The following is a 288,358-nucleotide window of genomic DNA, read 5'->3' on the forward strand; positions in this document are numbered from 1 at the left end:
TTCAATAAAGTTAAATAATTAAGCTTGATAAATCTTGTTAAAAAACTAGAAATAGAAGAGCTTTTAATGTTTGCTTATGAATCAGAAACTATTCTTAGTCTTTCAAGCAGAGGTGATTTAATGCAGATAATGGATGACAGAAACCAAACCAGGCATGATGAGTCAGCAAGTCAAGAGCAGAAAACCAGTACTGCCCTAGGACTAGAAGGAAAATGGTTGAGAAGGTGTTGTCATCAGAGCTAAGAGGCCAGGACCTCAGGCAGGTGCTGGCACTAAGATCAGCATTGCCTAGTAGGAGCTGAGTTCATGGAGGGAGGGGCCATCTGGCGGGAGTTGGACCCACAGAGAAAAGGCAGCCTTTTCTGGAAATACTGTGGAGACAGGGAGAAGATGTTACCCCAGCATCTCCCATTGTCTCCCACTGGCTAGCCCACTGAGAAATTGGAGGGCAAAGGACACTGGGAAATGTATTTCTCTGAAACACGGGACAGAGTAGTAGAGTATTTGGGAAGGGATCTGAGGACAAATTAGTTGGGATGCAATAAATGATTAAAGCAAAGCAGGGAAAAGAGATGCTGCTCAAAGCAGGTGGGCTTCCCAGGTATTTCAATGTCCTAGTCTTAAGACTTGGAGGTGGATACAGTATTGTTTTATTACTAATCAAATATCCTATATATATTTCATAAATATTATTCCATATATTAAATATTTAATTTACTTCAAAACAGCAGGACACACATTTATATATATAACATAATTCCATTTTTTGGACACATCTTATTTTATTCAGGTAGCAGTCTGATCACACATGGTCTAAGAACACTCAAATAATAAGTCAAATATAATCAGATTTCAAAGATTGGTCTTCAATATTATAGCCATTGATGCTATGCTTGCCTATGATCTCTCTGATACAAAACCACATCCATATCTCAGTGGCCACCAACCCATTCAGCACAACTTCCTTAACTGTGAGCTGTTTGAAGTTACCAGTTTGAGCTCTATTGACTATTTTTTTCAGACTCTGAAAAGCTCTAGGGATCTGGCAAGCAGGGGTTGGAGGAACCAGCACAACTTTGATATAGTACCAAAATGTGGTTAATCGAGGCTTTGATTAAGTCACAGCAGTGTTCACTACAGCCAGGGTCTTCTGTCAGAGGTTAAGGACAAATTGAGCCATGGATCTAGGTGGAAAGTCAGTTGGCTGAAAGTCACCCCTGTATAATCTCATTATTTTCTATACTGTCATATATAGTATACAAATACACAAATATAGAAATACACATGAACTTTGAGAGAGAATTTGAATGAGCAAAAAGATACCCCAAATTATATTAATACTTATGTTACAAAAATTGAATTTAAAAAGGAAAAAGCAAACTGGAAGAGGTAAGATCAACCTTCTTTAGTAGTAATCATTCAAAACCCAACTACTACAAATTTAGGGAAACATAAAATGAATTGTAGTGTAATTAAGAAAGCTTATATGTCAATAACCATATTTATTCTATGTGAAGAAATGATGTCTTAATAGAAGAGGGCTAATCTGCATGGAGTCTGTAAAAGGGAGCTTGGATAGACAGAATCGAGCTATATGTTTGTCCAATAATGTCTAGAAGTAAAGGATATCTGGTTCATAGGCATTAATTTCTGATTTTTTTCTTTTGTCATTAATAGGCATCAATATAAATATAAATTGAAAGGGAGGATATTACATTTTAATAGTGACTATGTCCACCAATGGTTTCTGTTTTATTCTTTACTATTTTATGTATTTCCAATGTTTCTTAAGCATAAATTATTTTAAAAATGAAAGAACAACAGTAACACACTAAAACAATTTTTTTTAAAAACTGTGACTGCCATGGTTATGAGCCAATTGTGAAAGGGAGAGACATAGATAGAAATAGGATGACCAATCTTCCAAGGAAGAATCCAGGAATGTGAGATTTTCTGTATATGGAATTTTTGTTGCTAAAATCAGGACGATACTATACATACCGGGACTGTGGGAAAGTCCTATAGCAATTTGTTTTCCAACTGTGAATTTCTGTCTTGGTTCAGAGACAGACTTCTGATGAATAGGGTGAGTACATGTGGTATTTCTGGAAAGAGATTTAAAATCTTAGCTTGCCCTATTAAATGTAGATACTCTACATACTTGTCAGAGAATAATAAACTTTCGAAAGCTGATGTTTCAACTAACTAGCTGAGAGCAAAGCCCTCAAAGATTACGACATAGAGATTCCTGGGTATCAGTGAAGATATTGAGAAGAGAAAAAAGGGAAGTTGAAATAAGAAGTGGAGAAAGAACCATGGAAAATGTTTTCCAATCTCATTTCTCCTAGGGCTGGTCCTACATTGAGGAGTGAAAGTATGTTTTCTAGAAATAGAGTTCTAGAAATTAACTCTCACATAGATATTTTCAAACCAAAGTTCAAAAACAGAAGAATATGTGTACATGTAGTAGTTGTGCTTCATTTTCTTTTGTCTGTCATTATCCTGTGGTTAGGTGTCCCTTGGAATATTTCTGGGAAAGTGGGGTGCTATATTTGACAAGGCAGGATTTAAATTTTCTTAAGTGTTTTGGCCCCATGGAATGGTTCTCAATCTTGGCTGCACATTACTACACCTGGGAAAAATTTTAAATATCTCTATGCTCAGGTCACACCCTAGACCTTAGGAGACAAGCATTAGTATTTTTGAAGCTCTTAGAATTAAGAGCTGTTAATCTTATAGCACTGCAATTTCTAGGAAGAGTATAGATGTTGTGAATAGACTTGTTGCAGCATTGTGATCACTTGAAGCAGAACAGTATGTAGAAATTTATCAGTTGTAAGAACTTGGACCAAGATTAAGAGAAATATAATAAAGATAGAAGAAATGTTTGGTCTTGCTTGAGGGCCACAATATATGGGACACAAATAAGTCATGTGGGGAACTTTGAAAATGGCCTGGCCCCACTCTGTGCCAATTAAATCAGAATCTCTGCTTGAGTGCGTCTTAAGTATTGCTATAAAGAAATGATGGTTTTGATGCACAGCCAGTTAAGAACTGGTATCCTCAAGAATCCTGATGTGAAACAGCTGTTTTAGAAGAAAAAAATGTCCATACTTTGCATTCAGAAGAAGAGACAAGGCAAAGTGACAAAGCAATCAAGCAAAAGGGCTGGAAGAGCTGGTAGATAAAAGGGCATCAACTTAAATTAATTCAGCAATTTAGTAAAGATTAGCTGGAGTATAATTTTACTTAAATAAATTCCAGTTAGCCAAATACAATGAAAATAGAGTTCCTTTTATAGAAACTATATCATGCTTTTTGAATGATTTCAGAAAGACTAGAAGCATTAGATATGAAGTGTATCCATTTGCTCAATGGACAAAGGTTTTGTTTTATTGTATTTACGTAATGTGAAAGGTTTAGCTACCTGGAGTAGTGCCTGTAAGTGGATGTAAAATGGAAAATGTAGTCAGTGAGACTGATTAATAACCATGGGCAGAAAAATAGGCCAAGTGGAAAAACTTATTCATGTAATTGCTTCGTTTTGCTGACTGCAAAAGGATTTGTTTTGGAAATGATTTCAGCTATTTAACTCGGTGGATTGATAGATCAGAGAAAGGTCTTAGAAATGATATTACACAATTTTGTTTATAACATGAACTTAGTTTGAGCCAAAAAAATGTGTGTCACTTTTTGTATCTCCTTCTAAGACATTTGTCTTGAGAAAATAATGAGCGTACAACATAAACAGTCTTTGTGAAAAAAGTAGAAAGATATTAATAGCAGAGAGCTTTCCTAAAAACCATAGACTCAGAATCATCAAATTTGAAAAAGACAAAGCTCTTTTTTCTCTATTTATGCACAAAAATAAATAGGAAAAAACAAAAATTACCCATAATTTCATTTACATGATAATTCATGCTGCCGTAAAAATGTAATTCATGTACTTGGTAAGAAAATCCAAGAATGAAATAATGGTAAACATGAAATATAAAATTCTCCTCCCTCTAGTCTCCCACCCAAGACATCTAGAACTTACCTTGATAATCACTGTGGACAGATTCTTGATTATCTTTCTAAAAATGACTTTAATACACATTCCCCTGTATAGAATTTATATCTTAAACTCTTTATAGAAAATATAATTTTATCTTTTAATATTACACAAAAGGATGTTCAGAACCTAGGCTTTGTGTTTTTGTTTAACAATTTATCTTCAAGATATTCTGACTTTTAACATGCATTGTATGAATATATCATATTTTATTTAAACAATCTGCTACCAATAACATTAATAGCATAGCTTAGTTTATACATTTTTGCAAGATTTTCTATGTGATAAATTCCTACCAGTGAAATTGCTGTAGAGTGTATAAATTAAAAGATTTTTTTATTGCTGTGACCTAATATGCTGCCAAAACATGGCCCCAGTTTATATTCCTACCAATGTCATATGAGAATATCTAGTACTCACACACTTGCTAACATGGACTATTATTGCATTTTTTAAAGATTCATTAGTTTGATTAGATTGATGTTGAACATCTTTTATTACGCCTGGTCATTTGTATTTCTTCTTCTATCTATTCATCTCCCTTGTATATTTTTGTATTGACTTATTTGTCTTTCTTGCCTCACTAATTGACAAAGATTTAAATTATTGGCAGTAGAAAAATGGAGAAAAAGAAACTCAATGCTGTACAGGACAATATTTTAGAGGACAATTTGAACCTACATGTTGAAATGTAAATTGTTTTAATCTTTGACTTAGTAGGTCTATTTCTAGTAATTTTTCTACACAAACAATAAACAGGAAAAATCTTTACAATGATTAATATAAGTTATTAAAAATAATATCTCTAATATATTCTTTTTGTAAAATATTTTTAAAAATTTTAATTGATACATACTTGTACATATTTATGGGGTACAATGCAATGTTTTGATACCTGTATACATTGTATAATGATCAAATTAAAGAAATAATTTTATCCATAGAAAAAATGTTTGGATATTTGTACATCTGAATGTTAATAGCAGTTATTTCTGGGATATGGGGCTGCTAGTAATTTTTTCTTTTAGACATTTTTATAATTTAAAATGATAAGTATAAATTACTTTTATAGTCAAAATAACAACGAAATTATTTCCATTCTGAAAAATTAATTCTAATTGAAAATGTCATACCAGAGCCACATGCCAGGACTTTCTTACTCTTGGTGCTGGTATAAGGTACAAGTGATGGCACATGTTGTCAGATATGTTTGGCTTCTGCCTTATGGTTGAAGAAGAGCTTAGGAGGTATTGCTGTCTAATTTATGAGCTTTTAAGTTGAAGCTTGATGCACAAGAAGCATCATATTAGCTTTAAGAACATTCTGCCTCCTTGGACTATATTCTCTATTTTTTGTCATATTTATTAGCACTAGAACTCTGTGACTATTTCCCAAACAATTAGAGAAGAAGATCAAGGAAAATGAGAAGCAATGAAAGTAGATTCGGTTAATACTCTAGCTTGTCAGCAGCTTTCATGAAAGATTTGTTTGTTGAAGAAGTTGAACCTATTGGCTTAAACAGGGATTAACTCTGCTAGCTCTTACAGAGCATGGACAATTAAGAGTTTATTAGGAATTAATTGAAAATAATGCAGATGGGAGGAAGATGATTTAAAGGAAATTATACCAAATGCTTTGAATCAGCTTATGAGTTTTGAACTAGTAAACAAATGCAAACTATCATTTGATGAAGGTTATAAACTGATAAAATGATTCAAAGTATAAGAATGGAAAATTGGGAAGAATGAGTGAATTTATAGAAACAAATAGCAAAAATGTAAAACTAAAGGAAAGAGGAACCGTGTGTGAATGGGGTTAGCTAAGAATATGGTTTAACAGGCATATCCTATACATTTCTGAAGAAATTTCAATCCTCGAAACACTACTTGTCTTAGTCTGTTAGGGCTGCTACAGCAAAATACCATAAGCTGGGTAGCTTATAAACAACAGAAATTTATTTCTCACAGTTGTGAAGGCTGGGAAGTCCATGATCAAGGCAGATTCAATGTCTGACGAGGGCCCCCTTTCTGGCTCATAGATGGTGCCTTCTTGCTATGTCCTCACATTGGCAATGAGCTTTCTGGGGTCTCCTCTGTAAGGTCACTAATCCATCCATGAGAGTTCTGACTTCGTGACCTAATCACCTCCCAAAGGCTCCACCTCTTAATGCCATCACCTTGGGGGTTACGATTTCAAAACTTTCGGGGGACAGAAATATCAAGTCCATTGCATTACTATTTCATCAGTAAGAACTTCATGAACTCACTAAGATTTATGTTTATGTATTTTTGTTTTTATCTTTTTTTAGTATTGATATTCTTAATTTATAATATTATTTGCCTATATAGTTTAAAGAAAGGGTCAATGCCTAATTAGGACAGTAGGTGTCTTTTGTTTGCCATCAAAATGTTTTAAGACATTTTAAGTGTGAATACATACAGGTCATTAAGGTTACAGACATCGGTCTGCTCTTGTTCCACACCCACATGTTTTACTCAAGATCCTAGAGGGAAAATATGTGAAAACATACTGGTAGGTGATAAGCATCCTTGTAATACTGGCCAATGTTCATTATTCCTTTCTATATACCAGAAATTGGAGTAAGCACTTTAATAGATGTTACCCCTTTTTATTATCACAACATCCTAAGGAGTAGATGGGACGGTTGTGTCCAATTTAGAATAGGAACTGAAACTTAGAAAAGTTAAGCAACTTGCCCACATTTACAAAACTCATCAGTGGAATAGCTAGGATTAGAAAATTCCCAGATCCACAGCTGATGCTCTCACCTGTATCTTTAGTGTTTCCTGAGTGATTTTAATATTACCTCTAATACTATTTAATAAACAGTTAAAGCCCACCCTATTCTGGGCTTTACTGTTGAGAATGGAGCACTGAGCCCTGATAAACAGTATCCAATTTGGTGTGCACATTTCTTCCAGCTACTTAATACTACTTAAGTCCATTGAACATTATAGTCAGATTTCTTGACATGTTTTATCCCCAAATAAACAATCTTAGCATATTCAATTGTGGACTTTTAACCTTTAGATCAGATGTTATATGAGAGCTACACTAGTGGGAAAAGGCAGTTGAATTTACAAAATTTGACTCATCAAATTCCGTTATAATTGAATATACTCAGGAAAGTTTAGATGCATAGCAAAATTATTATTTCACACTTTACACAGATTCAGGTAGGTAGAACAGTTTCCAACAGTGGTCGGGTAGCAACCATACACAGGCAATCAGATGTCTCTATGCTGAAAGGATTAAGGGTGCAGAAGGGTTTGTTCTAATGTATGTTTCAATTCCCTAATGTTCTACTATGATATTTAAAATATTCTGGCTGAAGATTACCTTTCTTTCTTGGCTTCTCTTAATTTACCAGAACTTTTGCATATACTTTTTTTTTTTTTTTTACATATAGAGTCTTGCTATGTTGCCCAGGCCGGAGTACAGTGGCTATTGATAGACACAATCATAGCACACTACAGACTTGAACTCCTGGGTTCAAGCAATCCTCCTGCTTCAGCCTCCAGGGTAGCTGGGAGTAAAGGTGTATATCCACTATGCTCAGCCGGGTCTTGACAGTCTTGACATCTATTATAGGTATGTTTAATATTTGCATTTTAAAGGAATAGTATTAATGCTTAACCTCATTGGTGATCAGGGAATTTGAAATTCAAGAAGAAAGAAATATTTTTTATCCATCATATTATGTTAAAAAAATTCAGTGCTACTGAGGATTCAGGGTCGCCAACATTATACGTTGTTTTAAGAATGTGAATTGGAATCTTTTTGTAAAGTAATCTGGCAATGATAATGTTTTTTAAAAAACACCTTTTGGCCTTTTAGTTCTACTTTTGGGACTTGAGTTTATGAAAATTAAAGCACCAATGAGAAAGAACACTGTTGACCTTTGAACAATGCAGGAGTCAAGGGAGCCAAGCTTGTGCAGTCAAAAATCCACGTATGACTTTGACTCCCCCAAAACTTAAATACAAATAGCTTACTGTTGACCAGAAGCCTTACCGATAACATGAACTGTAAATTAACACATATTTTGCATGTTATATGCATTATATACTGTATTCTTTATTTTCCTTTTTTCTTTTATTTATTTATTTTTTTGATTTCCTGACCAGGAACATATACTGTATTCTTTCAATAATATAAGCTAGAGAAAAGAAAATGCCATTAAGAAAATCACAAGGAAGAGAAAATGTATTTACTATTCATAAAATGGAAGTGGATCATCATACAGGTCTCCATGCTTGTCTTCATATTGAGTAGGCTGAGGAGGAGGAAGAAAGGGAGGGGTTGGTCTTGCTGTCTCAGGGGTGGCAGAGGCAGGAGAGGTGGAGGAGGTAGAAGTGGAGGCAGGAGAGGCAGGCACACTTGGTGTAACTTTGCAGAAATACGTTGTAACTTCTGTGTGACTTTTTTGCTTTTTCTTTTCTCTAAAAATGTTTCCACATGGTACCAATCCTTCTTCCACCATTTGCTTTAGTTTCAGTTCCTGTATCATAGAAAGGTCCATGTGGTAAAAGAAGTCAAAAGCAGGCTTGAATAACTGGACTCCTTCCACCAGATTGTCTAATGTCAATTTGTTTTCAGGCACTGTTTCTTCTATGTCTTCTTCCTCATCATCTGGCATTGGTTTGGAAGCCCTCTTCTCCATCAGGTCATCTTCTGGTAACTCCTCTGGTGTTATTTCTATTAACTCTTAATTTTCTCCAAAATCCATACCTTGAAACCCTTCACCCCTCACCTTTTTTGGCGTAGTCACAATCTCTTTCATGATTTTGTTGATTGGCTCTGTCATAATTCCTGTGAAGTCATGCATGGTGTCTGGATACAGTTTTCTGCAGCAGAAATTTTTGTTTTGGGCTGAATGGCTTTCATAGCTTTTTCTATAGCAATAGCAGCATAATTGTGTTCTCTCTACTTGGGTTCTCTTTCATAGCATTGATAACCCATTCAATGAATTATAATACCATGTATAATGAGCCTTAAAGTTCCTTATGACCCTTTGATCAAGAGGCTGAATTAGAGATGTTGTGTCTAGGGGCAAGTAGATCTCTTTGACACCTTTGATGTTGAACTCTTGAGGTTCTGAGTGGCCAGGAGCATTGTCCAATATCAAAAGAACTTTAAAAGGCAGTCCCTTACTGGCAAGCTACTTCCTGACTTCAGAAACAAAGTACTGATGGAACCAACCCAGAAACAGGGTTCTCATTGTCCAGCCTTTTTTGTTGTACTCTGTCAGGAGGAAACTTGAGTCTTTTGTGTTTAATTTTAGGGGGGAAAGGTTTATACTGATAAAAGCAAAGCCTGAATATTTATTATTATTTGACATTTCTTCCTTTGTTTGACGAATTCCCCCAGCCTATCAGTTTTGATGGACGGAAGAAACCACCTCCTGCTTTAGAAGCTAAAATGCCAAATGCTTGCTTTCTCAGCCTCCTTTGCAGCTAGGGTACAAGCATATGATTTAGGTTCTGCCAATCTGTTTGCCTGTGCTGAATTTTGACTTAGGAATTAATAAAAAAAGATTCAGTTATGCTTTCTGTTTCTAGTGGAGGCCATGTAGCAGCTGCTAAAGTATCTGTTGTAGAGTGAACAAGTGGGAGTGGTGATGGTGGTTTAACAGTTGGCCTAGGATTGAGCAACTGGTGTAGTTGCTGCTATCAGCAAGCTGCAGCGTCACTTCCTAGAGGTGGTGGCAGTGGTTTCCTCCCCAGACAAGTTCTACAGCGTGGTTTGGGGCACATTTCCTGGCTGCTTAGCTTTGACTGTGGTTTTCTAGCCTTTATAGCAGTTCTACAAGGTCCCTAAGATTTCTGTGATAAACTTATTTACTGTGAAAGTCAGTCATGATAGACTTCTGTGGTTTATATTTTTAAAAATCCAAGGTATTTAAATGTAACAGCAAAGGTCTGTTCTTTTAAATTAAGACATAATCTATGTCTCATCAGATAGAATGGACAAAATTCAACAAGTTGAATTGAACTAAAGACCAAAGATATATTAAGCCTGAATGGTCTTAAAAATTTAACTGGATAGACTTCAGGTTTTTGACCAAGTAGAAAATAATTTAGGTAAAAACCAAATAATAAACTAATATTCTAGATGGTTTAGGGTGTTTGGGCCCAAATATCCTGGCTAAAAATGTTCATTCTAACTTCATAAGAAAAATAGAATATGAAAATATACTGAAAATCTTGAACAGTATTTTTCAATTTTAGGAAAAAACACTTTGCAGGTTTTCAATAGGCATTATGTGAAAAAAAAAGAAATCGATGGTTAATAAATATGAAAACTGTGGATATAATCATAATTAGACAGATCTCCATTGATTTCTTAAAGTATTTAACATGTGCTATCCACTATGAATCTCTAAACCTGTCAAAAATTCAGTATTTTCCAAATGTATTTGAACATGGAGTGTTATATAATATTTACCAAGAAGTTAAGAAGCGAATATTCCCCTAAACAATCTGGCAAATACTAGGGTAGATCGATTATGATCTAACATTTTAGTATATTTTAATGTATTACAGTAAATTGGTCACAAGTAACAAAAAGCATAACTCAAGCTGGCTCACGCAATAAAGAGATTTTGAACAATAGTGAAGACTCAAGGATAGCTTAATGCAGAGGTTTAGTAATGACACAAAATAAATGCTTCTTGTCTTTCTCTGTTCCTCCACTCTACCTTACTTATTATGTGCTATAGATTGAATGTTTGTGTCCCCCCCAAAATTCCTATGTTGAAAGCTAATCCCCAATGTGACAATATTTGGAAATGGCAGCTGGGGGAGGTGATTAGGTCATGAGGGCAGAGCCCCCATGAGTGGGATTAGTCCCTTTGTAAAAGAAACCCCAGAGATCCTCTTCGCCTCTTCCTCCATGTGAGGACACAGTGAAAAGACAGCTGTCTATGAACCAGAAGCCTTTTCATCAGACATGTTGATTTTGAATTCACCAGTTTCCAAAACTGTGCGAAATAAATTTCTCCTCTTTGTAAATCACGCAGGCTATGGCATTGTGATATAGCAGCCTGAACAAACTAAGGTTTTAGTTTTATTCTATGGCTTGAAATTTCATGCAATTACAATACAACCGTGAATTTCTACTGCCTTGTGATTCCTCTGCTGCATTCAGAAAGAGGGCATTTTCTTCTTCAATCATTGAATGGAAAAGCCGTATGTCCTTTTTCTTTGATTAGCTGAAGGCATCTGTTCCTTCCTGCACCAATTTCCATGACCAAGAATTAGGCATTGGACCATCCCACTCCAGCTTTTTGAGGCTGAGAAATTCACTGTTAGAACCGTGTTTGAGTGAGGACCATTGACCATGTGGGAGGCCACCACAATGTCCACTACATGCTTTTCCATTTCAGTAAATGTTTCCATTAAGATAATGCTAGAACAGGCCGGGCGCAGTGGCTCACGCCTGTAATCCTAGCACTCTGGGAGGCGGAGGCGGGTGGATCACTCAAGGTCAGGAGTTCAAGACCAGCCTGAGCAAGAGCGAGACCCCGTCTCTACTAAAAATAGAAAAAAATTATATGGGCAACTAAAAATATATATATAGAAAAATTAGCCGGGCATAGTGGCGCATGCCTGTAGTCCCAGCTACTCGGGAGGCTGAGGCAGGAGGATCGCTTGAGCCCAGGAGTTTGAGGTTGCTGTGAGCTAGGCTGACGCCACGGCACTCACTCTAGCCTGGGCAACAAAGTGAGACTCTGTCTAAAAAAAAAAAAAAAAAAAAGATAATGCTAGAACAAAATCAGAGGAGCAGAGCATGGAGCCCCCAACTTTTGTTGACCTGACAAAATGAGGTTGTTTCAACTGGATAGTTTTGAGCTTCACTTTTGCTTTTATGACCCAATCCAAATCTATTTTAAGCAATTTTCAGATCCATATGTTTAGGATATTTCATTTTTTGGTTTATGCATCTGTTTATTATAAATAAGATATATATCTAATATGTATAAATATTTTTAACATGCACACATACATCCACCTGTATGTATAGTTTGGAGGGCAACATCCAAAACTGTTTCCTCTAAAAAGTGAAGAGAAAAGATGGGTCCAGGAGTCAGAAAGAAAGACTTTATTTACATTTGTGTATTTGTACCTAAACATTTTACATTACAGATGTATTAATATTTTATAATTTTAAACACTATTTTAAAACAAGGAGATAATTTATCTTAAACTTGGCTCTCAACTAAAATGTATCAAAGTACATCCTAGATGCAATTTCCTTATCAGTTTCCTACATGAGAATTTAAAAGGCCCCTGCATTTTGGAATGGGCCTAACATGTAATTGCACTCATATGCTGTGGTCTACAATTGACAACCAAATACGTACAGAGACAGCTGCAGAGTACTACAGAGAGCTGGCAACTCCTGTGTTCGCATTAGCTTCTACTAGTTTCTTTATCTTTCCTCTATGTCTGACACATTTCATATAACTGGTTTTAAATGTTCCCTTAGCTACAGAGCTACTGTGCTTATGTCTGTAAGGGGTCTCATGTGAACCTGTAAATAATTAAAGATGCATTAGCTCCCTGGAGAGCCATCATGATTTCCTGAACAAGCCACAATACCTAGAGACCTAATCATACAATTTCTCTAAGAAATAGCCTAGCTTTGGGGAAGAAGTCATATCACTCAGCAATGAGTATTATAATTACTCACAGCAGTTTGCCTGGTGCTATATAACATCCAATTTACAGAATTAAAGGTAATGTAATTCAACAGAAGAATGACTGGTTTTAAGGAATGAATGGCCACATCAACTATTGGAAGTGTCTTTGAGTTGGATCCTCTATATTAGAGTTTCAAAGGGTTTATGTTTTAATTAATATCCTATTCAGCTTGCTGTAACTTTCACTGAACTTTTCTAGAACCAAACAAGTCAGAAATCCATCTTTGATTAAAAGCCAAAAGCAAACTGCCAAAGAACTGAGACAAATTTTGGAGAAAGTGATCTATCAGGACTAACCATTCTAAGAGGAGAAACACTAATCAGACAAAAAAAAAGAACCAGATATGATATAAAAATCCTATGAAATACACCAAGAAAAAAATTATTTTTTTTAAGAGGAAGGGTTTAACCTGCCAGAAGATACACTTAGCAGTTTGGAGGTCTAACATTGCTGATCCCAGAGGAGGAAAATAACGAGCTAAGATACCAAAGAATCATTTCAACTGTAGAAAATGAAGCTTTAAATATTCTCACAAAAAATTGGGATGCTAAATTACTAGGGTTTAGAAATGTCTTATATTAATGTTTAATTTATATCTTGAGAACTTAAAAATTATGTTTCATTGCTATACTTATTTTATTGTAAAAATAATAAATGCAGTAGTATTAGATTTAAATAACCATTGGGTTTAAAATGAGAAATAAATATTTCCCTCTCTGCTACCTGCAATCTTATTACCCTGAAGTAGCTACTGTTAATAATTTCTTGTTTACCCTTTTATGTGTTACATTTCTTTTTTTTAAAGTATACTATACTAGTATACATACTAATTATTTATGAGCCTTGCACTTTATCATTTAATAATATGTCTTAATGGTCTTTTCACAACAGCATGTATCTCTGTCCCATGCTATCAGTGACTGCATGGTGCACGGTATAGATGCACCATTACTTATTTACCCTGTATTTTATTGATTATTTAGATTGTTACCAATTTGCCCTTGCAAACAACATAGCAATGAACATTCTTTTGCATATATAAAACATATATAACATCCTTTTGCATAATATATTTGCACATATTATTGCAAATATATCATAGTGGTTGCTGTCAAAGAGAATAAACCCTGCTGATTGTAATAGATAATGCTAAATTGTACACCAAAAATATTTCACCAATGTGCACACTCCCCAAGTATGTGTGAGCATAGCTCTTTTTCTCAGGATGTCAGCAACACTGAATTTTATCAAAATATGTGTTATGCCAATTTATTAGTTGAAAAATAGTAGCTCAATGTTATTTGGATTTGAACTACCAATGGTGTTGAGCATTTTTTTACATTCACTGGCAATTTGTTTCTCTTTATCTGTTGTTTCTCTTTTTCTGTGTATTACTTGTCCATATTATCTACTCTTTTGAACACTGAGTTTTTCACTATTTTCTTAATAATTTTTAAGTTTAAAAGATGACCTTTTTATCTGCTGCATATGATTCTATAATAATGTTTTCTTAATTTACCTTTTAACAATGATTTGTGAAATTTCTGGCTATTGAAAAATATTTTTAAAAAATATTTTATGTAAACAAATGTTTATTCTTTGCCACTGATAATTGTAAGTTTAGAATCTTCCAGACCTCAGGGAAGACCATCAGTGGGAAATTATCTTCAGAGACATTTCAGTTTTTCCCACTTAATTGTGAAGCAAAAAATAACATTGGAATGCATTGGAGGCAAATGGAGCTCTCACCTGGTCATTAACATCTTTACTCTCAGACTCCAACACAAGTTCCCATCTTTAAGTTTTACCTTAGGGCAACTACTCTTGCCTTCCCTTTTACAGACCCATTCTTCTGTGCTCTCTGGGGCTGATATTTCATTATAAATAAAATCCTGCAAATCCTTGGAGTCTCAGAGAACCCTCCCTCGGTCCACTAGCCTTCACTAAAACTTGATTCTTATTTCTGAAGTCCAACTCCTGTTCTATTGCATCAAATGAAAAATGTTTATTCAAGTACTGAAGAGAGAAAATTGGAAATTTAAGTTTCATGTTCTAGGTTTTCCCTGCCAATGTATGCAGTGTCTTTAAAACTAGTTGGGTTCAAAAAATTTGACTAAACCCACTACTTAAACATGCTCTTAAGTAGATATGTCGGAAGTTCCTGCAAAGATTCTAGTTCCGAATGGAAAATATTTTTATTTATTTGTTTGTTTGCTTGCCTGTTTGTTTATTTATTTATTTATGTATGTCTGTATGTATTTGAGACAGAGTCTCACTCTGTCACCCTGGGTAGAGTACAATGGCATCACCACAGCTCACAGCAACCTCAAACTCCTGGGCTCAAGCGTTCCTCCCACCTCAGTCTCCCAAGTAGCTGGGAGTACAGGCACACACCACCATGCCCAACTAAGTTTTCTATATTTTGTAGAGACTGGGTCTTGCTCTTGCTCAGGCTGCTCTTGAACTCCTAGCCTCAAGCAACCCTCCCGCCTTAACTTCCCAAAGTGCTAAGATTACAAGTGTGAGCCACCACACTCCACCCCAAATGGAAAATATTTTTTAAAGAAAGACTGTCCTGTGCTTCCCCACTCTCATTTCGCACTTATTTTCACTCTACCACTGCAGTGTGGCTTCTACACTCATGACTTTACTGAAACTGTTCTAGCTGAGGTTACCAGTTACTTAATTAACAAAAGCAATGGATTTTGTTTTTCACATTATCATTTTACTTGACTATTCTGTGACATTTAAACTATTGGCAACATATTTCTTGAAAATGTGCCCTTTGTCTTCCTTTCAAGACATGACTTTCTAGTTGATTTCTTCATACTTCTCTCGTGATTCCACCTTTGCCTTCTCTGCTGACTCCTCTTACCTTGCCAAACCTTAAATGTGTGTGCTTCCTGGTGTTCTGTCCTTGGCTCTCTTTCTTTCTCTCTTATTGAACATTACTTTATCCTGTGATCTCACCAATTCTTTTGGTTTTAACTATAATCAGATGACTCTGGAAAACTATCCTAAATTTCAAACCCATGAGGAATCCGCACCCAGATATACACAGGCAACTCAACCTCAACTATCTCTAACATTTAACTCATTGACTCCCCTCTAATTTTGCAGAACCACGCCTGGATTTCCCTCTGCCAGATACCGCACCACCACTCAGTCACCCAAGTCAAATGAGTAACTCATTTAGAGCTTCTCCCTTTCCCTCACATTTTATCTTCACTTGGTTAAGATTTATTAGAGAGGTTTTAGTGTGATAGTATCATTTTTTCTTTAACAGTTATGGTGTTGTGACTCAGAGAGGATCAGATTCATCATTGGACCACTGGGCCTCTCACTTCGAAGCCTTTGTTGTCATTCCTGACTGATTGATTGGAGATCCACTGGAGAGTCAGATTCCTGAACTATTGCACTAGACAACTGTCCATTGAGTTGGTAAGGAAACATTTTTATTCTAAAGGTTTGAGTGTACTCTCTGCATCTGAGTTAGAGTCTCAGGCTTCTTTTGAAAGGTACTCCTGGAATGGGAGGTCTTCTTCCAGGTTTCTTGCTCTAAGTGGGGGTTATTCCCTGACTCCCTGGAGTGTAAGTCTCTTCTTCCTGGCTTTCTGTAAAACCTCTCTATTCTCTCTGTTCTTCTACTGGAGCCTGCTTCTCCCATGGGAACGTCTCTGTTGCCTGAAACTCCTATTCTTGGGTCCGTGATGACTGTTGCACTGTCAACTCTGTCCACCCCGTCAGACCCTTTCCTTTCCCGCTGCAGCCTTCACTCACTTGAACTTTAGGCCCCTTTCCCTCCATTGGGGGCTCTCAAGGGACTCAAGGACCCCTCAAAAGCAAGCATCTGGGGCTGAAAATAGAAAAACAAAGAAATTATTTGTAACTGGGCAAATAAAAAAATCTTAAAAGCCTTCTCTACAAACATTGGTAAAAAGCTTTAGCCTTTATTTAGTACATAAAATCAATGTGTCCCTTTTTCATCAGAAACAGTATTTGGATAAAAATATAAAGGGGAGATAAACCAGTGCGTTTATATCACTCGGTTTTAAGTGCATCAAGATTAAAATTAAAAAAATCAAACATCATAAGATCTGGATGCTTCTTTCTATATGTTTGTGTATGTGTATATGCATGTATCTATGTTTATATGTTACATGTATATGATATTTTTCTGACTCCAATAGTATTACCAAACTAAAATACTCAAATTGGCTTAGAGTTAAATGACTACTCAAATAAATTAAGTATTTATAACATTCTCAAAAAATAGGAACTGACCCAAATTGTTTTTTACATTCAGGTGATCTGGTATAATCTTTGGTAAATAAAAACTAGTTTAAAAATTGCTGGTAAAATGAAAATAGAAGTTTCTTCAGAATTGCCCACATACACTTATTTCACCTGGCCCTGATGGTCAGACAAGTTTGTGTTGTCCTGTTAGATGTGTAAGGCCATAAAACCATAAATTAAACCTAAAAGCAGAGTGCATAGTAAAAATGAATTGCTTAATTGCCTGATTGTTGGTAGTGAACATGGAAGGAATAAAAGATGTTGTAAAAGGTTGTGAAAATCTTATCTTTCGTGGTCAAAGCTGACAGAGATTGGATGGATTTATTTATAAGGTTTTATTAAAAATTAGTTTTATACCAGTCTTGGTGGCTCACACCTATACTCCTAGCACTTTGGGAGGCTGAGGCAGGAGGATCACAGAGCAAGACTCTATCTCAATGTTTTCTTGAAGTAATGGTCTGGGAATGTGAAGGGCATTTTTTTCTTTTAGGTAATTGGCCTACAAACAGAGATTCTGTGTGTTATCAAGATAATTTCTTGAACTTCATGTTGCCTTTTATTAGGTTTTCAATTATTTAAGAAAAGTGAGTCTTCTCAATATTAAAAAAAAACTAAGTTGTTATTCACAACTATGTAACCTTCTGTATTTCCTTTTAAAATTGTTTGTTGTCACTTTAATAATAACTGAGATCATATTTAATTGTGTTAAACTTTTTTTTTTTTTTTGAGACAGAGTCTCGCTTTGTTGCCCGGGCTAGAGTGAGTGCCGTGGCATCAGTCTAGCTCACAGCAACCTCAAACTCCTGGGCTTAAGCGATCCTACTGCCTCAGCCTCCCGGGTAGCTGGGACTACAGGCATGCGCCACCATGCCCGGCTAATTTTTTCTATATATATTTTAGTTGGCCAGATAATTTCTTTCTATTTTTTTAGTAGAGACGGGGTCTCGCTCTTGCTCAGGCTGGTCTCGAACTCCTGACCTTGAGCGATCCACCCACCTCGGCCTCCCAGAGTGCTAGGATTACAGGCGTGAGCCACTGCGCCCGGCCTGTTTTAAACTTTTTAACATTTTTGACAAACTTCCCAAAATCAAATTCTAAATGAAGTCTTTTTGATCTTGGATTAAGTTTGGGATTTTCCAGATTGGGCCCCTGGAAAGCCACAAAAGATGTGTCTCTCACCTTATAAAAGAGAGAGATTAAAATAATTATGCCTATTTAATATGTTAAATTATATGGGAAGCATTGTTAAATAATAGATTATACTAAGCCTTCTTTAAATATATTTATGGATATGCTATTAATAAGGGGTGTTACAAAAATTGTATGAGATTCCCAGAAATCTGTTATCAGTCACAATTTTGGTTATTACACTCGATCTTAGCCAAAAGGCCGAGAAGCGATTACAATTTTGGTTATTATGTTAAAATCTTATATGCCATACTAACCAAATTTTCTTGACAATGGTATCATTATTATAATGACTTCTCATTATATTTTTAACTGTGGCCATTTTAAGTCATTGTCATCCATAGACAGTTATTGTTTTACTTTAACTCTTCTGTAAAAGCATTTGACATCACCTGTAATCCAAAATTGCTTCTTCAAGATTCATGTACTCTGGAATACAGGTTTCTAACAACTTTACAATCATACCGTCAGATCGGGTAAGAATTCTCAGAGATCTAATGAAACGTATGGGTTCAAGAAACTGCTAGCCCAAGATCAAGTAGGACAAGAATTAATTACATGGGACTGAATGAACTGAAGAGGATAATTTTTTAATGACTTTTTGTTTAAAACATTGCTGGTCCTTTAAAGGTTTTGTTTTCTATATTTAAGAAAACTTTTCTTTTAAGCTATCTATACCTTACAGTGATTCAGTAAGGTATACTTTTGAGAATAAAAATGGAAACATTTACTTTTCATCCCTACCTCATCCCTGCCTGATCCCTCCAGAATTCATAAACTATTTGTGAGTGTTTTTACTCTTGTGGCAATATAGTTATTAAGTTCAATAAGAATCCGTTCTCCTTGTAACATGGTACAATTTGTTATATTACTAAGGCTTTGACTGGAACATAGTATTTTCAGATATGACCAGATGGCTTTAAGAAACTAACACAGACTTTATGGAACCAATAAAAGACTCACTTTACAAAAATTGGCCTCAGGGTTCCCAGCCATACAAGTGAGTAAGGAATGTTACTTCCTGGCAGGCCCAGAAATCTCAGGATACTTTTGGGATCTCAAGAAGAGAGGAATTCACCTAAATCTATGTGTTACAGGTACAGCCTGATGTCAAGTCCTTGGCTAGGCTTCCTAGCCTCAAGAGGCTTTTAAAAGTTTAATTGGGGATTTCTTGTCCAGAAAAAGCAAACTTAAAAAGCCCATATGGTCAATCACTATTCTTGCTGCACTTATGTAATAATCAGGCCAAGTTTAATGAAACTTATTTAGTAAACAAATCAGTCTTGTTTTGATTATCTTTGGTAGAAATTGGGAGGGGTGACTGTCAAGAGGAAAAAATATATTTCAGGAGAAAATTAGAGAGGATTCTAGCCCTGTTTGTTTTCTCTGAGGTTTTATTATCTACCTGCAATCTGGACTGATCCTGAATTTTTCTAGTTTCCTCCAATATTTGGTTACAACTCTCCAAACTAATATTTCAATTTTTTTTCCTGTCCTTCTGGCTTAGAATCACTGAAATTAAAAATGTTCTTTTCCTGAAGTCCTTTAAACTGGAGCTGGACAACTTCATATAAACTTCAAAAAAATCACCATAGCAGGTTTATGTGTGACCAACCTTCCTGACATTCAAACTGCAAAAAGGAAATTCTATCAGATTTCCACTGCCTGTAATCAGTCCATTTGAAAATGCTTAAGCCCAGAATCTAGAAATCTTATTAACTGGCTACCCTCTGAACTCAGAAACTGAGTTTATAGTTTGTTCCAACTATTACTGTTTTGTTTTTCTTTTATTTGCATAGAGTAGAAACTTCCTTCATTAAAGAAAGGCCTGATGGTTCACATCATCTCGGAGATATCCTCTACTACTAAGTCCCAACAGATGATTCAGCCCGTCCTTAAAGAACAAAAGGTGACCAAACAAGAAAAAAAGACTTACACTGTTCAGAGGAAAGAAGAATGTTTCTTTTCTTAAACAAGAGGGGACACTGACAAAGAATCTTTGCTTGGCCAAACTTTAGTAAGGTTTCTGAATCTTTGGCTAGTCCCATCTGTGCAATTCCTTGCAAAAACCAGTTGTAGCAAAGAACCCTGCTAAGTTAGCTTAGCAAGAACCACTCCCCATCCTTGATATCTAATCATCCTCCATATCTGATCAAGTTCCTTCCCCTTCACCATTTCCCAAGTGATATCTGATCGCTGTGGCCCGGCCTGTGTAAGAATCCTGGTAGGTCCACTCAGTCAGAATCCCCCTAACCTCCAATGTTTCCTCTTAGTAATTTCCCACCCATTGAGCCCCACACTGTTTTTTGGTATAAATTCCCACATGCCCATCCTGTGGGTAATTGGAAAACTCAGACTTGAGCCCAACTCTCTCCCCTATTGCAGTGGTTCCTATACCTATTGCAATGATCCTGAAAAAAGTCTTCCTTAGTCCCTTTTGTGTTTCTCTAATGGAATAACTGAGGCTGGGTAATTTATAAAGAAAAAATATTTATTTGGCTCATTGTTCTACAGCCTGTACAAGAAGCCTGGTGCCAACATCTGCTATTTCTGGCAGGATGGGGTACGGGGTCAGGGGTGGGGGTTGCGCTCAGACTGCTTCCATTCATGATAGAAGGTGAAGGGAGCCAGTGTGTGCAGAGATCACACTGTGAGAGACAGGGGAGGGGGAGGGAGCAGGCTCTTTTTAACAACCAACTCTCATGGGAACTAATAGAGTGAGAACTCATTCTCCTGCCCTTGAGGGAGGCCATTAATCTATTCATGAGGGGTCCACCCCCATGACACAAACACCTCCCATTAGGCCCCACCTTCTACATTGGGGAACAAATATCAGCATGGCGTTTGGAGAGACAAACATCTAAACTGTAGTATCCCATTTCTCGCCCCCCCAAAGCTCATGTCCTTCTCATATAACAAAATACAATCATCCCTTCTCAACAGTTCCCAAGAGTCTTAACTTGTTCCAGTATCAACTCAAAAGCCTAAAGTCAAAAGACTCATCTGAGACTCAAGGCAAGTTCCTCCCAGCTATGAGCCTATAAAATAAAAAACCAAGTTATTTACTTCCAAGGTACAATGGTTGTGCAGGCACAGGGTAAGTGGTCCCATTCCAAAAGGGAGAAATCCACCAAAGAAAGGGGTAAGAGGCCCCAGATAAGTTCAAAACCCAGCAGGGCAGATATATGTTAAAGTTCAAAAATAATTTTTGACTCCATAACCTGCATCCTGAGCACACTGGTGTGAGGGATGGGTTCCTAGCCCCATTCCTATGGCTTTGCTGGGCACAGCCCACGTGGCTGCTCTCACAGATTGAAGTTGGAAGCCTGCGCCTTTTCCAGGCTGAAGGTGCACGCTGCCAGTGACTCTATAATTCTGGGGTTTTAGGGGCTTCCCGCAGCTCCGCAAGGCACTTCCCTGGTAGAAGCCTTTGTGGTGGCTCTGCCTCTGTTGCAGGCGTCTGCCCAGGCACCCAGGCTTTTTGTCACAACCTCTGAAATTTAGGTGGAAGCCACCAAGCGTCCACTACTCTTGCATTCTGGGTGCCTGTAAACTTAACACTGTGTGGAAATCACCAAGGCTTACTGCTTACACTCCCCAGAGCAACAGCCTCGGCAGTATCTGGGGACCTTTGAGCTGTGGCTAGAGCTAGAGTGGCTGGGATCCAGGGAGCAGTTCCCAAGGTGGCACAGGGCAGCAGAACCCCAGCCTATCCCATGACATCCTTCTGCCTTCCTAGGCCTCTGGGCCTGTGATGGGAAAGGCAGCCTTAAAGATTTCTGAAATGCCTAGAGGGCCTTTTTCCTATTGTCTTGACTGTTAGCATCTGGCTCCCTTTTATCCAAGTTAATTTCTCTAGCAAGTGGTTGCTCCACCGCACCCTGGGATTCCTCTCCTGAAAATGCTCTTTCCTTCTCTACCACATGGCCAGGCTATGAAATTTCCAATTTTTATGCTCTGTTTCCCTTTTAATTATAAATCTTACCTTTAGGTCATTTTTTGCTGCTATATCTGATCTTACTCTGTTAAAAGCAGCCATACCACTTTTTGAATGCTTTGCTGCTTGGTACATTTTTTCCACCAGATACCCTAGGTCATCACTCTTACGTTCAGCCTTCCACAAAGCCCCAGGGCATGGACAATGCAGTCAAGTCGACATAACAAAAGTGACCTTTGTTCTTATTCCGAATAAGTTCCTCATTTCCATCTGAGACCTCATCAGCATGGTTTTACTCTCTATATTTCTATCAGCATTTTGGTCACAATTATTCACCCAATCTCTAAGAAGTTCCAAACTTTCCCTCATTGTTTTGTCTTCTTCTGAGGCCTTCAAATTCTTCCAACTTCTGTCTATTACCCAGTCCCAAAGCCGCTTCTACATTTTCAGATATCTTTATAGCAATACCTCACTCCTTGGCATCAATTTTCTGTCTTAGTCTGTTTTGGGTTGCTATAAAGAAATATCTGAGGTTGGGTAACTTATTAAAAAAAATTATCATTTGGCTCATGGCTCTGCAGACTGTACAAGAAGTGTGGCACCAGCATCTGCTTCTGGTGAGGGCCTCAGACAGCTTTCACTCATGGCAAAAGGTAACGGGGGAGCAGCGTGTGCAGAGATCACGTGCCAAGAGAGAAAGCAAGAGTGAGAGAGAGTTAGTTGCTCTTTTAAACAACCAACTTTCATGGGAACTAACAGAGTGAGAACTCACTCAGCCCCTAGAAAGGAAGGCATTAATCTATTTGTGATAGATCCACCCCCCGTGACCCAAACACCTCTCAGTAGACCTCACCTCCAACATTGGGGATCAAATTTCAACCTGAGGTTTAGGGGCAAACATCCAAACTATAACACTTATCATGTTTTAACAAGTCTCGCTGAATAATTTTTTCTTTAGCATTGCACATTTTAAAATAGTTAATACCAAAAAAGGGTGTGGGGGAATTTTATGTGGAAGAGAAAATCCCTGCCTTTGAACCCCTATAAAATCTTTTGGCCCTTTCCAGCTAAAGAAATGGCAGGCCAGCAGATAGAAGGTTAGACCTTTCTAGGAGAGAAAGGCTAAATACTGTCTTCTAAAAACTAATATGGAAAAGTAATTATGAAGTAATTTAATATGCTCATTGATTTATTAAACATATTTACCTCTCCATATAGCTATTAATTTATTTTACTTTTTTTCTTTTTTCACCCAACCCTATCATGCACTTTCCAGACCACTCTGTGCTCGTTGCCTCTGGAAAAGGAGGCAAAGATAAAGCAGAGAAAAAGTGTTTTTCTGGCTTGGATTTCCAAAGTTCTGAGCCCTTAGGAAAATAGACAGGATTCTAGACTTAAGGTATTTAGAAGCAGAGCAGATTTTCTCCCCATCTCCTCATTCTAAAACAAAAGAAAATGAAACAAAAAACCCAAATCCAAAATCCTTTGGGTTCAAAATGGAAAAGAGTGGGGAAGATAATGAAAGTGAAAAGAAGTTTAAGACCTAGGCAGAGAGAGAGCCACTTTTAAACAATCACTGTGATAGGAATGTGAATGCTACAGAAAAGATCCACAGCGAGAAGGGGGCCCAAGAGAGCTGAGCCAGAGTCAGCACTCACATCCTTTTCTTGCATAAGCAGAATATGCTGCCTAACCACAGGGGGCATGCCCACCGCACTTCCCCTCTGTGACCTGTGGCATTTCCCCTCGCTGTAGGCAGCATTGTTCCTGATGATCACGAGTGACCCCTACCAGTGCCCACAGGGGTGGAAAATGACATCCCTAAAATGCCAGAGATACAAAAGGGCGTGGGGGGTGTTTATGTGGAAGAGAAAATCCCCACTTTTGAACCCCAATAAAACATACCTCTATGTTTCACAGTCTCCCACCAACATCAGATAAACATTAGAAATATTAATAGACTTTATGGAAGTAGTTCTTCCATAGTAGAACTACTAGTAGATAAGTAGAAAAAACATATCTTCTTTTCTTTTCTTTTATAAACAAATGTAGAATAAAATACTTTACTAGTGTAGCAATATTATATAGTGTAGCAAATATTTATTAGTGCAGCATATTAACTTTGTCTTTTTTTTTGTCATTTTTGTGAGTTCTAGAATTTCCAGCATGGGGAAATAAGTGATCTTTTTAAAGTCTACAGTTTGGAAATCAGGCTAAATTTGTCCCTTTTAAAATAAATTAAAATGTTTTAAAATTATTCCAGTAATCCATGTTATTATTGAAAAATTATAAATAAGAAAAAAGAAATAAAAATATCCATAATACCACCATCCAGAAATTTTTGGTATGATTTTTAGACACACTATGAAATGTAACCATTCAGATTTCATGAATTTAACTTTACAGAAGTTTATTTGCAGTTTCTCCCTTTATCTTACAAGGCATCAGCTGAGCATGACAAATTGGGAGCCACCACGAAGGCACGAGGGCAATGCAAGTATAAATTTTCTAGTTTAAACTGGCGAGGTTTTGGTGGACTCTTTGCATTTTTTTATTGAGTTCTTTTGCCTTTACTGTTTGTATCAGTCAGCAATTAACACAATAGTGCTTAGTAACAAATCCATTCCAAACTCAGTGGCTTAAAACCAACTGTCATTTATTCTCATTCATGTGTCAGAGCCCGATCTAGGCTGGAATAGACTGGACTTGGCTTCAAGTTGCAAGCCGAATCCAGGTCTGCTCTACATGTCTTTCATTCTGCTGGGAACCAACAGATTACCCAAATTACGTTTTTGTCATGGTGATGGCAGTAGTGCAAGACAGGAAGTCCTGCCATATAAGCATATTTCAAGCTTCAGCTTGTTTCATACCTGCAAACAGCCTATGGGTCAAAACAAGTCAATCAGTAAGCCCAAAATCAAGGGGCAGCAATACACATGTCACTTCATTAAAGATAGTCCCACATCCAACAAAAGTAAGAATTATACTTCTCCCATGCAGTTTGGTGGGAAAGAGGATTTTTGAGTAATGTACTCTATTCAATTAATTTTCATTACAAACATTGAATATAAGTTTTATTTGTAAATTCTTAAAGTAATTGTATACTATTAATATGATTACATTTTGATTTACAAAAATTTACCCTACAATATTTTTATGGATGACTCATTTTCATAAGATGGGAGAAGAAAAATATGTTTTTAATGGATTTATACTCACCAGGTTGTTATGGAACTGCTTTTCCATGGTAGCAAGTAGCAATAGCCATATTAATTCTAATTCCTGGTTCTATTACAATTTTTTTAGAATCAATAAGAACTTTAAAGACCTAGAACAATCATATTTAACACAAAGAATTCCCCACATAGGGCAATAGAAAGGCCAAAGACCACATGAGTCAGATCCAGGGCAAATAAGATTAGCAACTGGGGAAAGGAGAAGGTACTCTGAATGCTGTGATGTCAAGTTAGAACTTTGCAAGAGCCTGTCTACTGATAAGACCTCAGGCTTTCATAAAAGCAAAATCCTAAATGAAAAGCAACAAAGTGACTTTGAAGAGAGTGCTGTAATGCATTTCCTCAATTCATTCTGCTTGCATGAGCTGCTGCTGTTTTCACCGTTTTATCAGTCGCCATCTCAACAACCCTGGAAAGAACACTGTTCCCTTTTCAAACAGGTGAAATACTTGCAATACTTCCTGTTCAAAAGCATTATAATAATCTCTCTCTCTTTCCTCTGAATAAACTTTTCTCTCTCTATATATATGCATAGATTTGGAAGCAACGTGAAACCCATTTAGTTCGTACTTCTGGTATTAGGCAGGACCACACCTAAAATAACCTAGACAGAAAAGAAAAAAATATGGCTAGGGTTGGCAACCTTTTTGTTGGAAGCTTGCAAATGTTGCTAATGTCAACATTTTAGGAGGCTGGTGTGCCAAGTAGTATGAGGAAATAAACTTGTACTATATAGAATATATGAGCTGCTGGCATTGCTTTAAAGTGGTGCTGCTGTGTGGCCACACCTGGTCTTGATGGAATCAAAGTTAGATTGGGCCTGGCATAGTTCTACAGGCTAAGCTGTAGGCTAAGACTGATTTGTGAGAACAGGCAATAACTTCCCTAGAACTGCTAGCAATTAATATAGGATAACTATTTACGCCATCTTCTGCCAAGTTTTCCATGCAAGACTATTGTTGAAGAATGTTAGCCAATCGCTATTGATCAAGTCATGTCATGTCTTTCCCTTTTGAAATCTTTTAGTGGCTAAGAAATTCAGATGTCTGTGCTTTACACATAAGTTCCTTCATGATTTGATTTCTGAGTACCTTTATAGCCTCATCTCTAGCAATATTCCTGTCTCCTTCATGCTTTCATGCAGTGGCAGGGTAAATATTTAACAGTTGGCTTTCTGGTAACAAAACAGAAGCCCTGATTTTTAGTGATTCCAATTTCTGTGGTGTAAATACTCCCACTATGGCTGGTATAGGCTACCTAGGTGAAAATCACTGAATGTGGAGTTGGGAAGAGAAATGCACAATTGTGCTTGCAAGTTAATGCAAGCCAGCTCCAGCTCACCACTGCCTCCATGCCCCCTCATTGCCTAGAATGTCCATCCTTACGTGCCTCACTCCTACTCGTCCTTCTATCCTCAGCATCACTGACACCCCTGAACCTCCATCCCAGCTCTGAGTTCTATGCCTCTTGTCTGTGTTTCTATTTTGCACCATGGAATAGGTCTTTCTTTCTTTCAACAAGTATGTATCGAGTACTGTCTGTGTTTGACACATGAGCTTAAGTCTAGGAGAAACACTGTTGAGCAGAAGAAATTATTCAGGTTCGGAGCACATTTGCTTAGCCTCTACACAAAGGCAGACAAACATTAAGTGTGGTAAGTGCTGACTGAGGTCAGAACAGAGGAGGGCACCAGTATGAAACCTAGCCTGCAACGGAGAGAATAAAATTAGAAGTCCAAACTGTGAGGAATAAAATCACCCTTTTCTTGATACGATTTACCCCCTTAAAAGATGAGTAGCTATGCCAGATCCAGAGAAATGCAGGGAACTCGTGTAGCATGTGACTTTTTATCAGACTAGCGACACACCAGTAGGAGACATTGCCTTCATCCTGCCCCACAAGCTGCCCCTGAACATAGGAGTGGGTGCTTGACCCAGGCTTAACAAATCATAGTACTTCATCCACTTGGCAGCAGTGGTTGTCCCAAAGGTAGATCCTTGATCCAAAGTGGGCAGCTACTTATACTATTTTTATGCTGGGATTGCTATAGAGAGCCCGGGGAAAAGAAGTTATCCTTCCCACTGGGTTTACTAAACTGGAATGTTATTGCTTTGGAATTTCCAGAGGACAATTTTTCCTTGTTATTTGAAAGATAAACCGGCGAACAGAAATGTTAATGGGAAAAGAGAACGTTCTGGTTGAGTTGAATCCTCAGTTCAATTCCCTGAACCCCTTGTTCCTCCGGCTCTGGCTTGGTCTTCTAGGCCATCCAAGCATGCCTCCCAGTTGTACCAGTCAACAAATCATATCTTGTCTTTGCTGGTTTGAGTTACAGTTCTGTCATGCAACCAAATGTTTTCTGACAAGTATAGTGACCCTGGATGAGGCCGCAAGGAGGCAAGACTGGATTGTCACTGTCAATAAGAAAATGTACCTCCAGGGAGGCACTTGTTCCATAATATCTTCAGCTTCCGTCTCTGCCTTAAATCTGTCTGGATTCCCAGATGGCACCAAGCCCATGGGGCTTACAAATATGAACAAGAGGTAGTCCCTATACAAGGACTTAGAATTTACTTGTAACAGGTGCATCCAGACAATATGGTAGAAAACTACTGGATAAATTGGGGAAACAAAGGAGGAATTAGTTAATTGTAGAAAAGGGTGAGGAAGAGAATGAAAGAAAAATGGTTTCTTAATAATAATGATTTCTTAAGCAATTCAGGTATTTCTTTTTGCATATGTTTATCTCATTTAATCCTATTCTACAACCATTAAGGAATAGGAATCTTCATTCTCCTAATTTTTCAGCTGAGAAAACTGAGATTTGAATAAGAAATTGTGGAGCTTGCCCAAGTTCACATACCTGATAAGTTGCAGAGTCAGCAGTTGAGACTGTTTGACTCCAAAGCCCAATCATCACAAGCCTTTCTTGGGATGTTACAATAGTTTCACAATTGCTATCACAAAGAAGGAAAATAATGTATAGTGGAAGTTTATACCTGAATTTAAAATATATATTATTGAAATTACATGGAATACAATTCTAAGTAGAGCTCTGCCAAAAAACAAACACGCAAACCCAAATGTTCAGTCATTTAAAACTTTTTGGAAATGCCACATTAGGTATATTACAGGCTCAAAATTATTCAAAGAGGAATCTATTTAACTTTATTTTATCCACTTTTCCCTAAAATTACTTGAAACTGGAACTATTTCAGGGGGTGGAAACTTCATTATATCACATGAAATTAATATCCCATAGAACACTCTTGGGGAAATGCTTCTCTTTTGTAAGGAAAGCCTGAAATGTCAAAGGTCAGTGCAAAATGAAATCAATCAGGTAATCAATGAGTATATATTGTGTACCTCCAATGTATTTAATACTAAGCATTGTTCCAAGGGCTAATCAGGGGCAGTGGAAACAAAGGAAAAGCAACAGGTAGAAGGGAAGAGCTAAATCTCAAGGAATTTAAAACAACAGCAATTTTGACAATAAATAAGACCTCACATTAACCCAATAAATATCCAATTAAATATTGTGCATTACAAGTGCTCCTACACTTATGATGGGGTTATGTTAATTTATTGAATACTGTACTGAAAGTGAAAAACAGAATGGTGGTTGTATGGTACTTGAAGTATGGTTTCTACTGAATGCATGATGCTTTCGCACCATTGTAAAGGTGAAAAATCATGAGTCAAGCCATGGTAGGTCAAGAGTCACCTGTATGTTAAAATAGTCTCTATGGTAAACTCTTCAGTGGTTACTAAGATGAATGAAAAACAGTCCCTGCATCCAAGAAACTTATAGACTAGAAATGGGGAGTTTAGGGAAGAGGGAAGATTAGTGAGTTGGAGAAATTAGGAAAGATTTTTTGAAGAAGGTAATATTTGGTCTGGAGTGGCTTTATTTTTTTTTTTATTTCAGCATATTATGTTTAGGTTACATATATTGCCTTTCTCTCACCCAAGTCGGAGCTTCAAGCATGTCCATTCCTGAGATGGTGCACACCACAGCCATTAGGTGTGAATATACCCATCCCTTCCTCCTTGATCCCACCTGTCTGACACCCAATGAGCGTTACTACTATATGTGCACTTAAGTGTTGATCAGTTAATACTAATTTGATGGTGAGTACATGTGGTGATTGTTTTTCCATTTTTGTGATATTCTACTTAGTAGAATGGGCTCCAGCTCTATCCCGGGTAATGCAAGAGATGTTAGATCACCATTGTTTTTTGTGGCTGAGTAGAACTCCATGGTATACATATACCACATTTTATTAACCCACTCAACTTTATAAGAGTAGAGCGTATTTATAACATAAAAGGGATTGCTATCCAGAATATATAAAGAACTCCTACAGATAAATAATACAAAACCAGAAAATGCAATTAAAAATAGTGAAAGGATATGACAGGCAATAATACAAAAAGACTATACAAAAAAAGTGTTTGTTGCCAATAAACACTTGGAAAAAATGCTCAACCTAACTAATAATCAGAGAAATACAAATAAAAACAAGACGCATACTTTTCATCCAGCTGATTAGAAAAAAAAAAAATTAAAAATGGTAGTATCTCCTGTTGGGAATGTTGAGAACTAGGCCTTCTCAAAAACAGTTGGTAGAGTATAAAACGATAAAGGAATTTTGAGAGTAATTTGCTTGTACCTATCAAATTTTAAAATTGCCAGTTTCCTGTGACCCTGTTAATCCACTTCTAGCAATGTAGCCTAAAGAAACTGCTGAAACTGTACATAAAGGTGTGCATTTATTGCAAATTGTTTTAATCACAAAACATTTTGAAAATGCCATCATGACCATAGAGGCACAGTTAAAATTTATTATGGTGCATCCATTTAATACAATTCTCCACAATGGCTAATGGAACAAGCTAGATTTCTTTGTACTGGCATAGATAGTTCTTCAAGACAAGTAGAAAAATCACGTTGCAGAACAACATGTATTATGTAGTTCCATTTAAATTAAATTTTATGTGTGTAAATTTATTAACATATATACATTTGTGTGTAGATACACAAGAATGAAGAATGAAAGGATTCTTGCATAACTAATACTAATTACTTCTGGGGTGAGGAGTGGAATTAGGGGTTAGGATGTGTGGGAATTTTCACATTTTACTCTATGTACTAACATATGTCTTAAATCATTTGCACGGAGAATATATTCCTGAAGTATTTATGTACTTTTAAAAATACAGAAAAGGAGAGGTATTCAAAACTAAGAATTAATGAGTGAATGCAAGCTGAGGAGTTTTTTGCATGGGAGGGTGAGGCATCTAATCTAATTAGGGTCTAGATAGATGCTTCCAGGATAGAAAGGGGAAGTGAAGTTTACTGATAGAAAAATGGGACTAAAAGTGAAGTTTGGATCTAGAAAGAAAAGTTTGGGTTTCATGTTGTAGCTTTGGTATTAGGTTCATTAAAGTGCTAGAAATGGCCATAAAATGTCAACACCACTGCTGTGCTATGCCATTTGACCTTGGGTTAGGGGGTTTGGTAAGAACCAAAGTGAGAAAAATTTCACATCAAACCACCTAAAATTCTCCTCCATTTCATCAGGTTTTTCAAGATCGACTTTGATTTGCTCATACTTTGATTGCTAGATTTATCAGATGAGGTCAGAAAAGCAGGATTAGTTTCTTCCTAAGCAAACTCTAGCAGCTTTATAAGGAAAGAATTGCTCAAGTCCACTGTACTTAGAAGAGGCCAGTTGGGCCTTAGAGGGTGTCTGAATTTTATGGATTTCTTTTTATTACAGAACCACTGCAAGTAGAAGCTATATCAATCTAAAAATTCAAAAGAACTTTTGAGATCATCCTCTTTCCAGTAGCTTCCCATTTATCTCAGATAAAATCCTACTTCCCCACCCTGGTTCAAAGGCCCTTTGTGGTCTCCTCCCACAAGGTAGGACCCATTGGCTCTATGCTGTCCCTCCTTCACTGATTCTGTCACAAAGGCAAACTGTCCCAGCGCTGAGCAAGGCTGCTGGGCACTCCCATGGGCGTTTGCTCCTGGTGACACTGTCATGCATTCGACAAAGGGGGCTGTTCTCCTCTTTGCTGATCCTGCCTCCTGTCTTTTTTTTCTTAATCCCCATGGAATAGCAGAGGCCAGGCTTTCACTTTTCTTAAAACTGTACTAAGGGCGGGGCCGTTTGGGAAAGGAAGTCTATGCAGGTCAGGGAAATCTAACTGCCACTAGCAGAGGCTATTTTGAGAGTCCATAGACCCCAGGCCTCCTTGGGAATCCGTTACAGTGCTCTTGGCTTCATCCCTGGCCTGTAGCCATTGGTGGGGTCAGTTTACTTGCTAGTGAGATGTCTGTGTATTTATCTAACCTCAAGTTCAATTCAACTGCTGAAAGGTTTGGAGAGAGGATAAAGTTTATTATAGTCCATGTCCCACCTTAGAGGAGTTAATTAAACCCTTTGTGCCTCAGTTTCCTTTTCTATAAAACGAATAATAACAGCTACTGTAGGGTTCTTGTGAATATTAAATGAGTTAATATATGTAAAGCTTTTAGAGCAGTATCCAGCACTTAATAATTTCTGGATAAATGTGAGTTATTAATACCCACCTCACATTATTGAATGTAATGCCAGAAATCCATTACCTTACACTTTTTCACTTGGGTCTTTAGGCAAGGAATTTATATTTTTTTCTCTAACAAATTCTATCTATTGGCTCGGGATCATTTTTCTAAACTGGTGGGACTTTTTGGGATTAGGTTCTATCATCCAACCTGTAGGTTATTATCTTTGATTTACTCTGGGATAACACCAGAGTTCTCCCTCATTGTGAATGTTGATTTTTATTTATTTAACAAACTGGTGAAGGGCCTAATAGGTGCTATGCTCCTGAATGCATGTGAGTGTGTGTTTGTGTGCACATTAGTGTTTAAGACAGGGATATAACCCTCTCATTTCAAAGGTGCATATAGTTTTTTATAAAGGACTTATATTGAGTACAAGTAATCTACACATTTCAACAAGAGTTGGAGATGGGGTAAGGTAAACAGAGGATACTGGCTGTGGGCAGAGTTTGAAAGAATCATTCCGTAAGCATCTAGCAGGAAGGTCCCTGGAAGGACCCTAGAAGGATCTAGCTTGGTACAGTTTTTATTATAAAAACTTATCTTGCAGAAATGCATACTTGATAGAAAGGTTAGTTTTTATCTTACTGCTTAAAATTTTAAAATATTTAAATGTATCATACCTTAAGGGCATGAACAGAGTGAGGCCAACTTTGTTTAACAAAAACAGGGCAGCCTGTGAAGCTTGAAAAAAATCAAACATAGGACAAATAACAAGAAGGCCTATTTTTTGGAGTGAGTGGGAAACTAAGAGTTGATGTAGACAAAATGCATTTGGTAGCTTTAAAATGATTTCAAATTTATTTGTAGCAAGGGTCTACTTTAAGATTGCCAGACTTGTGGCTAAATAACTACAAAAGAAAACCTTGTGAGTCAATAGATTTTAAAGCTTTTAGGGAAGTTAGAGTACATAATGGAAGAAGGAAGCACCCACGATACTCAGTGGTGACGTGAAAGAGAACAAAGTGTTTTTGGTAGCCAAGATCCTACATAAATCAACATATACAGGAAGGACCAAGGCGTTGGACCTTTCCTACCCTAGACAGGAAGCATTTCAGGAGAGGACTGAGCAGGAGATGTAGCCTATTGTGACTGTGGCTCTACTACACCCAGGACTGCAGTGGATCTAGACAAAGCAGAGGAATGTTTCCTTTTATAACTCACAATGGATATGGCTATACAACAAATCATTTCATAATGTTCTCTTTCCTGCAAGATGGAGTTGGCACCTATGATCTCTCATTGACTCTCGAGAGTCTTAAGAATCCATCAGCGATGACAGTCATTCCTGCTCTTCCTAAACATCATGTGGCCCCTATTAGAATCGGAAATGCACTGATTAAGGGTCTGAGAGTTTGTCAACTGTTAGGAACTTATGTTGATAGGGAAGCTGGAGTAAGTATAAAGAAAAGAGGCTGCAAGGAACCACCATTCATGCATTCAGCCAACACTTGGGCCTCCCTCCTGTATTCCAGGCACTGGACATGGCGCTGGGAATGCAAAACAAAATAAGAACTGGTCGGCTGGGGGAGCCTTCTAGGTGGAGAAAAGATGAACAAGAAAAGTGCCTGCGGGAGGCCTATCTTAGGGCTTAAGGCAATACAGAGGTGGGGCAGCTACGTCAGCCTGAGGTGTCCTTAGGCAGAACAGAAAGTGAGAATCAGAGCAATGTCTCATTTCTAAACAAGACAACAGGATTGTAGGAGCTTTCTCTTTACTGACTGGCAAAGGGGTGGCTTTTGAAAACAAACCAAACAGATACCCATCTTTTAGGAAGACCCTGGAACGTGCCTGTTAATTCTGCCAATTTTCTATGAACAGAAATACCTAAGAGAGAAGAACTGGTGAGTCTTTGGAAGTGGAGGAAGTCGCTCAAAAGGGGCTGTGTTTTGCAAACGGCGCCCCAGAGGGGCTGAACTACTTCGGTCTGGAGGAAAAAGACTCAGGAACTAAGGAAAGTGGAGGGTGCATGTCTAGCATAATTTCAAGGCTTTTTCCATCCCGTCTGATGTGGCAACAAGGCAAGATTTGTTCGTTTTATTTATTTATTTTTTTTAATTTTTAAAGATTTTGCTTTTCCCCCCTTTTCCCCTCCCAGCCACTCCGGTTTGGGTTTTCCATATGACTCATAAATCCTCTCAAAAGTGGAGTCGAATTCATAAAAGTGGTGGAAGGGGGTGGGGGCGGGAAGGCTGGGAGCCCCAGGGAGTCTTCACTACCTACATTGCCACTCAGCTCGCGGCGCGAGTGGAGGTCGGCGGTGGGGAGATCCAGCTTGCACCCGGGATGGCGGATACTACTGAAGCCCCGGCGGCCCACGGCCGGGCCGGGTGACCAGGCGGCGGGCGCGGGAGGGTCTGCGGCGGGCGGGCGGCGCTGCAGCAGCCTCGGCGCGGCGGCCGCCGCCCGCGGGCGCGAGTGTGCGCGGGTGTGGAAGGCCGGCGTGCGGGCCGCGAGGGGTGTGCGCGCGTGAGTCGGAGCGGGGCTCGCCCCTCGCCGGCGCCCGCCGCCCCGCCGCCGATCGCTCTCCGGCGGTCCCCAGCACCCTCGGCCCCCCACAACCGTTGGTCCGGGCGGGGGAGGGAGAAAGTGAGACTCGGTGTCATCACCATCCATTGTCAGAAGGGGAGGAAATTGGAATCCAGCAGCGGCGAGCAGCAGCTGGGCGGTCACATCTGGGAATGCAAAGCCGACCTCCCCCTCCTCCTGCTCCTCCACCACCTCCTCCTCCTCCTCCTCCACCTCCTCCTCTTCTACCCGGGATCACTTCCGAAACCACTTCGCCTTCAGCCCCTGCCTCGGCCAGAGGTTTCATTTTTAACTGAATATTTACGAAAGCTGGAAGCGTGCGAGGGGGGTGGGGTGGGGTGGAAATAGCGGCTGCTTCTTTTCCAGGGATTTATTTAATGGGGATGTGTTCAAGGCAAGAGCGAATTCAGAAGGATATCGACGTCGTGATCCAGAAGTCCAGAGCCGAGAAGGACTGCCTGTTTGCAGGTGAGTTCTCGCCTTTCCAGAACCTCGGACCCAGCGCCAGCTTCCTCTGCCCTCCCGCCGCCCCCTTTCCCAGTTTTCTGACCGCGCGACGTGTGTGGCTGGGGGTGGGTTGCACGTCCCCATTCCAGGGTTAATTTGGCAACTGCTGCTGCAACGAGAGCAGGAGCCAAAAGGGGGAGGGGGCGCCAGCCTCTCCCCTTACCCCTCCCCCCAAGTCTGGGGCAGCCACTGGCTTTGGGGGCAGCACCCCGGTGGCCCGAGGACGGGTCTAGTTGGAGGGGCAGTGAGTTGCATTTCCAGCCCCCAGTAGATGCCCGAAGCGTCCAAGCCCGCCTCCCGGGTTCCAGCAGCAGCGGCCGAGTGGGGCAGGTTGGACCCGCCGGGTTTGCGCAATGGGCTGAGCGGCGGCGGCCAGGAATGGAGCCGGCTGCGCTGCGCTGCGCTACTCTGCAGCGCCCTGCGCCCGGCGCTGAGGGCCCCCGGGGGGCAGCGCTGGGCCGATCTCTGGCCCTGCGGCTCCCTCTAGTCCCCTCCGACCGGCGAAGAGAAGGGATTCCCGGGATTCCCGAGGCACCCAGCGCCTCTGCCTGGGGGTCGCCTTTCGTCCATTTTGCTCCCCCGGGAGAGGGATTGGCTTTTGCTTTCGCAGTCGCTAGCCCGGCGGGGACCACTTCCGGCCGCCCCGAACGGGAAATTCCCGTCGTTGCCATGGCACCCGGCACTTGTTGCGGGGGGCGGCCTCCCGCGGCACCCGGCCCGGGGGTGCTCAGCATCCCAACCGGCGCGGCGCGGCGGCGAGAGGGGACCTTGCGCCTCCCCAGCCGTAGCCTCCCGCCCGGCCAGGCCTCCCCCTCGGCTCCACTAAATAGGGGGCCCAAGTCATGAACAGGGTTAACACATTCACTCAAGGGGTAGCTTTTAACAGCACTTTCTGTTTCAGATTTCAGATACTCAGACTCCACCTTTACTTTTACCTACGTTGGCGGCCCCAAAAGGTATTTATGTGTATAGAGTTGCTTCATTTCCTGTTCACACGCCTGTGTTTCCTTTGTTCTTAGCGTGTTCCGCGTTCGGGTATTTTGTTTGCTTGTCTGTTTCATTCTTGTTGCGATTCTTCAGCCACATCCCAAGCCTGATGTCCCTCGGTTTTAAATTAGCCCCGGGGAAATAAATGTTTGATTCAACTGTTCCGAAGACCACGCCACAGGCAATGAGCAGAACTCATGTTAAAAGTGTTCTGCTACAGTAGTAGATTGCTCTTGCGATCTTGATAGTCAAGCGGGTGCAAAACTGGATTACTTAGCATGACGCGAAATGCATAAAAGACATAAGATGTCACAAAATAGTTTGATCAATCACAAGTGATGATTTTCCGGGTGAGTTGGGGCTACATGTTTCCATGTTTTCTGAAGGTTGACATAAATGTGTGGCCTGCCAATTCTGCATACATTTTTTTTTCAGGGGGTTTTGTTTTTTCACATTTATTTGTAGGAAAGAATTTGGAAAGTTATATGCAGCTGTAGTGGAGGACTTATTTCTTTTGGAGGAAGAATGAGAGATGCACATTTTAATACTGAATGTGAACAATTTGAAACAAGTCCAAATTCAATTTTGTATTTAGGAAGTAGAGTTAAAATGAGAATATGCCTTGCTGCCCTCTCTTGTTAAGTTAGGATTTTCTTCCTTTTAGCCCTTTAGGGACACACTAATTTAAAAGAGCTGTGGCCACAGAAGAGAACTGTGAGAGATTTAGCCTAGAGGGATTCCTCAGACCATCCCTGCTGTTAAGACTTGACATTCAATATTATTTGACCACATTCCAAAATATCTCTTAACTAATGGAAACCTTTATGAGCGTATAAATTGCAAAAGAAGCTTTCTTTTGTAAATACATTTTTAAAAAGTTTGGAATTAATGTGAACTTTTAAAACACTTAGGATCTGTGTTGCATTCTACATCTCGAAACAACTTTAATTAAAATGAGTATCAGGTTTCCGTACCTACGGTAAACCTAAACCCCGGGATTGACATATTGATTTGCTAGTTGAAAATAAAACAATCACCAAACTTCACTATGTACTTTTTGGGAGAGATTAAAATTACCATGTTTCTTAATTTATTGTAATATTATCATCCATGTAATTATGAATAAAAACATTAGAGGAAATTTGATTAAATTAACATTACTCCTTACACTTAATATCCAGAGGATGTTGATATATGACTAATATCCTCTTGAATTTTTTTAGGAGTTAAAATATACTATGTAGCCCTTTGAAAACTAGGAGTTGTCAGTTTTCAGGATTGTTGCTGTTCTTCTAGTTAGACTGTGGACAGGAAGGTCCTGGGTGGGCTTTTCAACTAACCGCTTTTTTATTTTCAGTAAGATACTTCAGTTCTTTTGGCCTCAGTTTACTTATCTGTACAGTAAGGGGGTAAACCTTGCATTTAATCTCCAAGATCTGTTAGATACTGTAGTTAAGATTATTTATCAGCAAATTCTTGAACTGGTGTTAACATAGCTAGAGGTGGAGAAGGGAGCAAGGCCAGGGTGTTGGGATGAATAATTAATCAAGATAACATTAGCTATCACTGTAGGAATAAGTACTATGGTTGTTCTTAAAGTAAGAGATGTTTCCTTTTCTATGTAATCCTATTAAGGGATAGTTTTGTGTGTGTGTGTGTGTGTGTGTGTGTGTGTGTTTTAAATCACTGATTTAAATGTACCTGAATGCTTCTCAGCACTTTGACAAAGATCAAGTGCAAATGTACCTGGGCCTTGTGTATCAAACATGGATCAACTTGTTAAAAGAGAAGGATAGTTGGTTAAATTGCTGACCTGAGCAATTGCGTTGTCTGTTCTACAATATAATATATAAAAAGCTGTTACAGTATGGTAACAGTAGTTAATCCCTTTATGGTTTATACCTGATGGCAGAAAAGACATTGTTTTGCTGAAAATAAAGTATAGTTTGTTGCATTACCTTTATTAGAAACCATTATTTATCATCTGTTTCTGATCCTGACATTTCAGACATTTAAAATTAAAATAATCCTGCTCTATTTTGATCTAATGTGCTTATCAATTTACAATACGAAGTTAATAGTGTCATTTTATATAAACTAGACTTAATTCACCGTTGAAGGAAGTGGGAGAGTGGGAGTCTTATGGAGAGATGGTACATGATTATCTTGAACTGTATTTGACTATCATTTCGTCTAAACCATTGAGAAAATATTTCGAGAATAATTTTTAATTCAGGTAGTAGATAAAACTTACTATACCATTTTCTCTGTGACATTTTCCAAGAGTGAGTTACATAGTATTCTGAAGACTGGTTGATCTTACATGTTACTATTCAAAAAAATAGTACTGAGATTTTGTTTTACATGTACACTTTTTTTTAATGTTTCTGTGAGTAAGAAGAAATGCTAAGAGGTGATTGCAGTCTGTACTGGCCAGTGGCCTAATAAATTGGCCTTTTATTTGGTGGTCCTCACAGGGGCAGTTAATATATCTGCTCCTCTGCCTTGTGGACTGAGGTGAGGAGTGAGGGGTAAGATGGTCAGCTCTAAGATTGACTTAAGCTAATTTTTCCTAATGGGAAGGTTCATAGAATTATATCCTCGCTATTGGGTGTGCAAACTGAGGCTCAGAGAGTTTAAGACACATGGTCAAATTCACTCAATTAAATGATCCATCTGCCATGTGAACTCTGTTCTCTCACACTCCTGCAACCTGGGTTCTTTCTACATTAGCGTTCCTAACTCTTTGAGTATGCAGACCACCAAAAAATTATGTAGATACTTACTTGAGACTTACAGTTTTAATGTCTGTTGATTGAATAGTACTTAAAAATGAGGTATTAAATGTTATGAATTTGGTTATTAATAGCATCCATATATGCGTGCAAACTTGTGGTATTTATATTGTAATATTAAATTCATTCTAGCAATGTTCCTTATAATACTCCTGATTCCAGACTCCTTGGAATAACTCCACTGCCATCAGTGATTCAGAGCCTGCCCAGTGTTGCCTCCCAATCTTAGAAGTATGCCAAGAATTATAAACCAGAGGCTTCAATTGTATACCATTTAGAAATTTATGCAAAAGTCATTTTTTCCCTATACCGTGTCATACTTACAATTGCCCGTGTCTTCCTCCCTTACTGGTTAGCAGTAAACTCCTTAGGCCCCAGAGGTTTGGGGATCTGGTCCTTCATCTCACCTGCAGTCAGACATGGAGTTAGTGGTAGAAGAAACAGAAGGGGTAAAGTGGGTGGTGACAGCACTGAGTGGATAGATAGGAAAGCAGGTTACGCGCAGCCAGAGGTTACCAAAGATGAGGCAAGATCAAAGCCGAGTCTTGACCAGGACCACAGACTGCTCTGGGATTCCCTGGATGTGAGCTTTCAGCCAGGAAAGGATTGTAAAGACGTAACTCAGGTTTTAAAAATACACAAATAAGAATTTTTTATTGTAAAAAAAGAAATTAGAAAAAGAGATATGCCCAAAAGAAAATAAAAAACAAGATTCCTGTCTCCTATTAACATATTAGAATTCATTCTTTTAGAATTTTTATGTGTCTGTATGCATATAAAACATATAGACATCCAAAGATTGTGTTATACTCTTTTGAGACCTCACTTTTTTTTACCTAAGAGTAGAGCATCAATGTTTTTCCTTTAGAAAGGATATGAGAATAAAGAATGTGTACAAAATTGAGAGTTTTCCAATCATGGAGTGTGACTCTGAATGATGAGAAATCTAATACTTATATTACAAATTATTGTAAAATTGGAAATATAATATTTGGCAGAATGTTTGGAGTTGCCTACGTATATACTCTCTTTATTGTATGAATAGATACTCTTTCCTGTGGTCATGGTAGTTTGGCATCTTTTGAAGTGTGTCCTCCTTGTTTAGGGGTTTCTGTCCAGGTAAATAAGTATCGAGTGTGACACTGATAATACTACTCTGAAGTTCCTCAAAAGTACATGCTACCTCTTCTTTCTCTGGGCCTTTGCACATGCTGCCTGGAACACCCACTCACATCGTACCCTGCATCCTCTCCCCTGGCTCATCCCTACTTGGTTCTCATTGCTGAGATCGCTGCTAAGCCAAATTCTCCTCTGGGAAGACTTTCCTGACATCTTCCCCTGAATGATTCTGCTAGGTGTTTCTAAAAAGAAGAAAGATTTATATGACCTGAAGAGAAGCTCGGGTATTCTGCTAGGTGTTTCTAAAACCATGTTGTCACATTAGATTATAATTGCCTGTTTACATCTGTTTGACTGTGAGCCTTTTGGAGATGGGAACTCCGTCGTATTCATTGTTTTTTCCCAGTCCCTCGCACACCGTCTAGTCCAGTATTCTTTCTCAGTAGGTAAATATTGAATGAATTCCAAAATGAATGCTAAAACATCTGGCAGGTGAGAAGGAATTCCTTAACCAAAATGGCCAGGTATGAAGACATTCAGCACTTTTAAGAGTCCCCAATCTGGTGATGTCACTTGCAGTGGACTTTCATATGAATCCAGAGGGGCAGAAGTTGCCTAGCCAAGTTATAAGTCCTGTTCTCTGGGTCACATGTTTAAATACTTTCAGGGGTCTGACAGATAATACAATTATTTAGGATTATAGTTAGTGACGAGGACTGTGGCACACTGGAGAGTTTGGACTCAAAAGAGTTGATGCACATGAAAACCTCCACGCACTCTGGTGATCAAGGAAACTTTCTAGGCTCCCTAATCCTCCAGGGCTCCCAGTATGTAATTCCTTAACTCAAGGGGTACCATGGAGAGAGAGAATCTACTTGATGGCTAAGGGCCTTTGTTTTCTTTGGACTTCCTCAGAAAGAGGTATATGTGTGTGCATTTTCATTCTCTTAAAAAGATATGTCAGTTTTCATTATGAAGAAGTGCAGATGTGCTTATTCCAGAAATCTTGGAATATGCAATTATTTTGAAACCATCAAGTGCTCTTCGAGGCGTTGGAATGAAAAGAGTGATCGCTTTTTAAATAAAAAGTTAATATGTTCCTCTTGGCAATGGAAATTTGCTCACCATAATTTTATGTTACATCACTTAATATCCAAAATATTGATTTCTATAAAAGTGTGTTCCTTTGAGCCCTGGGACGCTACCTCGGAAGCTGGGATGGATGGCTGGCGGGGAGGGAGTTTGATGGGAGCTGTGTGAGTGAGTGAGGATCTGGGTCTTTGTATCCCTTTTGAAATCGCAGCTGCTCTTTTCTGTTCTGTATAAATTTTTTTTTGAAAATGATTTCATTGTTAAATGAGTTTTAAAACCACTGACCCCACATAACCACCAATTTTACATAAGTATAACTTAATGGAAGCTTATATATTAAAAAAATTAGACTCATTTCATGGATTAAGGTGATACTATTAATGATATTTATTGAGCATAGTCTCTGCTGATCTCCTTGCCTGCCTTACCTCATCCTGTGTTTGCAACCAAGACAAATAGGCATCTTGTCAGCTATTTTACATTTCATGGCTACAGAAACTGAGACTTGGGTAATTTATGTAACTTACAGTTAGTAAGAGGCAGACTCGGGGATATATTTCGGTATAAGTCAATGTTTATGTAAGGTTTAAGGGCATTGGTTGAACTGGCATGACTAGAATAGTTGGGAATGTTTGGAGATGGGGAGGGTTTGCTAATGGGATGTCTGCCAGGGGCAATACCAAAAATCTGGTTGGCAAGGGAAGTGCCTGAGCCCAGAGCTAAGCATAATAGTTGGAGAATTATGTACATTGGCTGTGGAATCCTTAGGCAAATATTTGGCCAATCCATTAAAATTCCCCATCATTTCTCTCTGCAGCATTTTTACAAAAAAACATGTAAGTGAAATTTCATCAGTCCTAAAAATATTTTGTAATTCTCTGCCTGGATTTTCATTTGAGTAGATTGTGCCATGGTAGATAGATCTTGCCTTAAGATAGCTACCATGATTTAGTTTAGTTTAGTTAATTTTTGTCAAGTTATTGACATGCAGTCTTTCTCGTTTTCATTCTCTAAATTTCTGAAATCTCATCTTCCTTGTACCCCAGGAAAGACTATTAAGACAGGTGTTTTTATTAATAAGACTTGTTATCCTGATTTTATTGTGACATAATTTAGGTTTTCTCTTCAAGTATTCTCACTTGAATGCTGGACACTTACAGCTGAATATTTATCATCTTTGCTTCAACCCAGAACATCAACCCTTGGTTCTTCTTTAAAAGAAGCTTCTTTCTCCAGTTGTTTCCTGGTCAGGTATCACGTTATTTGAGGCAGGTGTGGATATTATGGTCTTAGGTTTCATATCACACCTTCCTCTGCTCCTGAAGCCCTACCAACCTCTACTTTGATCCTTATTGGCATCTTCATCCCTTCCCAGGTCAATATTTAGTCCATACCCTGTTGGCCTTGACTTAGATCAATCATTTTAGCCCAGCGTCTTCTAAAATTCTTGATTATGAACTTCTTACCCATCCAGTGCATTTATACCTGAACTCTTTATCCGTTCAGAAGCCTTCAAATGTGACCACACGTTTTTTCCGTATAAACCTTAAACTTCCGTTCTTGGCTTTTGAGAGTTGCCTTCCCTATCAGGTTTTCAAACACCAACTCTCTTCTGTTTGCTCATTGACTTTAATAAATAGGGTTTGTGTGGATATCAAGATCATGATTTTTATTATCACAAAGACCACTTAATTTGACCTTTTCCCTGTTCCCAGAGAACAAATGGTATCTCTGTTCATTAGAATATGTAACGTATTTATGCATAAGAGGATAGAGTGAGAACAGGAGTAGAACGAGGTGAAAATGAGAGGACGGAATGAAATTTTAAGTGGATAGGATGAGAATGTTGATAGATTATCCCATCACCACAACTATAAAAGCTCTGAATGTTGTTTATTTGCTTATCAGTGATATCCTAGTTTTAAATGGTATTAAATGGAAGAGGATAAATCATTCAATGTTTAATTTGAAAGGAAGACATCTACTAAAACATTTGTGCAGTTTGGTCAGTTTTCCCTGTACAGAAATTAGCAGAAAGCCACTACTAGTTGACTTCCTCTAGGGTGGTGTTTTTCTAAACATTTGGAAATATAGATTGAAAAGGTGGATGTGTCAGCCAATTCTGAAGTGCTGTAGTTATTTGTATTTTCATCATTGTTTTATTGTTTTAAAAAAAAGTACAGGTTGTTACTATCTAAGAATCATTTTTAGAATATTTACTACGTTTGCAGTATGGAATTGAGGCAGAGACTAATATAACTATATTTGTTAGCTTTTCACATCTGTGAAGAAAAAAATAGACAAAAATGGAAAACAAACCAAAAAAAAAAAAAAAAACCGTTAAGCACAGAGCTGCTTTAAAAGAGTCATTGTGAGTCAAATTAAAAAAAAATAGTCACACAGGAATAAATCAATATTTTGTTTAGAGACTAGAACTCTAGTTCCTAGCAGTTTCTAATATTTTTAAATGACGGAGTAATATTATTCCTACATTATGTGATAGCATTTCCCAAACTGTTTAATTAGATGTCAGGTTTGTGGCCAAATGTGTCTGGGAAATGCTTAAACAATGTTAAACAGTTTTAATGGTTGGCTTTTTAGTACCTTTTATATATTAGTGTGCTGTATGCATATCCAAGAGGTGAATGAAGTATTCGGGGTTTTTCAGACTTACTTGATTACAGATCTGGAACATCTTAAGAGAGTTGTTTTGTGGAAAACACTTTGGCAAACTCTGAATCTTATTCATTAAAAATAGTTTTTGGGTAAACAACAGTGTAATAGAAATGGAAATTACGGATTCACATTGAGCCGTGAAGAATTTATTTTCAGCAATTTTTATAGAAGCTGCTTTATGACAAGGAAAGCTTTGGTTAAAAGGCATCTGTTATTTTATGCCACTAACTTTTCTACATGAGGATTTATTTCTCTGGTCCTCTCACTCTCTCCTCAGTTGTGCTGAATCCGTTTATGATAAGGGCTCTCAACTATTCTTATTCATCAAAGCCCTGAAGTTAGCCGAGCCCTCTTTGGAACATGATTACAAGTCAGTCTCATAGGGAAGTGTTAGAGGGAGATAATGATTCTGTGTAGCAGAAGTACTCATTATGTCCTCTTAAATTCTGTCACTTGGACTGCAGTAGAGCTTCTTAGTGAGCAGTCTATGATGGAGTACACTCTTGGAGAAGTTCATCATAGGGGAAATCTGGAATTTATCTAAATATTTCATATCTTTGATAAATTACGTTTAAAAAATCAATGCAGGTATCTATTTGGTAAAATCATTTTCCCCCAAGTGACCAAATGAGAAATTTAGTGAAGGATTTAAAATCATTTCCCAGAATTTTTCATTAGTAAGGAAGCAAACTCCCTTTTCTTTAGCCAATGTCAGTTATTAAACTTTAGGAAGCCACATGTCACTTTTGGTAACACCTGGCTGGAGAGTGAAGCCTCTGCGTTAAAGTGTATCCTGTGGACATGGGGCCACATACATATTTAAAATGGTTCGTGTTAAGGGTAGATGTGTTTCTGTATGAATACTCTGTATCTTTTGTGATTCAGGGAAACCAGTGAAACCTTACTGGTACCAAGAATCTAGTAAAGTCTAAGTTTCTTATTTGGAAGTCAGTGTGCATAATCTTAACTGAGTGAATTCTTGATTGTGATAACATGTTTGTTAGTCTGTATGTGTCTGTGTCATTGATCTTCTCAAGTACAGAGTCTTAGATAGATACTGACTGGGAGACCTAAGCTGAATGCCAAAATCTGCTCCACGGAAAAGCTGATGTAGTCATCATTTCTCATTAAGATGCACTACAGCTAGATATGCAGCAAATAAAATAAAATAAAATGAAAAAATAAAAAATTAGGCCATCCAGCTGAAAAGCAGTCATTACTTTATTACCACCACAGAATCTGAAATGATTTCTGTAGTGAACAGTCAGATTTATTTTTAGTTAACTATGAAAAAAGTTTGAATAATTCACTGTGAGCCAAATTCTTTCCTGATTCTTCTTGGAGCAGGCTGTCTTTGTGGGAAAACTAGTCTAGAACAGTGATTTCAGTGTTTCGCTTAGGTACTTTCAATGAGAACTGCATATTCTTGGCTGCATTTGGCTCAAAAATGATGAGACTAGGGCCAAGAAAAATTTTAAACTTAATTTTTTGAAATCATACTAGTTTGATTTAATATGAGCTTCCTGTGTTGACTTCCTATGCCATTAACTTAATATTTCCAGTATGCTCAATTTTTGATGTCTAATAAATACAGAATCTTTTCCAGCTGTAGGTAATTGCAAGGAAAAATCTAGTATGCCAGTAGTTTCACAGAAAGTTTTTTAAAACAGAAATGTTGACATTTCTAGCCTGTGGGGTACATTCTGGGATATGTTAGATTTCAAAGAGTACCTTTTAAATTTAACAGCAAAGTCTTTTTCAACTTTTAGATAAGGATTCTCATATTTAGGAAATTAAAAAATTACTTTTACATAAGAGGTATATACATTTAATCAGAAAAATGTAAAATTAGCTAATTATTTTTATTCTGTAAAAATGCCTTGGCAAAAAACTAAAATGGATAGCCTATATTATTGTTTTAGCATGTAGCTTAATTACATGAGAGAAGGTCACAATTTTATATTGATAGAAATATACTATCAATTTTATTCATATATATTATAAAACTATACTAGGCAAAAAGTATTTAGTATTACAAGAAATATTAATAAACATTAACAAAAATTCTCTGTCTACTAATTTTCTAATCACCAGAGAAATAGAATACTTAATGCTGGTATACTACTTACATAATACAAATTAAGAAATGGTGCTCTAAGATATTTCTGTGTAATACTGAGCTTAAATATAAAACATGTTTGATATGTGTTTGTGTGTGTCTTTCTCTCGTAACACATACATGCACACATTGAAACACATACTGCAAATGCAACACATTTTAAGCTTTCCCCCTAAACATACAAAGATAACATTCTAAACTACATTGAAAGGCATGAAGAATATAATAATATCTATTTCTCTATCTTCCATTATTTCTGTCTATCTCTTAGTCTCTTCTCTCTATATCTATAATATCTGTAGACATATCTGATATAGATAGATATATAGATATGAATAGAAAAATATAGATACAGTGATATAGATATATGAAATAGAAGGGGAAATTAGGATTCTCAAAGATGGGAAGCACTAATTAATAATTGGATTACCCTGGAGTATATGTTTATTGGGGAGGGGTTTGATAGGTAGGCAAGGGACACCGTGTAATTTAAAAAATTGCCTCAGCAATTCTGATACCATGACTCCTTTTTTTTTTGAGACAGGGTCTTGCTCTTTTGCGCAGGCTGGGAGTGCAGTAGTGCAATCATATCTCACTGCAGCCTTGAACTCCTGGGCTAAAGTGGTTCTCCTGCTTCAGCCTCCTGAGTAGCTGGGACTACAGGCGCATACCACCATGCCTGCCTAATTTTTCTTATTTTTTATAAAGATGGGGTCTTGCCAGGTTGACCAGACTGGTCTTGAATTCCTGGCTTCAAGCAATCGTCTAGCCTCAGCCTCCCAAAGTGCTGGGATTACCTTCATGAGCCAGGATGCCTGGCCCACATTACTGCCAAGAACCACCACAGACAGACATGAAATTCTTAATGAACAGAAGTAGGATTATGTTTAAGATTAATTATAGTCAAAACATTTTCAGGGTTTATGAAATTGTATCATACATTTTCCAAAAGAAATGTGAGCTACGTTTTAAAATTACTTAAAAAATATGTTATAGCTCATAATATTACACTATGGTATAGCAGAATGAACATATTGATGTGGATGACTTCTAACCAATCAGTTAATTACTTAAGCTCTCTGAGTTTTGATTTTATCATCTATGAAATGACAGTGATGTTGCAGGGTAATATGCTGGGTAAAGGGGACCTCAAGACCACTCAGCCTCCATGGGTCACTAGGACTCCCTGGACTCAGAAAAAGGTGTCATACTTACGGTTATGGTTTCTTATAGCAAAGGATACAGATTAAAATCATCAAAAGACAAAATTTATGGGGCAAAATCCGGGAGAAACTGGGCACAAGCTTCCAGGTGTTCTCTCAGAGGAGTCACACGGATATGCTTAATTCTCCCAGCACCAATGTGTGACAACACGTGCAAAGTGTTGTCACCCAGAGAAGTTCATCTGAGCCTTGGCGTTCAGGTTTATTATTGGGGATCAGTAAGGTATGCAGCACCCCTGTGACTGACCTCAGCTACTCAGACTCCTGCCTTCCAGAGCAAAAACAAGTGTTTACCATAAATCACATCTGTTGGCATAAACTGTCCGATCAAAGTCGTATTGTGTGTCCCGAAACCTTAGGTGTACAAAACTACTCTTATCAGCTGGCACATTTATTCCAAGAGCTCAGGGCTCATTTTCTAGGAGCTGGCCAAGACCCAGGCCTAAAGTCAGAGCCTTCTTGGGAATGTACAGGGTTTGAGCAGGCAAGGCCTGCTGAGTTAACCCCTTCCTGTACAAATGCTGACAATGTCCAGCACAGGGCCTCACAGGGAAGGCAATATTTGTTATCACTAGAAATAGCTGCAACCCAATTCTAATTGTAGACAACAGGAACAAGGAGAATAAGCATTACCTCTTTCGTAGGGTAATCACCCTAACTGATTTGGAAGTATAAATAAATTTTTTTCTGTTTAGAATGGTATTTATTTGTAAAATGTACTATTATTGAATAACAACTTCTAACAAAAAAACTACATTGAGTGTACACAAAAGTATAAAAATAGCAATAGTATACATATATTCATATATTCAATAATTGCATGCTGTTCTTTTTTTTCAGTGTGACAAAGTCCACGTCTAACCTTTGTTATTTTTAGAGACTAAGGATTCTCCAGACTGTAGACTTTAGGCTGTTATCAGATCCACCCCGGGTTGCCTTTTCCTCGCCCACGTTCTGGGTTCCTGATCTTCACCTGGAATTTTAGAACAGAGAGGGTTTTCTTGTTTTGTTTTGTTTTGTATTTAAGAATTGAAGAAGTCTAGGTTTTTGTCTTAAATTTTCTTGTTTGTTTAACCTTGTACTTTTTCCCTTTCTTTAGTTGAATTATATGTCATTGAAAATTAAATAGTTTCTCTGGAAAGGCAACTAAAACTTACTTCAAGGCTACCACAAGAGCCCTTCTTTTGGCAGGGTTCTCATTTGTACCACCTCCCCTCTGCTTAGAAAGTCTGTGTATATTCTCATACTTTCGGCAGTTTCTGTAGGCCTTTCTTGTATTGTCTGACATGTAACAATCCTCTCCTTGGGGGGAAAAAGCTATTTCAGGGCTGCATCATAGTTTTAGCAAACAAGCCAGTGGTGGTTTCAAAGCAAGTGACACAGGAGTGAGAATCAAATGAAGTGAAATATCCTGTTGAGGGCTAAGTTCTTATTTTTGCTGACAATGGCTGATAAACATCATACCTCCTGCACAGTGGTTAGGAACTTTCTTTTGACAAATATTTTAGAGCAGCAGTCCTCAACTTTTTTGGCACCAGGGACCATTTTCATGGAAGAGAATTTTTCCACGGACAGGGGTGGGGAGGGGGCACGGGGGCATGGTGGAGAATGGTTTTGGGATGATTCAAATGCATTACATTTATTGTGTACTTTATATCTAATATTATTACATTGTAATATATAATGAAATAATTACACAACTCACCATAGGTTGAGGACCCGTTTTAGAGAGTTAAGTAGAAAATATGAAATTTGTAACCAAGAAAATGCAACCACTCCATAAATGCTTACTTAAGCAACTAATAAAGGAAATATAAATACGTCCTGATTCCTGCTTCAAAATTACCCTCAGATGGGGCCCAGCAAATTTCTCATTGACTCCATGTGAAGGATATAGAGGAGCTGTTCAAAAACGGTGCCTGGAACAACTTTATATTAACTGACAGCCTGGATGGGCAGCCTCAGCATTTACGTTTTTAAGTAAAGTGTCTGTTCGGTAATTTAAGTTGATTTTACACAGTGTCATAAAGGGAAAACTCTTCCGATTCTGTGAGAGCAGGTATTTGGGGAGTGGATATATTCATCGCTAGGCTGGCCACTCTGCCCTCTTCATTACCCTGGACCAGTGTCCTTTATTCTTCATTTTCACAACTCCCTCCCTTGTACCCGTAAGTCTACACTTTCTTTCTAAGCCTCTGGGTTTTTCTTTTTTCACAATGACTCTCAAAGCCTGTTGTTACAATAGGCAAGCTGGGAAACCGGAAGGGTGAGTGAGCATAGAGGTCATTTGTAAACTGTTTAGCGCTCCTCCATTCACTCTGTCTCTTTCTCAGTATCTCTGTGTGTGTGTGTCTATTTACAATATAAAATATATGCAAACAAATCAATTTTTATGGAGCGACTTATCAAAGTTAAAATCTGGACGAAATCTATTACTAAGGAAATACCAATTAGCAAATCAGTGAGTTGATTCCCATCCCCCATCCCCCCAAAAGTTTGCTTAAGTGTATTGATCCCATACACTCAGTAAAGAAAAACATTTCTGGCTCATAAAGTACATTTCACTTTCATAAGCCTTCTGAATGTTAGTAACTTAGGCTTCCTCTTTTTAAGGGTTAGTCATTTAGTGATACTGGAAGCCACATGGTTAGAAAGAGGACAGAATTCTAAAAGCAGATTTCAGTAAGAAAGTAAAAGCTGATATGTTTGGCTTAGATCCAGTCAGCCATGTATACTTTATTAGGACCTGAGGGCATGCTTGATTTTCATAAAATCAATGCGTTGCCATTAAATAAGCAAGTAAAAATTACTTTTGGTACCCTACTTGTGGAAGCACATGAATACCTTAAGTGTACTAGAAATTTTGTAAATGGTTGAAATTTTTTAACATGCTTATGAAGTGAAAAGAGACTTTAGTTATCTTAAAACTAATTTGTATAGATCATTTCCCTAATAATAGGACACAAGTAGGTTTTAGTTCCAACTAAGGAGAATGTGTATTGCCATGGATATAATTATAGAAGAATCATATAAATGTTTCTGATCCCATTACAAAATACTGCTTTTTCTTATAATTTTAAGAGGTGAGACCTTAATGACTCTTAAATATCTTTTGTTTTCATTTTAAAAAATTGTTCTGTAAAATACAGTTGAGCAATTGAGATTTGTTTTCCTCAGTATCTGCAGGCTTTTTTTTTTTTTTTGGTTTAAAATTAAGTAAATTTGCCTTTGGGTCCATTCCATCCATTCGTGAAGGTTCCTTGGGTCTCTGATCTATGAGGCAGATGTCATTTAATTATCCTTGATGTGGTCAGGACCTCTAAGCGTTTTCTTTAGATCCTGTCTACTTAAAATGAAAGGGATTAGCATTGGGAGGGCAAAAAGGGGGAATGGTAAACATTCCTTTTTGGTATCCACAGCAGCACGTTTACATGGGCTGCATCATTTTTACAGCTTTAAATTATCTAAGAGTGTCATATAAATTTTAATTTCAGTTTCAACTAGTTGTAAAGCATTTGATCCAAAATAAAATTAAAGTCCTCCCTTTGAAGTTGTAGAGGAGACTCAAGAATCTGAACAGGGTTTCTTTCAACCTGAAGTTCTTTAAGCTGTGAGTGGAAGGACTAGGTTAAAAAGCAAATCACTTAGTGTGATCATTAATCCACATGGATCACTATTCCATGTGGTTACTGTCAGCTGGTTAAGGGACACTTCAAACCTTAATCCCCTACCCTGTCTTTCTGTCTTCCCACACACACCCTATTCTTCTTTTTCACTTTGTTGCTTGTAATATGATGTGAATGGAAACCAAATAATCAAGCTTGTTAGAATTGTGTTCAAAATGACACAGACTTTGTTAAAGGACCCGAGAGAATGCCAGCACATGCCTTGTGACATATTTTTTGATGGCTTAAAACCTTTTTGTTTGTTTTGTTTACTTCTGTGCTTAATTTTATAGTTATTTTTATTTCATAGCCTCTGACTTAGAGGTTTGGCTACAAAGCAGTGTAAATGTTGCACATGGTTCCATTTGTCATGTTGGCTGATGACAATGCATAGATGGGTAGAATTTTGCTGTTTGATCAAGGCTAGGCCATTGGAAACTTGTTTTCCCCAGTCTGAGTACATTGTCCACTTTCCTGAGTGGAGAAAACTAGATCTAAGCAGAGAGCATAAATGAAAACACACCAGGATGAGACGAGGGAGGATGTCAAATATTTTTATGCCACTTCTGTGCTTGTAAATTGTTCATTTCATTTGAATATGAATCAAAAGGTTTTCTACCAAGAATATGAAACTAACATTTGCTAAGCTAAATTTTAATGAAACCATTTGGACTTTTTTATAGTCACTTAACATTTTCAGTTCATGTGCTAATATTAATTCTACTTACTGGAGAGAAAGAAATGGTATTCAATATGATAACTACCTTGTTACAGCAAAAATGTGGAAGTTTGGCATTTTAAGTATCAGATGTTTTAAGTTAAAAAGAAATTACCACTATTCTACAGTATAGAGACAGAGTGTATGCTTGCTTGTGTCCCTTTAATCTTTCCTTTATAAAATTAAGCCTAGAGGCCTTATACTATTTTAAATTTTCAAAATCAGGTCATGGAAATATTGTGCTGGACTTCCAATTCATAAGTAGTACCCTCATGAATAGTGAATAGTGAAGACAGGATATATTTATATCCTACTAATTGTTTATCTGTGGACAAGAGGTAAACAGGGAGTGATAATGGTGTTTTCAAACGGTAATAAACTGTTTTTCTGTGATCTCTTATATACAAGTGTGATGACCTTTTTTTTTTTTTTTCCTTCCTGAACTAATATTGGAACATATGGTCTAATAAGTGTAAGTACATTTGGGGAGGGCAGGATATAGAATGCTTCAAATTAGGACTGACCTGGAAAAGCCTTGGTCCCAGTATTTGTGGATTAGGAGGAGGAAGGGCTGAAAAGGAACTTTAAAAGCAATAGAATGGTAAAAAGTACAGATTAGCAGCAAAACTCAGGGCTCCATCATGGAGAGATTGAGGAGAGTTCCTATGGTTAATGCAGCAGGGGCTCAAATCGAAAGCCATCCACCTAGGAAATGATTCAAATCCCCTTATCCTAGATTGTGAACGTTTTATTTATTTTGAGGAAGCTGTTTAACCCTTCTCATAGATTCCATCAATTTCAGAGTAATGTAAATACATTTTCCCTTTGGCTATTTTACAAGGACATTGAGGATTAATTAAATTTAAAAGAAAGTAGTGCAGTGAACTCCCAGGAGACAGAAGGAGCTGTTTATCGTTTTCTCAGCATTCATTTCTTACTTGTTCATTTTACAAATATTTCTTGAATGCTAATTATAATGAAGACACTATAGCAGGTGCCCTAATTGGGAATACAAAGATGAATGATTAGGGTGACTTCTCCCCTCTTTATGTTATGTGCTCTTATTTTCTTTTTAAAATTCCCATTATAGTATGAGTTATTGTGCAGGGATATAATATTGCCAGTCTCAGCAATAGTCGATCTTTGATTAGCATCACTGACACATTTTTTACTTTGTATATTTATTTTTCTTTTTCTAAATTTAGAACTATTCTTTATCTTCTACTGTAAGAGATGTACAACATAACTTCATGTTTTTTTACTATGTTACAGTCAGTGCTACATGAACTATTTTTTTCTTGCCAAAAACAAATACAAGTTCTAATAGCAAACAGAAATAATGTTAACCTTATGTTATTTCTGAAAATTTCACTAAGTAGACATTTTTAGAAAGAAAATCTCTAATATTCTCATCTTAGCACTAAAGAAGCATATATTATTCCACAGATTGAATTAAAATATGTTAATTATCAAAGGCACAAATTTAGACTTTTAATAAGCATTTATAGGCTATTCTAGTGGAAGAATGCACACTATTTCCCAGGGAGGCTGGTGAAGGTTTCCTAGCTTAGTTGACTTTTTGGCTGGTTCTTAAAGTTTATTAAATAATGAGTATTTGAATGCACTATATTGACTACCAGCCTGAAAATGTTAATCTTTCATTTCAGTCTGAGCAAGTGAAAGTGATAAATTCATATTGTGTGTCTGATTCTATCCTCTAGGCTTGAAAAGAAATAAAGACTCTGCTCCGAAATTAGTAGAGAAAGGAAATAAATTGATTTGTTTCTCAATTTGGGTTTGTGCTTTTGGAAAAGGAAAATAATGGTTCTGGAATTAGTAGCCTTCGTCTATGCCAAATAACAGGCATGTTGATATTTTTGGGCTAGTTGTATAAAACAATGGTTAGGCATGTGGTCTTAGACGAAAATCTGTAAAGATGTAAGAATGCTGAACTAACATGAAAGTTATGGGCTGGAAAAATGCTGGATTGAGAATAATGTAAGTGATAACTAAGGTTTTATGTATATTCATATGTTCTATTTTTCTTCAACTTATACAATGTTATAAAAAGGATAAAAAGCCTAAGTCTAGTTTTAATGGGGTGATTGATTACAGAGTGATTATGGTCTCTTTGCAGGTAGTGAGCTTGCATAGTTATCAGGGGACTTCTGGTTCTAGTTCTGGGCAAGTCATTTAATGTTTCTGTTGCTTCAGTTGTCCCACTTATAAAACAATGGCTCTAGACTATTTAGTTGTAAGCACCTTTTTCAGAAATGCAGATTTTATTATATTCCTAATCATTCTCCTTGCATTAAGTTTAAAAATGTTATTTGTGTTTGGTTAGAAAATGGGAATAAATAAACCAGGATTTCTGGAATGCCAGGTCACTGTCCCCAAATCTGGAGAAGCACACAAGAGCTAGTATGTCTTGACATTGTGCATGTCAGGATGCCTTCAATTTGCTAATGACAGAATACCCAACTCGGACCGGCTTAAATAAAAGGGGATTTTCTTGTTTATCTAACTCTAGACTCAGTGGCAAATGGGTTTCTGGGTTGATTGGTTCAGGGTTTAACAGTGTCTTCAAGGACTTGGTTTCTTTTCAAAAGTCGGCTCTTACGTTCCACGTCAGCTAGCATTGTTTCCCCATGGGATTGCAAGACAGCCACATCCAACCCCAGTGGTTCTTCCTTTTCCATATTCAGAGAGGTGAAGTGCTTTCAGAAGCTGATTATCTTAGGCTTAAGTTCCATGTCCCATCCCTAGAGTCAGGGGTAAAATTAGCCATCCCTAAATTAGCTGTCCTAGGGAAGATATGATACAGTAATGAATAGCAGGAACATTTCTAAGCAAGCATTTCTAAGGAATAGATGTTGGTGCTGCAACCCCAAAGTTCACTAGAGAGAAGGTTTTTCCATTTGCATTTCATAATTTATTTTTCTGCTTGGCCTTGGAAAACCTAGGAAAAAGTCAGATTTACCTTAAGTAAATTAATGTATTTTGCTGTTTAAGAATAGTTTACTCTGACACATAACATCTGCAACACACACAACAAAAATCTGGGCAGACTTCTGTAACCACTATCAGTATTTCTGACATGCACCTCAAAGATCCCTGGTGAGCAGGCATTGCATAAGAAGCAGCTTCATATAGATTTATCAGGAAATACATCAGAATATGTCATACTGAATCACCTCACACCAGTGCATTGGGTGGGGATAATGGTATGTAGCTATTTTATTTTTTGGAGAATATTCTACAATTCATTTAGAACTTACATGATGCTATTGATATAGGTTTCAAACACACATATATGACATAAAGGTTTTATTAATATGATAGGAATTAAAAGAATTATCATCTTTATATAAAATGTAATTTTGAAAGTTCTCAGTGTTCTAGCTTGACTCTTGAAATAGTATTTAAATTCTTTATTGAAAGAAAGCCAACCATTTATTTATGATGAGTGGTTACATACATTTTATTACTTTTATTATATAGGTTTGTCGAGTAAGAAGATTAAGAATGTCATCATGATCTATTATTGGTGAGCTGTAGCCCAAGACACTCAGACCAAAAAAATGATGGGTTAGGTATAATTGATCTTCAACTGATATCATCCTTCAGAACTGTTTCCTTGTTTGTGCCAGAGGATGAGGTGGGGTTTGGAAGATGTTCAAATATGAATAATTTTTCTTGATGAGTTCTTTGGGAGTTGCCACATTGTCCCTGGGGGCTCTTTAGCTGCTATTTTGACCCTCTAGCTTTCTGGGGATGATATTCTTTAATCTACTAGTTATTCTGGGCAAGATTTCCAGGAATTGGCTCTTTGAAACTGTAAGATGGTTACTGTCCTTTTTTCCACCCCATCTACTCTTGTCAGCTATCACAACTCTAATTTTCTTGGCCAACACAGAAGTTTCCTACATTTACTGAGTACAGTCTAGGCTATGCTGCAAAAAGCATATAACTCTGAAATTAGTGCCACTTAATTCTGCTGAGGTTTATTTCTTTCTTATTCTTTGTATACATCTTAAGCTAGTGGAGGCCTTGGCCCCATATAATGATCAGTTGGGGAGTCAGATTGAAGAGCTTCCATCTTGTCTGTGCATTATCTGGAATGGTCTCCATTTCAAGGATTGAGAGAAACTAGAAAATTCTATTTGAGTTTTTTTACTAACTCAGCCCAGAAGTGAACACATATCACTTCCTCTGACATTTCATGGGCTCACGTTTATCACACAGACCTGACTAAGGGTTGCAGTGAAGGAGAGCAGAAGGGATATTTCGTGAACATTACTACCCCTGCTATGTTTTTCTGTTACCCAGAAAATGTTGTAATTAATGAACACCTGGGGAGGGAGGGGACTAATTCATTTCCTTGCTCAGCACTTCACTTAGTGGTAGAAGGGTCTCTTTGAATCCACAGATCTAGATAACTCCTCAGTGAGCCATAGATCCCTCCATACACCTGGACTGCAGATGTTTTCTGTTGGAGGATTCTTTTGGAAACACTATCATTCCAGTTGAGGCTGCTGATACTGGTATTTTGGGGAACACTCTACTATACCTCACATTCGTTCTTGGTTCCCACTGATCATCCCACTGAAGCTCTCCTATCATTCATCTAGTTCTGCTCTCTCATTCCTTTGCTCTTCTTCTATGTCTCTGTGAACCCAAGGGGACAAGGGAGACTTTTCTGTCCTCTGCAACGTTGAAAACAAACCCTTAGACAAACTCAGCTTATTGGTTTCAGCCTTAAGTGGAGACTGGGCTGTGCCTGAGACCATCCTTCCTCCTGCAGCCTCTCAGGAGGGCTGCTCGTAGGTTCATCCTTTTGCTTTACAATTAGAAGTTAGGGTCAGTGAATTACGTATGGCAGTAAGAAGATAAAAGATTCCTATTTAATGGCTCCCATTTCTTTTTGGGAGAAGGTAGAGGAATAGAGAGATTAAAAAGGATAGAAAAAGTTGGAATAGCCACAGTGAAGAAGTGGGGAGATGGCAAGAGAGATCCCTAGTGCTACTTTCTTTTCCATCCTGTGCAGAATCCTCTGCTTGCTTAAAGCTCCGACTGTTTTGCTGTGCCACCCCCTCTTCCCTTTTGCCGGTCTTTACCACCCTCCTGGTTATTCTCCCTCGTTTAGCTGAGTCCTTTGGCACCCGTTTGCAGTCTTCCAATTAAGCTCTAATCCAGCACACAAGTGACTTCAGGATCCACAATGATGACCCACTTGATATCAAAACGCCCCTTTGTTCCTTGACCATCTCAACGCTGGTATTTTCATATTCTCCCCATGTTAGCCACCCGCCCCATAGCCACAATCTGGAAATTGCTGTCCTATGGAACTGCTTCACCGCTGGAGTATTTTAGCCACATACCTCACTCTCTGACAACAGTGTCCTCTCTTTCCCTCTTTACGTTTATTGGTACCGCTTCATTGAGACCTTTGTTCTCAGGGTCCATTTACTTTCTTCCTATTAGCGTTCTCCCAAATTTGCCCATTCCTTTTTTAGCCATGTTCCATCTTTTCAGAGATTCATTTGCCAATATCCTCTCAACTTCCCTGTCCTTTTATCCTTCTATGAGACCCATCTAGCAAAACTGTGTGTAAAGATCTATTCACCTGCTCCACTCCTATGTTAACATTTCTGGAGATAGAAACTCAGCAGTGGCAATTGATACTCCTAAATGTGTGATCTCCAGCCCCATCTGAACCTGCACACATCAGACACTACCTAAGTGGTTGAAATAATGTTGAATAGTGGGAAATAAGCATTCTCTGTTTCTCTGTTCAGCTCTCTGCTGTTACCTATGCTTCTACCTCCCTTCTCAAGTTTCTCATTTCTCTGCTTTCTTCCAGATGACATTACATCAAAACTCACATAAAAGTCAGTAAGCAATAAGTGGTAACTCTTCCTACTTCTTGCCAGATACCTACAATTGTAACATGTCCTCGATCATCCTTTCTTCCTTTATTGAGATATCACTGAAAAGAAGCTGCTGGCTAATAGCTTTCACCACCCTTGTGCTCTGGAACACATCCATTTCATGATTTATCCCTCTTTTGCTCAGCTTTTTCTCACTAGCTCCTTTCTGTCTTAAAAAAAAAAAAAAGCAAACAAGCATACAAATAAAAACCCTCGTTTCCTCACTCTCCTTTTTGCTTCCCTGCAAAGCCAGATTCTCAAGCAAGTGTTTGTGTTCTTTCCTTTACATCCTCAGATTTTCTCTTCAGCCTAACGGCAATCTGGCATTGCCTCCCAGAATCCCCTGAAACTCTTATTTTACTTCACTTGGTTGAATGTAACCTTTGACGGTTAACCATGCCCTCCTTTTGGAAATGCTTCCCTTCCTTGGCTGCTGAGATGGACTTCTGGCTTTTGCCTGACATCACTGACTGCTGTGTGTGTTTTATAGGACTCCACCTCCTATTCCAGTCTTTTAAATATTAGTGTAATTTAATGTTCCCTCCTGTTTCCTCATCTTTACCCACTCCATACACTCAGAAATCTCCATCACATTCCTTGTGTGTGTTTACTTTGTAGATCTTGTCTTGGAGATCCTCCAAATTCCTGGAGATCCTCCAAACACCTTTTCACCTAGTTGTTCCTCTGTAACCTGTGTTTCAGTCCAGATCTATATTCTGTGTATCCACCTGCCTCCTGGACATTGCAACTTGACAGTTTTAAGAATCTTCAAACTCAATGTATCAGAAATGAAACTCATCACCTACCCTCTTTCCAAGTTCCTTGTGGCAGTGAATGACTCTACTACTCACCCATGTTTACCCTTGTCAAAAACCTGGTGGCATCCAAGATGCCTTCATCTCCCATACTTCCTTTATACAATTAGTGGCCACATTCTTGTTGATTTTAACTGCTTAATATCAGTCAAATGGCTGATAGTGAATGGTGGCTACTTCCCTTTACAGCTGCCTCTACTTTAATTCTAACCACCACCCGCATTTCTTACTTTGATTATTATAAAAGCCCCTTCCAAAGTAGTCTTTCTTCATCCAGTTTTGCTTCATTCCATTCCATTCAACCCATAGTAAAATAATCTTTCTGAGGTATAAATCTGATCATATTACTTCCTCCTCCTAAAGCCCTTCCTAGTTACTCTACTAACCGCAGGGTGAAATCTAAACTCTTCATCTTATCATTCAAAAGCGTCTTTGTGATCCGACATCTCTTGATCTTACCAGCCTTAAGTCACTAATCCCCACCACTTTATTTTTTTTTTTTTTGGAGACAGAGTGTCACTTTGTTGCCCTGACTAGAGTGAGTGCCGTGGCGTCAGCCTAGCTCACAGCAACCTCAAACTCCTGGGCTTAAGCGATCCTACTGCCTCAGCCTCCCAAGTAGCTGGGACTACAGGCATGCGCCACTATGCCCGGCTAATTTTTTCTATATATATTTTAGTTGGCCAGATAATTTCTTTCTATTTTTAGTAGAGACGGGGTCTCGCTCTTGCTCAGGCTGGTCTCGAACTCCTGACCTCGAGCAATCCACCCGCCTCGGCCTCCCAGAGTGCTAGGATTACAGGCGTGAGCCACCGCGCCCGGCCTTCCCACCACTTTATTTTTAATTTTTAATATTTATATTTATTTTGCATGGTTTACCCCTGTTTATTTCACCCTAGATGTTATTTCCTCTAAGTCTTCCCTGAGACCCTCATAATTAGATTAAACCTCTCCTCTTGGTGCTACCGTGGCCCCTAATACTTAGTCACTTGGGAATAGTAATCACATGATTAAAATTCTCTATTTATGATTCTGTCTTTTATACTCTTTAAGGGCAGGAAGAGTTTCTTTCTCACTTAGAACAGTGCCTGACTTAAAGAAGGTACTCAATCAAAACTTTTGAATGAAGAAGGAATGAATACTCTTGGGACCTTGTTAGACAATCCTGCCTATGAGAAATCTCTTTGTCCCCGTGATTGCTTGTTCTTTTTTCCATAGACTGGTAAAAATTAACACCCTTTCTCTCTCTAATCCATTGGACTAAGCCTTACTGTCTTTTAAAATTCAGCTGAAGGACTCACCTGGCCAAGTCATTCCCCACTCTCAGAGGCACTAACTCTGTACCCGGAGCACCCTGTGTTTATTTGTCACGGCACTTAAAATAATTATATGTAATTATTGGTTTTCCTGTTTGTATTCATCTCTTGACTTTAAATTCTTTGAATTCTTTGAAGCAGGTTCTTATCTGTTTCTAAATGACTAGCTCAGGAAAAGAGGAACTCTTTAATTTTTTATCACAAGGGTGGTAGGGCACATCTCTTAGGAATTCTTCATGTTAAGTTAAATATCAGAGTTCTCAAGGTGATTACCAAACTATTAGTAAAATGCCAGAGGTAGATTTTAAGACAAGTTATCTATTGAAAATGAAAGGAGTATTTTAAATGTTTTCTTTTCTTGTCTTAATTATTTATTCCAACTGATTGTAGATTTCCCTACTAATTTTTAAATGGCCCATCTCAATAAAATTTGAATAAGCGTGGGGAGCAGCTATTATGGCTCAGTCTTTTTTTTTACGCTTTATTCATTCCTTTAGAAATACAGGTCAAAATATTCTCAGGCATAGATGAATTACATTTAGCAAGCATTTTGAATCTAAGCTTTGATCTGAAGCAGTTAGGAAATGAAATCTGTCCAGGTGTATGTTGCTGTTTGTACTGATTGTTTTAGGTGGTCATCTCAGGATAGACCATAACTATCTCTATAGAAGAACATTATCAGCATCTAGGTGTTGGTGTCACAGAATAAATTCTAAGCTTTTTTTGTTCATTATATTCATGTTTACATTGCCTATGATTTTAGAGTTATGCATACTTTTTATGACAGTGCAGAAGAATATGAAGAAGAAAGTAAAATTGCTTATAATTTCAGCACTCAAAGATAATGTGTTAACAGTTTGATATATAGCCTTTTAAACATTTTTTTCTGTATACACACATACACGCACACACACACATGCTTTCTCTTTCACTTTCATACTTTTATTTATTATGTATAAAGAAGGATTATCCTAAACACCTAAAAAGTGTTTTGTAAGTAGCCTTTTCACTTAACAATAACAGTCAATAACTGCCTACAACCTCTTTATGTACCATACTTCATGTCTGAAACACCTATTTGTGAACATTTTTTCTTGCTTCCAGTATCCTGCAATGAACAAGGATCCTGGTATTTATTTCTTTTTTGTACTTGTCTATTTATTCATAATGTATTCCTAGAAGCGAAAATTCTGAGTCTTGTGACAAATGTTGTGAAATTGCCTTTGTGGAAATGACATCAATTTACACTCCTGTCTACACTCTTATGACTTAGTTCACATAGGATATTACAATTCTTTTTAATTGTCAAATCCACGGACACAAAGTTGCATTTTTTTTTAAATTTCCATTTATTTAATTGCTAGTGAATTTGAATATGTTTTCATATTTACTTTATTCTAGATTTGATGAAAATTCCCCTAGAGGGTCTCATAGCCACATTTCTTGTGCGGGGTTTCAGCCCTGCTTAGATAAATTTGGTGTTCTTGAAACATTTCCTTAGGGTAGCCTCAAGAACCTCAGTTTTAACTGTGAACCCGACAGTGCAGATTAAGATATTCTCCTTCTAGAAACTAATCAGCTCCTAAGTATAGAAATGGAGTGAGAATATTGCATCATGGCAAGTGCCTTGAACATAATACTGAACTGTCAGTGCTTGGGTAGGTCTGAACTGTGCAGATGACCATGACCTGATGCAGCACTCTTAATGCTTAGAAAAGGACGAAAGTAACAACCTAGTCCAGGTTCACGCTTACTCACTCAGGCCTCCTAAAATTAATGGACTAGGTTGTAAATGATTGTTGGAACCTGACCAGTTTAGCTAATTGAATATTTATCAGACACACTTAGTAAAAGCAAATGAGTAGGCTCTGCAGTTTGCACTAATAATGTGCAATAATTAATTAATGTTTATTGTCAATAAAAGAGTAAAACATTTTTATAAGCTAATCTTTCATGGCTCTTTTTAAAAATAAATGTGGTCATTTATTTCTTATGGTTATTGTTCAGTTTCATTTTTTTAAATTTTTGTGTCCTTGCTTCATTCTGTAGTTCAGTGATAGTTTATTTTTGAACTTTTTTCTTAATAATAAATTATTTTGATTTAAAAATAACTCGGCAGATGTGAAATTACTATTCCCTGAAGCACTACAGTTTGATTTACTTTTGAATATGCAAAATTCAACTGTTAGTGTACTTGAGCAATGTTTTTGTGATTTAGAACTACTATGGGAATTATAAATTTCAAAAATTTTTACTTGGGTGAATTCAAAATCATTCTCCACCATGGATTATCTTGATATATTTTGCTTTAATTTACTGTTTTATTTTTTAACAAAGACATGACTTGGATAAAAGAAATATATGCTCTTTATTGTTAGGAATTATATAAATCTTATATATTAAATCTGTACACCAATACTGTGAGGACATAATTTAATGCTTATCAAGGAGCGTAAAGATTTTGCTTTTAATGAGAAGAAGAGAAACAGTTCCATCTAATTAATTTTAAATATATAATGTAGCCAAGGATTATAGAGAGTCAGACTATACCATAGCTGCTTCTGTGGCTTAATCCATCTTTTATTAATTTATAGTGACTTTTTAGACTGTTTGGGCTGCTTTATAGAAATAGCAAAATAAAATAAAATAAAATTACATCAGAATTCATTTAAGCTTTACCTGGGTGTAAGCTAAAAGTTTTATTTTAAGTTTAGTTTTTAAACTTGGGTAATTGAAAAATTGTCCTACATTTTAGAGTATTCACATTACCATATTTTAATATATATGGAAACATCTATTAGATTTCTTGAAAGGGCCTCGTTCAAGAAACCCATAATCCTCAGTTTGTAAGTATGCAAACCATGAGGCAACCATGATTCTATTTTCCAGAAACAAGGTAGGATCCTGTCATCCAGTGACTTCCCTTTCACTTTCTGTCTACAACAATGTTTTCTACTCTTCATTTGCCCTTTACTGTGATAGCTGTCCTTTGTTCTCACTGTTCTAACTGATCACCTTCTACTTTGTGTCTTCATTTTGACTTTACTGACATCACTCTTTCCTAGTTCTGTTTTTTTCCCTCCTCTAATCACTTGTCAGGTTTCTTAATTATTCCATTGGTACTTCTTTATCTCCTTGCCCATTAATCTACTGCCCCTTTCTTAATAGATGTAGCTTTTGGGATTTCTTATTCTTTTGCAAACTTAGCTGGCTGTCAGCCCCTCAACACTTGACCTTCTTTCTTATTTCCGTGCCCTTGGACTTACTGCTCTTACTTTGAGTGTTCTCATTCTGCTTTATGATAGTAGGACCTGGCCTTGCCACCACAACTGTCACTTGGCTAGGATAATAAGACGAATGAGTCTGAAGACATATTCATATCCTTCTTTTTGTTTCCTCGCTCTCCCTCTTTTTTTTTTTTTTAAGTAGAGATAGGGTCTCGCTATGCTGCCCAGGCTGGATTTGAACTGTTGGGCTCAAGGGATCCTCCCCACTCAGCCTCCTGAGTAGTTGGGACTACAGGCGCGTATCACCACACCCGGCTACATCCATATCCTTCTGAGTCAAAAATTCTAGGGTTTTTGGAAAGTTATTGAATGGAATGCCAGAATCTTATCTGGAAATCCTATCTCTCTTTTATATTTCACATCTTGGCCAACAGTATTTTAAAGAAGAAAATCAGTACTGCCAGTTGTGGTGGCTCATGCCATTAATCCCAGCAACTGAGGAGGCTGAAGTGGGGATCACTTAAGGCCAGGAGTTCGTGACCAGCCTGGATGATACAGCAAGATCCCTCTCTTATAAAAAATAAATAAATAAAGAAAATCAGTACTTAAATCAAGATGTTAATAAATTAAAAGGCTTATTAATTTCAGAAAAAAAACCCAAAATTATTTTTATTATTTTCTTTTCTTTCTTTCTTTTTTTATTTTTTATTTTTTGAGACAGAATCTTGCTCTGTTGCCCAGGCTGCAGTGTGGCATAATCATAGCTCACGGTAGCCTGGAACTCTTGGGCTCAGGTAATCCTCCTGCCTCCCAAATAGCTGGGACTACAGACAGGCATGTGCTACCATGCCTGGCTAATTTAAAAATTTTTTTTTGTAGAGACAGGATCTCCCTGTGTTGTCCAGGCCGGTCTTGAAACTCTTGGCCTCAAGTGATTTTCCTTACTCAGCCTCTGAAAGTGCTGGGATTACAGGCATGAGCCACTGTACCCGGCTACCTTTATTATTTTCTTGATAACGATGTTGGTGGTAATAGCCAGGGAATATTCAAAGCTATATTTTTAAAGTAAGTAATATTCTTATTTGTTGTCAATAACATATTTTAGTGTATGGCTTATAAACTGTTGTTTACTATAATCAATTTTACTAATAATGTAAATCACCACTTTGTTGCACTGATGGCAGTACTTCCTTTTTCATCTCTTTTGTATTCTTCAGATCATTTAAGTGTCAGGCAGAAAAGCCTTCTACCTTTCTATCTCTTTCTCTCGCCTGTGATTAGGTGAAATCCTCTATTGGAATAGTTTTCCCATACTATTGCAACTGCAATTTTACACATTTAGATATGACTGTTGGATGAAAGTTTAAATTCCTTCTTGGACTGTGAAATCCATGAGGACTTTTGGTGTCGTGCGTGTGGATAGGTGCTCAAGGAATATTTCTCAGTTAAATGTATGATGAGTAAATAAATGTATGAGTTGGTGCTTCATGATTAAATTGGAGGCTTGGATAAGAAAACCAGAGAACAAAATGTGTAAAATATTTCCTAATTGATTTACTCATCTATTCCAGCAGACAGACGAATCCAACACGACCTTTGCACTTGAAGTGTTCTTCATCTAAAGCTTCCCTTATTGTTTCCAGGGCTTCCTGAGAATCCTAGAACATCTGTGAATATTATAATTGAAATACCCTGGAATGAATTCTCTCCCAGCAGGTTTTTCATATCCCATTCTCATTCTTTATCATCTTTTCATTTCTTATTACTGTGATACCAGGGACCCCGTGCCTTATATGAAGCCAGAAATTATACCTGAGAGTTTTATATGCAGCAGAATCCTCAGTGGAAATGGGATGATAGATCCCCTCCCCACTCCCGCCCCCAGCATAATGGAGAGCAAGAGAAAGGCCAGAGACCATTACCCAGTCAAAGAATAATCAGTCTTTTATCCTGATGAGATGTTCGCTTTATCCCTTCTCAGGATGGAATGAAAACCCACCGGAGGAATTAAAAGGGAAACAAAAAATCTCAATAGGAAGCCATGGGGCTAGGGGTTCCCTGAATGGGTTCAGGTAAAGAAAAGGATTAGAAGACTAGATGTTTCGTAAGATATGCCAGCCAAGATGATCTTTAGCTTTTAATTAGTAAGTTGAAAATGTACCAAGTAAATGTATTCAAGATCTCCCCTTCCCCCAGGGAAAAGTTAGAGCAGGATTTTACTTAGTTTCACAGGAAAAAAAAAATTCTTGTGAAATATATTCCAACCTTGCCTCCTCTGAGTCATAGTGAAAAGATATTTTTCCACCTCCCTTTTGTTCAGGAAATGAGGATGTATTCATGTCATCAAATCTCAGGTGTCCTGTTGGAAGAGGGTGAGACCTGTTGTTCTAGAGCCATAATAAGGTCGGTTCCATTTGGGCAGGATCCTGTCTTACTATCCACTGACTGTACCTTTACCCGTAACATGGCATGGCAGTGTTGAATAAGTGTGTCTTAACTGGCTGAACAATTGAATGGAAGATTGAGAAGGGCCTCCAACACTGGAGCATGGAAAGGATCCCTGAATTTTTGATTCTTTGGATTTCTCCCTTGTTAAGTCCATTATAAAAGACATGGATCTTGACAGTATTGAAATCTTCAGGAATAATCACAGTATGAGAGATTATTTAAGACTTTATCATTTTCAACTTGTTTACATATAAATTTTCCATATAATTTCATTTTCATAGCTGCCTCAATTTCCCACCTGGCTTGACCAGATCAGTGTAAGAGGTAGATCAGAGGAAGCATGATCAGAGGTCATGAGATCAGACAAAACATGTTTACTTAGCCCTCTTCACTGAGATATTGTCAGCTGCTTAGGACTTTTCCCACATGTGGTTCTAAAGAGGCCTTTGTGGGTCACCCAAATTACTTACAGCTATATCTACATCTACATCTATCTATCTATATTTATTTTAATTTTGAGACAGGATGTTACTCCATTGCCTGGACTAGAAGGCAGTGGTGTCATCAGAACTCACTGCAACCTCAAACTCTGGGGCTCAAGTGATCCTCCTGCCTCAGCCTCCCAGGTAGCTGGAACTACAGGTGTGCACCACCATGCCCTAATTTTTTTTTTTTATTTTTATTTTTTGTAGAGATGAGGTCTCACTATGTTGCTCAGGTAGGTTTCAAAACTCTTGGCCTCTTGCATTCCTTCCCATAGTGTTAGGATTATAAGCATGAACCACTGTGTCTGACCCTTCTGTATTATTAATGTGATGAAAATATATGTGCTATGCATTTAATGTCAGACTTGAATGTCATATGAATCACTTGGGCCTGTGTTGAAATGCATATTCAGATTTAGTACATCTGTGATGGGCCAAGATGGGATGGGCTTATTTTTAATAAACTCCTATGTGAGCTGATGCTGCTGGACTGTGGACCATATTTTGGGTAGTATCAAGTTGCTAGGACATAAGAAGTCTTTGGATGCAGCTAAGGTGACATTGGTCTTTCTCTGGCTGATACATTCTTGATAGGATAACATTATCACCCATTGGATAAGTAAAAGTTCCATTAACATGCAAATGGACAGACATGATTCATGGAACCTGTCTTCATTGAAAATTAGTGAAATCAACCAGAGTACGTGTACAGCCTATAAGTCCAACTGTAGGCATTCTGGTGAGAAAAAGGAGACTTGCAGATGTGTTTATTGGTTCAAGGACAATAAAAAAAATGAGACTTAAGCCTTAAATTGTCACTTGTCTTCCTACTATACCAAGGGCCAGATGTGCCACAATCAGCTTCTGAAAAAAGGAATTGCACTGGTTTAGGGGTGAAAAAAGCTTGTTTTTTTTTTTTTTAAATTTTTTTATTTTTTATTTTTTTATCTGTCCCTACTATACTGAAAAGAGAACTTATCTTTAAATGGTTTTTCTTCTTTAAAGTTCTGTGAGTGAGAGGAATAAAGCTTCTCTGTAGAGAAAACGAGGTTCCATCTACCTATTGATTATTCTGTAGATAGCTTCATTCACAGTTGGGAGACAAGATAATAAGTTTGCAGATAAAAACTTTTTTCCTTGAGTAGCCTGTGGTTTCCAAATATAAATTTTTGTTTGGCTTTTCTGTAATGCAGTGAAATTGGAGACTTAATTTGGTTAACTACAAGTAAATAAAACATGCTGTGATCTAAATTTACTGAATAATGCCTTAAGGCAAGTATTTAAATTAGTAAGAATTGGAATATGTTTGGTTTTCTCTTACTTTAACTTTGTTTGCAGTCTCTTGACTATAGCTTATACTTAGTAACTGAATATTTGTGTTGGGGCATCATTTCTCAAAATTATGTGTTTTTTTCCTATTAATACAATATTAAATTAACATAGTAATGCCAATTCAGCTACTTTCATAAATTTCCATGTCTTTTTTTTTTTTTTTAATCTGGCAAAAGCTTTCTCTCAGCATAGTCATGACACTTGATAATCCTTACTCTCATCCTTGAAGCAGTTGCTCGATAATCCTCCAAGCAGCACTCCAGATCCATCTGAGTACTCATTAAAACACTTTTTGATACTTTTGGAGTTTCTGAACTTCCGTATCTGTGAGACAAGGGAAATTCCCCAGATAATTCCAAGGAGAATTCTTATATTAGAATTTATATTCAAGTCTCACGTTGTTTGAATACCCTCTTCCAACTTTAAATATGATTTCCAGACATGAATTCATCTTACAGATTTTTAATCTTGGAGTTCAATTAATGAACAGAGATTAAAGATTTGACAGTTTGTGTTGTTGACCCCCTTTCCACCCATTTTTTTTCTTAGAAGAATGATAAGATGGAAAAGTGTTTTATGTAGTTATATTTAGTAATAGGAGGCTATAGTAGTAATGGCTATAAGGATGCAGATAAGTGGATAAATAGAGGATACATTTAGTGCAGAATGAATAGGATTTGGTGTTGATTGGATGTGTGGAATATGGATCAAGGTGTCACTAAAACAAAGCTCAAAGTGTAGTGAATTTGGTTACCTGGGAGTAGTAAATCCTTTAATTCCTCTAACAAAAAGAATATGCTTTTTACCTGAATCCTCTTTATAAATATTAATTTGCTTCCCTTTGCATAGTCTTCATAAGTGGCATGCAATATATATGGCATTCTAATTATGTAACTACATATACAATTTGAGTAGCCATTTTAGAAGCAACTATGGCTAATGAGATTGGCTCCTTTAAAATATGGAAAACTCATGAGGTTGTTAAAGAAATAAAGTTAGCGTGGAAAGACCACTTAAAGAAAATGTTGATTAATAACTCCAAAATAAACAGCTCTGCTTAGCTACAGCCACATTCTACAGAAATCTTGCTTTACTCAAGAAGGTTCGGATGAGGTACATGTTGAGGTTTTTTTGTTGTTCAGTAACATAGTTAGACACCAGCATTTAGAACTTCTTCCTTTCTTATTTAGAACCTAGGAACCTTTTATGAAATAATTTTATTAAAAAAACTTCAAGAACTTGACCTTATTCTTGTAGCTCTGCCTCATGAAAATAATGGGCATAATTGCAGAATTGTGATTGTTTTAGATTGGAAACATAAACTCTAATACATTTTTACTGTTTTGACAATTGACCTTTTTAACAAACCGACATGCAGTTTTTCTGCATTTTAGGACCAGTTTGCAGAATATATAATTTGGAACCTGATTAAAATGTATTCCTCTTTATTTGTACAATTTATGTAAATGTAAGTTTGGTTCTTTTAGAAATAGAAGGAGCATCTTCTCTTAACTTCTAAAAGATAACATTTAATGTTAATTAAATCTTATTTAATTTCTCTAAGAAAGGATAGTAAATTAAGTTTTTTAGAATAAGTTTATACCACAGTTGATCATATAATTGTAATAATCAGCCTTATCTATCATATGACAATAAATAACATGATCTATGTTTAGTGATAAAGCGTGAAAGTAAAGTAATCTTTGGATTGAATAAGTATATTTCTGTTTTACTGATGGCCTCTAGAGCAATACCACCTTTACACTATACCTCCTGGGAGAAATGAAAGTAATCTGAAATGACAATTTTCAAGGCTTCACATTTCATTGTATGATTTTCTAACGCAGTTTTTTTTTTTCTAAAAAGCTTTTTAAATTCGTTCTAAGTCGAAAACCCATTCAAAACTGAGAACTTAGTAGATGAAGTTCTTGCTTTTGACATCTCAGTCTTAGCACAGAATTCCATCACTGCAACGCTGCTCTTTTCTCCATCTAGTTTCTCTTTCTGCTCTCTTCAACAGAAGTAGTAGGAATTGTTTCTTTAATTTGTATAATGTGAGCCTTCTTTAATCCTATAGATGTAATTGAGGTCCCAAATAGTACTAAGTGCAAAAACAAGGATTAGGTGAACACATCAGTTACACACGGGAGGAAACAGTAAGGAACATCTCTCTTTCATTCACATACACATTCCTTGAGTGCTTCCTCTGTGCCAGGTGCATGGTCGCAGTGGTGACCCGGCTGACTGAGACCCTGCCCTCATGGAGCTTAGGTGGGATCAGCAGACAGACAAATATACATGTAAGTAAACTAGATAATTACAGAGGATAGAAAGTGTTATAAAAGCAAATTAACAGTATGATATGATCATCACTGGGAAATGCTGTTTCTGATTAAGAAGTAATTTGTCTTCACCATTTATTTTGTACAGAAATGAGAGATCATATTTGAGCTGTTCAGCTCAGCTCATTTCTTGGAGGGCTACTTGGAGTTTTGATTTGCCCCTTGAAGGATTCATGATAATATCAGTGCCACAGCTTATTCATCATTTCACAGACATTTGTTGAGAGCCTGTTGTGTTTCAGGCTCTTTTCTCTCAAGGGAGAACAAAACTGTCGGATCCCCTGATCTCAGTGAACTTGCCATTTGTTCTCTACTCCTTTGATAGTACCCACCTTTTAGGCTCCTCAGTTGTATAACAATCCAAATATTCATTCTTTGAACATTGATTTTTCATATTTAAATTCCACATGAATTATAGGAGATAGCACCTACCATATAAAGCAAGATTTAAGATTTAATTGATCACTTATTGAAATGATTGTTTTTTTGTTGTTACTGTGAGCTGTGTTCGGCATTTGTTTAACTTGCTTTCTGGGATCACATTAAATGTTTTCCTGCAGTGAGAAGTTGCCTAGCCTGTGCACGAGGCAGAGAGGTTGCCAAATCTGCTGTAGGCTGGAGAGTTTGGCCTACTTTTAGCCTCCGAGATTTGAGGCATATCAAAGTCCTTGTCACTCTGGCTGGGAGATCTGATATTTAATGACTTCTTGTGGCTGGCTCCTGTGTATAGATATCCTGACAGTTCTCGTTCGTATATGTAGATCCTAATCACCAACCTGACTGTCAAAAAGGCCATTTAACTGTCTTCTGTCAGGACATAATCAGTAAATGTTGCTTATTTTTCTGGCATCTTTGAAAAACTACTCTGACCAAGGTATAATAACCTGAGTGAGCACGTGGTCATTTACTTTATTTGAATCTTCACTACCTATTACTCACCTCTAAATACTTGCAGCAGTAATTTCAATATTTCCTTTCTGAAGCTTATTTCTTTAATCTGCCCTCCCCCAAAAGTGGCTGTTGAGCATGTGAAATGTGATTGAATTAAGATGTGCTATAAGTGTAAAGTATACAACGGATTTCAAAGCCTTAGTATAATAAAAAGAGTGTAACTTATCTCATTAATAATTTTCATATTGGTCACATATTAGAATTATATTACCTTGCATAAATAGGGATAAATAAAATATATTAAAATTGATTTTCATCTATTTCTCTTTACCTTTTTAATGTGACAGTTTAAAATTACCAATGTGAGTTGCAATATATTTCTTTTGGACAGTGCTGCTTTAAAATAGGATTGCATATGGAATGTTCAAAATGGTTTTGGAAGCCCGGATTCGTTGATCTATTTGCAGAGTTGCAAGATCACTCTAGAGCAGTGTAATGTGTAAATTTAGAACTACTTCATGATCAATAATTTACTTCCTTGTACAGCAAGTGAAAGCTTTAATATTGCATGTGGGAGAGATATGACATTTACAAATGGACAAACTTCAAACTGGGCAAAGCAGTGTCTTTATTGCCATCCTGATTATCTGCTCAATATAGATTGAGACTAATGTAAACAATGATGGAAAATGTTTTGGTAGAAATTTAAGTCTTAAAAAAATTTTTAAGATATTTCTTTAAAATTGTAGTTATTTACATGAATAGGATTTTATTGGGATTTACTTTGGGTGCGTGATAGGCTTTGATGAATTTCCAGACATCAGAATATATCAGGGGGTTTTCTACTTGTGAGTTTTACGTGCCTCACTTAGTTGTTTATGAGAGAGCAACCATGGTGGCTAATTAGTTTGCTTCTTTTTTAATTGCTGTTTCTTAATGTGTCACATGAATGAGAAAAGAAAAATACTAATTTGATAAAGATGTCTGACTAATTTTTAGTTAACTGAGTTCATTATTCTTTTTAAAGTCAGAAGGCTGCAATGAAGGATATAAAAATTGGAAACAATTGTATGAGAGAAATTATTGAAAATGAAGTTTTTAAAGGAAATACTTTTATTACTTGAAAAAATAGTTTACTGATTAAGATGGTTCTGTCTCAGGCAGCATAACTCAGGGCAGTATGTACAGAAGAAGTAAAAGATGAAAAGAACATAGTTTTGGTCAAATATCTAGAGACTATGTTCTATAACATCTGGGTCAACTATGAAGAGTAGAGGGGAGTCAGGTTACTGACAAAAATTGGTGGAATAAGCAATGGGATTGAGGTATGTTATTTCAAGATACCAATTTGTAAACCAATTGGAAAAACTAAAAATAATAGTGTCTGTGTTACATATAAACAATGTAAAGGTGGCAAAATAAGAATATGTAAATGATATGGAGATAACCAGAGAGGAACTATAAATACATAAATAAATTTAAAAGGGATTCGTGGGACTGAACTAGGACTTGACTTTCACCATAAACTGCATGTGCTGTTTGATTCGTTGCCATTTGTCTACATTTCCTAGATATATATTTTTAATTTGGTCTAGGGCATTGTTTCGTAAAATGTGGTTCAGGGTTGGTCTGCATCAGAATTATCAAAATGCATGGAAAATGCAAATTTCTAAGTCCTACCATGGAACAACTAAGTCACATTTTCTGGGTGATATGCTGGAAATCTGTATTTTAACTTGCTTCCCAGCGGAATCTTGAGAACATTAAAGTGTGAGAACCTCTATAAAGTGTGTTTGGTATATCTGGTTAATTTTTTTTGACATATATAATTACATGCAAAGTACTTCAGCAATAAGTAAAATAAACGAGCACTACGAGTTCATTGGAAATGGTATAATACATAACTCTAGCCAGCCCCCCACAGCATAATATTGGGATTTACAAAGTACGTTTTGATTGCTGATTGGGGACCAACTCTTTCTGTGTTGGTAATAAGATGTTGGCGATCTACTTGCCAATTCTTGAGGCTGAGCAAGTCTTTTCTTGGTATTTTGTAATTGCAGCATCCTGGGTCACACATAGGAATATTAACCCTACACAAAGTATATTTTTTTCTTGGGGTGGTGGAGTATGCTGTGATCATATCAGGCCTCAGCCAGGTTACCTATGTCACAGACACCGTACACGCTGCTTTAGTTAGGATACTTTGATGGCACATAATAGAAAACCTGGACTCAAACTGGTTTCAATATGAAGGACGTTTATTGTCTTGAATGACTGTAAGCCAGAGCAATGGTAAGCTGCAGTCAGGGCATAAATCAGGGGTTTAAGTAATTGTCATCAAGGAATCCGGTTATGCAGGCCTTGTCCTGAAGCTGACTTACTCCTGTTTTCAAGATGACTACCATTTACAGTCAGCACTTCGAGTGTTTCCTTGTTCAGCTTCAACAGAAAGTGAGGTGAAATCTATCATCCAAGCCAGGAATTCAGCTCCTTTCCTTTGTTCTCACTGGCCCAATGTGGCGCCACCTTACTACAAGTCTTGAAAGAGGGAGAAGTGTATACCTGAAACAAATGAGGATCTTTTTTTGTTTTTTATTTTCAGGAAGGAAGGAGGCACACTATAGGCAAGTAACACTGTCCACCTTAAAGACGTTGTAATATATTTCACTGACAGTTATTACTGGGAATTTGTAAAATAAGTAATGCAAACTGTGTAGGCAAAATACAAATGTGATAATGTTATATACTGCTTGGTGAGCACTTAATATATGTCGGTGTCATTCCAGGTTGTTTTTTATGGAAAAAGAATTTACATTGTTTAGTATGGTAGTTTGCTAAATTAAGTATTATTGTTATCTCCACTTTATGGGTTAGGAAACTGGCACGTAGCTTAAGTGACTTGTCTGAGGCAACACAGGTAGGAAGTGGTAGACAGGGATTTGAACTGTCAGTCTGGCCAGGTGACCCCTGACATAGTAGGTGCTCATCAACTGGAGTGAGTGTGGTCTTTGAGAGATGAGAGTCATAGGGTTCATGAATCAAGACTGTTAATATGATGTTTTAGCTTGCTGTTGGTCAGAACAGCTTTCATAGATGCTGTATTAATTTTAAATTGAAATGGAGTGATTACTCAAACCGTAGTATAGTGGTAATAATAATAGTAGTATATAGGCAATAATAATAATAAAACCAACCTGCATTCCAGTTGTATACTTGTTTGGGTGAATTTATATTTATGGTTCCAACCTCATTAAGGTGATTATTTTAAATTTCCTGATGTCATGCATTCGTTTTTTCCCTGTTACATTCATTGAATACATTTATCCAGCCAACACTTGTGTATCTGCTAAGTCTAACTCTCTAAGTAAGGGTGATACAAGGGTAAATAAAAGCAGCATTTGTGCTTTTAGTAATATCATGGTCTGGTTAAAGAAAACAGACATACAAACACATAGCTGCAATAGAAACAATATAGTACTGAGATAGAGAAAGCTGCTAACCTGAAGAGAGGAGTTCTGCTGCTTGTGGGGATTGGGGCCATGGGGGAAGGTGTGTTTGAGCAAGGAACAAGGAGCAGAGGAACAAGGTTTTGAAAGATGAAATGGGTAGGCCTGATCAGGAGGATTAGATAAAATATTTCAGAAACGGTGAAGAGCATACGCAAAGGCACTGAGAACTAAAGAACTTGTATCTTTTGGGTAATGTAAGTACTTTATTGTGTCCTGAAAAAATAACCAGAGAAAGGTGGAAGGGGGTTAGGTTAGGCAAATAATTTTGGAATGTTGAAATTTTTAAGATTTGCTGAATTTTAGATCTTTGGGATTCCCTTGTTTGTGTCTGGGCCAGAGAAGTATTTTTAACCTTCAACATCCTGATTTTCAGTTTAGATTTAGACTGGTTTTTATTTATTAATTCAAAGCCCTTGATATTTAATAAAACAGATCCATTCAAGATCATTAGTCACATTGCAGTGTCTTCACTGCATATACATAAAAGAACTCTTTAATAATACTGGGTGTGTTTTAAAGTACTGGAGTGTGCTATTTGAAGAAAACCATAAGTGAATCATTTTATATTTAAAACGAAGACCCAGTTTAAACACATATTTTGAGTACAGCATACCAGAAACACATCTATTCCATAAAGCATGGTATAAATCTACTTTTAAATCATTGGATGACCTTATGTCGGTTTCATTGTACTGGAATTCCACTATTTTATGATTATTTCAAGTTAGGATAGGCACTTATTTTATTGTTTTATAACTACATCTCTTTGATATAGTTTCTTTTTATTTTGTTTGTAAAATTTTTAAATTCTGAAACATTTCAAGCATACAGAAAAATATAGGAAATAATTTATTGAAATAGTATTGCCACTTTTAAGATTAGGCAGATGTTGATATTTTTCCATATTTGTTTTAGATGTCTTTTTTTGTTTTTAAAAAAATAAAATGTTACAGATATAGCTAAACCCATCTTTCTATCACTCTCGCTCCCTTTGTCTCTAGAGGAAATCACTGTCCTGAAGCTGTTAAGCATGTCTAAGTATATTTTTGTATTCTCTCTACACCTGTGTTCATAAACAGCGCATAATATTGCTTTGAGTGCACCTTTTAATTTTTGTATCAGTTGTAACAATTTTGCACTGTATATATCTTCTTGCAAATTGCATTTTTACTTTTTTGAGATTTTCATGGAGACCTGCTTCATTCAATTTACTTACTACTGTAATTGTGTGAATAAACCAGACTTTATGTATCCATCCTCCATAGGGAGGGGTAGTTAGGTTTACCTTTTCTATTATTTAATATTATGCACAGTCCTTCAGTGAGGATCTTTGTGTCTGCCTTGTCTATTCCTGCTAGATTCTCTCTAGGGCAAATTTAAAAAATGGAATTGTTGGATTGAGATAGGCTTATCAACCTCAACAATTGCTTTCTAAATTGCTTCTGTCAATGTATATTCCAACAGGAATGTACTATTTCCCCCATTCTTGCCAATAATTTTGTTTTATTTTAAAATTGTTATCAATATGTGTTAAACCATAGCCCATCATTATTTTAATTTGTATCTACTGATTATTAGTGAGTTTGAGCATTTTTTTAGTTTATTGAATAAAGTTTGTAATTTTATTTCTATGAAGTTTCATATACTTTTGCATATATTTCATTGGGTTTTAAATATTTTTCTTAGTAATTTTTAAGAAATCCTTTTATTTTCCGGATAGTTGGTTTATGGAATGCAAAACTTCTCATGTCTGGTATCATGTTTGTTTTAACTGAAAAATCATTTGATTCTCTTCCCATCCCATCTGACTATGTGCGGAGCCTTTTGATTGTAAACTTCTTGTGATGGTTAATGTTAGAAACAAGCCAACTTAGTAATTTTAGTCGTTAAGATCAAGATTTTGAGTTCAGAGGTTTTGGTTTGAATTTAGGTTCTTCATCATTTTGGGTAGTTACTTGGTCTTTCTAATTTCTAAACAGGAATAATAATAATATGCTATAATACACTTACAGACATTCACAGATACGCACTCACACGTACAAATACCACAGAGCTCAGAACTATATCCATAATAAATTGAAATAATAATGATAAAAAGAATAGAACCAACAATGTTCATTTTTGTCAAGGATCCTATTTTCATAGTGCTTTTACTTAAGTAAAAGTTGGGTAATCTGATCATTACCTAATTCAGGTTTTAATAGTGCATTATGATGCTAGCATATAGAGATTGATTCCTGCAGTTTTCATATACTGGCACACATATATCTTCCTTATGAAATCACTATTCAAGGGTTTCATAATTTACACAAAAATCTATATAGCTACTGTTTTATTGAGTAATCTTGTCTAAGTGTTAGATTTGCATATATTTGTGTAGTTCACTAAATCAATATGTTCTTTGCAAACTGATATAAAATCTTTTTGTACGCATTTGTAAGAGCATTTATTGATTTAATAAATCAGATGATGGTTAGACTTGCATCAGTGTAAATTATTGTTTATATATAATATAAGCATTGTTCTTTGGATAAAGTACATAATTCATCATTCAATTAACATAAATATATAATCAATCAGTAGTTTATCTCCCAAGGCCCAGCTCCCGCAGGAGAGAAACTTTCTTTGATGCATAGAAATTACACATATTGCTCATTTGATGATTCCCCTAGAGTGTTTGTGTATTCTGTAGAGTTTTAAATTTAGATTTATATATACTCATTTCACAGTAACAATTAAGTAGACTTGCCAGCTACTTAGAATGCATAGTCTTTATCTCAAAAGCAGTATGGCAAATTGTGAAGGTTCTATTAAAATTCTTAAGTCATTAAAGGTAAGCCTTTAAAATCTGAATATAGTTATTTGGATGATTTGAAGGTTTACCCTTTGGAATGTATTCCAAAGAGAGATGGGAGAGAGAGATATAAGTGGACACGCTCTGCCACTCTTCAGTGAACGTAGAGACCATACTACTTGCCAGGGTTATCTTTTGAGAGCTGACTATATTGACTGCTTCTTTTGGATTTGAACGAATGCCGGTATTATCCTGTTTCTATCTGCTCTGATCTCCTCTTGCTTTCTATGGGGAGTTTTTAAAAAAATTCTATATTCATTCAAGTAAACACGTAAATAGTTAAAAAAGCAAGCATTTGGTTAGCTAAGAGGCTCTTAGCTTATAAGCTAAGAGGCTTATATCAACCATATTTACCATATTTTAAAATGATATGCTTAAGTTATGCTTTATTGATATAAATTTTAGACAGTTTCCATTTAATGTCTGTTATATTAGTGAGTATATATCTCTCTTTCATTTCCTTATCCCGCAATCTCTTACCATAGCCATTTCACAATTTTTGGTTGCATCAGTAATCAGCATGATATTGCAATGACTATATTGTTATACCATAAATATATATATTTTCCTTCTTCACCTTTTTATTTTTCCTATAGTTAGAAATTACTTATGAATTTTTTGTATTACCTTTTATTTTACTATATATATCAATCACTGTTTTTTTTTACAGTAATTTCAGAACATTTGTCATGGCTCTAAATAATTTTCCTAAATGGTTAGATACATCAAATAAATTATCAGGACGCATTTGTTTCTCTTTCCCCATCCTAGAGACTTTCCCAGAACTATCTTTTGTACTTGAATCTAAACCCTTCTCTGTAGGTCTGATGCACATCTCTTATCCTTTTTTAGCCTTGAGTTGTATCTTTGTTTTCTGGATGCCATGTTGTTTTGTTGAAACATATACTCTTCTAGCTACTCAAGAAAAGTTTTGTTGGAGGTCATGTTTTTGAGTCTGGGCGTGTCTAAAATACCTTTACATGTTCCTTATTTTAATCAGTAGATTGAGACGGTGTGGAATTCTGCATTAGAACACATTGTACTTCATAATTTTGAAGACATTGATCAATAGTCTTCTACTATCCAGTGCTGTTGGGTAATCTGGTATCTTTCTGATTCTCATTTCTTTATATATAACTTGTCTTTGTATTGGAAGTTTTTCATATCTTTTCTTTATCCCTGAAGTTCTGAAATTTCATAATGATGTAGCTTGGTGTAGACTTTATGTCTGTCAGATTTGCTGTTTACAGGAAGACCTTCATCCTGGGGTTCCTGTTCTTCCAGGAAAACTCCTTTTTTAGGTCTACCATTGAACTTCCTGCAATGATTCTCTGTGTTATATGCACATTTCTGCTGCTGTTACCATAGGGAGACCTGTGTATGTGTCTGGTTTAATCTGAAATATAAATTAATTTTTTTTGTACTTTCATGGATCTTTTCTTAGATTCCATCTTCCACTGATTTTTATATATATTTTGAGGTGATTTATGAAGCATTATGGTTGCTTTTGTCTTATAATTTCATCAGCAATAGTAATAGAGAAGTACTCACATGCTGCTTATTTGTATTCTTTTTATTTGGAAGAAAATTTTAAAAATACTTTCTTTTTTCTTCTTTTTTTCTTTTCTTTCTTTTTTTTAAAGAAGCCTTCTGGTTTGGAGGAATCAGAGATTAGAAAGGGTTTGCCACCTGATGGTACTTGAATCTCATTGGGTCCTGCTAATTCTCATTTCTGGTCTAGTAGGGACCTTTTTAGAGAAAAATAAGGAACAGCTTGTTTTTGTGTGTATGCTCCTTCATGGTGTGAAATTTTCTTGGATTTCATTCTCCTTTTTCGAAGTATCAATATTTAAGTATAAACAGATTTAGCAATGTAACTCTGATATTGACTTTTGAAAAAGAACACAATTTTGTTTCCATGTCTGCAAACTACATATTTTCTTAAAATTTTTTATATCCAACATGTTCTGGCTTGAATGACTTATTACCTAGCCTCTGTCTATCTATTTCTATCTCTATATTTATATCTATCTATCACCCTGTTATTTATTTATATCTATGTCTATGCCTCATTCTATAAACACATATACATATGTGTGTATACATACAGTCCAAATATATATTTTTGAATGCTTTCCTAGCCTCAGAATATATTAATGTGTTTAATTACCTTTTGGAAAATGATTTGTTTATTGTTATTGGTCATCGGTAAAATGGCATCTAGATTCCCCTTCTGGTAAACACAACTGTGTGATTATGAACCTTTCTTCCTCATCCTACCTCCTAAGGCTTGGTAATTAGGGCAACTGTAGAGCTAATCTTCTGAGAATCCCTGTTTCAAGCATAGCATTGCTGTCAACTATTCGTTCCTACCTTTTTATTTTCCATGCAAAGCAAACACCAGTTGTTGAGAAATTACCCCTCGGTGAAAATGCCAGACCCTCTCTCCAGCTCAGGGATAAAAGCCTATTATTTTAATCCAGTCATGTAACTGGTCCCTCTCACCCACTCCGCCTTCCCTCCCCATCCTTCAGGGCCAGCTAAGGATCTCTCTCTGGCTTCTGAGAGGTGAGGAGTTTGCTGTGTGGCTTCGGAACTGACTCCCATTCTCATGTCTGGATGTGATGTTGGGACTGCAGCATCCATCTTGTGGGCCACACAGAAAGTTAGCCCAGAGGTGAACCAATACACTGTGAGGGACAGAGAAGAAAGATGGGAAGAACTTGAGTCCTTGATGACATAGTTGAGCTGCTGAATTAAACAATCATGGAACACCCTGTTGTCTCCCCCCCATATACTCCAACTTGCATTTCTGCACTTATATAAGAAAATCAAAGTTCCTATTTATCTTAATTTACTTTTTTAGAAACGGGGTCTCTTTCTGTTGCCCAGGCTGGAGTGCAGTGGCACCATCATAGCTCATTGTAATCGTGAACTCCTGGACTGAAGTGATCCTCCTATGTCAGCCTCTCAAATAGCTAGGGTTATAGGCGTGCGCCACCACATGCATCTAAATTTTAAAGTTTTTTTAGAGACGATGTCTTGCTATGCTGTCCAGGCTTGTCGTGAACTCCCGTGCTCAAGTGATCCTCCTGCCTCAGCCTCCCAAAGTGTTGGAATTATAGGCGTGAGCCACTGCACCTGGCAAGATCCTTATTTTTAAAAGTCAATTCTATGTTGGTTTTGACAGTTGCAGCCAAAGGCATTATTGCTGAAACACATCACTGCTTTACCTTTTATTTCATTTTCCATAGTGATTATTAACACCTGTTAACCCTCTTTTTGCTTTTAAACCAGTGGAGTAAATGATAGGCCAGGTTATTTTTCTAGCACTGTGATAATGATAAACCTTCTGAGAAACAAAAATCTCAATGACTTTTCTGCAAAAATGATGTATCTATATCCCGAAAGACCTCATTACTTCTTCCATCTCTGAAATATATTTATAGTGCAATATGATTTTCTTCTTTATCAGTTTGAAGAGGAATAAGTTTTCTTAATCTTCACTTTATTCAGAGTGATTTGAAATAGATTACAAAGTGGAATGGCAGCAGCTAAATTATGTTATGTCCAAAATAATAAGAACAATGTATGCTGACCTTTGGCTATTGATTACCATTTTGCAGACGTCTCCTGAAGTTATATGTTTAGAAATAGATATTTGGCACTTTATTATTTTTTTTAAACCCAACTTTTGGAAAGAGTCTTCTGTTTCTTCACAGTGAATATGTACTGTTTTGTGAAGCACTTACCAAACAACAGAATGAATTGCGCATGTTTTTCCTGCTTTGATTACTGTACTGTTGATTGCATAAACAAAATAAACAGGAACATTTTGGAATCTATTCAAATACATATTAATTTTATGTTACTATCGGGCAATATTTTATTGCAAGAAATGTACAAAATATAACAGTGACATCTGTAAAGATTTTGAGCAAAACAACCTGCCACATTTTTAAATTATTGTAGTTCATTACTTCCTTCACTCATTAAATAAGCACTGAGGACCAGGCCCCCCAGGCCATGCTGAGTACAGAAAAGTCGCTGTGTGAAGTGACTCATAGACCCGTGGGTAAGATAAAGAGGCCAACATTATAGTGTCTTACAATGTCATAAGTGACAGCACAGATATGTGCAGGGAGTGATGGGCACATATAGAATCTAAACCAAATACAGATCTGGTGGGGAGGAAAAGAAGAAAGGTATTTTGGGATAAGGAATACTTAAAATAGGAAAGTGAGAGGAACATAAGGTATTTTTTTTTAAAGTTCTGTTCCTAATTTGGGCTTGATTTTTATTGTGTTTAGGAGATTTTATAAAATTATTTTTGTTAGTGGTAGGAGATTAATGTAATAAATTCAATGCAGAGATGTGATAATCACAACAAAAATGTATCCAGTGTTTTCCATGGTGGTTAAGACAGTGAGAGTGGGAGCCAGACGGCTTGACTTTTAAACACACTTCTGTCAAATACTTGCCGTGTGATTTGATTTAGGCATATTAATTGTGCTGTATTTTACTCTTCTGTGAAATGGGGGTGGTAGTTATCTATCAGAGGTTTGTCATGAGATTTCAGCGAGTTAATTCTCTAAAGCAGCAATCCCCAACCTTTTTGGCACCAGGAACAGGTTCCATGGAAGACAATTTTCCCACAGACCGGAGTTGGGGTGGGGTGGGGCAGGGATGGAGGTAGGTGAGGAGCGGCTGTAAATACAGACGAACCTTCTCTGGCTTGCTTGCCACTCACCTCCTGCTGTGTGGCCCTGTTCCTAACGGGCCACGGTCCAGTACCGGGCCATGGCCCAGGGGTTGGGGATTGCAGCTCTAAAGGGCTTGGAAGAGTGCTTGTACATACTGAGTGCTCAATAAACATTAGCTGTTGCTATTATTTGGACAATCTCATTTAATCTTTTCAATAATCTGATAAGGTAGTGTGGCAGACAGAATAATGGCCACCAAGATGTCCACATCTGAATCCTGGAACCTGTGACTACACTACCTGAGATGGCAAAAAGGAATTTGCCAGTGTGATTAAAAGAAGATGTTGAGGTGGGGAGATTATCCTGGATAGTCATGGTGAGCGCAGTGTAATTGCAAGGAACCTTATAAGAGGCAGGAGAGTCAGAGGAGGAGAAGTGAGGAAGGAAGCAGAGGGCTAGCGTCAGAGGTTTGAAGATGCTACACTGCTGCCTATGAAGATGGAAGAAGGAGCCCCGAGGCAAGGAATGTGGGCTGGTTCTAGAAGCTGGAAATACAAGCAAATGGGTTTTCCCTTAGAGCTTCTGTGGGGAATGTAGCCCTGCTGACACCTTGATTTCAGCCTGGTCAAACCGAAATTTAATTGGAATTCTGACCTCTAGAACTGTAAGATAATACATTTGTGGCATTTGAAGCCACTGGTGATTTTTCATGGCAGCAGTAGAACACAAATATTAATACAAATAGGTAATACTTCCATTTTATAAAGGAGAAAATGTGCCCTGGGTGGTTAAGTTACTGCTAAGTTATTGGAAACTCTGGGATGTGAGGCGGGCTGTGCACTAATAGACCTTATGATGGAAGTTGTCACCCAGGAGGAGAACCAGGGCCTCACAGGATTCTGTGTGCAGCCTTGTGGCCAGCCCCTGATTTTAACCTCCCTCTTGCAGCTGTGTCTACAAGACCCGAGCCTTTCTGGGGTCTTACGGCGGCCAACTATTTCTCTTCTCCTTAGCTGTCTGTCATTCTTCCAGGCAGCCCGTTACTAACTTTTCTATTCTGTTAAATCACTTAACACTCTACTGACTCCCTCTCTTTTTCTAAAAGTGTTAGAATTCTCTTTTCCACTGATGCCACTTCTATTCTTCCTGTCTTTGTGAATTTATGCTCCCCTCCTTCCATTATTCTCCTTGTCCTAAGAGTTCATCAAGAAACAGTCACCTGCGGTCAGCCAGCCACTCTCAACTCAAGCAGCATATTAATTTTTGACCTGTGGTAGTGCCTCCTCCAAAGACTGCAAACAGTAACAGAAATTGAGCCAAGATTACCACAGTGAAAAAAAAGAGCCTCACATGGTCTTTATGAAAGCACCCACAGTTACTGCACTCCTTAGTAATCTTCCCATACGGTAGGATGGTAGGTAGGAGGCAAAATGCTTCTACATACCCTGCCAAAATACACATGATGGGTAAATTTCATATTTTGTATAAATTCCTATGCATTCATGTGTACTTTTATTACCTAGGAATTTATTCATGCTTTCATGAGCTTGTTCTCCATATTTGAGGAGAAAAAGGAAAATGCAGTGCATACATTTTGGGGATGTGTGCATAGGTCAGAGTGTCATGATATTCATAAAGACCTTTTATAAAAACTTGTGATTACTGCACATAAAGATTACTGAAATTGGTCATTTAATGGAGTGACTATCATTAGTCAAAATTTTAAAACTTGCATTTTTAAACAGTTATTTTTCAGACCTCTGCATCACAGGCAATAGGAACAAGGGGAACAAGTAAATAGAGAATATAAAAAACTTTAATGTTCAAATTATAATGTACAAATGCTTAATTTGTTAGAAAATTCCCATGCCTGTGTGTAATTGGAAATTTTAACTATTAGGTCTTTTCAGGCATATGTCCAGAGCTACTTTCTCCTTCTCTTTCATTGTACAAGAGCAATACAAGCTTTTTTCCTCTGTTCTTGGATGCTGCCTGGTTCCTATACGATGGTTAAAGATAACCACTATATTGGATCCTTGTTTTAAATGTTCAGTTCCCAGTTTTCTAACTACAATTCTATTCCTTTTTAACTCCCACTTGAAAAAGGACATCTGAATGAATGAAACTGACATTGTAGGAACAATCCAAAATTTATTATGCTTTATCAGAATGAGTTACTTTTTCCAAAGATTTGCTGTGACTCAAAATGATCATATTAGGCCCCTGAGTTGCCGCGAAGAAGCTGAGAATTGTTAACCTGGAGCCTTCTGCGGAGAAGGGAAGCGGTGGTTATTCTTTACGTTACATTAGAACACAGGGGAAGTTAATTACAAAGGAAGATGACTTGATGATGTGGTGCAGAGCTTTACAAGTGAGACAATAATTATATGATATAGGATAGTTCTGATTTTCAAAGAACAAAATTTCAACAAATTGAGTCTAATGATCTAATTGCCTTCTATTAGTGATTCTTGGATCAGGCAGCTTCTCATCTATGAAATAGGAAGGCATTCTCCTGAGTGAATTAAGAACAATTCTTAAGAAATGTTGGGCAGAATTAAGAACAAAAGGCAGATTGATCAGTTGGTTCAAAGTTATCTTGCTAACAGGGTTAAAGCAGAGGAGGCTTCTTTATCATGCCTGCTCAGGTGGACAAGGCCCCTTTCTATTGGAATCTCCTGTTATTTGGAACACTGGCCCGTGTTACAGTTCAATTTGATTACGTGGCACCTAGCATGAGTGTGACTCCATTCTACTTTGGTTTGCGGGGCTCGTGCTAGAGCTGAGTCCAAAACAATGGCTTCCTGTAAATTTTATTTAACATGATTTAATAACTGTGTCAGCACAGTGCATATTATTTTTTAACCTGTTCTCAAAAGGGTTTAATGATTAAATGAACTAATACCTATATAACACCGAGTCTCAAATGAAAAGAATTTGGTCAAATATTTAGTTTCTTGCAACTAGTGAATGTAAGCTGAATTTGAATAAACATAAGTTTAGTATGTGTTTTATATTTATTACATTCATTAATTCATTCAACAGATATTGATTGTACATCTATTTTATATCAGCCACTGTTTTCAATGCTGTGTTTCCAACAATGAACAAGGCAATGGAGGCAGAGGGAAGAATATGTGGGCATATTAAATAATTTGGACTTGATTCTAACTATGAAGGAAGCCACTGGAGGATTTTAAGCAGGAAATTTTCATAGTTTGTGAATATGTAATAAATTATATAATTTGTAAATAAATGACTCTAGCTTCTCTGTGCACAATGGATTATATGGAGAAACAAAGAGGAAGTTGGCAGATGAGGATCAGGCTATTAAAGAAGCCCAGGGGAAAGATGATGATGGCTTGAGTTGGGGTTAAAAAAGAGGAAGTGCAGAGCTGCAGATAGCTTCGGAAAGTAGTGTCAGCAAGACGCTGATGGAGAGAGATGTAGGGGGTGAGGGAAGGAAAGGAATCAATTATGATTCCACTGTTTTTGCCCTGAGCAAGTACAAAGATGGTAAAGATAGAGAAGTATGGGAAGAGCAGATCTGGGGAGTGGGCATCAACAGGTCAAACAGGAGTTAAATTTCTAGTCTGGAGTTAAATGTGAGGTCAGGGTAGGGAGGATAGATTTGGGCTTCACTGGAATAGAGACGGCATTTGAAGCCCAGGAGTAAACGATACAACATCTGTGCAGGTAGAGAAGAGAAATGGACTGAGCCCTGGAATTGTCCCATAATTTAGAGGTTAAGCAAGAACATGGATCCAGCAGTTGAAACTAAGGAAGGACCATAGGCATAGAAACCAAAAGAGGTGATAGTGTCATAGAAGCCATGAAAAGAAAGTGTTTTTAGAAAGAGAACTTATTAACTGAACCACTGCTACTGAGTGTTCAGCTGTGATAGAGAAGTGACTATTGGATTTAGGATCATGGAGGTTGTTGATTATACGAACGAGACAGAAGCCCGGTTTGATTGGTTTAAAGGGAAAATGGAAATTAACAAAATTGAAATAGTGAGTATGGGCAATTCTTTGAAGAAATATTTATAGGAAGTAGAACAGAGAAATAGGATGGTAGCTTGGCAAGATTATGCTAGATGATATGAGAGAATAGGTCATACTGGAGTATAGATTATACTAGAGTATGTTTGGATGCTGATGGAAATGATTCCAGTGGTAGGGAGAACTCTTAAAAATTTCACAAGTGAAGTTGAGAAGGTGAGAGTATAATCATCAATGAATTATACAGTTGTGAGCAGTTAAACTCATATTAAATTCTGGGGGTTGAAATTAGGTAAGAGTTTTGGTAAAACCTAATGAATCTTTGCACATCAGATTTTGGAAGTTATGCAGATAAATTGACTTTATAACTCCCTTTTTACAAGGAAGCAATCTTGAATAATGACTTCTTGGTAAAAATTATGAATATCTTATTGAATAAATAGAAAATGCTTTTAAAACTGTGTATATTGATATAGTACCTGTAGGAATTTGAACGTAGAATATTGTCAGTATTTTTGGCTCCTGTGTTACAGGCCTTAAGAAGAATCGTATTAAAATGTCTGCCTTCCTTTCATTTTAGAAGTTTAGTAGCTTAAAAGAATAAAGAGGGAAATCAGAAATATGTCCACAACTTCTTTGGAGAAAGAATACCCCTTGGAAACAAAACATGCTATACATCTTCAGAAATGATACTCATTATGAAAAGACAAAGTCTACTTTATATCAGTTTCATGCTCCTAATTGAGCTTCTAAGAGACTTAACAGAATCTGTAGTGTCTTGTCAGTTATAACTGTTACAAAGCATAAAATCCTGAGGCCAAATTTTTTGAAAATATGTGACATTTTTCTATCCTTCTTATGAGTCCCACCAGCCCGAATATACTAATTATCATTAGTGGAGAACCTTTCAAAAGTAATACATTTAGAAAATCTTCCACATATTGCATTGCTTACATGAAAGGGGACATTTCATTTATCACTGTCGAGGTCTAATTCAGGCAGCAGTTTGCATTCCATAGGGATCTAGGCCATATGTCGAGGGAAGTAGTGTGTTTGGGCCCCTCTTACCTCCTTTTGTGTGTTCTCAGCTCTTCAAGTTCCAGCATCTTCACATTACAATTTGGCTGCAGTTAACAAAAAAGCTGGTAAGGACTGTGGCTTTTCATGTATGTCTTACATGGCTGGTCTGATCACTCTGCTCAGGGACCTGGGCCCTTCAGCTCACCTCTTCCTTATGGTCTAGAATGGTATCCTTATTTCTGACAAGAAGAAAAAGTGAAGGAAGAAAGTGACAAAGGGACATCTGCCAGCTGCCTCTTAAAGATGGATCCCAGAAGCTGTTGCAGGATATTTTTGCTTGTACCATATTGACCAGAACTTGATTATATCATAATTCTTTGGAGCAGGGGAGGCTGGGAAATACAGTCTTGATTCAGTGCAGCCATAATCTAAGCTAAACATCAGGTTCCTATAGAAAAATATGTGAATAAATATTCGGGTCAAGGAACAGTATCCACCACACTATCCAACCTCTGATGCCATGGGGGGGGTCTCCATTTCCTTAAAATACATCATGTTCTTGAAATCATCTTTTTTCTTTCCTCTCCCCTCACCGTAGCTATTTTGATATGGAATCTTTAAAAATGGGAAAATGGCATCTCTTCTTCCAGGTCAGCCTGCACTAGGGTGCAAGTCTTGCTAAGCGGAACGTAGGCTAGATAACTTCTCTCTTGGGAACCTTGAGCCTGGAGCCCTTGTGTAGTGCACAATTTACGCAGCCGTACATAACAGTCCTGTTTCCTTGCTCTAATATGTCTTCTCCTGTGTCCTCTGCTACTTGTGGGGAGAAGAGCAATCTAAGGATCTAATTAAAGTAATTCACCAGAGCTAAAAATAATTGTTATTTTATCTTCCCTAGGGAGTGTGTATGAAATATTTTTGAGTTGGGATAAAAACCTTTCCAGTCCTTTTAATATTTCTCTGTGTGAAACTTTCCAATGGCAGCATCCCTGCTGTTAAAGGAAATCTGTCTCACTTGGTACAGCTTTTGTTAGGAAGTTGCAGCATGGGTGCCTCTGTTAGAGAAACGTGCCATTGGAACACCAATGGCTGCAGGAGACTCTGAGGTACCCCTTTCCCCGCAAGAGATAGATGCTACAGTACCTTATCAATGATTTATTGGAATATAAAAATCGGCCAGCCATTTGAAAAGCATCAAGCTAATTGTGGCTTCTGTTGTAGTCCATGTATTCTGTAATTTGTCTCAGAGTACAGAACTGACATAGTTGAGAGGGAGAACATTCAATTCAGTGAATTTTCCCCTTCCCTTTTTTTCTTAACTCCAAAAGTCAAGGGCCTGTGACTTCTTAAATAATTGATTGTATTGTTCTGTGCCTTCCCTTGTCCATGGCTGATTAGTTCAGATGGGTGGAGTACAGCTGCAGTACTAATATCGGAATGAGATTGATTAATATGCTGTGGCTGATTCTGTCTCCCTTTCTAGTAACTCCTCAGATGATTCTTGAACACAGTTGTGTCTTATTTAGCAAGAAAAGGTGAATAAATTCATAGAAATGCTTTCTCATTAGTGGAAAAATAGTTCTTACTGGTTGGTAAGAAATCATGCCTTTGTATGCAAAATGTAATGATTTAAAAAACTAAAGCAATTCTGCTTTTTCTGTCTTCCTTTTACAGGAAGATACTCTATTCTTCTTTATATATTTTATGTTCTCTGGATATCTATATCATGCTCTAAAAATTTTGTAGCTTTGTAATAATATTAAGAAACATGACTAAGTAGATGAATCAAGTTTTATTTTTCATTCCCAAGCTGTTTTCTTTTTTGTGTCAATTAAAATATGTTACAGTTTTCTTAGTGAATGTTTCATTATAATATTTGAAGGATGAGGGACAGCTGGATTGAACAGTTCTTAAGAAAGATTTTGGGATTATCAAAATCTGCTTTAAAATTATATTTGTTTTATTCTGCCTTTAATTTCTAATTAATGTCACTGCCACTGAAAACTGGAGCTCTATAGTTTAGGAAAGAGTTTTCAAATTTTACAATAAGCCAGATGTATTACTCGTATTAAAAGACGTGGTACAGACTTTGTGTGTTTTCCAAATCCCTCTCGCCCTGGGCACACAGCTGTAATACATTTGTCTGGCAGTTAGGTCAGATGAGGCACCTGAGTTTTCCAGGCAATGGAACGTGGATGGAAATGGGGTATGCCGTTACTTGCCTTGCCCTGTGAAATCCTTCTCCATGAAGCCCATGTTCTGTGTCCTGTGCGTTGTGATTGCATGCAGAGGAAGATGAAGCCTTAGCAGATGGCTGGACACAGCATTCAGTAAGCCTGGGGCCCTCAATGACTGTGTGGAGCAGCATCTCCTCCCGTTTCTCCATGTACTGTGATACGAATGAGAAGTCATCCTCTATTGTGTTAAGATCCTGAGATCTGGGTTTATTGTAGTATTTTCCTATCCTCGTATAAGAATTGATATTATAATAAAAAGTATATGCTTCTCTGATCCGTTAGGACCATGGAATCCCGCTGTGTGCTCTAGAGGACATGGAAATGGGATTTGGTGAATACAGAGTGTTGTTTCTGGCAGCGATGTTTTGTCAAATTTCCATATGTGGATGATGTGTGCTTAAAATAAAGAGTCTATGCATCTGATATTATCCTAGCTCTTTCCCATCCCTGCAGTGTTGTATACTCACCAGGAATGTTTGAGATAGTCCAGAATCAAGAAGGCATTTTGGTTCATTCCAAATTATGAATATTGCTGCGGCAGATAATTAACTTCAGTAATTATATTGTTTTATAGCCAGCTTACTGGAATGATCGGTAATGCAGCTTGGCAGCAGTGAAGTTATCAGATGCCATTTGAAATAATTTACTAATTAAAGATAAGAGTTATTAATTCTTGTCCAGCGTTTTCATTTAATGAATGTTAAAGTGTATTCTTGCCCCTTAAATATGGTAATAGCTTTTCCTTCACATGCAAATATTAGCAGTAAGCCTTTCCTTTGAGAATCAACTCTTTTCCTTTGAGAATCAACTCTTAGATACCTAAGAGTTGATTCTCAAAGGAAAAGAATTTTTAGCTTACTGCTAATGAATGATAAATTTTTTTTTTTTTAAATCATTTGGTTCTTTAGAAGTCTGATGTTTTAAGAAACTCACTCCAGAGTCCTGGAGTGAATTCTTGCCTTTCCTTTCTTAGGAAACAATGGAAATGTATTAAATGTCTCCCAAGTGTTTAATTCTGTGTATTCTCTGCTAGGAATAGATTATTCTCTCTGTTTCTGGATCAAACAGTTGCCTTCTCAAGACTTTGGTAGGCCGGGCACGGTGGCTCACGCCTGTAATCCTAGCACTCTGGGAGGCCGAGGCGGGTGGATCGCTCGAGGTCAGGAGTTCGAGACCAGCCTGAGCAAGAGTGAGACCCCGTCTCTACTAAAAATAGAAAGAAATTATATGGACAACTAAAATATATATATACAAAAAAATTAGCCGGGCATGGTGGCGCATGCCTGTAGTCCCAGCTACTCGGGAGGCTGAGGCAGTAGGATCGCTTAAGCCCAGGAGTTTGAGGTTGCTGTGAGCTAGGCTGACGCCACGGCACTCACTCTAGCCCGGGCAACAGAGTGAGACTCTGTCTCAAAAAAAAAAAAAAAAAAAAAAGACTTTGGTGAGGATGGTGATGTTAATCACAATATTAATACGACTGATTGTTTGGATATCAAAGATCAGAAGAGGCCTTTCTTTTCTAAAAGAAATGGCTGTTTTTTTCTTGACTGATTCATATTTCATTTAGGTAGGTTTCCTTCTGGATCAATACTAGATTCGTGTGCTAATTTGTCACTTTCTAACTGTGTGATATCAGATAAACCTCTTAACCTCTCTTTGCTTTCTTATTCATTCATACCCATAAAATGAAAAGTTAGGAAGCCAATTAAGCTTTATAATAGTGTAATTCATTGAATTTATGATTTACCCTTGCTTGGTGGGTAGTTAGTTCCTTTGCCATTGGTGTCAGTAACCCCACAGTTAGAGGAAATAAGTTCTTGAAAGGATTTAGAAAGAAAACTAAAAGAGAAAGCTATATGAGAAAATAAAGGAAGCAAAAAAAAAAAAAAAATCAGACATCTGTGAGGAATATTTTCAGATTTTCCCAAAACAGGTTTATTTCTATTCCTTATTACCTTTAAAAAAAAAAATCTTTTGGGAGGAATGGGGGAAATTTTTACAAAGTTTTTTACTTAAAGTTTTAAATCTTTGAGGCACTGAAATATATCCTAAAATTTATTTATGAGAAAGTTAGTTTTCCTTTTAAATTTTAACTAGAGAATTTGAAGTCCTCCAGAAGAAATTATTCTCTTTGGGCAAACATCCATCTGTACAATGACATGCCTATAAATATTCTTCAGGACCAACTGTAGAAATTCTTGAAAATATGATTGTCTATTCACGTTACATGCTTTTCCCTTCTGCTTTTGGAACAAACAAATATAGCTCAGTGAAATTATATTGTATGTGTGAAAATTGATTCTTTACTTTTACCTACCTCATTAAGCATGCAAATTGCTAACTTTTCAGTAGATGCATTTAAAATAAATTATAGCTAATCAAATGTGTTGCTTTATTTCCTTTTAAATGACACAGCAAAGGAAAAAAAGTCAGTTTGGTTATTCTTTACTGCAAACAGAAGTTGATTGGTTCAGAAAAAAATTGCAGCTACGTGAATTGATGTGTAGATGAATAAGAATCACAATTTATCTGTCAGAAATGGCTACTTATTACAACATGAAACAAGGTGTTTATTTTCTCTTCTGCCATCTGTGTACAGTTTATCCTTGTATTAATGGAAAATATTGTAATTGTATTTCTTTTTGTTAAAAGCAATACTATTACAATTTTGACTATATTATGATGCTCTTTAATATAATTTATTTAATATTTTCATTTTTATAATTGTACTTAAATGTCTTTTAACTTTTTGATGTAGTAGTTTAATAAATAAATTGAATAATTTACTTTAATTAGTAATAATTTATTAAAATAAATTTAATTATTTTTCATAAACCATTTTACATAATGTTTGTATATGTGAGTATTAGCTAGTGTCCAATGCTGGCTAATGTCTAAAATAAGAAAAACAATTAGTGAATTATTCATCTATTTATACTTTTAGCAAGGTACTTACACATAGCTTCACAGGTACAAATAAAAATCTTATATTTGAATCCTTACTGCTAATTTGGGAAAGTATTGACTAAATATTGCTCCCTAACATGAGTGCATGTTCAGTCAGGGCATGTCTGTGAAATTCAAACATAATTTCATATACTTACTGCTAATATGCCTGTTAATTAAAGCAAAATTAGTGGATTAAGTAATGTAAGTTAAAAGGGAATTTATTAATTTACTAATTGTTTTTTTCCCATGGTTGACATTTTATATTGTTTATACAGTACACAATGCTTGTGCTAAGAAAAGTGTCTTTACTTGAATTGCAATAACAGATCTGCTAGATCTTAAGATAGTCTTTCTAAAATATAATCAGTATGTTCTCTGTTGGTTTTTGTGTTTCAAAATGGCACTGCTAATGTTGGCATTATCAGTTTGTAAGCAATACTGCTTAGCTGGTATACAAAGTTAGTTTTTCTTATTTTGTGCATATGCAAGATTCCCTTCAAATCATGACTACAGAAGCATTCTTCAGAGCCTGAGCTGTTTATGGTTATGCCACCTACTCCTATGGTATTGTGATGCCTCATTTTTGAAAGCTGACAATTTGATTGCTTTATGTGTGGTTATTCCACAGCTATGCCATATTGGCTACAAGTTGTCCCCCTCCCACCCTTTTAAAAAAATTCTTTTACTTAGCTGTGTGTCAGACAGACCTGGGTTTGAAGCTTCACTTTAATTCCTTTAGTAGCACAGGGACTTTGGGAATATTTCTAAACTTGCGAGTCTCTGTTTGCTTGACTATACATCAATAGTAGTGAATTTATGGTGCTTTATTAAATGACAAAATTAAGTGCTGGGTACATAAAAGGTGTTGCGTAAAAATCTATCAAACAAAGAACGTATGTGTAATCTGTTTCATTAGCTGCTTTTCAAGGTTAGTTTTTTCCCTACTTTATAAATATGTTTTTAGTGTTAGCACTACCTCAGATGTGATCTCAAACTCTGAGAGTGGAAGCTGCATTTTCTTAATGTTTAGCCACATTGATTAGTGACACTAACTGCTGTAAAGCATATTGTATATTGCCAATGATGTCTCAATTAAAAAATCCCCTGGGAACAAAGCTCCATTTAATAAAGTTGGCGTGAACACAGGGGTGATTGAGAAAATTCCCTCGCTCCAGTGTGGGAAAACCCACAAGGGAGCTGTTTTGCACACTGGTCTCATGTGGACTTGCTGGCTCTTGAATATTCCCCGAGAAGGGTGGAACCGCCAGCAATTGTGCAGGGTGGTTATATGCAAGTACAAAAGGCACTGCCCAGGACTTGTCCACTGTGGATCATCTCTGTCCCCATGTTGTAGACCATCTGCTTGCCCAAAAGGCAAGACTCCTTTATTTGAAAGGGTGGGTGGACATACTGTGGAGAGATTTTGCATCTTAGAATATCCTTCTGTTTCCTATATTAATTCTTTTTATGGAAATAACCAAAAGAGTGTGTTGTTAGAAACTACTCTCTCATTTAAGGGCAAGCTAATTCCATGCTATATGGTAAGGATGACACATACAGTCATAAATCAAAACCATCTGAGATTTCTCCGGGCCTTTTTGAAGCTTCTGAGAAAAACATAGGCAATTCCTTTGTATTGGTGTTTTGTGAGTGATACTGGCATAGCTCTGATAATAGTCTTCAGTCATCATTTTATCCTTAGCTTTCTGTCTATCAGCAGGACTATAGTATTTTTATGACTCCTTCCACCCCTCTTTTTTAGATGAATGTTTGAGATACTTCCTTGTACCAAGAACTGCAGGCACATTTAGACACGTTGTGAGTCAGACCTGGTTCTGGCGTGCCAGATACTCCCTTCTGCTGCTGGAGTGTGCCCAGTCCCCACGTCCTGCTCCTGCCTCCCACCCGGGCTTGGCTTCCTTTGGAAGAGATGGACACTGATCCACTCAAACTTGGTTCCTCTTTTCAGTTCTTATTCTTTATTTAGGTACTGTGTCACTGCTTTGATCTGACTTTTGGCCACGGTAGATATGGACTGTATTTTTAAAACATTAAAATACTTCGGGTAATGTACACTACTTGTAGGCTTGTTTTCAACTAATTTCAACAAAATACGTGAAGGCCAGTTGTATGTATAGTCTATACCTTCCACTGTGCCAGGGGCTACAGAGGCGTAGAGGAATAAAATATATCTCTGTCCACAGGGAGGTTTAGATTCTACATTTAATTTGGAACTTATATAAGGATAAAATGAAAATTTTGAAGAATGAGGTTGGTGCATTTAAATTCTTCCAATCCAGCCAGGTGCTGTGACTCATGCCTGTAATCCCAGCACTTTGGGAGGCCTAGGTGGGAGAATCGCTTGAGGCCAGGAGTTCGAGACCAGCGGTCTCTATGAAAAATTAAAAAATTAGCCAGGTGTGGTGGCACACATCTGTAGTTCCAACTACTCAGCAGGCTGAGCAAGAGGATTGCTTGAGGTTGTAGTGAGCTATGATGACGCCACTACACTCTAGCCTGGGCAGTGGAGCGAGACTCTGTTTAAAAAAAAAAAAAAATTCCCCCAATCCTTTTCTTTTTCACTTCTACTCATTTTTTGCCTTATCATCTCTTCCTCCAGGAAACTTTGCCTGCACCCTTTGACAAGTTATATGGCCCTATTTTATTCTCTGATTTATAGTAGTCTTCCTTCAAAGTATTTATCACAACCATAATTTTCATTTATTTGGGTGATATTTTAATTGTATTTTCCCTTCCCAGATAAGAAACTTCCTGAATTCAGGGTCTCTCTCTATTTTTATTTACCAGCTGTGTTGGCACAGACTGGGTCTTCCATAATCATGTACTCCATAATGGTTGGATGAATGTATGAATTCCAACTATTAATGACTTGGTGATAATTAATTATTGAATTCAGATTTTTATTACTTCTTTTCATTCTAAATGTGAATATCATTTCTCTCAAGGGCTTCATAGTTGACATATTTATAAAACCTCTCGTGTGCTTGCTTTTAAAAGTTCTCTTTTGTTGTATGGTATTTTAGTCATAATGAGATAATCACTTTGGCTTCCCTAGAGTCATATGTTTGTGATGGCTAGAAGTATTAGGATGGTGCATATTTGAGAAGGAAGGTCTTGGCATTGGAGCTGGGCAGACATGGACACTGCCAGCATAGATTCGTTCTGTGTCATTTTTCTAGGTAAAAGTAAATTATAGCTTAAGCATTTCCTTTCAATTCTTATGAACATTTCTGAGCAATTACTCTGTTTTCTCTGTGAAATGACAACATCAAGTTAAGAAGCTTCATTGATATTTGTAGATTGATTGATTGATTGATTGAGACAGGGTCTCCTTCAGTCACCCAGGCTGCAGTGCACTGGTGCAGTCATAGCTCACTGCAACCTTGAACTCCTGGGCTCATGCAATCAATCCTCTTGCCTCAGCCTCCTCAGTAGCAGGGATTCCACACCTGGCTTTCTTTATTTATAATTTTAGATCAAGTAGGGATAGGTGATGAATTGATGCTATTGCAGTTAGATTGACTTGAATTTATCTGTGACTCAATTCATAAAAATGATTCTGTTGATCTTAACATTTTGAGTTTTGAGAAATTTTGATATTTTCATATGGTCTATTAAAATTGACGTTGTTTTCATATTCTTTTTCCTCTGTGACATTCTGAGTGCAATTAATTGATGTTTATAAACTTCACCTTTGCAGCGTATCTATCAATCTATCATGTTTGGTTGTTGTTTCCATAGGAATCACACTTTCAAAATTAAGGTCCCACAGTTTCCTGAGTTCCCAAACAACTATACTTTTTTTTTTTTTTTCATTTTGGCACCCAAATGAGTAAGTTACTCCTCTCATGGACTTAGTTGCCTTTCTTTTCCTGAGACTACTTGATATAAAAATACTTCTGAAAGAGAAAGCAAAACTAATATTTTAATATTGAAAATAATTTAATGTCATGGAAGTTAAATATTTTTGAGTTGATGGCTTCTCCATCGAAGTTTAAAATGTTGCATAACTTATAAAATATGATTTTGACATCACTCTTAAAATTTAATTTTATATTAAATATTTTAGAGTTTTTTCTTATTTCATATTGGAGATACATACATGTTAACTTTGAAAAATATTTAGTAATCTGATGAGACAAATCAAAGATATTCACTTGATGTAGAAAAAGGCAACTTAGCTTGTTTTTATTGGAAATGGCTGAGAGTTAAACACTTTTTCTCATAAATTTATTTAAATATGTGACAACTTTATGACCCAGTCTTATGGAATACATATTAATGTACAGTTGTTGAAAATTGCTCCACTTCTAAAGTGAAAATTTCATTTACTTAACAAAATAAAATTAGACAAATTTTTGCTTTCATACTGCTTTAGCAACTGTTAACTAAATAAAAATCATTTCAGCAGGCTCATCTCCTTGTTAATAGGGATGCTGTCTGGGTAACTAATCTATTTGCAAAGTTAATGTTAAATAGTGTTAGACATGTCTCCTTTCACAAAAGTTGTTTTGCTAAGGAAGCAATATACAGGGGAAAAAACAACTTTTTCCTTCATGTTTTGCTGTTAATACATTTCATAATTGGTATAAATTGATTGATTTCTGACTTAGAGCATGAATTACTAAATATACATAGTTAGTTAAACAATCGTGGAAATGATAAAATGTAATGCAAGATGTCAGGAGACTTAAGTTGTGGACCAAGTGCTGCGTAACTCGGGCAAATTGATAGACCTATCTGGGCTTTAATTTTCTTGCTTGTAAAATGAGAGGAACAGATAGATGGTCCATTTTATAACAATAATTCTCTGAGTGTTATGGGAGTAAATTTTATTTTTCCTTGCAGTTGGGAAAGCTTACTCTTTTTGAATTATTTCTTTTCAGTTAGGTATGAATATCTCCTGCAGGCATCTTCCATCCATCTCTTCCAGATTAGCTGTCTCAAATGCTTTTCCTTCTCTTTCTTACTGATAAATCTGGACTCCTTCCTGACACTGATGACAACTTCAGTATCCTTCTTGTCACCTTGCAGACATTAAACATAAATACACTCATTGGTTTTAAAAGGGACAAAAGTATACAACAGGCCTATGAAGCTTGTCTTGAAACACATCCTATCTTATACTAAATGTCCATTACCTGAGCAGAATTTATTTTAGAATGCAGAATGAGACAAAAAAGGAGCTAGATGCATTTGAGAATGAAAGTATAGTGAAGTAAACATTTTAAATACTTTCATAAAGAAAACACATACAGAAATATGTTAGCTAAGGTATCGAGTATTTTTGCTGTGTACTACTAATTAGTGTGAGCACCTGGTATATTTCTTCTTCTAAAATTGAAATAGGTTTTTTTTTTTAAAAAAAAAAACCATTGAAAGTTAGAGTCCTCGGTACAGATTATAGGAAGATTTTAACTGTTTTGTTTTGTCTAAGTTTTATGAATATTTTTCTTCATTAGTCTGTGCAATTTTATAAATGTCAAACTGATTTTTATTTCTTGAAAAAGTTGATGTGACACAACTTAGTCTATGTGCTGGTTATTTTCCAGTACTTTAGTTGATGAAATATTTATTCAAAGCCAAAAATCATTGAGATATTTTTGGTATATTTTTAGTGATTTCCTTTGAAAATTATTTTGTACTTTTAGAATATGAGTAAGTTCTTTTGTTAATAATGATCAAAAGTAAAGTTTAATGGGTGAAGAAATTACTGCATAAACTTAGGCATATTAATTAAAAGACATGGAAGTAACCAGTAAGGGAAGGTTACCAAATGGGGTTTGGATCACATGGGGCAAAACTTTACTCTGTCGACTATATGTTCAAAAATATTTTGAGCGAGAAATACTAGATCTTGTCAAAAAGTAATCAGAAGTTTCTTGCCACAGAAAAGCTCAGTGTGAAAAATCGCAAGAGGCAGAGTGACTTAGAGGAAAATGTCAGGAAACCTGGCTCTAATACTGGCTCCACATGGAATTGAATGAGTCTCTTTAAATTTATGTTTGTTCATCTGTAAAATGAAGGGTGTGCACTGGGTGATTTCTAACTTCTGTTCCAACCTAACACTCTGTGAAATTGAGATCATATATACATTTTTTTTTCCATTTCCACAACCTTTTATCCTTTGGTTGGCCTTTAGAGAGTGAAATGAAAACAAAAGTCTCTCCGTTTTGAATTTCTGTTTTGAACTGAGCTCTCTTGTGCTCTTCTGTCCAAAAGATGAATATGTTGGTCTGTTGGACTTGAGTCAAATGAAAATGTAAAATAGGTAATTCATAACAGTGTGCATTTGCTTGTATAGGTCTAGCTCATCTAAATCTGGGAAGTCTGGTAGATTTCTTAAATTTATTTATACGCTAAAGAAGAAAGATGTGCTTGTTCTACTCTGAATAAAGGGTCACTAGACAGCTTGTTGTTATTTCTATTGTAAAAATATATTCATCTTAATCTTAGTATGATGGGAAATGTTCATTAATATCTCCTGATATTTTTCATTTCTTTGGACACAGTCATTGGGAATGCATAAGGTATAGGACTCAACGCTTAAGTATATATTTATAGATTTCTTACTATACCCAGTTATGCATTTGCTTAATTACAGAATTTGGCCTCGTGAGTTATCCTTTTAGATATTATGATATAGTTTGGATACAATTTCTTATCCAGAATTTCTGAATCCATAAAACTCTGAAAATTGAAACAAAATTATTTTGTAAGTTTGGCCCAAATACATTTAGTGGCAAACTGATCTGAACTGACATAAGATTATATATAGTTTGCTCTGAGCCAGGTAGTGAGAACATTCACGCATCTCCCTACGGATATATTATTGTATTTAATGACAAAGTTTCTCACTGGGAGTTTTGTGCACTCTATTATCTTCCTTAAAATATGAAAAATTCTGAATTTTGAAAAACATCTGGCCACGAGGGTTTCAGATCAGAGACTAATGATAATCAGATAAGGGATCAGATAATGATGATCTTTATTGTCATTAATTTTCCCAAAGGATTAGTGTGTGAGAATGAGAGCATTGTTTTTTTTTTTACTCATTATTGCTGGCAGTAGCAATATAATGCAATAAATAAAGAATAATTTATCTATTGCTTCTAAAAAAAGTTGGAGTTGTAATTAGAATCTGGAAAAATGAATATATACAATATGGGGGAGAACCTTAACAAACATAAAATGTGATAGTATTATCTGTAGAAAGTAGTGCACATTATTTGTAATTTTTAAATCCAGTTTTCTGTTTAGGTTATAAATGCAAAAATATTTTGTAGAGATTTGCTAGAAATGGTTAAAAGAAACTGAATAGAAATAGTAGATATGCAGACTGGTATTTGCATAAAAAACTAATTAAAGCACTGCTTTGGAAACATTCGGTATTTCATTGAGTAATTTGGCTTTGAGAACAAAGTAGCACAAGTTGATATTTTAATGATAAATGCAAATGACATAGAATAGCATTGACTCAGCGGATTGTATCTTTTTTTAACTATAGAAAGTGAAACTGAACAGTTTTCACATAACAGTACTTTTTAATTTCTGGTCTCTGGTCATAGATGAATGATTCAAAATGAGTGAAAAACTTGCTCCTGACATAACAGATGGAGTCTATTGGAGTCTTTAATGGGCAACTTGACTTTTAAAAAAGAACTGAACATTCGAATTGTTAGTACTAATAGTTTTTGAAAAATAATTTTTTTCACTTAAAAATATATTTTTCATGTTTTAAAATTCTTGATGAAGTCTTTTTGAAGCTCTTAAAAGATTTTTTGATTGATCGACTTCTAATATGTTTGTTTTATAAGAAGTCAGTTTTTGAAAGATTATATTAAACTATAGATAGCAGTATTTATATCTATACTATACTTTCAACTAAACTATACTCAGGGACAGAAATAATGGTTGTTGAATAATTTAGAAAATGGCTTATCAATTGACTCACAAGTTCACAATTTGTTTTATCCCAAAGGACAATTTGTTAACTCCCATGGCAGAATCTCATATTTTTCTTATCATTTTCTATCTCTTATCACTTGAAGCTTCATTTTAATATACAGTATGATTACTTATTTTCCTACCATGTCAGATTCCCTATATACAGTTTCCTACATATCTGGTTCCCCCATTCATCTTTTCCTTAAATCTGTGGTACTTACCAATTTCTGGTGTGTTCTCAAATACTATACACTTCCCTCCAAAGCCTTCCTTAAGTGGCCTTTTCTTATGTAGAACATTTCCTTACTTTCCTCCTACTCTGAACAGGAACTAACTACTTTACTAAAAAGGAAGGTAAGTTTAGGTAGCACACTTTGTTATGAAAAATACTTTCAGGAGCATTCAGAAGATCTTAATGGAGCCTGTGATTTAATGGTATGAAATATAAACATGTTGAAAAGAATCATAAAAAAGCTTTTAACATTGAGCTCCATCTTCCTTTTTTATGGAGGTTTTATCTCAGATCCCATCTGGATGTTTATCTTCTTGTCAATTGGTATATGTGAAATCTGTAATATTTTATCAAAGGATCTCTTTTGAAGATAGGGGATGGGGATTAGAAAATCTCATGAAGGAAATTTTTTTCCCTTCCCTTCGTGGTTCACTTGAGCTTTTAAGAAAAAGAAAGGGGAAAAAGAGAAGGAAAGATTTGTGTGATGGTGCAGAAATTATATCCAGTTCTTCATTTGCTTTGAGCTGTCATTGGCCAATTAAAGTCCTGATAATCATATGTATTCCTTCATGATAACAAAGGGCAGTATGTAGGCAAATGGTTTGCTCAAAACCAGGTAATTATTTCAAACAAATTAATTTGTCAGTAATATATTTACTGTTAGGTAAAATTACTCTCCTTTCCTATTTCATAAACTGTATTATTCTCATCTAATAATACAGTTCTTATTGTTAGAACTGTATAATTCTCATCTGAATTGCAAATGTCACCAGGATAGCTAATATATATTTTCTACCTCAGATTGATTGATCAAATAAATACAGTTAATGCTCTCTCACTCTCTGCTTTTCTCTGCATTCTATAGCCTGAGAAATTTCTTTGTTGACTTATCTGGAGCTGGAGGTATATTTATTTTTAGAAATACAGAAGTGACTTTTCATGGGTGTTAGAGTTTTCCATTTTTTTTTTTTTTTTTAGTGAATTCATAGTGCCAAAACCAAGGATATGGATTTACTTTTTAAACATGCATTGCCTAGAAAGGGAAGCTGAGATTGTGTGCTATTTATGAACACCCTAAAATTCAAACCATAACAAACTAGATTAAAATATGCAGAATCAAGTGTTAAACAAACCTATATTCTAGAGTCTCATTATTAGTATCACTATAATATATTACTATGATAGAAATTCATAGTGAACAAAAGAGTATGTAGTAACTGGAAGAACATTTTTATAAGCCAGATTGATGGTTGCTTCTCTCATGTGGTAGTATTGTACTATAATAGGATTCTGGTGTACATTTGTTTGGCTCTTGGGTAGCTACCCAAACAGAATGTTTTCTGTAATTTATTTTAAACATATTTGCGTGGCCTGTAAATATTGACATTTCAGGACTTTAAAGTGCCCTTTGCTGTTTGTTCAGATTTTATAATCAATGTTGCAAATATCAAGTGTAATATTTTCATGATTTTGGGCGTGTTGAATTATAGATGCATGCACTTGAACTCTCTGCACATAATGTATAAACAGACAATGTGACTTCATTGTTCTCATTTCACATTATACAGTACAATCAAATTCCATTACAATGATTTGTTTCATGCAGGCACATTATAGGCCAGATCATATTCCTTAAAATATTATGTATCTTAAAAATCTGTTCCTGTGAGTGAAGGACAAGTGTTATTTATCTCTTCTAAAATCAGACTTACAAAGAAACTTAAAGTAATTGGATTTAGGTTATCCTCGATAAGACATAAAATAGTTTTTCTTCTCCCAATTTTTGAGAGTCATTCGGTATACGTGGCAAGGGAACTGTGCATATATTTTGAAGACTTCTTTGGGTACAGCTGGCATATATTGAACATTGGGACACAACAGTGAATAAGACACATAGAGAAATTAGATCTAGTGGGGGAAAGAAACATTAGTCTGATACTCATCCAAATTACAACTATGAAAACTTTAAGGAGGATTTAGCATAGAGCCCTACGAAAGTGTTTAGTAAGAGGACTTAACTTTGTGTGGGTCAGGCTGGACAGTGTAGGGTAGAAGCTGGGAGAAAGGGCTTAAGAATGTAAAAAAGTAAACTAATACCTGAAGGATGAGTAAGGATCAAGCCAGGAGATGTAGGGAAGTTTTCCCCATTTTATTAGTGAATATACTCTTACTTGAACTATGGAATACATTTTTTTGAACTGAATCTAGTGTGTTTCTTTTTATAAATATATTTGATTACTACTAATAAAGTTTATTCCCCCCAAATTAGAAAAGAAGGCAAACACCATCAATAATAACAACAATCAATTAACCAAGAAACCTTCCCCCTGAAAGCATACCAGGCAAAAAAAAAGCTGTATATAATTACAACTCCATACAGAGAGTGACCTGTGACACATTGATATATATCCTTAGACACGTCTCTGTGCATCTGTATGCATTTGTTTACATATTGTTCCATACAGAAATGGGGTTATAGCCTCATTAGATTAGTTGTACATCCCTTTTAATGGTTGCAGCATCTTTGTAATGGATGTACCATTATTGAAACAATTTCTGTGTGTGAACATTTTAGTTACCTCTAGTTTCAAAACTCAGAAATATTTTAAGCCAAGTCTAATGTATTTGTAAAGTTGACTTAATCAGTTTAGCACCTAAATTAATCTGAAATAAGGAGACATTCACTTAGGGATTTCAGAATTTCTTTGCTTCTATTTGCATACGAAATATGGCTCAAATGAGAACTGGAGGTATAGATATTTAACTTACTGAGATATACTTCAGCAGATAGAATTCATTTATAATGCCATGAATAAGAATCACTTGCATCATTATCAGTTTTCTACAACTTATGCCCACCATTCCAGTGAAAAAATACCCAAGATCTTTTTTGCCCATTTTTAAAGTTTTTGCAGTTTTTTCTCAGAGCCTCCTTCCTGCCATCATAAATAATTTCCAAAGGTAATGCCTCATCAAAAAAAAAAAAAAAAAAAGCTACAACTAGAGTGTTAATTAATCCTATAGGCCTCCTGGAATTTGCAAATCTAGAACTCTGAACTACTGGGCAACTGTTGAGCAAGGTGAGAGAATGAACTGTTCTGAAATTTTCATAAGAAATCTTGGATTGGGTTTTTAAAAGCCTCTATTATTTTGCTTCTCTGAGGCTAGAAAACCAAAACCAAGAAACTCTCTCCACCAGATATCACCTCCAATACCTATATAATGGGGTGAATTTCTGTTAGGTTGAGGCTCCCAGAATTTGCTAAGGCTCCTGTCTTGCCAGAAAGTGACCTTCCTCTCCACCTGTAAGTGTGGGAACCTGTCAGTCAGCTAGGTATTAGGCCAGTTTTCTTGGGAGAAGTTTGTAGGTATTAATTCCATATATAAAGTCATTCCTTGTTTCTTAATAGTCGCTTGTCATTTCTGATTACATGAAATCATTTTCAAATATGATACTCCAGGAATAGCCTTGGTTACAAAATCAATTTATCTAATAATAACACTGGTAGAAAGGGAGGACACATTCTTACTGAACCTATGACAATAACTATTTTGCCATGAAAAGTAATAACACTCGTTAGAAGTTTCTGAATTCTGGAGGCATCAGTGAGAATCAGATGCTATTTTAAAATGTTTCATTTTAGTTTATACAAGCAGTGCCCACAAAATTGAGAGTTAATTATAGCTTAAAAAGAAAGAAAGATAAAGGTCTTCTTCATATATCTGTTAGAAAATAGAATATTAAAACAGCGTCAACAGCAAATAGCCACAATGAATGTCCCTGATCAGTTGATTTAATCTTATATTATTCTTGTTTCATTGGATCTTGGGTCTGCCTTTTGCTTCTACAAGAAAATCTACATGATAGAAAATCTACAGGTCAGTTTTGAACATACATATATTCAAAGTTGATGTTGTAATTATAACTGTCCTGTTAAACTGCCACCTTTCCTTTGATAAAACCATACACTTACCTATCTTAGATTTTTATAACTTGGAGGCTTTTAGTTACATATTTGTTGGCTTAAGAATAAATTGCATTTGCTAATTAAATACTAATAAATTAACTTTGTGGTCAAAATATGTCAAATTTAGGCACTGTATCCTTGTTTTCAGGTTATTGTCCTTTCCACATTAACCTTGTGAGAACAAAATATTTTTCAAAACCTTAATTAATAGTGAAAGATGAATTGATTTTAGTAAGCACTTGGAAATACTATTCTAGAATCTATAAGTATTACCATTCCCTAATTTAATTACTGTCCTCCCAAAAGGCTGTAGTCCAAAAAGAAAACAAAAACAGGAAAAGCAGTGGACAGGACTATGGCTTTCCAAATCCAATTATACGTATGTATAGCATTTTAACAAAATAATGAATCAGTGCCTATGTAACCACTAGGGGAAAAATGTTAATTCATAGAGAAAATGACCTTATTTTTGACAAAAAGAAAAAGAATAAAACTTGTGTGCTTATACTTTTTTCTTGTGTAATGTGTGTCTAATTTACTACAATTGTTTTTAGATCATAAATTCTGTAAAATTTATGAATATTACTTGAAAAACCAAATAAATCACTAGTATGTATTCTCTGTGTCAAAATAATTAGGCAAAAATCATAAAATTAAATCAAGGCTATATGTTTACATTGAGTTTTTAATGTAAATAGCTTGTAGATATTTACATTAAAATATCTCAGGCACTTCAATAGGTCTGCATAAAATTAGGGTGATTTCTGTTGTAAGAAACAAAAATATTTCATATTGGCTTACACAGTAAAAGGAAAGTTATTCGTTCATGTAGTAAAACTTTTACTGATAATGAGATTTTGGTTTAGTTTGATCAGGGCCCTGCCTCTATCTCTGAAATTTTCTAAGCTTTACCTGTTTCTGTGTCAGGCACATTCTTAGACCTGCTTCCTCATGGGTACGAGTAGGCTACCAGGGGAAACTAGGGCTTTATGCTTCCTCATTCATATCCGGGAGGAGCGAGAGACTTCTGAGCAACCACTGATTGGACAGGTAGCTATGGGTCAGATCATGAGAGTCTTGGCAGACATAGAAGTTAGATGTAGAATTCATAGCTGTGTTTTTTAGAAACAGAGTCCAGAGTTCACCTTCATCAGAATCAATGTGATGTGCTTTTTAGAAAGGCAAATTTTCAGGTCCCACCTGAATTCTACTAAATCAGAATTTCCCTGCCTCAGAGTATGGCCAAGGGACTTGTGCCCTGATATGGTGAAGTGGTAGATAGACCTATAGTTCCTAACAGCAGTGCTACTATTATTTGTCCCTAATTTTCTTTTTTTGGCATTTAGTTTGCTAAGTTGAAAATTATTGTAAAGAAGGCTATGAGTTTCATTTTGTAAAAGTTGGATTTAATTTGCTTATGAAATGATCCTATTAAAAATGCAAAAAGAAGAAAGTGCATCTTTGATTTGGAGGCACAGCGTTGTTGAGTCTTCTGCTTATGTTGGTAGGAGACTGTCATGGATATGGCTGAGATTATTCATGGTGGAAAAAATAGAGCAGTAAGCATGGCCTGGAAAGCATTAGAATATGAAAACTCAACTTGAAATATGAAAATGTGACAAGTCAAGGGATTAAAGAATTCATGTAAGAAAAGAACTAGGAGGAATAAAGGTCAGTGGCTACCTGAAGAAGCAGAATTCTGGTGGAAGAGTAGGAGTGGAAGCCCGATTATAATGAGGATGTGCAAGTGGGTGGATTGAGAGAAAGAGTTAGGTTATTCTTTGTAAAAACTTGACTTTAAAATGTAGAGAAGTAGAATGATAATTAGAAGGAGTTATAGTGTAAATGGAGAGTTTAAACATTACTAGCTTTTTTCTTATTGCACAATATACCATTATTTTAAAGGTTGAAACAATGCAAATACGTGCAAAGAATAAAATTTACTTTCATCCAATAGCCAAGAGGGAACAGCTGTTAAAATTTGTCATTTTTAAAGCCATGTTTCTATCAGTATATGTGTCAGTGTATATTTGTAGTAGATGTATTTATTCATTTTCATGGAAATATGTTTCAGCTGTTCAAATTAATGTTACCTTAATGTATCAGAAACACTTATCTCTTTCACTAAGATTTCTTCTACCTCATTATTTTTTCACAGTTGCCTAGTATTATTATATTGTGTCTGTACAATAGTTCATATAATCCTATTATTTTGGCAGTTTAACTTTTTTAAAAACTCATTTTTAAATTTAAGATAGCACTACCATTAATATCTTTGTGGCTAAACTTTTTCCAACATAATTGTATATTTTTGATAGATTTCAAATTGTGGAATTGTTAGATTAAATTAACAGAACAAAGTCCCAAATGGAGTGTGGGTTTATGAGTTTTATACAGCAAGTAGGTGGATTAGTCTTCAATAAAAGGACAGACAATTCCTCCTCCGGGTGCAAGGAGAGAGCCTGTAGGTGGTGGGTGGTGGGAGACAGAATTGAGGAACTGCTGTGGGGGAATAGTCATATGATAATCCCTCTTTATGTGGGAAGAAAATATTTTGATGATAGTGAAAGGGCAGGTTATTATAGGGTGTTGGAAAGTTGTGAATACTTGAAAAAGCAATGAGAAGTAAAAGCAAGAGGTTCCATGAGGGATGGTTTCTGGGGTTACTGAGCAAAGTCGTTACTAGGTGGTATTGAAGACCATTTGTCTGTAGGGCACCAGGCCCCTAGGTTTCACTGTCCTTTCCAGCAGCACTGGAGGTGAAAATGCCAAATATGACTTCATCTATAGTTTGGAACTGGTAGGATCAGGTAGGTAAGCTGCATGGGCAAGGCAGGGGCTGCACAGTGAAGCAGTTGCAGACGCTATGGAGAAGCAGACTGGTATTTACAGTCACAGAAAGATGTAGATGAAACCCGGAGGGACCGGCAAAGACACTAAGAACGCGTGGTTTGTGGATGTCAGAGAGCCGAAATAAAGCAATGAGAACTGGAAAATGATAAAATCGTGGTTAGAAAGTGGAACACGGGTGTTTTGAGATTTTAAAAGGGGAGGAATTCACTCGAAGTCAAGGTCCAAGGTTAGCCATTTGATTTGGTGAGCTAAAGGTAAAGGAAACAAGGTCACGAAACTATGTGCAACTTAACATCGTCCATATGGATACATGGGTGATGGGAGGATTTTTTATTAAAGAGGAAAAGAGTGCTCTGGAAATCCCTAATCTTGGATAAATGATAAAAATATTTTAGCTCATAATGGTGAAGAATGAGGGTGCTGTAGCTTGTTGACCTGGACAATTTGAAAATGTCTTTGGAAGATGAACATGAAGGTGAATGTTTTGGGAATTGAATGGCACCAAAGTATAATAGCAAATGCTATTATACAAAGTATAATAGCAAAGTATAATAGCATGCTCCAGATCACCTGCTAGCTTGAGATAGTAGAGTTGGGTCTGGAGGTGGAATGGGACAGTATCTCTTTCACCCTCCAGCACAAAAGAGTGAGGGAGATAGAATTGTTAAGTGTTGGAGTGAATTTTCCTTTCGAAAACTCCAATGTGTCTGGGGGTAAGGTGTGGGGATTATATAGTCTCAGGTATCATCTGCTGACTTGCAAGTGAACAAAGAAAATTCAGATCTGTATTCATAAGCCTCTCAGCTAGGCTGGAGGACTGATTGTGATTAGCTGCAATTTTTTTGTTAGTTTCTGCATTTTGCTTTTCCTAAGGTAAGTTCTGAAAGTCTGATCTGAGAGAAATGAGAGATGTGAGGGTGTAGTTTATTGGAGAAATTGTTTTAAATTTAAGAGGGGAAGGTAAAAAAAGTATTGCACAATAAAATGTTGGTTTTTGCTTGCTCTGTCAAAACTTCTGGGTGTAATTGAAAAAAGTATGAGCTCAGGACCCAGGAGTTTTGCATTACAGATGGCAGTCAGAACATTTTGGGGCCCATCTGTAAAATACAGATATTGAGTCAGTGTACCAGAAAGGTCTTCTAAGTCTAAAGCTGTTTCATCTTCATTTCTAAGTTCTGATCTTTATTATGTAAAAACTACCATCTTCTACTCTTACAAGAATTTTCTTTAATCTATGAACTTGGGCGCTAAGGCTAAATTCTGTTTATCCTTAGCTCTTTGCAGACATTTCATAAAGAAGTGGTAAGGGAATGAGTAGTAAGTTTAGATTCAAGAAAGACCTCATGAATAATTTCAATTATAGGTATAAACAAATATATAAACTAAATACAAAATTAGGTAGATATTGAACACCTAAGGGCTGCTTCAGGAACTCCTTTAGCAGCTGTTGGCTGTGGAAGGATGTCTTTGGTTGGGCCAGATGCTTTTAGAGGAGTAAGAGGTGAAAGTAACCATTTTGTTTGAAAATTATTGAGGTGTAATAGAAATAATTTATAGATTCTAGTTGCAAGCTTGTGATTTTAAGAACCTTGCATTGTGCTATGCATATTGTATATACCAAACCCATATTTGATTGACCTGAGTTTCTCTGGCAAAGCACCTTGATGTAATTCATCGTAATTTAGCACATTCCAAAATTCTGAAGGCATTTTTTCTTCCTGAATAGGAATTCAGAGCTTGTTCCAGGTTTTTCTTTCTTTTCGTGTTCACCGTCTTTCATTTTCTCTTGTCCACAATATTTTTTGCCTGCTTTGTGGTACGTATTATGTATAGCACATACTACCCATACTCTTAAATCTACTAAAGCTTTGCTCTTTGCACTTTCTTTTTGGCACAACCTATTAAATCCTTCAGCTTAATCATCCATGTCTGCCTGTACTAGATTGTTTCCCTTAGAACTCTGTAAGCCACAAAGTGAAACTGATTAGGATTTTACAGTCCTGGTGATTTTCCTTCTGGTATACTACCAAAAAAAAAAAAAAAAAAAATGCTGTAGCACAAGGAGCTGATGAATCATTTTGCAGGGCTTGTGTTGTCTATTTTCTGTTTGAAAAATTAGGTATGATCATGAGCATAGGAATGTCTCCTCATATCATGAGGACAATAATAAAATCATCAGTGTTAGCTTTGGTCTCCAATAAATGTAACATATAGTATTTTTTAGCAAATTGATTTCCCCAGAAAACATTGATTCATGTAAAATTTCACTTTTGTGAAGTTTAATTGCTTGTGCTGGAAGCTGACTAAAATGACTCTAGCACCTGCCGCTGTGTGTCTGGATTGTCCTGGGGTCCTTACACCTGTTAAGTCATTAAATCATCACAGCAGGCTCGTAAGGTAGGTATGGATTCTTCCATTTTACTGAAAGGAGACTGAGTGTATTTAACTGATTTTTCTTACACCAGCCAGCTAGTAAGCCTCAAAGCTGGGATTTGACTTGTCTGTCTAACTCAAACTACACCAGACTCTCTAACTGGAAGTAGACAAAGGAATGAATTAAGGCCTCATTTTGGATTTAGACACTGATTTGGATAAAAAATGAAGCCAACTGCTGTTGGTTGAGATGATAGGCTGTGGGGAATTAATTCAGCTTAGTCTGAGTATAATCTCTGGCAAGGGGCCAGGCTACTGTCAGATAATACTGCCAGATCAGAAAGGGTGCCTTATCATCAATTTTATTTCTACATCGTAGAGTTCCACTGTATGAGAGTGAATCATGGGAAAATAAATCCATATGGGGTCATAGTGTATATTTCCCACAGTTTGTTTGAGGCACCATTGCCATGGATATTTTATCTTCTAATGCTTGGCATTTGATTCATCGCCATGATTCCCAAAGCTGGGCTCTTGGCTGGGATCCAACATCTGCCATTTGTTCCTTCCTTCTCATTCCCATTACATACTTTCCCACTGATATTTGCTCATATTTTACTACTATGATAGGTTTTTAATCTGATCTTTTCTTCAGTCTATCCTAAATATTGCCTAGTAATTTTTTCAAAATACTAATTCTGCTTTAAAGTACTATTATGCTTCATACAGTATGATTCCATTTATGTGTCATTCTTGAAATGACAGAATTACAGAGAGGGGGGAACTGATTAGTGGCTGCTTGGGCTTAGGGATGTTGTGTGAAGGGAGATGGGTTTGACTCAAAAGGCTAGCCTGAAAGACATCTTTGAGCGATCTAATAGTTCTGTATCTTGATTTGTGGTAGAGGGTACGTGATGCATGTATGATAAAATGACAGAAATATACACAAACTTTTCACTAATGTCAATTTCCTGGTTTTGGTATTAATATTTAGTAGACACGATATGTAAGTACTGGAGGAAACTGGGTGGTATCTTGAGACTTCTTTGTATACAATCTTTGCAACTTCATGTGGATCAATATTTATTTAAAAAGTAAAAAGTAAAAAAAATACTATTGTGCTCTAGCATCTTCAAGTTCCTTTGTCATATTCATCATATTTCCTATTCTCTGTTTCCCTCTGAATTAATCATCCAAAGGTATCTCTCCTGATGTTTTTCCTATTTAGATTTTATTTGGCATTAACACAATGTTCTTATACCAACTTACCAAAAGTGCTTCTTGAATTAAAAATTGAACAATTAAATATGCTTTATGAAAGAACAGCATCAATATGTGGTCTTACTAACCTTCCTTCTTTCCTACCCATCTACTCATTCAGTTTTTCTTGTCTGTGCCTCATCTTTTCCTAGGACTAAGTAGTATGCAAGGGATTTGTCTGGTGGAGTCTTGGGAACTTGAGCTTGCCTGGGAGGGTTGTATTGCTTTGTGGCCATAGTAGCAAAGCCCTAAGTCCAGTCACAAATTCTAAAAAGCAGTGACTTTTTAAGGAGGTAAAACTCAGTGTCATTAAGGTAAAATGAGCCAGGAAATCCAGGGTATGAACTATGATAAACCATGTCATCCACCCAATCAAATTTATTGAGATTTATATTTATATTGTAGCTCAGCATATGGTATATCTTAGTATTCTATGGTTATAGTGCTCTATGAAAATAGGTTTCAGATTTTCTAGTGCTTTAATGATTTTTTTTTTTTTTTTGTCTGGTTCTGCTAATTACTCAAACTGTGATTGTAGAATTGTCTGTTTTCCCCTGTAATTCTGTCAGGTTTTGCTTTATATATTTTGAAGCTTTATTATTAGGTCCATACACATTTATGATTGTTATGCTTTCTTCCTGATGAACTGACCCTTTTTGTTAGTATGCAAGATCTGTTTATGTCTTTGTCTTCAGTCTTTTTATGCTTACTGTTGGCATGGTGTATCTTTTCAATCCTTTACTTTAAATTACTTTGTGTCTTTATATTTAATGTGGATCTGTTAAAGATAACCTGGAGAGTTGGGTCATGCTTTCTTTTATCCATTATGGTCATCTTTTCCTTTTGTTCAGTGAGTCTTGTCCATTAATATTTAATGCAGTTATTGATATGGTTGGATTTTTGTTCCATTTTTCTTTTTCTTTTTTTCTATTCTTTCTGTTTTTTTGTTCCTCTGTTACTCCTTTCCTGCCTTCTTTTGGGCTAAATGTTCCAAAATGTTTTTTAGAATTCCATTTTAATTTATCTACTGGCTTTTCTAGTGATGTGTGTGTGTGTGTGTGTGTGTGTGTGCGCGCATCTGCATGTGTACTTGCTCTAGGGATTGCAATATATTTCCTTAACTTTTCTTCGAGTTATTATTTAGGGTTAATATCATACCATTTCACATAATATGTAAGGACCTTGCAACCATTTTACCCCGCCCTATCATTATGCTATAATCATATGTATTACATTTACCTATGTTTTAAATCCCACAATGAAGTGTTAGAGTTTTTACTTTAAACAGTCGTATGTATTTTAGAAACATTAAGGAAAAATAGTGTTTTATATTTACCCTTTCTGGTGCTCTTCATTCCTTTTGAATATTTGACTTTCTTTCTGATGTCATTCAACCAGGAGAACTTTGTTTAGGATTTTTTATACTGCAGATCTCTAGGAGCTAATTTTCACAATTTTATTTTATCTGAAAATTTCTTTATTTTGCCATCATTTTTGATGGATATATGGACTGGATATAAAATTCTGGGTTGATATTTGTCTCTCCTCAAAAAGTCAAGATTGATTCTTATCATCATTTCCTCATATGTAATGTGTCATTTTTGTTCCTGACTTATTTTAAATATTTTTCTTATATTTGGTTTTCAGCGGTTTGACTATGCATACCTGAGTGTAATTTTCTTTGTACTAATTTATTCTATTTCAGGTTTTCTGAGTTTCTTCAATATGCACACACCTATGTCTTCTACCAAATTGGGAAATTTTCAGTTTTCTCAATTATTTTCTGCATTATGTTTCCTCTCCTCAGCCTTCTAAAACTCTAATTATACAAATATTTGCTCTTTTGCTAATGCCCTAGAAGTCCCTGATAGTCTGTTTTTGTTTCTTTCCTCTTCAGATTGGGTTTGCCTTTACATCCTTAAGATTACTTATAATTACTGTTCTGACATCATAGTGGGTAATCACAACACATGGGTCATCTTTCCTTTAGAAAATAGGTTACATTTTCCTATTTGTGCATACAGTAAGTAATTTTGGATTGTATTGGATTCACTTTGTGAATTATGCTTTGCATAAACTCTGTCTTCTGTATGTTCCTTCGAAGAAAAGTGATTTTTTTTTTTTTGTCTTAACAGGCAGATAATTTGGCTGAACTTAAACTAAATTTTGACTTTTCTGTGGCAGGTGGCAGCTCCACTGATCTTGTCAAATAGCTAGTATTGAATGTGTGCTGTGTGTCATGCATTTAAATAGGTGACTATGCTACAAATATAAACTCTAACCTCAAGAGACTTGCAGTCTAGTTGATAGAAAGTGAACAAATAAGCATGTTAAATTTTCATATAAGTACAAACTGTAATTTAAAAAATTATTTTGGGACACCTCAATCCTTCTGAAAGTAAAAAGCAGTTTATTTTACATATATATAGTGGTGATGAACGATTGGCTGATGAACAATAACTATTATACTTTCATTATAGTTTGTTAAATCTTGGAAAAAAAGGACAGTTTTCAAAAGTACATTGTATTGTGGGGAAGCAATATTAAAAAATAAATGTTTAAATTCTTGAGTGCCATACTAAATAGGAGGAATACTTTTTTGCAAAAGTAAGAAAAGATGATTTGATGAAATTTGAGGAAACAAAACAAATGATCATAAATTGGGCAATATTAAACATGGCTGAAATAAAAGACCTCTATACTAAAAACAAAAGTTGGGAGAAAGATATTCCAAAATGGTTTTAGAAAGACCCATTTAGACTCATGGAAAGTGTATCTTAAAAATCTGTAAGTTTCGGCCGGGCGCGGTGGCTCACGCCTGTAATCCTAGCACTCTGGGAGGCCGAGGTGGGCGGATCGTTTGAGCTCAGGAGTTCGAGACCAGCCTGAGCAAGAGCGAGACCCCACCTCTACTAAAAATAGAAAGAAATTATATGGACAGCTAAAAATATATATAGAAAAAATTAGCCGGGCATGGTGGCGCATGCCTGTAGTCCCAGCTACTCGGGAGGCTGAGACAGGAGGATCGCTTGAGCTCAGGAGTTTGAGGTTGCTGTGAGCTAGGCTGACGCCACGGCACTCACTCTAGCCTGGGCAACAGGGTGAGACTCTGTCTCAAAAAAAAAAAAAAAAAATCTGTAAGTTTCCTATGTTAGATATAAAAAGGGTTTTCTTATCCATTTTGGATGTTCAGTTTACACTTATATTTGTATAAACTAATGGGTAACATGGGGTTGGTACTTCTTTTGTGCAAGCATAGATACCTTAGAAGTAACCTGAGCCTTTTTTCTTTTTCCTTAACAGTGTGTCATACTCAGTACATGTTTCCGAAGATTACCCAGGTATGCTTCTTCTTTTTATTTCAAATGTTTGTATCATGACTGTTTTGAATATGCTTTTCTTCTGGAGATGTAAAATGTATATAAATATATCTAGGGGTAAAGCATTGGTAGAGAAAGACTTTAAGGTGGAATTTCTCTTCTTTGCCTGTAAAGTATTAATACATGTCTTACCCTGAGACACAGGCCCGAATCAAAATAATTTCCCAATGAAAAGTTCTTTACATGAGTCCTATGATATCTCCAGCCTGTATTGCTTACATTACAGTTAAAATGAAGATTCTCTAAACTGGTGTAGTTGTTAATTTTGTAACATCATTTGGCCTTTCATAATGTAAAAATAATAGCTAACACTTACTTGTTTCAGTCATTTCTCTAAGAGAGTGTGTGTACATATGTTTTTTAGTATTTAAGTATGGAGATAATAATGGCAGTTTGCATTAAGCATTTAATCTTTTTACAAGATTAAATGTTACATTTGAAAATAATTTCTTAAATCATAAACTTCCTTACAGTTATTTTGCTATATATTCTCCATATGTTTTATGCATAATATTCCATAAAACTGTTACAATTATACAGTGGGGGTTATTCATTATTAAGGATATGCCTATTTTTAGTAGTAATATAAAGTCTTCTAGGCAAATTTTACTGGAAGAACCAAGACAAGAAATATTTGTGAGGAAGCATTTTTTTGTAGATGGTTATGCAGTCAGCCCACTCTTACGGTATATTATGTCTTTGATGCTGAATGTTTGTTAAGTACTTTAGAAAAATAAAAGCCCCACTATTTATGTAAATATTATAATTACTATGCTTCTCATCTGAGGCAGGTCATAGAGATGTCAACCAGGAGAGGTGCAGGACTTTAAGTCAAGGTGATGGAAATTATGCCATAAATTAAAGCCCAAGTTGAAAACTCTATGAATTATTCTATAGCACAGGATATATGGTAGAAGATGCCTTTAGTAAACCAAGTGGACCAAATGTTTAGCTCCCTCTTGTGGCCAAGAGGTATTACTTGGGCTGCTTCTGGCTTCATAGGAGTCCTGCTTGGAAATACTAATATACAAAAATTGAAATTTTAAATTAAAGCATTGCTTATCATTTGTGTTTTTTTTAATTGAATTTTCTTCTTGGAGCAAGGTTGTAATGAACTTCTGATACAATTTCATTTCCAAAAAGAAAAGGAGTGTAAATATGTATTTTATTTGATCTGTAGGATCAAAGATCAAAGTAGGTTCCTTTGTCCTACAATAAAACACAAGGATGGGAGAGGGAGATTAGTGCATTCTGGCTTAAATACTGGGGTGGAATTTTGAATTAGTTGATGCAACGAGCACCAAAATATACTGTACAGTGCACATTATACCAAGTATTTCCACATACATAATTTCATTTGGTTGTAAATGCCAGTTTGTATGAAAGGCAGAGCAGGAGTAATTATGACATTCATACTTGAGAAAATGTGCTGAGAGAAGTTAAATAATATTTCCCAAAAACATGTAGTTTGGTGTTAAAACCAAGTCTATAATTCAGTTCTGATTCCTGTTGCTTCTGGGGAGAGTAGTAGTATCAGTGTTTTTATGGAGCTTTCTTCAAAATGAACATGAATATATGATAATATTATCTCTATTATTAAATTTTAATACACATTTATTTATACTAAGAATTGTTAGTTAATATGCTTAACTTTTAAGATAGACAATCTTATTTAAAAATTATGTATTTACTCTTCTTTTTCAATATTTGTACCTGTGTTTTTTTCCTCTGGCACTGGCTAGAACTTCTGGAATAATTTTTAATAATAGATATGAAAATTGGCAGCTTTGTCCCTTTTCTCAAAATTAGTGAGCATGCTTCCAATTGCTTTCAGAAGAGAAAATATTATGCCTTTTCTCATTTACCAAGCTTTTTTTATTTTTAAAGAATGAATATTAAATCTTTATCAAATTTTTGCTTGGCATCTGTTGAGATATCTTATATACTTTCTCCTTTAAGCAATAAGGTGACAAGTTATATTAGCAGATATCTTAATGTCAATCTATAAGAATTATGTGCATTTTGTCATATACTTTTTAGTATTAAAGATTTCAAGTTGCTGAAGGAATTAAACTGTCCTTTGAGTATTTGATGGAACTTGCAAGCAAATCTGTCTGAGTCTGGTACTTCTTAGGGTTGGTTCCGGGGAAATTGTCTTATTTTTCTGCCATGATTATTGGTCTGTTCTGTCTCAGTCATTTTTCATGTGTGTTCTTCTTGAAAGTCATTATGTTGGTGAAATGTCCTAATTTTTTAGCAAAATGTATAGTAGTTGGTCTGTACTTGTAAAAATATTCTCTGTGGTTATTTCTCCTGTCTCGTTCCCATTGTTTATATTTGTTCTTGTCTTTTTCGTCCTTTGGTTTGCCTTCCAAAAATTTGCCAATTTTTTAAATTCTTTCAAACAAATAGCTCTCTCTATGTGTTTAATTTCTAAATGCAATAATCTTGATGTCACCTTTATTAATTCCTTCTGATAATGTTCCCTAGGCTTATTTTTTCCATACGTTTCCCACATTATTTGGTTCAATAATTAGTTCATCATCTAAGTTCGAAAATATGAAAATTTTTGCCCTATGGAAATGTATCAATATCATCCACTGAAGTCAGGATTATGTCACCCTAGTTTGTGTTCCTAGGAACAGATTTGTCATTTTATAATTGTGATCTACTAATTAACTTAAGCCATCTTTGGAATTCATTTCATAGTTTGTTTTTGTGAAAATGAAAATTTAGAGGGTCTTTTGAGGTAGGCATACATAATTACATATGTATAAATGAAATGCTAAATATTATGTTGACTCTTCAAAATGAAGTGAAGAAATAGAGCAGCCTTCTGAGTTACTTGTTCTTCTTTGTGGATTTTATACTGAAGACATTTTTTTTTTAAGATAGTGGATTACAGAAAAGGGGTGTATATTACGAGTCACAAATCAGCAGGATTCTTTAATTCTAATCTGTTCCCACCTTTAATTAGGTGGCTTACCTAGTGACGGAACTGAAATCTCTCATCCCTTCTACATTCTTCACTAGAATTTGGAGGAATGAGGGAGTAGTTTCTGGATCCTCTAGTACCCTTGAGTCCAAAGAGTCTTGAGTGACATGAGATACTTGAGTGTTGTATATAACTTTATGAATGAACCACTTATGTGAGAATTAGAATCCTATACTGTCTCTATCAATTTATAGCCCCTAAGATATTGTTGTTTTATATTTAATAAACATTTATATTTAATAAGGTATTACAAATTTTTTGTGACAATATTTTCCATAATTCAAAAGAAACACATAGTATAGTGACAAAGCACTGATTTTTGGCTTCGGATAGATTCAAGTTTCACCACTTACTAGCAGTATAACTAAAAAATTACTTAAGTAATTTGAGCAAATTACTTAGTTTCTCTGAGCCTAAGTTTACTAATCTTTAAAACAGAGATAATTGACTTGCTTAGGGGATGACATGAAATCATATAGAAAATTCAAGGAAAATATACAAAATATAAAATCAGTACAAGTATTATTTAGAGTTATTATTTCTTTTAAATTACATAGTAATGAAGAATGGAATGACTTGACCTAAATTAAGCTGCGTTTGAAATAGGATAAAAGTGATAGTTTAAACATGCTTTTCCATGGCTCCACTCATCTTTCCTCTGTTGTCCATTGAAATTCTGGTAATGTGTGCATAGTCTGGTAGAGAAGCGAAGAGAAATTTTGTTCATATTGTTCAGAGCTTTAACAAAGATTTGTGGGTCCTCTATATCAGCGGTCCCCAATGTTTTTGGCACCAGGGACTGGTTTCATGGAAGACTGTTTTTCCATGGACCAGGTGTGTGTGGGGGGGTGTGGTTTGGGGATGATTTAAGTGCCTTACATTTACTGTGGAGTCAAACCTCTTTGCTAATGATAGTCTGTATTTGCAGCCTCTCCCTAGAGCTAGCATCACTGCCTCCACCCTGCCTCAGACCATCGGGTCTCATAAGGACCATGCAACCTAGACCACCCCTCACATGTGCAGTTTCCAGTAGGGTTTGTGCCCCACTGATCAGACAGGAGGTGGAGCTCAGGCGGTTTTGCGAGCAATGGGGAGGGGCTGTAAATACAGATGAAGCTTCTTCGCAGGCTCTCTCTGACTGGCCAGCCACATACCTGCTGCTGTGCGGCCTGGTTCCTAACAGGCCATGTACTGGCTCTGTAGCCCAGGGGTTGGGGATCGCAGCTCTATATAACATTACACATTAAAGAACCTAACTGTCCACAGAGGTTTTAAGAAAATAAAAAGTAGGCAGGTCTGGAGTCAAGTGGGAGAATTCCAGTGAAGGAATTTGAGTTTGAAAACTTTCTTATTCTGTCACTGACTCATTCTATTACCTTAAATGCATTCCTTAACCCTTTCTGTGTCCTTCTTTCTCGTCTCTAAACAAAAACGATGTTATTATTACAAACTTCAGAATAGTTTGAGGAAGATTTAGAATCATTTAAGCAACAATGAAAAAAACAAGCAGAATGGATTCATGTAGCTGGGGTGAACCTCAAAGATCATGAGCAGACCTCATTTTATAGCTAAGAAGACAGTGGCTTAGGTTAAAAAAGATGAACAACTAGTTGGTAGTAGTGTTCTTTTAATTTTAAAATATTTAATTATTAAATAAAGGTTGAATATATGTGAGGTTTACAATGTGATGATTTGATATATGTATACATGCATAATGATTACCACAATGAAATTAATCCATACATCACCACCCAAGCTGTAGATTAGATCCTCAGGAGTTCCTTTCATGACTGTAACTGAAAGTTTGTACCCTTTGAGCAACATCTTTCCATTTCCCCCAACCCCTGGCAGCCACTGTTTTTATGCTCTGCTTCTACTGCTTCAACTTACTTAGATTCCACATAAAAGTGAAATCAGGCAGTATTTGTCTTTCTGTGTCTGGCTTATTTTGTACCGCACAGTGTCCTCTACGTTCATTCATATTGTTGCAAATGGCAGAATTTCTTTCTTTTTTATGGCTGAATGGAATATTCCATTGTATATATGTACCACAGTTTCTTTATTCAATCATCTGTTGATGGACACTTAGATTGTTTCCACCTCTTGACTATTGTGAGTGATGCTGCAGTGATCATGGAGGTGCAGATATCTCCTTGAGATACTGATTTCATTTCCTTTGGATATATATTCAGAAGTAGGATTGCTAAACTGGGTAACAGCAGAAATAGATAATTTCCTAGAAATATAACAACCTACCAAGACTGAATCATAAAGAAATCTGAACAGACCAATAATGAATAAGGAGATCAAATGAATAATCAAAACCTTCCAACAAAGAAAAGCCCAGGACCAGAGTGCTTTGCAAGTGAATTCTTCCAAAGAATTGAAGCAACATCTAGATTTCATGTGCTTTCTTTACTCTCTTACTCTCCTGCATTTCTTATCACAACGTGAGTCTCTGTGATTCGATATGGCCTTTTATGTAATAATGGCTATTTAGTAAATAATGTCATGAAAACTGAGAACATTTTGGTTTGGGATAAATTAAGCCAAAACCAGAAACTAAATGTGTTCTAATGCATAAATACTAATCAAAATACAAACTGGTAGAAAATCTCTTAGAAAATGATATGTTTGAAGGCATAATCCTGTCCTTCAACCTTATGCAACACGTATTCATCAAATTATACGCTCTTGAATCAAATCTTACTCTCTTCCATTATCAGCACTTTACATAAGCCATTCTGATAGAAAATTCTTTCAACTTAGTTATTCACTTCCCTGTTTTCTCAAATATAGTGTCTTAATTTATTTGCCTCTGGTTGCTTCAGTAAAATCTCCATCATTCCATGGATTTTTCTGGGTTTTCTCTTCTAGTTGGTGGTCAGCTTTAACTTGTGTTGCTCTAATGCTCCCTTTTAATACTCCCCTTCTTCTTAACCTTAGCTCCAAAGAATCCCTTTTGCACAGGGAAAACCGATAATTAGTGGCAAATAACTTCTAATCAGTAAGACTCTGAGCGAGGGCTTGAGAAATAAAAAAAAAATCTGGCTCTAAAGAGGAGTTTTTGATACTTACCTGAAAGTGTAAGGTTACTGACAGAAGAGACTCTAGATAAGTGATCAAAGTCTCAACTAGTAAGACAATAATTAAAATAAATTTATATTAAATCTGTTTCTTAATCTGTGGTCCCCCTTGATTAATATGAAAATGTACATCCTTGATAATATTTGAAAGCTAAATAAAGCCAAATTTGTGATTAACACTAATCTAAGTAATGAGGCAAATTTCTTTTGTTTCAAATCTAATCCATACCCACCCCTTTTTACTTCTCTGAATCATTTTTAAAGCCTTATGTCTACTGAGAATCTTTTGCAGCTAAACTGTACATACAAATCACTATCATAGGCTCATTATTCAGGGTCTAAAAATAGTACAGATACTTCTTTGGAAATAAAGTAATGACTTAGAGATCTATCAGTTAAAAATCATGTTCTCACTATACTGACACAATATTATGAAAACATGGCTCAAAAAGATTTCATAAGGTGTATTCATTCAGCCATCTGAGCAATAATTTCCCTTAGTAGAAATTGATCCATGCCTCTATTAGGTGATATTTTATACTGTTTAGTAGGTCATTGATGGGTGCATTATAGGACCATTATTAATGAATTGGTGAAGTGTTTGCCAAATAGCTATCTCACAGATGCCCTGCAGTCATCAATAAACACGGAGGTGTTATATTACCATATACGTGGTGATCCATATTTATCAGGGAAAAATGCTAAACTTACAAAAATATTATTTTTTCTTGGAGGAAACAAATTGTGAATAAGAAGTTTAAGGGACTAAGTGGAATAATTTAATGTCTGTACACTCAACTTGTATAATGCATGCAGTTAAATTAATTCATGGAAGAATGATAATGGTGAGATTTGATATCAATTAAAATATATATTAGAGCAATAAAGAGGGTATGATTTACAACAAAATCTTCAGCTCAAATTTTTGAATGACTTGTATTTAATCTTTTTATTACAGCAAGTGCTCTTCTTTAGTTTTCTTCCTCTCCTTACTAACCCTGTTTGCTGTAGTAGATATTGATTTTGGGAAGGACCTTGTTGAGTTAGTGGAGGCAACCAGTTGCATCCAAATGATTCATTGCCACATGGGATAGTAGAGATGTATCTGGATAGTCTCTATTCATAGTCTCTATTTCTTCAGGAGATGCAAACATCTTTAGGCCATTTACAATTACTTCACACACAAATCTGCAGTTCAGTTTGTCCTTTTTTTCTGAGTTTAATCAGAACAGTGTGTTTTATGAGAGTTGGAACTAAAGTGATGTGGATATAAATTTAACTGTGATTTTTATCAAGGATGCATTTTTTTCAAGTTGTTATGCCTTTAATTATCCATATTTCTTTGCAGATAATACATATGTGTCAAGTTCAGAAAATGATGAAGATGTACTAGTTACTACAGAGCCAATTCCAGTAATTTTTCATAAAATAGCAACAGGTAATAGAAATACATTATCTTTTATTCTGGGTTAATTTTTCTTACTTGCACTTAGCTTTGGTTTTTTTGTTTCTTTTAGCTGATATAGCAGATACTTATCTTCAGCATCTGTAAATCCAGTTCTCCATCAAATTTTCTATCTAAAGTACATTAGTTTATTTTTCAAAAATTTTTTGAATGCGTAAGTTTACAGTACTTAAAAAAATCCTGTTTAAATGTATTACGTTGACATTTGCTCTTGTATAAATATTTTCTGTATAGTGACAAACCGAATATTTAAAAGCCATAATCATGGCAATGAAGATAACATGAAATTAATATAATGAGAGCTGAAGGAATCTGTACTTTAGTTTGATCACATTTTTTTGCACAGTGAAAATCAGAATAGCTTTCATATTGTGTAACTCCTCAATATGACATAATTTCAGCATATCCCACAATTCTTTTGCAAAGGAGAGGGAATCACCTAAGTGGTGGTTTTATGCTGAAACTCATGAATGCTTGGTAAATAGCATACTGAAAACCAAAATAATTTTTAAATTACAACTTTCTTTCAGAATTAAGAAAAACAAATGACATTAACTGTTGCTTATCCATAAAATCCAAATTACAAAAGGAAAATGGCGAGGTATGTAAGTTATATTTTTATTTTTTCAAAACAGTATAGATGTACTTTAAATTTCCTGGGTATTTGTAGTTGTATCTTCTTTAGTTAGATTAAAATTGCATATAATGAATGAAACTCAAGCTCATGGCTTAAGGGATGTTTTGCGTGGTAAGGGGAGTGGCTTAAAATTAACTCTGAGAAGTAAGTTCTCTTTAAAATAATAGAAAAGCAGTCGGGTATGGTGGCACGAGCCGGTAATCCCAGCCTAGGCAACAAAGCATGACAGTTTCTAAAAAATAAAATAAAATAAAGAAAATAATAGAAAAGAAGGTCTGTTTTAAATCTAAATAAAATACATATAAAACTTAACTTATTGTGTATTCTTTCATTAAATAATGTAATTGGGGAACACTTTTTAACTTACTATAACTATACATGACTATACATAATTCTGAGGGGACCCTTAAAATTTTATTTGTAAAAGATGATTTCTTTAGCCAGTGTAGCACAGAGGGTGTGCATAGTCTTAGTATTATTCAGTATTTTTTTTAAAAACTCATCTTTTTTCCCTACTTTTAAAAAATTTACTTCAATCTTTTAATAAACACCAGGATATTAAACAAAATGAGTGCAATGGGCCCAGCAGTTTTTTGTTTTCAAAACTATGTGTTTGATATAATCCTCCCTTCCTGTTAGTGTTGTACTGTTCATTCTTCCCTTCTTTATCCACATTCAGAAAAAAACTTGCTAAAACCAACAACTGTTAAGAATTCTATAAAACCCCAATTCCCTTTTCAGTGTTTTTTGTTTTCCTTGAGAACTTGAAATTCAGTCTAAAAATTTAAGGATTATTACAAAACATCATCCCTAAAGAAATGGATTGCTGTGTCTGAAAGAAGCTACCTTTCTTATAACTATGTTAATAAGGCCAGGTATAGGAATGCCATCATGAATTTTTATTGTTTGGACTTCAGATACATAACAGATATGGCTCAGTTAATTAAAAACTCAAATTTCACATCAAAGCATATTAAATTAAATACTCTTTTGAAATCTGAATTCTAAAACAAATAATTTCTGTGTACAGAAAGTTCTCTTCAGAATGTGGTTCATATTTATTTTTATAATTTGATTTTTGTATTATTGCATTCATTGTTTCTTTCTTTCATACCATTGTTTAGAGTTGGCAGTGGAAGTGAGAACAATCTGGGATAAATAATGCTGAGGAACTTTTTAATAAAAATTGAATCAGTATGAGCTTGCCAAATGTTTTATCAGAGCAAAACAAAGGTTTGATTATATGTGTTATTAATATACATCAATATTAAATCACACAATTTACTTAAGATCAGTGAAAGAGAAGTTCTTAAAAAAGATGTCCTTTAAAAGGGCTGAATGTACCCACAAAACTGTCTTTCACTACCTTTTGTTTTGGGGTTGTACTGCAGAAAGAATGTTTTATATATAAAATCCACATAATATGCACAAGACCTGCCTATTATGACCACTTGCTACTTTATTTTAGAAAGGAGGCAAACTAGTTTGACCATTAAAATTGTCTTTTTTGTTTTATTATTTTTAAGGAGTCAAGACAGAATAGTACAGTGGAAGAAGATTCTGAAGGTGATAATGATTCTGAAGAATTTTATTATGGAGGACAGGTAAGTAAACATGGTCTTCTAAATATCCAGTCTCACATTTCTAATAGCCACTGTCCTAGTGGAAATCTGTGCCTCGGAGTTGAGGGACCTCTGTGTTGTACAGAGTTCTGTAACTAACTAGAAAATTTGTGTAATTTATCTGTTTCACATTTTCTACATATTTTCAGAAATTAAGATTACCTTTGCAATTTTTTTAGCTGTAATCATTCATTTACATGAAAGTTGTCTTAATTCATTACAGAGATTTGGCAGATAACATTATATTATGTTTTTGACTTTCATATTTCTTAAGCATATTTTGCTCAGTCAGTAATTTGAAATGATGACACTTCTAACAAAAGCATATGTTATTAGTTTTAAATAGAAGATAGTCTTTATAAAATTTGATGGGCCCTAATTATTGAGCATCCTCATTATTTATTTGTATTCATTGTCAGTGAATTCATTGTGTTGAAAAATTGTTATGAAGAAACATTGTAACTTAAATACATGAAAATAGCCTAGTCATATATATAAAAGGACTCATCAGGTTTTTCCAGGATAACATTAAAATTTAAAACTCAGCCATTAATTTTATGATATAGCTATATAATATGTTGTTTCATTTTTATAAACTCCCTGATCAAATGTGCTTTATAATTTGGATAATATAAAGGAAAGGTAATCTATTAAAGAAGGGCATTAAAGCCAAAATTATTATATAAAAAGATACAAGTAAATTTATTCATTCAGAATCAAAAATCAGTAATTTTTTAATCAAGCATAAGCAAGGCAGTAGTTAGATGAACATAATAAAAGTAGGTTTCTTATCTCCAGGAAGAACTTTCTAGCAATGGGATAGTTTTCTGAATAAAATGATTCTTTCACCAATATAACATTTTAACATTATGCAAAACCATTCCTGCAGTTTGATTTTTGTTTATACAACTAATTCTTAACAGAGAGAGGAAGTAAATGCTTTTCTTCAGTCTTGATGTTCAGTCTAGAAGTTTTTCAGATTACCTGCCAGACATTTACTGCACTCCTTTTAAACATTTGCATTTTCTTTGTATCAAAATAGACTAATTTTAACATTTAAAAAGAATGAATTATTCTAGCCGTATGTGAACCTAAGATATTTAGTCAATACACTACTCAATTACCTATGTTTTTTAGTGAAGCTAAAAATGTCCATGGCAGAATGCTCAGGGTGACCCATCCAAAGATTATTTGTGTTTGGTACTTTCGATTCTCTTCACCTCTGCGACGCTTTCTAAACCATCCCTTCTCATCAGGTGAACTATGATGGGGAACTGCACAAGCATCCACAGCTGGAAGCTGATTTGTCGGCAGTGAGAGAGATATATGGGCCACATGCAGTTTCTCTCAGGTAAATAAATACCTTTGGTGAATAAAACTAAAATTATTTGGTTGGTCATTGGGATTTTCTACTGAAGGAATTTAAATTAAAGGAAAAATTAGGGGACTTAATTATGTTTGAAGGTGTTTGTGAGAGACTCTGTTGTTTCTGCTGCTACAAAGCGGCATATTTAGGGCTGCTTGTTTCTTTGTACATGTGGTTTAAGATTATAATGATTGCATTAAAGAAATTAGTTATTTTGGGGAGTTGGTTTGAAGAAATATAAGTCTTTTAAGTAGTGTCATAATTAATTCTTATAATAGATTTGGCCAGCTCAGCCTATGATGTTACCATAAATCAAGGCCACATCCTTGTGAACAATAAAAATAAATAATGCATAACCACTGGTATCCAAATCATATTGTCATCTGGTCCGTACAAAAAAAAAAGGCATAAATTTGCACAGTCTTGTTTGAATGATAATATATTTTATTCTGTGGTTACCTAATATATTATTTGATAAGTTTTCAGACCATTTTTTAAAATTGTTTCTAATCATTCAGAACACCCCACCGTTCTCATTTACCTTTCTTTTCTCTCCTTAATGTACGAAAAAGCTTTTTCTGCCACCATAATAGCTTCTAGCAGTCAGCTCTGCTTATTTCAGATTCCTGTTCTTTGCTTACAGCATAGTCTCTAGGAAATTCCAAACCCCTCTGTCGCCTGGCCTCAGTTCCAGCCCCTTATCCACTCAGACTGTACAGATAGGCCATATTCCCTGTTAACTCTGGGCATTTTGCACAAGCAATTCTCATGGCAAGGAATGCATCCCTCCAAATCCCATTGCTGTCTCTATTCAAGCCCCAGGCCACCGGTTAGCTTCCCCCTGAGCCTCTTTTGAATCTCCAGTGCAGATTAGTTATTCTGTTCTCTGGACTCCCGTTAACATTTGGCCCTTACCTCATTTATTATACTTCTCATGTCTTTTAATCATTGGTTTTACTTCTCTTCCTCTAGACGGAATTCTGGCAATGCTTGGGCAGTGCTTTTTTCTTCTTTTGTTTTGTTCTGGTTTTTAATCGCTCTTCTATTCTGTTATTTAGCATAGCATAAAACATACAAGAAATACAGGCCAGTGGGTTCTTGATTGTTTTCAGTGGCAACATTTCTGAAAAAAGTTGTTACACTGTCTGGTTGTACCTTCTTCAATGGACATATCCATATTTTTAGAGGGAAAACAATTGGGAGGTACAACATAGGTAAAATTTAAAGTTGCCAGACATTTCATTTTAACTGCAGAAACAGAAACTCACTACCATCCGCAGCCTAAATAAGCCGGGGTTGTGTACCCGCACCCTATCTCTCCCACTCACGGCAGTATATTGGGCTACAGTTGAGTGAAAGTGATGTGACTATATTTGTTAAAGCAAATCTTTGCAGACTTCAAGGTTTCAGCAAATTAGCTGCAATAGTTTCACAGTCAGTCTCTGTTATGGCTCCAGTTTAGGTAATATGGATATTCAATAAGTGTTACAGAATGAATATATGAAAAGTCTACAATATATAATTAACAATTGTAATACAGCATAGAATTCAACTTCTTTTATTCAAAATAACATATTTTTATTTAGAGGAGAAGTTTGGCACATGTTGACTTCTTTTATAAAGAGTTTTCTAAAATATATTTCCATGCTGTTTAAGCCCCCATCATATTGCCACGTATATATAAAATTATTTTTTTGTTTCTTTACCAAGCATTTATTAAGCACTTGTGATGATATGTATCAGTATTTTCTATTATTAATAAAATTAGTGATAATTAACTACTAAAATTAGATAAATGTTTGGAATTTCAGTCAAATGAAGTATCTAAAGTCATAAATGGTTTGAATTATTTTCCGTTGCCTATTTCTCTTACAACTGTTTTGATCCATTTTAAATCTAAGTGAATGTAAGCCCTCTTCCTGGCTGCTCTAGATTTTCTCTAGCTACAGAGGATGTTTCCAGAATAAATAACTTGCCAGAGGCCTCATGGCATGGCAAATCACAGCAGGACTAGTTTGATTTACTTAAATAAGAATGAATTTACTGTCTAGTCTCAAATACTGAGACTTGACATATGGGCCAAGGGGTGGATGGTTAGGCGCAAGGTCTTGGAACCATCTTCCTTGCAAAGTTCTAAGTCTATTGAAAACAGACTGTCTTAATTATCTGTTCTTTTACTTAATTGAGGCTTATAAGAACTTAATGGAGTTTGAAGAGCAAAAGTACCTCACTGTGCACAATAGGCTATTTGGAGTCATTTTTTTAATGTGCCATCTAATGAGAAAGGCAGCTAACCACATCCAAATTCTCTGTGTGAGATGGAAGTAACTGAGTTTGCCTAGATCGAGGCAAAACTCTTTTAAAGTAGGCTGAAAGAAAATATAGAAATGGTGACTGATGATAGATTTATCACTTAAGTAGGTAATGACAGATCTATTTGGCCAAACCATTCAAAAGCATAATACTGGCTGTGTTGAACCATACGTGCAAACGTTGATGGTAATCTGATTCATATATATATATTTTTTGAGACAGGGTCTTGCTCTGTCTCCTGGGGCTAGAGTGCGTAGCTCACTGCAACCTCAAACTCCTGGGATTGAGCGATCCTCCTGCCTCAGCCTTCCAAGTAGCTGGGACTACAGGCAGTGACCACCATGCCCAGCTAATTTTTCTATTTTTTGTAGAGACAGGATCTCATTTTTGCTCATGCTGGTCTTAAACTCCTGGCCTCAAGTGATCCTCCTGCCTTGGCCTCCCAAAGTGCTCAGTTTACAGGTGGGAGCCACTGTGCTCTTGTATAGAAAGTGAGTTAGGTCTCTGGGGAACATGAATAAGTCTCACCTTGAATTATGCAGCAGAATATACTGTATGTTTTTCATTATAAATGTACTCCTATAGGCATGTGTTTATAAAAAATAATATCGATCAGTGTCATCTGAAAATAATTTGAGATTAATAGTCTTAGAAAGGTAAGAAAATTCTCATTTAGTTAAGAAATAAATGATTCTGATAGTTTCCTTATGGATTTTACAACTTCCATTTCATATAAAATATCCTTTGCCTTATGATCATGCCATCTTTCATTTCAAAAAGTGAAGCCATATGAGCAATATTCTAGCCTTTTTATTGTGACTAATGCTTAATGTAGGCTGGAAGCTCCTGAGATAGTGACTGTTCCACATTTCAGTCATTTTTTGTGGAGGGACAATTATAACAGGGACTTTTCAAGTTAATGTTTGGAAAATAAGAAAATTCTGAGGATTTTTGGTGGTTTGAGGAACCTGTATCACTATACTCGTGCCCACCAAACACATACCTCCTAAAGAGAAAAGTATATAAATGAAAGGAAAGAAAAAAGTACATAAATCATGACAGACAACTTGATTTCTGTGGATTTTTGCATTTCCATTTGTAGTGGCCAATAGGACTGCTTACAGATCTTCTGATTCTCCTGTTCTGGTCATGTGGTAGGACGTTATTTCCCTGCCTTCCTTAATGTTAGGCACAGACATGTAACTAATTTTGGCCAATGAAATGTGAGCATAAGTGCCAGTATGTGAGTTCCCATGTCCCCTGCTCTCTGTTCCCCTGGGCCCCTTAACAATGACAGTGAGCTTTCCCCTCCCCATTCCATATTTACCAGTGAGTGAGATATAAATCCTTCTTTGTATTAAGCCACTGAAATTTCGAGAATGTTTGTTACCGCAACATAAGTTAGCGTAGATTGAAGTATGTCATTCCATCAAAAGAAGATCCTGGGTTGGATGTTTGTAATATCCTTTCTAGTATATTGATTCTCTACCGTCTGCCTCTGAGCTAAGGAAAAAACCACCCTGACCCTGAAAATCAGGAAAGTGATGACAAAAGGTACAAAGGGGAAAGAAACCTGGGAAGAGTATTTTCCAAAAACATTGGGACATAACCTAGATATAAACTTTAGGTGAGAGCCTAGACACTCACCTCTACCCCTGATGCCTGTACTTTCTTCGAGCAAAACCAGGGATTTTCAAGCTGACTGCAGAGTTGTAGCAACTGTTTATACTGTACCTCTTATGCACAGTTTTATATAGGCTTCCTTTCTTATCTGGATTTAATTTTTAAATTTTTCTCAGTTCTGTTGTTCTTTAGATAATTTATAGCTACTTTGGATACAGTCTTGCAAATGCTTTAATCTGCCAAGATTTCTTCCTGACTACTGAGTTTGCATATTTCTTGGCCCATTCACAAACATCTCTCCCACACTGGACAAAAACACACATTGAGTAGGCATGCAGAGATAGACATGCAAGCTGTTATGTTTCAGATGTCATGGGAAGGTGTATGTTTCTTCACAAAATATCTTTCTTCTCAAAATATAGCTGTCCAGTTGTGGAAAGCAGAAATAACAATAGCAATAGAATAGCAATAGAAATAGCAATAGAAGCTTATTTCCCAAGAACCTATGCTAGAGTTCTTTGTGTGTGCTTGTGTATACATATAATTTCCTTAACAGTTAATAAGAAAGGTTAGATATATAAAGTATATTTTTATAACCAGCACAATCACTGCTGATTTTGACCAGGTTGCATTATACACATCACAGCAGTGTAATGAATAAGCTGAAGTTTTATAGAGAAAGGAAGACCAGCAAGGATGGTCTAACAATATATTGTGAGTATGTACGTGAATGTTTCATTAATAAGGATGTTGTCTTGGTTAGTTCCAATAAAAATAGAAGAATGAACTGCCAAGAATTCTACCAAACCTAGAGTCCTCAAAAGTACATATTCCTTGAAAAATATTTTATACATACGTGCTTACACTAGGTAAAATATAAATATCCAAAATCATATTACCAGATTTCAAGATATGTAGATTCAAAGAGCAGCTCATCCTAAATTGGAGCTATGACTAGATGTAAGGAAAGAACATTTGTGGAGCAGGCCATTTCAGACCCTAAGTTCCAGAGCAAAACAACTACATAAGATCATTCCTTGTTGTTTCCCTCATTCTTAAAAAAAAAAAAAAAAAAAAATTCAAGTTCATCAGTTTGATGTGATCTTTTCACAGTGAATAAATATACACAGTGCATGAAATTATTTTGAGTTATTATAAACCCAATACTGAATTCAGGACACAATCAGATATCTAGCTTCATAATTCAAGTTGTGTTCATATTTCAAGCATTCGACTTGATTCCGCATTTGCTATTCATGAGATCCTTGGCTACTGAAAGTCATTCAGATATAGAAGCAATCCTGATGACTGGGTCACTGCATCTGGACAAACTGTAATCATGCTTTGTAATCTGTCAGTGGGAAACATGAAATTACTGGCATTATATAAAAAGGGCATCACAACGGAAATGGGTTTGCATATACACAGCATCGTTTGTGAATTCTTTGAAGTGTGGCATGCAAACAAAAAAGTATAACTATTTATAGATCTACACCTGCAGAATCTAGTTAATTACAAACCTTTAAGGCCTCTGTTTCCAATAAAATTCTGTATTCATGCTTTGCCATGGTGAGGAAGAACATTTTGTAACCCTTTCTTGTCTTTTTCTTTTCTATTTTAAAAAGAAATTGATAATGTTAGAAATTGGGAAGATACTTTTAACCAAAAACCATTTAAGAAATCATATACAGAATACTTTGAAATTCACATATTAAAGTTTTAAAAACTTGTGTGTCACCTTCTGTTCATACCTGTATGGTAAAATCTCTTGAAATGATCTGGATACCTGAGGATAAAACAGTTGTGGATAAGGGTCTTACTGACGTTTGTTATCTTGGATTCATTTTTCTCTGCCTCTAAACATACCAAAGTTTTGCCGACGTAAATAAATTAAACAAAGTTAGTCTTCACCATGAAAATGGTAAAGGTGGGAGATAAAAATGCCTAGTGATGATGAGAATGTAGGGAACAGTCACTGTGATAACCTGGTTGGTGTAATTACAAATTATTATAACCTTTTAACACAGCAATTAAACAATATAGATCAAGAATCCCAAATATAGTCATACTATTAACATTTATTTGACCTAGTTATTTTATGTCATTTTATTTTATTTTCTTTCAGAGGATACATTTCTTTCCTTTTTATTTTAGACTATTACAGGGTTACAAACATTTTGGTTACATAAATTTCTTTAGTACTTTTTGATTTTCCTATGTCTATTTTCTTTAAAAAAATCATTTTAGTTTCCATGCTTTTTTGGTAATCTGCTCATTTAGTAAAAGTATATTTGGAACATTTACTTTAGTATATTAAATATTTTTGTATCAACTTTTTTAGCAGTGGGTAGGTTTTTTTTTATCATATCAACATGTTATAGCTATTTAAATATTTCATTATTATTTAATATTCACTTTGTTTTCAATTTTGCTCTTAACATACATCGTTCTAGGTAAAAATTTGTACATATTTGTTAGTATTTTCTAAGGATTAACTCCTGTAAGTGGGGTTATAGTAGTCAGGGCCTCTTCAACCCCTGAAACTTTTCTTGAACATCATTCATCATTTCTCCTTATCATTGCATTTAGTGGCTCTTTCTTTTTACATTCCTGACAATGGATATTTGATCTTTTATATTTATGAATTATTTGCCAAAATCGAGGATCATCAAATTATGACCTCTGTGTTGTGCGGCTTGTTTTGAACAGCCCATGAACTACAAATGGTTTTTGTTTTTTTGAAGGGTTGCAAAAACAAAAAGGAAAACAAAAAAAACAAGAAAACAAAGGAGTATGTAGCACAGACTGTATGTGTCCTGAAAAGCCCAAAATATTTACTGTCTTTGCCGTCACAGAAAGTGTGCTGTACCTTGAACTAGAGGCACAGATAAAATGGTTCATTTGCTTAGTCCTTATTCTTGTCATACTTTCTGTATAAAATTTCATATTTAAATTTGCATATAATCTTGTCCTGTATGAATAGCACAGATGTTTTATGATGCTTTGATAGTCTGTAAAAATTAATTCCTGTGTAAATAATTTTTATCCTTTTCATTCTTTATGTAATCTTTAAGGATAATTACCAGGAAAGAATAAAATGTATAATTTCATTAAAAATGAAAATGTGTTCAATGTTTTAATATATTTTTAAGGGGAGAATAGGGAAAGCACAGAGACTAAATTGTATTCTATTAATAATGTGCTGTCTTTTTGTCATAGATATCAAAAAGCAAAAAGATCTAAATTTTTAAATTATTATATTACATAAAAGTATTTAACCATTAAAAATTTCTCTGAGTCCTTTAAAAGTGCCACAATTATGTGTTATATTAATATTACTTGAATATATAATATACAGAAATTTTTTTTTTTAGTACTTACTATGTGCTAGATCCTGTACTTTCCACAGTTTTGAAGTTGGACATAGATTCAATGCCAGACTTCCCTACTGACTTATTATCTTTCATTTAGCAACTTTTTTCACTTCCTTAAACCTCAGTTTCTTCGTTTGCAAAATGAGTATGATAATGTTATCCACCTCACAAGGCTGGTTGACCTGGTTGCCAACACAAGGTGATAGTATATTGAATATTAACTAGAATACATGTATTCGAGTCCTAGCTCTGCTATAGATCAGTGATGGGTAAGTTACTTCATTACTCTGGGCCTAAGTTTATGCATATGTGAAGTGGAGATAGTAGTAGTGTTTTTCGTGTTTTACGAGTATTATGTTAAATTATCGCATGTATATCAAATCTTTATAACAAATGTAAAGATTTACTTGCACATAGGTGCTCAGTAAATATTGGTCATTAACTTATCATTTTAGTTATTTTTGTGTTTTTATCTCTCCTTATATATAGGATTTATAACTTCAGAATTTTAGAAGAATATAAAAAATACAGATATGTGTGTACAGAGGATATTATTATATCCTTTCATTAACTTATAAAAATATGCTGGTCCATGGCACTACCTAGACTGTACTTGAAGTTATTCTTCCTAATTCCTTCATGTGGAACATACTGTAGTTACTTGTTTTAATTTTGATCTATCAGACTTTTAGAGCTGCCTATCAAAACTCAGTGACATGGAAGTGGCAGAGCACCTGGATGTCAGGGGCTCTCACGTCCAGTGTCAGAACCACTCATGCTTAAATTGGAAGTAAAATTCATGGAGATATTATTGTGTGTCCCCTCACACTCCTTCCTCATGTCAGAAACTCCTTTCTTGCCCTTCGAAGCAGCTCTTCCTCCTCAGAGAGTATAATGAAAACAGAGCAGGGACGTGGGAGGATTGACTCATTTGCCACAGAGAACAAACATACGCGTGCATGTGCATATACATAAAGATAGAAAGATGTCTAGATGGTATAAATGGGGTCACAGAAAATGACAATCCAACGAGATTGAGTTAGTTAATTCGTGTCCACAGTCAGATCTGAGCTATCCGTGGAAATCAGGGATAATTAGTGATTTAATTTTTAATTAAAATATCCTAGTGTCTGCCATTTTTAAGGAAAATGAAAAAATTAATCTTAATCTTTGCTTTCAGGGAATATGGAGCCATTGATGATGTAGATATTGATCTACATATTGATGTTAGTTTTCTTGATGTAAGTATATTAACTTATATAATATGATTGGCACATGTAAAATACAGATTTTTATTCTAGAGAGAAATTTCGTTTTTAGTTACCTTATAATACTATTAGTTACATATTGACTATTAAAGTGATTTGGGAAGAAATACTGTGACTTTTCAAAGAAGTAGACATTGTATATATTTTTTCTTTTGCCTTGATTCTTTAAATATTTTCTAAAATTTATGGGCTCTCACAGTAAGTACTTCATTGATATTTTAAGTTCAGTTTTAGTTTTTACATGTAGAAGGTGAAATTTAAGAGTACTTTGGCCTTCATTTCACACAAAAGTGGGTTTGGGGATAATTTGTAGGCCTTCATAATTTAAGCATTTCTTTAACATAATTTTTTTTAAAATTTTGAACTCTAAAAATGACTAATTCATCTTTTAAATATATTTGCGCAGGAGGAGATTGCTGTGGCTTGGGAAGTAATTCGAACAGAACCTATAATTGTTCGACTACACTGTTCACTTACACAATATTTAAATGGTCCAGGTTTGTTTTATTTCTCTATTTATTATTTTGAAAATTAATTGGCTGTGCACTGTGCCTTAAGCAAAGTAAGTGTTTATTTGGTAATTCTGAGCATAAGTGCTAAGTACCTTTATAATCATATTTAAATAAGCTTGCATCCTAAGATGGTTTATTGCCAGTATAACTTATCGAAACAGAAACATATAACATTTAATTGTATATATTTTTAGAAATTGACTCATTTCTGAGAAACAAATACAGAAAAATCCCTAAAAGAATACTTTGCATATAGTAGAAACTAAGTAAATATACATATTTTAGGTTGTCCCTAGATGTAATTATTTCTCTCTCTGATTCTGAGATTTAAATTTTTTTGTTTTTGTTTTTGTTTTTTAGAGACAGGGTCTCACTTTGTTGCCCAGGCTGTAGTACAGTGGTGCTATCATAGCTCACTGCAGCCTCAAACTCCTGGGCTCAGGTGATCCTCCTACCTCAGCCTACCTAGTAGCTGGGACCATAGGCGTGCCCCATAACATCCAGCTAATTTTTAAATTTTTTTGTAGAGATGAGGTCTTGCTCTGTTGCCTAGGCTAATTTCGAACTCCTGGGCTCAAGTCGTTCTCCTGCCCTGGCCTCCTGAAGTGCTGGGATTATAGGCGTGAGCCACCATGCCTGGCCCCTGAGATTTAATTTTAATGTTTATTTATCCCACCTTGGATTACTGGTGAATTTAGCCCAACTCTAACATATTTCTGTTTTTTAAAATGGAGATCATAATAGTATTTTTGTTTCCTGAATCCTTAAGGGATGATGTTGCTATATTTCACCTGATAGCTATTTAGAACAAAAGACCCTATTTTATGTCTTGTGAAAACTTACTTGATTAAAATGTTTTTCCCTACCTGCTAATACACAGACACACACATATGCAATTGTATCTGCTGATACTGTTTTAGTTATCAACTGCTGCATTAAAAAAAACCACCGCAAAACTTAGTGGCTTAAAATAACTTATTCTCTCTCACTGTTCTTGTGCTTAATCGGACAGTTCTTGCCTTGAGTCGCCTGTGACTTTTGCACTGAGATGGTGGCTAGGGCTGGTGTCATATCAAGGTGTCACTAGGTTGGATGCACAAGATGCTGGACTTTCAGATAGCTTGCAGTTCATTCAGGTGTCATCTCGGCGCTCAGCTGGGGCTACTCACTAGAGTTCCTACCTTACACATGGCTTCTTCGTGTGGTTTAGTCTTCTTGTGTACCACGGTGACCGGGGTCCCAATGTGAGTGTTCTAAGAGGCAGGATGTGGAAGCTACTGGGAAAAGGCACAGTGAGTCTTCCATTGTCTTGTGTTGGTCAGAGCAGTCGAAGAGCCCACCCAGAATCAAGGACAGGGACATAGCACCTCTGGAAGGGGTGGCCATCTTCAGTCTGCCACACATATGTTACTATGGTGGCTGCATCTTTCTCTAGGCATATCAAGGAACATGCATTTACTCTTAGTTTTCACATAGGAAAAGTATTTGTTCTTTCAGATTAATGAAATACAGGAAAATCTTTCACTTTGAAAATTAGTTACCTGTTTTCTATTTTTGTATAATACATTCTATTTAAATTAAATAACCAACTCTTAATAGAAGTGACATATACTAAGTATGTGATTTAATGCTAAACAACAAAAACTAAATGTTAAATATTTTTTCAAATATACAGAAATGTAATAAAGAACAAAAATAATTACTCATGATTATTCTATACTGAGAAAACTAAATGATTTGGTGTTGTTCCTGTTTTCTATGCATGTGTGGTTTATTTTCATAAAGTTGACATTGAATTGTATAAATAGCTATGCACCTTAATGTTAAGTCATGAGACTGTTCTCAAGTTATTAAATAATCTACAAAAGAATGATTTTTAATATCTTCACAATATTCCAGCCTATAGATAGGCGTGTGGGTTTTGCTGTTTCCTCACATATTCTGACATATGGCTAACCTTTTTTTTACTTTAGTGATTTGAAATGGGCCCATCTGATTTTATTCTGATGGTGGTTAAAAGGAAACCCTCACATCTGAACTTTGTTTTGTTTTTTAATATTTAAGGTTAAGAATGAAATTCAGTCAGTTAATCTCTACTCACCCAAACCCCATATGTGTAAGATGTTACTGTAGCATGCTTTTTTGTTTGTTTGTTTTCAGCATATTACGGGTGTACAAATGTTTAGGTTACATATATAGCCTTTGCCCCACCCAAGTCAGAGCTTCAAGCGTGTCTATCACCCAGATGGTGTGCACCGCACGCATTAGGTGTGAATATTCCCATCCCCTCCTCCCTTGCCACCTGTAGTGTGCTTTTATGTAATCTTACAACTGATACTTATTTTGTGATATAATCTTGAATTTAGGCAGAGATTTTCCTTCATAATATCTCTAAAGGTTTTTTTACATCTGCATGGTTTTATAAATATTCTAACAATCATTTTAATTCATGTTTAAATAATTTTATTATTCAATACTACTTCTTTAGTATCACAATTCATCTATTCTTTCTTTTTGGTCTCTAAATTTATATATTTAACAGTTTGTAAACGAAGTAAACCTGAGGGTTATACTTTGTTTTTTCATACCTAAGAATGATGTTTTCTTTTGTGAATGAAATAAACTTGATTAAGTAAAATTTATGGGGTCATGATAGTTTTAATTTGTGTCTGAAGTGTTTTAACTTTTTTTCATTTGTAAGTAACTCTGTGTTGGTTTGTTTGTGGTTTCTTGTGTACTTCCTGGACAATTTTTTCTTCTTTTCTCTCTCTCTTTTTTTTTTTTTTTTTTGAGACAGAGTCTTGCTCTGTCACTCTGGGTAGAGTGCAGTGGCGTCATTGTAGCTCACTGAAACCTCAAACTCCTAGGCTCTAGTGATCATTATGCCTTGGCCTTCTGAGTAGGGACTACAGGTGCACACCACCACTTATAAAGTGGCTAATTTTTCTATTTTTAGTAGAGATGGGGTGTCTCTCTTGCTCAGGCTGGTCTTGAACTCCTGAGCTCAAGCCCTCCCCCAACCTTGGCCTCCCAGAGTGCTAGGATTACAGGTGTGAGCCATCGCGACCAGCCTATTTGCTCTTCTCCTTGATATTATCTTTTCTATATTTATTTTTGCTTGGTATACTTAGGTCTTAATTCACCTCAAGACAATTTTATGTAATTATTTTTCCTTCTTAACCTGCTAGTCCCAATATGCAGGTTGGATGCAATTCCTTTAATGCTCCATGTTGTTTTTCATTTCTCTCATTCTTTCATCCTTCACATCTGAGAACTTTATAAGTTTTTTCCAATCTGTCTTCCATTTCATTAAGTGATATTTTTTTTCATGATTCAGTCTTGAATGTTCCCATTGTATTTTTAATTTGGCCACATTCTTTACTGATTCCATATTATTCCTTCTTTATCATCAAAATTCCTTTCATTCTATTTGTTCAATATCCTTTTGAATTTTGTTGTGAACATCAATCAGTAATTGTCCAAGATTTATCATTTTATTCCTATATATGGAATTTCGTTTCCCTCAATAATATTCAAGCAGGAGTTAAAATGTACTTCTTACAGAAATTAGTATGATTTGTATATAATTTCTTCCATTAAGAAGAGAAAAGAAAGAGAATTCTACATTCATTCTACTTCAGATTCAGCAGTTTTGAGATGTGACAGCTGGAGGGGGTGGGTGGGAACTCTGCTGGTGCCTCACCCTGATCCCATCTGACACTTCTACCAGCCCTTGCTCCCGTCCCAGCTCCATACTTAGCTGCTGACAGCTCACACTGGTGACCTTCCGTAGGTTATCTTTAGACAAAGGAGCTTTCTCTTTCCTGGGGAGAGCAGGTAAGTACTTGGCAGGACCTCACTTTCCTCTCACCCTTTAGATGTCACTGGTGTGGGTGTGCAATGACGTAGCTATTCTGTCTCAAGGCTGGACAAACTCTGAGGGGTAATTTGTGCTCCACTTGGATCCCCAGGGTGGGGGTGAAGCTGGGACTTTACCTGAATTTGCACCCTCTTTTGGCTTCTTTCCTTTTCCTGTCCTTCTCCTGCTTCAGACATCCTCTTACTGATTTCTTCCGAGAGCAATTCTTACTAAATTATTTGCTCCCAATCTTTAGTCAGAGTCTGCTTCTGAGAGAACTTGACCTAAGATGGTGGGTCAAGGGTGGAGAAGGAGGTGAATGTCTGCTCAGGCCCCGGCAGGCCAATCCTTTGCTTCCTGCACCGCCAGTGCCCGAGGGAGCTGCCCTGGAGTCTGTTCTCTGCTTTATGGTTCATTTGCCCCCTATTTTGCGAGGTGTCCGTGGTGATGGCTTTCAGCATCTGCCTCTTTCATAGAATGGGGAGTTTTGCACCAACCTTTCAGGGTTTCTTAAGATTGGTTCCATCTGCTCTATTTGTAGCAAAATTTGCTGGAAGTTTCTCACCTGCGGATGGAACTGCTCCACGTTTTTGGTCCTTTTGCTGGTTTTCTTCTGTTTCTGTTATGCACAGGTTATGATGGTGTTTGTGCAACAGTATGTACTTACATTACCATCTTACTAGTAAAATTCTCCAAAAGGTGATTTTTTTCCTTGTTGAAAATTTGAAGAAAAAAATATGATTTCAAATGCACAGTAACCTGTAATATATGACTAGAACTAGAGACATTACTAAAAAGGAACATGTAATTTATTATTCTAGAAGAAATAATTAGGTTTTATTCTAGTTTATGATTTGGATTATTGCAAGCAAATTAAAAAGTGACAAAATATTTCTTGAAGAGTTTTTTGCAATGTATCTTTTAGGGTATCAGCATTTATAGTAAAAAGAACTTGCAAAAAATGTATGACTAATTCAAGATTTAGACTGACCTACTTAAGTTCTTTTTGAGAAACATTTATTCCTATATCGTGGGAATGTATGAATATCACTTATTTGAACTGCAGTATTTGGCGAGGGCTAATCTGACAGTATGTCTGTGAGTGAACAGGAATGATAAGAATTGAAGAAATACATCTCCTTACCCACTTTGAAGCTAATGATAAGGTTTATTTTTATTGTACATGGGAAATATACTTTAAATAAAGACATGATATAATTTGTTATGATTCTTATGATGATATATATATTTTTCACAATTGCTGACATGTAAGTGCAGTTTATTATCTCAAGGACAAGGCGGTTTTAAGTTGAAAATGATAAACAGCTAACCTTATTTTAAAATGTTTCTTGTGCATATTGTCTCATTATTGGTACCTCAGTGCTTACCTATCAGAGTGTTAGAATAATGTCCACGTATCTTAAGTAGCCTTTACTTTCCGACCACAATTATATGAGAGAGAAGAAAAAATTGAATAACTTTCGCCTTTTTTTAAAACATGAAATTATGTTATTAGCACATTCTGTCAAGTTCTTCTTCATTTCCTTGCCCCTTCAGAATGAACCCCATGGGGAATTTGATTATGTTTGAGGTAAACTTGTAAATAAATTTGGGAAAAATAGACATTTCTATAATGCATACTTTTCCTATTAAAGAACCTTTGTTTTTAGTTTCTAGTTTTATATATCAATACAGTTGTGGTTTTTTTAGTAATTTTAAGCTACATTTATTCCTGAATACTTATTTTCTTAATTGGAATTTTGTGGTCCAATTTATTTTGTAACTCATCATTGGTTATCAGGAAGCTATTGTTAAAATATTTAAAATGTTTAGATTTACAGAAAAATTGCAAAGATAGCCCAGAGTTCCCATATGTTCCACACCCTGTTTTCCTGATTTTTATTTTCTTATGTTAACATATTAAATGATATTAATTATAATTAATTGCATTAAATGACAATAATAGTCATTTTATCACTTGAATTTTGGAATATTTTTGAAAGTAGCATTTTGTGAGCTCTTTCAACATATTCCAAAATTATGGGTCTTTAGATTTTATGTTACTAATTTTGAGTAAATGTTTGTAATGTATATTTTCCTAGAAAATTCATCATTTTGATAAAATATTAACACTTATTTTCTAGTCATGCATACTATGACTTAATTTGGGTCTTTGTATTATTAATTCATAGAAATAATTTATATATTCTTGATAAACACTTGTGTCTATTATTATCTCTTCTCTCTCCCTCTGTGTTATATACAATTTTCTCCAGTAAAGGTTTTAGCTGTTCTTGGGCATTTTGGATTTTTCTACTTTTTTGGCCAGATCCCTTTTATTTCTCTGCCTTCCTATTCCTAGTCGTTTTTTCTGTCTGCCTCTGAAGAGATTGTGTCTTCTTAGAGCACAGTATGTTCTCATTTGTCATCTTTAAAAAAACAAAAACAAAAACACAATTCTAATGAGTTTTCAAAATTTTAGAAATTTTTATTCACTTTTGAATTTTGATAGCCCTGGATTTGGGACAGGGGAGACTGGAATGATGTCTACTCTCTTCCTCACTCTCTGAGGATTGAGGTGTTCTTAGGAAAGGAACTAGCTGGTGAGACTAACAGCAGTTCCATATGTTTGCATACATGCTTGCATCCCAGAGTAATGGCCAACACAGGGAGTGAGGTAATTTGGGGAACCATTTTGGTTTACAGTGTGAGGCATGTGTGATCTGAGAAGGTCCTATGAGCAAAAGTCTTTGCTGTAGTTGCCTGCTGTCCCTGCTGCAGCTGTGAATGGCAGTAGCTGAGCTCCTATGTAATGGCATCCTTTGAACACAAGTTTCCATCCCCTTTCACCTAAATAAAACTCATTTCCAGCATCCTCCTTCCCGTGCTATTCATTTCTCTTTTTCTCCCGGAAGATTCCCACCAGCAAAGATTTCTATCTTCAAACAAACAAACAAAAAAAAAACCCTCTTGACCTCAAATTCCTCTTCAGTTGGGACCCTAATACTGACTGCTTCCCTTGACTTAAATTTCTTGATTAGATTGGTCTCTAGTAGCTTACTTCATTTTCTTTCCTCTTTTTTCTCCTCAAATCCATTCAAGCCTGGTTTTGAGCCCACCATTTCACAAGCATTGCTCTTGTCACTGTCACCAGTAACTTCAATATTGCCAAATTATCCCATAACCAACTTTGAGTCCTCATCTTGATTGACTTAACAGTATTTGTTAACAGTTGTTTACCTCCTCCTTGAAAAAGTTTTTGAATTTGTGTCCAGATCAGCAGTGCTCTGGAATCTTTCGTTCTCCTGGCCATTTTTTCCAGTGTTCTTTGCTGACCTAGCCAGACTTTCTCTCTCCCCCTTATATGTTCACAAAGTGCCTTTAAACACACATATATTCTGGTGAATCCAAAATTATATCTGTAGTATATTCCTCTCACCTCAATGCCTAAGTGTTGGGCTTCTTTATCCAATTGCCTACTTAATTTTTCCATTTGAGTGTCAAATAAGCATCTCAAATTTAAAATAGTCAGATAACCAGTCTTCTCCACCTCTCCAGACCTGTTTCTCCTTCAGGCTTTTACATAACAGGAGTTGGTAAGTTCATCCGTCTAGTTGCTCAGGCAATGATCCTTGGATTCATCCCTGATTCGTCTTTTTCCCACTCCTCAAATCAGTCCGTCACCTGGAAATGTGAATCCAAAATGTTTATCACCTCCATGGAGCCAAGCCCTATAATTCTTGCCTCACTTCCTGTGATAAGTTCCTGACTGATTTTCCTATTTCTTCCTTTGCCCTTTGACAAGTTGATCCTACACAGCCCCACCCATGGCCCTTCCCTGCTCCCATCCCCTGACATACCTTTTTCACTCTGTCCAGCTAGCACATGTACGCATATCTTGTCTTCAGGGGCATTGCCCTTGTCATTTCCTCTGGCGGGGATGCTTTTCTTCCTGTTCATAAGTGTCAAACATTGAAACCTGTGCTCACGTAACCTGCAGCCCCATACCATTTCCCTTCTTTATTTTTCTCTAGAGCCTTTACCGCCCTTTAGCATTGTACCTATTTTCTTACCTGTTTTTCGTCTGTCTCCTTCCACTGACTGCAGGTCATGGGGCAGAGATATCTGAGTGTGTGTTTTTACTCTTCCATCTATAGTCACTGGCACGGGGGCACCCACGAAATACTCTAAACTGGTGAAAGATAAATGATAAATGATTTTTTTGAGAGCAGTTATTAATTTCATAAACATTATAGTTATTGACTTAAAGAGAAACTGTATATACCTGGTAAGTGTATAAACCACACGAGAGGAGAGATATACAGTGAAAAGTAAGTCTCCTATGCCTTATCCTCAGCTCCCATTGTTTTATTCTAAAAATGGTGTATGTGTATACAAACGTGTCTCTCTAAAAAATAGCACACTGTCCTATACATGGATATTTAAGCTGTTGCTTATTTTGGAGATCATTCTTCATCGTTACACATATACATTTACATATGCATATATTATACATTAATATATACTAACCAACCATGATCTCTTTATATATAGCATAAATAGCAATGTATAGGACTGTGTGTACACTATTTTTAAGGGTGTGTGTATGTGTAGACACACATATATACTAATACTTAACTTTTTTTCCTGGCTGATGGTTGAATTTCAAGTCAGTATTTGACTGTGATTTTTTTTCTTTTCCAGTGCCCACTGTTGATGTCTTTCAGATTTCCACAAAAGAACGATTTGGATTGGGACATCAGCTAAAAAAGTAAGTTTGCCAAAGTGTATTAAAGTAAATTTCTGTTAGAGAGAACTGAGTTATTGTTTTGCATTCTTTTAAAAAATGTTTTTGTTTTTTTTTTTAATAAGGGCTTTTCGAAGTGAGTGCCTCAGGAGAGGAAATCATCCTGATGTTAGGAGCTGCACTGATAAATTAGTTAGCAGAGCTCACTTACCTGCCTGGGCCAGGGTCTTATTTGTCACCCCAGTTCTCCCTTCCCTCCAATACCTGGCACCCCACCTGGGGAGGCTGGCCTGTGTGGACGCAGGCTCCTGTGTCTCTATGCTCCAAATGTGACCAGCAGAGGGAAGAGGACAGTCAGATGGGAGGACTGTTGCCCCGGTTTCCTCCCTAGGAGGTCATCTTGAGCTGATTAGTCCTCAACTGAAGCTTCCCGTTCTGCCCCAGGCTGCAGCCTTTGCATGACTTTCTTACTAGGTTCTATTGATGATTCCACCTGCTTGTTCCTAGAGGTGGTAAGAGTTTAGCAGCTACTAGCCTTGGGCTGCTGTACTATCCCTACTTCCCATGTCTATACCTTTGAAACACTCCTTTTGTAAATACACTCTTTATTTCCTGTTTGGACCTTGACTCACTCATACAATGACTTGGCTTATCTCTTATAAATGGACTTGGTTTTTCAAAAATATAATATATATGTAATTAATTTGAATAGGCAGATACATTCTTCAATATGTCAGTATTAGCCCATATGGCATTGCATTTATGTAGTCACTAGGATTCTGGCACACTATGGTATTTTTAATAGACTTGAAATAGAAATAAATGATAATAGTTTTTGAGCATCAGGAAAAGATGAATGATGCTCTTGTGTATTGCCTCGTAAAATCTCACAGAGGCTTATTGGTAGTTTTTCCACTGTTGAACTCTAATTTATTTCTGTTTTCTGGTCTTAAAGTTTATTTTATATAAAAATCTATTTTTTAAAAACAGAAGAAGTAAACACTGATAGAGCCAGATACAGTGGCAGCAAAGAAATTGCATCTTAGAGTAGAAAAAGAATACCTATAAGTTACAGACACAAGAATTCTCTTTAAACTTTTTCTAAAATCAAATGGTCATTGGTGTGATCTAAGGCATAGACCTTTGGGGCCCATTGGCCTGTGGTTCGGTATGGATTCAGAGTGCTTCCTCTGGTTTTCCCTGAAGAAAATAATGATGCTGCTCTCGTGTTTCCCTTTGGTGACCTTCCACGCAGAGGGAATTTGGTTTTCTCTTCAGACATAGAGTATAGATGGGCCTCAACTTTTCATAGGAAGACATAAAACTGCCTCTATTGAACTGACCTTTAAAATGTAGGCATGTACCTCAATTAGCCAAGGTCAGAACATAGACAGTAAATTCTATAGTTATTAAAATATCTGCTTTAAGAATTTGTATTTATGGAGAATCCTGAAAAATTATTTATTCTTCTGAATCTGCAAATTTCACTTAAATGTAAATTTACCAAGAGAGACCATTGGAGAACTGTATACTTAAACACAGGTGTTAGGCCCTTCATGCAGTTCACATGTTCACTTTTATGTTAATGAATTTTAATTTGGCATCATACATCGGTCTTTACTGAGCAATAGTCTAAGAGAAAACACATTGAAACTATCTATTTTGTTTACTAAGTAGAGAACTTGTTGAGGTCATTTTGTGTGATGTAGGAAGGCTCATGTGTGATATCCAGGGTTGTACAGGTCATGGAGCTCTAAAATTGTTTCAAGTTTTTATGACTTAAAGTAAGTCAGCATTGCTCAGATATGAGTTGTGCATAGACCACATTTGAAAGAAAAAAAATTCTTATAAATACCCACTGTTGGGTTTAAAGATGTGCAAATATGAAATTAAGTAATGAACCCTTAGTGTTTAGAATTCTGCCTCTCTAAAGCTAAATTCAATTTATGGTGTATGTTTAGCACAGTATATTACGCACTGTTTTGTTACAAGAATTCACAGGAGAAATTTTCTCAGTTTTCCATTCTAGTCAGCTTTCCCAGTGCAGTTAGTTTTATTTTTCTGATTGGATTTTATTTCCTGCATTGAGCGCATATCTTAACACGTGTTGGAGATGAGCATGGAGACTATTATGCCATCCAAGTTGGATACCACCTGACCTTGCCACATTTTTTTTTCTATGATTTTCCCCTCACCAATTTCCTCCCTTGATTTTATATTGTTTTCCTTTATGTACTTTTGTATGCCACTTAAGAACTTTTAAAAAAAATGTGGTGGGGTTATTCAAAACAAGACAAGTATTACAAAAGCAAAGAAGTCTCGGAATAAATAGATTTCTACTCATAATGGCTTCTAAGTACATTATATAGGCTCAGGAAAAGAAACTATGTATGTAATTGCAATCCTGACAACTTAAAGAAAGCTGTGTGCTGTGTTCACTGCTTTAAGTACCAAGTAGAATACATAACAGATTTAATTAATATTCCCGTTCAAATGATTAATGTTTTCAAAAAGTTACTTACTTTTGGGGATAAATTTTAGCTGTATGGAAAGTTTGTTAATATGGACTAGAATTTTTTTTAGATGAGCCTGATATATTTAAGTTTCCTTAATTATAATTAGGTTTGGCTGTGATCCTTAAGGTTTTTTCTAGTCTAAAATTACATAATTTTAAAAATCCTATCTCGTCCTCACAATAATGTATAAGAAGAAACTGAAATATAAAGAGATTATTTTCCCAGAAACTACAGCAAGTTAGGAAGTTAGGTTTAGAATCTAGGCCCTTTGTATTGCTTCGGTGCATTTTCAGTAAATAAGAGACACTCATTTATCCTTTGTTCTGGTGTGTTTTGGGTGGGAGGAGGATCTTAACACAATAGCAGCAGCAAATACTTATGCAGCACTTATTATATGTCAGGCACTTAGAAAAGTGCCCAACCTGTATGAAGTCACTTAATCTTTACAACAACCCTATTAAGTTAAGTATTGTTATCACCACATTTCCTAGATGATGAAATATTGAGGCCCAGAGAGGTTGAACAACTTGTTTAAGGTCACATAGCAAGAAAATGATAGAGCTAGAATTTGACTGCAGGTCAATAATTTTGATCTGCACACTAATCTGCCTTTCATATAATCCTAGATATCTTTTTTTTTTGATATCATACATGGAATGTGTGTTTGGCATTGAATGAATATTGAGAGAATGTGAAGTCAAAAGAGCCTAAAAGATAAAATACTTGCATATTTTTTTACTAGGTGACCTGAAACAGATGCAGTCATCAGTGTCAAATAGAGTATCTATCATTCCAAGGATGAGCATATCTTAGACAATGGAAATAATCTTGAACTTCGTATGGTTTTATGTTGAGTCTACATAGATCAAACTGTTTAAAGGGGGGAAAATATCACACATCTCCAGGGTTCCCTTCAATATTTACAACATCAAATTAGGAATCCATTTTTCATATGTAGAGTTCTACATTTATAAAACCAAATTCAATTTACGACTTAAGTGCAAATCAAAATAAAACACTCAAAATTCAAATTCATACTGTTAATTCAATCTAATGGATAATGTTTTGCTGAAGCTCTTTCACCCCCACAGTTTGAATATAATATTGGCTTCTCTAATGCATAGTTCTTTTTAAAATAAGCATGAAGAAAATCATGATGTCATTCATATGTATTTGACTTTCTCTGTTTAAACTACCCTGGAACCTTTATTTGCATCTCTAGCTGTGACATCATCTGCTCTTCACTTGGTGCAAATGTATAGTTTAGCCTGAAATCTTATTTTTCTTCTTTTTATCATCAGCCAGTGGCAATGGTAATAGCTCTTCATGCCAGCACAATAGTGAACTCAACTCGAATGTGAATACTGAAATCTCTTAGTAGCTGTGTTACCAGGAGGTGGTTATCATACCAAATGTGCTCATATGTATTCTTTAGATTACCACTGAAATTAAACACAACATTAAATGTTTTATAAATTAACTCCTTTTGCATCCAAGAATATCTAGGAATCTGGGTATCCAAGTTAAGAATTACTGATTTTAGATGTTGAAAATCAAACTTTAGAATGCTAATGTAATATGACAATGGGAAAAATTTTCCCATTTTGACCTGTTAGTGTTAGTTTTTTTGTTCCAATTAGCTTATCAAGACTAGGCAAACCCTTTCTTAGGGAATGGTGCAGTGGGATAGCAATTTTTTGTAGGAAGAAGATCTGACTCTGCTTGGTGTGAACGGTGGTGTCAATGGGGCTTTCAGATTAGGTACAGGGAGAAGTGATGATAACACTTTTACATTTCAATGTAAAATAAATGTAAATAACACAATTACATTTCAATCCTACTGAAATTGTGGATGGAAAAAAACTTTAAACATAAAGTGTATAATAAAAATTTTCCCTTATCTTGAGCTCTGAGCAAATTTACTGCAAATTTGGAATCATGGCATTATTCATTGCAGTTTTACTCCGTTTTTTCTCACCACTTCTACTGTTAAAAGGACCCTAAATAATTTTGCACGTGACTGTTTCTTCTTCTGAACTCACCAAAACTAGCAGAGAAAGGTTGGAGTAGTAAACCTAAGTGATATACTTTCTGGAGATCCGAGTTAGTTTGTTAAGACTCAACAATCTTGAAGAATGTAATAAGGAATTTAATAATTGGCCTCATGATGGGAGTCACGTTTGTCCCTTTTGAATAACATACATTATACATATGAAAACCCTTATTTGACAATAGACACTGCAGCTCTGTCACTTTTATCCAGGCTACCTTGCGCAGATTTCATTACCTTACCTTATTTGTGAAATATGTGGAATAATTGCTACTTGCGGAGGGTGCTCTGAAAATTAAAGGGGAAAATGTGTATGTATTAATAATATTCCTAATTTACTCCCCGAATATAGTAACTAGTAAACAAATGTTAGTACCACTTTCCTATTCAAAAGCGATCTGTGTTAGAAATAACTAAAAAAAGCATGAAAAACAGGCAATGCTGAAGTGATTTTTGAAAGAAAATCAAAATGTTTAATTTATTGCACACTTAATATTTAATTGTAAAATTTCATATCTACTTAAATATCAGTGTAGGGGACCTACATCCACTGCCATTTTTAAGGTGGGATACAGAAAAGCCATCCCAGCCTGCGACCCATCTCAAAAAGCAGTGTTGAAATTCACAGTTGACTTTCCGGAATTCTTTACCATAAAGCACTGATGAAGTAATCTTGACATAGCAAATCTTGAGATTAAGAGTTACCAAGTTCTTGCCTTACAATAGGAACTAAAAATTTTAAGAATATCCAAATTTTAAAAAATAGCATATTTAAAGATAGATGGGCTGTACTGAAGACACAATTTGCTGACCACATAGTTCTACATGGAGCCAATTTTGCATTGTTTATTTTTATATGTAATTTTACAGTTTTATTTTGTTTTCCTTTCCATGAAGAAAAATACAGAAGCAAATCAAGTAACAAGAAATTGGCTTTACTTGTATCTTAATAAATAACATCAATTAGTAACATAATTTTTTTTTAAATTGTATTTCCAGCACAAACAAAAGAATTTAGAATTTGTTTTGCCACTCCAGCTAAAGTTGTTGATCCTGAAGGCTGTCCTTATAATTCTTTGTATTTTTGCTCTTCTGTCACTTCTTCTGTCATTAGGATTATTAATTATATCAAGTTATATTATAATTTAATTATGTTAACAGTTAGTAATTATTATAATTTGCTGTGACATAATTAGTCACAGTAAAGGCCTGGTAATTTGAAATATGATGCTTTCCTTCATATGAAAAATCTTGTATGATTCTTAATTAGCATCTCACTGACTACTGTGTGTTTATTTTCCTTTGATAAATGCATTCTCTACATAATAAATATAGAAATATTCACTGAAATTACCTTGGAACTGTGATAACAGAGTTACCTTTGGGTTGACAGAATCATGCAGACATTTGTTACACAGCAGTGGAAACAGAGCAAAGAAAAATCCAATTGCCTGCACAATAAAAAGTTGTCAGAGAAGAAAGTGAAGTCTCCCCTGCATTTATTTTCTACTTTGCGCAGGTTGGTAACAGATAACTTCATCATTGTCTTACCAAATGCTGAGCATGGATACTCCATGCTTTCAGCATTCTTTCTATAATCTGGGCATCTGTTTATTTTCTTTATGACTTCAAAGAAAGGACTGATTGACATGCATTCCATCAAAAATACATACATTCATCCTATGTTTAGAGTTTTTATTTCTTTAGCGTTGGTTGAATTTACTAAAACTATATTTGTTTCCTAATCACACAGAGTTTTCTCTACAAAATTAATTCCATATAGGACTCTGGGATAGATGGGGGCGGAAATCTTAGAATTTTTTTTTTTTTCCTTCTCAAGAAAAATGGGATTCAAGTCCTGTGATCACTCTGCAGATACATTTGACTTAGTGTTAACTGGGTAGGCTGTGTTAAAATGAGGTGGTAAAATGTTACAGCACAGTTGACTTTCAGCTTGACAGGTGTTCTCTGTGGTCTGTTATACCCATGATTTGCCATGTATTAATTGCTGTTCCATTTTGAAGGTCGCCAAGTTATCCTCCCCCTGGTTGTGGTAAAAGCAAATCCAAACTGAAATCTGAGCAAGACGGAATCTCCAAAACGCACAAGCTGCTACGGAGGACTTGTTCCAGCACAGTCAAGACTGATGACGTGTGCACTGCAAAGTCGCACAGGACCTTTGGTCGCTCCCTGTCCAGCGATCCCAGGGCTGAGCAGGCAATGACAACAATTAAATCACACAAACTCTTGAACCGTTCCTGCCCTGCAGCCGTTAAGCAAGAGGACTGCCTCACTCTAAAGTCACATAAACTATTGACTCGATCTTGTTCTGGAGATCCACGATGTGAGCACAACACCAACCTAAAGCCCCACAAACTGTTAAGCAGGTCTTACTCCAGTAATCTCAGAATGGAAGAATTATATGGGCTGAAAAACCACAAATTGCTTAGCAAGTCCTACTCCAGTGCCCCCAAGTCATCCAAAACTGAGCTTTTCAAGGAACCTAATGCAGAGGGCAGAAGGCTCTCTCTTACCTCAGGGCTTATTGGTATCTTAACACCATCTTCATCTTCATCTTCCCAGATTGCTGTGCGTAAATATTTTCATCTTGAGTTCTTAAATGTTAGCTAAGGTGCAGTAGATTTTTTTTTTTTTTAATAAGATCTGGTGGAAGAAAGAAGCAAAACTGTTTTTGTTTGTTTGTTATTTGTTTTAATCTGCTTTTTTCTTTTTTGATATTGTTTTGCATACCAGATATTTGCAAGTGGCACTGAAATGTCAGCTTTGATTCTGAAAAAATAAATGTAGCTATTTACTGGAGGTCCAGTCCAAATTCCTATCACAGTAATGAATGCTCCTAAAAATGAAAGGAAGTCAATTGGATTCAAAAAGTTTTTCCTTCTAAGAAACCATGCAATTTTAATATTTTATTAAGCAGGTTGATCTAATCTCTGGTTTTCTGACATGAGTAGTGGGAGGACCATGTTTTTCATGCAGTTAAATTAAGAGTAATCTTCCAGTTACATGTAAGAGGAGAATTTTGCCCACGCATGTTGTTACCTGTGGAGAGAAGCAGCATTTACTGCTATTTTCCAGATTCTCACTTGAAGTTGTTCTTAGCGTCCACTTTACATAGAAGCTGTTTTTTGGAAACATATGGGGCCAGGAGCTGACTGTACTAATAACTAAGTCCTTTTGGTGATATTTATTCGGAATCAGTCTTACACAAAATTTACCAATACAGTGATTGACATTATAGCCAATTTCAGGTGAAGAAATAGGCCTTTCTTATGTATATTATTTGCATATTCAAAATAATTGATAAAAAGTGTTGTGTCCTTTTACTAAATGTATGTGTGTATGTGGAGGTGCGTATTTACCTCTAACCATTAATATGGATACACCCAGCAACAGATGAAATCGAAAAAAATAAGATACTGCTTTCAGACAGTAATGTTATTCTTATGTAGATTTATTTCTAAAATTAAAATGTAAATTGTACTGTCAAATTATATTTATTTTACAAAAATTTGAGTATGTTGATAATTTTATGTGAATATCATACTTCTATTCAAAGATAAGCTTTAAGGACATGGAGAAAATAATGTTGAACAACTACATAGTGGAATGTTCCCCGTGATAGTTTCACCCAAGAAAGATAATTTCAGATATTTTGTGAAAGAAAGTTTCTTATGTGTTTTAATGTCCTCTCATATGGCTGGGCATAATATTTAATACATATTTTGGTGGTGTGCCACTTTCAGTAGCTGCCTAATATTTTCTTGGAGGAATAATTGCATCTGATTGTAAAATAAAATTGAAGTACTCTAATGAAGAGGAATGAGCATTTGCCGATGAGTAATGAGGAAACAAGTTTTTGTGATAATGTAAAGGTGACAACCATTTTTACTAGAGGATCAGAAATGAAGAATGCTGTTCATTTGGTATAGGCAAAGATTGCAGTAGTAATGGCAGAAAGGGTATTTATAATAGAGTGAATAAAGAAATTCTAAAATCTTGATGTCATAATCAGTGACTTAATTCATATTTCATGGGATCTTAGAAAGATCACTTTTGTATTCATTGTTGCAAAAAGTAAAAGGCTGTAATTTATGTATAAAGTTATTTTGTTTTTTTATTTTGCTTTTTATAGCCAAATGGTGCAAAATGCATTCCAATACGAGACCGTGGCTTCCTAGTGCAGGTATGAGCCAAAACTCCATCCGTTGTAGAAATATTTTCGACTCACTTATGAACTCGACTGAATGCTTTCTCCTTATTGTTTTATTCAGACAATTGAGTTTGCTGAACAGCGGATCCCTGTATTGAATGAATACTGTGTGGTTTGTGATGAGCCACACGTGTTTCAAAATGGCCCTATGCTTAGGGTAAGTTCTTGTTGGTGGTATGTTAGTATTGATTTAGAATATAAATAAAAAGTTTTGATATATAAAAATAAGTAAGTAAATAAATACAGTTTAAAGCAAATACTCTATTGAGCAAATTATTTAACATACTATGAGGCATAGTTTTGAAAAAATGAATTAGTATTACTTCTGAAGGAGTCTGTGAAAGAGCAAGTAGTTTGGTATTAGGAATGTGTTTCTTACGTTTCTTATATATATTTACCTAACAGCTATCTATCCATCTATACTCATATATATATATATATACTCATATATATCTATCCATCTATACTCATCCTATTTGGAGTTAATAGGGTTTCTTTGAAATATAGATTAATATTTTTATGAATTTGGGATATTTTAAGCCATATTTATTCAAATATTCTACTTACATCTCTTCTCTTTCTTTCTGGGATAATTCTATTATCTGTATGTTTGCATGATGGTGTCCCACAGATCTCTTAGGCTTTTTAAATTTATCTTCATTCTTTATTCTTGCTGTTCTTTATGTTAGATAATCTCCATTGACCTGTGTTCAAGTTCACTGATTATTTTTTCTGCTTGCTCAAATCTAACTTTTTTCTATCAGTTATTATGCCTTTCAACTTTTGAATTTCTATTTGGCTCATTTTTATAAATTCTATCTTTTGAGATTCTCTATTTCTTGAGACATTGTCTTTCTTTTAGTTATTTATAGTTTCCTTTAGCTCTTCGGACATTTTAAAAATAGTGATTTAAAGTCTTTGTCTAGTAAGTCCAGCATCTCTGATTTCTCTTGGACTCTTCCTGTTGGCCACCTTTTTTCCTGTATATGGGACTTACTTTCTTATTTTCTTTGCATTCCTTATAAATTTGTGTTGAAAACTGGACATATAGCATATAATAACGTGGCAACTCTGGGATTCAGATCTCAGCCAAACTGTTTTGACTGGCCTTACCCTTTACTCTCTGCTTGCAGAGAGCCTTAAGGTCAGCCTGAAGTTAGATTTAAGGCCTTCTAAAGTCTTCCTTGAGAACGCACACAGTCACAGCAACCTCATGGCTTTCCGGATTCCCAGCAATATATGGGAGCTTTTTTTTTTTTTTTTTTTTTTTTTTTTTGAGACAGAGTCTCACTCTGTTGCCCAGGCTAGAGTGAGTGCCGTGGCGTCAGCCTAGCTCACAGCAACCTCAAACTCCTGAGCTCAAGCGATCCTCCTGTCTCAGCCTCCCGAGTAGCTGGGACTACAGGCATGCGCCACCATGCCCGGCTAATTTTTTCTATATATATTTTTAGCTGTCCATATAATTTCTTTCTATTTTTAGTAGAGATGGGGTCTCGCTCTTGCTCAGGCTGGTCTCGAACTCCTGAGCTCAAACGATCCACCCACCTCGGCCTCCCAGAGTGCTAGGATTACAGGCGTGAGCCACCGCGCCCGGCCTATATGGGAGCTTTTTATAGCCCTTATGAACATCTCAATCCCCAGCCTTTTCTGTTAAGCTTTTTGGTTTAGTCTGTTGTTTGCCTCAGTTGTTATCTATTGCCTCACACAGCAGTGGCTAAAACATTTGTTGTAAATGTTTGGAGTTCCCACTCCAGGTATCAGGTTTAGTACTGCACGAATTCCAAGTCAGGCAGAAATAAAGACAAGTGTTTTGAGTTTGTCATCCAGAAAGGTATTAGACAGATTCAGTAATATGAGCTCTTTGTGAATGAATTCCATTCTGCTTCCTCCAGCATTGGAAATGTAGGCTGATATTTTCAAAATGTATGTAAATATGAAGATAATGATTGAGCTAATGTGATTAATAGGAGAGAGGGAGACTGTTGGGGGCTGTGTGCCAGGCACTGTGTGTAGATATTTGGCATATTGCTTCTTTATTTGATTTTCATGAAACACTTGTGGCATAGGTATTTTTGTTCCCATGGTGCAAATAAGGAGACTAAGGTTTATAGAGGTTAAGCAGTTTGTTCAAGGTTTCCCAGAAAATATAGGTAGAAGCTTGGCTTTGAACCTAATTCTGTCTGATTTCAAAACTCTGCATCATAAATGTGTATTGAAGGTTTGATAAGCAGAAGGCACCATGCCAGAGTTTGTGTTACACATTTCAAGAGACGGTTGTCTTGCCTTTTGGAGTATGTATTTGAAAAGATAAAACACAAAACTTTGAAAGTGATAATTTTATTAGAACTTTATTGTATTTCAAGATTTGTACTTTTAAAAAACGTGTATAATAGTCATTTTAGGAATAAAATCATCTGTCAGGTTTGTTTTGTTTTTTTTTTATTTTTTCATTTTTTTTAATATGGGAAATATTCATGATAAATTATTAAGTGAACAGTGCAAGTTAAAAACAATAGTTTCATATTTTTTCCCCACCCCCCCTTTCCCGAGTCAGCACCTTCAAGTGTTACCACTCCCCAAACGGTGCGCAATGCACTCATTGTGTAGGCATACCCCCATCCCCTCCCCCACCCCCCACCTCAGTCTGATGTCCAATTGGTGTCGTTCATCTGTCAGGTTTTATGATATATTTGTTTTATTTTATTTAGGAGAAACATATGAGAAAAAGAGTTTTATTTCTTGCAATCTATATGCTATCTTTTTTTTTGCCAGTCAACTTTTCCTTCAGAGATATAATGCTATTCTACAACCCAAATTAACTAAATCAGCATCTAATTATTAAATGTGCAAGTTTATTTCCATTTGACACATGGAAATGTGTAGTTATGATGAGAATGGGGAGAATCTTCTGATCATCTCAGCCTAATCAACTTAAGAGCAACATTTTTGCTTTGTCACTGTTCATATGGCAATCTTGATCTATTGTTTATTCTATATAGCAAGGCCATTTCCATTGCATTGATAACATAGTAATGATGGTAATGTTATCAATCACAAATGCATTTTGAGTGCTTTTTTATGTGATCAAGTTTTCAAAGTGCTTTATGTGCATTATCAAATTTATTCCTCACACTAACTCTGAGGTAGATATTAAATATTATTATCCCTACTTTACAGATGAGGAAAATAGCAACTTTTTCATTGTTACTCTGTTAGCAAGTAATAGAGACAGGCTTCTAATACTCATAGAATGGCATTGGGGCAGTGGTTCTTACTCTTGACTTGTGGACTTGAATTGACTACATTTATTAAATATATCCTGAAAACATAGTGTACACATTGTTGGGAGTTCATTCTTTGTATTTTAATTACTGGGTAAGTGGTGAAAATATCATTGTTGATATTAGTATTCTTCGTGCCTTACTCCAAATTTTGTTTGACTTTATAACTGCATCAGTGAAGTTTGTGGTCTTTTTTAAAAAGCAGATGTGCTTTTGTAAGAGAGGAAACATTTTTAAAATAAATATATTATAGCTAGTTATCAGATGGTTTCTTATTGCTGTGATGCAGACTGATATCTAAGGAAATAAGAAAACTTACTTTGATTTCTTAAATAGTAAGATAAGTGACATGAAATCAGATCAGGAAATGAAATCAAAGAAACTTACGTGTTCAGAGGAGAGAGACAAACAGAAAGAACTACCTTGATTTTGTGAAACATGTTTTTCCTAAGTTGGGTGCACTCCTTTTTCTCTATGTCTTTCTTGTATTTACATTGCAATATGTTTTGCTGTAAACTTAAGAGTAATATATAAAATATTTAATTTCTTAAGGGATATTAACCAATAAATTGATTCATTGACTTTTTATTCAGCCCATATGACACATTAAAAGCTATAATAAGTCCCAGAGATACAATATAAAGAGGATAAGTTATAACCCAGTTGGTGATTAAATATATTAAATAAAACTCGATTTGTTAGATCTCCCTCTTTACAAATTCAAACTCTTTCTCATATTTTTCCTCTTTTCTCAAGCCTGATTGTTTTTTGAATGACATAAATCCTCTTTTATCCTTTATTCCCCACCAGGTCCCAAAATTTTAGTCTCTGCTTTTGTACTGTTACTCTACTCAGAAGTCTGGGTTAACATGTCACACTTTCTGCAATATGGGGAACTAAATGACTTATTTAGAAACACCCCAGAGCTCCAATTTTCACTTTTGTTTACAAAGTTTATAAAGGTCACTCCCGGGTTTAAGTCCTGACACATACCACTTTGAATCTGCACAACACTCACATTAACGTCGGGAGAATTGTTCAGAGAGTCATGGATTTTCAGTTTCAAAGTGCAGTTTGTATTTTCATCAGAAAACCAAACCGAAACCAAATGAGTGGTTCTCTCCATTTTGGAATCAGCTAGAGTGTTAATGCAGCAAACTCTTTAAGAGTGCTTAAATAGTAAGATAAGTGACATAGGAAATCAGATCAGGAAATGAAAATCAAAGAAACTTCTCATGTTCAAAGGAAGAGAAGCAAACAGAAAGAACCATCTTGATTCTGTGAAACACAAACAGATGTTGACTGTTTTCATCAAGTGTTTGTAGGAAACAAGGATTTATTGCCAGAAATACCACAGTTTAATTAGCTTCTAAATTCCTAATGCCGTTGTCTTTTCATTATACTCTCTTTTAAACAACTCAATCTTGGATCAGTGCAATTATTTGTCTTCTTCAAGCGCTACATGTGAGCTGCTGATCTCCGCTAGAGAAAACCACGTGGTTGTGTGAATTAATGTTCCTGCAAAGTCAGACCTCTGTCATTGATACTTGACAATCATTCTGTGTGTCCCTGGTTAATAGACTTTCCCAGTTCCCACATCGACATATAATATGAGAATTATGATCTCATTCTCTTCTTCTGTCATGTGAAATTGTCCTGAATTACTTGTTTTGAGTAGTTTGATCAGGCATGAGATTCTAGTCTGCTGGTTCCCAGATATATTCGCACACGTCTAACACCCACTTGAGAGTGATGCCCAGTCAATCCTGTTGAAACAAAGTCTACTGAGAAACCTGAGAATCTATATTTTTGTGTATCCAGCCTTACTGTGGACCTTGGGCTGATGTTTCTAACTAAGGAGCCTATTTTCTGAGTGAAATTAACAGCACCCACTTATAATTTGGTCATAGTTTAAGGCATTCCCGTGAAAATTCATGAGAAACTGAGCATGAAGGTAAACCTGGGTGTGTCACATTTTACTTTCTAAAACAGGTAGGTCTTCTTGTATTTAGGTCGGACTTTAACATTCAAAGAATGGATGAAAAAGCATGCTTTTAACAACCCCTCCCAGTCATAGAAGTCTAGATTTTAAGTTCTGAAACACAAGCTAAACTAAAATAATGATTATGCCAAAAAACTTAGTTCAGAAACATGACTTTTTTTTATATCCAAACTGAATAGAAATTGGTTTTAATGCTCAAACTTCTTTTGTTGTATGAGGCAAATATGAATCACTATGGGTTCAGTTTTAATTAGACCTGATCCTACCTTCCTGTGAATCTATCTCAATTGCTGTGGGATTTCTCTCTCTCTTAATGGACACTAAACCTTTCCCCATGCTGAATGTGTCTCTTGACCCAACAAACGGAACCCAAAACATTAACTGTAAGACTGTAAATATGGAGAATTAAAGACTTGTAGGTTTTGTGGTTCTAAAAGATATTCGTATAATTATTCTCATATTTTTTCAACACCAGTTTTAAAATCAGGAATTTATATTTACCCTGCTTATTTCTTTTTTTAGTAAGAAAGATTGCAGCAATAAATTAAGAGTTTTGAGGAACTATTAATATGCAAATAAAAATATGCTTCAAAGAAAACCTTTTTATTAGATACTTACCTTTGTATACATATTGAGTTAAAGCAAGTAGCAGAGACAGCTTCTTCAGGTTACCTGATATTGTTAATATTTAAGCAGTTCTCCATACCTCCAGGAGATTTTATAAACCTTATCTCACTTGTTCTTGTTATCAACATGGAGAACTAGATATTATTTTTATTCCCATTTTACAGATAGGAAAACTGAACTGCACGCATGCTCCAAGTGGAACAAGCTCCATTTTTGTCTTTTTTATATATTGGCCTTATGTAAAATACTTTGTTTGAACAAAAAGACCATGGCAAAAATGTTTGAAAACCACTCACCTAAACCATGCTTATCTCTCTATATAAATATATAGCTAGATTCTTCAGAGTTGTATCATTTCTATTTTCAGTAGAGCGTAATTTAAACTCATTGAAAACACAAATTTTCTAAAATACAGTTAGTTTCTAAAATATTCTTTAGGGCTTAAAAACATTTTTTTAAAAAACATGTTTTTATTGCTCACATTTAAATCACTTTGATTCAAATAAAACTAAAAATGTATTTATAGTAGCCAAAAATTTCTAAAATAAATCTTGTCTTAGGAACATATATAAAAATTGCCCGTGCTTTTAAATGGAGCATAATGAATATTATATAGCAAATATGTATCTGTTGATAATAGAGGGACTTGCCATGGTTTTATAGTCTAAATAGAGATTAATTGCTTCAAGGCAATATAATTATATAATATTAAGAGTAGGTAGTATTTTACAAATTGAAACTAATAGATTTGTTACAAACTCATAATGAATTAATAAGTAATATACACACTTGGTTGTATTTAGGCATACATACTTTGTATTAAAGTATGTGTAATAAAACTTGGCCTTACACTTAAATGGTAATAGCTCTTAAATGATTATGTGTTATTTTGAATTGATGTCAGTGATTTCTACATAAATAGCAGTCTTAGCAGAATTTGTCAGGGTAGGGGATTGAATGGGAATCAGTTGAATGTGGGATAAGGCTAGTCTACAATATCACCGTTTATGTTTCGTTATGGAAGAATGATTCAGTTTCTCTTCCTTGAATCAGATATCCCTTCTGTGAGCAAAGAGACACCTAATCTTGATCACTTAATATAATTTGAGAACTTTCTTTTAGTGCACCATCTTGTGTTGACATTTTGAACTTCTCTCAAATAAAATGTGGATAAACAAGGAGGAGGGTGAACTAGTCTGCACAAAAAAAAAACAACAAAACAAATGCTTTCCTCAAAATTAACTTGATTTACATCTTGAGTACACCTTGAAACTGTTAGTAAAAATGAGCAAAAGATGTAGAGTTGTTATTTTTAAAATTCACTTGCATTTACTTAGTATATAGGATAGCATTAGTACAGTATATAAATTAATCACAACATTATGATCTTTGTAGTTGCTGTGTTAAAATGAAAGGAAGATAAAATTATTTTTATAAGAATGTATTGTATACCCTGACTTTTATATTTTTTCAGTATGATGGCAAAATATTTTGGTTTTTGTTTCCAAAAAGTGAGTTTTCTGGCATAACTGATTTCTTTCTTCAAACTGTTATAGTAACAGGATATTCCTAGAAATCAGTCTTACACATTTCAGTATGGGAAAAAGGGTTACTTTTTAACCAAAAACATGCAATAAAAAAAGTGATCATAGCTTTATCATTAGGAATGCAGGTTTATCATTTAAAATAACATATCCGTTGGCAAGGCCATGTGAGTGATTTGGAGCTTTAGAGGTTTGATATAAACAGGCCTGGGGAGAATGAGACAGAAATGCAGAAGAGAGCATCATAAAAAGCACTGGAATTTTCTTGTTACCCAAGATATAGAATAGGGTGGTTTGGGTGAAATTGCTAAAAATCATCTGAGACAAAGCTGGGATGGCATATGAATACCTAGGATTGGTGACAAAGTTTGCTGACAGAGATGGGCAAGAGTAATCGTGTGTATTGTGTTTTTTAATCTGTGAAGTTTTTCTTGTATTAAATGTTTTTTAAATTAACCTTTCAATCTAGTGTAGTGAGGTCTTTTATTTCCTTCTATTTCCATTGTTTAAAATAACAATTTGGTATCAAAAACATGGTTTCTATTGTTATATTCCCTGGAATGTGTGTGTATACACCCATGTGTGAGTATATGCATATACACGTACACACATAGGTACATACATCATTAGATGATCACAAAGTAAATGTGGGTGATTGTCCAAGGTTCAGATGAAAACTAATATACCTCATGTCACTAAATGAGCCTTATCTGTTATTTAGTTTTGTGATTGATGGATTTTAGTCATATAAAAGTGATGGTTATTCGACAAGAATATTAAAAGCAAAGTGCCTTTTGTGTTACTGTTTACTTCCTCAGTGAAGTTTGGGTAACCGGTACATGAATAAATGCCTAGGGCCCTTTATGATATCCAAGGTTTATCTTCTCCCTGAATTCTTGTTTGTACATAGTTTTGCCGTATTCAAACAACAATATAGCGTTTGACGCTATAGTAAATATGCAGTAAATGGTCACTACTCTTATTTCCGACCATACCATGCTCTAAGCCCCATAAAGTGAACAAAAGAAGCAATTTAATATTCCTGAGGGAAACTGAGGGCAAAACCTATATGCACATAGATACACACAAATAACAGGAGAAGATTAACACTGAAGTAGAAGGAAAAATAGTAGAAATTGAACGGTCTGCTTGATGTATATCCAAATATACATAGCAGTATGTATAGCTTGGGTCTGGAAAAAGAACTTTCTCCACTTCCTCTCACGGTTCTGAAGTTTCTGAAAATGGAATCAAACTGCACTTTTAAGGCCGACAAAGGAAATATATCAATTCATTTTTTTCTAAAAATTCTCTTTGGGACAAAGTCAACCAGAAGTCTTTGTGACTGGCCAGACTTTCTGTCTATAAAGCCTTGCATATGGGCTCATTTCGAACATGAAGAATGTTCAGAATGAGGCTATACTTCCTCACTGGTTAAGCAATAGACCAAGTTGTCCTCTGAAAGAAGTGAGCATAGGAGCAGTGGCACTAACAAATGCCTTTTGTCTGCTGTGCAGAGGCACTGTGGATTGCATCATGTTAGGCTTCATCAGCTACCTAATGCAATGTAACTTGGGAGATAAGATAAATCAAAGGGATGACACTGTATTAGATTTGAAAGATGAGAGCTCTTCCAAAGTAATTGCAGAGCGTATATTTCAGTGCTATTGACTTCAGGAGGTTATTGAAGTCAAAAGTCTTTGCAACAAAACCAATCTTTCAAGAGATGGGTAGCAAGTAAACAGAATCATGCTTTTTTTCCTACAAAGAAAATTTCCTAGGAAAAAGAGAAATTCTCCTTTGTATATTTGTTTTATACAACTTGTGTATTTAACCTCGTTTTTTATTATATCACCAGCTTCGATATTTACTTTTGTTTATGCAGCTCATGTGCAAATGTATATTAAGCAGGAGAGACAGATTTTTCCTATTCAAGGATACTGTCATCTGTAACTAAATTGTTTTGAGTGCAGGTGCCTAAAAGTAACTGAAATGGGTCATTTCTGACTCTTCACTAATTGTTATCGGAATTTTAAGAATTTATTCTTTATTAAATGAAGTAGTAGCATTTCCTTTTTAAAAAACACTTGAAACTTTGCATTTTCTATTTATTATCTGAAATGTTATAAATTAAATTTAGGAATTGAGAGATGGAAAAATGTCACGATTGATTCCTCTTGCTCTTGTAGCCTACTGTGTGTGAACGGGAGCTGTGCGTATTTGCTTTTCAAACCCTGGGAGTCATGAATGAAGCTGCTGATGAAATAGCAACTGGAGCTCAGGTAGTAACACATGATACTAATTATTTCTTATTTTGATTTGAAAAATTTGTTCCAGTTCATTAGTTACCTTCACTCTGCTATTCTTTGGGGGAAATTTTTGATAGCTTCTTGTTAGAAGGCAAACTAGGGTTTGATTTTTTTTTTTTAGATACTAACTAAATTTTCTCTCTTCATCTAATGTGTGTTTTGTCATTTTGCAATTGCCAGTGGGAGAAATTAAACCCACTTTCTGTTGTTTGAAAAATAATTGTAATTCTTTCTTACATAGTGAAGTTGAGATATTGAAACCCCCTAGTACCTGCTTTATATAAATTTATTTGTAAAGGTATACTGCCATAAAATGGAAGCAAATCTATTTTTAAAACTTAGGTGAAAAGATAATAGGCAGAACATATAATAAAAAGAAAGCATTCAGGTTTATCATAGCAGTATTTGTGAGATAGGAATAAAAGTAATTCCATCAACATTTCAACTTTTTTTTTGTTGTTCACTTAGAGAACCTGACTAAACTACTAATTCATCTATGAGAAAAAAGCGGAGAAAACTTTAAAAAAATTAATGAATGTTAACTAAGAGAAGCTAGACCAACCATGTATGGAAACAATTGCAATGCTACCATATTTTAACAAAATACAGTGTTGTAAAAGAGTAGAATGGTAGATAACCCCAAAATGGATCAAGTTAAAAATAAATTCAATATATGTTAAAGTAGATACCACATCCTCCCTTACTAATGAATTATAGGTGAGAGCAAATGACTTGCAACGAGGAGAACATCAATTTAGTTCTTTGTTACCATAATTTAAGAATTTATTCTTAAATTTGTGTGCAAAAATAAATTCCAAGTGGCTTAATGAATAGTTTGTTTTTTAAAAATTATATTCAAACTAAAGAACAGTAAAATTGAGCATGCACAGTGTATCGGGTTTATGCATTTATGCAGTGTTTAGAAATCGTAAAGGGAAACATGAACAGATTTGGTCCATACATTATGTTTTTTACTTGAAAAAACAATGAACACTAAGAGCAAAGTATGAAAAACTTCTTTTCCCACAGTCATAATTATATAAGAGCTCAAAAAATTGAGGAACAAAATGAAGACTGTAACAGATTAATAGAGGAAATGAATGCAAATTCGCAAAAATGGACATGAAGTTAGTAAAGGCACATGAGAAAATATGAACAGGATGCTAAGTGTAAAAGGAATCGCTGGTCTCTTAATTTATAAAATTCACACAGGTGGGAAAAATGATCATGCAACAAGACATATTGTCATTCTTTTTTTTTTTTCAAAAAGAACATAAAACTTTATTAAGAACTCTTATACTATCATCAGATACAGCCAAAGAAAAAAAGGTAAACAAATAGGGAAAGTTCATCTTCCCATGTGCTATTGCCACCTCAAAACAGACTTGTGTGTGGATGGCTGAAATTACATTTGCCAACAAATGCTCTTGTATAAATATATTCATTAAGTAACACAATGTTCCCTTTCTATACAGAGAAGAACTAGGTTTATACTTTAAGCTTTGATATAGTGCAACAACTATGAAACAAGACTACATCTTTAGGAGCTATTTCTTAATAGAATACAAAGTAGTTTAGTAGCCTTATGTTATTTCACATAATGTAAATTTTTAGAGTGGAAAATTCAGAAAGCACATTCTAACTTTCCCAATTAGTTAATTTGTACTTGTGAGTTTAGTATGGCATGCCTATGAGATGAAGGCACTAGATGTTACACTAGATGAAGGTATAACAGTTAATTAATATAGATGACAGCGTAGGCCTGATGAATTTACGTGTCCCTTAACTTAATCATTTCACTGATTAACTAAACTGTGATGTATCTACCTGATGATATATTAAGGATAATATTTGTTATATAATTGAATTATAAATGAAAATAATACAAACAGTAGAAAATTAGTCTTATGTGTGATATGAAAAAAAATGATTCCATGATAAAAATAAATTTTAAAAGTACACCTTGGTATTGCTCCTATATATAACATGCACAAATTTGCATATTAAAGGCACTGAGAATCCCTAAAACTAAGAAAATAACTAGTCTGTACTTACAGGATTACATGGAGAGTCTTTTTCTTTTCTTCTCAGACCTTGGAATTAATATTGTAAAAAACAAAACAAAACAACAACAAAAAAAAAAACCAGACATTTTATGTGGTATTTATAGCTATGTAAAAATAAGTAAAATCTTACAAGGGGTGTATGTATATAAATATACATATATACATACATGTATATTACAAGTATATATGTAGGTATGTGCCTATATTTTGAAAATAACTTCAGGTAATCCACTTAAAATTTGTTGATTTTACTGGATATAAATTTCCCCTCAAAGAAATTTAAGGCTAGAAATAGTAAATTATTGATTAGAAGGAAAATTAACATCATGCTAACAATAAGGTAGGTTGATAGAATAATAGGTGGCTTTTTTCCTTCTAATAATAGTTACATCTCTAAAAATAATGGTTCTTAAATAAAAATAAATTATCAATTATATAATGATAGTTATTAATATAAAGCACAAGTGTTTGGTGTTTTATTTAGTGATTTAACTCTAAAGATCATTATCCAAAGATCAGAGAATTTAGTGATTCTACTCCAAAGACAATATTCTTTTGACTATTTTTAAAACAGGTGCCCCAGTATTCTTGTCATAATCCTAAAGATTACATGGAAACTACTTCTTTTTCTAAACAGAAAGAAACTCAGTAATCTCAATGCATCAGTTGGCCCTGCATTTTAAGTGAAGTTCTAGGGGCTGCAAAGACATTGCCCAGGATCAATGCAGGAGACTCAACTGGGATGACAGAGTCCTGTGGTCCAAGGAGCTACCATTCCAGGCCCCCAAATGTTGCTTGAACCACAACAGTTCCATTTTGTTTGTTTATTTATTGGGCTTGCATATAAAAATTTTTAAAAAGTTTCTATTGCAATGTTTGACAATCATTGGTTTACAATTCTGAATCCACTACTTGTTTCAGACTGCATCGTGTATTGGTAGGCTATTTCTGTAGGTGCCTTTTTTACCCATGTGGACTTCCAATCAGTAAAATATTAATGACTGAATTTTTCTCAGCAGAGTCCCGAGGCCTTTCGTATCTGAAAGGGGGTGGGGAGCGGCTTGCTCTACCACTTGAATTGCTTGTAATGTAATTTCCTTTGGCGGCACCTGGTTCTGTAAACTCACAGACCTTTTATCTCCACTTGTATAATGACCTAATTCTATTGCTTGAATTTAGTATTAATATTTCTTTGCATTCCTACCCTAAGTATCTTAGTCACCCTCCAAATTGCTTCTGCAATCGTGTTATTCAGTCTAAGAAGACAGATAGATGTGTGTAACTCCTTGTTTATAGTACTCATCATATATGCTAAGGTACTATTTAGAATCTTTAATTTTTGAATACTGGAAATGGGGAAATAAATCATGGGGGCTAACTCATAGTTATGTGTTGTCTTTTACTTCTTAAAGTGGACATTTTACTCCATGAAATATTTAGAAAAATCGAGATATGTAAACTGAATATAAATCCAAAAAATATTGTAGATACCTTTTCTTCATTGAAAATTCTAATGCCAGCTTCTGTAACAGATAAACCATAAAATCACAGTGACTCAATGTGATAGAATTTTATGTCTCACATACACTGTCCAGTTAGAATGTCTGATGGGCCACTTTCTATGTAGTGACTGGGGGAACTGGACTTCTCCCATCGCTGGCTCTGCTGTCTTCGGTCCATGGCGTGTGGTAGAGCGGGGGGGGGGGGGAGCAGGCACACCTGTGTCTGCGTCAGGCCCGCTTCCCACTTACATCTGCTGGTTGAAGCTAGTCTAAAACCTTATTTAGATGAAAGAGGTGGAAATGTCCCTCTTCTTTATGGACTTTGATAAAGCCGCAGTTACATACTGTGAATATGTAATATTTAAAGGTTTTTTAAATACCACACCTTCCCCCAAAGTGTCAAAAACGGCTATTTTAATGATTCTTCATTCTCAGGAATTCTTGTTTGGGTTTTAATTTCATTAGGAAACCAGATAATGCCGAAAACAATCTGTATCTGGGTTAAGATGCATTTCTTTGGGGTAGAAGGAATGTAAGTATAGGAAAGGAAAACAAAAAGGAGGATTCTATTATGTCCTTATTATATATCTGTTGCTTGGGATCCAACTTATTGCATATATATGTATGGATGTATATACGTACACACATAAATGGAATAGTGTGTCAGAAATATTAGCTCTTTTAGTTCTGACGTTTTCTGAATGAGTCCTTCCTGTGGATGTGTACGTCTGAGATGTACGTTCAGTGGCTTGAGTGTTGCTAATTATTTTAGGTCACTGGGTATTGTGGATGCTGTGATTGGGTGGGTGTGCTTTGTGAGTACACACACAATAGAGTGAGCCCTACTGTCATTAGGCTACCATGCCCCTCTCAGAAAAGCAGGAGAATTAAAAATTGTCCCACTCTTATTGTACCTGTTTTTTCAGTGCCTCTTTAAAAACTTTCTCAAAATAGCCTTCCCTACAAAGACACATAAAGTCTTCTGCTGCCTTATTAAGTCACTTGTGTTCATACTGTAAATACGTCTGTTCAGCTGAATTCCCTCCATTTAGACAGTATCAGTTTTCTTGATTCAGTTGCCAGAAATACATTGTTTTGGGAACTGGGGAGAGGAGCCATACTCTTATTAATAATTGCTAAATAGTACTGCCTTCTGGTAAATTGTGCAAAGGGATCATAGGATAACATGAGGATAAAGCCATTGTATTTAGCAAATGAAAGGTCATTAATGGCCTCTGACAGAGGAAGGAGAAAGAGGCAAGGTGATGTTAGGCAATTTGCTATTCTTGGAGCATGCCAAGTTCTTTTCCTGCATGTGTGGCTTCCTTCACCAGGAACAGTTTCTCCCCGGATAGTTACATGTCTCCCTCTCTCACCTCATTTAGGTCTCTGTTAAGACATCACCATCCTTCCAAGCCACTCTAAAGCAGCGCCCCCTCTGCAGTATTCTCCAATGCCTACTTTATTTTTATAGGATTTAATGGTACCACAAACTTTATTGAAGCATACATTTGTTTAACTGGCTTTTTTTAAAAACAGATTTTAGGACATTTGCATCATCCGTAACCATTAGTAGTCAGCCGTTCACCAGTTCTCTCCATCTTCTTCTGTCTTCTCCCCAACACGCTCCAGCCCCAGCACTCACTTGTCAAGTGTCTTAACTGGCTTTTTATTACATAAACTTACCAGAGCAGGGACCTGTAGGTCCTATTTCTTATTGGACCTAGAGCAATGCTAGCAAATGATACGTGCTCATGACAAAAAGATATTTAATATTAAAATGGGAGTAATTAGCGGCAGCACATATTTATTTTAAACTAATGGTCAGCTGGGTCAGATTTGATCTACAGTCATGAATTACAGATTTGAGAGATTGGTAGCACTCCTGGGTCTTACTACTTCACTTTTATACTACCACAAGAGGGAGAACAATGGCAAAGTACTAGATGAAACGTGAAGGATAGTAACTATCTTATGTATGTATTTCAAGGTGGTAGATCTGCTAGTCTCCATGTGTAGGTCTGCGTTGGAGTCTCCTAGAAAAGTTGTCATTTTCGAGCCATATCCTTCTGTGGTAGATCCTAATGATCCTCAGATGTTGGCCTTCAACCCCAGGGTAAGTTGTGATCCCAGCACACCAGTCACAAAGCTTGCTTTAACAGGAATTGAGATTGTAGTCTCATTAGCTCTATCTAAATCTCTATCTCCTCAAGCATATCTGTGATTATTTTAATTTTATTGTATATTTTTGGAGGTTCTGACTTACATAACCTTATTTTAATTTTAAAGATCATGGGTAAAGGGATAAGTTTTCCTTTTTCTTTTGTATTTTCACTTCAACCCTCCCTTCCCCTTTCCCTTCTCCCTCCCCAGCTGTCTGAAGGTTAGTGAAAGTTGAATTCATATTGTTAATGGACCAGGATTTCTTCAGAAAATAATTTTATAAATATTCATGAAGATTAGGCAGAATCCTTCTGAAATAACCAAATTTTCAAATTGCATAAGACCTAAAAATTGCTTTAGTTTCTATTACTTGAAATAATTTCATAGAAATAACTATATCAAATTTCCTTGGAACAACTTTCCTTCCTTCCTAAGTGGTAACAGTACACATATTTACATCATGCTTAAGAACGAATTATCAGTTGGGTATTTGCTGTCATTGGCACACTGCCAGTCATACTCTTTCGGTAGCAATATTCTAATCAAAAGAAAATAAAATCAATTTTGAGACTTGAAGTGGATATTTGTATTATTTTAGAAGGATTCTGTGCTTACTTTATTCATTGTGGCTTAGTGTTTTAGTGCCAAAAACCTGAATCAGGAGCTCCATATCTTTTTTGTATTTCTAGATTTTACCCTGTAGACTCAATATGATTTTGTGTACTTGTATAAGGACTGGCATTGTCTTCTTTTTTTCTTCCCTCTGACTCAAGTCATAAATCCTATGTCCTTGAGCCATCTTATTATAGTCTTCCCTTTTATTTACACAAAACAGCCATTGCTTTCAAATTGACCCTCTAGGAAAAATTCACATACAGAAATAATATGTTTCTCGAGTGATGTGTAGATTTGCAAAGGCTTAGAAGTGAATATTGGTTTTTAAAATTTTTTTCTATTAAACAGAAAAAGAACTATGATCGAGTAATGAAAGCACTGGATAGCATAACTTCTATCAGAGAAATGACCCAAGTGAGTATATCATCTTCTGGCCTTGCACCTAATATTTTCAAAATGTCTTAGAGTTCTAGCCATGCAGTGAAATGTAGTTTTTTCTGTTATATAGGGTATAATTAAAATCATTTTAATAATTGTGCTTTATTAGGATATGTTATTAAATTACAACAGCATATTAGCATGCTAACACTGTGACTTTGGGACAGTAAGTGCATAATTATAATCCTAATACTGTGCTCTCAAACTCAGGCAAGAGCCTTGAGTACATATAGGTATGTCTGGATATTTTAGAGCAGAGGTCAAATCTGGCACCATCTTCCTAGAATGTCAATTTTAATTGATGGTAGCAATTTCAAAACATTTTAATTTTAAAATAGAAATATTTTTTAAAATGAAAATTTTGCATAGGTATTTTAGATATAACACAGAATCTCAAAACCACTTTGGAAGATGCTAAACTCCCTGAGAGTATGAGTATATATTTTTGGTCATTAGGGAGGCTTTGGTGGAAAAGTTTGATGAACAAGGATCAGGGTTTGTTATGAAAATCTAACACATTCCTGGGCTGTAGTCCAGTACTTGGAAAAGCGCATGCTATTGAATTATTGAGGCCTTTCCACTGCCAAAGATTTGGAGAGAGGTTTAAAACTCATGATTGTAAGTAGATATTAATAATCCAAAATTGACAGCAACACACATTATGTGTACAGCTTACATATAGTGGTTTCAAGGACTTGCACTACTTTAGAGACCCTTGTAGGCTTATAATGAGTATTACCCTGGCTCATTTATTTTCTCTGGGGAAGGAAAAGGAGGATGAATCCTCCTGTCCCAGGGGCTACTAAGCTTCTACCCTACTCCCTCCCCTCTCCCAGGACCATCTCCTCTATTTGAAGATAGAATTCAAAAAGTTCATTTTTATATTTCCCATTTTGATTCTTAATTCTTTTCGTCATTATTTATTCATGTAGTCAGATATTCATTCGTTCGACAAAATAGTATGTGTCAGACAAATGGTAAACAAGAGATTCTTTAATTCACAAGTGCTATTATTTGCTTAAAAACCACCATCCCTTCCATTTGTATTTCTGTGCGCGTACCTTTCTGTATTATTTGAATTCTTTCTCAAACAAGCATTCATTATTTGCATAGGAAAAGAAAACAATAAAATGCATTTTCATTTCAGAGAAAAAAGGACTTCCTGCAATATCTAACACAAAGTTAAATAAACATTTTTAGTCATGAAAAAGACTTTGGTAGAGGGTATTTATACTATACCCTAGACCCTGATTATTCTTGGATTTAAAAATAGCTGTAGACTCTGACTCTGGAATCAGCTTTCTGCCAAAAATTGCCTCCTTTATTCTGGGTCATGCGTAAGCTATTTTAATAGGAGGCAACGTAGACGACTGTCAGCCTGGGAAGTTAGAGGCCAGAATTGTATAACTGGCTTCTCAATGAGTGTGGCCTGTGACCTTGGGCAAGTTGCTGAATTGCTTGATGCCTCGGTGTCTTCACCGCCGAGGTGGAAATAGTAACACTGCACCCTCTTACACTGGGACTTCATAGGCTTGCTGTCAGGTTTTATTGCATCAAATTCTTTAAACCTCTCTGAATAAATATAACATTATACTGTCCTATTTGCTAGAACGTACTGCCCTAGCAATAGCACTAAATTGTCACAGAGAGATTGCCCTTTGTTCTATAGAATGGCTAATTATCTGGGTAAATTCCATTAAATACTTTTTAAAGAAGGGTTCTTCATATGTAAATTGTGTTCAGTTTTCTACACTTAAGTCTGTACCCTCAGATATGAGCAGCATGAGTAGTAGCTATCACAAGTTTTGCTTTCTTATTAGCTAAAAGTTAAAAATGGCCTGTAATCCAGCACTTTGGGAGGCCGAGGTGGGAGGATTGGTTGAGTCTTGGGCTGATAGCAAGACCCTGTCTGTTCAAAAAGTAAAAAAAATTAGCCAGGCATGGTGGTGCGCGCCTGCGGTCCCAGCTACTCTGGGAGGCTGAGACAGGAGGCTTGCTGGAGCCCAGGAGTTCGAGCTTGTAGTGAGCTATGATGACATCACTATTGCACTCCAGTCTGGGCAACAGAGGGTTGGGACCTGTTTCTAAAAAATAAATAAATAAAATGGTCATTGTCAAAGAGACACTTTACAGGATACTTTTTAAATGTGGCAAGACAGATATTTATTCAGAGAACTGCAATAGGGAAGAGAGACTGCAGTGCCAACTGAGCTCAAGTCTAAGACAAAGGTGACTGAGATTTTTAAAGGTAGAAAGAGAGGAAACAAATGTGGATATGGGGAAGTGAAAAATCCGGGAAAGAAAGAAGGGACTAGGGGAATTATGTGGAAATGAAAAGTTACGAATGGGGGTAAGTGGAGAATTACTGAAAATGGTTTGGTAGGCTGGTACAGTATACATTTTGTGGTTTGGCAGGATTGCAATTTCTTGAGCAGAGATTTTCTTGAGACAGGAGGTTCTGGGGAGGTCACCTTTAGGGACACGACATGTGATAAATGGCAGCCAGGCTAAAGGTCAAGTGTCTCAACACAGCATTTGGGCAAGTCCTTTGTGCAGCATGGAAGTTGACAGTTCCCAGCGTCCTGGGAGAAATGACTTGGGTAATTGTTGCTGTTCCCATGTCAGGTCCACAGATTTTCAAGTATAACTAGATTAGGCATATCGTTCAGTCTGATTTTCCTTTTGTAAAAAAGGAAAAATGAATTTTTAAGAAAAATCAAGGGTATAATGACTTTTTTTCCAGGCACCATATCTGGAAATCAAGAAGCAGATGGATAAACAGGACCCCCTTGCTCATCCCCTACTGCAATGGTATAAAATTTTAGTTTTCCTCTTAACGAAAACAGCATCTTTTTTTATTGCTTGCTTTAAGAAAGGAAAAAAAAAAAAAGCCATTTTACAAACCCTGCAATGCTACTGTTCTACAAGCCTATGAGACCTGGTGATTTTACAATCCAAGAGTACTTAGGTTGTACTTACTTTAATTAAAATTTGTCCATCACGAGGGGAAGAAAATGCTGTCGTATGCACTACCAGTGATATGCAGTGCATTTGACAGCAGTTTGCCTATAGTTGTAAAAGATGTGCTTGACTAGATTACATGTTAGAGGCATTTTGGTTCACTTAATTTTCTAGTTCCGTGAGAACTAAGTGATAGAACTCACTATCTCAATCCTTATTATTGAAAATCTTTCTAATCTAAAGTACGTGTTTTGTATATTTTGCTCCCTTAACAAAGACAGTATAAATTTGATTAACTCTTTGTTTGATCACTGCAGAAGATGCACTGTTTCAGAATGAGCCTGGTAAGAGACATAGCATTAGTCCAGCATGGATTTTAGAAGTAGAGCTAGACTATGAACCAGGGGAGGTAGCTTGAAAACTCACCTTGCCACGATGCCCACTTCAAATAATTTGCCCTCTGCTACTTGGAGTAATTTGCCCTTTTGTTTGCTTACTTGCAAAATGAAGAAAATAGTATCTATTCAAGCATGCCTTGTAAGGATTTTATGTACATGTCTCTTTGATATCACCTTGAAAACGCAAAGACCATGGGATTTTCTATGCAGTGATACATATGTAAGGGTTGTAAGAGATTGGTCTGGAGGAGCACTTACTCCATGCTACAACCAGGAAGTTTTAAAAGTATGTAAAGGTGGGCAGAGGAAAAAGAATCTGGCTTCGACCCTTACTTTTGTCGAAAGGTTATAATACACATTTAATTTAGTCTACCAAGAGTGTGACAAAAATTAGGTGTAGAAGCCTTCCCTCTTTGTATCTATCATGATGTTATTAAAATTCTGACACATTAAATAAAGTAACACCTAATTTCCATTTTAACCTTTTAAATTTTCTCATTGTCATATTCAAATAGAAGATAAAAATCTCAAATATCTAATCGCTTTCTTATTTTCCTTGAAGTCAGTCTTACAGTTAACCTTTAATTATTTGTGATTATTTCCTCCAGCTTGTTAGTCACCCTACTTTCAGGGAAAAGAAAGTCTACCAACATGTTTTGTGCATTTCCCCACTTACTATTTTATATACTGAAGAGCATAAAACAATCCCTTCTTTCATATACTTGAATTTAATTTTTTTAACTACGTTGTCTAAATATGTTGAATTTTGTATACAAATTATTATATATATCAGCTCAAAGAAATCGTCAAATATTTAAAGAAAAAGAATCTCCGTAAGAGCTTATCTTAATTTAGGCAATGTAGAGAGGAGGAAAAGAAGCAAATGTATGAATCAGCTGCTAATGTTTGTATTCAGATTATCATTATTTTAAAGTATATCCAGAAATGTTTATTTAGCTTATATTTGAGGTTGTGCTTATTAAAAACTACATCTTCTTAGGTTTTAGGGAACTACTGCCCAGTGTATTTTCTCAGAGTAAAATGTTATCTTTTTTGTTACATAAGCTCTTTAAATTGTTTCAGGAAGCAAACCAAAATTACATAATTAAATAAAATTATTACCATGTTTAGTTTATGGCACGTCAAAAATAAATTTCAATCATTTGCCAGCTAAGAAGCAAAACTTTAAATATATTTGGCATATATTTGTGACTGATGGATCATTTTAATTTCAGGGTTATATCAAGTAATAGGTCACATATTGTGAAACTGCCAGTTAATAGGGTAAGTTGTTTTTTCACATATACCTACAGAAATGGGAGGAGCACCTTTATTAGTTGGGAGAACTGACCTCTGATTTTTAGGCAGCCTCTCCAGGAACTGAAGTAGACCCAGGTTAAGTCTAACTCTTTAGTTTGAAACTGCCATTTGTGCAGCAGCTCCAAACCTTTCTAAGAAATCAAATTCAAATTCCAGCTGCTGCCCTGACCTTTTAAATAAATAAAAACATCAATATGAGGTCATTTAGTCATTCCACAAGTAATAGAAATTATTATTAACATCTAGAGATTGACCAGAAGAAAGTTAATGTACTTTTTAATCATTGTCAATTTCATGTTGGCACTTTTCCACTTTATCTGAGAAGATATTGCCTCCAGATATCTTACTTACTGGCCTACTAAGCTTAAAAAATAATAATTTTTAAAAAGCTAATAGACTCTGATTTTACTTCTGATCATCACCTAAGAGCAGTATCTAAAATCCTATTTTCTCCATTTGTAAATCTATAAATGTGAAGATTTTTATGTATTATATTCCTCTATAACTATATTCCTAAGTGAAAGGGAAACAATTAGAAACATTTGTCAAGCTGTTAATCCAAAAGGTTCTGTTTTAATTTCTTTCCATGACCAAAGGGGAGAACTATTTGAATGTAGGCAATTTCCAATTTTATAAATATGTGCAAATAAAACATAGTGATAACTTTTGCAATTTTAAAATCTTGAACTGACTTTTCTGCTTAGCAAACTCCAGAATATTTCCTGAGTTGAATTGCTAGTTTATACTTAGGGAATTCAATAATAGAAAGTCTTAAAGAATAAATGTTATTAAGAAGGCAGATCTGCTTGACTGTGATTACATACTGTATTCCAAAGTTAAATATAAAATGACTTTGGCTTGTCTGTGTCCTGTTCCTTTCCCATTACCCTAAAGAATAATCTTTCATATCTACAATTCCATGTGGCTTATCATTTATGCAGGATTTTAAAAAATATATATTATGAATTTGCCTATTATGATTAGCATATAATTACTATAGTTTGAAACTAGATCATTGTTAAACCAGTAAAATTTGAAATTGTCATCAGCCTGATTATATGTTAAATTTGACATGTTTTTATTTGTCATTATTTTAAATGGCAGCAATTGAAGTTTATGCATACTCCACATCAGTTCCTTCTTCTCAGCAGTCCACCAGCCAAAGAATCCAATTTTAGAGCTGCTAAAAAACTCTTTGGAAGCACCTTCGCATTTCAGTGAGTTAATCGCGCTTCCTGTTAACGGGGGTCTGCTCCACCAGTTTTCCAGAAATGTGTGGGGAAGAAAACATGCTTTGTTAGTAGTTGGTCATTTATGTTCAGTAGTCAGCGACGTAATGCCTGACTTGGAAACTCAGAACTTAGAGAAGGCTTCATGACTTATCATAGTGATCACTTTTAAAGATCATTGAATTTCTGGTTTTGCTTTTTCCTTCTCCTCTGTTTCTGTAGTGGCTCTCACATTGAAAACTGGCACTCTATCCTGAGGAATGGTCTGGTTGTTGCTTCTAATACACGATTGCAGGTAAATTTCCTGAATGCTTTAACAAGACCTCATTATTCTTCAGTATTGAGGTTCAGTGAGCAATCCTGGTGTTATGTTTTTACTCGCAAAAGGGGAAGCACGTGCATTTTAAAACGTTATATGGAACTTCTAATAAGCACGAGTACATTTTCACAAAGGAACTGAAAAAAAATTGATCTATACACAATGGAAAGGAAAAGAAAGTTGAATTTTCTAAGAGAAAACAGTAAAAATCACACTTTGAACTAAGTGGAAGAAAATTACTGGGCACAGAGTAAAACCATACAGGCATTCGGTTCATTAATCCAACATACGTTTCTTAAATACTGGACCTCAGTGTGAATACTTTTAGAGAACAAAATGTAAGAATAAGCAAAGTGGAGATTCGGCTACCAAAGAGCCATCTGACACCTGCTTTTCAGCCTGCATGACAGTGCTTGAAATTATCAGGACATGTGGGTGTTCATCTTTATTTATACCTTTCATCTTGCACGTTCCACTTCACTCTCATGCGGCTGAAGTTTTCATCTGACAGCGTAAGGACATCAGGTAATGAGATGCTCAACCCGATCACCTGAGCTAAATCTCACAATACGATAACATTTGAGGTGATTCAATTAAATATAAATGTCCGTAAATGAACATTTATTGGATTAGTAGTGAGTTCATACTAATAGGGTGTGAAGGCTCTAGAGCATAGAGATAATAAGAAAGGATTTTAATTGTTCTGAATAGTTTCTTAGACCAGTTGAAGAGTTTCAGTTAATGAAACTCCTGTAACGTGAATAATTTAGAGGAAGATAAGAACGGGATGACAGATAGTGTTATATAATGAAAATCTGAGAAGGACACTTTGTTTATATACTAGCATGTGAGTCTTAGTCAAAATGCCTTCCTGTGTATTTCAACCTCAATTTTGTTTGTAGAATTTTAGATTCATTAAAATAAAAGCCTACTAGAGTACTGTATAGTGCTTCATAATAAGTGACTCTCTTTATCACTGTAGGATGGAAAACATTTAGCAAGGATCTTTTTCCTCTAGCTATCGTTTTTCATATATAAACTCACTGTGAATTTTAAGCATAAGGATATTAGTACTATTTTCAAATTAGTTCTTGAAATAGGAGCTCTATCATTTTTCTAAGACTTAATGTTCCAACATGAAACTGATTCCTTCTTTTGTCAAATATTAACATTTAAAACATGGGCTGACCTCTCTTTCTCTCACCTCTTCCCATTTTAGCTCCATGGTGCAATGTATGGAAGTGGAATCTATCTTAGTCCAATGTCAAGCATATCATTTGGCTACTCAGGTAATCTTGTATTTCATTTCTAACTTCAAATTTATTAGGTTTTTGTTTTTGTTATTATTGTATAGTCTAGGCACAGTTTTCTAGTGAGTCACTGAAGCTTATTAGATATATTTGTATTAAATTCATTTGATAAATGTCAGAAGCAAAAACAAAGCTCAAATGTCAGGATAAACTTACAATATTTCCCTAGTGGAATATATGTTTTATCAATTTAAAAATATATATTTTATTTTAATATTTCTACATTTATTCCTCCCACAAATAAATACTGGGAATATAGTATGTGCAAAGCAACATGTAAGGCACAGAGAAGTACACATGCATATTATCATTAAGTGTAATTCTATATCATACCAACTTCTTATCTTTGGATTATATTATTCATAAAGAAGTTTTAAACATTATGAAAAAGTTAGAAGTAGAAACACACTCTCAAAATCACCCTTACTTATTGACATCTTGTTAATATTTTGATGAGATTATGGGAAAAGAATATTTTGTGATAAATTGAGAGCATATGCTGAGGGGGAGAGCCTGGTGGGTTCAAAATGTGGAAAGACTGATCGTCAGATTGTTAACATTAGTTATCCTTGGATGGGGGAATCTGTGAAGATTTCTTCTTTGCACCTTTTAAATTTGGAATATTTTACGATGATCAGTATGATTTATATAACACTTAACCTATTCTGTTTAAATATAATTATGTTCATTGTAAAGAGATTCAAGCTAACACAGAATTTTAAAATTAGCAAATGGATTTTTTTTTCTCCTTTCCTGTCTCAGTGTTCAGAGTATTTTCCTTCACCGTTCGTGCTTTTCCATCCATACATCTTCATATGTAGTTGGTTTTGCTTGTGTGCTCCTGTGTGTGTGTGTGTGTGTGTGTGTGTGTATGACTATATAGTCACATTACACAATTTCAGGAGATGTCATTCACACAGTGCCTGGATGGTAAGTCCTAATATCCCCAGGTTTCAGAAAAGGATAGAGAGATCTACTAACTAGGTGAACATTAACGAGGCCTACCTATCTAATATGTTTACCAAAGTTCATTTTCTTACAGCTGCAGCAAGTTGTTTCTCAGCAATAGGGGAGTAAAACACTTGAAACTAGATTTATAATTAGAAATTCTAAAAGAAAAAAGCAACAATGATTTTTTTTAAAAAGTACAATAAAAAGCTGAAGGAAAGAAAACTTTTAAAAATTAGAAGGTTGCAAGGAACAAAAAAGGAAACTGGAATAAAAAATATATTATGAAAAATTAAAAGATAACAAAGATAATTATTCAAGTAACTATTGCTGTGTAACAAACCACCCTAAACTTAGGGTAAAACAAAAACTTCATTATGCTCATAGATTCTTTGGGTCAGAAATCTTGGGTACAACCTGGCTAGATGATTCTTTTGCCTCTTAAAGTATCCACTGAGTGGTACTCGGTTGCCTGACTCACAGGTTCTTTGCCTTGGCAGGAATGAGCTGGAACTGTCACTCCAAGCTCCAATATGTGGCCTGCCTGGTGTGGTGCACCCAGGGTAGTTGGATTTCTTACCTGAGTTTCTCCAGAGTGTGCTAAGAGCATCAGATGGACTGGCTTTTTCTGATCCAGCTTCTGAAGTCGCATGGTGTCAATTTCTACATACGCTACTGGTCAAAGCAGTCACGAGCTCTTCCATATTCAAGAGTTGGGGAATTAGACTCTATCTCTTGATGAAAAAGTGGCAAGTCTCATTGTAGCAGAGCATATAGGTTGATAAATATTGTTGCAGTGATCTTTAAAAATATGATATGCTAAAATAACACTAAGAAAATGAATACCAGGAAGTATAAAATAATAGAAACAGGAAATGGAATAACATAGTTCAAAGGAGAATAATTAAAGTCAGACTCTAAACCTTATTAATACCAGAACAAAGTAACAAACTAAAAAGCAGTTTAAATAAATAAATACATCCTCAGCATAGATAAGAAAAAAAATAACAAATCACCAAGTACTGTGATTTTTTGCTTCTCGTACTGGTGTTCAGACTCCTTAGATGGGTTCATAGAAAGGATCGAGGGAAGGTAGAAACTGTGTGAATGGATGTAAAATTTTATCTGTGTGCTTTTGTCGGGAGAGAGGGTCCATAGCTTTCATTGAATTCTTTAAGGGCTGTCAGAATCACTGCAGTAAGAAGTAGCTCCTATAGTGGTTTTGAGGGCTGGAAGTGTGGGTTGTTAGAGAGCAGAGAGCGGTCCCTCTTCATAGCGGAACTGCGTGTCTGCAGTCCCAGGCCTGATCCACAACCTGACGCCACCCACCTCTGCACCTTCTGGGGGAGGCCTGACTTGGAAAGGGGTGGATAAACGTACTCTGCAAGTTGGTAAACAGGCTTTGCCCCTTCTCATTATGCCACTTATTGAAATTAACAACAAAAATTAACAGGGATCTCAACTTTTGGTGTGATAATAGATGAGTACTTTCTAATGGAGTATAGATACAAATCTACCTATTCTGAGACAGATGTATATTTTAGTTCTGTTTTTCCAAAATCTTTCACAATAAGAAATCATGGCATTTACAGAGTAAGCTAAGGCTTATGAATATCACAGACAAAAGAACTTATATAATTTTTCTTCATTAGAAGAAATGATGAATTCTACAAAGAACTGAGTATATGTTAATAATTCATGAAGTTAAGTTACAATGTAAATATTTAATAGATTTTTCTGACATTGTTCATATTTCCCACCCTTTATCTTCTCTTTCTCCTAACCAAATATAATAAGAAGAATGAAAATTAGGTTCCCAAAGCCTTTTAAAACCAAGTTTTAAGAATTTGCTAATTATATTAATTTTATGCAAAAGAAGTTCCTATTCCTGCTTTAAATGCAAAGAAAACAGACTGAGATTTCTACTTGCTAAGTCACCTAGGACTTCTAAAACCTACTGACCTTCCACCTCAGGTGTCCAGGACACAGCCCACTGTGATTGTCTCTGGCCTAATATAGTCAAACCTTTGCCTGCAGTAAAGCTTTGCATAGCAAATAGATTGTGCTTTGAGCTGCATCAGACAGGTTTGTCCCTAAATTATTATTTTGCTGATGTTTTCAGGGATGAACAAGAAGCAGAAGGTGTCAGCCAAGGACGAGCCAGCTTCAAGCAGTAAAAGCAGCAATTCATCACAGGTGTTGTAGCAACTTGAGTGACTGCTTATGATTAGCCAACTGTGGCCTCATTAGCTAGCAGGACTTCAATACATACTCAGGCTTTTTAAGTCTGCAAAGTTATTTTAAGTAGTCATTACTCATAAATGAATAAAACTCACCCTAAGATGTAATAACTGAATTGCCTCTATATAGGAATCATTTAACAGATATTTCTTTATCTCCCACTATAACACCAGAGACTCTCCTAGACATTGGGGTACAGTGATAACCAAAAATAGACACATATTCCAGTCTTCTTGGAGCCTGCATTCTACGGAGGGGATATAAACAAGTTAAATGTATTTAGATAGGCTGCTAGATGGTGGTAGGTATTATGGAGAAAAATAAATAAGGGAAAAAGGATGCAAGAAGGAACTGGGAGGAGTGTTGGGTGGGATTGTCGGGAAGGGATGCTCTGAGAAGGTGACATTTGGGTAAAGACCTATATATGATGAGTGCACAAGCCATGTGGCCCTCTGGGAGAAAGAACATTCCAGGCAGAGAAGAATGACCACAGATCCCTTGTTATTTCAGAGAAAATGAGTATGTTCTGGGCCAATTAAAAATCCATCTGATGAAGAATGTGACTTTAAGTTTAAAAAGAGAAAATATAGCTAATCTAGTATCTGAAAACAAAAACACCCTAGAATCAGATTTTCTACATGAGATCTTTCTGAACCCTCTGTGGCTTAGTAAATGATGTTCGAAATGGGTTGGTTTTGGATAGTTAGATGATCTGGAATAATTGATTTTAATGTTTGAAAAGATCATGCAAATTTAATTTTGTTTACCTTGAGATAAAGAGGCCAGGCTTCCACTAAACATAAATTTGAGTTCTAATTCTGTGTTGTAAGACTATTAACTCTAATTTAGCATTTTTTAGTTCATTCATCTTGAGAGTAATTTAGTAATGATTATGTACAGATATTAAATGATACAACAAAAATAGCTTGATATTAAGAGAGTGCATGGATATTGATGCTAGGCTCATTAGGCTGTGTTTTTCCTGGAGCCATCTTAGTGACCATTATTTTTTGATGATGAACAATTTTTGTACCAGAGTGCCCCATTTTTACTTTAATTTTTAAATTCTTTCGGAATTTAGTCACAGAAAAAAGGACAGCAATCCCAATTTCTGCAAAGCCGTAACTTAAAATGCATAGCCTTATGTGAAGGTAAGTTGAAAGTTTTACAAACCTCATTGTATTAGTTCTCTATCTTACCTGTGTTTAAGAATACAAGTGTATTTACAGATTGCTTGTGGTGGAATAGTGAAAAATTATTCCTTGTGGTTATCTTAAAGGGCACAAATGGAAAGTGGGTACAATAGAGATCATAAAGGCTAAAACCAAATTGCAGAATTGGCAAGAATTCAAATAGTGATATTATTTTATTCCTGGCAGGTATTTCAGAATCAAGTAAAGCTTATCTGATCAAGTAATGCGTATCTCTTTCACTAATGTGCTACCTTCCTCTTTAAGTTGGTATTGAATATATAATACCATGTGAGTGTATAATACCAAAAAGATGAACCAGGCATTGAGAAGATAACGCGTTAGGTCTTTCTGTTCCTACACTGAAATTATTCTTCCATTCTGAACATAGGTCAGAAAAATCAATAGATGATTTGCAAGATCACATGCTTTTCTTTGTTCTTGCTTTAAAGCTTGTTGTTTTGGTTAAAAATCCACCTTTCCTTCTTGTGTTAGGAGTTTCAGTAGCCATTGTCAGCTGTCTTAAATTTTCAACACTTGGTAGTTATACAGGACACTAAGTTGCTGTCTACATCATTCCCAAGTCAGGACCCATCTGCTTTTGATAATACTCAAGTGATTTCCTTCCTATCGTTATACCAATTTTTGTTCAAATCATAAAGTTATTACATGGCTTTTCATTGTTTTTATTTACATTTCTTGAGAGCTAGTAACATTAAACATTTTTCGTGTGTTCATTTGTGCATGTATTTTTGGTTTAGATTAGAAGAAAAGGGATATAGTAACTTGGAATAAAGTAGGATTCCTTTAGAATGAAATAGTTCTTTAATTTTGTCTTCCACTTACAGTGATCACCTCACCTGACCTGCACAAACACGGAGAGATATGGGTTGTCCCAAATACCGATCATGTCTGCACACGATTCTTTTTTGTGTAAGTGTAAATGCTCAAGTTTGTATGTTACTGTCTTTACAAACCAGATGTAGTAGTGACTGCGTTATTATTTGATCACTTTAGCTGCCAAAATAAAACAAACAGGTAATTGAATTTAATGTTAACTTAATGTTTTTGTTTATTTTCCATAAGCCATAAAAAACAAAGTGATGGTTAAATGCTTTTTAACTTAGAAGAACTGAAGAAAAACAACTGTTAATTTAGAACTACAGAAAACATTCTCTGTTTCTCTAGCCATCTATCTGTGTGTGTATTCATATGTATGGATACGTATGTTGATGTGGCGGGTTTTTGGCACAACTCATAAGAGCTGCATTAAAATATAAGAGTGTAATTTTTCATTCCTAAGTAATGGGTGCAATAGACTGGTCTGATTTTCACGGTCCTTTTCCGATGCTGTTCTCACTTCATCCATGATCTTGTCACGGAAAGGATTTCAGGGAAGTGTTGAGTATATATGTTTTGTACTTTATTTAGTTTTCTAAAAAGAAGCTGAAAAACTGAACTGGCTTGTTTTATAAGTCATGTCAAAATGACTGCATCAAGATTGCTTCACTATACTGTATATTCATAGTACCCATGCGTTCAGCGTTTGATCTGCTGGCTTATTGACAGACTATTCACAGTGGAACTTATGAGCTGCCTACATTTCTTTTGGATGGTATGAAAACTATGACTTTCTTATGATACATATTTATTAGCTATAGAGATCTTTCTTAGCAGTGAATATAGTGGGAAGAGCCCAGCTTTCGATCACACAGTTTGAATCCTGGCTGAACAGCAATTAGTAAGGTGGCATTCGCCAAGTTGCATAACCTCTCTAAGCTTCATCAGTAAAATGAAAATCATATTCCTACCTATATCATTAGAATCCTAACAGGAAACAAATGACCCATGAAAATATGATATTTTTATCATTCACAATTAGATTATTTACAGAGGTGTGGTTATAGGAAAACAGACGGTCCAGTGTAGTAACCTGGATCTATTAGCACCAGAGCTGTTATACATTCCCAGGTTCAAGAGAACAAAAACTGGAAATATTCTTGCTGGGGATCCCCATTAGCTAAACCCTACCAGGAACTAGAGGACAGTGGAGCTTATTGACAAGTCCTTACGGGTCCGCCCTGTGGGGCCAAATGAGGGGGATTGGGAAGCTCCGGCAGCTGTCTGCATGCAGCACCTTTTAAGGTTATTATGATTAGTTTAATGCAGGTCACTACCAAACGGCTCCTTAAATATTTTTTCCCTCTTCTTTCTTGACTATCTTGATTGTTATACACTGTTAGAATATCGGCCCTCCTAAAAGAAACCTCTAGAAAAATCACAAAGTTTTTCATTGAATGACCTTGAGATTTTGACAGAAAAGTAACTCCAGAGTTCTCTCCTTAGTTCTCTCCAGAGCTCTCATCAAATCATTTAATCTACTCCTTTTCCATCTTGCTAAAATTCAAATTTATTGGGCTAAATAAAAAATCTTAGATATTTAAACAGATAGTACTATTTCTAGTATTATTTCTTTACAAAAATTATACATAAAACATATCTATAGAGATATGTGTAGGGGGGGTGCGTGTTTAGTGGAGAAAAAGATATGTTTATTTCTTAAGAAAAAATTGAGCAAAAACCATATGAAGAAAAGAGAACACTTTCAGTACACGTACACTCAGATACTTTCCAAATAATACAAAGGAAAAAATGATATTAAGATAATAATTTTCATTGCTTTATAAACACAAATGAGGTTTTATCTTTTTTCTCTGCACCCTCAGGAGAGAAGAGACTCATTAAGGAAAACTGATAAAATTCAAAACACATCAAAGGGAGAATCTGCTCACTAAATTAATGTACATTCTAATTACAACCATCAATTTCTTTCTTTATAAAAGATAAAGATCATAGAGTCCTACTAGAGGTGAGCTCACCTAGTGAGTGGTGACATCTAGGAAAAGGACAAATTGATGAGAATGAAGATCATTCAAAAACTCAATTTCTGTTTTTTTATTTTAATTTTTAATACATTATGTGATCCCTGATGTTAGAAGTTTTGGCTGATGACTAGGATATATGTTAATATGGTTTCCTTTTTTATCTGTTATTAGGTGACTATATTAAAAATTAAAATAACTTCCATGCTAATGTGATTTCCAGAGTTGAGATAATAAAACAATCATTTAGTATCCTAATCACATTTTTTTCCAACAAGTAAACAGCATAGAATGAGAGAAAAAATGGGAAGAAATTTTAGAGAACAGACTGGTCTATTAGAAGAAACTGAAAGTAAAATTTAAACGAGGATATCACTTAGAAAAAAAAGAAGAAGAGAATGAGAAGTTTGAAAAAATTTTGTTGGAAAATTCCAAAATGAATAAACTTAATTAACTATAAATGCTCCAGGCAAAATGTAATAGTTCAGATGTTATGAACAGATCCCAGCCAATTTCTAATGTCTAGAAATTGTTAGTAAAGCTTGATTACATTACTAACCTTGAAACGTGTACAAGGACATTAAGGCCCATATGTAGAAATAAGAAAGCCGTTTTCAAAATGGCAGAAGATCTGAAAGTAGGAATGAATGAAATGACCACGTTATAACTGCTTGACGAGTATTTGCCTTACAAAAGCCTGCTGATAACCTTAAAATCAATATGTACAAATTGAAAGGAACCCTTTATTCAAATTTCCTAACCGACTTGTCACCTTCTCCTATCTGTGCAGTAATTTTATGCATCAAACAGACAGGAAACCAGAGCTGTGGTTTTCAGTCTCACTGTATTCATCAGTCCCCAAGTTTATCTTTTCAGTTTTCTCCCATCAATACCTTTACTTCCATAGATAAATCATTCTTTCTCCTGAGTACATCAAAAGGTTACTAGTTCTACCTGCCTCTAATTTCTTCCTAATTCTCAACTTATTTTGTACAATGCCAGATTTATTAAACATTACTGTTATTTATACTAGTGATTTATCTGTTCAATATTCAGAAATTGAAGATAAACCAAAAAAGGAGAAAATTGCCCATATTTTCCCTACTTAGAGTTAACTAGGATTAGTCTTTTGGTGTACAGCCTACCTTTCTTTGCATTTAAAATTCTAAAGGCATACTATTTATATACTATATTAATTTCCCTAAAGCAGTATTTTGATTATTTCGTGCCTATATAGGCTGATAGTTAATAAATAAATATATGGGATTCTGCAACATACTTCAATTACACGTAGAAACCTCTAATTAAAGGAAATTATTGTCCAGACTGTTTAGAGTTGTATCTCCCAGGATTGTGCCTTTGCTCTGTCAGTCTAAATGGCCTTCTCACCAGCTGGCCTTTACCCTATTTTTCAAGGCTGACTCAAACATGATTTTTTCCATGGTGCCTTCCCTGACCTTGCAGTCAGAAATAGTATCTGTCTTTACCTGAATTTTTGCTTACCCTGTCTTTAGACCTCTCAGGCTGCCATGTTCTACAGTTATTTCTATAACTATTTCTCCCCTAGTAAAGCACAGATGCCGTTTGTGTATGGAAATCTCATGTAATGGCTTGTGCAGAAGCATTTAATACACATTGAATAAAACTGTTATCAAAAGACTGGATGGTCTAACTTAATGAAGAGATTGTGCTTGGACTATGAAGTAGACAGTATACTTACAGCATCAGGTTTCTTATAGGAACTTTGGACGAGTGCTGAATATCATTCAGTCCTCAATGGATTTCTGTTCTCTATTGCTGATGAAAAAACGGTGTCTAGTGTCTGGGTTCCAGATAAAAAAAGACAGAAACAAATTTACCTATGCCAATCTTAAAACTCTCAAAAAAGATATTATATCAGTTTGAGAATAAAGGTTGTCAATATGTTCAAAAGTTTTTATCTATGAAATTTCCTAACGTACTTAAGGGATTTCCAGACAGCTAATTTCCACTTATTTTCTTATTTTCTCTCTAATATTTTTAAGCAAAGTGGTTTATCTTTCATTAAAATTTTAGTAATCTTTTTTTAATTTCGGTATATTGCTGGGGTACAAATGTTAAGGTTACATTTATTGACATTGCCCCATCTGAGTCAGAGCTTCAAGTGTGTCCATATTTTTATACTTCTGAGAATGTGAGTAATTTTTGTCTCCTTTTAGATGTTTTCATTTTCCATTCTATTAAAAAACCCAGTCATATGTATCATCTTCTTACTAATATTATGCATGCTCTATTTCTTTTTTTAATTTTGTTGCTTTCTGGACATAAATAAATGTTACTGTTACATTAAAAACCTAGTGTTTGCAATACGAATAAATAGTTGTGAAGTATTCTGTATGTCTTATTGTATTAATAATAAATATCCTAATGTGACTAGCAACTCATACATCTAAGACTTGCTAGTTTCCCAAATTAAATGGTAGTTTGTCTTCTTTATTATTAAATATGCTTCATAGTTTAAGCGACCCGAATGCTTTTGGCCAGTTTTGTCCTTCAACCCACAGCTGCTTCCCTGTGGGTTTCACACACACAATGGAAAAATAATGCATATTCTTTAATACTTTAAATCTCTCTCTAGTATTCATTCTTGTTTTTGCTCTCAATTTTGCTCTGCTCTCTCTCTCCTCCCCCTGTTTTCTTTCTATTTTAAGTTATTATAGTTTATTGAAATAATGTGAGCCTCATCTCTTCTCCCTTAACTTCTAATGCTTTTTAAATGTGGTATCTGTGGGAAAGTTATAGTTAGGGAAAGATGTAAGGATTGAAGATAGAGTTTCAGGAATCAACATGCTGGCGATAATTAAAACTTGGAATTCCGAGACTGAAGTAATTGACTTTACATGAGAAGAGAGAATACTGAGGAGTGAATCAAGTATAAAATCATCATTGAAATGATAGGCCAAAGATGAAAATGCAATGAAAGAGGCTGAGAATTAATCTTAGTAACAGGGCACTGACTGCTTGATCTCCTGAGAAAATATTTGTGATTGGGCTGTATACCATATATCCCATTCTTTTTCTTAGGATAATGTTTCACCATGGGGTGTCATTTGCATATATATATATGTAAATTGAGATTTTCTAAGTATATCTAAAAGAGCAAACTTGTATAAGAATTAGCCAAATTGACAGACAACCTTGGATCATTTAGTTAAGAGTTTAGACTTGGTACAAATGCAATTACTACTTGCTGTTTAAGCGTGGATTATGTAAGGAGTTAAGTTCTCATTGCTATGTCTCATATGTTTCATTTTCCTATATTGTGCTATTTCAGGGAAAGATAGTAGCTAGTATTAATCTTTGAGACACTGTACTTACACCCCTGGTTTTCTGTTTTCAAGTAATTACCACTTCTCTAAGGCTTCTGTCTTGAAGCCATTTTTATGAAGTAAAATTAATTCATCACCTGTTCCCCTCTGAATGTGACCATGAAAGTTTGAAAATTCATTCTTGGGAAATTCTTATTGCCCAAGTAAGTTTATTTGAGGATGTGAATTATCATCTAAAATGTAATTATTTCTTTCTAAAGAGCTTAGTAATTGCTGTCCTTTCATATTACATTTTCACTTCTACTGCTAAGCTAAACTTAACAGGCTTGCATTCTTGTGTGACGTACCAACATAAATAAGAATATGTTACAGTCAGACTAAATACAGCAACCAGTGATAAGAAAAAAGTGCAGCACTGATTAGAGCTAAATAATCATTAGAAGGCAGGCATGGCAAAGAAGCAGTGTTAGACAGTGAAGCGAGTGCCAACAATCAGAAAATAAATAAATGATTGAAGTAAGAGTTAAGAAGTCCAGAGCCTAAGGAACATAAAGTTGAAGCTGTTACAGTCTGTCACATTGGGCTTCTTAGCAACTGCCATGGGAAATGCTTGCAAGGTCAAAGACATGTGGGTGCTTCATGCAAGTCAGGCAGTGCTTTATGTGGGGGTACACAAATTAAAGTGAAAGGAAGGGCAAATTAAGGCATGATGTAGTACAACAGGCTATTTTGTGTTTAGTAATGACAGCACATCATTAAATGCAGCTGAAAAATAACTGTATCCTTTGCTTTTGATTCCCTTGGGCTGTGTTTTAGGTATCAAATGGCATTTCTAAGCTGTTTTAAAAGCTGCCATCTTTTTTAATGTTTTTATGTTTTTGTGTTTTGTATTTTAGCTATGAAGATGGCCAAGTGGGAGATGCAAATATTAATACACAAGAAGGAGGCATTCACAAAGAGATCCTCCGAGTAATTGGTAATCAAACTGCTACTGGTTAAAGGACCACCATTTAATTAACATGATTTGAAAGCCTTCCTCGGGTTCAAAGCTGGATTTTGAACTGAAGAAGATGATTAAATAATTTATTGTTATTATCAACAAATTTAACCCTTTGAATACTGATTTTTTTTCTTAGTATTTCTAAGTATCTCATTAAATACCTAAAATGGTATAAAATTTATCAATTGTAGGGTTATGGAATCTAGTAATAAAATTAAAACAGCACTTAAACTGAAGTTTGGGTTGCTCATACAATAAACAGATTGAAAAAACAGTTTTGTGCTGATATTTTTATATTAAACTCTTTAATTGGACATTTGGTACTATATGCCGACATTTTAGGTTACTGAAATAGAATTGAGAACATTTTATAATGGCGTCTAAATCTATCAGATACTTTGCAATAAGTATAATGTTTGCATATTCTGATATGCTATATAATTAGTGGTATGAACCTTCGAATATTTTGGGAGGTATGTTCCCTGGTCTCCTATTTTTCCTTATGCAAAAACAATTAGGTCTTAGAAGCAGTGCTTTGCCCAAAAGTATGTAATATACATATCTATAGATTCATGCATCAAAATGTGTGCTTGTGAATATATTTGTGTATATTCACACGTATGTATTTTGATAACAGAGATGGCTTAGCATCACAATTCTATCCTCATTCAATGAAAGAAGATAATAAAGTAAATAGTAAATTTGAACTTAAAGCAAGATGTGAGCCAAATTTACCACCATTCATTCACAGATAATATTTGCAGACGATTTTTCTGTTTGTTTAAAGAAATTCAACTCTTTTAAAATGCTGTCTAAAAGTCATAATTTGGGGAATATAGATGTCCCTGGTAGACTGAATCTGTATTCAAATGATCATATATTTAAAAGAAAGGCCTCAGAACTTAAAGAAACAGTTTATATTTTTTATTTACTACAATGGAACATTTTAAAAATTTATTTATACCACACCAGCATTTTTATATTTGTTCATCTAGTACCTCTGCTTATTTTTTTCATATTGAGAAAGAACACAAACTTTGAAGCTTCTTTTATATTAAAAGAATACAAATAAGTTTCTAGAGAACAATAACACCAGCTCTCAGCATTTTCTTTTCAAGAGTCATATGCTCATCAAAATCATTTCTATTTCTTTGAGTCCTAGAGTTCTTAGTCATTTCAAGTTTTAATTGACAGTGTTTATTTTCCCACATGATGTCTTTGGAATAAGGCCATTCATGAAAGCAGTTTAATTAGTGAGTCTGCCACTCTGTTCAGACCCTGAATCAAGGCTCATATCTGATTTTAATTTATGTAGAAGAAAATAAAAATGTATAGTCATCTGCAAGTATAATGTGATAATTTCTGTGTTTATTTCCTTTGTCTGGCATAAAAGGTGAGAGAAAGGTCATACACATTGTTAAGGGTTGCAGTTTAGGAAGTATTTACTAATCATTTGTTTTGGTAGTTTGTAAATAATTGATTTGCCACTTATTTCTGCAAAAATAGGCTGGAAGTGGTTGAGATATAAATCATTTTGATAGTATCTGCTTAAAACGTTGGTCTGTTTTGACTTGTGCCTCTGAACTCAGGGCTAGACTGAGGGATATATTATGTTAGGGCCAGGATATAATATCCTATTTAGTGTTTTGTGACTGGGTGTGGAACAAGAGGACCACTTGCTTCTTTCTGCCAAGACACCCCAGGTCTCTCAAATCCCTTTAACTGTGCTTTTAAAACATTTTTAAGTAACAAATTATTTTTTGCAATTTAATTTTGTGGGGCATTCTATACATGACGTAAATATGAAGACTTAATAACAGGATTTGGGACTAGAGATCTTGGAACCCCCACCTCTTTGGCCACTAGGACCACTGAGGCACTTCCAAAAAACTCTGCAGAATGCCCCAAGCATAATTTTAAAGCCACTGACCCTGATCCATTATGGCTTTACTTAACAGCTGAGTGATCTGTAAGGAATATTGTTTAGAATCTGAACTGGAAGGATAACTTGTAGGACTCAAGGAAGACTTGTTAGGGGAAGGGAAATTGGCATAATTATAACTTCTGCCAACTTAAGAATAAAAGCAGATTCACCTATCTAAGGAAGGAGAGTAGCTGATAAGTCAATAACTACTAAATATTACAAAGCAATAGGCATCTTTTATGATAATAAAATGTCTTCTAATGACAATTAATTGACTTGTTTTACAATGCCGAATGACAGATTTTGTTTCCAAAACTTGTATCAGAACCTTTGTAAACAAATATTCTAAGGAGAGTCAGTCTTTTAATTGAACTTTCTGAAATTAGGGATACTGTAATCTACTGATGAAGATGCTTATCTGTATTTCCAGAGAATATAATTTCAGTGAATACCACTAGTAAATGAATATCCTGATTCCAAAAATCTAAGCCGGTCCTTATAATTCAGAAATTTAAACACTGTTATCATGCTTTGATTCAGTCACCCATTAAAATATTATCTTTTGCCTTTTTTGATGATTCTAAACATTTGATATTGTATTGTGTTTTTATAATCATTTGAAATCTGTTCACTGATACTTTGTAATAGTTTTATTAATTGTGTAGCCATTATTAGTAGATATTAACCCACTAAGCAAAGGCAATCATTTATTTTCATTCTTGAAGTAGGGAAAATGATACCTTAATTTATTAGTTCTGCTTTTATCTGCATTACTGATTTTGTAAACATTTCACTATGAATAATTTGTCCTCTTTCACTGTATAAAAAAGAGAAGAAAATGATTGAACATTTAATAAATGAAAAAAGTAATATACAAATAATCTAGTACTATAGAATGCATTATGGTAAGGTGCTTTGAGTGCCTTAGAGTGCACTATGTTGGAATGAATTTCATATTTGTTGCTCAGTACATCTCAGTCAAGTGTTGGATTTGAGGGTGGTTTTTCAATTTAAAATTTAATTTTGAGTGTCACATTTTTAAAGTTACTATCAAATACTATGTAGTGTAAGAAACCATCCCAAACTATTGTTAATGCTATAAATGTTTCCATTGAAAAATTTGAGTTTAAAAAAGAAATTCCTCAATTTTTCTCCCCTTTGCTAAAAGAAAGAAAATCTGTAATTTGCAAGTCTACAAATCATTAAATAACTGAAAGAATTTTAGCAGTACTTTATATAATAACAAGATTGTAAAACTATAACTTGCCTTAGGGCATGGGGTTTCAGAAAGTTTTAAGGAAAAACTCACCATCCTTGTTAACGAGTCTGGATGACTTCATCAGATAGTAACTTAATATGCCATAAAGAGCCACTCATCCTTGGACCATCTACCATCTAAATAAATATGGATTTCATGATGGCATTTGAAGCACATTTTAAAAACATTATGATGTTCTATTGTCCTGCTGAAGTCTTCATTATAACACTACCTCAAGACAAATGATAGACTTTTTGTTAAGGTAAATTGGGTTTCTAGTGTAAGGAAAAAATAAAATTTTACAAGCAGAAGTCATCAAATAATTCAAAACTAAGATGATGGTGGACATAGATATTGTCAGTTACTTTTGAACAATGCAGTAACATGGATATTTCAGTCACTGGTGATGAATGACATAGTTAACACCCAATGAGTTACTTGAAAGGATTTCAAGTTACAAAATTTGAAATTAATAAGTTTATTTTGATATCGGTTTTCTACATGGGCCAATTTTATGTCCCTTGACCTAAAGCCACAAACAATCGGCCACTCTAGAGAGTTAAACGATTAAAAAACCCAACTGCTATGCCAAAATGGCAGACTGAATATTTAAGTACTTTGGCACTTAATGCCTGCTAAATTTTTTGTCAGATTATATATAGATTTGATGTATATTATTACCCAGTAAATTTTTCTTGGAGATTTTGTATACACTATGAAATACTAGGATAAGTTTTTGTAGGTCAAAAGAATTTGAAGTAGTTTTTAGACAAAACATATCCATGAGTGTGAAAAAGCTGTGTTGAAGAATAGATTACATTACACATTTACCAGCAAGTCAGTAAAAAATAGTGCTTATTTACATAGTCAATATAATTTAATGTTCTAAAAATAATTTCTTCAATCTGCCCAATATTTAATGTATCATTTGAGATTTTAAAAAATGCAGCCACTCCTTTATGTAAACATTAAGATATGCCTATGTTTCTTTAACTATACAGCCTTCTTTACAATAAATTTCCTGATTTTTGTGCACAGAATAGTATTGCAACCTGCTATTTAGCCTTTGGTGCCTTAGAGTTATTATAAATATTTAACAATATGTACATAATGTAAATATTGCCAAGAGATCACTAAGGCCAAATATTTTCTCTATTCACTTTTTATTGCACTTGCTTTCTATTGCTACTTAAGCCTCTTATATCCAGCTTTGTAATAGTTCTAACATTGTAGCCAATGTAAATGTTTACTTTCAATAAATCTGAATTTGTTCAACAAGTACGGTATATGTGGGCACTATTTTGAAAACTCGGTTAGGCCTTAGATTCTTCTGTTGATGAATCTTGCTTCTGGGCACTATGTACTTTAAGGTCTCAACAAATTCTAAAAATGGTATATCCCTGTTTATTTTTAAAATACTTTTAAAACAAGTGGATTAAAAGAAAAAACCCTTGCTGTATTTCCCTTATAGTTGCAATAGATTGAATTGGTCATGGGAATGCCATTTTAATTTCAAATTCTGTCAAGAAGTATAGGATTGAAAGAAGAAATTCTTGTATATTTTGTATGTATGCTCTATTTATAACATCTGGGTCTAATCACAAAAGGAGCATTTCAAATGAACTGTCCTGAATTTTCTAAGCATTTCTGACCTGATTAGTAATTGGAAAATGATTTTTAAAGCACCACTTTTTATAAAATGCATCTCAATAACTGAGTAAAACCTTGGTTTATAAATAAATATGGTTCTCTAAACATATTGATAGTAAATATTTGTGAAGAGCTAAGTTTACATTCTCACAATAAATAATTTTTTACTCATGATACAGTTACCGCTGAGAAACTTTAGACAGCAATCTTCTATTTGTTGAACTTGATTCCTGTTACCCTAGAAATACTTGTTACGAGTCTAGTATGCATTTTGGCGATGAGTATAAGGACTAGAGAGTATTAAATTTTGTGATGCCCTTTAGGAATCTTCAGTTTATTTGTGAAAAGAAAGAAACACATTTGGCATTCAAGAATAGCACAAGACCAGCAATGCTGAATGGAAAAGACAAAAGCAAGCAAAACTTGGGACAGGAATCAGTCATCCACATCACAGAAGTGGAGGAAATACCATGGAGGATCCGTGGCATTAGCAGGAATCTCCCCAACCTGAGGACTGTAAAACAACAAGGAGGGTCTTTAAAACAGTGAAAGGAGAAATGGCATATCAAGGAAAATAGACTTCAAGTTGTAAAGATCTTGAGTGAACCTACAAAAACTTTTTTAGTTATTTTAACATTAGTTGATATGAAACTTCACTCCCAATGGTATTTTAAATCCTCAAATTAGTACTAGTGAGTAGTATGTTATTAATTTCCATTTACTTATTCACCAGATGGTTTTCACATTTCTAACACAAAATCTAATACTCTTGTAGTCCTTAGGCTGTCAAGATAAATAATCGACTCATAAGTATTTGTAATTGGAATCAAGACACTTTTGCTTTGTTGTTGATAATACGTATATTAGAAAGCACTTACATTTTTGTTTATTCTTTAAATTTTTGATGGTGTCTTTTATTTCATCTGACAATTCTCTGCCTTCCTCCTCATAGAAGCTGGCCAGAGTGTAGTTCTGAGCCCTATTAATTTACGTTTCCCAGTCCCTCCTTTTTAATGACCACTGGCTAGTTTGATAAAAGCACCTATGTGTTTAAAGTTTCACAGGTTTCTTTATTAGAGGACCAATGTTAAGAATCACTGAGAATTTGCTGAATATTTATTTGGCCTCTATTTCTGTTTCCAACTTCCAGGTCCCTCTTTTTAATTACTTTAAGTAGCAATGACTTGTAACCTGTATCTAGGAAGACTAACATTTCAGAGATACCACATATATACATAGTTCAAATATTCTTGAATTTCAGATAAGAGAAATTTTTGATTCACGGGATTTATTTTATGACACTTTCACATAGGTTATTCTCCTTTCAAAATAACTCTGTGAGGCCGGGCGCGGTGGCTCACGCCTGTAATCCTAGCACTCTGGGAGGCCGAGGCGGGTGGATCGCTCAAGGTCAGGAGTTCGAGACCAGCCTGAGCAAGAGCGAGACCCCGTCTCTACTAAAAATAGAAAGAAATTATATGGACAACTAAAAATATATATATAGAAAAATTAGCCGGGCATAGTGGCGCATGCCTGTAGTCCCAGCTACTCGGGAGGCTGAGGCAGGAGGATTGCTTGAGCCCAGGAGTTTGAGGTTGCTGTGAGCTAGGCTGATGCCACGGCACTCACTCTAGCCTGGGCAACAAAGTGAGACTCTGTCTCAAAAAAAAAAAAAATAACTCTGTGAAATATGTCAGTAGGTATCCTTGTCTCTTATGGTTGTCTCTTATGGGTGAGAAGTTAAGTAGCTTTCCTAAGAGATCACTATACCCCAAACCTAGCATCAGGATTTCTGAGTCTCATCTGTGAGCTTTCTAATAAACCAGGTTTATTGTTGCTGAGATCCCAGGTTGACAAAACAGGTAACAAAGGTAAGAATTACAAGAGACTAGTGGGAAGAGTCAATGAAGACATAGACCTGTATCAGGAACACCTGAAATACTGTTGCATAAGCTGGATGTGATTTTATCTAGAGAGCTTGGAAGGAAAGAAGTCCTCATGTGATGTTATTGGCAATGGAAAAAATTATTGTCAGCCTTTGGGTGACTGACATCCTGAAAGTGGGGTTTTGGACGCATGCTGGCAGTTATATGCAGAAAGGATTTCTGAGAGAGAGAAGCAGAAAGCAAGAAGAAATGTTAGGTATCTGTTGTAACTCTGATAGGAATGAAGGCCTAGAAGAGAGGAACTGAGAAAAAGAATGAATATAAGAGCCAGTGAAACAGGATTTAGCAAAAAGCTATAAATTAGGAAACAGACCCAATTTACAACAATGTGAATTGAGAATAATTTCCCCCTTGACTTTCTGTTGGATATCAATTAAGATTCTCCTGGACCTTTTAGTATTCAGAGAAGGATTGACTGAAGACAGATGGCCTGGCTGTGCTGTTTCTACAATAAGAAGCATATGGTACACTGTTGCACTCACTGTCACCTGGGGAATACCTAGGACTCACCACCCAGGATGGTGGCATCTTATTCTTTTTGCTCAACTTGGAAGACAAGATCCACTGTGTATGGTTCCAACTCTCATCTGTATTTGATGACTCTTAATCTTCAACTCTTGTTTGTATCCCTCCCCTGAGCTTCACAATTATCTGATTAAATACCTCCAAAAGAACATTTCCTCCTCAGTGTTCCAGGAATACCTCAAACAAAGTCTAACCAATGTCCCCATCCTCACCCCTCTCCCCCCTTTCACTCTAACCAGTGAACCAATGAGTGGCCACACCATGCACCTGTTTGCCCCAGCCATAGGGCAAGTCAGCCCCTACCCTCCTCTCACTCAATCCCCATCATCCAACGAGTAGCCAAGCCCTGTTCATTTTTGTTGTTGAGTTCCTGAGTGTGTTCAATGATCTTGATCTCTGCTGTGACTTCCTTAGTTAACATTTATGTGTGTTATATCAGTATCTTCCAAATGGCTCTCCTTGACTGAGTCTAGCGCCATGTATCAGAAACAGATTCAGCTAGCACTAGCTCAGACTTAGGATTGGCAAAACACTGCATACATCTGTATGTTAGTAAATAAGGCACTACCTCAAGTCCTAGATGTGTTAACTTAGCACACATAGGACCTTCCTCCTGTGCTTTGGTACTTGCTAAAGAGGCCACTAGACATTTTTAATATTACAGCTGTCTCTGCCTCCTTCCTGACCTTCCACCCTTCTGTAATGCTGAAGCTAATGAAATCTTTCTGAAAAGTATATTCGATTTTGTAACTTCCTTGCTTAAAATCCTTCGATGTCTGTTTTTCACTCAGTAAAAACTTCTCACAAACCTCTCACTCATGACCCTTCATGGTCTGGCCCCTGTTTCCCTCTCTCCGCCACCCTCCTCCCCAGCATTATTTCTCACCACCACCTTACACTCAGCATTGGAAGCCCACTGAATTCTTGGCAGTTCTAAGAACAATAGCTCCTCTCACATGCCTTCTCTTTCTGCCCCACTCCCCATCTCCAACTTGTACTTCTCTTGACTCTAAATCTGCGTATTCCCATTCGGGACCACATGGTCCTTCTAAATCTCCAAGTATCTGGCCATAGCTCATCTACCTCACTTAGCATACAGGTTTGAAAAAGTTTATTGCTTTACCTGGTTCTCTTTCCCTGGCCTCCCTTCCTCCATGCATAGATTATTTCCAGTATCTAATAAATGTTTGGCACTTAAGTAGGCACACACACAAAATTGTAAATGTTTATCTGATGAAGATGGTCTTCAAATAAAGTGGCATTAAAGCTGAAATTCTTTAGAATACGTCTTCTCATTGGCACATACTATATTCATGAATGTAAATAAATACCCATGATGGGGTATAACAAGCCAGTGCGGTTATGGGCTCCAGCTCCTGCTCCATCACCTGCAAGAAAACATAGGAATCTCCTGATGTTGGTAACATCTACTCTCACTGTCACCCTTGAAGTATATATTTTCATTTTAATTTTAGATCAAGAAGTACCTGGATTGGAAGGTCATTTTGAGGTCCCAGGATGAAATATAAAACTAGATACTTCTAAATTTATAATTTAATGTCAGTAATTTGCATAACCAAAGGATCATTGCTTTGCTAAATAATTACCTTAAATAACGAGTTTCCTTCCCTAGCATACTTAAGAGTTCATTTATAGGTCATTAACTACTTGACATACAAGAAAGAGATACTTTAAGGTATATTACTAATATCCAATAAAAATAAATCAGTGATGGATTTAAGCACATCTATAATTATAAGTCAATGGGAAAATAAGGTTCCTTCCAAAGACATTACATTCTTCTAACATGGTATAAATTGTAACTAACCTGAATTTTATTGCACATTCTACTCTGTGACATCTAGCTTAATTTTTGCAGCTGTGTAATTGGGAACATTTCTATTCTTTATGTGTTTCCTGGTTAACTTTTGGGATACATATTTCTTAATAGTTGTAGACTTACAGCATAGTCAATTTTCTAGTTCTGATATACAGCAGCCGTGGAGTGGTATGGCTTTCTGCAGTTTATTATTTGGAATCTTTTTCCTTGAGTTGCTGCCTGTTGCAAATCTACCAATAATTCAAGGTTAAGTTCACGTACTCTCAAGTACATGAATACTTCCTAGATCATCCAACCATAAAAGATGTCTCTCTGCTCCAAATTCCTAAAACATTTTGTAGTTCTCTTGGAGGACTGATTTATAGTTATCACTGTTTCTAGGGCTCTTTGTGTAAAACATTGCATTCCTGAACATTACTCTCTACCACCACTAATAATCTCTTTCTGCTAATCGTATGCTTAATTCCATAAGTTTAACCTGTTAAACACTCAGTGCTTAATTTTTTAAAGTCTTGCAATTAAATAGTAATTTATATTTCTATTAGTGTTATTAAAGGAAGTGACAATGAGTGAGTCCAGCCACTTTTGACTGAAGGTGATCAGTCTCTTTAGCTCTTCAATACTTACTGCACTTCCACTCAGCCAGGAATCTGAGGGGAGTAACAGGGCAGAATTACAATTGAGCTCCATACTATAACGATTTAATGAATAACAGATCCACCACTTTTGTTCCATCCTCTCTATGGGAGTTTCTTTAATTTCTTGTGAGTGGAAGAGACTGGTTGTATTTTCGGACCTGAGGCAAAATGTTAAGTTGCATAGTGACATTCAGAAAACATCTGACAGATGCACAGTTTACCTTTTAATATACAGAAGTTTTTAAAAACGTGTAATCAAACATTGAATTTCATAACCATATTGATTTTGTTTTGTAGTTACTGTGTGATGTCATCTATTTACAGGGATCAGGCATGCTATTTCAGCTTGTGGAATTCTGAGAATAAGGGCTTGGAAGAGTGTGCCTTCACATGTTCCCATCAAATAGCAGCACTGATCTCTTATTAACTACCTTATTTCTGTGTGAGGCACCTCTATTCCCAAAGTCACCAGGTTGAAAATCATTTCCCTTGCCCATCCCATCCATTCGGTACCTAAGAACTGTCAAGTCTCCATCTAGGATATCCTTGGCTCCCGTGGACTGCTGCATTATCTGTCAACTCTAATATTTTCAGTTATTTATTCAAAACACTTTTTAGTCTCTGATATGTACTAGGCTCTGACAGGTGTTCTCTAGAAGTTCATCTTTCACTGTCAAGAAGTAGTTCTTGCCCTAAAAGAACCTACAGACTCCAAGAGAGTATTTACTAGAGGCTGTTGCAATCCAGTATAATGCATGGTATTATAGAGTAGGTACACGGAAGGAAACCTCTCACTGAGCCCTGAAGACCTTGCCAAGGTATCTTCTCGTGCAGACGTTCCTGTGGTTTCCATTGTTATGCCTACCACACGTCCTAGCGTATCGTTTAACACCCTAGGAAGAAACTAAACAGTTCTCCAACTTTTTTTATGTATGACAAAATCACTTTAAATATCATTTAATTTTGGCCAAGCTAGGGTCCCCATTAGTTTCCAAATCTACCAAATCCTAGACTCTCTTAATTCTATGCCTTTCCTCACCCTGTTTCCTTTTGATTTGAATCATTCTATCCATTCCTACTGTCAGGTGAGTTGATTTTAATCCTCTTTCCTTAAAATCTCAAAGCCAATTCTATCTCTTCTCTGAAGCCCATCACCAGATGTAATCTTTCTTCTGTGCAATCTCTTAGTTATTAACTAGAAAATTTTTTAGAAGGCCCATCACATTCTGCTATGGGTAGTGGCACAAGGCTTGTCTCATTTCTTCCACAAAAGACTGGAAGCTCCTCTAGGTAAGAAACTGTATATTTTTATTTCTTGATATCCTTCACCACCCCAAGTAAGTTATCAGCAAATATTTCTAAGTAAGTAAATTAAAAAATACAATTTGAAAACTTTGTTGATGAAACAGTATTATCATATGTATAGTCATTTTCTTAAGTGATTTCTGCCCTGCCACTCCAATGGTACCAATCTGTAAACTGAGAGTAGGTAATATCTCTAAACTATGTTTTACAAATTCAGTATAGCAAAATGGCTGACTTTTGTGCAGCTAGCAACTGCAAACCCCCTCCCAGAAAAAAAGAAAAGTATTGAACCTCAACCTGAGATCCCAGTTGTTCTCCATGTTTCCTATTTTGCCTTGAAGACACAGCTGTCTGATACCTTCCTCACAACCTGATTCCCAATTCAAAGCTCGGGCAGGCTTGGTTGGGATTAACGTGTTGGTTGGCTGCAGGAGTGAGACTGACAAGAGGGTAACGCCTTAGCATTCTCCTTTCTCTTAGATCTGTGTGGCCTCTAGTTTCTGCTGACTCCTGCCCTCATCCTTATTGGGCACAGACTTCCTGTTCCAGCTTTTGCCATCCAATTCTCAAGAGACTTGCTAAGAAAAAAATTTTCTTTGACGTATTAGATGAAGCAACTTCATTCCTTTGGGTCTCCGTGTGGCTACTTTTCTTCTGTAGATGAAAAAAAAAGGCTGGGAAGGGATCCCCAAAGCTGAAGTTCTCTTACACAATTGGCAAAGCCCTCAGAAAACCTAAGAAGAGCAATTGTGTATTTTCCGTTACTGCTGTTGGGTGAGGAGTTGGGCACCAGGAGAGAAGGGAGGTGGCGGCATCTCATTCCTTCCACAGCCTGCAGAGGAAGGGAGCCCAGGTCCAACACAGCGGTGAGGGGAGGAGGGAGGAAACAGAAGGAGGCCTCTGGCATAATCTGGGCGCCCTCTGAAACCAAGGAGAGTACCAGGAAAAACTGATCTCTCAGTCCCCGGCCTAGTAGCCCCACATGAACCCAGACTCTGTCCCACCCTCACTTCTCACGCTACTTTTTGTGAACAGCATTCAACTTTTGTTTAAATGCTTAGTCACTTGGTTTTCTCCACAGCTCTGCTGATTTTTTTATCTTTTAAATCATCCAGCTATTCAGGTCAAAACATTATGTTTATTTGCCTGCTGTTTTTATTTTATTTGTCTATATAAATAATCATTTTCCTCAGCATGACGATAGCCACACATGTACCCACAGCCGCCCCTGCACAACTGTACTCAAAGCATATGTGTTGTTGACATATTTTCAAAAACATCCATCTGGGAGGTGACAAGATGAAGGTTGGCTCGTATTAGGTTGTGACCCCGTTGACTAGGTGTCATCACCTTAGGAGTGGCAGACAGAAGAGCAACGTGAGCACCACTTAGGAATCCAGGCCACCAGCAGGATTTTCCATGTGACCACCAGTAGACCCAACAACCACAGACAGATCAAAGTGAAAATGTTTAAAGGCAGTGACAGCGACTGATAGTTAATAAAAGTGGCTAAGAAAAGGAGTTAAATATTAAGTCCAGGCTCCAAGATATCAATGTGTCTTCACAACAGAACTATCTAGTGTATTCAGTTTGTCAAAGAAAACCCATAATTTATTTATAAGTCCTTTGTTTTCCCAGAAAGTGCAGAATGGGGTCCAGGACACAGAGAATGCACTAGATACCCTAATCAATTAGACTGTTCTTTCTGGGATTTTCAGGCTCTACATAACATGACCTCGCCCATCAGTCCAACCTTATCTCCTACTATCTCCTCATCTGAACACCCTGAATTCAGTCATTTTTCTTTTTTTCTTATATCCCATCAACACACCGTGAGCCTGTTCACTCTCAAGAGGCCCCCGAGTTATCTGCCCTTTTCCTCTATCCTCCAGGTGCTAATCTTCTGTCCAAACCTGCAGGCCCAAGCTAAGCTCCATCTGCTCCATGAACTCTTTTCAAAAGACTGTAGCCTGTATTATTTAGAGGTGCTGTGTGAGTTTTTGTTTTCTCTCCCTAATATTTTATAATGTCCTAGGTGGAAAGAAACATCATTTATACTTTAGATTTCTGCAAAGTTCAGAATATAGCAAGTAATAAATAATTATTGAATGGGCAAACTGACCAGTTGAGTGTTAAGAGAATGAGGAAGTTAGAGTTTGAGGAAGATGGGATATATAGCCAAAAATGCCTATACTAATATCATTTAGTCACTCCTACTTCTTTGCTCACACAGCCCTCTTATATACTTCTGTTTAAAGTTTTCTCACTAATATATTAATAGCTATTCATTTACAATGATGTCTTTTTGTGTCTTGTGCAGTCAAGGCCCTGGAATTACTTGGCTGTCTCTTGTGCCTTAGCCCAGGGCCTGCTACAGAGAAGGCATTCAGTTTACCTTGATAAATGAGCTAGTTACCCAGGGCAGAAATGAATCAATAAATGAAAACAAGAAGATCAAATTTGGAAGCCTCTAAGCAATACCTACTCAAGCCTAGCAGGAAATTATATCCTGTGACATAATTTTAGGGAAAATACTCCTGTGGGCTCCAGTAGAAACACATCAGTGAACCAAAAAGGATAGTTAGGATTTGGGTGCCTGGAAAAAGGAGGGGTCAAGGCCTTCTCAATAAAGGGAACTGCATGAGAGCTCACGTGAGAGTGGAAACACTTAGAGTGTGCAGGGATTAAAAGAGTATAGAGTCCGTCAATTATATTCCCTTTTGGTGCCTGGATTTGTGTCTGTCTTTGCCATACTCTCCATTTTTTTTTTTTTTTTTTTTTTTTTGTGAGACAGAGTCTCACTCTGTTGCCCAGGCTAGAGTGAGTGCCGTGGCGTCAGCCTAGCTCACAGCAACCTCAAACTCCTGAGCTCAAGCGATCCTCCTGTCTCAGCCTCCCGAGTAGCTGGGACTACAGGCATGCACCACCATGCCCGGCTAATTTTTTCTATATATATTTTTAGCTGTCCATATAATTTCTTTCTATTTTTAGTAGAGATGGGGTCTCGCTCTTGCTCAGGCTGGTCTCGAACTCCTGAGCTCAAACGATCCGCCCACCTCGGCCTCCCAGAGTGCTAGGATTACAGGCGTGAGCCACCGCGCCCGGCCTCTCCATTTACTTTGAATTTACCTTTCCTGTCTCTGTTTGTTTTTTTTTTTTTTTTATCTTCTCCCCCTTCCTCTTGAACTCCAGTTACCCCAAAATTCAAATTGAAGGTGAACAGCGAGTGAGAGAGCCAGCAGACAGCCTAGAGGCTGAGATGCTGGGTGTAGCGCCAGTTTGTCCAGACTGAATGAATCAAGGCTGAAAATTAGGGCATTTCCTAATAGGATATAGTAAGCAACTTGAGATATTTCACTACATCTGAATATAACTAAAAAACATTTAAATCGTTACTGTGATCCAGGTGCTCTGTGAGACACTGGGTGGATACAAGATGAAGGTGCCTCAATCCTTGCCCTTCAGCACATATAGTCTCTGTAGTGCTTATTAACAAGAATGATGATGTTGATTACAAACACTGTGTAGAAGGATTGCTCTCACCATTCCATGCACCTGTCTTTATTTAATACTTACAATAATCTTTGAGGTTGATCCCATTATTATCTTCATTTTATGTATTAAAAGACTAAGGCAGAAGGTACAGGAATTGACCCAAGGTCACATAGTGAATGGTGGAACCAAAGCTGTCCAGCTCAAGCTCACACTGTTAACTGCTGTGTGCTTCTGTCTCCCTCTCCCTCTGCTCAGCCCAGTTCCAAGCACAGAATCAACATGCCAAAATGTTTACTGGACTGAGTCACTTTGTACGCAGTGTTCATGAAATGTTTTCATCCATGTTCTTTGAACTAATTTTGGCATTTAGAATGGGCCAGAAAAGGACCTTGATTAGTGAAAAAATCCTTTATAGTAATAAGAGGAACAGCTACTGATCTAAATGTTACTCATATCACTTGGAGAATTTTGCCAGCAAGTTCACAGAATCTTGGAAATGTCTGCTCCAGAAGACATTGAAATCAATTCTGATGTCCACCCCACGCCCAGGCTGCAGCAGGTAAATCCAGTGCTCTGCTCACAGAATGTCGAGCACAGCGTCTGCAAGAGGGCTGCTGGGAGAGGATGTGTCCTGAAAAATACAACAGAACCTAGAAATTGTCACAACAATTCACATCATCTGGAACACAGTGACATTGATAATCCTCAGGACTATAAAGCCTTGGCATGATATCAGATTTATGAAGTCTAAAGCAAAACACCACAGAAAATATGGTATCTATATAGAACTCAAATAGCCATGAATGAAGTGGAAGCTATAATCTGTTTATTTATTATGTGATAAAGCTGTCATTCAAGGAGTTTTCTCATGAAGCAGTTTGTCAGAGTAGTGGAGGAAACCAGGAGATCATGAAGATCATTTATTTTGTATTATTTGTTTCTTTCATCAATTAATGTATATTGGCTACCTACTATGTGCAATTACCATAGAAGAAGTTCGGAATGCAGATATGAAATAGGAGGAAATGGTCATACTATTCATGAGGACAGAGACGTTTTTTCTGATTTACTCACCACGGTGCCAGTCCTGGGCATTTTTGCCTTCAGATCCATTCTGCACCCTTCCTCTGCTCTGCTCTGCGTCACTGGGGGAGCTGAGCCTACAGACTGTATTTCTCATGCTCCTTTCTTAGCGGGCTTCCAAATGGACTAGAACAATGGCAAACAATAACAGGAAAGTGAGGAACAGGAGAAGGGAGCAGCCAGGGTATTTTCCCTCAGTTTGTTCCTCTGGTGGCCTCTCCAGCAGAAGCTGTTTCTCCTCCATGGCTCCAGCTGGCTCTCACAGGTGGGTCACCATGGTTCAGTCTCTGAAGGGTGACCCAGTCCCCTGCACCCTTGTAATATTGCCTTTTCAGCCATTCCAGTCTTGGGATGCTAGTGGCTCCCTGATATTATTAAATTCTGGGCTGCTTCCCTGGGCCCTGTTTGGACTTCAGTCTCCATCATCTGAATTGCCAATACCCTGTGTTAAGTCTCCTGTGTTGTAAATACTCCAAGTACACTCTATTTTAGACCCTGATTGATATAATTATATTAATTCAACTACCATATATCCCAGAACAGAGCCTACCACATATTTAATTAAACAAATGGGGTTGGGAAAGGTGTACAGATTATTTTACTATCGACACATTAGAAATGATAAAATGGATATGCACTACAGGAACATAGAAAAAAAATTTCTTGGTGTGTTTGAGAGTTCGGGAAAATTTGAGTTTTGAAGAAGAAATTCTCAGGTGAATAGTAGGTAATATGCTTTTCAAGTATCAGAAAACACATGAACAGAGACAGGGAGATGAGAAAAAGAAAAGTATGAGTGCCAAGCGACTTAGTGGGTATTTATTTCTTCAAGAGTAGGATATAAAATTAGTGTCTGAGGATAGTGGAAATTAAAACATGATTAGGTATAGACTACAAAGGGCTTCATGTCCAATCTAGCAAAAATTTCAAGCAAGGAAGTTACATCAGCATACATGAAAGATCTGGTATCTATGATACACAAGTTATAAAATTCCAAAGCAAGCATTTTATGATCACTTAATGTCTACCATTTTTGTTTATTTTTGTCACAAAAAGCAAGTTGCTAAAATATTTCATCTAGGCATTAAACATGATTTTCAATAGCAATGGATGCTTTAGTTTGGGGATGCTTTTATGAATAGCAATTAGTTAATAATGTCAGGTTTTATGCTGCTCTATTACAATAAACCTGCAGTCCCCAACCCCCCAGGCCTCAGACTAGTAACATCCATGGCCTGTAGGAAGCAGGCTGCACAGCAGGTGGTGAGCAGCGGGCAAGCAAGCTAAGCTTCATCTGTATTTACAGCTGCTACCCATCACTCCATCAACACCTGAGCTCCGCCTCCTGTCAGATCAGTGTCAACCACTGTCAACTGCTCATGCGAGGGATCTAGGCTGCGCCTTCCTTATGAGACTCTAAAGTCTGATGATCTGAGGTGGAGCTGAGGTGGTGATGCTGGTGCTGGGGAGCAGCTGCTAATACAGATTAACATTAGCAGAGAGATTTGACTGAACAATAAACGTAATGCTCTTGAATCACCCTGAAACCATCTCCCTCCCCTGGTTCCACGGATGAAAATGACTTCCATGAAACTGGTCCCTGGTGCCAAAAAGGTTGGGGACTGCTGCAATAAACATGAGCCACGTTTTGTTTTGTTTTTAACCACTGATGCATCATGTTACAATGTCAGAGTTGTGTTCCTTCCACTGGCTGCCAGATGGCTACGATGTGACAGTTGTCTGAAACTCCACAAGAATGTCATCTACAGACTAAAATTATGTAGAAATTGGAAAGGAAGATGACAGAGTTATCAGAAAGCCATCTTTTCAAAACTGTTAATGTGGAACCTCAGAAAAGTAAAGCAAATAATGAAGACCTGGATCTGTGAAGCACAGAGATTCTGTGGTACCACCTGATTTGAGAGGATTTTTAAAAATATTTTATTGCCTCTTTACCTTTTGAGCTTATAGGGGAGCAGTAACAAGGCACTGCTGCCCCTTCCAGCCTGGCAGGCATCAGTGGAGGCCTAGTAGGAGCCAGAACTATCCCTGCCCCGATCTAACAGTAGACAAGACTTTTAAAGTCTTTCCCAATCCAAATATCAGATAAACATTTGTTCATATTTTCTTTTAGATTTTTTAAATGGCTATATAATTTTCTTTTGCTTTTCACTTTTATTCATGTAAAATTAATTTTGGTCTATGATCTCAGGAGAGAAATTTTTTGAACTATGATTTTAGGGGAGTAATTCTTAACTGCATTAAAGACTTGACGGTGTTTTCAAATATCCTCAATCTAATACAAAATCTTAATGCAATCGCTAGAGACCGTGCCACTTACTTACTATGTGGATTAGCCGCACCAGTCCTGCCCACCTGTGCACCTGCATCTACCTCCGTTTGTGTTGAGGATGATGGGCAGAGAACCTCGCCTGAGCTGTCAGCGAGGCTTCAGCACCCCCCGGAAAACAGCCAAGCTGAAAAGCCTACATGGATGATGAATGCTGCCTTGAGCTGAACTCTCCAAGGATATTGGTTGAGGCATCTTACCAGGTCACCTATTATTCTACATATAATTCCAAACAGAAATTAGCTCTGCTGAAATGTTAATGAAGTGATTTCCGTCAAGCACTTTCCTTCAAATGTAGGCAAGATTTGAAAGACAAACAAGTGTGCATTATAGCTCTTTGGTTTCCCTGGCAAATGTTAGTCTTTGTTAGGAACCCTAGGGCTGGAGCAAAGTCATTTCTTGCCACTTATTTGGAGGCCAGAGGACTCTGTGACCATCTCCTAGATACAAATGGGCCAGTATTGTGCTGCCATCTTGGAACATCAGAAATGGATTCTGCAGTAGCAGGCATACCACTAAAAATAAATGCCTCAGTGTGCTCTGCCATGGCTTCTTTCCCTTAATGCTTCTAAGGCTTCATTATAGCCCTAGACTGAATAAAACAATAATTCTTCTTAATGTATCAGGTAAAGAAGAGAGAACTCATGATTCTTTATCAGCTAGAGTAACTCAGAAATGGAGTCACAAAAGGGAATTCCATTGCTGTAGCAAGGAAACAAAGCTGTATTTCTATTAATCATGATGGTTATACAGACATCATAGAAGCATGGAAGATATTTCTGGAGCACACTAAGTAAAAAATATCAAGATGCAAAATATGTGCTCACCATATTAGGAAATCAACACAAATTATGGTAGCTGTCAAGTGTTATTTTCCTCTCTCTCTTTTTTTCCTAAACCTTATGTAACATTGAGTACTTACAAGACAGTCTAAAAGCACATTTTTACAGTTTTTATTAATTAATGAAGGAGAATTATATATATCACAAGAGGGTGTAACCTTGATGTCTCTTCTTGTTTTCCCTGGAGTTACAGACCAAGTGATTTTAGAGTAAGGCTTATATGCACTAGTTCTACAGCAACAAAATATTGTTTTATTGAAGGTTGCCTCATCATTGCCCATATTTTTATTGCTATACAACCCAACAGTGGATTAAAAATAAATCAACTGTTATAGCGCTTTATAAATTTCAGTGTTATTTTATAAGCAATGCCCAGGCAGAGGAGAGTATGAGATACAAAGAGCTTGCTTTTTATTTGCTGCTTCCTAAAGTATCCCCTTTGCTGCTCTCTGGGCTGTGAGAGAGATGTTTAAAACCAATGAGACCAGCAAGGACCAGCAGAGGAGGGCTGCTTCCTTGGGGGATGCTTTTCAGAGACACACTTTGCCAGGAAACCCAGGTGACAGAGTTTCTTTAGGGCTAAGTGGAGGCTTCAACCACGCTACGAATTAGTTGGGTAGAAACCCCAGAAGCATTCCATTCTCCAGAGGGCAGGTTTTGGTGCAGACCAGAGGCAGATCTATGGTCACATGTGTACCTTGAAGGCCAGAGAGTTTCATGCTTCATGATAAAAGCAGTTAGCAAAGCCCAAGTATTATTTCCAACCTGAGAACTGAAACCTGTATAAATAATTGCAAAACAAAAAAAGAAACTGCATAAGTAATGCATGAAAAATAAAGGAGGATGCAGGTGCTGCCCAAACACACACACACACACACACACACACACACACACTCTGGAGGGGGGCGGCATTGCGAAAGTATGTGGCAAAAAGCCCTCTGGAGCCAGAGGAAAATTAAGCAATGTATAAAAAGAGAACAAAAAGGAGTTGCAGGAAGAAAACATTCGATACTCAGTCCTAGGCATGCCCCCGTGTTTCTAGATAGACAGCATTGATTAATTCTCTCTGAAGAGCAACTAAGCTCAGACTTTTCTAGTAGCTTTATAAAAAGTCTTTGTATATATGTGGCGATAGGATGATAAATATGAAGGCTATATATTTCTTTTATATTTATCAAGCAAATACCCTATTTGTTACAAGTCTTGGTTAAGCAATCTAATAAAGTGCTGTAAAAACTTGTGACTATTAGTGTGTAAACTATCATGCTACTGAACTGAGGCCCAGAGAATACCAGATGACCCTTCAAGAAGACAGGGAAGACAGAAGATTGGCTTCTCGAAAAGAATGACTTCACATTCCTATGCCTTGTTTTAATGCTCCTGGGTACGTTATGATTGACATCACATGTTGCAAATAAGATAAGGAAGTTCATAGACTAGCCCGAGGCCACATGGCTAGAACAACTGAGCTAGGAATTAGAGCAACTCAGCTAGGAGCACAAGTTCTCTACCTCCCTGATCACAAGTCAGGTTTGACATATTTATACTCATTTTTTCTCTGTTGCTTAAATACTACACAAAAAGATCACTCTTGTGCTATTGCTCCAGTCACCACCCCAAGGGGGACAGTCCTCTGGTACCGATCAGCGGGCACCAATGACAGAACACAGCAAATTCTCACCTCTGTGTTGTGTCAGCTTCCACTGAGGTCATTTTAAGTCTATAGCCGGTCCTTTCTTCTTGTGTTCCCTGATGGGTAATTTACATGGTAAAACCAATGCCCCTATTAAAAATATGCACACAAATTTTTCCAGTAAGACTACACTATGTACTTTTAGTTTAGAAAATGAAAGGGTAATGTAAATTTTCCAGACCAGTTTTTCTCTAAGAAACATTCACCTACCTATTTTGTTTTTCTGCTTGCCTCACTTATTTTTCCATCTTACAGTAATCCCAAAATGCCAGCAGTATTCTGGTATATGTCACTATTCACCTGGCACTTTCTTCTTGTTGGGACATTCTATTTGCATGCAATTGCATTATTGCGCTGTTGTTGTCTCTGTCAGATTTTGCAAGTGTTAATATTGTATCTGTCACAGTAACATTCAGATCATAAAAATAAATATTGAAGGCTTAAAGCTTCAAAGGTAATCAAAGAGATACTTCCCTTATAACTTCCTTTCAACATCAAAAGCCTTCATATTTCTGTTGGCCTGAAGTGGGTTTTTGCAAAAAGAGAGTATAGAAGCAAGAGAAATGATTGCATTCAAAGAAGTTTTTGTCTATGCAGTTTCTCTGACACCAACTTTTATTTTGTTCTTCTTTGCTTTTTATTTATTTTATCAATTTTCCTCCTAACAAGGTATTACTTGTAGTACTTTGAAAATGTATTATTTACAGTACATTGAAGAGGCAAAGTTGACAAAATATGTTTGGGTTCATAAGATTGATTTTCTCTTACCTAGGGTTACATGAGTTGAATTTCTATTTCAGCATTATTCCTTTTATCATTCTCTTGGCCGTTCACTCAGAAAGAAAAAAAAAAAGGGCTACATCTTCAGATTTAAAAATGCATCACAGTTGTTCTCCTGAATTGAGTACCTGAGGCCAAGACTGGAGGGGCTTAAGGATAGAACCCTGATCTGGCTAAGTCATTCAAAACCCCTGCCCCTGAGGGGTCCTCCTAAGGTTGTCTTGTGGGCACAGAGTTTTGCACAGCTTTGAGAATTTGGATGTGGGGAGCATACAAAAGAAACATTTAAAGAATTGTGACAGGTGGATTGGCTCAGCATGCAACCCATTTTCGAAAGGAAAAAGAACAGTGGTAAAAGGTTTAACATTCAGTCTAGAGTGTTCCTCCAGAAAGACTTGTAAGTCACTCTAAAGATGATTCTTAAAATCTACATGCCTGGCATGGAGCACATTAAAATAAATGATCACACATTACAACAGATTACAAAGGCCCTTAAAGAGTTTAATTTCTCCATAAGTCAAATAGATTTCTCATATAATATTGTATTCAGCAATTCCATGTGGAAATTGTAGAAACCTTGCTTGTTCTAGACCTGCTGGTTCTTCCTACATATGCTAACAATCTTCTCTTGTAGGTAGGGAGGTGTCAATAAACTCTATCTTTTGTCTAGTTTGTGTTTATTTAACTGCAATGATATTTATACTTATTCTTCACTCTCTTTACACAGTCTAAAAGTAAATGAGCTAAATATATATTTTTCCTCTTCCCTGCACAAACCAACTGGGCCACCCTGGGTTTCAAACACTGTTTTGGTTTTGTTGTTGTAGGCTTTGATTCATACTTCCTATCAGTTTCCAAGTAGAGACATCGCTGTGTTAAAGATCGACTGAGAAGCCCTATTTTGTCATCCTTCTTATCAGATTTGATTTGATTCCCGTGATGTATCTGGTCTCTCTAAACCAACAGTTCTCAAAATGTGGTCTCAGGACCTATCTGGGTCCTGGAGAACCTTTCAGGGGTCTGTGAAATGAAAATTATTCACATGATACTACTAAGATATTTGCCTTTTGTACAGTCATGCTCTTTCGAGCCCACTGTGGCATTTCCCAGAGGCTGCACCATGTGAGATAACATGACAGCTCCAATGCAGAAGCAGATATGAAACTTCAGCCGTCTTCTCTTCAGCAATGCATTAAAAAAAATTGCAGACAGGTGAAACAATGCCACTCTTCTCACTATCTTTTAGTTGGAAAATATATTTATTTTTCTTTAAAATATGCTAACTTTTATGTTAATATATAATGGTTTTTAACATGATTTTAAAATGATCAATATTTCATAATTATTTTAAAATTTCTCAGTTTCATTTGTTTTTAGAGTAAATATTGAGAGATAAAATCCACATGAGCTAAAGCTTTTGCGACAACGCACTAATTTTGAACACTTTAAACTGAAACCAAAAGTTTATGAACTGCTGCTGAATTTCCTCTACCCTCAATTAATCTCTTCTTTCTAAATTCTACCTTTGGGTGGCTGGATCTTACTTATGAGGGAAGTATTAAATCTTTTTCTTCTATTTTGTTCACAAACCCTATGACTTCCCTTACCCTCAGGCTCCCTCATGGGACACACCCACAGAAGTTTTACCAACTCATTTATGCTCACGGACATAAAAAGATAGAAGAAAATGAAGAAAAAGGGCTAGTGTAAGAGAAAGAACACTAGATGTATTCAACAGATGTGGGCTCTGATCCCTTCACCAGGACCACAAATTAATGTCCCCTTGTCTGTAAAATGAGAGAGAAAATGCATTATTTTCAAACTACAATGCACAGACCTTTATGGTTCTGAAGATATGACAATGATTCCCACAGGTAAGTGAGGAGATTGTGTGGGTAGATTTACTCCTCCCCTGTTTCAACCATGTTTGAAAGAGCCATTTTCAAACCATCTTACATATCAGAATTCAGGGTGAGACCTCATTTGATGAAAGAGAGTTTGCACTAAAAAAGTTTGGAAGTCACTGGACTAGATAATTCCTGAGGACCGTTCTAGCCATAACTTGACAGAAGAGCATCGGCTCCCCGTAAGAAAATGTGTTACCTCTACTAAGAACATAATTTGCTTTCTCTTCTATACTTTGTGAGTCAAGGAGAGACCTCAAACGAATTTGAGAAGGAAGCTGTGCACAGATCGTACGTGAAGAGGACAAGGAGAGAATTTCCCTGTGCTCTACTTGTGATCCGTGCTTCCTCAACATTTGAACACAACCCTCCGACCTGAATTTCTCTCCAACAGTTGGCTACGCTCTCTTTAACGGGGCCACTGACTTCCAAAAGCAATTTTACCTTGATCTGATAGAACATGATGGAATAGCAAGTTCAGGAACCTGTCACAGGACGCTTCTTTTCTCCACTGGAGTTTATGGAACATTGGCTTTGCTATTGAGATGGGGAGGGGGGCGGGGGCGGAAAGAGACCTGCAAGATCTAAAAAACTATTGAAGTGGAGGAAATTTTTATAGATGAATCACAGTAATAAAATATTGCAATGAAGTAGCATCTTTTTAACTTTCAGGAGTTCTTCTTGTATAGTATCTCCGTTTTATTTTCCTCAGCTCGATAAAGTATTTAGACAAGATACTCTCTCCACTTGACAACTTCACAAATTGAGCCATGGAGATGTGGAAAAACCTTTGTGAATTCATTAGCAATAAAAGAGACAGAGTTACAATGCAAGAATTCTGACTCATCACCTGAGTCCTTTGTTTTACATTTGGGAGAATGGGTTTCTTTCCAAACCTAGGAAGTGGACTGGGAATACAGTTTCACATGAAATATTTCCTGAAGAAATAACTCTCACGGACAGAGCATTTCTGTTTTCATATCTGGCCTATTTTCCATCTGCTACCCCAAAAGTCTAGCTCCCTCCTCCCTCCTCTTTTTTTTTTTTTTTTTTTTGTCAATAAGCATCTTAATTTAAGTGAAATAACTGTTGAGTAAGCTATGATAATCATTTTCATGAGAGAGAGGCTGTACTTTTTCATTTCCATTTTATAATTTTAATTACACTTGAAAAGATCTAGCATTTTAAAATGTATATAGTTCTAAAATGTAAAGGAACTGCATGATCTTACTGTCTTGATCTTACCCATGGAAGGAGGCAAAACAGAGGACATTTTATGCTGATTTTAATTCCAGATAACAGCGTTTGAATTGAATCTCTTTGAAATTTGGAACGTTACCATTTACATTCCTATCCTCTGCAACCCTTTTAAAAACAGTAGCAATTTTTGATAAAAACAAAATCACAAGGTTTAAAAGTCTTTAATGAAAAATTGTTCACAAAGATTTTAAGAGATTTTTCTCATCCATCACAGCAGTGCCACTTTCAAGATGTGCTTTCCAATACAGCTCTCTGCAAATTTATGACATACTCTCTAGTTTGATTTTCCTCTCACGTAATGAGTGCTCAATTTTTCACTTGGATCATGAAAAAAAGAAAACTTAAAAGATAAACTGCATTATGCAATTCAGATTCCATACCATTTGCTGTTCCACAGAAACTATAAATGAGTTAGTCGTTTCCTGCAATTATTAATAACCTTAATGTAATCACTTGATGAAAGTCATACTATACCAGTCAGTTATTTTGGGGGTCTTTTGAGAATTCTTTTTTTTTTTTTTTTGTTTCTTTGGACCAGTTCTACAGTGAACTAAATTAGTTATTGTTTAATGTCTGCTCTTTCAGCTCTAAGTTACATACAACCCATTTTTGTGTGCTTATCTGGGAACAATCCATTACTGACTTAGTTTGGAATAGACATAATGTACTAATCTTAGTCATCAGAAATATGCCCTACTTAGAGAAATTTTCCGTTCACTTTATTTCTCAAAAGCACAGACCACTTTGAACAGTCCTTATCTACAAACAACAGAAAGGAATAGTTTCACACTCTAAGAATTCATCATAAGGCTCTGGAGAATTTGACATATCCTTGTGCATCTAACTTAGCTGCCTGAAGTAAATTTCAGCATTAGCCCTTAGATGATGAAATGAAACTCACCCACCCATTTATTTGCATAGTTTGAAGATTATAACAACACTGATGGTTCTATTTTGAGAGGAAAAAATATGGCTTCAATTGCTGTTCTGACACAAAACAAAACTACTTCAAGTTTTGCAAACACTTATGGGCAACTAGGTTTGAAATGGATATGAATTATTGCTTCCCTGTGACAACTTTACCTTAATTTCTCACTTTTATTTTCTTTATTCACTCCTCCTCCCTTTTTACAGAATCCCCAGCTTCCTTTGGCCAATCTGCTGCCAGACACACACACACACACACACACACACACACATCCTGTACAACATTTCCATGGGTGACCATGACACTTTTTGGAACATGGCATTACCTCCTTTTTTTCATATTGCTTTTCTTCCTCATTGTTCTACAGAAATATAATCTAGAGAATGAAAAAAGACAAAATGTATCTGACCGAATATTCCATCATCTGGAAAGATTGCCTGGACTCTACTGGAAGGTCATCTTAATTCTTATAATGTGGGAAAAAGAAAGAAAAGTATTTCTTTCTCTGGAGAAGTAGAGATTTAAATAGAACTTTTTGTTTCCTGTGTTTTTGGTAGACTCCTCATCAGGTAGGCACAATGGATCTCTTCTAGCGTAGGCTGATTTTCTCTCCATATAAACAATAGAATGCTAAATCTAGGATGTGGCAGGAGTGACATTATCACAAAACACTGGAAGAGCTTTTCTCCTTGTCTTAAGGTGAATTAACCCTTTTATGTATCCTAGAAAATACCATGGATTCAATACTACTGTTCTGACTTGTTTTGATTTATTTTAAGTAACAATAATATTATAATATTTTGGAATGGAATCAACATAAGGGGGAGGACTGTTGAAGATCAGGTACTAAAGACGTGTTAGTCTTAGAGCTTTTTGCAACACATCAGCTTATACATGTCTATATTTGAAAAAGAAGATCCACACTTAAGCAGGGGAAGAAGACAGACTGGAAGTAGCTATCATTTATGTTTGGTGATATATTAGTCAGGGCTCTTCAGAGACATAGAGAAGCAGAGTCAAGAGGGGGCAGAGAGAGAGAGAGAAAGGTCTTTTAAGGAATTGGTTCACATTGGCTCACATGACTGTAAGGGCTGGTAAGTCCATAATTTGCAGGGCAGGCTGGCAGACTGGGGACCCGGAGAAAAGTTGATGTTGTAGACTTGAGTCCAAAGACAGTCTGAGGCAGAATTTCTTCTCTCTTCTAAGGATCTCTTAAGGCCTTTGACTGATTGGAGGATAGTCTGCTTTACTCAAAGTCTACTGATCTAAATGTTAATCACATCGAAAAATACACCTTCACAGCCACACCTTGACTGGTGTTTGACCAAACAACTAGATGCCATAGCCTAGCCAAATTGACATATAAAATTAGCCATCACAAGTGGATTTCATAATACAATGGTGCCTATGTTCTTGCTGTAAGCTCATCACTGCTAGGCATCTATTAAATGTAATGTCAGCTAATTTGTTGTACAGCTATGTTAATGTGGAAATAATCAGTACCATAATGATCTCTTTATAGGCATGCAAGAAGGCCACACAAAGAATGAATATGCATTGTGAATGTTCACCTTCCTGGAGGCACAAAACCATATGACGTAGCCTTTTGCATTAGTCTGGCTTTTTGAATCCACTGTCTATCATTGAAGACATGATTTCTACCCCATTATCATTGTAAAGCAGTGAAGTCACATTTTGGAGGTGGGGGATTTTCTGAACCCTTTCTTCAAATGAAATGTTTGAAAGTAGAACAATGAAATGGAACGGATATGATTTGAATGTTTGTCCCCTCCAAATCTCATGTTGAAATTTGATCCCTAATGTTAGAGGTGGGGCTGGGTGGGGGTTTTTGAGTCACAGGGGCAGATCCTTCATGAATGGCTTGGTGCCATCCTTGTGGTAATGGGAGAGCTGGTTGTTAAAAAGAGCCTGACACCTCCCACCTCACTCTCTGGCTTCTTCTCTCACCGTGTGACATACCTGCTCCCCCTTCACCTTCTGCCTTGATTGGAAACTCCCTGAAACCCTCACCAGAAACATGCTGGTGCGATGCTTCTTGTATAATCTGCAGAACTGTGGGCCAAATAAACCTCTTTTCTTAGCAAATTGCCCAGCCTCAGGTATTTTCTTTATAACAACACTAAACAGACTAACACAGGAGCAACGACAATGCTCTAGCGCGAGTGGATTCTTCACTACTGGCCCTCGCCCCCACCCCACCATTGTAAAACACTACACCACACTGTAAGTATAAGGAAAGATCTTGTTTTTCTGTAGTTCTTTTTTTTTTTTTTTTTTTGACAGAGTCTCACTCTGTTGCCCAGGCTAGAGTGAGTGCCGTGGCGTCAGCCTAGCTCACAGCAACCTCAAACTCCTGAGCTCAAGCGATCCTCCTGTCTCAGCCTCCCGAGTAGCTGGGACTACAGGCATGCGCCACCATACCTGGCTAATTTTTTCTATATATATTTTTAGCTGTCCATATAATTTCTTTCTATTTTTAGTAGAGATGGGGTCTCGCTCTTGTTCAGGCTGGGGTAGTTCTGACAATATCAAATCTTCAGAACCAAGCCATGAAAAAAGGTAAACTTTTCTCTGACAACTTGAAACAGTTATTGCAAAACCTCTGCTTTATAAACTAGCATTTCATTGTTGCCATTATTTGTGGCCTCATTGGTTCCAATTTATTCTTCTATCCTTCACCAAGCCCAATTACGTGCCTTCTCCAGCCATCACACATTGCCATGGTGAACAAGACTCTTACTTAAAAAGTGAGGCTGTCAATGAAATAGGCTCTTAGGTCTTCTCCCTCTGCCTTATGAGGAGGGAGAGTTCCAAGGAAGCACAATGAGAAGAGAAATGGCAGAGGAGACACAGGTGGGGAGGTCACAATATGGAGTTACTGCATGGTGATGGATGTTTGTGTTGACAATAAAGAGTCAAAGCCAATTTAATTTATAGCCAGTAGCCTCTCTTCAAGAGAAGCAGAGGAGTACTTTACAAAGTTGCCAGGTGGATCTGTTAACATTTTTCAAAAAGAGTTTACAGTGTACAATATGGGTAAAAGTTAGTTTGAGAAAACTTCATTTACATAAAACTCTGAGAGTGCTGGTTAAATAATGCACTTATTTACATGACTTTTTTACAATCGTCTATGAAACTGCTTTATTTTTCCAGTCAAGTTCAATTTCAGAACTTGTAACACTGCGGTGCCCGTCTTTGAAAACAGTATTTTCTCTAACTACAGTGACTCTTACTTCAGTTACAGAAAAACAAGCATATATAAAAGGGGTTACCTGTAATTAAAATGAATAACAATGTAATAATCATCATATAACTGTTATTAAATGCTTCCTCTGGGTCAGGCACTGATCTAAGCATTTTTACAGTAAGAAATTATTTAACCTTCCAACATCTCTCTGCGGTAGGAAATACTCTTCACATTTTGCTGCTAAGGAAACAGAAGAATAGGCAGTTTGGAAATTTAAGATTAAACTGCTGATATGTGGAGAGACAAAATTAACACACAGGCAGGCTGGCAATGAACTCCACTCTCAGCTACTCAATGGCATGGAGTATGCTGCATCCAGTGTCCTCAGAAAAGCCTTGTGGGTGAAGTGGTTCTTAGTCATTGATGGAGCAAGGAAGATGGAGAGATAGCAGAAAGGCAAGAAGCATTACGCAGTAAGAAACGGCAAAAGCCCTCAAGGAGAAAGATGCAAAAGGGGGCTGTGAAAAGACTTCCCAGGCTGGAGTGAGATACTCATGGGGACTTTTTCCCTGCAACGAGCTGGGGGGAAAAAAGGAAGGGACAGCCAGTCAATGGAAGGTCTTAAGTCAAGTCCAAGTTTGTCACTTAAATCCAAGGGGACTGATGGAACCCATTGGAAGCTCCTGAGTGTGGGACATTTATAATGGAAAAGACTTGGGAGAAGGAAATGATCTTGGTAACTTGGTGCATAGTGTGAGCAGCAGCTGATTTGACGAAGGATCTGGACTGTGCCAATTCCTTCCCTGAATGATTTTTGCTCTAAGAACATGGGTTAATGTTTACATAAATTTTCTTGCAGCCCAGTAAGGCTCATTTCCCACGCTATGTGCCAAGGGGCCCCAGGGTACCTCAGGGAACTCACAGGAGCACAGCAGAATATTTTAAATTTTCAAGGGAAACAAGACAATATTTAATATCTGTCAGACACAGGCAAATTATTAGCTCGAGGACATTCACGGTTTTAACATTAGGTTATACTTCATTCCTCTTAATGATGTTATGTCTTTGATCTTTGAGAATTTGAGCTTTCTGAGTTGCTGTGACCAAAAAAAAAAAAAGGGTAGCAAGCAGAAGTCAATATGAAAGAGGAAATAAAGGTTTCAGGATTGGAGAAGCTGTGCAGTAACCCAAGAGGTGTGTACATCCAAGCCATTAGTAAATCATTGTGGTTACTTAAGAATGAAATAAAATATAACTTTTCCAGTGTGTGCGTTTGTGTGTGTGTGTGTATCTGTACAAGTATGAAAATATTTCTAAGACAGCAAGGGTACTGTTTCGGTTAGGGCTGCTATAACAAAATACCATAAACTGAGTGGCTTCTAAACAACAGAACTTTATTTCTCACAGTCTGAAGACTGGGGAGTCCAAAATCAAGATGTCAGCAGATTCAGTGTGTGTGCCGAAGGCCGGGTTTCTGGTTCATAGACGGCTCCTTCTTACCATGAGCTCACATGGTGAAATAGGGAACAAACTCTCTCAGCCTATTTTGTAAGGGCACTAATTCCATTCTTGATAGCTCTCTCCTCACAATCTAATCACCTCCCACTTCCTAATATCACCATGTTAGGGATTAGGATTTCAACATATAAATTTGGGGTGGGGGGGGACACAGATATTCAGAACACAGCAAGAACCATGAAATGAGAGTTTGCAATCCTCTATTCTAGAGATTATGGCTACATTTGGTACCTGCTGCCAATTGAAGAATGGGTATCAAACTGTGATAAATCTGTAGTTTTTCTCATGTGTCTGTGCATGAAAATGATAAGAAATTTGTGCACAAATGCACCATAACAGTCAGAAAGGGATTTTGAAAGAATATGCATTTGGACTAAGTGTTTTCAAGATGTTTTATTCATTTAATATTTTTTAATCTTAGTGAAGCATGTGTGTTTATATTATAATCAATTTAACATTTTGTAAGTATATAAATACTTATTTATTAAATACTAGGAGTCAGACTCCATAGTAAATACCAAAAAGAAAAGAAAGCCACCTAAGATGTGGTTGCCAACCACTGGGAGTTCACACTCTGACTGGAAAGGTTAGATATATATTAATACATGCATGGCTATCCTATGATGTCATTTGTACTAAGATTTATATGCACAGAACATATAATTAGTGCCACAGAAATACGATGCTTGGAATGATGGGATTTTTCTTTTAATTAATAAAAATGCCATGGAAAATATAGAACGCTTACTGGTCCTTGAAGAATAGATTTCTTTCTTTAAAAATTTTTATTTCAGAGTATTACGGGGGTACAAACATTTGGTTACATAAATTGCCTTTGCACCACCCAACAAGCATGCTTGTCTCCTAGATACCATGCAGTGCATCAGTTAGGTGTGGTACCCATCCCCTCTGCCCCTCTCTTACCTGCCCAACATCCTATTAATATAAATGTCACTTCCCATATGTGCACATTAGTGTTGATCAGTTAGTACCAATTTAATGGTGAGTGCATGTACTGTTTGTTTTTACATTCTTGTGACACTTCACTTAAAAGAATGGGCTCCAGGGCCAGGCGTGGTTGCTCACAACTGTAATCCTAGCAGTCTGGGAGGCCGAGGCGGGAGGATGGTTTGAGCTCAGGAGTTTGAGACCAGCCTGAGCGAGAGCCAGACCCTGTCTCTACTAAAAATGGAAAGAAATTAGCTGGACAACTAAAGATATACAGAAAAAATTAGCTGGGCATGGTGGCGCATGCCTGTAGTTCCAGCTACTTGGGAGGCTGAGGCAGAAGGATCCCTTGAATCCAGGAATTTGAGGTTGCTGTGAGCGAGGCTGATGCCACGGCACTCTAGCCCGGGCAACAGAGTGAGAGTCTGTCAAAAAAAAAAAAAAAAAGAAAGAAAGAAAAATGGGCTCCAGCTCCATCCAGGATAAAATAATAGGTAGTTCAACATATTTTTAATGGCTGAGTAGTACTCCATGGTATACATATACCACATTTTGTTAAGCCACTCATGTATTGATGGGCACTTGGGTTGTTTCCACATCTTTGCAATTGTAAATTGTGCTGCTATAAACATCCACATGCAGATGTCTTTTTTATATAATGTCTTTTTTTCCTTTGGGTAGATACTCAGTAGTGGGATTGCTGGATTAAATGGTAATTCTACTTTTAGTTCTTTGAGGTGTCTCCATACTACTTTCCATAATCAAAAAAGAACAAATTGGGAGGCATCAATTTACCAGACTTCAAGCTATACTACAAGGCTATAGTAACCAAAAAAGCATGATATTGGCATAAGAACACAGACATAGACCTATGGAACAGGACAGAGAACCCAGATATAAAACCATCCTCATATAGTCATCTGATTTTTTACAAAGCAGACAAAAACATACACTGGGGAAAAGAATCCTTATTCAATAAATGATGCTGGGAAAATTGGATAGCCACATGTAGAAGAATGAAACAGGATCCACAACTCTCACCTCTCACAAAAATCAACTCATGATGGATAAAAAATTTAAACCTAAGGCACGTTGAAACCATAAGAATTCTAGAAGAAAATGTTGGAAAAACTCATATAAACATCGGCCTAGGCAAAGAATTTATGACGAAGATCCCAAAAGCAGTCACAGCAAGAACAAAAATAAATAAATGGGACTTGATCAAATTAAAAAGCTTCTGCACAGAAACTATCACTAGAGCGAATAAATGACCTACAGGATAGGAGAAAATATCTGCATGCTGTACATCTCGTAAAGGGCTGATAACTAGAATCTTTATAGAACTCAGGAAAATCAGCAAGAAAAAATTAAACAATCCCATTAAAAAGTGGGCAAAGAACATGAACAGAAACTTTTCAAGGCCGGGCGCGGTGGCTCACGCCTGTAATCCTAGCACTCTGGGAGGCCGAGGCGGGTGGATGGCTCAAGGTCAGGAGTTCGAGACCAGCCTGAGCGAGAGCCAGACCCTGTCTCTACTAAAAATGGAAAGAAATTAGCTGGACAACTAAAAATATACAGAAAAAATTAGCCGGGCATGGTGGCGCATGCCTGTAGTTCCAGCTACTTGGGAGGCTGAGGCAGAAGGATCCCTTGAACCCAAGAATTTGAGGTTGCTGTGAGCTAGGCTGATGCCACGGCACTCTAGCCCGGGCAACAGAGTGAGAGTCTATCTCAAAAAAAAAAAAAAAAAAGAAAGAAAAAGAAAAATGGGCTCCAGCTCCATCCAGGATAAAATAATAGGTAGTTCAACATATTTTTAATGGCTGAGTAGTACTCCATGGTATACATATGCCACTCATGTATTGATGGGCACTTGGGTTGTTTCCACATCTTTGCAATTGTAAATTGTGCTGCTATAAACATCCACATGCAGATGTCTTTTTTATATAATGTCTTTTTTTCCTTTGGGTAGATACTCAGTAGTGGGATTGCTGGATTAAACGGTAATTCTACTTTTAGTTCTTTGAGGTGTCTCCATACTACTTTCCATAATCAAAAAAGAACAAATTGGGAGGCATCAATTTACCAGACTTCAAGCTATACTACAAGGCTATAGTAACCAAAAAAGCATGATATTGGCATGAGAACACAGACATAGACCTATGGAACAGGACAGAGAATCCAGATATAAAACCATCCTCATATAGTCATCTGATTTTTTACAAAGCAGACAAAAACATACACTGGGGGAAAGAATCCTTATTCAATAAATGATGCTGGGAAAATTGGATAGCCACATGTAGAAGAATGAAACAGGATCCACAACAATCACCTCTCACAAAAATCAACTCATGATGGATAACAAATTTAAACCTAAGGCACGTTGAAACCATAAGAATTCTAGAAGAAAATGTTGGAAAAACTCATATAAACATCGGCCAAGGCAAAGAATTTATGAAGAAGATCCCAAAAGCAGTCACAGCAAGAACAAAAATAAATAAATGGGACTTCATCAAATTAAAAAGCTTCTGCACAGAAACTATCACTAGAGCGAATAAATGACCTACAGGATAGGAGAAAATATCTGCATGCTGTACATCCCGTAAAGGGCTGATAACTAGAATCTTTATAGAACGCAGGAAAATCAGCAAGAAAAAATTAAACAACCCCATTAAAAACTGGTCAAAGGACATGAACGGAAACTTTTCAAAAGAAGATAGACTAATGGCCAAGAAACATAGAAAAAATGCTGAATGTCTCTAATCATCCGGGAAATGCAAATCAAAACCACAATGAGATATCACTTAACTCCAGTGAGAATGGCTTTTATCAAAAAGTCCCAAAACAATAAATGTTGGCATGGATGCAGAGAGATGGGAACACTCATGCACTGCTGGTGGAACTGCAAAATAGTACAATGTTTATAGATTTCTTTATAAGTAGTATTTTTAAAAAGAATTCTTTAAAGAAGGATTGGAGTAAGAACTGGTCTATCCTGGGAAAATATTACAACTAGGTAAAAAGAAGAAGCAAATTTCAGAAGTCTCTGTTAGTGGTTTAAGCTGGAGGATGGTCCAAATAATAAGCAAATATCTTCAACTGACATCCACCTCATGCATCAGAAGTACATTCGGCATAAATGATGCCCTGATGGCTACAGGCCCGCTCATTTTTCACACCCCTGCTCAGCAGAACACTGAGCCCTTCTCCGACTCTCTTGCTTCTGCTCGGGGGTGGGGGGGGGGAAGGAGACGTGAGCAGATAGATGCATCATTAATAACTTCTTTAACATAAAAGATTCAATAGGGAAGACTGTTCTCTCTGGCTCTCACGTATAGGTTGTTGGCTGGGTCCAGGTTGCTCTGTGATGACTAAAGCCCCAAGAAGAGAATGTCCCTGAGCAGATAACCAGGGTTGCAGTAACACAGTATCTACTAAGTGTTTACCTTAATAGCATTTACCCAGTAGAATCTTGGATCAGTATCTCTCAGTGGGAGCTTCCACTTATCCTCTTAGAAGATTGTTCTGATTAGGGAAAATTGTTTCAGAGGAAGAGATAAATTCAGGTGAAGCTGGCAACAGAACCTAAGACTGCTGACTGCAACTTTCACTTTAGGGCTGACATAATTTTGTCTTCTATTTTACTTAAAATGCTTTACATGTAGTAGAAAGCTGAAGGTTTAGTATTTTATAAAGATCATTCAAAATTCGAAATAGACTCTCCACAAAATAAAGAATGGTAAATAGCATTGTGTTTATGCCCTTTAGTGTTCAGTTGGAGGATTCAATTTAATCTAAAAAATGCAATTAAAATGTAAGTGCTTTATGCCCAGTTTAAGTCAATAGGCAATTGATGTTACTATGCATAAGGTAACATAAAAATAGCTGTGGAGGATTTACAAAGTTTAATGCATGGTCTCTGCCATCACTGGGAAGAGGAGATATAATCACAGGAAATACAAAATATATAAGGCAATGTGTAAGCACCAAGTTAAGATATTCAGCAATTTAAATTTAAAGATTGAAAGCCTCATTTTAATTGCAAATTATATAATTGCATTTTCATGTTTTACAACAAATGAGTTGAATCTCTCTCCAAATTGTTCTTCTCTTGGAGAAACTACTTGGCCTGAGTAAGTCCATGCTGCATGCCAGAGCCTGGCACCTTTGGTGAGAACATTGTTATTCTGGACAAACACAGCCCCAGATGTACCTTCTAGACTGGGTAGACTAAAAGAGGTCTGACTCAATTAAAAAATGGACTATGCAGGGTTTATGGATGTTTAAATTTTGAGATCAAGGGAAGATTATTTTCTTTTCCAGAACTACGAAAATGAGTTATTGTGCTTCTCCAGTAAATAAATGAGATAATTGATTTGTAGCCAATTACACACTGGTGTTTAAAATTACACTTGGATATTTGAAGTATTCAGACAGGGTGGAGGGGATATGGCTCCAACGTATGATTCAAAAAGGAGAATTTTAAAGTGGGTTCTGCAGTGTGGTCAAAGGCTATCTTTTATGACCTAATATACAGTTACTATTGGCTTTGGGTATTTTCTCTAATATGCAAGAGAGCTAAATCATGCAAACTAGTTCTGTGCTCAAACTGTTAAAGTGGATGAGATTTTTCAGATGAACTGTACAACTATTATTTTAAATTCTGGGAGGCTAATTTATGCCGTAAGGTATAAGCTTGAGTCCAAGTTCAGTTCACTGCTGGGATTCAGGAATGTTCAGGAATGTTTGAAAAGTTAGTAAAATAGGTGGCATCTAGTCATTTATATTCTTTGATTTTCACAAGGGCAGGTTTTTGTGTAGAAAAAAAGGAAGGAGGAGAACTAGAGTTGGCATTATGATGTCTGACTCAGATACGGGTGCCAGGGTGGACCCATTGGGATACCTGCTCAGCCCACTGGCCATTCCCCTTCTTTGAATTTACTCCCATTCCCTAGAGGCTGATGTTCTGCAGATGTTTTTGTATTATATAATCCCATTTGGACCTAGAGTAGACATCCTATTCAAGATGGGCAATTTTGAGTTGGATGGAAGAAATTCCAGGACAGTCAGGGAGTCTCTCCATGGGACTGAATCTTATAAACTGTTGCACTGTAGTCACAGCAATATAGTCTTCCATGTAAAATGTAAGCAGAAAAAGCTGGTCAGCAGAGGGAAGAAGAAGAGTAAAGTAGATACAACAGAAACCTGAAGTCATAAGTGGTACATCTATGGTGACAAAGGGTAACCTAGAGAGGAGAAAGGTGATTTTTACTTAATGCAAAACCACCCTTGGCATAGAAATCAATACTCTAATAGCATATACAGTGTGTGGAGGCAGTGTTCAAGAACACTTGGAAGTGATTTTGAGGATCAAGTTAGTAGATGCCTAAAGGAAAATGGTGCTGCCAGATTGACTTATGAATATCAGCTGGAGACCTCAAGATATAACTGTGTAAGATCTGCATCTATGAGATCAAAACATCTGTGAACCCCTGAACTTTAGCTAACAAGTACTATAGAGATCCCTTTAGTACTCTTGATTGCTTAGGCTTAAGGAAGCTTGCAATCATATGAGAGCAAGGGGTTATATTTCCAGAGTAATTGTTTGCAAATAGTAACCAAAGAATACAGTACAGTGATTGCTTTTCATCCATATGTACTTGTGTTCTGGAATAAGTGTCACTCTGGGGCCAGGTAGCTTTGGATAAAGCAGTTACCTCCTCAGTACCTCATTTACTCATTTGTAAAATGAGGCATCTGGAAAAAATGATTCATGTGATGTTTCTGGGTCTGAAACCTGTATTTCTGCGAAGCTATTGATATCTTACAGTTGTTCTCCTCCTCCTTCAAAACTATTCACAAACAATATTTTGTGGTAGCTAATTAATTCATTTATTCTGTTTTTTCCCTATGGTTAGAATTTTTTGTTTGTATGTATTTTATCAGAAATCTACATTTGTTACAATCTTTCTTAAAAGCTGAAGTGCAAATGGGCAACTTTCTTAAAACAGAATTTCAGAAGAGTAAGTTTTTTACCGTAGATTTTTTTTGAAAAAGTAGTGTACTGAAATGAATCTTTCCCCTATGAGGCACAGGACCCAAAAGCTATTAATATTATAAACATGCCTCTGGTACGTGTCAGTGGCTCAGCATTGGAAAGAAGTAATTTAGCCGTTGTTGAAAGTCTGATTTGTGTTCGCTGAAGTATTCCAGGAGCCCCTGGTACAGAAACCTTCCTAAACCCCCGACTAGCAGAAGTGCACCAATAGAGGCCTAGAAAATGAAAGGCTGGTGAGAGCAGTGGGAGGAAGAGGATAATAAATGCACCCAAGTCTTTGACAGGCAATGCAACGTTATGCTCTTCATAAATCTGAGCTTGGCAGGCAGTCAAAAGGAAAAAATAAGCAGAGGCTCAAGAATGCAGAACAAAATATTTCCACTGGGGAAATAAAACAAATCAGAAATGGTTTAAAGGCTATCCTACACGAAATTAACAGGATGGTTTAGGACTAGCCTTAGGAATACGTTGACGGAGGCAAGTGTGTTTGGGACTATCTCCATTGTGCTCTAAAAACTAGACTTGTTTTCTGAGACAGAATTTGGGTGTGCGTTAAAGCGCCATGGCGAAGGCATGTGTGTGTGGCTTGAAAACGAATTGTGAAATCACCACCTTTACTGTAGAATCAGAGTTCTTCAATACTTTGAATTATGCTTTTTGCTGGAGTTACAATGTCTGTGTATTCTATAGAAATATGTAGATGTAATAACAGTTGAAGATCTAGGTGCATTAGGTTCGTAGGTGGTGGAGGGAAGGGAGACAGAGAAAAGAAAGAGAAGGGGAAAGAAGGACAATGTGGAATGACAGAAAGGTATTGGGAACTCTGCTGGAAACATTTATAAATGTGATTTCATTTTTTTTTTTTTTACCATTACAAAGATTACATTGAATGCCGAGAATCATGTGGAATAAACACGCCCTATTTAGGAGAAAAGTAAAGATTTTTAAACAATGTTACTGAGTGCTGGGGAGACAATATTGAATACCGGTGAAGGGCATGGGTGTAGGAGTCTGAAAGGTGTGGGTTTGAACCTGAGAAGATACACTTGCCACCTGTTCTAAGCATCAGTTTCCTTATTGCCAAAGCGACCCCATCCTCAGAGCTGCAGTGCTGACTAGTGATAATATTTAAGTTTCCTTAGACTGGCTGTTCCCAGGGTAAGCCTTCTTTCCTCATTATCTCATTTAATCCTCACAATTGTTATGCTCATTTTGCAGATGAGGCCTCTGATGGGCAGAAAGGTCGAGTCTTTTGCCAAAAGTCACAGCTGGACAGAGGCAGCAAACCCAGGCTTTATTAGTCTGAGTCTAGCGCACTTTGACTTACCTGGGGTTTTTACCACAGGAGTTGGAGCAAAGCAGGCAGAACGAAATGGGCATGCATGCCACTGCCCTCTCTTCACCATCCCTACTAAGGCCCAAGTGTCCTCTTGGAGCTGTAAGTACCATGACAGTACTGACTGCCCCTCTTGGTAGTGGCCCTTGAATGAGGGCTTCCGCTTCTTCGTTCTCCATTCAAACTGACCTGTGAGTTAGTGCCTGGGTAGATGCTGTCTATCATCGCAAACTTGAGGTGGGATTTTATGCCGTGACTATCCTATGATAGTAGCCTCATCTCAGGCTATTGCCATGATTCAAAATAAATTCAGAAGTTCTTGGAAACTCCCAAGCTTTGCATCCTCATAATACACCATCATTCGCCACGTACAGAGTTATTCCACCCACACAGTCACCAAGAGGGATGGTTAACTGACACAGGATTTGCTGCTGCTGTTGTCAGCTTGCAGCTTGTGGCCTTGGGAAGCAGGTCTGTGGACCAGGCTGGACTCCCATCTATAACTGTGTTTTCCAGGACTGGGTTTTTCAGGGGGGACTTTCTTCTCCTCAATCAGTTACTATTTATTATCTCCTATAAACTTGTTAAGGTAATAGTAAAATATGAAAGGCTGTTGTCTTGATGTCAAGGAGTTTATAGAGTTCCCAAAGGAAGGTCATAGAGGGTCAGCAGAGAATAGTTTTCAACTCTATATGGTTGCCTGTTGCTCTCTTTCAACTAGTTCTTGATCTATAGGACTGACTGACGTCAATCACAGTCAGAAAATGGCAACTTTTTTTGTTTATATTAGATATTACAGCAACTTAGAATGTTATTAGACTAAGGGAAATCTAAGGCATCAATAAAGAATGATTTTGAATTCCCTTTCTGGCCTTTCAAACCTTCTAACAGAATAAACAAAATTTTAACAGGCCCCTCATTAAAACCATAACTTAAAACATAAGACTTACATTCTAGTTTTGGATCCAGCCATAAGTAACTGTGTATTCTTGGATAAAGTCACTTAAGCACTTAGTATTATTTTTTTATAAAATGAAAAGACTGATATGTTAGAAATTTTATACCCATAAGATATTTCTTTTAGCTACAACTATAAGCTCCCGGGGCCACTCTTTTAGAAAGATTTTAATTTTATTTATCATTATGGCAGATGAGTAGACTTGGCTGCTGGTGCAACTTCTGGTCTTTATTGAAGTTTCGGGTTTCTGCAAGTGGAGGGGCAACTTTGGGCTCCACGGCAGGGAAGGAATGGACGGTGGGTCCCTCTGGCCAAGGGCCGCCTGCACCTACCAGCAGCCTGGGAGATGACCCTTAAACTGATGGGTATCAGACTCCATAAGAGTTTAGATACATCTAGCAACAATCATGGCTAATGAAAAGAGATTCATAACTGGAGAGTTTTACTGCCTGTTCTGACACTAATTTGAAGCATTACTTTAGACAAGCTACTTACATGGCCAATTTTATGTTTTCCTCCTTGGCCAAATGGGAAGAATCTTATTGATTCTAATCATTTCATTAGATTGTTGTGAGAATCACCCCCATCCTTGCACTGTACCAAGATATAAAAATATCTTCGACATTGATAGGGTTTGTGATGGCAGATCTCATTTGTTCAGAAGAGATATGTCACTCACTGGACTATCTGTGGGATTCATCTTAAAGGACAACTCTTAACATTCCACTTTGATACTCAAAAGCCTTCTATAGCTCCCACAGCTGAAAGACCTGAGGTTTCACAAGCCTGGCTATGGACAATGTCATAGAGACCATTTAGATTTAACATCTACCAGCTCAGCAGTCTGCAAATCCTTTGTACTCTCTTTTCTCCACTCCTGTTTCTTCAGGCACTTCCAAGAGAGGCTGTCCAATGATCTAACACATCAGCTTGGGCTTCTGATCTCTTTCTATTGCCTTTCCACACCCGTTCTACACTGAAAGGCTGCCTGCCTGACGCTGGTGCAGCCTCTGTCTCCAACTGTCAGCAGATCCCTTTTTGGGCCTCTGTTTCCACTGCTTATAGCTCTGCTGCTTGGCCCATGGCACCACCGGGCACCCTGATTTTGCTTCCTGTGAGGGCTGCTATCACAGTACTGAAGTGCTGCGCTGCCATCCAAAGTCCTCAACAGTCCGACCCCAATCTGTTCCAGCTCTGTCACCTCTCTCTCCCCATGGGAACTTTGTCCTCAGGTCAAAATGTGTTTCTTAAGACATCCTTCTATAGCTCCTGCTTAGAATAACCTCTGCCCTCCCTTCCCTTTTACACCTTTCTAAATCTTGCCGTCTTTCAAGGATTAATCAAAACCTTACCTGCTCCGAGAAGATTTCTCTTATAACCTCACTGAAACTCAGTAGCCTTGTTTTCTCTCAACAGCAGTAACTTTTATTCTTTGCATTCTCCTTCTGACATGGAAATGCTGTCAGAGCTGACTCTGAAGGGCAGGACTTCAGTCCTACCACAGGCTTTGTAAATCCTACCATTCAGATGAGCTTTTCAACTCATTCTTCTGAAAGTCCAACTAAAATACATACTACCTACATATTACTTGGGGCAAAAGTTCAGAGAAGAGCAAAAATACAGAATAATTTTGTTTTAGCTGTTATTTTTTTATGAGATCTAGAGGTGATAAAATGAAAATTATAATCTCCATATTGTTGACAACACTCTTTTACCAACTACTTCAAAAGATTCTTCAAAACCCTAAGCAAAGAGAGCTGGAAAGAAAGCAAAGACAACAACAACAGCAAATGATAGTTGTGTTTCTGCTTCCTCTTTAAATACCCTAGGGGACCAGCACTGGTACTGGTTGCTCAGCTCCTCCTTTCCAGGGATAAGGCCAGGGATTTGTCAAATAAATCCCTCCTCTTGAATCTGGGAGGCCTATGTGGCCACTTTGACTAACAGGATATATCAAAAGTAACACTGTGCCCCTTGCTAGGCCAATGCTTTAAGAGACTGGCAGCTTCCACTTCCAGTCTTTTGCAACTCTCACACCTGGAATTGGGCCATCTTACTGCAAAGAAGCCATGCAGTCCCGTGGAGAGACCACCCACACGGAGAGGAACCAAGGACCCGGGCTGAGAGCTTAGTGGAGTCTCCAGGTGACAAGCAGCACAAACTTGCTGTGCTGTGGATAAGCCATACAGAAGCCAGAGCTCCAACGCTGCTCAAGCCACTCCAGCAGATAACCAGAGATGAAGTGTTCATATAGAACCCTGCCCAAATTACATATTTCTTATCAAAATTAATAATTGTTGTTTTAAGCCACTAAATATTGGGTGATTTGTTAGACAGTTATAAACAAACAAAACATAGCTAGAATTTGCTCTTGTTTTTCTGGTTGAAATCAGAGTCTGTGGAGTTGACCTGACCAAACTTCACAGTTTTTGTCAAAAAAAAAAAAAAATATATATATATATGTATATATATATGTATAAAAACAAAACCAAAGCATAAGCTCAACTTCTCGGTGAAATGATGACAAAATAGCATTGCTTTAATTTCTCACGTATAGTCTGCAAGCTGGAAGGAGAACATGAATGTCGTTAAATGATGTCCAATCTAGATTTTCATCTCCCCTGTCAAGACAGCACAGGATGCAGGTAACCACTAGAAATGAGGTCTCAGGAGCTCAATTCTTTGGTTGGAGAGGATGTTGAATACTAACAGTATTTCTATGCCTTCAGGTCCTGGTAGGGGATAGAGGGATTTGGTGGAATCTTACATTCACCAAATAGTGAGCATCGATTATGTGTCAAGCACCACACAGAGCTTTGAGGGTACGGTGATAACAGAGAAGATAGTTAAAAAAAAAAACAAAAAACTACATACCAAATAACTATATACATAAGTTTTGCTAAGTGTCATGCAGGAAAAGTCAGAGTATATCAGAGGTATGTTAGCAGAATCTAATCTGAACTTGGCAGTAAAAGACATCCTCCCTGGGACATGGCATGAGATTTAAAAGGCAAGTAGGAGTTAGCCAGGTGGAAATGGGATGGGCCGTCTTCGAGTGAGAAAGCAGCCCCTGTGAAGTGCTGGGGGGAGGGGGGAGGAATGTGGGTCCTGGTCTGGCCAGCGCAGGGCAACCAAAGCAGGGTGTGATGGGGGATGAGGCTGCACAGGGTATCAGTGGTTGGGTCATGCAGGTCTTTTAGGCCATGGTAATAATTTAAAATTTTAATCCTAAAAGTGATGTGACACCCATGTCTAGTTTTAAGAAGCAGAATGGTCATATTGATGTTTTTTAACAATAAGTTCCAAGAAGAAAGGTTTGGGGACGATGCAAAAATTGAACTAGCTGCATTCTTTACCAAAGGAGGGTTTAATAGGAGATGAAGTTGGGACTATGTTGACACCTGACTTCCCCCATCAACAACGTCTGCCCAGAGCGACCGTCACCACAGCTTACTCCCAGGAGCATTCCTGCCATAAAGTGCCAAGTGACTCTGTGTCCACGATAATTAAAGCTCCTCTGGAGGCAGCAAACTGCTGCAACTAACCCAGGATTCTCTCTGGTTCTCACGGAGGGAAGAAAAGTGTGACAAAGAGCATGGAAAAAACAGATGGTGACTTGGCTTTCTCCTTCACGTGACGCTGGGCAAGTAGCAGAAACCCTCTTACCCACCAGCAGAGAAATAGAACTGATTATTCTGTAGGTGGCATTTTCTTTTTCAGGATCACACTAATCAATGTCCTGCTGTGGTGGTGAGAGACACTAAATTGCTGAAACAGCTGCCTTTCAGAGGACAGAAAACTGAGCCCCTGCACTTAGGGCCATAAATAACTGAGGGTTATTTTCCCTGGGGACTGAGTTGTTAGTCCCAGTGTTCCCACCAAATACTAACTTAGTGATGACTCCATGTCTGACGGAATTACCCAAATTGTAATTTCAGAAGAAAAGCTTTGGTTCAGCCAGAGCAAAAAAATGTATTTTCAGAAGCACAAGTTTATACCTGAATTAGGACTTTCGAATGAACACCTGTGAATGCACAAAACCCAAGAAAAAAATTTTTCCTTTAATTGTTCACCTCTTTTGTACTCACATATGCCTAACTTCAAATGTCTTGTTGTTATTAAAACCTGTATAGGTTCATAATTATTACTGACCTATAATTGGCATTATTGAATAATAACCATGTCTAAAACTGCACTAGCGAGCAATACTCTTACACTGGTAGCTTTTTACCTTACTCGTTTCAACTTTCTAATGAAATTATTTCAGCTTTGCCTCTATGCTGGGTACATGGGACATATTTGGGGATTCTGTCTGCACATAAAAGGATTGTTTATTCCATAACCATGAGGTATTCTCTCTTCTGGTGGCCATTGACATAAAGAATTCTAAATTTGCTATTATCAGAAGTGTGTAATGTTTTTGTCCACCTTTCAGATGTTTGACAGATGCCTGTCCACAGAAATAGGTGAACAATAACTCTCTACTTTCCATGCAGACATTCCAGAGACACTGCACTTTAAATTGACCTAATAGTCATGGGGTGATGCATGGCATCTAGCACTTAGAATCTGGAATTCCTTAGAGCTTTTTCCAATATCTTTCTTTCATCTTTTCATATCCAGTTGATTTGAGATTTCCCAGCCTTACTGTTGCTCTCACCACCTCTCATTTGCCAAATAAAAGACATTTCACTGATGCTCCTGCTTCCCTCTTCAATCACATGAAATATTCACCACAAATTGGAGTTGTCAATGGTTCCTTGCTGCTTTTTGTACCTGTTTAAAACTCTGCAGCCCAACCTTCAAGGCCCCAATTAACTGACAGCACTGAATCATCTTCCACAGTTCTTCAGAAGAACTCATTTTTTCATCAGTCTGGTTTTCCCATCGCATCTGCCCCTCAGACTCCCAAGACATACGTATAGCTCGTATTCATTTCAGCTGCATGAGTTTATTAATGATATTTTCCTCCGTGCAATGCTTTCTTTCCCTTTACTTTACTATTTTAGATCTTGAACTTATGTTCATGTCTTACTAAAGGCCTATGTCCTACATGAAAGCTTATCGGATGCGTCAAACCCACACAGGTACTGAAGGGAAGCATTTGTGCTGCCTGCAGAGAGGGATGTCAAAGAGAAAGAAGCCAATTCCTATCATAGATTCAGGGAAAGTCTCAATAACTTGATGCTGCCCCAGGAGTGAGGCATGAGGCAGCACAGAGGGGTGTTGTTTGGAAGTTTGCCTGGAGCTCAGTGAGGGTCCTATGCCATGAAGCCAGGTGATTCTTTCCTCCCCCCAGGAGGATAGTGGGAAATCTGTAGAAAATCTGAGCTAAAGAGGCTCTGAACCAGGGACAGACACCTGGCACATTAAAGGCAAAGAAGAAGCATAATCCTGGAAATAAGAGAATTAAATGAAATTCTACAAAATGAAATAAAATTCTTTAGCAACATTGCATCCTTCAGTTTCAAGAATTTTGTGAACCACGAGAAGCCAAATAATCCTAGAGAAAAAAAGAAAAAAATTCTACTGACATTCAGAGAATCCTCTGATGAAATGGCCAGATTTCCACCCAATCCCTCTACAGTGACCTCTACCAGTGGCAAAGACCTACCCAAGGACATAGGACTCCCGATCAGCATTTTACTAATTTTAGGAAAGTCCTTCCTTGAAAGGCAGAGATGAAAACCACTCTAGAGAGGAAAAGGAATGTGAAGGAAACACAGGTCATGTTAAGAATATAAGGAAACATCAAAACTATGATCAGTTTCCTTGGAGGTAAAAGAAAGTATTATTAACACATCTATTGAATAATACAATGCTAGTAAAAGAGAAACAAGCATCATAAGAAAAAATAACTTTTCAAAACAAAAATTTGATACCTGATATTAAAAATTGCATATAATTTTGGAATATAATACTGACAATACACTTTAAAAAATAAAAACAAAAGCAGAGATTGAAAATAGAAGATTCCAAATACCTGATTTTGAAGGATCAATGCAAGATGCTAAACACACAAATTATAGGAGCTCCAGAAAAAAAGAGGGTATAGGAAATTTAATAATGATCATAATAGTGATAATAAAATGAAAAATATTTCTGAATTAAAAGGCACAAGTTTCCATCTTGAATAGAGCCCTCTGAGAGCCCAGCATCATAAGTGAGAAATGACCTGTACCAAGTGACATTCTGATGACATTTAATTAATGGGGAAAAAAGAGAAAATTTTAAAGCTTCCAAAGAGAATGAAAATATGTCTTACAGAAAGGATCAAGAATTAAAATGACATTAGACTTCTCAGCAGTAACACTAGACGCTAGAACACAATAGATCAAATGCTTCAAAATTTTGAAAGAAAATTAATCCAATATAGAATTCTGTAATTAAGTGAGGTATCAGTCAGATGTGAAGCTAAAGAAATAAAATTTGAAATATTATTGGTCTTACAAGATGAATAAGTTCTAGATACCTGCTATAAAACATAGTGCCTATAATTAACAGTGGTGTGCATTTAAAAATTGTTAAGAGAGTAGATCTCATGTTAAGTGTTCTTATCACCAAAAAAACCAATAAATAAATAAATAAATAAAGCAAAGGTACACAAGGAAACTTTTAGAGGTCATGGATATGTTTATTATTTTGATTGTTAGAATGGTATCATAGGTACATGCATATGCCCAAACTTATCAAATTATATTCATTAAATATTTATTGTTTTTTGTATATCAATTATACCTCAATGAAGCTTTAAAAAAAACTAGGAAAAAACACAGTTGGCCTTTGAACAACACAAGGGTTAGTGGCATTGACCCCCTTGCACAGTTGAAAATCCATAACTTTTGACTCTCCTAATACTTAACTACTATTAGCCTACTGTTGACTGGAAGCCTTGCCCATAACATGCACAGTAGACTAAAACATTTTGTATGTTGTATGTATTATATACTGTATTCTTAACATAAAGTAAGTTAGAGAAAAGAAAATGTTAACAAAATCATGAGGAAGGTAAAATGCATTTACAGTACTGTGCTGAATTTATCAATACCATAAATTTACCTTATCTGTTTACAAGACGAATTGTCTGAAATGCTGGACAAGTGCAGCTGCAGACCTCAACCTACAGTAGATATCAAACAACTCAACTTTTTCCTGTAATGTCTTGACTTTTCTCTGCTTCTTGGGAGCACTGCTAGCAGCACTAGTGGCACTTTGCATGGGTACCATGTTGTTATTCAAGGTTTACAGGATTGCATGCACTAAACACAATGAATAATACTCAAGAACCACAAGAGATCACTTTTTATGGCACTATGCAATTTACTGAAGAGATGAACTGCTCATAAGGAGATGATTAGTGTCACAGGGCATTTTGAGCAGATACTTGCAACACTTGAACTCACCACATAGCAACAGGAGGCGGCTACAAAATTATTACAGTAATACAGTAGGTGCTGCAGTTATGACTTAGTATTTCATCTTTACATTTGTTTACATTTCTCTCTACTGTGAATGGTGCCACAGTATGGTCTGTGTGTGCATCAGTTTTAATAAATTTTAACATTTTATAATAGATTTGTGTATACTTACGGTAGTAAATGATAAAATAGACTAGTATCTAAAACATACCTAATATATTTTATGCATTCAAAGTATATCTAATTTTTCCTCATTTTTTCTGTATTTTAGGCTACACAGATCATCTGTGAATTATTTTCAAATTGTCACAGATTTCCAAAAATTTTTCTGATGTATTTATTGAAAAAAATCTCTGTATAATTAGACCTGTACAGTTCAAATTTGTATTGTTCAGGGGTCAACTATATTGACCATAAATAGCTGTATGTTTAGACTATAAATGTTCTTTTTAAAAAATAACCCAACTTTTCATGTACCTTTTCTTATGAGTAGATATTAGAATATTTGCTCCTTTTAAAAATTGAGTTATTGGGTTTTTTTTTTTTTTTCTACTCAGCTGCAGGGGTTTCCTACATATTTTGGAAGTTAACCACACATCACATATATGGTTTACAAATATTTTCTTCCACTCTGTAGGTTGCCTTTTAACTCTGTTCATTGGTTCCTTTGCTGTGCAGAAGCTTTTTAGTTTTGTATAGTCCCACCTGTTTGTTTTGTCCCCTGTGTTTTTAGTGTCATATCCATAAAAATCACTGCCAAGACCAATGTTGTGAAGCTTTTCTCTTATGCTTTCTTCAAGGATTTTTACAGTTTTAGGGTTTATGTTTAAGTCTTTTATTCATTTTTAGTTGATTTTTGTATATGGTGTAATATAAGGGCCCAATTTTATTCTTTTCTTGTGCATTCTTTTACATGTGCATTCTTTTGCAGTTTTCTCAACATCATTTGTTGAAGAGACTATCTTTTCCCCATTGTGCATTCTTGGTGCTCTTGTCAAAGATCAGCTGGCCATGTATGCATGGGCTTATTTTGGGGCTTTTCAGTCTGTATGTGTTGGTCTATATGTCTGTCTTTATGCCAGTTCCATACTATTTTGGTTACTTTAACTTTGTAATATACTTTGAAATTAGGTAGTATGATGCTTCCTATAAGCTACGGACATGAATAGATATTTATCCAAAGGAGACATACAAATGGCCAACAGGTATGTGAGAAGATACTAACATCACTAATCATCAGGGAAAGGTCAATCAAAACAACAATGAGATATTACCTGACACCTGTCAGAATGGCTATTATCAAAAAACAGAAGAAAACAAGTGTTGGTGATGATGTGGAGAAATTTGAACTACTGCATATTGTTGATGGGAATGCAAAATGGTGCAGCTACTATAGAAAACAGTATCGAGATTTCTCAAAAAATTCAAAGTAGAACTACCGTATGATCCAGCAGTCCTGCTTCTGACATTTCTCCAAAAGAACTGAAATCAGGATCTCAAAGGAATATTAGCACTCTTATGTTCATTGCCTCACTATTCACAATAGTCAAGATGTGAAAAGAGCCTAAATGTCTATCGACAGATGACTGGATAAAGAAAATGTGGCCTATACAGACAGCAGAATACTTTTCAGCCTTAAAAAAAAGAAGGAAAATTTGCCATATTCAAAAATATGGATAAGCCTTTGAGAACATTATGCTAAGTGAAATAAGCATTCACAGAAAGACAAATACTGTACTATATATGATATCTAAAGTAATCAAATTCATAGAATCAAAGTAGTTGCCAAAGGATAGAGGGGGGAAATAGGAAGTTACTAATCATTGTGCATAAAGTTTCAGTTAAACATGATGAATAAACTCTAGAGATCTGCTACATGACATTGTACCCATCGTCAATAATGTGTAGTATGTGTAAAAATTTGCAAGAGTATAAATCTAATGTTGTGTTCCTAGCACAATCAAATAAAATGATATAAAATTAAATTAAACTGAAGAAGTTTTGCTCCAACAAAATAAGGAAGTAAAACAAAATGAGAGAAAAACAGATCCAAGAAATATGGAATAGTGTTACAGAACAACAGCTCCAGCAGGCCTGCATTGCAACCAGACCAAATTAATAACATTACCTAGGAAGATCTTAAATTCAAAGACCAATATGCATTTGCATTTATTTTTTAAAGCTAAAATACCTACAACTAGAAACAGCTTCTATTTTTATTGCTCTAAATTAGTATGGGTCTGTGCATTCACTATGAACATATCTATAGATAAAATGTAGCAAATGACAAACTTTAAACATTAAACAAAAAGCAAACAAAATCGGTTGGTGATGCTATGCACCAATTTAAGCTTTTGTTTTACAAAGGCAAGTTTTTTCCCTCAATTCAACAGAGTTGTTGTTTGTTGGTTTTCCCTAAAAGGTTTGCCTGCCTAGGTAAGATCATTCCACAACTGTAAGCTCATAGTTAATGGTGTGACATGACCACCTGCTTACACTGTCCCTCTACTGAGGTCCTCTCTCTGACTTTCCCCCTATAATTAGAGTCTATGGATTTCTCCCTCTGTTAATAACTGCCCTCTACAATTCCTCCAAGACTGGGAAAACTGTCTGTAATCCCCAAAATTTACCCATTTTAGGATTATGCCTTTTATCAGAACCAGACTATTGCCTCTTACCCTCTTCCTCCCCAGAAAGGCAGATCCTTCCCAAAAGTGGTACTACTACTTAAAGTTTCATCATTTCAAGAGTTCCTTTGGCTGTTATACCCAAAACTCTTGGGAAAGCAGAGTTGCAAGAATGATTAGAAATCTTGTCAATAGAAATTACATCCGTTTCTTTTTAATCTCTTGATCAGTGAAAAAACAAACAAATAATGCAATGCACTGTGGGTTTGGCTGTCTCCAAGAGGACTTAATGTGGACAGATCTGATTACCTTAAAAATCATCCTTGTCTTTATCTTTTAGTGAGTTTGTCAGATGAATTTGATCAGATGAATTTAGCCAAGGGCTGAAGCATCCACTTAATTTCATTTTGTTATACTGTCAGTTTAGGGATGTCTTTACTTTTTAGGTAAATCGAGGTTAGTATGGTTTAGTTTTAAATTTAAATTTAGAATCATTTTTACCTGTTTATGTGCCAGTGGGTAGGTATTTATAGCCTCTTGCTGGATGGAGAGATTTTAAATGCTATTAGTCATTAGTGCTATAATTAATTTCCTATTGATAAATTCAATGGAATCTTCTTCCTTGGCAGAAAATTAAGTAAAAAATACCTTTTGGAATTTTAATACTATATGGCTCAATATAATACATGTTAGTATTGTTTTGAAGAGTTACTGCATTCATCGGTTAAAAACTAAATATATAACATTAAGAAAATCACATAACTTTTCTGGATATCAACTTTCTTATTAGTTAAATGAAAGAGTTGGACAAAATTGTCTCTAAGACCAGTTTCTAGAAATATATAATTTTACAATTACTATCCGTGTGATAAAAAATTATCAAACAAAATAAGGGAATAAAGGTTAGGAAATCTTCCTTGAAAAGTGAATTTAAGTGACTGGCCTTATATTCATAATCTAGCTAAAAATGACTTCTTGATGCTTCCTCAGGTGATGCTTTAGGAAATTATTGTAATTAAGAAAGAAATGTGAGATGAAAGGAATCTATTGTGTGTGTATCATGATAAGTTTTTAATCTTATAGTTCTTATTAATATAACATTAGGCTCATATTTATATAGTAATTTGGTTTCCTAACCCTCATCCATTATTTAATAACAAGAGCTATCAGATATAGAGGATTTATTACAAGCTTTTTAAGAACATTTTTAAATTTAATTTTCAGAGTATCCATTTGAGTTTAGTATTATCACAAATGTATTGAGCAGTAAACAGAGGCATAATGAGCTTAGATAATGGTTCAAGGTCACAAAATTAGAAATGACAGGTTTTTAACCTGAGCCATCATACTCCAAAGCCATCCTCTTTTTTTAAATTTTTTTTATTTTTTTGAGATAGAGTAACACTCTGTCACCCAGGCTAGAGTACAGTGGCAACATCATAGCTCACTCCAACCTCAAACTCCTGGGCTCAAGTGATCCTTCTGCCTCAGCCTCCTGAGTAGCTGGGACTACAGGCCCATGCCACCAGCTAATTTTTTCTATTTTTAGTAGAGACGGAGTCTCAATGTTGCTCAGGCTGGTCTCAAACTCCTGAGCTCAAGCAATCCTCCCGACTCTGCCACCCAGAGTGCTAGGATTACAGATATGAGCCACCGTACCTTGCCCAAAGCCATCCTCTTAACCACGCTGTTACCTTACTTAGATTCCTCCATAAACATTTTAGTAAATGGACTACAACTTTCTTCATTTTCTGGTCACTCTGTGTTATGGACTGAATGATTGTGTCCTCACCAAATTTATATATTGAACTCTAACCACCCATCATTGTGATATTAGGAGGTGGGGCCTTTGGGAGGCGATTAGGATTAGATGAGGTCATGAAGGCAGAACCCTCATGAATGGGATTAGTCCCTTTATAAGGGTCCCAAGAGTGCTTGCTTTTCTCTGCTGTCTATCAGGTGAGGATACAACCAAGAAGCCTAGGTCTGCAACCAGGAAAGAGGTTCTCACCAGAACCTGACCATGCTGGCACTCTGATCTCAGACTTCCAGCCTCCAGAACTGTGAGAAATACATTTTTGTTGTTTATAAGCCTACTGGTCTACGGTAATTTGTTATAGTAGTTTGAACTGACTAAGACATTGTATAGAATATTGGCAAACTCTCTTTTTTTTCTTCTGAGCAAGATCTCACCATTGCAAAAAATAAGTGCTCTGCCATTTATACACAAAGAAAGTGTTAACCACAGAAGAATGATGTTTCTTTGCCATTTATGTGAATCCAAGATCTTGTGAAACAAGTAGAAAGTTAAAGCAAAAGACTCTCTTGCCATTGTCCATTTGAAGGTTGTTTTATCCCGGACTACATGAAACTACTTTATCGGGTGCAGATCGATAAAGTAGGATGAGTAAGTTTTCAGGCGGCATAGATCACTTCTTTACTTAAACCATTAAAGCAATGCAATATCTAGTTCCAAAAGAAAAGATGTTATCTCATAGCCAGTTGACAAATTTTGTTTGTACCACTTGAATGAAAAAAGTAAAATTACTTTTTGTGTAATTTATGTGTTAGTGATTGAATCATGTCCTTCCAAAATGATATGTTAAAATCCTATGCCCCAATACCTTGGAATGTGGCTTTATTTGGAGATAGAATCTTTGCAGATGTAATCAAATCAAATGGTCATTTAGGTGGGCTCTAATCCGATATGACTGGAGTCCTTATAAAATGGGGGATTTGGACAGACACAGACACATACAGAGAGAAGATGATGTGAAAAGAAAGGAAGAAGATGTCCATTTATAGGCCAGAGTCAGACCTGGAACAAATCCTTCCATCAGAAGGAACCACCACCTTGATTTCAGATGTCTAGACCCCAGAACTGCAATACATTTCTGTTGTTAATGTCACCCAGTCTGTTGTACTTTGTCACAGTAGCCCTAAAAAACTAATACATCATGTTTTTAAGCCATATAGGCAGTGTGATAAGAACTTTAAGACACAATATCCATGATTTTGTTCTCATTGTTCATCTGGCATGTTCTCCTTGAAGTGCCTGTTCTGTGAATCTTGCTCTTGACTTCTCTAATTTCATTGTTGAAAACCAAGATGAGGCCCAAGGAAAGAGAGAATAAGACAGGCCATTAAGGGTAGAAGAATGCTCAAGACTTGGACGTGGTCCAGCACAGTTCATGAGGATACCACAGTGGGGTTTGGATCCAAGGAACACCTTATCCTCCAGGCATATTTTCCTTGGTGATTTTAGAGGTGGTAGATGGCTAGTCTTAGACTCAGAGATCTTAACCTTGGTCATGCTAGTTATAAATACTGTGTTATGAAATTAAGAATTAAACGGTATTATGTATTTTAAAAAATCTTAATTATTGTGAATATTGACATAAAACATCTTGCATCTAACATATATTAATTGCCTAGTATATAGCCAGGCATAATTAAATATTTAATAAATAGGTTTGGAAACCTAATGTACTTATTTATATATTCATTTAGCAAATATTTATTTATTGACAGCATCCTGTGTTCCAAGTATTTAAATCATATGTAAAAAGTCATGATTGTAAAAGTTTTCTGCTATGGGTTTTGAGCAAGGCTTGTAATCTTCTGAGCCTTGTTTTTGCCATTTGTATGTGAGAGAATTGTACTAGATTTTCTGTAAAAGTCTCTACAGCTCTAAACTTCTATGACTTTTATAGTTCAATTTATTTCATATTTTAATGATTTTTTGTTTCTAGTGTTTGATATCTTTAACTTGCCAGAATCCATTACTCTGATTAAAAAGTTTAAATGTATGGCTGATTCTTTGATCTGCCATAAGGCTGCTCACAGACTTTGAATCATTAAAGTTTTCTAGGTCATAGACTAAATTTGGAAAATGACAAGATTTTAAGTAGCTACTACTTTAAGATTTAGTACCATACTTTCCATTATCCCAGAATAGTCCTTCTTAACATTTACCTTCTACCTCTGAATACGTTATAAACAGTCCACTTACCTTTTCAAAATTAACAGCTATCATGAGTACATTAAAAGGGCACCCTTGTGAAGTTTGTTTTATGTTTCTTTCCATTAAAATGTATTATTTTCAATATCTTGGTGTTTTACTTCTTTTCCCTGGTGTGGAACACAATTACCACAATGTTCTTATGCCTCTGCTTTAAAGCCCTTCTTCCAGCTGAAAATCACACTGTATCGTTAACTCCACAAGGTCCAATAACATTTTCCCAAACATGTTGTGACTGTCACCACTGGAAAGCAAGGCTTTTAGGGAAAAATGTGGAGTTGATATCCAGCACATTTCTTTATTTCTTTTATACTTTCCTAATTTCAGATAATTATTGAGTTGAAGTTTATTAGCTAATTGTATACATGCTGTGGTATTCAAGTACGTTCATTTATGTGGTTGACAGTAACTAGAGTTTTCTGCAATATAGGTATTTTTCGTCAGATTTAGGAGGTGAAACTGTATTCTAATTGTGGTACTTGGAAGCCTAGTGTGACTCTAATTAGAATTCAATCAGTTATACTATTAGGGAATTATTTCATGCACTTTGGGGAGTTACATTAATTTTTCTCTACCAGGACATCATCCAATGGGAGCTACACTGAGATGTCCACAAACCAACGGCATTGTTTTACCTGGAATGCTGGGAACAAAGTCAGGGGCAGGGACATGAACCAAGTAAACTCGAGTTCAGGTTCAGTATTGCGGTAACATTTGAACATTTCTAGTTCTGCTCCTCTAAATAGTTTTCGAAAACATATAAGTAATTTCAATTAAAATTAATTTGTTGGACACATACTTAGAAAACCTTAGGTTAGTTCAATTTACGTGTCACTAAATACTAGATTTTATAAATTGAATTTGATTTTCCTGCTACCTTCAGCCAAGCCTTGCAATGTTTAAGATGCTATTTGGTTTAAAGGCCTATATAAGAAGGTCTCTTTGGTAGAGATGAACATTTACCAGACAAGTTTAAAACTTGTTCATCAATTCTCCAAATTGTTCTTTGGCTCCCTAATTGCCAGTGCTCTAACTGAAATGTCATGTAAAGGCTGGTCACCTGACAAAATATACCCCCCAGACAATGTCCTGGGAGCTGAGAGAAACCGGACACTCAGATGAAGTCCAGAGGTTCCAACCAAGGTCAGGTGAGAGAAAACAGTGATTCAGGGCATACAAGACACCTTATGATTATTCTCCTTTTTTTATAGCTTTATTGAGGTATAATGGATATATAATAAATTGCACATATTTAAATCTTATAATTTGATCATGAACCCATCCATTGTTCCCACAGGATTCCTCATGCCTGTCTGTAACTCTCTCCCTCCCAATTCCCTACCTGTCCTATTCCTGAGTAACCGCCAATTTGATTTCTGCCATGATGGATTGAGATTTCTACAAGTTTATATTGATGGGGTTCAGGACACACTATCCCAAAATATGACACATTGGCATTTGAAAAAGCAGCAAAAGCAGGAAGGTCACTCTCAACTCCCCCTAACATTTTCTCTCCTGAAGCAGGCCATAAAACTCAGCTGATCTTTCCCTGAAGTAGGTCATAAAACCCTCCTTCTAGCGGTGCCCTCCCTATATCCTATATCTGGAGGAAACGAACATCCTTATCTTTAAAGATACAGAGATGCCAAGAAGAAACTGATCAAACAGGCCTGGCTAAGTTCCCCCCAGTTTATTACCATCGTATCATACCTCTTTGTGCAATCATACTTCTGTACACTGTCCACTCTTCATCAAACCCAGACATAAAAAATACACAAGTTTCCCTATTTCTTTGGGTCTTCATTTCTGATGGTTCCCATTAAACTTATACTAAATACAGTTGTCTGCTTTTCTCTTGTTAATCTGTATTTTGTTATAGGGGTCTTAGCCATAAACATTGCAGTGGGTGAGGAAAAGATATGATTTTTTCTCCCCTCAATATAAACGGAATCATACAGTATGTATTTTTTGGGGGGGAGGAGGTCTGGCTTCTTTTCACTCAGAATAATTAATTTGAGCTTCACTCATGTTATTGTGTGCATTAACAGTCTATTGTCTATTGCTTTCATTGCTGAGTCATATTCAACTCCATGGGTACACCATGAATGGTTGATCCATTCACCTATTGAGGGAAGCCAGAAAGAAAATGAGCAATTCAACCCAACAACCACAAGGAAATGAATTCCGCCAATGACATGAATGAGCTTGATATATTAATAGAATCTTGAGCCTTAGATGAGGCTGCACATGTCAACCCCTTGATTTCAGTCTAGTGAGACCCTAAGCAGAGGAGCCAGTTAACCTGTACACAGACTTCTGATCCATGGGAGCTGTGAGATAATAAATAAATTTGTGTTGTTTTTAGCCTCTATGTTTGTAGCAATTTGTTGACACAGTAAAAGTCAAGAAATGTTCCCATGAGGAAGGGACACATGAAGGAGTAGAATTGTCTAAGGTGATAATAGGACATAGGGAATAGGCTGCTCAAAGACCCGGTGGTAGAAGGAAACACACAGCACTGAGGAACTGAAATAATACCACTGGCTGGAGTGCAGCTGCTCAGAAGAATGAGTTGAGGTGGGGCTGGAGAGGTTCCTTTGTTAAGAATGCTGAGACTCAGGAAGGGTTTTTAATGGGTATTTTAGGGTGGAGAAGAGGGTGGGGTGAATAACATGATCAAATGTTTTTTGTTGGAATGATTATTCTCCCTGTGATGTGGAAGATGAGCTTGGACAGGGGAACAATGAATGTGGAAACCAGTAAGAAATGCAACGTTGTAGTTCTGGAGAAACAAGTGGGCAGTATAATCTTGGGTAGTAGCAGTGGAAGCTAGAAGTGAACAAATTTGAGAAATATTTGAAAAGAGCCTTGGAGACAACCAACTACAAGGAGATACTGGCTAGACAGTTGCATGTACTGATTCAAAGCTAAAAAGGTAAGTCTACACTGAAGAAAGACTCATTGATTTGTAGAAGGTAATTGAAACTGTAGGCATGTATGAAATAATCATACATGGAAAATTCAACACTTAGTGAATTCAACACTTAGTCTGCAAGATAATCTTGCAAAGGAAACTTTTAGTAATCAGAGATATAGTAGGTAAGAAAATGTGGCTTAAGGAAGCCAAAAGAAAAATATTTTGAAAAGAGAATTTTGAACTGGATGGCATGGTTCACAGTAAAAATAAATGCTGGAAAGTCAAATAATATGAGGTTTGAAGATGCCAGTTATATTCTGAAGCTCTTGGAAAGCACTACTTTGGTGATATAAAAAGGGTGGTAAGAAAATGGAAGCACTGTGATATAGCCAACATTTTGGAAAGTTTGTGAAAAAGAGATGGAGAGACTCTAGCTTGAGGAGAAAGGAGGTCAATGAGACCTTTTGTTTGCTTTTTTACTTGTTTGTTTAAAAATAGGAAATCTTTAAATACCAAGGAAAAGATCCAGTTAAAGCGTGAACCATTAAGTAATTCATTATTGCTGGGTTTTTATTACTTAGTGCGACTATTTGTCCTATGGAAAATGAGAACATTTTTATTTAACTGCAGTCTTCTAAGACATTAAAGCTAATCTTTTTCTCTTACTTTATTTTTTAGTATCCTGTCTTAAATTTGAATTACAAATAGCTCCAAAGAAAGTTTTTTTTGCAATAAATAAGCAAATACAGAAGCTCATTCAGAGCTTACAGCGTTTGTTGTTATAGGTGTTGTATGGCTTGGGTTAATCAATTAACAAGGCAGTAACCTTTAATAGCAGCCCCTTTCTTCTGAATACCGTCTAACCATTTGTGATAATTATTCAGGCTCCAAAAGATAAGATTGCTGCTCCCCAGGAATTCAAAATCTAATGGATGAACAGATGAATAAAAGCACTGGAAAGTTTGTGGAATACTAATGGGAAGAAAAACTGGAGGAGAATTTCTTTTTCCTATAGTATCAGGAAATCTCACTTTTAAAATTAAATCTTTGTCCTAACAAATCTACACAATTTTTTTTTCTAATACATATAAGTGCTAGAACCAAGAAAGTCCATTATAACCATCCTTGAAATCAGGCTATATCTATGGCACAAAAAAAAGATTTTTAAGAAATCCATGACAGTAATTTGTCTGTTGATTAATAAACTTTATGTACGAAGTCAGTCTTAGTAGACAAACTTCTTTGTTCCAATAGGATAATCTCAATCTTCACTCTCCCAACTTACTATTTTCCTCCTGAAATTCTTATTATTATTCAGGCAGAAACCAGGACTTTTCTATATATCCTACCCTCAGGGTATGGTTGATACTGTAAAACTGCTGAGTCATCGCACACTTTGCATTTCAAAATAAACTTGACAAGTACAGCATAATGTACAGCTTTGAAATAAATAAACCTAGATATTTTGAGTACCAAAGTCCACAGTTTATATCATAGGAGAACAATAAATGAAGAGACCTGAAGGTCCCCAATCAGCTCTGGTAGACTGCCTAACTGATACCACATCAAGTACCATTGTTCCCAAAACTAGGGAGCCAAGTGAGCATCAAATGGGCTTCTATTCTAGGTCATTCAGTGACTATTCAGGAATGTATTCACTGAACATTGGTTGTGCTGGCAAAACCTTCTTGTGGCTACCCTGAAAAGTTGCTTCACCTTCAGCATCTAGCACACAGTTTATTGATTCTCCAGCAGGGGTTGTTAAGTAAGTAGATAGCAAGGGATACTGGGTCTCCTAGGGATGAAAGTGGGTGCTATTGCCCCCATCGTGGTCCTGCCCCACCCTAATTCTCCATACCTGGGGGAGGAGGGAATACCTTATGAATCTGCCAATGAGAACTTGATGCGACAGCTGCAAAAGAATGCGGAGCACTCTCTAGCCCAGGGGCCAAGCCACATGGGTACCATAAAGTCCAGAAAGTGACTTAGAACCCACATGTGTAGTTAAAACTCAGGTCATGTGACTCCAAACTGTCCAATCAAAGTGGTTCCATGGTGACCACTGAACCACCAGGGAGGTCCCTATCCAGGCACTATAAAATAAGATGCAGACCATAGCCAACCTCTCTTTGCACCCTTACTTTGGCTCTCACTTTGCTGCGATAATGGGTCTGGTTGTCATTTGTGGCCTACGTACTGTGCTCCATAAACCTGTATCTTGCTCTTGCCCTGTAATCCTATCTTTCTCTCCTCAATAAACCTCATTTTCATGCTTGCCTAACTTTGGCTGTCTGGTCATTCTTTGGCCATGAGCGTGCCAAGATCCGACATTTCAGACTGAAACCTGACAGGGTAACACCAAAGTATGTAATATATCACTCAATGGTTTTTAGTATATTTGCAGAGTTGTACAATCATCTCCATAATCTAATTTTAGAACATTTTCTTGAGCCCATAGCAGTCACTCCCCCTATCCTCGGCAACCACCAATCTACTTCTGTCTCTATAGATTTTTCCATTCTGCACTTTTCATATAAATGGTATAATATAATATATGGTCTTTTGTGACTGGCTTTTTTCACAGGATTCATCCCAGCTTTATTTATAGCTAAATAATGTTCCATTGTATGGATAACCACTACATTTATCAGTTGCTGGACATCTGGGTTGTAGAACTATTGTAGATATTGTTGCTATGAACATTTTTGTACATATTTTTGTGTGAAAAATATGAAAATATGTTTTCACTTCTTTGGGGTAGATATCTACATAGCACATGACAAATTTTAGTAGCTACCACTGAGGGCTTTAGACCTCTATAGACATGATGGTTTGGAAACACCTCATTCTCCCAACCCTTGCCCTCATGTATAATCCTTACTTGGTATATTAGTCAGGGTTCTCCAGAGAAACAGAACCAATAGTATATACATATAGGAAAATATTTGTTATGAGGAATTACCTTATGTGATTATGGAGGCTGAGAAATACCTCAAATTTCTGTCTGCAAGTGGGTGTCCCAGGAAAGCCAGTAATGTGATTCCAGTCCAAGTCCAAAGGCCTGAGAACCAAGTGAGCCAATGATGTAAATTCTAGTCCAAGGGCAAGAGAAGACCAATGTTCCAGCTCAAGCTGGCAGGAAGCACAAAAGGGTGAATTTCTCCTTCCTCCACCTATTTTCTCTATTTAGGCCCTCAATGGATTGAGTGATGACCACCCATATTGGGGAGGGTAATCTACTTTACTGAGTCCACTGATTCGTCCAGAAACAATGTCACACAGAAACACTTTCACAGACATGCCCAGAAATGAAGTTTAATCTGGACACCCTATAGCAAAGGCAAGTTGACACAAAAAATTAACCATTATATTTGGCTAGGACTAATCAAAATTAGAGTGACATCTATGCCAAGCACACAGCGTGGTAAACTTTTTTCTGGCTTTGTAAAGATCATTTATATATTCATGGAATAATTTTACCTGGTTTACATTAGTATATGTGGTCAGTATGCAGGAAGCTGCAACAAAGTAATTGGAATTAACATAATACTTAGAAGACATTTAGGAAACTTAGTGTTACTACATGGTTTCATGCAAAACAAATGAGTCATCCAAAAAATAATTTAATTCAAATAAATATCTATGAAGGGGTAACTGAGAAGTTTTAGAAGCTGAATATTACAGTTAAGTATTGAAAGAATATCCTGGTAAAAAAATGGACTCCAGAAATAGGAAGACCTAGTTTTGAATCTCAGCTTTCTCATTTACTCATTATTTTGCTTTGAGCAAGTGATTTAAGCCTCAGTTTCATCATTTCTAAAGCAGGATTAATAAAAGTACTTATCTTTTAGGACTGTTGTTAAAATTAAATTTAAATAAGATAATATTTTTTAAAGAGTGAGTGCACAGCTTGGTTCATAATAAGAGCTCAAGAAACAAACTTTCTTCAGCTGCCACCAAGGTGCTCTGTCCTTCTGTGGAAGCTAAGGCTGCCTTGGGGTGAGGCCCTCCTTTCGTCCTGCAACCAGTACCACACCTGCCCTGCATTGCCCTCCCCATGATCTCTGTCTCTGAGCTCACCTGTATCTACTGGGCCCTCATTTCTGCACGACAATGGGGTGACCATTGTGGAGGATCAGATCAATGCCCTCATTAAAGTAGCTGTTATAAACATTGAACCTGGTGTGTTTGCAAAGGCCTTGGCCAATGTCAACATTGGAAGCTTCATTTGTGATGTAGGGGCTGGTGGACCTGCTCCAGCAGCTGGTGCTGCACCAGCAGGAGGTCTTGCTGCCTCAGCTGAGGAGAAGACAGTGGAAGCAAAGAAAGAAGAATCAGGAGTCTGACGATAACATGGCCTTTGGTCTTTTTGACTAATGGTCTTTTATAACATGTTAAATAAAAAGCTGAACTCTTAAAAAAAGATAAAGAAATAGAAGTTATATTTATCTTGGAACACTAAACTCCAATCAATGTGATCCAAGTATCACTCAAGGAAAGTAAAATTTATTTTTATGTAGTCTTTAATGTTAGAACATAATTAGTAAGAGGAGATTCTACATGTAACCTTGAAATGGGGAATCCCCATCCCTACCAAAATGTGCCAATTATTTTTATTAAAAAAGAATCTAGTTCATGGAGCAAGTACATACATATTGGAGTTAAAGGAATGGGAATATTATTGCTGGGTAAAATTAATAATTGGTACTAATCACCTATATCCTCTGTCAAACTAATAATCTTTAAGACCAATCTGATTTTGAAAATAAGAACCAATTATCTTAAAATATTTTTTAAAAATCCTACCATATATGCATCTAATCACATAATATGGATAAGTCTCTTGAAAAGTAACAAAACTAGGTCTTCTTGACTCATAATGAAGTCAAGGCATCCTGTTGTGTTCTAAAGGCACATTGCCATGTCATGCCCTCTGTAGTTGTTAAAGTAATGAGCATTTTGAATGGATTCTTGTGGTACTCACTTGCTCACTGCAATTCTTCAATGTGAAAATTTTGATGAATTGTATTTACATAGAAAAAATGTTCTTTTTTATAATTTGATGTTGTCGGGTAACATTGCTCATGTATCATTGCTCCCTTCTTTTAAAAAGTGATGTTTATAATAATGTAAGTTGCCAAAGACTTTCTTTTTTGACTTAAGAATTGTTTCGGAACAGCTTTCATGTAAAATAGTGTAAAATCATTTATTAATATATAAAACATGTACATAGAAAAAGTTCTGGAGGGGTATAAACTGTTTATAATAGTTGGCTCTAGAGAAGGAAGTGGTATGGCAAAGATGGAGGTGACAGAGAGGGGGTGAGGACAGAGAATTTTAATTACTTCTGCATAAAATTCTGTATTGCTCATTTTGGATTTTAAACAATGATCTGGTATTAAAGCTTTGTAATTGAAAAATGTGTGTACCTTGAGAAGCTCATCTGGCTCCTTTTGCACATCTTTCACTTCTCATATCAGAATGTATTTCCCATTTTCTAGGTCATCACTGCTCCCAATTTTACATATAAAACCCAACAAAAAAGATAACCCTCTGACTAGACTAGAGAATTCTTCTGTTATTTTCTTCCTTTTCCTATAGAAATGGTTTGTAAAATGAGCACACTAGAGCATTGGGATTAAATAAAAACCAGTAATGGCACTAAATTCTCAAGATCGAAATTCAGCAGCATACATTAATCATAAACTTTGCATATCTGGTCTTTAAATCATCTCCAGATAAACTTATTTTAGTAGAGTGAGTGGATTTGGTGTAGTAAATGTTTAGAACGATGTTTTCAGAATAGGCATTTTAGCATTCAGCATGGGATATATTGTGCATTCATGTTTTCTACAGGGAATGACAAATCCAACCAATGCTTATTTTATTTTTTATGATTCCTATAATAAGAAATATAACAAAATAGAATGTAAATGTCCCGAGGCACTCACTGCTTATATAAATAAGATTTTTAATTAAGGAAGAAAAGACATGGTTACTTATTAACTTAAGTTTAGTTTTTGTCATTGTATGTCTTTATAGCAGCTCCTGTAAATTCATGTCTGAAATACCATTCTACTTAATAAAAGTCTGGAAACAGTGAAGTGAATGTTGCCAAAGAAATTGAGGCGTTATTTCTGGGACATTCCTCACGCAGAAATCTCATCTATCTTGTTTCAGATGATGGCCCTGAAACCTCTGATTTTCTTCAGCTAAAATTATGTAGCTTTTTAATTTTAATGTCACATTGCTATCGCCAAGAGATTTTCAATCCAACAAACATAATTTTCTTGATAGTTAAATTCTTAGTGTATCAATTAATTAGAAAAATCATCATTCTAATTTTGGAGACAATAGAGAGGAAACCTACTTAAAATCATTTTTTAAAGATATTCGGACTTAACTGTTAAGAAAATTATTATTATTTAACTAAATACAACTGAAAATTATTTTTTAAAAAATCTTAAAAATATTCACTTAATAATCCAACAAATATTTATCAAGTGATTCCTAAGTACAAGACAATGTAATAGGTATTTTAGGGTATTCATTCATTCAAAAATATTTACTGGGCATCTACTATATATCAGGTTCTATTCTAAATTCTGGGACTGTAGCAGTGAAGAAAATAACACATTCAAAAACATATTTTTTATTTTTATTTTTATTTTTTTTGAGACATTCTCCTAAGTGCAGTATCTCAAGAATGGAGAAACAAACACCACATGTATTCAACTATTAAATTGGAACTAACTGATGAGCACACATATGCACACAGGGAAGTAAAATTCAGTGCAAATCTAAGAATTATTAGTACTCAAGAGAAAGCTGAGCAAGAGCTAAGTGTAGAAAGCTTATTCAAAAAAATAATAGAAAGCCTTCCAAAACTTGAGATAAATATAAATATCCAGGTAAGGGAAGGTCTTAAAACACCAGACAGATTCAATCCAAGTAAGACTGCCCCAAGACATGTAATAATCAAACTCTCAAAGATCAAAGACAAAGAGAAGCTCCTAAAAGCAGTCAGAGATAAGAAGCAAATAACATATAAAGAAGCTCCAATTCACTTGGCAACAGACTTCTCAACAAAATCATATAGGCCAGGAGAGAGTGAAATGACACTTTCAAAGTGCTAAAAAAAAAAAAAAAGTTTTTTTCCATGCAAATATAAGGGAGAGACAGTCTTTTTCAGACAAACAAAAGGTGAGAGAATTGACCACCACCAGACCTGTCTTGCAAGAAATGCTAAAGGGAGTTCTCCAATCTGAAAGAAAAAAAAAAAAAAAAACAGACAAAATAAAACTTTTCAAGGTATAAAACCCACTGGTAAAATTATGTACATGGACAAATCCCAAATAATCTATTACTGCATTTGTGGTGTACTCCTAACTCTAGTATGAAGCCCAAAAGACAAATCTTTCAAAAACAATAATAGCTACATCAGCCTGTTAAGAGATAGGTAACACAAAAATATGTAAATTGAGACAACTATACGTCAACATGTGGGAGTTGGAGGTAAAAAGTGTACATTTTTTTTGGTGTTTTTTGCCTTTGTTTCTATTCTTTTCTTTGTGATCAAAGATAAGTTGTCATCTCTTTAAAATAACTCATTATATTTATAAGATGTTTTTTATAGCCTCATAGTAACCAGTGGACAAAAACCTAAAATAAATTCACTAAAAATAAAAGACAGCAAATTAAAACATACTACCAGAGACAATTGCTTACCTACAAAGGAAGACTGTAAGAAAGAAAGAAAGGAAAAGGAGTCTCAAAACAACCAGAAAACAAGCAACAAAATGGCTATAGGAATTCCTTACTTATCAATAATAAAACTGAATGTACATGGTCTCAATTCTCTAATTAAAAGGTGTAGATTAGCTGAATTGATTTTTGAAAAGATCCAACTGTATGCTACCTTTAAGAAACCCACTTCACCTATAAAGACACACATAAACTGAAGCGGTGGAAAAATATATTCCATGCAACTGGAAACCAAAAAAAGAGCAAAAGTAGCTATACTTACATCAGATAAAATAGACTGTCAATCAAAGACTATAAAAAAGACAAGGAGGGTCACTTTACAATGATAAAGGGGTCAATTCAGCAAGAGGATATAACAATTATAAATGTCTATGCACCAACAATGGAGCTCTCAAATATTAATAGACCTAAAGGGGGAGATAGATTGCAATACAGTAACAGGGGAATTTAGCACTCCACTGTCAGTAATAGACAGATCATCCAGACAGAAAATCAACCAAAAGACCAGTGGAGCTAAACTATACACTAGATCTAATAGGCCTAACTGACATTTACAAAGCATTTCATCCAATTACTGCAAAATACACATTCCTTTTCATCAGCACATGGAAGATTTTCCAGAATATATCATATCTTAGGCCACAAAACAAGTCTCTGCAGATTAGAAAAAAACAGAAATCATACCCAATATCTTTTTTGACAACAGTGAAATAAAAATAGAAATCAATAACAAGAGGAACTTCAGAAAATACACAAACACATGAAAATTAAATAGTATGCTACTGAATGACGAATGGATTAATGAGGAATTTAAGAAAGAAATTTAAAAATTTCTTAAAACAAATGAAAATGGAAATACAACATATTAAAAATCTATGGGATATAGCAAAATCAGTAGAAAGAGGGAATTTTATAGCACTAAATGCTTATATTAAAAAGGTAGAAATATTTCAAATAAACAACCTAATGATGCACCTTGAGGAACTAGAAAAATAAGAACAAAACAAATCCAAAATTAGTAAAACGAAAGAAATAAAAAAGATCAGAGCAGAAATAAATGAAATTGTTATTAACAAAACAAATATCAACAAAATGAAATGGATTTTTGGAAAGATAAACAAAATCAAAAAATCTTTATCTAGACTAAGAAAAACAGAGAGAAGACCCAAGTAAAAATCAGAAATGAAAAAGGAGACATAACAACTGAAATCTAGAGACTCATTAGAGACTACTATGAACAACTATACACCAACAAATTGGAAAATCTAGAAAAAATGGATAAATTCCTGGACTCATACAACCTACCAAGATTGAACCATAAAGAAATGGGAAATCCCAACAAACCAATAATGAATTACGAGATCGAAGCCATAATAAAGTCTCCCATCAAGGAACAGCCCGGAACATGATGGATTCACTGCTGAATTCCACCAAATATTTAAAGATGAACTAATACCAATTCTATTAAAACTCTTCAAAAAAATTGAAAAGGAGGGAATATTAATACTTCCAAACTCATTATTCAAGACCAGCATTACTCTGATACCAAAACCAAGCAAGGACACAACAATAAAAGAAAACTACAGGCCAGTATTACTAATAAACATAGATGCAAAAATCCTCAAAAAAATACTAGCAAATGAATTCAACAACACATTAAAAAGATCACTCACCATGATCAAGTGGGATTTATCCCAGGGACACAAGGGTGGTTCTCCACACATGGAGCAGTAACTGTGATACATAACATTAACAGAATCAAGAACAAACATCATATGATCATTTCAATAGATTCTGAAAAAGCATTTGATAAAATTAAATATCCCTTTATGATAGAATGGGGTGGAGGGAAAGAGAACTTCCAGGCACTGATTACAGACAACTTTTCCAAGGAGTTATGTTTTAAAGGAAAGGAAATAAAGGACAGTAGCTGGAGGTGAAAATGAAGTCAAGATATGAAATACAACTATAAATATGGTTATCAACAATATTAAAAAGCGTGTTTTTGAGCCTCTTATTACATCATTTTGATTATAGCATCTCAAACAATTCACATATAATTAAGAATAAAAATTCTTCACCAATAAAAAATTATTCACCAATAATTAAGAATAAAAAAAAGGAGTACCTCAAAGAGGTCACAGTCTGATAGGAATGTAAACAATGGATGTGAATTACTGAAGGGTTTTCATACGTAAGAGGCTCACCTGACCAGGGAGCGTGGTTTTTATGGTTGTGTTATGATAGTGTTGAACTGATAACTCTTAGAAAGGGTCAAGTGATTTGCTATACAATTTATAAGAAAATCAACTAGCAAGAGGCCATTTTACCACAAGGAGCCTTGACCTGGTGAAGTGGTAACAGATCGCAAAGTCGTAATGTGATTTTGACTTAAATTGGAATTAGGATTTAAGGGGAAAAATGCCTCTCTGTCTTTCCGGAAGGAATTAGATAAAGGGATATGTGTACTATAATCCTTACTCTCTGTGAAGAAACATTCTTGAAGTAAGAGATAGACATCCTAACACAAATATTTTATAGGACGAGTTTACTAACATGTATTATGAGTTGAATTGTGCATTCTAAAAAGACATATTGAAGTTCTTACCCCCAGTACCTCAGGATGTGACCTTATTTGGAAAGATGACTGCAGATGTAAATGAGATCACACTTGAGCAGGGTGAGTCCTAAACCCTATATGACTGGTGTCTCCAGTAGAGGGAAAGAAATACAAAGACACAGACAGATGAGGGGAGAATGCAATGTGACAATGGCGGCAGAGATTGAAGTGTTGCAGCTGTAAGCCGAGGAACAGCAACGAATGTCAGCAACTACCAGAGGCTAGGAAAGATTTATTCTTCCCTACAGGTTTCAAAGGAAACGTGGTCCTGCTGGTACCTTGATTTTGGACTTCCTACCTCCAGAACTGTGAGAGAATAAATATTTCTTCTTATAAGTTACCCAGGTTGTAGTACTTTCTTACAGCAGCGCTAGTAAACAAATACACGATCAATTGCCAAATGTAGGATTATATAATTTTAAAAATCTTGCCTAGACTTTGGGTCCTATTTTAAAAAAAGAAAACAACCAAAACCCAAAAAATGTAGCAATGGGGCAGCCACGGATTAGTAACTATATAAACTGAAGAATTCACCAGTATTATTGTATATTATTATTAAATACAATTATTAAGCATCAACTATGTGATACTTTATCTACATCATTCCAAATCTCTAGAATAGCCTATCTACATTATAAGTACTGTAGCTCCTTTTTTATAGATGAGGAAATTAAAGATTAAAGGAGTTAAAATAGTGAGCGAAACAGAATTCTGTCATATTTGAACCTTTTCTATTACGTACATCCCTTCCATTAAGCTACAAAAGAAAATAACGTGACAAGTTATCAAAGATGAAAAAGTATTTATGTGAAGGCCTATTCCTTGAACTCATTTAATAAATTTTCTGTTAATGAAAGGCATAGTTGTGATTTACTAACACCATTATTTAGCACACAAGCATCTTTGCTTCATGTTTTATATGAGGGTAAAGAGATTTAACCAAGAGAGCCATGAAGTAAGTACCCCACCGGGGCACGATTTATATGAACAGATATTAACATATAAGAAAATCATTACATGGCTCTAAAAATAAGAATTTTTAAAAAATAGATACCATAATTTCTGAAAAGATTGCTCAAAGGAATTAATTCCCGCCGCCCACCCCCCCAAATTGTCCCCGAATAACCATAAGGAAAACAAAAACCAGACAGAGATCTTTACTAAAATGAATCACCTTGGGTAAGAAAATGTAAAATGTGTCAAAATAGGAATAAATGAACATAACTAAAACACAAAGGAGAGATAAAATGTATTGTGATGTTTGGTTGTTAAGTCAGAAGTTTGTGTTTTGAATAAAATGAAAAACGTAAATAGAAGTAACTATAAGGAAAAATGTTCTAATAAAAGATGAGTGGAAAAAAAATAAGAGAATATTTTTGGCTATATACCAGTTCCATATAGTATCTGTATATATGTTTTAGTGTTTAGACTATTGGCCTTTTGTATCATCTTATGTATCTTACACGTATCAATGCTTAGTGAAGGAAAAGTAAAGTTTGAAATATCAAATAACAGGCGTCAGCCTTAATGGGAAAATTTCCTTATGTCCAGTTCTTCAAAATGACCTATTTATACTTATCCCAGCTGGCTAAGTTCCTGGTCATAACCTCAGCTGAATTTCATTCTGTCTTGCTCAAGGAGGGTGGATCTTCATCAAGCAGCTGGAGAGAACCGTGGCTATGGAGGGGTGTGATTAGTTTTCTTTGACTCCAGTCCTCTCCATCTGTAGCTGCTTCCCTCTTTGTATTCTTGCCAGCTTATCCCAAAGCAAACTGCTCATTGAGGCAACCAGCATTTTCAGGAACATGTTGCAATGGTACCCACAAAGCCTATTCATGTTGAGAAGGGAGAGAGAAAGAATGTGCTTCATACCATGATCCCATAATATAGTCCTCTGTGACTCAAGCTAAAACTGCCATTTCGTGTTCTTATATTAGCAAAAATTATTTGCACGAATTTCATGTATAATTGTAAAACAGCATAATAATTAGGAGGATAAACTGGTTTCTGGTTTCAGCTTTTTCCGCTTGCAAGGTGATGCTGGGCAAATGATTTAGTCTCTCTAAGGCTCAGCTTCCTCCAGTGCCTACTGATAGGATTTATGAGAGCAAAGGACATAATGCTTGGAAAGCACCAATTTCAGTGCTGGTAGACAGTGGATAATAACAGTAAAGTATTTTTATTGTTTATCTGTATAACTTTAGATAAATTACTTAACCACTCTGTGCCTAAGTTCCTTATTTGTAAAATGGGCATAATGATATTATGTGCTTCATAGAACTATTGTGAGGGTAAAATAAAGAATATATCAAAAGTACTCAGAACAGTGTTTAACGTGGTAAGTGGCCAGTAAATGTAAGCTGTCATTATAATTATTATTATTACTGTTGTCGACAGTGTTATTTATTAATGTAATAATAATAAAATGAGATTCTAGTTGTATTCATTTACAATTCATATACATTAAGTATGGCTAGCATCGTATATGTTCCCAGTGACAAAAATCTCGCCTTGAGACTCTGAGTGTAGAAGTCTCCTCTCCAATGGTTCTTCCTTAAAATTGGTGGAGTTTAAAAAATATAAGTATTCTTGTCTCAGAAGTATAGCAAAAATACCCAAGGTAAATTATAATATGGATCAATTTATCAGGTTATTTTCCTTCTTGGTAGCAAGAATATGGTAAAATTCAAGAGCAGTGAGATTCCACGGGTGTTGAAGCAGGATCTATAGGCAGAACAAAATCAGAGCAAGAAGCAAAGAATGTGTAAAAATTGGCAAAGATAAACACTGCTACTTTAAAGTTGGAGTGGATTTTATTCAAATGACTGAAAATGTTGAAGCTGCTATTCTTGTTCTTGTTCTTGTTCTTCGCTTGATGTAAAAGTAGCTCCAAAAAGGTTTGGGCAGGGAATCAGTGGCAGAATATAATTTATAAAAAATGCTGCAGGAGGCAATGCCCAAAGTAGAGTGTCTTCCCTCAGAAGCAGCAACATGAATGGATGCATTCATTCGAATCTTCCATAATGGGAATAGAGGCTGTTGATAAGAAATGGCTGCCTGATTATTTTTTTGAGTGATAAAATGTAATAGAAAATGTGCATAAAAAGAAAGAATTTGAAAAGTTTAGCCTTATGAAGAAGAAAATGTTCTCAGCCAAAAAGTCACTAAATTATAAAATCGTTTGCTAACTAAAATGAAAGATGAAATTGGAAATTTAGTAAGGGATATATTAAATATTAAAATTTGCTTTACATTGTTGGTTTCACTAAAAGCCTCTACTTTTACCCAGCACCAAATTTATGCAGGACTATGAGCAATGTGGTGAATCAAGATTACGTAGACAGTCAATGGGAGCATTTTAGAGAAAGTACTCCCATCACACAGATTATTTGAAGTTGACTAACCTTGGAAATTCTTTTTTTGGCACAGGTACAAAATTATCCAGATTGACTTTCTGTATATTCACATTCACCACATGATAAGCAATCAGGAGATAATTAACAGTTCTTGAATTCACTTTAACTTTATAAACTTAGCCACTGTAATAGCTACTTCATTTTGCAGGGTTGTGGCCTGTAGAAAAGTGACTGTAAGTGATGAAAGATGTAATCAAACTAGCATCGTTTGGATCAAATCAAGAGTAAGTACATTTTATGGTGAATGTACAGAAAAAGTTGGGATGATTCTATTAATATATTCGAACACAAAGACCAGCCTGGCTCAAAATCAAATAATGGACTACTAAAATAAAATAAAATAAGACAGAAAGAGGGTTTTTGAGGGCCATGAAAGAGCTGGCTGACCCGAAATTTATCTTCCCATCAACTTACACAGTATCTGAAATTTCTACCATTAAATTCCCTTGTTTGTGTTGACATTATGTCTGGAAGATATGATTTATTTATCTAAAGATGTTAGTGAAATGGAGTGATAAACATGAACACGTTTGCTCTATTAGTTACCTAATAGGTTTGCTGTCACCTAGTACAGAGGAGAGCCAGGAGAGAAAGGGCACACTGTATGACATACCCGGGATAAGGACCTCCTTATGGAGAATGGATTCAGGATAGGTCACCACGCAGGACAAGAGCGCCCTGTTGCTTGTTTGAGAGGAAGGCTTTAAAGGTTGGGGATAGAAAACCAAACCAGTAGGGGAGGTTGATGTATATTCCATGGAAATTGTCACTGACTTTAACAATTTTGCTTAAACATGGTTGTAATATTTTCAAGAGGGGATTTTACTATTACAATGTAGCTTGGTTCACAAGTTGAAATTGTTTAACATTACCTTAAAGATTCTAAGCACAATGTAGTAAGCCTTGCTATCTCCAGCATTGAAATGCAAAAGTGAGGCCCAAACTTGTAAGTCCCACATTAAATTGTTATCATCCTTACCAGTGTGGGGAAAAAATAAAACTTGATCTCTATCTCACTTTATACTCAAAAGTTAATTCAAGATGGACCACCGACCTAAATATAAAGCAGTACCATAATGCACTTAGAAGAAACTTTCGGTAGTTAGAAGTTTCTTAGAGAGAACACTAAAAGCAATAATATAAAACTAAATATGCCCATCAAAGTCACTACAGAGAAAATAGACAAGGCAGAGACTGAGGGAATTATTTGGAGCATGTATATAGTAGAGGACTTGTATCCAGAACACATAAAGCCTGCCTGTACATCAGCAATAAAAATAAAAATAAAAATTATTCAATAAAAAGTGGAAAATATCAATATTTCACAAAAGCACATATACAAAAGGCTGATAAGCACACGAGAAGGTGCTAAACATTATTAATTGTCAAGGAAATGCAAAATAAAATGACAATGAGATATAGTTTCTCACCCACCAGAATGACTAAATTTTTAAAAATTGATAACCCTAAATACTAGGAGATATTACGGGTTCACTTCCAGACCACTGCAACGAAGCTGATATTGCAATAAAGCAAGTCATAAAAACAAACTTTATGGTTTCCTAGTACCTACAAATGCTATGTTTACACTATACTATCATCTATTAAATGTGCCATGGAATTATGCCTAAAAAATGTACATACCTTAATTCAAAAATACTTTATGACTAAAAAATGCTAACAATCATTGGAGCCTTCAGTGAGTGGTAATCTTTTTGCTGGTGCAGGGTCTTGTCTCGATGTTGATGGCTATTGACTAATCAGGGTGGTGGTTGCTAAAGGTTGGGGTGACTGTGGTAATTTCATAAAATAAGACTACAAATTGACTATTTCTTTCACAAGAGATTTCTCTGTAGCATGTGATGCTGTTTGATAGCATTTTACCCACTGTAAAAACTTTCAAAATGGGAGTCAGTCCTCTCAAGCCCTGCCACTGCCTCATCAATTAAGTTTATGGAATATTCTAAATCCGTTGTTGTCATTTCAACAATGTTCACAGCATCTTCAACAGGAGTAGAATTTACCTCAAGAAACCACTTTCTTTGCTCATACTTAAGAAGGAACTTCTCATCTGTTCAAGTTTTATTATAAAATTGCAGTAATGCAGTCACATCTTCAGGCTCCACTTCTAATTCTAGTTCTCTTGCTATTTCTACCACATATGCAGTGATTTCTTCCACTGAATTCTTGAATCTCTCAAAGTCATCCATGAGGTTTGGAAACAACTTCTTTCAAACTCCTGTTCATGTTGATATTTTGATCTTCTCCCATAAATCACGACTGTTGTTAATGGCATCTAGGATAGTGAATCCTTTCCAGAAGATTTTCTATTTACTTTGCCCAGATCCATCAGAGGAATCACTATCTTCAACAGCTATTGCCTTACAAAATGTATTTCTTCAATTATAAGACTTGAAGGCCAAAATTGTCCTTGATCCATGGGCTGCAGAATGAATGTTCTGTTAGCAGGCATGAAAACAATATTAATCTCCTTGTACATCTCCATCAGAGCTCTTGGGTGACCAAGTACATTGTCAGTGAGCAGTAATATTTTGAAAGGAATCTTCTTCTTTTCTGACTAGTAGGTCTCAATAGAGGGCTTAAATTATTCAGTAAACCACGCTGTAAACACATGTGCTGCCATCCAGGCTTTGTTGTTCCATTTGTAGAGCACAGGCAGAGTAGATTTAACATAATTCTTAGGGGCCATAGGATTTTCAAAATGGTAAATGAGCATTTGCTTCAACTTAAATTCACTTGCTGCATTAGCCTCTAACAAGAGAGTCAGCCAGTCCTTAAAAACATTAAAGCCAGGCATTGATTTCTTCTTACAGCTATGAAAGTCTTAAATGGCATCTTCTTCCAATATAGGGCAGTTTTGTCTACTTTGAAAATACATTATTTCGTGTAGCCACTTTCACCAGTTTTCTTAGCTAAATCTTCTGGATAATTTGCTGCAGCTTGGACATCAGTACTTGCTGCTTCACCTTACACTTTTATATGCTGGAGTTGGCTTCTTTCCTTAAACCTCATGAACCAACCTCTGCTAGCTTCAAACTTTTCTTCTGCAGCTTCCTCGGCTCTGTCAGCCTTCGTGGAGTTCAAGAGAGTTAGGGCCTTGCCCTGGATTAGGTTTTTGCTTAAGGGAATGTTGTGGCTGGTTTGACCTTCTAACCAGACCACTCAAATTTTCTCTATATCAACAATAATATAGAGACTATTTCACTTTCTTATCATTGATGTGTTCACTGGAGTAGCACTTTTGATTTCCTTCAAGAATTTTTTCTTTACATGCACAACTTGGCTACCTGTTTAGTGCAAGGAACGTAGCTTTAGGCCTAGCTTGGGCTCACGCATGCCTTCCTCACTAAGCTTAACTGTTTCTAGCTTTTGATTTAAAGTGAGAGACTTTTGACTCTTCCTTTCACTTGAACCCATTGTAGGGTTATTAATTGGCCTAATTTCAGTATTGCCGTGTCTCAGTAAATAGGGAGTCCTGAGGAGAGACAGAGACGAGGGAATGATGAGTTGGTAGAGCAGTCAGAACACATACAACATTTATTGATTAACTTTGCCTTCTTATATGGGTGTGGTTTCTGGTACCCCCAAGCAATTACAATAGCAACACCAAAGAACACTAATCATAGATCACCACAACAGATATAATAATAATGAAAAAATTTGAAATATTGAATTACCAACATATGACCCAGAGACATGAAGTGAGCATGTGCTGTTGGAAAAATGGTGCAGACAGACTTGCTAGGTGCAGGGTTGCCACAAGCCTTCGATTTGTAAGAATTGCAATATCTACAAATCGCAATAAAGCCACGTGAAGTGAAATGAGGTATGCCTGTATGGGCAACTGAAATTCTCATACATGGATGGTAAGAGTTCCAATCATTTCAGAGAAATGTTTGGTAGATTCTTACAAAGTTAAATATACATCTACCCTATGACCCAGCAGGTCTACTTCCAGCTATTTACTGAAGAGAAATGAAAACAAAGGTCCACAAAATACTTGGATAAGAATACTCATTGTAGCTTTATTCATAATAGTCAAAATCTGATAACAACTCAAAATGGCCATTAGCATGTTAAAGGATAAAAAAATTGTGATATAATCATAAAATAAAATATTATACAACAATACAAAAGTGCTAATTACTGCATGCAACAACATGAATAAATGTAATAAACATTAAGTGAAGTAAAGGATGCTAGGCACAGAAGAATACATACTCTGTGACTCAATTTGCCAAAACCAGGCAAGTTTCTAATGATAGAGATCAAAAAGTGTTTGCTTAAGTGATGAGTGGAGGATGGGGTAGGAGGTGTGGTGAAATTGACTAGAAAGTTTTTTGAAGGAACTTTCTGGAGTGATGAAAATATTCTACATCTTGTTTTAGGTGGTGGGTTCATGGATGTATAGAATTACCAAAATCTTAAAATCTGTGCATGTTTTACATATTAATTATATATCATTTGAGAATAAAAAATAAATCTCAAATGGATTCTAGTATGTTGAATTTCTACTATATGTCAGACACTGTGCTAGTGTCTTTATTAGTGGTATATATTTAATCTACCAATCCTTATGGGATAGGTTTTTTTTCTTTATTTTAACATAGGAGGAAATTGAAACTCTTTAGACTAACTCCATGAAACTTATACAGCTTGTAATGTTAGAAATAATATTTAAACTAAGGTCTGATATCAAAACCCATGTTCTTCCCCAAATGCCACACTTTCATAGTCAATACCTCTTACAGTCTCTAATGACAAAATAAACAGATTTGGAATTTGTGGATGTAGTTGAAATAGATGGCGCAATGGAGAATGAAATTCAAAAGATTGTGACCTGATGTCTAAAATTTTGTTTGTAAGAACTTATGTCATAGAATAAATTACAAAAGAGTTCTGAGCATAATGCCAAACTCACAATGCCTATTATCTAAGTAATTTGAATATGCACTATTTTAAGAAGCTAAGTTATTTGGCTCATGTGCCTGTTAGAATAAATCACTTTATAATTATTTCTCTTGATAGAATTACAACTGTCAAAAATGTTCAGACAAAAAACCGATATTCTTTTTCCTTCCATTGTGTCCTGCTAAAATAGCATTTTACTAAGAGAAAGCAACTATAGAAACATGAAGAACAAATGTGACTTTTAAAAGTGCAGCCTAAATACTACTAGAGTCTCAGAAGCTCTCAGAAGATATCTTTCTATAAATGAGTTTCCCTTCCTTTTTGTCACATTACTCAATTTTTTTTCCTATCAGAAATTCATTTCTTTTAGGTTTTGATGATATTTTGCTCCTCATGAATACCTTACTGAAATGCAAATATCTCTTGGAAGAGGTAAATCCTTAATCTTTATCAATAAAAACATGAGTTTGTAGATAAGGAAGTAGAAAACAGAAAGGAAATGTGTTAGGATAGGGTAGATACCCAATAGTGGGATTGCTGAATCGAATGGTAATTCTATTTTTATTTCTTTGAGAAGTCTCCATACTGTTTTCCATAGAGGTTGTACTAATTTACATTTCCACCAACAGTGTATAAAAGTTTCCTTTTCTCTATATCCTTGCCAACATCTGCCCCATCTTGTTAACTCTCAAATCTTATCCTCAAGAAAGATCTGATGTCCTCTTTTCTACTAAGGCATAGGAAAGTCACCATCAGGAATGTGACCAAGCATAGTTCCCTATCTTTTCCACATCCCTAAGAAGTTCATAGCTGGGATTATGTGCCATTTCCTCTAGTAACATGGATTTATAAGAATGTCACTTAGTTTATATCTGTAAAACAGAAACCAAAAACAAAAAGATTTGATTTATAGATTTCATGTGTTCTATAAATCTCATATTTATACAAGCTCCTTTGCAACATGGAACTGAAGTTCCAAGAGAAAGAGATATAAAGGAAAGACAAAGCAGAGTGACTATGAACTAGTTATAATCTTAATTAATATTCATTTTATTTAAATATTCCTTAGAGGAAAGGTATTTTCCAAGTCTTCCTTTCATGATTTACAGCTATGGTGAAATGCACCACTGAGAAATCAAGAGATAGAGAATAAAATTTTGGTTTTGCTTGAAAATCATCTTCATGGAAATTAAATAACAAACTCATGAATATCCAATGGATCAAAGAAGAAATCAAAAGGGAAATTAAAAAAAAATTGAAACAAATGAGACTGGAAACACAGCATATCAAAAATTAAGAGATGTAGCAAAAGAGGATCTAAGAGAGAAATGTATAGCAATTAATGTCTACATTAGGAAAGAAAAAAGATCTTACTTGAAGCTCTGATTTGGGAGGGGGCGGTGAGGGCAATATATGTAACCTAAACTTTTGTACCCCCATATTATGCTGAAATAAAATAAGTAGGTACCTTTATGAAAAAAACTTACTGAAAATAAAAATTAAAAAACAACTTACAAAACAAAACAAAACAAAAATTAAAAAATAAATTTATACCAATCATTAACTGAATAAAGAGGAAAATCATATGATCTTTGCAATAGCTGCAGAAAACAAATTGATAAAATTGAATAATCTTTCATAATAAAATTTCTCAGAAACTAAAAAAAAAAAAATCTTAAATAAACAGCCTAGCTTGACACTTTAACAAAAGGGAAAAGAAACTAAACCCAAAGCTAGGAGAAAGAAAGAAATAAAAAAGATCAGAGCAGAAATAAATGAAATAGAGACTAGAAAAACAAAAACATTAGAAAAGATCAATAATTAAGAGTTAGCTTTTTAAAAAGATAAACAAAATAGGTTAATCTTTAGCTAATTAAGAAAACAAGAGAGAAGATATAAATAAATAAAATGAGAAATGAAAGAGGAGACAATACAACTGATACCCGAATAATACAAAAGATCATTAGAGACTACTACAAACAATTATATGTCAATAACTTGGATAACCTAGAAGAAATAGATAAAGTCCTAGAAACATATAACCTACCAAGACTGAGTCATGAAGAAAAAGAAAATCTGAACAGACCAATAATGAAGAAGGGAAGTGAATCAGTAATCAAAAACCTCCCAAAAAGTAAAGCACAGAACCTGATGGCTTCATTGGTGAATTCTACCAAATATTTGAAGAAGAATTAATGTCAATCCTCTTCAAACCTTCAAAAAAATTAAAGAGAATGAAACACTTTCAAACTCATTATATGAGGCCAGCATTACCCTGATATCAAAACCAGACAAGGAGACTACAAGAAAAGAAAATTAAAGGCCAACATCCCTGATGAACATAGATGCAAAAATCTTCAACAAAATACTACCAAACTGAATTAAACAGCAAATTAAAAGGGTCATAACCCACCATCAATTGAGATTTATCCCTGAAATGCAAAAGTAGTTTTACATGTGCAAATCAATAAAATATGATACACCATATTAATAGAATGAAGAATAAAAATCATATGATCATCTCAACAAATGCAGAAAAAGCATTTGACAACATTCAACATCCTTTCTTAACAAAAACTCTTAACAAATTAGGTATAGAAGGAATGTACCTCAGCATAATAAAAGCCATATATGTTAAGCTCACAGCACACATCATATTCAATGGTGAAAAGCTAAAAGCTTTTCCTCTAAGATAAGGCACAAGACAAGGATGCCAACTTTCGGTACTTCTATTTAAAATAGTACTGAAAGTCTTAGTGAGAACAATTAGGCAAGAAAAATAAATAAATACTTCTTTCTTTGGGAAAGAAAGAAGTAAAATTTTCTCTGCAGGTGACATGATTCTACATATAAATGGCCTTAACACTCCACCAATAAAATTATTGGAACTAATAAACAAATTTAATAAAGTTGCACAATGCAAAATCAAAAGTGTGTTTGATTGTAGTGTTTCTATATGCTAACAATGAACTATCCAAAAAAGAAATCAAGAAACAACCCCATTTATAATAGTTTCAAAAATACTTATAAATAAATTTAACTAAGGAAGAGAAAGATCTGTACATTTAAAACTATGAAATACTGATAAAGGAAATTCAAGAAGATACATATAAATGGAATGATATCTTATCTCCATGAATTGGAAGAATTAATATTGTTAAAATGTCCATACTATCCAAAGGAATCTACAGATTCAGAATAATCCCTATCAACATTCCAATTATATTTTCCACAGAAATAGAAGAAAATATTAAACTTTTATGTAGCCACAAAATATCCCACAGAGCTAAAGTAGTCTTGAGCAAGAAGAACAAACCTGGAGGCATCACACTACCTGATTTCAAGATTTACTACAAAGCTCTAGTAATCAAAACAACATGATACTGACACAAAAACAGACTCGTAGATCATTGAAACAGAGTAGAGACTCCAGGAATAAATCCATGCATTTACAGTCAACTGTTTTTCAGCAAAGGTGCCAAGAGCACACAATGAGGCAAAAGCAGTCTCTTCAATAAATGGTGATGGGAAAACTGGATATCCAATTGCAGAGAATGAAATTGACCCATATCTCACAACATATGCAAAAATCAACTCAAAATGGATTAGACTTAAATGTAAGACTCCAAAACTATAAAACTACTAGAAGAAAACATAAGGAAATAGCTCCATGACATTTTTCTGGGCAATGATATTTTTGGATATGACCCAAAAAGCACAGGCAACAAAAGCAAAAATAAATGGTTTTACATCAAACTAAAAACTTCTGCACAGAAAAGGAAACAATAAACTGAGCAAAGACACAACCAATGAATTAGGAGAAAATATTTTCAAACCATACATCTGATAAGGGGTTAATATTTAAAACATACAAGGAATTAAAAAAACTCAATAGAAAGAAGACAAATAATCTGATTAAAAATATTGGCAAAGGATCTCAATAAACATTCTAAAAGAAGATACATAAATAGCCAACAGATATATGAAAAAGTGCTGAACATCACATTAGGGAAATGCAAATTAAATTAAAACTACAGTGAGTTACCACTTCACACCTGCTAGAATGGCTATTATCAAGAAGACAAGAGATAAGTGTTGATAAGCATATGGAGAAAAGAGAACCCTTGTGCACTGTTGGTGGGAATCTAAATTAGGACAGCCATTATGGAAAATACTATGGAGCTTCCTCAAAAATTTTAAAATAGAAATACTGTATGATCCAGCAATCCCACTTCTGGGTATACATCCAAAAGAAATGAAATCAGTATGTTGAAAAGATATCTGCACTCTCATGTTCATTGCAACATTATTTATAATAGCCAAGATATGGAAGTAACTAACCTAAGTGTTCATCAATGGATAAAGAAAAGGTGGTATGTAATGTATAATGAAATACTATTCAGCCTTAAAAAAGAAAGAAATCTTGTTATTTGGGACAGCATGCATGAACCTGGATGACATTATGCTAAGTAACAAAAATAAAAAACAAGGCAAAGAAAGACAAAGAAAGACTGCATGACCTCACTTACATGTGGAATCTAAAAAAGTCAAACTCATAAAAGTACAGAGTGGAAAGGTGATTGCCAGAGGCTGGGGCTGAGGGTGCAGCTGGTGGGGGGAGATGTTGGTCAAAAGGTACTAAGTTTCAATTAGGATAAAAAAGTTCAAGCGATCTATTGTACAGCATGGTGACTATATTTAATAATATAATAATAATATATTGTAGACTTGAAAATTGCTAAGAGATTAGATCTTAAATGTTCTCACAATAAAAAGATAAGTATGAGGTGATAGATATGTTTATTAGGTTGATTTAATCATTTCACAAAATACATTATCTGAACCCATCCTGTTGTACACCATGAATACATACAATTATGTAAGGTATCATTTTATCACTAAAAAGAAAGATTTAAGCAAACACTTTTACTTCGCTCTGGAATATCATTTTATCAAGACAAGGAGACAAAAAGTAAATTCTTCATAGGAAATCAATTTCAAAAGGCTCTACTACTCTTTTACAGAAGATGCTGTTTTGCATCATCTTATTATCTTATGCAACAAGAATTGATTGTCACCTGCTCAGTTTGGTAAGATGTTTGTAATAATTACTCCTGACACTGTCATAAGCATCACAGTGTTTAACAAATATTTCACAAATGTAATGAAGATGATTATAATAAGTGATTTCTCGTTATAGTTTTTTGCAATTTGATATGTGTAGCAAAATGCCAGACGATTCTCATTACCATAGAAGTAAATTGGCAGGTGACAAATAATTTTTATGAAATTATTGAATCAATGTCAGCCTGAGAATAAAAAATTGTGTTGGGCCTATTATGAATGGAGTGACATTGGGTTTATGAAGTCATTGCTTTCTGAGTATGAGGTTTCAATAAACAATGGATTTATTAAGGTTAGAGAAAGGGCCTCAAAATAAAAAGGCGTGTTTGGTATGCATCATGAATGGAAACCAAAACAAAAGGGGGAAGCCGCCATCACCACTGGAACAGCAAAATCCATCTTTTGATTTCTTGTAATCACATCTACTTACCACATCTAGGTATTTGGTAGAAATAGTCTTTTACGTCACATCAATTAGATGAAGAATTCTAGTCACGGTGAGTATTTCTTTCAGGACACATGGCTTTGATGACTTTGATCTCCCTTCTCTTTCTTTTTGTCTTGGTGGCCATGATGCAACAATCTGTAAGAACAGGGAGACGATGAGGCTGAACAGAGCAGCCGTATGATTGACCATTGCAGTGGGCAGAGTCCAGAGGACTGTGTGAGCTCACTGGGGTGAGGGTTCGCACACGGGAAGTGCTGATTGCTGAGCGCTGCCTCTTCTCAGCTCCAACACAACCCATCCTGCAACCAGGACACCTGAAATATGAGATTGTGGAACGAGCTTGACTTGCAGTGAGGGTGCTTTCCTGAGGGAAAGAGAAAATTAGAGAGGTGAAAAAAAAGACTTGATTACAAGCACTATGATTAGGACCATGATAACCACAGTTCAAGCTGAAACAAAAGGTTTTTGTTTTTTTTTTTAACAGACATGAACATGGCAATATAGCTTTGACACTCCTCAGCAGTAACCTTTTTTCAATCTAAGTCTAGCCTCCTTATATACTGAGCAATTTAAATGTGTTTAATAAGATTTTAAAAAGAAAAGAATACTTAATATACAAGAACATTAATATATATATTTTCTAAAAGTTATGGGGGAAAAAAGACAATATGGCAATTATATTTTCCAAAATAGTACAAGTCTATAGTTAAGCTAAATGCAGTTTATCTTCTTGTTAAGAACTCAATGCTCAGCACACAATTAGGATAAGTTGTGTAATTTCACATCAGTTCCTCCTCAGAAATCTTTATTCCAGCCCCTCGTCCCACAAACACACAACTTTTTTTATTCATGGATACTATACATTTTATAAATGAAGAACTCTCCTAATTTAAATCAAATCAGTAAATATACTAAGGTAGCATTTCTTTCTTTTCTACTGTTTCTTTCTAATAATCCCTTCTGGTGTTTTCATCTGTGGGGAGTAGGGGTATGGAAAGGGCTCAGATTTCAGAATCAGTTAAAGCAGAGAAGGAAATCAGGAAAGCTAAATTTTGCCTTCCTTAATTTTTTTCTTGATATATGATTTTTGATATTGTTTTAGGAATGCAAAGGACTGATATCATTAAAGCCCATTTGACTGATTTAATTCTAAACATATAATTTCTGATCTAGCCAAATTCTATCCAAGTTTCAGAATAAATTCATAACATAAGGGAGTAAATTCTTAGAGACTATGATTTTTTTAGTGCAGAAAAGGAGATTTTAAGGTAGAACTTGAATCTTCAGCTTCATTTTTTTGTTTTTAAATTTGGGAAATGGAATTCTCTGGAATTGGTCACAGAGAAACATATTTATGTGAACTAAGTCATGACTATTTCTCAATTATTTTCTAAATTTTATTTATAAATATAACACATAATGAGAAAATGGTCTTTATCTTCTCAGATAAACTCCTCAGCTGTAACAAAATTTCCACTGCCAAAAAGTCATTCCATCTTCGAATTATTCATTCTCCCTTCCACAGATATTTTTTGAGGACTGATATGCTGATGTATACTAAGCACTAGAATCCATCCCTGGCATTGAGAAAGAGCATTGTGAAGTGGGAGAGGCAATAAGTGATGAGGTTTTGTACAACCTCCTAGGCCATGTGAAGAACTGTTTGTTTTTTGCTTTAGTTCTTGTTTTTTAATTCCAAGAACACTGAGGCACTGTTGAAAAGTTTTTCTGTTTTTTATTTTATTTTGAGAAAGTATCAGAATCAGATCTGGGTTTTAAAAACATCACTCTACTAATACCAAGGTAAAGAATTCATCAAAGAGGGACCAAGAGTGCACAAGGGGAGAGTATTTGGGATATTCCATAATTAAGGAGGGAGATGTTGCCTGCTTAGAGTAGGGTGGTGACTGTGGTGATGGAGAGAAGAGGATAGATTTGAAAAGTACTTAGGAAGTAAATCAGTCAGCTCTGGGGTTGGAGTGGATGTGACAGTGTGGGAGGACTGCAAGGTGACTTTGAGGTGCTTGTGATCCAGAAGGAGGATTGTCAGATGAAGTTTGAAAGTGGGGACAGGGAGAGAAGATCTTGAGTTTCAATCCAGACATCTTGGTGTTCAGGTGCCTTTAGAGATGCAAAGAAGAGTTTATAGAGCAGGGATTTGTTTACACTCATCTGCAACTTAGAGGAGTAATCTCAACCAAACATAAAATTTGTGACTCAAATCTTATAGATTGAAATTATAGCAGTAGTAACAAATGATACAATCTGTGGAGTGAAAAGAAAAGAGGACCATATTTTGAGAAACATCATTATTTCATGGATGGGTAAAAGGAAACAAACTTGAAAAAAACTCTGAGGAGAATCACCTAGAGACATATGTAGAAACTATTACTTACCGGAAACAAAGAGAAAAGAGTATCTTAAGAATTGGCAAGAAGACAACAAGGTTAAATGCATCTGAGAAATCAAGATGCAATAATGTGCATTGGATTTAGTGTAGTTCATTCATGATCATGGGGATCTAGTGAAAGAATTTGTGTATGAGATTGGTTGTTGGATGAGATAAATTCTAAGGTCCATCTCAACTGTAAAAGTCATTAAATTTTTGTCATGGAAAGATACATTTCTAAATTATTTTATGGTAAATCATTAAGTCACTTGTCCCTTCAAAAATGTTTTCTAGATGTGGGACAATATTTATCATAAAAAGTACAAATTTTTGTAAGAATGTTCATAACTTTTCAAAGGCGGTGGTTAAAGTGAAAATATTTAAATCTTTTGTTTTTGCTTCCTGACCCTCCTCTCCACGATAATTAACACAATGTTCAAATTGTAATCTCAAAACTGGTTTTAAACATCTTCATTCTTTTCTTAATCTGGGAACTCAATGGACTATATCAAATTATGGTGACTGTGCTAAATTACAGTTCTTCAGAAATGAGAGGTACTTTCCCAGTGATATATTAATTTAAGGCCTGGAAAACCCTAATAATCTTTTGGACATTGTCAGAAATTGTTTTCCTTTGCTAAATGTCAGCTGGGGTCTATTCTTAGCTTGGTATTAATAATTGATTTGTGGCCTGATTTGCAATATAGCTCCCACCATACTCTATGTGATTATTTCCCCGCCTATAAAATGTGTTATTCACCCTGATCCCCATGCAGAGTTCTATGGATGCAGTTATATCGATGGTCATACACAAATTGTTATAATAATTCAAAGTCTTCCTTAAAACATAATTATCTATTATCTATAATCCTCTTTTTCAGGTTGCATTTCTCTGAGTGTCAGATGGCTGGATTATAACTGTTTTCTCTAGGGATGACTCAAAATACTCCCAGAATTTCTGGATCTCCAGTTCCACCAGGTGCCCTTATAAGTGAATTATTTTCTGTCTTTCCACTGAGCAATACTTGAATATCGCAACCTGTACCTGCTCTAGAATAGCAAGTCGGCAATGAGAGTGTCCTCTCACTCTTCCCCCTGTGCCATTACCAGTCACCCTCAAAGAGTTTTGGCTGAGAAGAGAGAGGAGCACTTGCACGGGTCTGCCTGTCTTTTTCTTGGCTGCTCCCTGTGATTCCTCCCATCGGTGATGTCTTCCACCTGTACTCTCAGCGATTTTTCCTCCCACAACTTCCAGAGGAGCCTCTTGGTAACTGTCTGTGGCAGTGGCAGACCTGCTTTTCATAGCTTCTCAAATTAGTAGTCTATTCTTGGACTAAGCTTTTCTCAATTGTAAGAGTCAATGACCCTGATCCCCAGGGCTTCCTACAGTTCTTGTGGGTGAAACTGTTCAAACCTACTGTGTTTGCTCCTCTCGGATCCCCTAAGTTGCCACTCTCACTGCCAGCCTATGCGGGGACTCCAGCATTCCTTGCTCCCTCTTGGCAGTTCTTAGCTAATGTAGGGATCATCCCTGAGCAAGAATTGGCTTGAGCTCAGAGTCAGTGAAGCTGGACGTGCTTCTTGGGTCCAAAGGTCATTGGGTCCAAAGGTCAATGGGTCCAGAACATTCCTTGAGGCCAGAAGTCAATGGGTCTGGACACGGCCCATTGACTGCTGAATGCTTCTTGGAGCTAAAGGTCAATGGCCTATTGAAATAGACAAACTGTTTCCTGTGGCAAATAGCCAAGGTGTGTCTCATTGTCCTGCAAGCAGGTAATGAGGTCCAAAGGTTAAGATGCAAACGTTTGCCTTCCCTTGAGCAATTTCCATAAGAAATGGAACATGTCTCCTCAGGGCTCTAAAGATAGTCATGTACCAGGAAGTAGCTGCTGGACAAAAGGTGTATAAAAATAAAGCGACTGCTGCTTTCCGTACTGCAGTCTTTACCGTCTTCATGTGTGTCTGCGTGTTTATTTCTGTATGTGTCTGTATGTATGTTTATGTGTTCATCCCCCGTTCTGTAATCGGGCCGCAACAGCTAAGTCCTTAACCAGCTAGGTAACTCAGAATCACTCTCAGTCATATCTAGAGGTTTTTACAAAGAGGTCCTTCCAGAGCTCTTGAAGTGGCTTTAATGGCTACATTCTCTCAAAAATAGCCCTTCCAATTTACTCATGGAAATCTTTGTACAGGATGTTCACCTATGGATGGATCATCTTAGAACGCTGAAAATCACCAGAGAAGTAACTGGAGACATTAAAAGTGAAGAAAAGGGAAGTAGGGTGACCTGCTTAGAGGATCGGAGATATCTGGGGAGGGCACCCGCATGTGGGGAAGGGACAGAGGAGAGAACCCCGGAGCTCCACATATCCCGGGGGACACTGCAACTCAAGCTGTGAGAGGACCCCTCCACCACTGCAGGCCTCTGGGGTGATACAGGGAGCTGCTTAGGGACTATGTAACATTGCATCACAGGGAAAGCACAGTGGAGTCCCATTAGCTTCTGATCCTGAGTTTCTGCAGCTGGCCTCATTCTGAGTTCTCAGCTCCAGAGCACCCTGTCTACACAGGAATTGGGTTCCTTTGTGGCTGCCTCCCTATCACTCTGCTGGGCTGGAGGGAGAGCAGGGAGGAACACAAAAAGCCAAAAAATAAAAAAATAAAAAATATTCAGAAAGTGAAGGAAAAATTCACTAAAGAGATAGATATTTTAAGAAAAAACATAATAGAACCTCTGGAAATGAAAGTCATTTAGGAAACTTCAAAATACTGTGGAAAATTTCAACAACAGACTAGACCAAGCAGAAGAAACAATTTCAGAGCTTGAAGACAAGGCTGATAAATTAACTCAGTCAAAACTGGATAAAAAAGAAGTAAGAAAAATGAACAAAATCTTCAATAATTGTAGAAATATGTAAGGTGATCAAAAATAAGAATTACAGGTATCCCTGAGGAAGAAGAAGAAAAATCAAGAAACATGAAAAATTTACTTTAGGAAATAATGGAGGAAAACTTTCCTGGTCTTTCCAGAGATCTAGACATCCAGATATAAGAAGGGCACCAAACTCCTGGATGATTCATTCCAAATAGGACACTATTTTCTCCAAGACACATAGTCATTAGACTGGCCAAAGTCAAAGTAAAAGAGAAAATACTACAAGACGTGAAAGGAAAGCATCGAGTAACTTACAAAGGAAAACTCATCAGAGTTACAGCAGACTTCTCAGAGGAAATCTTACAAGCTAGAAGGGAATTGGGTCCTATCATTAACCTTCCTAAACAGAATAACTGTTAGTCAAGAATTTTGTATTCTGAAAAAGTAAGATTCATATATGAAGGAGAAATAAAGTCTACCCAGGCAAGCACACACTAAGGGAATTTGTCACCACTACATCTGCCTAACAAGAAATCCTTAAAAATGCTCTATACATTGAACAGAACAATTGATATCCAGCAATGTAAAACAACTGAAAATAAAAATTCACAGCTCTCATGAAACAGTAAAGCAAGGGAAAAAACAAAGCAACTCTATAGCAATCATGATAACTGGAACAGTATCTCACATATCAATATTAATATTGAATATGTTAATAAACAGTCTAAAGATAAAGTTGGTGGAATAAATAAAAAAGCACAGTCCAAATTCATGCTATCTTCAAGAAACTTATTTAACTTGTAAAGACTTTTATAGACTCAAGGCTAAGGAATATAAAAAATATTTCATGCAAATGGAAACCAGAAGCAAGCAAGAGTAGCTATTCTTATATCAGATAATATAGACTTCAAAACAACAACAGTAAAAAAAGACAAAGATGGTCATTATATAATGATAAAGGGATTGACTCAACCAAAAGATATAACAATCCTAAATATGTATGCACCCAACACAGGAGCTCTCAAATTCATAAAACAAGTACTACTAGACTTAAGGAAAGAAATAAACAGCAACATAATAGCCAGGATTTCAACACTACACTGACAGAACTAGGCAGATCTTCAAGGCGAAAATCAATAAAGAAACACTGGACATAAATGGGACTGTAGATCAAATGGACCTAACAGAAACTTAAAGAACATTCTACCCCAAATCTTCAGAATATACATTCTTCTCATCAGTACATAGAACATTTTCCAAGATACATCATATATTAGGCCACAAAACACACCTCAGCAAAGTTAAAAAAAATTGAAATCATATCATATATCTTCTCAAACTACAATGAAATGCAACTAGAAATCAATTCCAAGAGGAACTCTTAAAACTACACACACATGGAAATTAAATAACCTGCTGTTGAACGATCCTTGAGTCAACGACAAAGTCAAGATGGAAATCAAAGATTTTTCAAATTGAATGACAAAAGTGGCACATACTATCAAGTCTCTCTGAAACTGAAAAAGCAGTGCTAAGAGGGAAGTTCATAGCACTAACACATCAAAAAGACAGAAAGATCATAATTTAACAACCTAATGTCACACCTCAAGGAACTAAAAATGAAAAACTAACAAAGAAACAAACAAAAAGAACAAACCAAACCCAAACCCAGCAGGAGAAAAGAAATAACAAAGCTCAGATTAGAACTGAATGAAATTAAAGTAAAAAAAAAATACAAAAGATAAATGAAAAGAAAAGTTGGTTCTTTGAAAAGGCAAACAAAATTGATAGACCACCAGCTGAATTAAACAGAAATAGAAGAGAAAGAATTCAAATAAACTCAATCCGAAATGAAAAAGAAGACATTACAGCTGATACCATAGAAATACAAAATATCATCCAATACTATTATGAAAACCACTGTGCACACAAACTAGATAATATAGGGGACATGGATAAATTTTTGGAATCACACAACCTTGTAAGCTTGAATCAAGAAGGAAAAAAGTCCTGAACTGGCCAATAATGGGTAGCAAGATTGAAACAGTAATAATAATTAAAAAAACAAAAAAACAAAAAACTGCCAACAGAAAAAGCCCAGGACCAGAGGGATTCACAGCTGAATTCTACGAGATATACAAAGAACTGACACCTATCCTACCAAAACCATTCCATAACATCAAGAAAGAGAGAATTCTCCTTCACTCATTCTATGAAGCCAGTATCACTCTGACATCAAAGCCAGGAAAGACACAAGAAAAAAAGAAAATTATAGACCAATAACCCTCATGAACATAAGATGCAAAAATTCTCAACAAAATACTAGCAAACTGAATCCAACATCAAATAGATAATTCATCATGATCAAGTGGTTTCATCCCAGGGATGCAAAGATGGTTCAACATATGCAAATCAATAAATGTGATTCACCACATAAACAGAATTAGAAACAAAAACCGTACGTTCATCTCAATAGATGCAGAAAAAACATTCCATAAAATCTAGCACCCGTTTATGATAAAAATGTTCAGTAAACTAAGCATAGAAGGAACATACTTTACAATATTAATAATAAAAGCCATACATGACAAACCTGCAGCCAATATCATACTGAATGGAGAAAAGTTGAAAACATGTCCCCTAAGAACTTGAATAAGACAAGGATGCCACTCTCACCACTTTTATTCAACATAGTACTAGAAGTCCTAACCAGAGGAATCAGACAAGAAAAAGAAATAAAGGACATCTATATAGGGAAAGAGGAGATCAAACTATCCCTGTTTGCAGATGATATGATCTTATATCTAGAAAACCCTAAAGACTCCTAGACTTGATAAATAAATTCAGTAAAGTCTCAGGTTACAAAATTAATGCACACAAATCAGTAGCATTTCTGTACACTAATAACAGTAAAGATGACAGTCAAATCAAGAATTCAACAACATTTACAACAGCTACAAAGAAAATAAAATACCTAAGAATATACTTAACTAAGGAGGTGAAAGATCTCTACAAGGAGAACTATAAAACACTGATGAAAAAATTAGAGATGACACAAACAAATGGAAAAGCACCCCATGCTCATGGATTGGAAGAATCAACATCATTAAAGGAACCATACTGCCTAAAGTGATTTATGGATTTGATGCAATTCTCACCAAAATATCAATGACATTTTTCACAGATCTAGAAAAAACAATCCTAAATTTCATAGGGAATCAAAAAAGAGCCTAATTTTTTCCTTGTATTTGTTTTTATTTGTAGTTTCTAATTATACTATGTCTAGAAATTAAATAAATTATAGTGTTTAATTTGTAAAAAGTACATATAGTTTTCAAATATGAATTGTGATACTGTCTTACATATATGAAATAACCGACAACATCATCATGGAATATAAAATCAGTTTTGAAATCAGGAAAACAGAGCCACCTCATTCCAAGTGGTCTAGGTAAACAATGAGGAACAGGTTTGTTCAGAGAACCCTGAGTGTGTTTTATCAAGCTTAATGATAATGAAATATAAATGAAGAGAAGTAATCATGTCCATGGTGATAAAGAAGTTAATACTTCAATTTTAGTACCATAAAAATAGTTTAGATTGCATACATAGTTTGGCAAAAGCAAAGATGTTTCTTATCTCTGGCTAAAGTAAGCAATAGGAATCTATAGCCATGTCATTTTTTTTTTGTTTTTTGCCTGTATATGATCTAAACTCAATTATTTTCCTTGACAAAAGCAGATTATCACAGTGAAATCTCTTCCAAATATATTAACTGTTCATATTCTCAAGATGAGAAATAAGAACATTTTTGTGAAAGAGCATTTACTGATAAATTTTCAGGGAGCAAACAACTTAAACAACCTATGCATATACGTGAAATGATTCCTTCTTTGGAGGAGATAAATTCAAAATAATCATCATTGTCATAATAATCCTCTTCCATTAACTGAGCAACTACAATGTGTAGCATCTTTTCTTTAACCCTAGAGATAAGTTCAAGAGGCAACACATATTGGTTCTACCCTCAAAGAACTTACAGTCCTCTTGGTCAAAATAGCAAAGCCTCTGCACAGCACAACTCCAAGAGTGGTTATTGACATAGACTACAACATGAATGGTGCCATTGAGAGCTATGAAACTTGATAGCCCTAGATGGGACATGGTCAGAGACATGACAACCACATAAGTATATGCTAAGCTCAAGAAATACCAACAAGTTATGTGGCACACAGTAAGTACTCAATAATCATCCACGGAATGAACTGTAGTAACTGTCTAAGAAATAGGTCATCATGAGCTTGTGAGGTAAGAAGAGCCTTTAGAGGAAAATGGACTTCTGTGTTCTTCAGCAAGGAGTCCTGTGAGCAGCAATTATGCAGTGACTAAGACTTGGGTACCAGAGCCTGTGACCAGAAGAGTGTATCTCTTTGCACTCTTATCCAGAATATCTTTCTGCAATGATGTCACTTCCTTTCTGTACCTTTTCAGAATGAAGCACTTCTACTGACTATAAATTTGGGAGAGTTACTGATACCAGCCCGGAGATCAGTAAATAGTCTCTGAAATCCAGATCTACAACTGACAGATAATAAAAACAAAACAGTGGCTGCTGGAGAATACTTCAGTGTTAACACCCAAGATAGCTTGTATATATGTATATTTTTCCCTGCAAAAAGAACCTGACCTTTTGTGAAACCAGGACACCCAGCAGTGGGTCCAGCTCGGAAGGCACCACACAAGCAAAATCTTGACCTTTTTCTTCTCTAGCATTCCCAGAAGAGTCTCCACATCCACCATCAGACTTCACCTTGTGTGGCTGCTTTATTTTTTTTGTTTCAATTTTCTTTCTCAGCAGGTTGGGCCTTGGCTGCCCGCCAGCCTGCACTGAGAGGCCAGCATGCTGACTCTGGGCTACTGCACATTTGTTTTTGTACAGAATTGTCCACAGATGATGGGTTTCAGTTTGCTTGCATGAAGGTGCACTCTCCCACAATTAGACTGTAGGTTTATTCAAACCACTGCGTACATGCTTAAGCTGTTCCCGAGTGAAATATTTCCCAAGTGATTCCCATGTTAATGTTGTATCCCTCACCAACTGAGCTAAATTGATTTGTCTCTATGAAAATTTTTATTTTGGATTAATGTACCATAGGCCTGAAAAAATCGAAAACTGTTCATAGATCTATCATTTTCTTATCCAATATCAATATGTCACCGCCTTATGGTATTTTGAGGGACAATAGGGATAAAATGGGCACTTTTTTGCATCAGTTTAAGTATCAGATCATCTGGATCTTTCAAACATCAAAACAACTGTCTCTTGTTATAATATCAAATAAAAATAACAATCAGTCTTCATAATTATTTGCTGTTTCTCTATATTTCCTTTAGTACTTAGTCATGCTGTAATGATTTTAAAAAGTCACGATGTGCTGAATATTTAAGAACGTTTCATTGAAATAGTTACTTTGGATTCCTGCCTGCAGTATGCATTGATGTAATATATAAAACTATTTTTGCTTGCCTATAAAGACAATGTCAATAAAATATTAATCATCAATTTAAAGGAAGCTGGTTTTTCTCTGGCAGTCAGATGCTACGAGAAATCAGCCTTTTGGGTGTTAAGGCTACTCATGTCCAATATTGAAGTTGACTTAAGAATATACTGGGTCTGACACTAGCTAGGGGAACAGGTAACTGTCCTACTGCTAGACCACCCACAGACACGTGGGCAGAAGTAGATGGGAGGTGCATGGAGCAGCTAAGGAGAATCCTTCTCCCAGATGAACTGTGACTGTGCTCAAATGGAAATGAAAAAGCTTGTTTTTAAAGAAAGAAAAACTGAGCACAGACTATGCTATAATTTAAATGTGTCCCCAAAGTTCATGTGTTGGAAACTTAACCCCCACTGCAACTGTTTTGAGAGGTGGCGCCTAGTAAAAAGTGATTAGGTCATGAAGCCTCTGTTCTCATGTATGAATTAATGTCCTTATTGTGCAAGTTGGTTCCTGATAAAAAGGTGAAATTTGGCCCCTTTTCTCCCATTCTCTCACCTTCCACCATGGGATAACTCATCGAGAAGGCCCTTCCCAGATGGCAAGCCCTCAACCTTGGACTTCTCAGACTCCTGAACCATGAGCTAAATAAACTTCTATTCTTTACAAATTACCCAGTCTGTGGTATTCTGTTATATCAATGCAAAATGGACTAAGACAGACTATTTCTTTCCTTTTTATTCTTTTATTTTAAATTTAGCTTATTACTTAGTTTTAGTTATACTTCTCCTTGAGGCACTGGATGATTCTGACTAGATAGTGGACAAAAGAATGTGCATAGATAAATATTTCAGGCATTATCTGGCAACATCCCCATCCCTGAGGATGAATTTTTACATTCCTAGAAAGTACTTTCACTTTTATTTACATGTTTCATCTGATCATCCCTCTGTTCCTGGAGATGAAGATGGGATTGGGGGTTGGGGAAATTGGATCTCTGTCCTGAATCTGTATCTCCCAAGATTTGTTCCCATACAGAAGCCCCATTTGGCTGTGAGAGCCGCACTTTACTGGGGCTCCAAATGTAGAATAAGCGGGGTCAAGAATGTCAGGTGACATTCCCACTAACTTGGTCTAAGGGTCTTTATGTGGCTCAAGGTTACCTGCACAATGAGTGAGGTTTCTCTATGCCTCACCTCCTGGACCTAACTAAACTGGGACCATGGCATTCCTGCCACACATGAAGAAACAGGGAGAAAAAGCCATTGCATCATTTCTGGTGGCCTTATTGGGAAAATACTAGGAATGCTACAAACTGATTTCCCATTACATCTATTAATAAAAATTTCTCCAGCATTTTGAGGAGGTCTGTTAAACTTCTCTGGCAGGAGCTCTCTGGGCTTTTGAAAATGAACAGGTGGCTCTCAAAATCCCATCCCAGACCTGAGTTAATTTTCACTAGGAAACCAAGTGAGGTACCCATTCATCCAAGTACTAAACAAGAATATTTAACTTCTGATCTCAAGTGTATATACTTGAATATAAGGGAAAAAACCAACAAGGATGAGGAAAAAGAAAAAAACCCCAACACTTGGGAGGAAGCAAGGATTGCACAGTGGGGAAACCTGTCAGGATTGTTCTTTTGAAAATATCTGCGTGCAGAAAAAAATTTGCACTTTGGACTGATTTCAAATCTTTGCTAAGTCACCTTGAGATCAGGGCAGTAGTTCTGCTAAAGAAATGTAAACCTCTGGTAGATAAGGAATAGTCAGTTGGAGGAAGAAAGGGTGAGGTAATGAAAATCGTCTTTAATCTCTCCTCTGACTCAAGAAAGCAAAGACCAATTCTATCAGTGAAAACTTGGGACACAAAATTAAAACCAATACAAATTTAAGGAAACTTCTTAGCCAACCCAGAGAGTGTCATGGTCTGAGACACAAGAAAATGACCACTTGAAAGCTGAATTGAGCCAAATTAGTGAGTCTTTATTAGCTGGCCAGTGACCACCTCTGTTCTGGGAAAGTCCAGACACAGAGAATGGCCCCTATCTTAAAGTGAGCAGGGGTTATATACCTTCACCACTAACAATACTAACATAACAATACACATACAACTCAGAACATGTTGATTACAATAGTTCATAAGCAAGCGACCTTACAGAAGCAGATAGCATCAGTTAAATCAAGGAACATTTCCTTAAGGAACATCCAAGGAACATTTCTCCAAGGAACAGCCAAGCGTAGCACAATGTAACTATACACACCTAATGATTTTAAGCAATCACTTACAAGTTAATCACTGTTTAAATTTTTTTCTGTTATTTATGTATTTTTCTCTCAGCTCATAGGTCATGGGCCTATGAATCACACAACAGTAGTGAGCCTGTACACAAGATGGCTTCACTGTGGCTCACAGAGCTATAGTGATTACTGTGCCTCATCACAGAGAGAAAACGCACTGTTAATAATCTAACCAAGGCCAGAACCATGTGGTGCCCAGCTCAGCGCAACCATTTTCTTCTCAGTTTAGGACTCAGGGAGAAAGGAAGGCCCAGCAGGATCTAGAAGCCAGATTACAGTTCTCGCTGCCTTTAGGTGCGATCCCACTCACCTTCCCTATTGGTGGTGCCTGACCCTGAGGAGATTTCTTCCCAACTCTGCAACCATTCAGCTTAAGAGGAATGGGCTCAGTGCTGGGAAGCAGCCAAGATCCTGTGGTGTAGGGGCTTCCAGGGAAGGGTCAGGACTGTCCCATTGATATCCAAGGTTATCTGGTCAAATTTGAAGGACCCATACCAATTAGTAAATTTTACTTTTTATATCTACATTCAACTCATCATTAAATTTTAGTCATAAGACTGAAGCTGGGAACAAGCAAGGAAGGATCTAGAGAGAGTACAAGGGAAGTCTGCCCTTTCTGACCTTGGGAGATAACAGGCAGGAGCAAGATACGCAGGTCCCTACTACAGGTTTAAGCCCAGAAATTGTCAGAGGTGTCAAAGGGTGTCCAGAGTGCCAGCAAGATCCAAGGGAAGACTGAGTCATGTGGGATGCTTCACAGGGAAATAATGAAACCAAGACAAAGACCAGTGAACGCCTGGACCTGAGCTGGGATGCCAGCAGGGCAAGCAGCCAGAAAGTCATTAACATAGAGACCAGAGAAAAACACAAGGGTGTCACATGGCTCTCTGGACCCTTTCTTCCCTGCTACAATGAGGACACTGTTAAATTTACCACCTTCATATATCTGATGCCATCTTGGAAGGGTGCAGGGGAAGGGAAATGGAAATCTGAGAGACTTTTTATCAAAGGAGACCAAGCATTACTTATGGCACTGTTTAAGCAGCGTTGGACTGAAGTTACCAGGTTGTTCACTTGGTTCTTTTTTTTGGCTCATGAGGAAGATCACAACAGTTTTAGAAAAAAAAAAGTCTATTTTTTTCTGTCCAACTGAAAGTAGTGCGGGAAAACTCATAACATTAAAATTTATGGACTGCTTACTATAGCTCAGCCACCTATAACATCTGTGTAAGAAAGGTGTTATCACTTCACTTTACAGACAAGGATACTAGAACCTGGTAAAGTCACTTGCCCAAAGTTACGTGGTCAGTAAGTAGAAGAGGCAGGATTTTAGTACAGTTTATTCTAATGTCAGATCTCACTCGTAACTACCACACTGTGGTGTCTTCCTTGTACTGTGCTGTGGGATATCCAAAACTGTCCCCGAGCCACATTGTGTGCTATTATCAAATGACCCCTGAATCAGATGCTTGTGAAGGGACAGTTTTCAAGACCCGTTTATATTGAGACACTGCCTGGAAGTTATTTGGACTCTAATATTAATGATTAAGAAAACTTGCCCTGAGTAAATTAATTTTAGCACACAGATAAATACAATAGAAAGGAAAATCAAGAGAATGACTGCATAGGAAGCATTAAAGACCTTTTCTCTCCCTACCAGTTGAATGATTTTTTTTTTATTTTTTATTTTTCTAATCAATAAATCGGTCTTTATGTTAAGGCTGTACTTTCTTAATAAGGATATTACCAAACCACTGCCTCTGGAATTTTTGCTTTGTCCTTCCAGCAGGGCAGGAATTTGTATGAAATCATTCATATTCTACAAGTTGCAACCTATCTTATAACCATTTGCACATTGGGCCTGAGAGGCAGTCTGTAGCCAGGAAGGAAACAGAATCTCGCTCTGTTGCCTGGGCTAAAGTACAGTGGCGTCAGCCTAGCTCACAGCAACCTGGAACTCCTAGGCTCAAGCGATCCTCCTGCCTCTGCCTCCCAAGCAGCTGGGACTACAGGCATGCGCAACCATGCCTGGCTAATTTTTTTTTTTTCTATTTTTAGTTATCTGGCTAATTTCTTTCTATTTTTAGTAGAGATGGGGGTCTCACTCTTGCTGAGGCTAGTCTCGAACTCCTGACCTCAAGATATTCTCCCTCCTTGGCCACCCAGAGTGCTACAATGTCAGTCTTAAAGAACACAACAAAGAAAAACAGATGTTCATAAGACAGTTAAGATTTTTAGATCCAGCTTTTTTAGAAAAGTTTTAAAATAAAGAATATTCACTGGGGATAGGATTTATAGCATTCTTGACTTGTGAAGATCACTTTGTTTCACAATATATAATTCGAGCTACTTAATACAAGCCTGAATGGTTACATTACAAGATCTACTTGCAGATTTTAAAGAATTATGTGTTGAATGCCTTTGATAGAATAAATGCATTTGGAGCATAGTGCCCTTAAAATAAGTTACAACCTGAAATGGTACTCTAGGGAGAGTAGAGAGGAGCAAAATGTTCTTTGTTCTTTGATTTTTTTCCTCATTCATATGTAATTATTCTTCTATTTTGTCTGGACTTACTGTTTTATGCTTCACATTTCAATTTATTATGTGACAAAATTAATGATTTTCACATGAAAGTAATCAGTAATTACATGCATTTACTATTTTAGGAAGCCAGAGAGATAGCAATTAACAGGTTTTAGCACATTGGTGATTTTATTTTTATGCATATTTTTCTAATATTAATCATTATATGTGAGTCATCATACTACTCAGTTGCAGTAGTTGTAATTGTGTTGGATGAGAGGAACGATAATTAAGAAATGCATATATGTGTGGTGGTATAAACATAAACTTCAAATATAAAAATTGTCTTTAGTGAAGGCTTAAGAGGAAGAGAACTCGAGCAAGACTAAACATTTAATACAAAGTGAATTAGAAAAATTTGTCTTCTCTTCTTTTTGTTTTTAATAAAAGAACCTGATTAAAATGTTATCCATGATTGTGACATGAAATAAACATTTGCTCAAGGAAGAATGTCACGTAGGAGAGTTTAAGGCCATAAAATACTTGGTTTTTTCTACTTAATATACCAGAAACTTTCTTGCCTATGGATGAGCATGATAGTGGCATCAGTATTGCTGGTACAGGAAATGGAGCTCTGCCATCAAGCCATCCCCACGTGGGTCTTATGTCTGGGCTTATTCAATTGATATTCAGTTGAAGAATATTCTCTTAGTCTTTTTTTTTTTTGCTTGTGGCACAGATAAATGTCCCTCCTCTTACTTTTAGTTTGAATGAATAAATATCACTTAGGTGGGTATATACAATGTAATATATATCATATATAATGTCACGGATAGTTGAATCATTTACAGATATATTCCCCAGTGCCTTATATAATATCTAACAATGGCTTTTAAAAAGTTAAATTAAGTTTCTTAGGTAGCAATATTTCTGGAGGAAGGCAACATAGGGCGAGTATAGCTACTCAAAGAAGTCATCAAAGAACCAGACCGCTTCTCTCTCCATGCTCTGCCATAAGATGTGACTTTCATCTGCATGGTCTCAAAATGTCTGCTGCACTTTCCATTAACACATCCACATTCCAGGCAGGAGGAAGGATAAAGGAAAGGATTTCCCCCATCCCGCCTTTACTAGGAAAGGGAAAGGAAGGGAAGGGAAGCTCTATCCAGGTCTCCATCTTATTGGCTAGAACTGTGTTACAAAGCCAACTCCAACTACAAGAAAGGCTGGGAACTTGAAAATTATATTTTTCAGGCTCTTGGAGAAGAAAACAAAAGAGAAGGGGGTGTTAGTTTGGGTGTTGATTGAGCCAATTTAACGGAATCTATCACAACTCTGCTTAAGAAGCCCCACCTTCTCCTAGAGAGATCCTCATAACACGGATACTTAGTAAAGGTAGATAGAAGATAGCTGCTCTGGTTACTCTAGTTGTGTAATAAATCACCCCAAACTTCGTGGCAAAACAGTAACTTTTTCTATGCTCACATATCCTGTTGGTCAGTAATTCAGACAGGGCACAATGGGATAGCTTGTCTCTGCTCTATGGTGTCTGGGACCTCAGCTGATACAAGGGTGCACATGGCTGACAGTGGCTTTCATCAGAGGAGGACTGGAGTCATCTCGAGGCTGCTTCACTCACATGTCAGGCTCCTGGGCTGGGATGACTTGAAAGCTGGGCTCAGCTGGGTCTATTGACCGGAACACCTACACGTGACTCTTCACATGGCTTGGGCTTCTTTCAGCATGAAGGCTGGATTCTGGGAAAGACCATCCCAAGAACAAGTATGCCAAGAGACCCAGGCAGAAGCTACATGGCCTTTATGGGTTAGCCTTGGAAGTCACTACTTGTAGAAATAGCCCTGGCCCACCCAGATTCAAGGGGAGGGGACAAAGGCCACTTCCTCTCAATAAGAAGAGGGAAAAAGAATTTGCAGCTGTTTTTATAAACTGCCACAGTGACAGTGATGGTACTAAATATTGAGCATGATTTTCTAAGAATGGCTTTTTTTTCAACTTTATTTGCAGTTCCCTCATTCCTCAAGCATACTAAGAATATACTGTGTTAAATCTACATGAGAAAGCCTCTTTCTAGTGTTTCTGCAGGATGGTGAGGTTTTTACCCATTAGCTAGGAGAAAACATCCAGAGATGTTCCTCCAGTGCCAGCCTGCTGTGGTGTCTGGTTGGTGAGCAAGCCCAGGACAGTGCCACGGTCACATAATTAAGCAATCCTGTCTTCACATAAAATGGTTCTTCTGTAAGGATGCTGGAGATATTTTTCTGTGTGTGAATTCTCTGAGTGTAGAAAATTGTTTTTCTATTTACCACACGGTTTGGAATGTATGACTGCGTTTGTACCACGGCAGCCAGATATAAGGTTAGACCATTGAAAAGACACAGTGAAGTGGAACCCAAGAAGGCTCTTCTTTCTCTGAAGCAAAGCTTGGTATGTTGTGATATTCTTTACAGCACAGGGAAATATATCACAACAACATTTCTGAGTAAAGTTGGTCTGTGAAGAACAATTTCAGGCATTAGATACCATTTCTGGTTTTGAGGTCCTTATAGTAATATTCTTTGCAGGTAAGTGCAGTGGAATGATTTAATCTTGGCTCTGACACTAACTCTGGGACTCTGGGCAAGCTCACGTAGCTCACTTTCAGCTTCCTTTTCAGAGCTCAGAAAATGAGGACAAAAATGACCATCTTAAACAATCACTGTGAGAATTAAATGCATATTCTCCCTGGGATACTCTTGCTTCCCTGAACTCCTGTCCTTTTGCCTCTGTCCCTAATGATAGACAGTTTGCAGGTACCTGGAGGATGTCATTTCCTCTTGCATACTGTATGTCATGCCATCAAAGACTGGGTCAACTACTTCTCCTATGTGTTCCCATAAGGTCTGGAAATGCAGCAATGAGTAAAACTGGAGAAGTCTTTGCCCTTGTGTTTTGTATACTCTAGTTGGCAAAAGAGTCAATAAACAAGCAAGCAAATAAGGATAAAAATAATTTCATGGAGTGATAGGGCTATAAGGAATTAAAGAACATGGTAGAATAAGAGTGACTCTTGAGGAGAGACTATTTTAAAAGGGCCGATGAGAAAACTAGTCAAGAACAGTGCATTTCAGCTGAAATCTGAATATTGAGAAGTAGCTAGACTTGTAAACTAAATACCAGACACTCTCAGAGCACTCTCTGTGTATTAACTCCTTTTTACTCTCTAGCAACAACTTCTTGAGGTTAAAGTTCTTCGTCTTCCCACTTTACAGATGAGGAGACCAAGGTTATAGAGCTAGTAAGTGGCATAACTTGTATTCAAACCTAGACAAGCTGCCTTCAAAATCTATACTTACAGCCACTTTGTCATAACTGCCTCTCAAAAGCATTTGGTATTGCATCAACATTGATTTTTCACTTGTATGCTTCTCCTATTGGCCCATAATTGATGGTTACAGCTCAGCCACAAGAATGCCCAGCTCTTAGTTCATTCTTAATAGGTGTTTATCAAATGAACTCATGTCTGCAATAAGCAAACATACATGAAATGAAGGCTATCATTCAGTACTTAGTATCAGATAAGTGATTAACATGCTAATTCTCCCCCTCTCCCTCTCTTCCTTCTTAACTCCCTGATGAGTTAGACTCATATAACCGGATGTTGCACTTGAAGAACTGGAAGATTTATAGGGGAAGGGGGTACTCACCTTCAGAATGTATAAAAAAGGAAATTAGGAAAAAGTTTTATAGTTTGTTAGCAAAAGACAAAAAAGAGTCACTTCAGTGAGTTCTGAAGAAAAACACATGCAAGCAAGGAACCTATAAAGTAATAAATTTCCTTACACCAACACAGAAATGATGGTCTCTGTGCTTTAAAGAAAAACAATTTGGAAAACTTTCACACATTTGGGGGAAAATGTAGGGAGAATTATGAAGTTAGTTAAATATCTTAAATAGGCACTTCAAAGTCCTAAACCATTAAATCATTTCCACAGCTTTTTGACTGTTATCAACCCCCCATCCCCCCCAACCCCCCCACCCCCGCAAACATTGCTGAAACCACTTCTTTAAAGGTTGCAATAAATTTGAAAGCCAAATCAGATTTGGAAATTTTGCACCAAGGAGAACCGTAGCGTGTACTTTAGATACAGTGTTTTAATGCCAGCACAGAGCTGCCTCCTGCCAAAGATGAACTTGGAAGCGTTGACCTTTGCAGCTGACTTCTCTTTGTTAGATGTTTGCCCTACAGGATTTTAGAAGCCTGGTCACAGAAATGTTTAAGAATACCAGGTGGTTTTGAAATGCTTGGTTGATCTGACTGATTTCTCTGGGCTTGTATGTAAATTAAAAAAAAAAGAATTCTGCTATGAAGAAAGTGAATATTTATACAAGATGAATCAGCCACAGTGTTCTCAGAAGTAACCCTAACCTTCCTGCTACTGTTGATGAGTTTGATGGAAGAGGATGGCAAGCTTAAGAAGAAATAAAAAGATAATTCTCTGCATTTTTTTTCAATGCAGTGCCGTGTTGATTTCTTTCTAGTTAGAAGGGCAAAGTTGTCACAAGCAAAAGTCATTCAGCCTATGCAACTTCTGTATTTAAGGCTTTGTTTGTCTCTAGAAGTTGTACCAAAATATTAGTAGATGATCTAGCAATGTTAGCAGGAGAACTTTCTGCTAAATGAATTACCTGAGATGGGCACAGTTATAAGAAAAAGGTAGCATTTTATGCAGTTATCTACCCAGTGTCCACATAAAGGATCTAGGAACAGCATATATGTAATCTGTATTGTCAACCCAATTTATAACTGCAAAGTTCAAAAACTGGGCCTACTAAACAGCAAAGGGGCACAAAGGGAGCAAAAGGACAGCAAGGAAGCAACATTTGCTGCAGCCCAACTCTCCTGTGTATGTGGCAAAGAGGTGAGAATTAGGTATGCAAGCCACCATGGGATGCAAAGTTGAGGTTGGGTAGCTGATAGCAGGGTGTACAAAGATACACTACTAATTAATTAGCAGGTCCCAGTTACAAATAGTGCCCCAGCTTAAAATTCTGGCCTCAAAATTTTAAGGACTGATTGAATGGGTGACCAGGCTGCTATGCTTGAAAGGAGAAAGAAATAGAGTTTCCTGGGTTACCATTC

General features: G+C 36.1%; 1 protein-coding gene and 1 pseudogene across 4 annotated transcripts; both read left to right on the forward strand.

Moving 5' to 3' along the window:
* Window positions 1-33,757: 33,757 nt before the first annotated feature.
* Window positions 33,758-191,356, forward strand: PARP8 (poly(ADP-ribose) polymerase family member 8). Of its 4 annotated transcripts, none has more exons than XM_069492704.1 (27): window positions 33,758-33,897; window positions 34,949-35,050; window positions 35,991-36,045; window positions 113,503-113,540; window positions 121,009-121,098; window positions 121,656-121,726; window positions 123,289-123,366; window positions 124,641-124,735; window positions 133,241-133,301; window positions 133,735-133,825; window positions 142,404-142,470; window positions 148,406-148,531; window positions 149,037-149,601; window positions 151,166-151,216; window positions 151,305-151,400; window positions 160,887-160,979; window positions 166,565-166,690; window positions 167,701-167,766; window positions 170,534-170,601; window positions 172,385-172,433; window positions 173,574-173,686; window positions 173,921-173,993; window positions 175,237-175,306; window positions 178,398-178,471; window positions 179,598-179,667; window positions 180,555-180,639; window positions 186,793-191,356. In XM_069492704.1, exons 2-27 carry the CDS (start codon window positions 34,960-34,962, stop codon window positions 186,893-186,895), a joined length of 2,565 nt encoding a protein of 854 aa, XP_069348805.1. In that variant the 5' UTR covers window positions 33,758-33,897; window positions 34,949-34,959; the 3' UTR covers window positions 186,896-191,356. The 4 variants fall into 4 exon arrangements, with proteins under 4 accessions (XP_069348805.1, XP_069348803.1, XP_069348806.1 ...); XM_069492702.1 differs by lacking the exon at window positions 33,758-33,897 and adding an exon at window positions 34,484-34,861; XM_069492703.1 differs by lacking the exons at window positions 33,758-33,897; window positions 34,949-35,050 and adding an exon at window positions 35,297-35,499.
* A 56,027-nt stretch (window positions 191,357-247,383) lies between these two features.
* LOC138398389 (large ribosomal subunit protein P1-like) lies at window positions 247,384-247,703 on the forward strand (annotated as a pseudogene).
* The last annotated feature ends 40,655 nt before the right edge of the window (window positions 247,704-288,358 follow it).

This window comes from Eulemur rufifrons, chromosome 17, assembly GCF_041146395.1.
Source record: "Eulemur rufifrons isolate Redbay chromosome 17, OSU_ERuf_1, whole genome shotgun sequence".
Classification (NCBI taxonomy): Eukaryota; Metazoa; Chordata; class Mammalia; order Primates; family Lemuridae; genus Eulemur; species Eulemur rufifrons.

Bases quoted from the DNA above. Each gene is read 5' to 3' on its own strand.
- PARP8 (XM_069492702.1), top strand. From the start codon at position 34,735: ATGCAAAGCCGACCTCCCCCTCCTCCTGCTCCTCCACCACCTCCTCCT. The intron at 151,217-151,304 runs GTATGAGCCAAA...TGTTTTATTCAG, and splicing joins ACCGTGGCTTCCTAGTGCAG to ACAATTGAGTTTGCTGAACA. The intron at 167,767-170,533 runs GTGAGTATATCA...CTTTTTTTCCAG, and splicing joins CTATCAGAGAAATGACCCAA to GCACCATATCTGGAAATCAA.